Source organism: Cyanistes caeruleus, unplaced genomic scaffold, assembly GCF_971803275.1.
Source record: "Cyanistes caeruleus unplaced genomic scaffold, bCyaCae1.hap1.1 HAP1_SUPER_30, whole genome shotgun sequence".
Lineage (NCBI taxonomy): Eukaryota > Metazoa > Chordata > Aves > Passeriformes > Paridae > Cyanistes > Cyanistes caeruleus.
This window is the reverse complement of record NW_028256295.1, coordinates 894,976-1,176,514: the sequence shown is the minus strand read 5'-3', so window position 1 is coordinate 1,176,514 and position 281,539 is coordinate 894,976. Positions and strand designations below refer to the sequence as shown.

The window sequence follows — 281,539 nt, the reverse complement described above, 5'->3', positions numbered from 1 at the left end:
TGCAGGCAGAGTTTTGGCGCAGGGCCCGGGAGTTCAGCCCAGTTTGTCCCGGGGGTCCCGCAGTGCGTGGCCGAGGAGGGTCCCGGGGGATCCCGGGAGGGGATCCAGGGGAATTCCCTGGAATTGCCCCGTCCCCTCCCCCCGCGCTCCCTCGGGCACTTTCGCTTCCGCCTTGGCCGCCCTGCGCCGCCGGGATCTGCCCGGCGACCGGTGACGTCACTGCAGCCTCGGGCTGCCACTGGCGGGCAGCAAAGAGCGGCGCCAATGGCAGAGCCCGAGGCGGCTCTGGGGGCGGGGCCGGGGCTGTGGGTGGGGCCGCAGCGGAGCAGCGCGATGGCTCCAGCGCTGGGGCCGGGGGCGCTCCCGGGGGGCGGCAAGAGGTGAGGGGGACCCCGGCACCGGGACTCTTTGATCGCCCATTCCGGAGCGCCGAGGGGCCCCTAAACCCCCATTCCTGGCCGCCGCCATCCCACCGAACCCCCATTCCCGGCCGTGGGTCCCACCCTGCACCCCCTTATCCGGCACCAGGAACGCCTGCACCCCTTTCCCGGCCATCCCGCCTCCCGCAGCCCCCAGAGCCCCCTTCTCCTTGACCCATTTACCCCCCGGACCCCTATTCCTGCTTCTCCCAGCAGCCAGCCCCTCCTTTCCTCAGCACTCGGGACACCCGGGACCCCTATTCCCAGCCATCCCGGCTTTCCCTGCCCTGTCCTGGCAATGGGGACAGCGGGGACCCTTGGAGCTCCCTTTCCTGGGTACAGGAACGCCCTGAACTCCAGCCATGCCACATCTAGCCAGCCCTAGCCTCCCCTCTGGTCACTCCTGGCATCCCCAAATGCCCTTCCCGGCTCTCCCCGTTCCCCCTTTCCTTCAGCCGTGACCCCCCCGATCCCAAATCTCCAAATGTCCCCCCAGTTCTCCTCTCCCTGCGTTCCCTGCACGCGGCGCTGTCGGAGCCCGGCCCGGGCTTCCTGCAGTCCATGTCCATGGGGTCCCTGGCTGGGATCCCCTTCCAGCGCCACCGCAGCGAGCGGGGCCGGGCGGAGCCGAGCCGGGATCTTGGGATAGCCAGGGCTGGGATCTTGGGATAGCCAGGGCTGGGATCTTGGGATAGCCAGAGCTGGGATCTTGGGATAGCCAGGGCTGGGATATTGGGATAGCCCGGTCTGGGATATTGGGATAGCCAGGGCTGGGATATTGGGATAGCCAGAGCTGGGATATTGGGATAGCCAGGGCCGGGATATTGGGATAGCCAGGGCTGAGATATTGGGATAGCCAGGGCTGGGATATTGGGATAGCCAGAGCCGGGATCTTGGGATAGCCAGGGCTGGGATATTGGGATAGCCAGGGCTGGGATATTGGGATAGCCAGAGCCGGGATATTGGGATAGCCAGAGCTGGGATATTGGGATAGCCAGGGCCGGGATATTGGCATAGCCAGGGCCGGCACAAGGAGCGGCACCGGCACGGGGCCAGCGGGGAGCTGCAGATGCTGCAGCAGCGGCACAGCCAGAGCGGGGCTGAGCGGGGGGAGCCGGGGCTGGGGGATCTGTGGGGCTGCGATGGCAACTGTGGCACCGCCATGGGGATCCCTGAGATCCAGGCTGAGGGATTAACAAATTCCCTGGCTCACAGCTGCAGGGAATGTCTCCGGAAATATGTCAGATATGGGCGGGAGGTGCTGGAGTGTAAAGGTGGGGAGGGCAGAATTCCCATGGGAATATGGGAATGGGAATGTGGAATTTGGGAGGGCAAAATTTGTGAACCTGGGAATTCGCATGGAAATTCCATGGATGGATCTCAGACATCGCATTCCCATGGGAGCTCTGTAGATGGATCTCACTGCCATGCCATTCCCATGGAATTCCATGGGCAGATCTCCCCATCCCACTGCCATGGGAGCTCCAATCCGGTTCTGACCCAACCCCATCCTGGGGATCGCCCTGTTCCTTGCCACCCCCACCCCCTACAAGACTCCTGGGGGTCCCCCCATGACCCACCCAGCGCCCCCAAACTCTTCCTGGGTTCCCCCTCATCCCCCTGTGACAGGAATTCCTGGAAGTCCCCCTGTGTCCCCTCCCCCAGGACTTTGGGGGTCCCACCCAACCTGTCCGTGCACCCCCAGATTTCTTCCACAGCCCCCCTGTGATGGTGGAGGGTGGGGGCCGAGTGCTGGTGCCCCCCTGCCTGCAGCAGATCCAGCGGTGAGGGCAGTTCGGGGGGTCCTCAGCATTTGGGGTCCCTGGGATTTGGGGTGACCCCCCGGGCCCCCCAGGATCTCCCTGAACACGCTGACGCTGCCCGTGGGCAGTGAGAAAATTCAAACCCAGCACGGGGTCCCCAGCACTGCCACCCGCATTGCCCAGGTACCCCCAAACCTGCCGAGAACCCCCAAAGCCCCCAGGACACCCCAACCTCCCCGGGATCCCAAAACCAGTCCTTGATGCTCCAAAAACTCCCCAAAACCACAAAACCCCATACAGCCATTGAGAAGGTTCATACCTGGCATGGGGTCCCCATCTCCATCACCAGCAGGTTCCCCAAAACAGCCTTGAGATCCCCAATTCCACCCCTGGGATCGCCCAAATTCCCCCATCAGGACCCCTGTAAACCCCCTTGAGAACTCCCAAGAAACAACCGTGGCCCCGAAAACACCCAGAAATTCTGAAAATCCCCAGGAACCCCTCACCAAGGTTTATACCCAGCATGGAAATCCTCATGTTCTTTGATCTCACATTATGTCATTGCCATGAGCAGGAAAAGGTACAGGTGTCTTCCCAGCATGGATCCCAGGGAACATGGATCACCAGGTCTCTTCCCAACATGGATCCTCCAATGTGGGATGAAGCTGGAGCAGTGCACAAAGCTCTTCCTGCACTTGGGGCACTGGCAGGGCTTCCCTTACTGGTGCCTCCGTTGGTGTCTGGTCAAGTGAGAGCTCCGGGTGAAGCTCTTCCCACACTGGGGACACTCGTAGGGCCTCTCCCCAGTGTGGATGCGTTGGTGCCTGATGAGGGTGGAGTTGTACTTGAAGCCCTCCCCACAGTCGGGGCAGCGGAAGGGCCTCTCATCCGTGTGAATCCGCTGGTGCCGGAGGAGATTGGAGCTCCTCTGAAACCTCTTCCCACACTCAGGACACTCGTAGGGCCTCTCCCCAGTGCGGATGCGCTGGTGGATGATGAGTTGGGAGCTCCAGCTGAAGCCCTTCCCACATTCCCCACACTCGTAGGCCCATTCCCCAGTGTGGATCATCTGGTGGCGGATCAGGCTGTTGCTCTGGCTGAAGCTCTTCCCACACTCCAAGCACTTGTAGCGCTTCTCCCCATCCTGAAGCTGCTCATGGACCACCAGCTCAGAGCCCTGGCTGGATCTCCGGCCGCCTTCCCGGCACAGGGTGGGTCTTTCCTCCTCGGAGCACCCTGGGATGGGTTTGGAGCCCCTCCTCCTGTGGGATTTCTGGGGATTTTCGTCCATGCTTGACTCCTGCGCTCTGGAGCCGTGCAAAACAGCCTTGTCCATGAGGTTCTGCCGTGGGGATTTGTACTCCCTGGTCTCCATCCTCAGCTCCTTGTCTGGAGGAGGAAGGACAAGGAGAGGATGGGATTTGCCTCCGTGCCAGAGGGAAGGGGAAGGAGATCCCCCCAGTGCGTCCCCGGCAGGACGGCGTCGGCAGCGGGGTTGTCCTGCAGCCGGGAGCCAGGCTGGGCTGGGAGATGGAGCAGGAGAGAGGGGGAAAGGGGCACTGACTTCCTCCTCACCTGCCTGGGTGTCCTGGAGCATCTTCCTCTTCCTCACAGCCTGCTTCTCCATCCAGCCAAGGTTTGGGATTGGAAAATCCTGGTTTAGGAGAAAACAAGGAATGAGCACATGGACTCTGATGGTACTTCTTACCAAGTCCATATTTAGAAATCATCAGGGCATCTGCGGTGCCTTGGTTTGAAAGGAAAGGTGTTTGCTAAGGAAAGCAGAAACCTCCATTTAAATTGATAAAAATGTAAACATCCCATCCCCTCCGAATTATTATAATCTTGAAATCAAAGTGCTCTCAGGTAATGATCTGGGAACAGGAATAATAGTTCTTTACTAAAGAAAGGAAAATGAAAATGCAGCAGTACAAAAAAAAATCCCAACAAATAAACAACCCACCAACAGAGTCAGAATACAACCTGACACCCTGTTGGTCAGAGTGCTGGTAGCAGTCTGATTAAATGGTGGCTGCAGTCCTCCTGGAGTGACTGATGTGGTTCTGTTGAAGCAATGATCCCATAGAAGATTGTAGCTTACCTCTGAAGTTCTGGTGCTGTAGATGGGTCTGGTCTCTCCTCTGGGAATCCAGTGGAGAAAGACTGCCTGTGGTGTTCTGATTCCCAGATTATATCCATGCAGGAATGCTTGGCTCCTCCCCCTGGGTGGAGCATCTCACAATGGGATGATGTCATTTTATCAGTTCTGCAGTGAGACTCAATGGCCCATTAACAGAAGATATCCCCCTGGAGGAAGGATGGGTGGTGGAAGAGATAAAGAACACTGCCCCACCTGGTTTTAACAGCTGGCCCATTAACAGAAGATATTCCCCAGTTATGAGGGATGGGTCATGGAGGAGATAATGAAAACTTCTGTACCAGGTTTTAACAGATGTTGATAGAATACATACTTTTGGTTGAATCTTGAATTGCAACCCAAGACATGGGGTCCATAAAAACCTCCCAAACACCAAGATTCAGCCCTGAAAATGCCTCCCAGGATTTCCCCATGTCTGGTCTCCCTCCTTTGGTGCTCAGGGGTTCTTCCCTGTCCCAGCTGCTGGGGGTCACGCTTGTACTGGGGGTCCCCTGTCTACTCAGTCCCTGACCTCTTCAGGCTGCTGGGAGTGCCAGGAATATGAAAAGTTCCCCCTGGTTCCATCTCCTCACGTAGGGATGCTGAGACACCCCAGTATCCCCCCAAGGGGCATTTTCCATTCAGCTTTGAAGTTCTTCATTCTCCAAACATCCCCCCCCAAAAAGCAGAACCCAAGAAGGACCCCCCACGATATCTGGGCCACATTCCCCCTCCCCGGTCACCTGTGGGATGGGGGGTGATGATCCCACAGGTGGGGGCCTGTGAATTCAGGGAGTGCTTGACCTCGTGGTTCCTTCTCCTTTCCCTGATCCTCCTTTGTCCCTCCTTCAACTGATGAAGCTGCTCAAGGCGTCAGAAGCAAAACTCCAAGTTCCTTGGAGCATCAATCAGCCCCACTGAGGGCAGGGACTGCCAAAGGCTCCCCAGGGACTGGTGAGAACAGATCCTGGAGGCCAGGATTGCCGGGAGCCAAAGGCTCTGAGCAGGGAACTGCAATGCTGAGCCAGCCCTGGCTGGGTTGGAGGAAGCAGAAAGGCCAAGCCCTGAGCCCAGGCCTGGCCCAGCAGGGCCTGTCCCTCACGGGTGGCTCGGGGCTCTTTGTGGGGCAGTGGGATGTGAGGGGCAGCAAGGACAAATGCCATAAACCTGTGTGACACTCCAGATCCTTATGGAACCAAGGGGCCAGTGTGACACCATGGGAAGTTGTGGAACCAAGGGCATCATTGTGGCACTCTTGGGCCCATGGAACCAAGGGACCAGTGGGACAGTCTGAAGCCTTATGGAAACAAGAGGCCACTGTGAGCCTGCAGGGCTGTAACACCCCAGAACACTTCAATGCTGGTGGTAACCAAAGGTTCCTGTGCTTGAATTTGGCGCACAGGAGAAACAACAACCAGACCTTCTCAGCATGGACAGATGCAAAGAATATTCTTGGTAGGAAGGGACCCACAAGGACCATCAAGTCCAGCTCTTAAGATAATGGCCCCACAAAGATCGAACCCACAACCTCGGTGATGCTGGCACCATGCTCTGACCAACTGAGCTAAGAGGTCAAAATGACACAAAATTCTACTGACGAAATACAGACAATCAAGGAACTATGGCAAAGGGTTTAATACAACATCCAACTGCACAAAGAACTCTTACCATAGCCTTAACTTTGCAAACTTAGCTCATTTAACCTAAAAAGTGTTAACCCTTAAGATGTTATCTATCCAAAAATGTTCCAGATACATAGGATTAGAAGGAGAAGAAATAGAAAACAGAAGGACAGAAGATCTAGAGAAAAACACTTCCAGGATGATCCCAGTCACTCCCACTACAATCTCAGTCACCCCCAGTATGAGCTGTTGCACCCAGCCACCCCCAGTATGGTTCCAGTCACACCCAGGCCCTCCCAGTATGATTCCAGTCATGGCCAGAGTGACTCCCTGTCACTCCCAGGATGGGCCCAGTTGCTCCCAGTCACCTCCAGTATGGTTCCAGTCCCAGCCAGCACCTTTGCAGTCACTCCCAGTATGATCCCAGCTAGTTCCAGTAGGATCCCAGTATGGCCCAGCATGGGCACAGCTGCTCCCAGGATTATCCAGTGTGGTTCCAGTTGCTCCCATTTACCTGCACTGTGGTTTCAGTCTCTCCCAGTCTATCCCAGTTGCTCCTAGTCACTCCTCAGGTGTTTCCAGCCTGATCCCAGTTGCTCCCAGCCACTCCCAGTCACCCTGAGTGCAGTCCCAGTTGCTGCCAGTATGGTCCCAGTCTTGCCCAGCATGGCCCAAATGCTCCCACTCTGATCCCAGTAGGATGCCAGTTACCCTCAGGATGGTTCCAGTTGCTCCCTGTTCCTCCCAGTGTGATTCCAGTTGCACCCAGTTGGCCCCAGTATAGTTCCAGTTGCTCCCCAGATGATCCCAGCTGCTCCCGGCATGGTCTCAGTCATGCCCAGCTGGAGTTGCCCCCAGTGCAGACCCAGTCACTCCCAGTTGCTCCCAGTTGTCCCCAGCATGGTTCCCATTGTTCCCAGTGTGTTCCCAGTCATCCCCAGTATGGTCACAGACACGCCCAGTATATCCCAGCTGCCCTCAGCATGTCCATAGACATTCCCAGACACTCCTAGTAATCCCAGTTAGGTGCTTGTTATCCCAGTATGATCTCAGGCCCAGTATATCCCAGTCGAACTGGGATTCACTCCCTGAATTCACAGCTCCCCCATCCGTGGGATCAACACCCCTCTATCCCACAGGTGACCAGGGAGGGGGAGCTCGGCCCAGGTATCCTGGGTGGTTCCTGGGTTCGGTTTTTTGGGGGTGATTATTGGAGAATGAAGAATTCCAAAGCTGAGAAAAAAATGCCCTTTGGGGGGACATTTAGGGTTCCCAGTGGCAGCTGCTGGCAGCGGCAGCCTGGAGGAGCAGAGCCCTGTGTCCCCGAGGACCCCAAAGTGGGGATCCCAGAGAGGGGGAGCGCCATGATTTGTGGGACCCTCAATTGCATAGAGAGGGGCAGGGGGGTTTCCTTGGACCCCATGCATCCCCAAGCAGGAAATAAGGGGAGCAGGGACCATGGGACCCAAAAAACCCCAAGCATCCGTAAGTGGGGAGATGGAAATGGGGGGAACTTTTCAAATTCCTGGCACTCACAGCAGCCTGAAGAGGTCAGGGACTGAGTTGATGGGGGATCGCCTGTACAAGCATGACCCCCAGAAGCTGGGACAGGGGTGAAAGCCTGAACACCAAAAGGGAGAGAACAGAAATGGGGAACTTCTGGAAAGCATTTTCAGGGCCAAATTTTAGTGGTGTACAATTTTTATGGACCCCATGTCCTGGGTTGCAATGCAAGATTCAACCAAAAGTATGTATTCTATCACCATCTGTTAAAAACTAGTGGAGCAGTTTTCATTATCTCCTCCATGACCCATCCCTCATAACTGGGGGGATGTCTTCTGTTAATGGGCCAGCTGTTAAAACCAGGTGGGGCAGTGTTCTTTATCTCTTCCACCATCCATCCTTCCTCCAGGGAGATATCTTCTGTTAATGGGCCATTGAGTCTCAGTGCAGGACTGATAAAATGACATCATCCCATTGTGAGATGCTCCACCCAGGAGGAGGAGCCAAGCATTCCTGCATGGATATAATCTGGGAATCAGAACACCACAGGCAGTCTTTGTCCACTGGATTCCCAGAGGAGAGACCAGACCCACCTATAGCACGGGAACTTCAGAGGTAATGTACACAATTCTATGGGATTATTGCTTCATTGCTTATCTGAGATCATTTTGATATCAAGATTATAGTATTTTGGAGAGGGCTGTTGCTTACATTTTTATCAATTTCAATGGGGGTTTCTGCTTTCCTTAGCAAACACCTTTCCTTTCAAACCAAGACCCCCCAGATGCCCTGGTGACTTCTAGAGAGGGACTTGGACAGAGGGACCTTCAAACTCAGGATGCTCATTCCTTGTTCTCTCCCGAACCAGGATTTCCCCATCCCAAACCTTGGCTGGATGGATGAGAAGGCTGCAAGGAAGAGGAAGATGCCCCAGGAATCCCAGGCAGGTGAGGAGGAAGTCACTGCCCCTTTCCCCCTCTCTCCTGCGTCTGCTGGGGACGCATTGGAGGGAACTCCTTCCCCTTTCCTCTGGCACGGAGGCAAATCCCATCCTCTCCTTGTCCTTCCTCCCCCAGACAAGGAGCTGAGGATGGAGACCAGGGAGGACAAATCCCCACAGCAGAACCTCGTGGAAGAGGCCGTTTTGAGCAGCTCCACAGCACAGGAATCCAATGGGGAGGAAAATCCCCAGAGATCCCACAGGAGGAGGGGCTCCAAACCCATCCCAGGGTGCTCTGAGGAGGAAAGACCCACCCTGTGCCGGGAAGGCGGCCGGAGATCCAGCCGGGGCTCTGAGCTGGTGGTCCATGAGCAGCTTCAGGACGGGGAGAAGCGCTACAAGTGCTTGGAGTGTGGGAAGAGCTTCAGCCAGAGCAACAGCCTGATCCGCCACCAGATGATCCACACTGGGGAATGGGCCTACGAGTGTGGGCAATGTGGGAAGGGCTTCAGCTGCAGCTCCCACCTCATCATCCACCAGTGCATCCACACTGGGGACAGGCCCTATGAGTGTTCAGAGTGTGGGAAGAGGTTTCAGAGCAGCTCCACTCTCCTCAGGCACCAGCGGATTCACACGGATGAGAGGCCCTTCCGCTGCCCTGACTGCGGGGAGGGGTTCAAGCGAAACTCCACCCTCATCAGGCACCAACGCATCCACACTGGGGAGAGACCCTATGAGTGTGGGGAATGTGGGAAGAGCTTCAGAAACAGGTCCGACCTCAATACACACAAACGTATCCACACTGGGGAGAGACCCTACGAGTGTCCCCTGTGTGGGAAGAGCTTCACCCAGAGCTCTCACTTGACCAGACACCAACGGAGGCACCAGTAAGGGAAGCCCTGCCAGTGCCCCAAGTGCAGGAAGAGCTTTCTCCACAGCTCCAGCTTTATCCCCCCTTGGAGAATCCACATTGGGAATAGACCTGGTGATCCGTGTTCCCTGGGATCCATGCTGGGAACACACCTGTCCCTCTTCCTGCCCATGGTAATGACATGATGAGAGATCAAAGAACATGAGAGTCTGGCCATGGCCCTGTCATTATATTCAATCCCATCTCAGGTCATTGCCAGGGGCAGGAAAAGGACTCCCTCTCCCTCACCAGAGGAGAAGAGTGTCCTTTCTTGGCAGGAGGAAATATGTGGCCAGGAAGAGCCAGTCAGTCACATTTTAGTTTTCCCTATGAATAGTTTGTCTTATCCCTTCTGTTATCCACATTGTTTCTGTTCCCGTTTGTTCCTTATCCCGTTGCTGTTCCAAATAAATTGTTCTTATCCCAGCCTGGGATCTTTGCCTTTTGTGCTTTCCATGGGAGGTGGGAGGGAAGCGAGCGGCAGCACGGTTTCAGCAGGAGCAGGAAATTGGGGAATGCCATTCCTGAAGCCCAGCCCGTGGAAACCGAGCATCCCAGCTGGTGCCAGGCCTGGTTGCCATGGCAGCAGCCTTGGGAGCGGGTCCCTGGCTGAGGGCTGCGGGAACCTCTTCCCTCTGGTGCCCAGGGACAGGAGTGGAGGGAGCGGCTGGAGCTGAGGCGGGCAGGTTTAGGCTGGATGTGAGGAAAAGGTTTTTCCCCGAGGCTGCTGGGGCACTGAACAGGCTCCCCAGGGAAGGCTCCCAGCTCCAGGGCTGGCTGAGCTCCAGCAGCGTTTGGCCAGCGCTGCCAGGCCCAGGCTGGGATTGTTGGGGTGTCCTGTGCAGGGCCAGCAGTTGGACTGGAGGATCCCCATGGCTCCCTCCCAACTCAGCCAATTCTGTGGCTCTGGGATCCCATGAGCCTGGGGATGGGACTGCAAATGGTTGCCATGGCAACGGACTCTGGCTCCAGGCCTGAGCTGGTGTCCATGGCAACCACCCCTGGCATGGGGTCTCCATGGAGCTGCCAAGGGACTGACCATAGCAACAGGGGCTGTGATGGTTGCCATGGAATCAGAACATAACAACAAGGGGCTGGTGATGGTTGCCTACCAAGGATCACATTTGTTACAGGCCCTCAGAGGAGCTCCATGGGGACATTCCAAGAGTCTCCAGGCTGTTCAGGAGCTGGAATATCACAGCCAGAGACAGGGGCTCCACAGATACCTCCCAGGGGTTTCTGGGGATGCTGAAGAGCCGTGTGGTCAGACGCAGTCACAGCAATTCCATGCTGACATTCCAGGGCACCTTGGGCTGCAAAGGCACCGCTCTGTCACAGGCATTCCCAGGGGCTCCACGGTGACATCCCAGGAGTCCCCAGGCTGCCAAAGTGCTGGGATGTCACAGACACTCCCAGGGCTTCCTGTCATGGGCAGAGTGGGAGCTTCAGGCAAAAGCTTTATTTCTTTATTGGAGAAACTCCTGCTGGGTCATGAGGTGGAGAAATGACACCCAACAGCCACCAGGGATCCTCAAAACCCTCCAGGATGCCTCAACTTTGAAATTCAAAGAGAGGAGACTGTGAGTGGCTGGATCCAATCCTGGCCCCAGACTATGTTAAAGGTTTATGTCAGAATATTAGACAGGTGGAAGTGAAACATAATGCAATTTGTCCCACACGATTAACAATGGTATACCAGAGATATTGATATAAATACATCTGCAATTGATTGTGATCATGATTAGAGAGAAGGATTTATTTCGATCACAGAGTAAATAAATGGACACCTGAGCTGGTGACCATGGCAACCACCCATGGCATGGGGTCTCCATGGAGCTGCCAAGGGACTGACCATAGCAACAGGGACTGTGATGGTTGCCTACTACATTTCAGATTTGTTGCAGCCCTCAGATGGGCTCCATGGCAACATTCCAAGTGTCTCCAGGCTATTCAGGAGCCAGAATGTCACAGGCACTCCCAGGGGCTACACAGAGACCTACCAGGAGTCCCCAGGCTGCCAAAGAGCCGGGATGTCACAGACACTCCCAGGGCTTCCTGTCATGGGCAGAGTGGGAGCTTCAGGCAAAAGCTTTATTTCTTTATTGGAGAAACTCCTGCTGGGTCATGAGGTGGAGTAATGACACCCAACAGCCATCAAGGATCCTCAAACCCCTCCAGGACGCCTCGGCTTTTAAATTACTTCTAAGAGAGGAGACTGGGAGCAGCTGGATCCAATCCCAGCCCCAGACTTTGTCAAAGGTTTATGTGTAAAAGGTTAGACTGGTGGAACTGAATTGTAATGCAGTTTGTCCCACAGGATTAACAAGTAGGGCCTCATCCCTACTTGATTTTCCTATTCCAGTTGGTTTTGGGGACTCCAGCGAACCCGCTCCTTTAATTTCCTCCTCGGTTGCCCGGGTGTCAGGGGACCCTGAAGCTTTAAGGATTGTTGCGGCCACTGTCAGCACGACTGCAAGGGCCGCAGTGCAGCGGGGCCCGGCCCGACCGGCAGCCGGGTACCTCATCAAAGGTGGAAGCAAGAGAGAGATTTCCCTGGCTTGCCTGTCTGCAAAATGTCAATCTCACCGAGGTGGATCCAGCTTTTTAAATGCTTTAATAGGTAGTCAGTTCCCACAGCTAGCCAGCTCTTGGATTTTGCTTGGCACAGGGGCAGCTCTCGCTTAGCAGCTCCTCTCAGGAAAATCATTTCCATGGGGGGCTTCTTCCCTGCTCACCAAATAGCAATTCATGCAAAAGCAGCACAAACTGTTCTTCCTGTCCTCCTATCTTTGCCAGAGAGTGCCTTTCAAAGGGATAATAATTGGGAGGGAGGGGGTTTACATTTTCCATTGCAAAGGAGCCTCCTGCCTCCCTTAGCAGGCCCCTGTCTTTCAAACGAAGACACACACGGTCTCCTTTTGCACCTTCACTTGGCCCCAGCCACTCCTGATCATTTGAAGGAGCGGCTCAGAAGAAGGGGCTGCAATCCCCCAAGGCCTGGGCTGCTCCAGGCCACTCCTGGTGCCTTGGGCTGTTGAAGGGGTGCCGGGGTGGCCTTTGTGACACAGGCACGGGGTGCTGGGGTGGCCTTTGTGACACAGGCACAGGGTGCCGGGGTGGCCTTTGTGACACAGGCACGGGGTGCCGGGGTGGCCTTTGTGACACAGGCACGGGGTGCTGGGGTGGCCTTTGTGACACAGGCACAGGGTGCCGGGGTGGCCTTTGTGACACAGGCACGGGGTGCCGGGGTGGCCTTTGTGACACAGGCATGGGGCGTCAGGGGCCGTGGTGACGCGGGACCTTGCGGTGCCCAAAGTCCATTGTGACATGGCAGAGCCCCGCCCCGGCTGGGGGGTATATAAAGGGCTTGTGGGGCCTGGGTCAGTCCCAGGACAGTGGCTGTGTCCAGGTACCTGTGTGCGCCAGAGGACTGCAGGCACGGAGGAGGAGAAGGCGAAGCCCAAGTCCCAGCCCCCCAGGCCCTGGCCCGGCTCACAGAGAGCCCAGGCCTTGAGGGAGCAGCAGGAGGAGGCTGAGAGGGCAAGCAGAGGGAGGAGAGGAGCCATGGAGTCCTGCGCTGACGAAGAGCCAGAGCTCTGCCGAGGAGAAATGAACAAGTTCCAGCAAGGGACTCCAGGGGAAGCCTGCACTGAGCCACAGCTGTCCCCAGGAGAAGCCCAGAGCTGCCAGGAGCTCTCTGAGTGGGATGAAGGCCTTGAGCAAGAGCTGGTCCAAGTATGGGGGAGCTACTGGCATTTCTGGGACTGGGATGAGGGTAGGGAGCAAGAGCCCTCCCCAGCTGTCTCCGAGTGGGGCGAGTGCAGGGAGCAGGAGCCGTGGCAGGCGGACAGCGATCACTGTCAGGAATTCTCAGATTGGGAAGAATCTCCTGAGCAGCGGCTGTCCCCAGGAGAAGGCACGAGCCGCCGGGCACTCTTGGGCTGGGAAGCTTGCCGCAAGCAAGAGCTGTCCCAGGATGGCCAGGAGGTGACTGGAGGCAAAGCAAAGAGAAAATCCTCCAGGTCCAGCTGGGATGATGACAGTGATGGAGAGCTGGCTCAGGACAGCAGGGAATACTGCGACATCCTGTGCAGCCAGCTCAAGGCCTGGCAGCGGGAGGACGATGACTGGGATGAGGTGAGCGTCCTGGAGCTGCACGAGGAAGGAGAAGAGGCCAAGCAGCAGAGACTGGCAGATTTAGCCCAAGAGGGAATCCTGCTGCCTGTCCCTCGAGAAGCTTGGGTGGAGTGCCAGGAGCCCGAGCTGTGCCCGCAAGAGCAACTCTGTGCTGGGCCTGGCCCTCTGGCAGCCCAAGCCACAGTGGAAGATGTCTCTTCTCCTGGGCAGCCGCTTCCCCACAGGAAAGGCCGCTCGCTCTTGAGGCGGGTGCTGCGGGCTCTGTAGGGGCTGCAGGGGCTGTTCCGCTGGCCCTGCCTGGTGGCACAGCCACAGGATCAGCGCCCGCTGCCAGCAGCGCCGGGCTGCAGATGGCGGCTGCCCCGCGGCCTGCCCGGTGCCCCGAGCGAGCCGCACGGGCTGCCCCGGCCTGCGCTGGCCCTGCGGGCCGAGTCGGCCCCGGCCGCTCTGCGGCACCCCCGGGGCGGCTCCCCGAGGGCACACGGCAGCCCAAAGTGGCACCCAAAGGGGGACCCTCGCTGCCGGGGCTCAGCGCCGCATCCCGGCCCATCGTCCGGCCGGGAAGGCACCTGGAAAGTCATCGGCTCCCAGCGGCAGCCTGGCACCGCCAGCGGCACCCCTGCACCGGGTCCCCGAGGGCCACAGCCACACGGCTCTTGGCCCTTTGCAGGGACACTGGCTCCAGCTCCTCCCTGCTGGACTCCAAGGCCATTTCCTCTCCTCCGGAAAGGACTCCATGCTGATCCTGGGGCACTTTGGCCATGAGGAATGGACACAGACAGGAGGTGCTGCTCCCAGGACACTACGGCGGCCTGCTGGACTGCAACACACACAATTCTAACAAAAGAAAAGAAAGTTGTGTTTAGGAAGTAGTAGTAGGAAAGAAAAAAACCCAACACCCCCCCCCCCCCCCCACTAAAACCTGCATAGGACCCTCCAGAAACCAAAAAATGATAAAGAATAAGAATAGGAATATTAGGTAGAAGAGGTAGAAGCTGAAGTAGATGAAGACGTAGTAGTACTTAAAACATGGAAAATTAAGAATAAGAATAAAATGTTGGAGTCTGGAATACAGAGTGTGTGCCCTTGTTTCTGATACTTAGTTATAAGATCCAGGTATAAGTTCCCCCAGGCAGGGCAGGTCTCTGGGTGTTGCCCCTGGCCCAGATAGTTTTCAAATGGGAAAAACTATCAGAAGTAAGGTTTTAGAAGACAAAATGACTTCCCTGCTGACAGCACCGTAAGGAATAGCTGCAGGGCAGAGTTTTAAAAGCAGAGGTTGTCTTGACCTCTCTACAGCCTTGCATGGTGCTCAGCATGATAGATCAGGGGAAAAAATATTATAGTGGTGTGGTAGCAGCCTCAGGGAGACAAAGAGTTAACATTGTCCCACCCCAAACCCCTTGTGAAGGGCGGCCCAGGTGTTCTGATTGGGTTTGAGTCCCTGAGGGGTTCTCCCTTGGTGTGCTTCTACTGCTCCCTGACCCTGAACTCCACCCTCAAAGGTGGAAACCCTCGGGGGTTCTGTCCCTCAAAAACCCCTGCTGTGCCTCTGTTCGGGGCTCTCTGTTCTGGACCTGACTTTGTTCCCATGCTGAATAAATGGTTACATGAACTGGGAGCCCGTCTTGGTTGGTGTTTGATGCTGGTCCCCAGAATCCTGCTGCTTCCCTGGACGAGATCCTGGAGCTGCGGACTGCAACAGCAGGGTATTGGATGAAATACACAAATTGACACATTGGGGGACGCAGGGTCTATGTGACCACTCCTTGAGGGAGAACATCTGCATAGGGGTTTATGATATAGCAAAGGCCATCACTCAGGGCTGTGTAATGTGTCAAAGGGTAAACCAACGAGTGATGACGAAACCCGTACCAGGGGGGAGGGAACTAGCGGAGAGACCCTTCCAAAATGTGTAAATTGATTTCACAGAAATGCCTCTAGGACAGGGATACAAACACCTGCTAGTGATCGTAGATCACCTGAACCATTGGCCAGAGGCTTTTCCCACTTGGAATGAAAGAGCGAGAGTAGTAGTCAAAATACTTTTGGAACATATTGTCCCCAGGTATGGGTTAATCAATAACATAGACTCGGACCAAGGCCCCCATTTCACTGCCTGTGTCCTCCAGGAAACCACTGAAGCCCTGGGGATAAAGTGGAGGTTACACACCCCATGGCATCCCCAGAGCTCCGGTCAGGTAGAACGGATGAATAAGACCATAAAAACGACCTTAACCAAACTGACTCTGGAGACTAAATTAGATTGGATAAAATGTTTCCCTTTGGCTTTATTACAGATAAGAACCCGACCTTGAGCAGATTTAGGGGTATCCCCCTATGAAATGTTATTTGGACTCCCCTTCCTAATTACTCCTTACAGCACTGCCCAGTATACGGAAGGGGAAGAAACCTCAAGGAGGTATTTGGAAACTGTTTGTTAAAACTTTAGAAAACCTCAGGAAAAAAGGGTATCTCCCTCAAACTCCTCCCTTTGAGGTAGACACATACCATATCAACCCTGGGGATTGGGTATTGGTAAAATCTTGGGCTAACTCTCACTCCAAAGTTTGAAGGACCCTACCAAGTTCAACTCACCACACAGACGGCTGTGAGAACCCAGGAAAAAGGGTGGACACACGTGACTCGAGTTAAAGGACCAGTGGCACCTCCAGATGGGGAAGTAAACTCCGAAAAAGATCCCTCTAACTGGACTGTTGTCCCCAACACCAAGGACTTGAAAATAACCTAAAGAAGGAAACCCAGAGACTAAAGTCCCCAACCAGGAACTGGAATTACAACAGTTGTTGTTAAGTGTTCTCTTGGCTGCAACATTTGTGGTTAAGTGTTTCTTTAAAGTCTGTGAACTAATGTTAAGGTGTTTTCCAGTTGTGGTTAACTTGTAACTATTATTATTATTATTAGTTGAAAAAGTAAAAGAACCCCTCCCCCCCCGAATAAGGCTCCAATTTCCTAGCCAAGACTATATTCCTCCCTGGGCAGCTTTTCCCAAGACCAAAACCGACAACAGTAAAAAGGAGAAGGACAAAAAAAATAATAAAGCTGTAAGCCTTGGACCCAGACCCCCAAAAAAGTGTAAGGAAAACCCAAGAGGCAAGACCAGGGGAGATCAAACATGGTTCCTGCTGGACTCTTGGGAGTCACGGACTGCAGGGAGCCTAAAAGGATCATCACAAGGCTCATGGTAGGTCTGGTGATAGCAATGCACCTCACCAATGCCATGTGGACAGACTCTTGCATGAAATGTTATTATCCCTTGTATGATGGGGAAAATCTAGGGTCCCTGGTATGGGTCCACACAAATTTGAGTCCTTCTTGTTATAACAAATCACAATTAGAAGAATGCCAAGAAAACAGAAAAACATATTGGATTACCAGAAATACGGCCACTTTTAGAGAACGTCTTTTGGGAGACTGTCCCATGAGGGATACTTGGCTGTGCTTTGAAAAGAACGAACCAGTAAAAGGTGAACCTGATGTGGTAAAGGAGAAAAGAGTGGACATGAGCATGGGAAATGAAGAATGGGAAAATTTGAGTGGGAAGAACTTGTTCATTGATTCAGTTGAAAAGATCAGCAAGGAATTAAATATAACTGATTGTTGGGTATGTGGGAGTACTAAAATGTCTGATATTTGGCCCTGGAAGGGAATTAGCTTGAAACCTTGAGAAATTCTAAGCATAAAATGAACTGGGGAAGGCCAAAGCACACCAGGGTATAGGAGAAGAGAAAAATGGGAGTTAAAGGCTAAGGTAATTGGGGAAGACTGTGTTCTACAAACTGGAAAAAGATATAGAACCCTGGTGGGGCGGATGGCATGCAAAAGATATAACGAAGAATCTAGGAACTAAATGGGTTCCCCCAGGAGCCCAACCTAAGATATTGATCCTTAGAGAAGAGGGAAAAAAGGTGCATTCATCACAAAGGATATAACCTTTAGGAATGTGCAGAAAAAGGGATCAATCCCTTCTGGGGAATTAGAAGCCTATCAAAGCATTGGGAGTACCCCTATGAAGACAGGGAGGGTTTTTGGGAAGCCCCAGATGATTTCTTTTGGATCTGCAGGGATGCAGCTTATACACATCTACCAGGAGACTGGTCAGGTAGCTGCACGATTGGGGTGATAAAGCCAGCTTTCTTCCTGCTCCCAAAAGAGGCTGGCTCAGAGCTTGGAGTACCACTATATGACAACCTAAAGAGGCCGCTAAAAAGGAAGAAGAGGAGTGTAATAAGCACAGGAGGGACCCAGAATTGGAAAGGAACAGTCTGGACCCTGGAGGAAATAATAAGAACTTATGGGCCAGCGACCTGGGCCCAGGATGGGTCCTGGGGATATAGGACCCCAATATACATGTTAAATAGAATAATCAGGCTCCAAGCTGTAATTGAAATAACATCAAACAAAACAGCCCTGGCTCTTGATCATATAAGTGACCACCTCTCCCAGACCTGATGTACCTGGTGTACCAACTCCGACTGGCAGTAGATTACCTTCTCGCTGATGAGGGGGAAATCTGTGGGAAGTTCAACACCTCTGAATGCTGCCTAGAAATAGACGATAAAAGTGAAGTAATCTGGAACATTTCTAAAGAGATCAGAAAATTCTCCTACTTGGGGAACCAAGAATGGATGCCGATCCTGAATACTGATTGGTGGGATAGTTTCTGGTCCTTTAAGGGCTGGTGGAAAAAGGTGGCATTCATTGGTATAGCGGGACTAGCAGGACTGTTATTTCTTCCCTGCGTCATCCCATCTATGATCAGAACAATTACCTCAGTAATTCAGTCTAGCAGCACGATCTACAACTCGTTAGAAATAACCCAAGAGAAGGGAAAAACTGAGATCCTAATGTTAGAAAGTTCAGAGCGGAAAGCAGCAAAAAGGGTATATGACCAATACCAAAGAATAAAGAAGTTTCACTACCAGGAGCCTGAAACAACAAATTGACACAGGCTGATGCCTGGTCAAATTAAAAGAGGGGAGATATTGTTATAAATAAAAATCCCAATGTTCAAATTATATGTTCATGTTTCAATCCCAGTTTGGGTCCCTGGATAAGGGGTTTTGGTGTTGTAAGTCCCAAAAAGGTTCACTGTTAAGGAGTTCGTATTTGTTTTATTTCTTCTTGGTGTTGCAAGCCCTAAAAGGGCCCACTGTCAAGAAGTTTGTACTTGTTTTATCCTTGCATTTGTATCCCCATCCCTTATTCTCTTCCAACCCGTCAGGCAATTTAGCCGCTGCTACCCAGGATGAACTTCCCCATTTCCCATAAAGACTTGCACATGGGTGCATATTAAAATCATATTACCACCTGGGAGCAAAGACAGCCCTGGACAATGAGCCACGCTCAGGGAACATCTGGAGGACCCCACTGTGGAGGCAGCGGGGACCTGGGGAGACTGGGTGTGCCAATCCCAGTCTGGCAAGCTGGTTGCCATGACCTGGGCAGGACTTGAGAGGGAAGACAACCCTAGACCTTTGAGCCTAAGACAGAGTCTCTGGGTGATCCTGGCCAGGATAGAGGCTCCGGTCCTGCTGACAGTGGATGACGACAGGCCTGCGTGATCCTCCTCCTCCACATCGACCACAGGGAGCAGCGGCGGCGTGCATGCCGAGCCCCCACCTCTAGGCCCAGTTCTCTCTAATAAAGGCTTGTTAATGGGAGCAGAAGGTCTCCTGGCCCTTTAATTCACCGCACCTGCACTGCCGGGGTAGGAGGCACAGCTGGGAGGAGGGAGTGGTGGGGGGAAGCTGGTTTTAGGGGTATTAATTTACTTCTCATGATCCTTCTCTGAGTTTTCTGCCAGAAATCTCTCTCCTCCCCCACTCATCCACAGGTATTTGGGGCAGTTTTCCCTTTTTGGGAGAAATCCGAGCGATGCACTGAGGCACCTAATTAGAGGTGGGAGAAGTGAGGCTCCAGGGCTTCCCGCTGAGCCGGAGCCACCGAACACCCAGGGCAGGGAAAAGCGGGCTGGGAGCTGCGGACAACTTTGTTTGTGTTGGGAGCTCAATGGCGGCTCGGGCCGGGCCCGTTCCAAGCCTGTTCCTCATCTCCGCCCTTCCCCTCACACAGCCCGGGGGGCCCTGAGAGCGCGGGGCGGGGCTGTGCCGTGTGCAGAGCCCGCCGCTGGCTGCGATTGGCTGCTGCTGCTGTCACTCGTGATTCTGGCGCGTGCTGATTGGGCAGAGCGGGGACAAGCCCGGCCCCGCTGGCGCCCCCAAGGGCGGCCGTGGGGCAGGAGAGCCGCCATTGCCGGAGCGTCTGTGCGGGCCCGGCAGCGGCGGCAGCGGCCGGAGCCCGGTGAGGCGGCGGCGGAGCTCGGAGGCGGCCCCAGCCATCGCAGGTGGGAGCCGCGCTCGGTTCTGCGGGGGCTCGGGGCTCGCTGCGGGCCCGGGAGGGGGCGGCAGGGGGCAGTGGCGGGTGACTTGTGCCGTGGCCGGCCCGTGTTGGCCCTGGCGTGAGGGCGCTGCGGGAGCGGCTGCCCGCGGTCTCCTTCCCGCTGGGGCCTCGGCAGGAGCCGGTGCCGGAGCAGCGCTGGCTCGTCCCGGTTCGTGTCGGTAGCCCGGAGGTGGCTGCGCTGTGCCCGGGGCTGGGCGGGAGAATTCCCGGCGCCAGAGGTTTGTGTGGCCAAAGGAGCCCGAGGAGCGGTGTGAGAGTGACTTTATTGCTGCCCAAAGGGAGAGGCCATGGGGCATTTGCCGTGCGCTCTCTCCAGCTGCTGGAGGACGCGGCCTCGTTTTTGTCCTGATTTTCCCGGCCGCGTGTCCCTGTCCCTTTCCCCACTGGCGGAGGTGCTTGGAAGGTTCAGACTTCCCCATCTGCCTCCTGCATGTCCCGGTTAATATGTACCCACCACTTTTGTATAACATCCGATATTGATGGCTCTGTTAAGTCTTTGTTCTTCTGGAAGTTCAGGAATTTAGCGGGACTTTGTCAGAGCAGCGGTCCTTGCCAATTGGTAACATTTTCTGAAACTGAGGCTTTTTCCCATTGCTTCCTTATGTGCAAGTCCGTGGCCCTATCTGCAAGCAGATTCACTCATTGACTCTGTTTTTTCTTCCTGGTTGTTCTTTGATTTTGGGATTGCTCTCGGTGCCCTCATTCTCTGTCCTTTTGTAGCCGTTTGTGGCTCAGGAGGCCTGGCTGCCCCCTGCATCCCCTTGCTCAGCTGCTGAATGAGCTGCACTCAGCAAGGTGCCGTGCATGGTGAAAAGATGAGAGTTGCTGTAGAACATAAGAGGAGAAACTGCATTTGTTTAACCCATGGTCTGCCAGGGAACCACAAAAAAGTTGCCCGTTCCCATCCTTTCCACATTTGGACCGGTACATTACATTTTTCTTATACCCTTTGTTATCTGTTTCTCCACTTTTCCTCTGTGATCTATTTGCCAACAGCAGTTTGAGTCATTTAACTTTCCACAAACTCTGTCTCCTTTTCCTGCTAAAGGATAATCTGACTCCATCCCATGGTGATATGTGTTCCTCATCTGAGTGGATTGGTTGGGAAGAAAGTCAGAAGCTTGAGCTGTCTGGTTGGGTATTATTTTGAAGACATCCTGTAATGTAATTATGCCATGGAAATGATAAATGGTTTCTGTGGCTCCTGATATGAATTTGTTAGGGTTCCCAGGGCCTGGTCCATGGTGTTGCAGGATTTGTTCTGGTGGCCGTTCATTTTTTCCCCATTTTTGGGTGCTCCCTCCAGCCAGGGCTGCATCAATTTTTGGCTTTTCTCTAATTAAATCAGCACATACTTGGATTCCAAACTGGTTTCCCTGAACTTGTGGTAGCAAAAAAACCCCAGTGCTCTAATTCACCCTGGATAACATAGAAAGTGAGAGCACAAGTTGAGGTGGGGAGTGGGATGATTCTCCCCCATTTTTTATAGTGAAGTTTTCACAACAATCTCCATTTGCCATTTTCCTTTTCAACTTAACCAATTTCTGCTGCAGAGTCAGATATCCTCACTATGGGCTCTGCCTTTAGCTGTGCAAATTCCATCTGTGCCCCCAGGCAGAGCTTGGGGTGAGGGGCAGAGGAATTCAGCCCAATTCCTCCCCCAGGCAGGAACACCCTGGTACATTGTCCAGCCTTTGCCCCAGGGGTGTTAATTTGCATTTCTAAAGCTCCTCTCCTGGCAGCCTGGAATGAAGCTTCTCTTCCAGGGCAGCCACAATCTGGTTTTTTGGGGTTTTTTTAACAATTTTCTATTAACTGTTTACCTTTTAAAGGGCCTCTTTTCAAACTCTTCTACTTTTCAAAATGCAGCTTAAATGTGAACATGGAAAAACCCATACCATAATTTTGTCATCACTAAGAGCCATGCACAAACATAAAAACAAAAATTAGAAAGCAATCAAGTGTTTTCTAATACTTCCTCTCTGTCTAAAACTGATTCTCACACCCCTGGCCCGAACAGAACTGCGAACAGAAAAGTAGAATTATTATGAAAAATTCTTCTAATGGTGTAATCCTTTCACTGAAACTGTGAAAAGCAAAAACTCTCCAACAATGTTATTAGAGAAATAAAGCATGACTTGATTCTGAACAGAATCATTTCAACCACACATAGTCTGCATGTGCAGAAAAAATCATTCCATGACATGTGAGTTTTACTAGATATTTCCTGAACTTTATTCAGTCTGAACCCATAGAAATCCATTGGTTTAGTGTTCATTGTTTCCAAGTTGTGGAGTCCTTAGTGTTTGGTTTCCTGTTGCACCCGGATTTCTGTGTCTCTGATGTGAATTTGGTCTGCACTCCTGGATTTCCTGCTCAGCCTTTTCCAGACCAGGTGTCTCCAGCTGTGCCAGGGCAGTGTCTGGGGTAGTGTCAGGTGCAACTTGTTGGTTGATGTTTGCTGCTGGGTATTGATGTTTTGTTGATTGTCGTTGTCTTTGTGGGAATCTTTTGGGCTATTCCCAGTCTATTGAAATGTTAAGCTCATCTCTGCTGAGTGGTGGAACATCCCGTAAAAAAAACCTTTAAAATTCCTTTCCCCAAGGCAAATGCAAACCAAGCCTGACTGGAGAAATCAAATAAAAAATAATTTTACACTTGGTCTATTTTCCAATACTCTAATCCCAGCCAGCCCAGAGTGTGAGTGTAATTGAGAGCCAGAGTGGAATTCTCCCGGTGCCTTCCCCAGCAGCTGTGGCCAGGGCAGGCACAGAAAGCCCTGAAGCTCCAGCAGTGCCAGCCAGGATTGTCCCGCAGGGGCTGGAGATGCCAAAGGAGGGTGCCCAGGCCGAGGATTTCAGCAGAGGATCTGTGGGCAGGCCCAGGGGCTTCCCCCGCTGGGGAGCCCTGGCTGCTGCTGCCTTGCCTTCAGTGCAGGCTCAGGGGCGGCTCCCATCCTCCTGCTGCAGCCGGGAAATCCAAATCTGCGGGGCTGCAGAGCCCTTGAGCCGAGGCTGAGGGGTCCCCCCGTGTTCAGCTGTGCTGGGGCTGTTTCTGTGCTCAGGGACACTTGGAATGGGCCGTGCCACTTGGCCACCAGAGCTGCTTCTTTCCACTGCTTCGGCAGGACCCGATGTCCTGCTTGGGTGTGTCGTAGTAGAGATGGACAATGACACCTGTTTCTTCTTCCATCACAGCCAAAGCTTTATTGCACACAGCTTATATTTACATGGTTATCAGAAGGCACCGTGCTTAATTCCAGTTGGTTGGGAACTCAGTTCACTGGTTGGTAATGGTGAGTGTACACGTCAATCCAAACTTTTCTCTCTATAACAATGTTTTCATACTTTTTCTACTGATTCCCATGGGACAGATCCCTTGTTACTACAGGTGCACTTGTTTTTCTGCCCAAGAATAGTTTGTTATGTTAACAAACTTTTCATTCTCAAGATGTTTTTGCATGAGAACTTATCAGGCCAGCTGCTAGCTACACTAAGCCCACGTAACAAGTCCTAAACCATGATTTTCCAAGTTCTTTCTTTTGTAAGGTTTTACCTTTATGTGACAGGGTGTTGTGGACAGCAAAGTCCAAAGGTGGGTGTGTCTCAAATCTCTCCCAGCCCGGGTCTGGATCTCTCTCAATTCAATGCAGGCATGGGTTTCTCCCCAGCCCCCTCTCCAGGCTGTTCAAACAGGAGGCTGGGTTAAACCCTTCCCCTGTCCTCAATTCTAAATCCTCCTGTGCCACTGAACAAGTTTCATACTGCAGTCACTGAGCTCTGCTCATCCATTTAGAGGCTCTGTTGGGCTGCGTGGGAGAAGGTGAGGAGGGGTCCCCGGGGGTCGTGTCCCCCCCCCGGGAGTGCCTGTGACTCCCCCATGTCCCCCCCCATGCCGGGCTCACCCCCTTTTGTCTCTGCCAGAGCTCCTGACCCAGCTCCTGCTGTGCCCTGGGAGGGGCTTTGGGGAGCCCCCCTGGGACCCCCTTGGATCCCCATTCCTGGGCCCTGGGAGCCCCCCACATCTCCTTCCCCAGCTCCGGGACCCCCTGCACCCCCTTCTCCTGCACCAACAGCGCCCTGCACCCCCTCTCCCGGGGATCCTCCCCTGCTCCACCGGGGCTGGGGAGCCGCAGCCGCAGGAAAAATAGGATCCGCGGATGCCGGGGCTTCCCCCGCTTTGGGCCGAAGCTTGCGGGTTCCAGGCAGAGTTTGAGCGCAGGGCCCGGGAGTTCAGCCCAGTTTGTCCCGGGGGTCCCGCAGTGCGCGGCCGAGGAGGGTCCCGGGGGATCCCGGGAGGGGATCCAGGGGAATTCCCTGGAATTGCCCCGTCCCCTCCCCCCGCGCTCCCTCGGGCACTTTCGCTTCCGCCTTGGCCGCCCTGCGCCGCCGGGATCTGCCCGGAGACCGGTGACGTCACTGCAGGCTCGGGCTGCCACTGGCGGGCAGCAAAGAGCGGCGCCAATGGCGGGGCCGGAGGCGGCTCTGGGGGCGGGGCCAGGGCTGTGGGCGGGGCCGCAGCGGAGCAGCGCGATGGCTCCAGCGCTGGGGCCGGGGCCGCTCCCGGGGGGCGGCGAGAGGTGAGGAGGACCCCGGCACCGGGACTCTTTGATCGCCCATTCCGGAGCGCCGAGGGGCCCCTAAACCCCCATTCCTGGCCGCCGCCATCCCACCGAACCCCCATTCCCGGCCGTGGGTCCCACCCTGCACCCCCTTATCCGGCACCAGGAACGCCTGCACCCCTTTCCCGGCCATCCCGCCTCTCGCAGCCCCCAGAGCCCCCTTCTCCTTCACCCATTTACCCCCCGGACCCCTATTCCTGCCTCTCCCAGCAGCCAGCCCCTCCTTTCCTCAGCGCTCATGACACCCGGGACCCCTATTCCCAGCCATCCCAGCTTTCCCTGCCCTGTCCTGGCAATGGGGACAGCGGGGACCCTTGGAGCTCCCTTTCCTGGGTACAGGAATGCCCTGAACTCCAGCCATGCCACATCTAGCCAGCCCTAGCCTCCCCTCTTGTCACTCCTGGCATCCCCAAATGCCCTTCCCGGCTCTCCCCGTTCCCCCTTTCCTTCAGCTGTGACCCCCCCGATCCCAAATCTCCAAATGTCCCCCCAGTTCTCCTCTCCCTGCGTTCCCTGCACGCGGCGCTGTCGGAGCCCGGCCCGGGCTTCCCGCAGTCCATGTCCATGGGGTCCCTGGCTGGGATCCCCTTCCAGCGCCGCCGCAGCGAGCGGGGCCGGGCGGAGCCGAGCCGGGATCTTGGGATAGCCAGGGCTGGGATATTGGGATAGCCAGAGCTGGGATATTGGGATAGCCAGGGCTGGGATATTGGGATAGCCAGGGCTGGGATATTGGGATAGCCAGGGCTGGGATATTGGGATAGCCAGAGCTGGGATATTGGGATAGCCAGGGCTGGGATATTGGGATAGCCAGGGCTGGGATATTGGGATAGCCAGGGCTGGGATATTGGGATAGCCAGGGCTGGGATATTGGGATAGCCAGGGCTGGGATATTGGGATAGCCAGGGCTGGGATATTGGGATAGCCAGGGCTGGGATATTGGGATAGCCAGGGCCGGGATATTGGGATAGCCAGGGCCGGGATATTGGGATAGCCAGGGCCGGGATATTGGGATAGCCAGGGCCGAGATATTGGGATAGCCAGGGCCGAGATATTGGGATAGCCAGGGCTGGGATATTGGGATAGTCAGGGCTGGGATATTGGGATAGCCAGGGCTGGGATATTGGGATAGCCAGGGCTGGGATATTGGGATAGCCAGGGCTGGGATATTGGGATAGCCAGGGCTGGGATATTGGGATAGCCAGGGCTGGGATCTTGGGATATTCAGGGCCGGGATATTGGGATAGCCAGAGCCAGGATATTGGGATAGCCAGAGCCGGGATATTGGGATAGCCAGGGCTGGGATATTGGGATAGCTAGGGCTGAGATATTGGGATAGCCAGGGCTGGGATCTTGGGATAGCCAGGGCTGGGATCTTGGGATATTCAGGGCCGGGATATTGGGATAGCCAGAGCCGGGATATTGGGATAGCCAGGGCTGGGATATTGGGATAGCTAGGGCTGAGATATTGGGATAGCCAGGGCTGGGATCTTGGGATAGCCAGGGCTGGGATATTGGGATAGCCAGGGCTGGGATATTGGGATAGCCAGAGCCGGGATATTGGGATAGCCAGAGCTGGGATATTGGGATAGCCAGAGCTGGGATATTGGGATAGCCAGAGCCGGCACAAGGAGCGGCACCGGCACGGGGCCAGCGCGGAGCTGCAGATGCTGCAGCAGCGGCACAGCCAGAGCGGGGCTGAGCGGGGGGAGCCGGGGCTGGGGGATCTGTGGGGCTGCGATGGCAACTGTGGCACCGCCATGGGGATCCCTGAGATCCAGGCTGAGGGATTAACAAATTCCCTGGCTCACAGCTGCAGGGAATGTCTCCGGAAATATGTCAGATATGGGCGGGAGGCGCTGGAGTGTAAAGGTGGGGAGGGCAGAATTCCCATGGGAATATGGGAATGGGAATGTGGGATTTGGGAGGGCAAAATTTGTGACCGTGGGAATTCCCATGGAAATTCCATGGATGGAACTCAGACATCCCATTCCCATGAGACCTCCACGGATGGATCCTGCTGCTGTCCCATTCCCGTGGGAATTCTGTAGATGGATCTCACTGCCATGTCATTCACATGGAATTCCATGGGCAGATCTTCCCATTTCACTGCCATGAGAGCCCCAATCCAGTTCCCCCCCAAACCCATCCTGAGGGTCGCCCTGTTCTCTGCCCTCCCCAGCCCCCCAAAACTCATCCTGGGTCCCCCCTCATCCTCTCACACCTGGAATTCCTGGGAGTCCCCCCGTGTCCCCTCCCCCAGGACTTTGGGGGTCCCACCCGACCTGTCCGTGCACCCCCAGATTTCTTCCACAGCCCCCCTGTGATGGTGGAGGGTGGGGGCCGAGTGCTGGTGCCCCCCTGCCTGCAGCAGATCCAGCGGTGAGGGCAGTTCGGGGGGTCCCTCAGCATTTGGGGTCCCTAGGATTTGGGGTGACCCCCCAGGCCCCCCAGGATCTCCCTGAACACGCTGACGCTGCCCGTGCGCTGTGAGAAGGTTCAAACCCGGCACGGGGTCCCCAGCACTGCCACCCGCATTGCCCAGGTACCCCCAAACCTGGGGGACAAAGCCCCCGGGACACCCCAACCTCCCCGGGATCCCAAACACATCCCTGGATGCTCCAAAATCTCCCAAAAAACCGCAAAACCCCATAGAGACATTGAGAAGGTTCATACCTGGCATGGGGTCCCCATGTCCATTACCAGCAGGTTCCCCAAAACAGCCTTGAGATCCCCAATTTCATCGCTGGGATCGCCCAAATTCTCCCATCAGGACCCCTGTAAACCCTCTTGAGAACTCCCAAAAAACCACCGTGGCCCCAAAAACACCCAGAACTTCTGAAAACCCCCAGGAACCCCTCATGAAGGTTTATACCGAGCACGGGATCCCCATGGACACCATCAGCATCACCCAGGTACCCCAAACCCCTCCCGGGACCCCCAACCCCTCCCGGGCTCCACTGCCGGAACCAACGGGAGCGGTGTTGCCCTTTTAAGAGGAGTTACAGTGGGACCCGACAACACCGGGGGCCCTTAAAGCGGCCATGGCAGAGAGAACCCCCAAAATCCACCCTGGGGGACAAAACATCCCCTACAGGGGCTTGGGGTGGGGACACCCCTAAAAATGTCACTTAAAGTCGTCATGATCCCCCCTCAAAAGGGGCTTGTGGGGCTGCGGCCGCACAAACACCCTAAAATGGGGAGGAAATAACACCCCTGTAGTGGTGGGATCCCCCCCAAAAAACCTGAAAAAGAGAAAAACTCCTCTTGAGAGGGGCCTGAAGACCCTGGAAGGCCCTGGAAGAGGGACAAGATCCCCTCCTGTGCTGGGGCCTCCCCGAGCCGGGAACTCTCCCGTTCCTGCACTCGGGGGAGCCCCGAACGACGGCGGCTCCTGGGCTGAGCCCCCCTCAGCCGGGGCTGCGGGGGGAACTGGGGGGGCTGGGACGGGGCCTGGGGCTCCTGGGGTGAACTGGGGGACCCTCAGTGCTCCCACCTCCCCCTGTTCCCCTGTCCCGCCCCGTTCCCATTGTTCCCCCAAAGCTCCGCTGCCCCCAGCTCGGTTTGGGGGGGACCCAGCCCTTTCCCATCGTGTCCCGGCCCGGCCCCGCTCACCCGAGGGCTCCGAACCACGCCCAGGGACAGAGGAGGGACAGAGGAGGAGGAAGAGGAGGGACAGAGCAGGAGGAAGAGGAGGAGCAGGAGGAGGAAGAGCTGGAGCAGGCAGAGGAGGCTCCACCTGCGCTCCCCGCTCTCTGCATCTGCAGCTCCTTCGGGACCATCGCCCCCCATCCCGCAGGTGCCCGGGGAGGGGGAGCTCGCCCCAAATACCCCGGGGCTCCCTGGCTTTGGGGTTTTTGGGGGGGATGTTTGGGCTTCCCGGGCCGGGCCCCCCAAGCTCTGCCGGTGCCAGGTGGGGACCGGGCGGGGGCGGGGGGACCCCGGTTTTGGGGAGCCCCGGGAGAGCCGCGGCTTCCCTGAGCGGGACCTCAGAGAGAGGAGAGCCCCAGAGCCGCTAAGTGGGGACACCGAGATGGGGGGGGGACCCCTAAGATTGCCGGGACCCCGGCGGGGGGTGCTGGGGCTGGAGGGGCGGCATGGCCGGGAAAGGGGTTCGGGGCTCCCGGTGCCGGCAGTGGCTGCTCCCAGCATGAGCGCAGTTGCTCCCCCCGTGTGGCTCCAGTTTCCTTGGCACCAGGATGAGCCAAATCACTCCCAGTCATTCTCTATTAAAGTACAATATTATCTCAATTTTCTCCCCCATTTTTGCTCCATTTTCCAGCAATTTTATCCAATTTTCCCACATTTTTATCCATTTTATCCTAAATTTTCCTTATTTTTATCCCAATTTTTCCCCATTTTCCCCATTTTTTCTAATTTTTTCCTGCATTTTCCCCTTATTTTATCTTATTTTTCCTCAAATTTTTCCCAATTTTTTCACATTTTTTCTAATTTTTCCTCCATTTTTACTCAAAATTTCCCGTCATGTTTTCCTATTTTTTCCAAATTTTTCCCATTTTTAATCTGTATTTATCCATTTCCCCATTTTACCCTGTTTTTGCTCCATTTTACATTTTTTCCCCCATGTTATCTCCTATTATCCCCATTTTCTTCCATTTTTCTCCCATTTTTGCTTTATTTTTACCATTTTTATTCCCCATTTCCTCCATTTTTCTCCTAGTTTCCCACATTTTTTCTCTGTTTTTATCCCAGTTTTATCTCATTTTTCCACAATTTTATCCTTATTTTCGTGTATTTTTTCTCCCATTTTTCCCATTTTTTTCCCCATTTCCATCCCATTTTACCCTATTTTTATCCCATTTTTCCTCAATTTTTTTTTTGCCATTTTTCACTTTGTTTTCCTCCATATTTTCCCAATTTTTCCTCCCATTTTTCTCTCTTTTCCCTCATTTTTTTCCAGTTTCCCCAACTTTTTGCCATTTTTCCTTCATTTCCATCCTATTTTTCCCTATTTCCCCTTAATCTTCCCCATTTAATTATCCCAAAAATTAATATTTTGGTGGGGGGAAAAAATAGAAATTTTGGCAGGAAAAAAAGGTGCTTTGGGGGCAAATGAATTTGAATCACAGCTTTCCCGTGAGTTTTCCATGATTTTTTCCATGATTTTTCCATGATTTCCAGCTGGGAGGAGTGGGATTCATCCGAACATTCTGGAAGCTGGAATAGGACCAGGCCATCAATCTTCCCAAAAATCTGGACCAGCTCATCCGCAATTCCACCTTTCCCTAGACCATGGATTCCCAGGTATGGAAATTCTTCTACAACCTCCCACATAGGCAATTCCCAAAATTCCATGGAAAAATGGGATAGGGGGATTTAATTCTGGTTTTTTTCCTGATTTTCCCCAATTTTTTTCTCTCTTTTTTTTTTTTTTCTTATTTTTTCCTAATTTTTCTAATTTTTCCCTGAATTTTCCCAGTTTTTTCCACATTTTTTTCCTGATTTTTCTGTTTTTCCTGATTTTTTCCTCTTCTTTTCCCAAAATTTTCTGTCTTTTTCCCAACTTTTTCTCCAATTTTTACATAATTTTTTGGTTTTTTCCCATTTTTTCCCCGATTTTTTCCCCTGTTTTACGCATTTTCTTTTCCTGATTTTCCCACTTTTTTTTTTCATTTTTTTTTCTGATTTTTTTCCTCTGATTTGTCCCAATATTTCTCCTTTTTTTTCCTAATTTTTCCTGATTTTTTCCTGTTTGTTTTCTTGATATTTCATGTTTTTTTCCCAATTTTTTCCCCATTTTTCCAAAGTTTTATTTCTCATTTTCTTTTCCTCATTTTTTCCTTGATTTTTTTCCTTGATTTTTCCCAGTTTTTTCCCAGTCTTCTTCCTCTTTCTTTTTCTAATTTTTCCCTGTTTTTTCCCAATTTTTCCTAATTTTTTTTCTTGATTTTCTCTCATTTTTTCCTAACTTTTCCCTCTTCTTTTTGCAATTTATTCCTGGTTGTTCCCCATTTTTTTTCACAATTTGTCCCTGATTTTTCCCTGTATTTCCTAATTCTTTTACTGATTTTTCCTGATTTTTTCCAGGTTTCTTCCCTCTTTTTTCTTGATTTTACCCAATTTTTTCAATATTTTTCCTGATTTTCCCCTTTTTTTCCTGATTTTTTTTTATAATATTTTCATAATTTTTTTATTTTCCTGGGTTTTTTTTCTGATTTTTTCCCATTTTTTTTCTCAAACTTTTCCTTCATTTTTGTGTTTTTTCCTTTTTTTCCCATTTTTTTCCAGATTTTTCCCTTCCTTTCCCTGATTTTTCAGGTTTTCCTCAATTCTTTCCTGATTTTTTTTCATTTTTTTTTTCTGAATTTTCTAGATCTTTTTATCCTTTTCTGGTTCATTTCCCTGATTTTCCTGTGATTTTCCTTTTTTTCCACATTTTTTTCTCTGATTTTTTCCCAATTATTTTCCAGATTTTTTGCAAGTTTTTTTCTCAAATATTTTTGGTTTTTCCTTCATTTTTCCAATATTTTTCCTAATTTTTTGTGATTTTTCCTGATTTTTCCCAGGGTCTTTTTGGCCTTCTTTTCCTGATATTTTCCCTGATTTCTCACAATTTTTCACAATTTTTTTCATGTATTTCCCATTTTTCCTGATTCTTCTCTTTTCCTTTCCCAATTTGTTTCTAGCTTTTTCCCAATTTCTTCTCAAATTTTCCTAGTTTTTACCTGATTTTTCCTGAGATTTTTCCTATTTCTTTCCAGATTTTATTCCTCTTTCTTTTATGGATTTTCCCCAATTTTTCCAAGTTCTTTCCCAGTTTTTTTTTCTGATTTCCCCAATATTCTTTGGAAATTTCCCTGGTTTTCATGATTTTTCCTTCTTTTCCTATTTTTTCCTGATTTTTCCCATTTTTTCTGATTTTTCCTGATTTTTTTCCACTTTCTTTTCCTGACTTTTTTCCCTAATTTTTTCCCATTTTTTCCTTGAGTGTTCTCTTTTTTCCCCCAAATTTTTCCTGGTTTTCCCCAAATTTTTTCAAATTTTCCCATTTTTCCCAAATTTTTCCCAATTTTTTCCTGATTTTTCCCTGATTTTTTTGGATTTCACCCTGATATTTTTCTGTTTTTTTCCCTGAATTTTCCCTTCCATTTTCATTGAATTTATCCTTGGTTTTTTCCCATTTTTCCCCAATTTTCCAGCTTCTTGCACACTCCCAGCATGATCGCAGTAACTCCCAGTCTGGTCCCAGTCACTGCCAGTCTAATCCCAGTCACTCCCAGGATGAGGCCAGTGGCCCCCAGTTGCTCCCTGGCAGTGCCAGTGTGACCCCAGTAGTCTCCAGTGTGATCCCTGGGACTCCCTGTCTCTCCCAGTATATCCCAGTCAGCCCCAGCACGCTCCCAGTCATTCCCAGCTCCTCCCAGTTGCTCTCAGCATGATTCCAGTTGTTCCCAGCCACTCCCAGTCAATCCCAGTATGATTCCAGTCACCCTCAGTGGGATCCCAGTCTCAGCCAGCAGAGACCCAGCTGTTTCCACTGTGATCCCAGTATGATCCCAGTTGAGTATGATCCCAGAATAGTTGCAATTGTTCCCAGTTCCTCCTGGTATGATCCCAGTTGTCCCTGGAATAGTCCCAGTCCATCTCAGCATGGTCCCACTCACTCCCAGTTTCTCCCAGTGTGGTTCCAGCTGTTCCCAGTATGGTCACAGACACGCCCAGTATATCCCAGCTGCCCTCAGCATGCTTCTGCTCATTCCCAGTCATTCCCAGTTACCCCAGCATGGTTCCAGTTACCCCAGTCCAAACCAGTCCCTGCCAGTGCTGCCACTCCTGGGATCCCCCAGCCCTCTCTGTGTTCCCCCCGGTCCCACATCTCCCCAGAGGAGCCCCAAGGGCTGGCAGTCCCCAGCCAGGGTCCCCAGCCAGCCCCAGGTTGGATCTGCAGCCCCCAATTTTCCCAGTTTCCCTCTCCTTTTCCCCGGGCCGGGTTCCCCCCGTCCCCAGCGGGTGGGAGCAGCGGAGAGCCCCGCGCTGCCCATCCCGACCTGTCCCGGCTCCATCCCCGCTCCTGCCGTGGGCTGTGAGGGGTTTGGGAACGGGGCACCGAGGGTGTCACTGCTCCTGGGGGAGGAGGAGGAGGGATGGAAGAGGAGGGATGGAAGATGAGGGATGAAGAAGGAGAGTGAGAAGGGATGGAAGTAGGAGCAGGAGGTGGCATTAGGGAGGAGAAGGAGGAGGGATGGAAGGGGACGAGAGGAAGGAAGATGTTGTAAATACTCCACAAACCCCTTCATTCTTTTCCCCCATGGGGATGTGTCCGCCCTTCACAGAACACGGGCGGGAAGGGGTCTCAAAATATATCCAACATGGACCTAAGGTATTTTAGACAAAGAAGGGTCAGACTTACGAGACGTGGTCCTGGGTTCATTGTATGTGGATCGCCCGGGGCAAGAGAGAGGCTGAGATTCCTCGGGTGCTGTCTCTTAAACTTGGGGGAGGGGGTGGCCAGGGGATACAGGGGGGTTACAGCCAGTGGGATAGGGAAAAGAAAAGGGAGGGTAGGTAGGGACTGATCTTATAAAAAACCAAGGGTGAGTTCTTCCCCTGGGACAGACCATAATTGTTGAAATGAACTTCAACAGGAAGAGGAGGGACAAAGAAGGATCAGGGAAAGGAGAAGGAACCAAGAGCTCAAGAACTCCCTGAATTTACAGTCCCCCAGCTGTGGGATCATCACCCCCCATGCCACAGGTGCCCTGAGAGGGGGAGCTCAGCCCAGATATCCTGGGGGGTCCCTGGGTTAGGTTTTTTGGGAGGGGATATTTGCGACTTAAGGACTGCAAAGCTGAGTGGAAAATGCCCCTTGTGGAGACACTGGGGGGTACCAGCATCCCTAAGTGGGGAGATGGAAGTGGGGGAACTTTTCAGATTCCTGGCACTCCCAGCAGCCTGAGTAGGGCAGGGACTGAGCAGACAGGGGACCCCCAATACAAGCGTGACCCCCAGCAGCTGGGACAGGGAGGAACCCCTGAACACCACAGGGGAGAGACCAGAGATGGGGAACTCCTGGGAGGCATTTTCTGGGTTGAATCTTGATGTTTTGGAGGTTTTTATGGATAGCTTGGGATTTCTAAAGATGGACTTGGGCAGGAGGAGCCCCCTAATCCAATGTGCTCATGAATTGTATTTTTCCCCAAACCAGGATTTCCTATTCCCAAACTTTGGCTGGATGGAGAAGGAGGCTGCTGTGAGGAAGAGGAAGATACTCCAGGACACCCAGGCAGGTGAGGAGGAAGTCAGTACCCCTTTCCCCCTCTCTCCTGCTCCATCTCCCAGCCCAGCATGGCCCCCGGCTGCAGGGCAACCCCGCTGCCGACGCCGTCCTGCCGGGGACGCACTGGGGGGATCTCCTTCCCCTTCCCTCTGGCACGGAGGCAAATCCCATCCTCTCCTTGTCCTTCCTCCCCCAGACAAGGAGCTGAGGATGGAGACCAGGGAGGACAAATCCCTGCGGCACAACCTCGTGGACAAGGTCGTTCTGAGCAGCTCCACGGTGCAGGAATCCAACAGGGAGGAAAATCCCCAGAGATCCCACAGGAGGAGGGGCTCCAAACCCAGCCCAGGGTGCTCTGAGGAGGAAAGACCCACCCTGTGCCGGGAAGGCGGCCGGAGATCCAGCCAGGGCTCTGAGCTGGTGGTCCATGAGCAGCTTCAGGATGGGGAGAAGCCCTACAAGTGCTTGGAGTGTGGGAAGAGCTTCAGGTCGAGCACCAAACTGATCTGCCACCAGATGATCCACACAGGGGAATGGCCCTATCAGTGTGGGGAATGTGGGAAGGGCTTCAGCTTCAGCTCCCACCTCATCATCCACCAGCGCATCCACACTGGGGAGAGGCCCTATGAGTGTCCCGAGTGTGGGAAGAGGTTTCGGATCAGCTCCAGTCTCCTCCTGCACCAGCGGATTCACACGGATGAGAGGCCCTTCCGCTGCCCTGACTGTGGGGAGGGCTTCAAGCAAAACTTCACCCTCATCACCCACCGGCGCATCCACACTGGGGAGAGGCCCTACGAGTGTGGGGAATGTGGGAAGAGCTTCAGCTTCAGCTCCAGCCTGATCTGCCACCAGAGGATCCACACTGGGGAACGGCCCTATGAGTGTGGGGAGTGTGGGATGACCTTCAGCCAGAGGTCCCAGCTGACCATCCACCAGATGATCCACACTGGGGAGAGGCCCTATGAGTGTGGGGAGTGTGGGAAGAGGTTTCAGACCAGCTCCAGTCTCCTCCTGCACCAGCGGATTCACACGGATGAGAGGCCCTTCCGCTGCCCCGACTGCAGGAAGGGCTTCAATCAAAAGTCCAACCTCATCAGGCACCGGCGCATCCACACTGGGGAGAGGCCCTACGAGTGTCCCCAGTGTGGGAAGAGCTTCTCCAGGAGATCTCACTTGACCCGACACCAACAGAGGCACCGGTAAGGGAAGCCATGTGAGTGCCCCAAGTGCAGGAAGAGCTTCGTGCGCTTCCCTGGCTCCATCCCCCACCAGAGGACCCACGTTGGGCAGAGCCCTGATGACCCACGTTCCCAGTGATCTGTTTTGGCAACACACTGGGCTGGTGGTCATTCTGGTTTGGTTCTATCTTTTGATTCATCTTCATCTCTTTAAAACAGACAAAATTGGAATAAATGTCTACAAATTCATCAAAGGCATCTAAAACCTCACATTTATTAATGCTTCAAGGGAATCTGGGAGATACTTTGGAGTATTCAGGGGTTGTGGGGTTATTTGGTGGAGTTGTCTCCATTTCTTGGCACTCAAGGAGACGAGAGGGTTCGATCTGTCACCTCAAAACCGCTCAGTGCCACTGAAATCTACTCAATCCCACCCAAAATGACTGGATTCCGCAGCCCCTCAGGGTGCGTTGCCTTAAATTTTAGCTTTCATATCTTTCATGTCATATCACTGCCTAGCTTTGTAGTTTTGAACTTCACATTAGGTGTCACTGAGCTCTCTTCACAGAGTAGGTAGTGTAGGTTTTCCAAGCAAGGCAAACACCCCAATTCAGGAGCCAGCACCGTGGCCTCCCCCCATGGCCACCCCGGCCAATCTACCCACAAGACATGTGATGGATGGCGAAGCAATGGCGTTTATTGCAGGAGAATTTGACCTTTTATAACCTAGGGTCATTGTGTTACTCCCATCTGCTTACGTTACACTTGAGTGCTATTTGCTAATTACAGAAGGTTTTACTATCCTAACAGAGAGGGGTTTTTGCTAACTTTCCGTTACATCCCGAAATCTTCAGATCGCCAGGCCTTAAACTACAACAGGTAGACAAAACAATTCCTTTTCTAGCTTGATACCAAGGACAGTCGTTACAAGTTCCAAGCCCAAAAGCATAAACAAGGGTGGACTGAAGAGAGAAAACAAGAAGGATGGGACTTCATCATCTGAAGCTGTAATAGGACAATGAACCCAAATATGCAGATGGACCTAAACTTCTAAAAATGTGAGACTTTGTGATCAGTTGTTCATTTTTGTGACCATTTTTGGTCCATCCTGGGTGTAGCCCTGGCTACAAGTACAGGTTCTTGTACTGCCCAAGGTGTATCCTTTAAGGCCTTTTAATAAACTTTATTCTTAACTCTGTGCAGCCTCTGTTCTAGGTCAGCCTTCTGAAGGCATCAGGTGGAATGGGGTTGGAAGTGGATTGGGTGAAGTGGGATGCAGATCAGGAGGGGTGAGATGGGCATTGGGTGGGGCAGGATGGGTGGGATGGAGTTTGGGAGATGTGAAATGGGGGGGAATCAGGCTTGGGAAGGCATTCTGAAGTCCAGCAGGAGTGGGATGGATTAGCCTTGGGATTGGGGAGGTGGGGTGGGGTCTGCAATGAGACAGCCAAAGTTTGGGGATGATGAATGGAGGGGAAACCCGTTAGTGAGTTTTGGATATTTGGGTGTTCCCAAAGAGATTTTAAGGTATCTCACATTTCTCGGGAGGTTTTGGGGCACTCCCCAACTCTTTCGGGGTTCCTGAGAGCAGCTCCATGGAGCCCCATTGCCAGGGCTGGTTGCCATGGGCACAAGCTCAGAGCTGTAGCCAGAGTGCGTTGCCTCAGCGCTGGAGAGCAGAGAAATGATGAATGGCCCCAGACATCTCCAGGGTGTGTTTGGGGGCAGAGCAAGTTCTGCCTGTGTGGGGCGGTCACTGCCCCAGCCCAGCCACTGCAGCCTCTGCTCCAGCCCCAAAGTGGCTGCCAAGCCCCTGGCACCCCAAAAAACCCCAGCTGGGAGAGGGAGCAGAGCAGGTGAGGCTGTGACATGGTTGTGACACTGACATGTGCCACGGCCCTGGAGCTCACAGCAGCTGCGATGGCACTGGATCCAAGGCTGATTGTGGATCTTTGTCCCTCTCTTTTCTCCTGACTTTCAGTTTTCAAAATCTGGATAGCTTGAAGTTGGATGGGTTGGACGAGTTGGCTCAGTCAGTGCTTGTTGCAGTGTGTTTATTTTGTTCTGATTATTAAGTGAATGGTTTGTTCCTGTTGTTATCCCCCTATGATTGTGTAATGGTTTTGCCCTCCTGTCAGTTTTTGTAAACCCCTCCCCTTTTTCCTGAACCTTCCTTGTCCATAACCTTTAGCCTGCCCCTGGTCCCTGTCATTCAATGTAAACCCAACCCTTTGTTCCAGCAGGTTCCCTGCCTTTCATCCCCTACTCGAAGCCCCATTGGCTTTGCGACTGCCGCCCCTCCCAAATGTTACCCCTATTGGCTCCTAGTATTGTGAACCCTCCTCCCGACTCCTCCCATACTGTATTCCCATTGGTCCTTGGTTTGTACCCTCCCCTCTTTAAATTGGAGAGCACAGGAGTGCTCAGGGCTCAGAGTCCTTGGGTCCCTTTGTGTCTTTCCAGCCCTTGTCCTGTCACGGCTCCTTTCCCTCAGTAAATCCTGTTCCTGGAAAGCTGCTTGGACTCTGGGTCTCCTCCATCTCCTCACTGAAGCCCACGACGCTAAGATCCGCAGAGCCTTGAGTGGCGGAGAGGCTCTGAAGGCTCGGTCTGGGGAAAACAGCTCCCAGACCATTCCCCACTCCTGGCGCCGCCAGCGGTCAGTGAGCAGAGCTAGCCCAGGTGTGAAGGGCCGCGGCGGGCAGTGTCAGGCCATGGCCGAGGGGGCCTGGACCCACCTGGAGCTCCTCCCGGAGCCCAGCGGACTCCAGCTCAGCGGGGGCCGGCAGCGGGGCACGGCTCAGGCTCGGCAAGGTGTGAGCAGCCGTGGTCCGGCCCATCCTCAGCTGGGGTCCCGCAGCCTCCCGTCCCCACCCGGTCACTGCTGGGGCCAGCCCGGCCCCGCCAGGCTGAGCCTGTGCGATTCAGCCCTTCTGGGACACAGGGCCAGAAAGACTTCAGCCCTGAAGCAGCAGGCTTTGAGTTCAAGCCTTGGGAAGCACTTGCCAAAGGCTTGATGGCAATTCATACGTTCATCAAGTCACCCCACTCAAAGTTATGTTTCTAGAATCTTCCTGTATCTCTCCCCGTATTGGTTGCAATTCGCCGCAGTATTTTGCATCTTTCTAACCCCAGTCTGTGTCTGGACCCATGCCCTCAGACTGTGCCCTCACACCTCCCCTAGATATTGTTGTGTCTGTCTCTAGGCCTGGTCTTTGCACTTTGCTCCTGTGCTGCGCAGGCTTTATGGGCCTCATCCCTACTTGATTTTCCTATTCCAGTTGGTTTTGGGGACTCCAGCGAACCCGCTCCTTTAATTTCCTCCTCGGTTGCCCGGGTGTCAGGGGACCCTGAAGCTTTAAGGATTGTTGCGGCCACTGTCAGCACGACTGCAAGGGCCGCAGTGCAGCGGGGCCCGGCCCGACCGGCAGCCGGGTACCTCCTCAAAGGTGGAAGCAAGAGAGAGATTTCCCGGGCTTGCCTGTCTGCAAAATGTCAATCTCACCAAGGTGGATGCAGCTTTTTAAATGCTTTAATAGGTAGTCAGTTCCCACAGCTAGCCAGCTCTTGGATTTTGCTTGGCACAGAGGCAGCTCTCGCTTAGCAGCTCCTCTCAGTAAAATCATTTCCATGGGGGGCTTCTTCCCTGCTCACCAAATAGCAATTCATGCAAAAGCAGCACAAACTGTTCTTCCTGTCCTCCTATCTTTGCCAGAGAATGCCTTTCAAAGGGATAATAATTGGGAGGGAGGGGGTTTACATTTTCCATTACAAAGGAGCCTCCTGCCTCCCTTAGCAGGCCCCTGTCTTTCAAACGAAGACACACACGGTCTCCTTTTGCACCTTCACTTGGCCCCAGCCACTCCTGATCATTTGAAGGAGCGGCTCAGAAGAAGGGGCTGCAATCCCCCAAGGCCTGGGCCGCTCCAGGCCGCTCCTGGTGCCTTGGGCTGTTGAAGGGGTGCCGGGGTGGCCTTTGTGACACAGGCACGGGGTGCCGGGGTGCCCTTTGTGACACAGGCACGGGGTGCCGGGGTGGCCTTTGTGACACAGGCACAGGGTGCCGGGGTGGCCTTTGTGACACAGGCACGGGGTGCCAAGGTGCCCTTTGTGACACAGGCACGGGGTGACAGGGTGGCCTTTGTGACACAGGCACGGGGTGCCGGGGTGGCCTTTGTGACACAGGCACAGGGTGCCGGGGTGGCCTTTGTGACACAGGCACGGCGCGTCACGGGCCATGGTGACGCAGGGCCTTGCGGTGCCCAAAGTCCATTGTGACATGGCAGAGCCCCGCCCCGGCTGGGGGGTATATAAAGGGCTTGTGGGGCCTGGGTCAGTCCCAGGACAGTGGCTGTGTCCAGGTACCTGTGTGCACCAGAGGACTGCAGGCACGGAGGAGGAGAAGGCGAAGCCCAAGTCCCAGCCCCCCAGGCCCTGGCCCGGCTCACAGAGAGCCCAGGCCTTGAGGGAGCAGCAGGAGGAGGCTGAGAGGGCAAGCAGAGGGAGGAGAGGAGCCGTGGAGTCCTGCGCTGAGGAAGAGCCAGAGCTCTGCTAAGGAGAAATGAACAAGTTCCAGCAAGGGACTCCAGGGGAAGCCTGCACTGAGCCACAGCTGTCCCCAGGAGAAGCCCAGAGCTGCCAGGAGCTCTCTGAGTGGGATGAAGGCCTTGAGCAAGAGCTGGTCCAAGTATGGGGGAGCTACTGGCATTTCTGGGAATGGGATAAGGGCAGGGAGCAAGAGCCCTCCCCAGCTGTCTCCGAGTGGGGCGAGTGCAGGGAGCAGGAGCCGTGGCAGGCGGACAGCGATCACTGTCAGGAATTCTCAGATTGGGAAGAATCTCTTGAGCAGCGGCTGTCCCCAGGAGAAGGCACGAGCCGCCGGGCACTCTTGGACTGGGAAGCTTGCCGCAAGCAAGAGCTGTGCCAGGATGGCCAGGAGGTGACTGGAGGCAAAGCAAAGAGAAAATCCTCCAGGTCCAGCTGGGATGATGACAGTGATGGAGAGCTGGCTCAGGACAGCAGGGAATACTGCGACATCCTGTGCAGCCAGCTCAAGGCCTGGCAGCGGGAGGGCGATGACTGGGATGAAGTGAGCGTCCTGGAGCTGCACGAGGAAGGAGAAGAGGCCAGGCAGCAGAGACTGGCAGATTTAGCCCGAGAGGGAATCCTGCTGCCTGTCCCTCGAGAAGCTTGGGTGGAGTGCCAGGAGCCCGAGCTGTGCCCGCAAGAGCAACTCTGTGTCGGGCCTGGCCCTCTGGCAGCCCAAGCCATGGTGGAAGATGTCTCTTCTCCTGGGCAGCCGCTTCCCCACAGGAAAGGCCGCTCGCTCTTGATGTGGGTGCTGCGGGTGCTGCAGGGGCTGTGGGGGCTGCGGGGGCTGTTCCGCTGCCCCTGCCTGGCGGCACAGCCACAGGATCAGCGCCCGCTGCCAGCAGCGCCCGCCTGCAGATGGCGGCTGCCCCGCGGCCTGCCCGGCGCCCCGAGGGAGCCGCACGGGCTGCCCCGGCCTGTGCTGGCCCTGCGGGCCGAGTCAGCCCCGGCCGCTCTGCAGCACCCCCAGGGCGGCTCCCCGAGGGCACACGGCAGCCCAAAGCGGCACCCGAAGGGGGACCCTCACTGCCGGGGCTCAGCGCCGCATCCCGGCCCATCGTCCGGCCGGGAAGGCACCTGGAAAGTCATCGGCTCCCAGCGGCAGCCTGGCACCGCCAGCGGCACCCCTGCACCGGGTCCCCGAGGGCCACAGCCACACGGCTCTTGGCCCTTTGCAGGGACACTGGCTCCAGCTCCTCCCTGCTGGACTCCAAGGCCATTTCCTCTCCTCCGGAAAGGACTCCATGCTGATCCTGGGGCACTTTGGCCATGAGGAATGGACACAGACAGGAGGTGTTGCTCCTAGGACATGACGGCGGCCTGCTGGACTGCAACACACACAATTCTAACAAAAGAAAAGAAAGTTGTGTTTAGGAAGTAGTAGTAGAAAAGAAAAAAACCCCAACCCCCCCCCCCCACTGAAACCTGCATAAGACCCTCCAGAAACCAAAAAATGATAAAGAATAAGAATAGGAATATTAGGAAGAAGAGGTAGAAGCTGAAGTAGATGAAGACGTAGTAGTACTTAAAACATGGAAAATTAAGAATAAGAATAAAATGTTGGAGTCTGGAATACAGAATGTGTGCCCTTGTTTCTGATACTCAGTTATAAGATCCCGGTATAGGTTCCCCCAGGCAGGGCAGTTCCCTGGGTGCTGCCCCTGGCCCAGATAGTTTTCAGATGGGAAAAACTATCAGAAGTAAGGTTTTAGAAGACAAAATGTCTTCCCTGCTGACAGCACCGTAAGGAATAGCTGCAGGGCAGAGTTTTAAAAACAGGGGTTTCTTGACCTCTCTACAGCCTTGCATGGTGCTCAGCATGATAGATCAGGGGAAAAAAATATTATTGTGGTGTGGTAGCAGCCTCAGGGAGACAAAGAGTTACATTGTCCTACCCCAAACCCCTTGTGAAGGGCAGCCCAGGAGTTCTGATTGGGTTTGAGTCCCTGAGGGGTTCTCCCTTGCTGTGCTTCTACTGGTCCCTGACCCTGAACTCCACCCTCAAAGGTGGAAACCCTCGGGGGTTCTGTCCCTCAAAAACCCCTGCCGTGCCTCTGTTCAGGGCTCTCTGTTCTGGACCTGACTTTGTTCCCATGCTGAATAAATGGTTTCGTGAACCGGGAGCCCGTCTCGGTTGGTGTTTGATGCTGGTCCCCAGAATCCTGCTGCTTCCCTGGACGAGATCCTGAGGTTGCTGACTGCAACATATGGTGAGAGATTGTGTGGCATCCAGCGAAGCAAGAGAACAGCAGGACCCGGCTCCATGGACACCTCGTAAGTCACTGGCTGATGGCTTGAGAGCCGGCGAGACCCCCGCCTAAGAAATGAGGACTCGAGAGTACCTGGCAGGAAGGCTGGGTTGGGAGTGCCTCGGGCATGGGGAAGAAAAGGGCTTACGGAGGTGTGGGAGCCGAGACCAGACGCTGGGACACCTTACATCACCCAACGAGACGTATTATGGACGATTATATTAACATTATGGACGATTATGGATGGTATGGCTCTCACGGTGGACTGTTTTTGTCTTCTGTGAAGTTCCTTTTTTTTTTTTTTTTTTGGTGTATACCTCCCTGTACCTTCCCCTTTCCCCTGTTCCTAAGGGAAGGACAAAGGGTGAAAAAAGCCAAGATGGCTCGGGGCTGCTGCCAACTCCCCATCACCCCGGTGTCTTTCTGCCATCCCATCCCCTGTTTTCCTGAAGGCAGGCAAGGGACGGAGAACATCCAGAGTGATGCAGGTCTGCTGCCGTCTGCCCGCCGTTCCGTGTCCTCCTTCACCCCCTGTCTTTCCATATTCCCCGTTCCCGGTCCAGGAAAGTCCATCCCGGCCTCCCCCCCATCCCAAGATGGCTCTGGCCACGCGGTCTGGGATCCCTTGTTTCCCGCCTTGCTCCTTCTTTTCCAGCCCCGAACCTTCCCTTCCCCCAGTAACTCCTGCTTCGCTCCCACCCCTTTGTTCGGTGCTCCACCCCTGGGGGCTCTGCCTTTTCCATCGTGGGCAACACCTCCTCCGGGGAGATCGAAACTGGAACTGAGCTCCCAGAGCCAGTGTTTCACCGAGATCATCTAAAGCAGCGATGCCCACATGGGAACCAGAGCCAAAACTGGAGATGGAAGAACTCTGCCCCTCGTGAGAGGAGATCTAAGAGCTGCACCCTTCCTCAAAGAGAATCCTAAACTGGAAGAGACTGAACTAAAAAACCATTATGTTTGCATTAAGTACCATCACCGTTTCATTTGCCCGGCGTGGTCTGAGATTTAAGTGTTTGTTTTCAATTTTGTTTTTTCTGTTTGCTTAATGTGTTTTGTTATTGAGTTTTTGTTGTCCCACAAAGCAAAATGGGTGCTCTGTGGAGGAGGTGAAATTTTAAGGTGTATGTTTGGAAACATTTTAAGCTCATAATTAAAATTAAAATTAAAAAAAGAAAAATAAAATAAAAAAAAAGGAGCAGATGTGGCAGCGGTCTCAGGGAGACAAAGAGTTACATTGTCCCACCCCAAACCCCTTGAGAAGGGCAGCCCAGGTGTTCTGATTGGGTTTGAGTCCCTGGGGGGTTCTGCCTTGCTGTGCTTCTACTGGTCCCTGACCCTGAACTCCACCCTCAAGGGTGGAAACCCTCGGGGGTTCTGTCCCTCAAAAACCCCTGCTGTGCCTCTGTTCGGGGCTCTCTGTTCTGGACCTGACTTTGTTCCCATGCTGAATAAATGGTTTCATGAACGGGAGCCCGTCTCGGTTGGTGTTTGATGCTGGTCCCCAGAATCCTGCTGCTTCTCTGGACCAGATCCTGGAGTTGCGGACTGCAACAGCAGGGTATTGGATGAAATACACAAATTGACACATTGGGGGACGCAGGGTCTATGTGACCACTCCTTGAGGGAGAACATCTGCATAGGGGTTTATGATATAGCAAAGGCCATCACTCAGGGCTGTGTAATGTGTCAAAGGGTAAACCAACGAGTGATGACGAAACCCGTACCAGGGGGGAGGGAACTAGCGGAGAGACCCTTCTAAAATGTGTAAATTGATTTCACAGAAATGCCTCTAGGACAGGGATACAAACACCTGCTAGTGATCGTAGATAACCTGACCCATTGGCTAGAGGCTTTTCCCACTCGGAATGAAAGAGCGAGAGTAGTAGTCAAAATACTTTTGGAACATATTGTCCCCAGGTATGGGTTAATCAATAACATAGACTCGGACCAAGGCCCTGTACTAGTTTGAAATCAAACCAGTGAGAGATCGCAAGTCAGAATTATAATTTAATAGGAAAATGATAAAAAGAATAAATGCAATAATATCAAAAACACTGACAGAGTCAGAATACAGCCTGGAACCCTGTTAGGGTGATGGTAGTCGTCCAGATGAGGTGGTCTTGTTGAAGCGTGATCCTCTGGAAGAAAGGGGGTCTGGTCTTCAGCTGAAAGTCCAGCAGTAGCTCCTGTCCTCTGGAAGTCCCGTAGGTAAGGGCTGCTGTGGTGTTCGAATTCTCAGCTTATATCCAGTATGGAATGCTTGGCTCCTCCCTCGGGGAGGAGCATCTCACAATGGGATGGTGAGTCATGAGATAAGGCCTTGATGAGCCATTAACAGAAAACAGTCCAGGAGGAAGTTATCTCTGAGTCATGCAGCAAGGCAGTGGTGGGCCCATTAACAGGGGACAATACAGAGGGAAGTTATCTATGAGTCATGGGGCAGGGCATTGATGGGCCCATTAACAGAAGGTAGCCCGGGGAGGGGGGGGAGGCAGGGAGCACTGCCTCACCTGGTTTCAACAGTACATGAGGATGGTGATAGAATATACTGCAACCCAGGACATAATCCACCCCTTATTCTATTACCATCTACATAATTCCAAATCAGTACCTTCCTTAAACTCCACACACACACACACACATATATATATATATATACAATGGAACCTTACACACAGTTCTCACTTAAAATGAGGTCTCCTTGTGGCACACATCGGGTTTCCCCATCTTTCCGCATTACCCACCAAGTGCAACCAGGTCCTTGAGCGAAGAGAATCCCACGGATAGGTTTGCTCTTGCCTGAGGTGGGATTAATCCAAACAGTCTTTCCTAACATACCTCTCATGTGTACCACAGGGACTTTATCTCCATCCACCGTGTGCAAGGGTTCAGACTGGGCAGGACCAGCTCGATTGATGGATCCTCTGGTGTTAACCATCCAGGTGGCCTTTGCTAAGTTCACTTCCCAATTTTTGAAGGTTCCTCCACCAAGTGCTTTTAGGGTAGTCTTGAGTAGTCCATTGCACCGTTCAACTTTCCCAGCAGCTGGTGCATGATAAGGGATATGATAGATCCATTCAATTCCATGTTCTCTGGCCCAAGTACTTACGAGGCTGTTCTTGAAATGCGTCCCGTTGTCTGACTCGATTCTCTCAGGGGTGCCATGTCTCCAAAGGACTTGCTTTTCCAGGCCCAAGATGGTGTTCCGGGCAGTAGCATGAGGCACAGGGTATGTCTCCAGCCATCCAGTGGTTGCTTCCACCATGGTCAACACGTAGCGCTTGCCTTGGCGGGTTTGGGGAAGGGTGATGTAGTCAATTTGCCAGGCTTCCCCATACCTGTACTTGGATCATCTTCCACCGTACCACAGAGGCTTCACCCGCTTGGCCTGTTTGATTGCAGCGCAGGTCTCGCAGTTGTGGATAACCTGTGAGATGCTGTCCATAGTAAGGTCCACCCCTCGCTCATGAGCCCATCGGTACGTTGCATCTCGTCCCTGATGACCAGAGGCATCATGGGCCCAACGAGCTAAAAATAATTCTCCCTTGTGCTGCCAGTCCAGATCCACCTGTGATATTTTCACCTTGGCAGCTCGATCCACCTGCTCATTGTTACGGTGCTCTTCATTAGCCCGACTTTTGGGTACATGAGCATCCACGTGTCGAACCTTCACGATCAGCTTCTCCACCCGAGCGGCGATGTCCTGCCAAATCTCAGCGGCCCAGATGGGTTTCCCTCTGCGCTGCCAGTTGGCTTTTCTCCAGCGATCCAGCCATCCCCACAGAGCATTAGCTACCATCCAGGAGTCAGTGTAGAGATAGAGCCTCGGCCACTTCTCTCTTTCAGCAATATCTAAAGCCAGCTGGACAGCTTTAAGTTCTGCGACCTGACTCGATCCACCCTCTCCCTCGGTAGCTTGTGCAACTCGTCGTGTGGGGCTCCATACAGCAGCTTTCCATTTCCGGTTAGTGCTTACAATTCGGCAGGAACCATCGGTGAAGAGGGCATATCGTCTTTCACTCTCCGGTAGCTCATTATATGGTGGGGCTTCCTCAGCACGTGTCACTTGCTCCTCTTCTTCAGAAGATAATCCAAAAGTCTCACCTTCAGGCCAGTTTGTTATAATTTCCAGAATCCCAGGGCGGTTCAGGTTTCCAATACGGGCACGCTGTGTAATGAGGGCAATCCATTTGCTCCAAGTAGCATCGGTGGCATGATGCGTGGAAGGAATCTTTCCCTTGAACATCCACCCCAGCACCGGCAGTCGGGGTGCCAGAAGCAGCTGCGCTTCAGTACCAATGACCTCTGAGGCAGCTTGGACTCCTTCATAGGTGGCCAAAATTTCCTTCTCTGTTGGGGTGTAGTTGGCCTCGGATCCTCTGTAGCTTCGGCTCCAGAATCCCAGTGGTCGACCCCGAGTCTCACCAGGCACCTTCTGCCAAAGGCTCCAGGACAGACCATTGTTCCCGGCTGCAGAGTAGAGCACGTTTTTCACTTCTGGCCCCGTTCTGACTGGACCAAGGGCTACCGCATGAGCGATTTCCTGCTTGATCTGGGCGAAAGCTTGTTGCTGTTCAGGGCCCCAATGGAAATTGTTCTTCTTGCGGGTAACCAGGTAGAGAGGGCTCACAATCTGGCTATATTCAGGAATGTGCATTCTCCAAAAGCCTATGGCACCTAGGAAAGCTTGTGTTTCCTTCTTGTTGGTCGGTGGAGACATCGCAGTGATCTTATTGATGACTTCAGTGGGAATCTGACGCCGTCCATCTTGCCACTTTACCCCCAGGAACTGGATCTCCCGGGCAGGTCCCTTGACTTTGCTCCTCTTGATGGCAAAACCAGCCTTCAGGAGAATCTGGATGATCTTCTGTCCCTTCTCAAATACTTCTGCTGCCGTGTTCCCCCACACAATGATGTCATCAATGTACTGCAGGTGTTCTGGAGCCTCACCCTTTTCTAGCACAGTCTGGATCAGTCCATGGCAGATAGTAGGACTGTGCTTCCACCCCTGGGGCAATCGGTTCCAGGTATACTGCACACCCCTCCAGGTGAAGGCAAACTGAGGCCTGCACTCTGCTGCCAGAGGAATGGAGAAAAACGCATTTGCAATATCAATGGTCGCGTACCACTTTGCTGCCTTGGATTCCAGCTCATACTGAAGCTCCAGCATGTCTGGTACGGCTGCACTCAGTGGTGGCGTGACTTCATTCAGTCCACGGTAATCCACCGTCAGTCTCCATTCTCCACTGGACTTACGCACTGGCCATATGGGGCTGTTAAAGGGTGAACGAGCCTTGCTGACCACCCCTTGGCTCTCCAGCTCACGAATCATCGTATGGATGGGGACCACAGAGTCTCTGTCGGTGCGGTATTGCCGACGGTGCACTGTTGCTCTGGCAATTGGTACCTGTTGTTCTTCAACTCTCAGTAGTCCCACAGCAGAAGGGTTGTCTGAGAGACCAGGCAAGGTACTCAGTTGTCTGATGCCTTCTGTCTCTAGAGCAGCTATCCCAAAAGCCCAGCGATAACCTTTTGGGTCTTTGAAGTACCCGTTCCTGAGGTAATCTATGCCGAGGATGCATGGGGCCTCTGGACCAGTCACGATGGGGTGTTTCTGCCACTCATTCCCAGTTAAACTCACTTCAGCTTCCAGTACCGTGAGCTCCTGGGATCCCCCTGTCACCCCAGAAATAGAAATGGGTTCCGCTCCCACATACCTTGATGGCATTAGAGTGCATTGAGCGCCGGTATCAACCAAAGCCGTATATCTTTGTGGGTCAGATGTGCCAGGCCATCGGATCCACACTGTCCAATAGATCCGGTTGTCCCTCTCCTCTACCTGGCTAGAGGCAGGGACCCTCTAATCCTGGTCATGGTGCACGTTGCTCTCCTCCGGTGAATATGCTCTTGATGTCCCTTCAAGAGGATCACTCATATCATCATTTCTATACCTTCTGATGTTCTGGCCACGAGAGACCGGAGCGGCGCTGGCTCTAGATGAGCTCCTTGTGGTAGTTGTCCCTCTTTTTAGTTCACGTACCCGGGCTGCTAAGGAGGAGGTGGGTTTTCCATCCCACTTCCTCATGTCTTCTCCATGCTCCTGGAGAAAAAACCAGAGGTTACCTCGTGGAGTGTATCCTTTCTCCCTGGCTGGGGAATGCCTACTCCTAATAGCAGAGACTCTTGTTGGTTCTGGGGAGACGTGGTAAATTTCTTCCTTAAGTTCCTTTTTTAGTTTCTGATGGCCCTCTTCAATCAAGCTCCGGACTTGCTCAGCCAGCCTTGTTTCCACAGATGAGACATGGGTGCGAAACGGGGCAGTGACAGTGTCCTCGTAGATTCTTAGTTTATTGGCCAGGACACCCACCCTGTCCTCACCTTCCCTCCATTGCAGTGTTGCCAGGTAACGGGAGTACATCTCTGGTCCAAGCCGTGCAAATCTCAGCCACATCTGTGACGTGCACTGGACACCATCTGGGCTCTTAGGAAATCTCTCATCTTCTGCAAAAATGATCTCCAGCACAGCCAACTCCCTCAGGCATCGGATACCCTGTTCCATTGTGCTCCATTTTCCCTGGTGCACCTGGAGGTCTTCTTTGCAGAGGTATCTGTCCCTTACACTTGTCAGCAGTCGCCTCCAGAGGCTGAGAGTTTCTTGGGTTCTCCCAATCCCCTGGTCAATGACCACATCCCGGGACAGCGATCCCAGTTGCCTGGCCTCACTTCCATCCAGGATGGTGTCGTTTGCTGCAGCGTCCCAGATGCGGAGCAGCCAGGTTAGGATGGACTCGTTCGTCTGGCGGGTGAATTCCCTCCGCAGGTCACGCAGCTCACCTAGGGATAGAGAGCGAGTGATAATCTCTGGTTCTGTCTCCTCCGCTGCGTGTGAAGGTCCTGCCTCACCCTCATCAGTCACTATGCGGACTGATTTGCTTTTTGATTTCTTTTTCTGAATGGGGGCAACTTCTACCGGTTTAGGCTGCTCTGGTTCGGTGACTGTTTGTGTGGAGGTGCTCATGGCCCTTTTGGTTCCTTTCTCCTCTGTGGTAGTCTGCGTAGACATGGACGCTGTTGTTTTGCTCTTGGTTCCTTTCTCCTCTGTGGCAGTCTGAGTGGACACGGATGCTGTTGCTTTGCTCTTGGTTTCTTTCTCCTCTGTGGCAGTCTGCGTAGACACGGACGCTGTGGCTTTGCTCTTGGTTCCTTTCTCCTCTGTGGCAGTCTGTGTGGTCATGGATGCTGTTGCTCTGCTCTTGGTTCTTTTCTCTTCCTCCTCAAGAAGACGCTGTACCACACCAAACAGTGCTTTGTTTCTAAGCATGGTGTACATGGTGCAGGCCATGCAGAGAAAACAAAACAGCAAGACTAGGCTGTCCTTGGCATCCAGAGAGAACTCAATATTTTTAAAAACTGCTGTGCCTGACCTGAAAGGCTGGAAGAAACCACTCTCCACTCTTCCCACCAAGGGCAGGGTGCGATTGTTGAGAAGGTCCCAGATGTAGCAGCCCAGACTAGGACAAGCAAACAAAATTGAGTATATATTCCGAATGGTATTCATTGCCTCACAGGTTATCATGCCATAAGCATAATAAACCAATAAAGCAATTCTCATACCATTCCCTGGTCTCAACAGGAGCAATACAACAGGCAAGTAGTTCCCCATGTGAGGGAAAATATAGAGAGCAAGATACAGTACCCATATAGACAAGCCAACCACCATGGTGGATAGGTTTCTGTTAATATGAAATTGCAATTCTGACTTTCTCTCAGGTTAAGGCCCCACGTTGGGCGCCAAAATATGTACTAGTTTGAAATCAAACCAGTGAGAGATCGCAAGTCAGAATTATAATTTAATAGGAAAATGATAAAAAGAATAAATGCAATAATATCAAAAACACTGACAGAGTCAGAATACAGCCTGGAACCCTGTTAGGGTGATGGTAGTCGTCCAGATGAGGTGGTCTTGTTGAAGCGTGATCCTCTGGAAGAAAGGGGGTCTGGTCTTCAGCTGAAAGTCCAGCAGTAGCTCCTGTCCTCTGGAAGTCCCGTAGGTAAGGGCTGCCGTGGTGTTCGAATTCTCAGCTTATATCCAGTATGGAATGCTTGGCTCCTCCCTCGGGGAGGAGCATCTCACAATGAGATGGTGAGTCATGAGATAAGGCCTTGATGAGCCATTAACAGAAAACAGTCCAGGAGGAAGTTATCTCTGAGTCATGCAGCAAGGCAGTGGTGGGCCCATTAACAGGGGACAATACAGAGGGAAGTTATCTATGAGTCATGGGGCAGGGCATTGATGGGCCCATTAACAGAAGGTAGCCCGGGGGGGGGGGGGGAGGCAGGGAGCACTGCCTCACCTGGTTTCAACAGTACATGAGGATGGTGATAGAATATACTGCAACCCAGGACACATGGCAACCACCCCTGGCATGGGGTCTCCATGGAGCTGCCAAGGGACTGACCATAGCAGCAGGGGCTGTGATGGTTGTCATGGAACCAGACCATAACAATGGGTCAGATGTTGCCATGGGAACAGACCACAACAGGGAGACAGCTCTGGCCAGGAGCAGCTCCTGAGCACAGCCCAGCAGGGCTGGGGCCCTGCCAGGGCAGCTCAGGGACACAGAGAGCAGGCCCAGACAGAGCTGCCAGGGGCTCAGCACTGGCAGGGGCGGTGGGATGTGCCAGAGGGGGCTGTGTCACAGCAGCACCTCTGTGGCTGTGTCCTGGAGCCCCAGAGCAGCTGTGATGTCAGAAAGGGGCTGTGTGACAGCTCCGAGTGGGCTGTGTGAGGTCACAGATGGGGCTGTGACATCCCAGAGTTTGTTGTGTGAGGTCACTGAGCAGCTGCAGCATCACAGAGGGGATCCTGTGACATCACAGAGCAAGCTGTGACTTCAGAGTGTGGCTGTCTGACATCACAGTGTGGGCTGGGTGATATCACTTAGTAAGTTGTGATGTGAGAGAGGACTGTGACACTAGAGGTTAGATGTACAACATCACAGAGAGGGTTGTGACATCACTGAGCAGACTGTGACACCACATGGTTGTGATATGAAATTCTAGAGTGGGCAGTGACATCATAGAAGAGCCATGTGACATATCAGGACAGGTTGTATGACATCACAGTGCTGACTGTGACATCACAGAGTGAGCTATGACATCAAATGTGGCTGTGTGATATCACAGGAGGCTGTGTGACATCACAAGGTGTTTTTGTGGCATATGGGAAGAGATGTGACATCACAGAATGGTGGTGTGACATCCCAGGGCAGGTTGTGTGACACCACTGAGTGGGCTGTGACATCCCTGGTGGCTGTGTGACATCTCGAGGTCACTGGGGAGGTCACTCTGCCCCAACTTCCCTCACAGTTCCCCCCAGAGAAGTCCAACCCTGCCCTTGCAGCAGCCTGTCTGCACAGAAACACTTCCAGGGCTCTCTGCATTTCCCTTCCCTCACTCTTGCCTCACTCACACACCTCCCAACAACCCACTTGGTGCTTTCAGCTGCAAGGAGTTCAAAGCTTGTCTGTCCTTCAGCAGCTGCTCTAATTCTGCCTTCAGACAACTCTGGGGTTGTGTTTATTGTAGAACTCCCTGTGTGTCTGAAACATTCCTTGTGTGGCTCTGCCTTGGGGAAGGGGAACCTCCTTGGTGGCACCTTGGGCTTGGCACACACTTGAGGAGGGTGTCTGTTTTCCATGGGGAAACTCAGCAGTTTTAGATTGCTAAAATCAAAGAAGCAAAACCCCTCTTTGCCTGAGTGCAGCCAGTTCTGTGAGCAAAGCAGGTCCCAGGAGAGTGAGGAGAGACAGGATGGGGCTGGGGAATGTGGAGCAAGGTTGTCCCCACTGGGTCAGACCTCAAGGCACAGCTTCTCTGACCTGGCCAGACCTCCTTAGGAGAGACCCTGGATCAATATCCACCACTGAATGCTGCAATCACCTCTGCTCTAAAGAGAACAGTAAAAAAAAAAGACACCTCTTAAAATAGGAACAGATATTTCTTAGAAGCTCTTTGAACTATTTCTTCATAAGTATTGTAGGAAACTTTCCTAGAAAATGCACCAGACCAGAGGGAAATCAAGGCACAGCCATGGTTTGTTAGGATTTGCTTGATCCTAATGAGCCCCGTGGTGCATTTGGAGCTGAGCCCTTGAACCTCAGGGCCTGAGAGGAGATTGCACAAACCTTTCCAGGAGCCCAAGTCAGAGGAAAAACCCAAAGTGTCTCCAAATGTTAATGGGTACCACTGAGGTCCATCCCCAGCACAGGCTCCTCATGGACTCCTTGGAGGAGAGAACTGGAGGCCAGGATTGCACAAAAACCTCCCAGAGACTCAGTGTGGGAAGGAAAATCCAAAGTAGCTGAAAAAGCCCTGAGTATCTCAAAGTATTGATGAGCCCCACTGAGTGTCAATGCAAAGCTCCCAAGGGACTCGTTAAAGCAGATAATTGGGGCCATGATTGCACAAACTTCTCAGAGACTCAGTGTGGGAAGGAAAAAGGAAAGTGCCTTAAGAACCTGAAGTACCTTGAAGCATTAATGAGCCCCACTGAGTGTTGTTACTGACAAAGGCTCTCAAGGGACTAATTACAGCAGATAATTGGAGGCCAGGATTGCACAAAGCTCTCAGAGACTCCAAGGCAAAAGCCGAAATCCTTTGAAAAAGCTGCAGTCCCTGGAGCATGAAGGAGCCCCCAGGGCCATTCCTGAGCAAGGCTCCCCAGGGACTCCTTCCAGCAGATCCCTGAGGCCACTGGCATGTGGGCTAGGGGGGATGCTGAGGGCAGGCCAAGGGGGTGACAGTGGCCAGCCTTGCTGGGGCTGTGCCAGGAGGCCCCAGGGCCTCAGGACAAGGTGTCTCCTCACAGCCCTTGCTGGCACAGCTTTGGCTGCTGTGGCCCAGGGCACCAAGCCTTGGCTTCTCTTTGTCCCCAGCTGTCATCAGTGCCTCCAGTTCTCTGCTCTGCCTGGGGCCTGGGGACACTTTCTCAGTCACATCCCTCAGTGGGACCCATTAAAAGTGAAAGAAACTTTGGAGTTGGATTCTGACTTGGAGCTCTTGAGAGCTTTCTTCCCCTCCCTCTCAGGGACTGATGTTCAGGGCCCCAGCACAAAGCCCCAAGAGGCTCATTAAAGTCCTGCTGCTGTGTCTGTGCTGCTGAGCTGGGCCGGGCTCCTGGCACAGAGGCAGCTGCTGGAAACCAAGAAGAGCTTCAAAAGCACATTTCTCTTGCTGAGCAGCTCTTCTGCCAGCCCAGCAGGGCTGGGGCACTGCCTGCAGCCACCCTGGGCACAGCCCAGAGGCACAGAGAGCTTCAATCAGTCAGGGCTGGGAAGGTGCTGAGAAGTGCCTGGGGCAGAATCCCTGCCAGCCCTTGACACAGGAAGCCTCTGGCTGCAGGACAATGCAGCTGCAGCTCCTGGAGGCATCTCCTCAAGCTGGAACATGCCAGTGCCTACAGACTCTGTGAGTGCATTCTCTGCCTGTCCCTTGTGCAGAGCAGCCAGGGGTGCCCAGGGCTGTCCTGCAGAGCAGGGTCCTGCAGCCCAGGGCGCTGTGCTGGGGCAGGGACTCTGCTGCCTGCCAGGGACAGCTCTCAGCCGGCCCGGGGAGCTGCTCCCAGCGCTGGGGAGAAGCTGTGGGGGGAAGGAGCCACCCTGAGCAGGGCAGGGGCTGCTGCTGAGAGGGGCTGGGTGGGGCAGGGCTGCTCCCAGCTCCAGACCTGCCTGGGCACAGCTCCAGAGGACACTTCCCAAAAGAAGGTGAGCCTGGGATTGCTGTAAAGATCAGGAGCTTTCCTGAGACTATTTTCAATTTCTTTCTTCAAGCAGGGTGGAAAAGTTGAGATGATGACAAAAAGATTTTTGCTTTTTATATATGTTTAATAAATTTTTAAATCTGTAAACTATTATTATATAGTTATAAAATTATAATCCTTAATTAACTCTATTAAACTAGTATTATATACTTATATAACTATTATCCTTAATTAACTCTAGTATGTTTCCTAACCTTTCTCTTAGAGTTTAGAACAATAAACTGCCCTTCTAAATACATTTCTGAAATATCATATTGTCTTATCATCAGAAAGAGGAGCTACAAGAAGAGCATTTTGTTTTGTAACCAGAATGTGAGCAGTCATAACAAAAAGTGGGGCAAAGAAACCCTTGGACCTACTCTAATAGATTGTCTCAGGGGTGTGTAACTGGGGCAGCTGAATCTCCTATTGAATGTTTCCGTTAAATATCCTAATTAATCAATCTTAATAAATTGCTGAAATAAGGGGCTGGGTGTGCCTCATCCCTACTGGGACACCTGAAAGTTTCCAATAAAGCTGTTTTTTCTTTACTGTTCTGTTACTGTTTCTTTACTCTTGCAGAAGGTTATTTTTCTCTTTTGATTATAGGCAACATTCAGGGATCCCTCTGCTCTGGGCAGGGTCTGGTTTATGCCAGGGTGACACAGGAGTGTGATTGTGCTCTGATTCCAGCCAAAGGTGCAAACCCAGGGCAGTTGGGAACAAGCCCATCCAGCCCCTCACCTTCCCTAAGCCACAGGGAATCCTTTGCCTCTCACATCTCTCGGTGGGAAATTCTGAGTGCAGCCGAAATGCTGGGGATTTCTGACCTCAGAGAACCAGGAATGATTTGTGGGTAGGAAGACAATTCATAAAACCAACTCCTGCCACCTATTTCCTTTAGAAGTGTGTGTGCAGATGCTACCAAGCCCTTCTGCATTACGAGTGATGCCCTTGACAAATCCTGAATTTCCAGCCTTTTCCCTCTCCTGCATGGCCACAAACCCAGGGCGGCAGGTCAGGGATGGCTCCTGGAGAGCCCCAGGCACAGGCCTGGCTGCTCCTGGCACACTCAGACAGCACAGCTGGAGCTCAGTCAGGGACCTGGGTGAAGATTTTCCCAGAGCAGGAACAAGGGTGGGTGAGTCCCAGTCTCTCCTGATTTGTCACTGCTCTTTTTCTTCATGAACAGGTCCCCATGTGCAGCCACAGCAAATGTCCAACAGCAGCTCCATCAGCCACTTCCTCCTGCTGGCATTGGCAGACACGCGGCAGCTGCAGCTCCTGCACTTCTGCCTCTTCCTGGGCATCTCCCTGGCTGCCCTCCTGGGCAACGGCCTCATCATCAGCGCCGTAGCCTGCAGCCACCACCTGCACAGCCCCATGTTCTTCTTCCTGCTCAACCTGGCCCTCACTGACCTGGGCTGCATCTGCACCACTGTGCCCAAAGCCATGCACAATTCCCTCTGGGACACCAGACACATCTCCTACACAGGATGTGCTGCACAGCTCTTTTTTTTTGTGTTCTTCATCTCAGCAGAGTTTTCCCTGCTGACCATCATGTGCTACGACCGCTACGTGTCCATCTGCAAACCCCTGCACTACGGGACCCTCCTGGGCAGCAGAGCTTGTGCCCACATGGCAGCAGCTGCCTGGGCCAGTGCCTTTCTCTATTCACTGCTGCACACAGCCAATACATTTTCCCTGCCCCTGTGCCAGGGCAATGCCCTGGGCCAGTTCTTCTGTGAAATCCCACAGATCCTCAAGCTCTCCTGTTCACACGCAAACCTCAGGGAACTTGGGCTCATTGCAGTCAGTGCCTGTTTAGCACTTGGCTGTTTTGTGTTCATTGTTTTCTCCTATGTGCAGATCTTCAGGGCTGTGCTGAGGATCCCCTCTGAGCAGGGACGGCACAAAGCCTTTTCCACCTGCCTCCCTCACCTGGCTGTGGTCTCCCTGTTTATCAGCACTGCAGCATTTGCCCACCTGAAGCCCCCCTCCATCTCCTCCCCATCCCTGGATCTGGCAGTGTCAGTTCTGTACTCGGTGGTGCCTCCAGCCCTGAACCCCCTCATCTACAGCCTGAGGAACCAGGAGCTCAAGGCTGCAGTGTGGACACTGATGACTGGATGGTTTCAGAAACATTAAACTGCTGGCCAATTTCTGCAAATCACTTTTAACAAAAGCCACCTTTGATATTTCTTATTGGTTTAATTTTGGAGGATCTTTTCTGTTGTTTTACTTATCAATATAAGTAAATATATCCACAATAAAATGTCATTATTTGTGCCATTTCTCATTTTGTTTCTCCTTCCACCTTCCTTGTGGTCACACACTGTGCCAATTAGGGGCTGTGCTCTTGCTGGATTTAAAGGAACTAAAGGATGTCCCAGCAAAGTTTTCTCCAGAGATGCCCCTTTTGTTCCCTCCTCTGGAGCTGCAGCAGCAGTGTCTGTGTGCAGAGCTGGGGGCAGATCAGTGCTGGCACAGCAGCTGTGCCCAGGAGCAGCAGCACTTGGTGTTGCCAGTGCTGCTCCCGTGCCACTGCCCCGCTGCCCTCCTGGCCCTGGTGTTGCTGCAGGGCCTGAGTGCTCTCGGGGCCGGGCACAGCCCTGGGGGTGGCAGTGCCGGGGCTGCAGCAGGGACAGGCCATGGGCACTGCTGGGGCAGCGCTGACGCCTCAGGGCAGGGCCTGGCGGCTCCAGGCTCCTTGCCCAGGCTCTCTCAAGAACACGGCCAGGCCAAAGCTCAGCACAGAAAACCCCCGTGAGCAGCCCCAGGGTGGCCGTGGGCAGGCTGGGGGCAAACAGCATGGCTGGGGCTCTGCAAGGTCCCTGGGGGAGACGGGAAGGAGCAGCAGAGCAGGGGCTGATCCATCCCCACTGCGCTGGACACCCCAGGGCAGCGTCCCAGAGCGTCCTCATGGAGCTGCCCACAACATCCCCCCTGTGCAGCCCTGGCCTCTCCCCCAGCTCAGAGAGGTGCTGCATCCTTGTAGGCACATGTCATGAATAAAATCTCTCAAGAAATCCACCCAGGATAAAATACTGTGTTTAGTTATGTACAGTTAATGTTCTTATCCCATTTGTAAACCTTGTACCCCTTGTTTACTCTGATGGTTATTAGTAATTACTTATTAATTAAATAATTAATTAGTAATTAATTATTTACCAGTTTCTGAAGTGTTTTAAAGGTTCTTATGAGACATTCCTGTACCCTTTCCCCTTACTTCCCTGCTACCTTGTAACAGAGCTGCTCCCATGGGGGCTAAATCCAACTAACAAAAGCAACCCATTAGAAAGGTGTGCCACAGAACAAGGCAACTCCCATGGTCCCTGTGCCACACTAGAACAAAGAAACTCCCAGGAAGCTGTGTAACCGAGTAATATACAAACTAAGGCATGCAGGACACCAAAACAATGAGCTAACAGGAATAAAAGGACAAGGAAACATATTCGAGCAAGCTATGATGCAAGATCATCTCCCTGCATCACCTAAACCTGCTTAGAAACCATCTTCCTGCATCACCATGACCTAAGAGGTCTGGAAAGGACTGACAGCCCTAGAGAGCGAACCAGGACGACAGGTCCCTGGCTACTCTCATGAGGATGGAAGCCCCAGCTCTGCAGTGTGTGCTGCAAAGCTGAATTGTGTCTCCTCTTTGGAGCTGACAGTGTGGGAATGGCCGTGGTGCAAACAACCCCTTGGGCCCCTGCACCCCAAGAGCTGAATCCTAATAAAGGCATCAAACAGGAGTCTTGTCTCCTGGCCAATTTCTTTCAATTACCATGTGCTGCACAGGCCGTGGCCGAGGGGGCCTGGACCCACCCGGAGCTCCTCCCGGAGCCCAGCGGACTCCAGCTCAGCAGGGCCGGCAGCGGGGCACGGCTTAGGCTCGGCAAGGTGTGAGCAGCCGTGGTCCGGCCCAGCCTCAGCCGGGGTCCCGCAGCCTCCCGTCCCCACCCGGTCACTGCTGGGGCCAGCCCGGCCCCGCCAGGCCGAGCCTGTGCGATTCAGCCCTTCTGGGACACAGAGCCAGAAAGACTTCAGCCCTGAAGCAGCAGGCTTTGAGTTCAAGCCTTGGGAAGCACTTGCCAAAGGCTTGATGGCAATTCATACATTCATCAAGTCACCCCACTGAAAGTTATGTTTCTAGAATCTTCCCGTATCTCTCCCCCGATTGGTTGCAATTCATCACAGTATTTTGCATCTTTCTAACCCCAGTCTGTGTCTGGACCCATGCCCTCAGACTGCGCCCTCACACCTCCCCTAGATATTGTTGTGTCTGCCCCTAGGCCTGGTCTTTGCTCTTTGCTCCTGTGCTGCGCAGGCTTTATGGGCCTCATCCCTACTTGATTTTCCTATTCCAGTTGGTTTTGGGGACTCCAGTGAACCCGCTCCTTTAATTTCCTCCTCGGTTGCCCGGGTGTCAGGGGACCCTGAAGCTTTAAGGATTGTTGTGGCCACTGTCAGCACGACTGCAAGGGCCGCAGTGCAGCGGGGCCCGGCCCGACCGGCAGCCGGGTACCTCCTCAAAGGTGGAAGCAAGAGAGAGATTTCCCGGGCTTGCCTGTCTGCAAAATGTCAGTCTCACCGAGGTGGATCCAGCTTTTTAAATGCTTTAATAGGTAGTCAGTTCCCACAGCTAGCCAGCTCTTGGATTTTGCTTGGCACAGGGGCAGCTCTCGCTTAGCAGCTCCTCTCAGTAAAATCATTTCCATGGGGGGCTTCTTCCCTGCTCACCAAATAGCAATTCATGCAAAAGCAGCACAAACTGTTCTTCCTGTCCTCCTATCTTTGCCAGAGAGTGCCTTTCAAAGGGATAATAATTGGGAGCGAGGGGGTTTACATTTTCCATTGCAAAGGAGCCTCCTGCCTCCCTTAGCAGGCCCCTGTCTTTCAAACGAAGACACACACGGTCTCCTTTTGCACCTTCACTTGGCCCCAGCCACTCCTGATCATTTGAAGGAGCGGCTCAGAAGAAGGGGCTGCAATCCCCCAAGGCCTGGGCTGCTCCAGGCCGCTCCTGGTGCCTTGGGCTGTTGAAGGGGTGCCGGGGTGGCCTTTGTGACACAGGCACGGGGTGCCGGGGTGGCCTTTGTGACACAGGCATGGGGTGCCGGGGTGGCTTTTGTGACACAGGCACGGGGTGCTGGGGTGGCCTTTGTGACACAGGCACGGGGTGCCGAGGTGCCCTTTGTGACACAGGCACGGGGTGACAGGGTGGCCTTTGTGACACAGGCACGGTGCGTCAGGGCCCGTGGTGACGCGGGACCTTGCGGTGCCCAAAGTCCATTGTGACATGGCAGAGCCCTGCCCCGACTGGGGGGTATATAAAGGGCTTGTGGGGCCCGGGTCAGTCCCAGGACAGTGGCTGTGTCCAGGTACCTCTGTGCGTCAGAGGACTGCAGGCACGGAGGAGGAGAAGGCGAAGCCCAAGTCCCAGCCCCCCAGGCCCTGGCCCGGCTCACAGAGAGCCCAGGCCTTGAGGGAGCAGCAGGAGGAGGCTGAGAGGGCAAGCAGAGGGAGGAGAGGAGCCGTGGAGTCCTGCGCTGAGGAAGAGCCAGAGCTCTGCCCAGGAGAAATGAACAAGTTCCAGCAAGGGACTCCAGGGGAAGCCTGCACTGAGCCACAGCTGTCCCCAGGAGAAGCCCAGAGCTGCCAGGAGCTCTCTGAATGGGATGAAGGCCTTGAGCAAGAGCTGGTCCAAGTATGGGGGAGCTACTGGCATTTCCGGGACTGGGATGAGGGCAGGGAGCAAGAGCCCTCCCCAGCTGTCTCCGAGTGGGGCGAGTGCAGGGAGCAGGAGCCGTGGCAGGCGGACAGCGATCACTGTCAGGAATTCTCAGATTGGGAAGAATCTCCTGAACAGCGGCTGTCCCCAGGAGAAGGCACGAGCCGCCGGGCACTCTTGGGCTGGGAAGCTTGCCGCAAGCAAGAGCTGTGCCAGGATGGCCAGGAGGTGACTGGAGGCAAAGCAAAGAGAAAATCCTCCAGGTCCAGCTGGGATGATGACAGTGATGGAGAGCTGGCTCAGGACAGCAGGGAATACTGCGACATCCTGTGCAGCCAGCTCAAGGCCTGGCAGCGGGAGGACGATGACTGGGATGAGGTGAGCGTCCTGGAGCTGCACGAGGAAGGAGAAGAGGCCAGGCAGCAGAGACTGGCAGATTGAGCCCAAGAGGGAATCCTGCTGCCTGTCCCTCGAGAAGCTTGGGTGGAGTGCCAGGAGCCCGAGCTGTGCCCACAAGAGCAACTCTGTGCTGGGCCTGGCCCTCTGGCAGCCCAAGCCACAGTGGAAGATGTCTCTTCTCCTGGGCAGCTGCTTCCCCACAGGAAAGGCCGCTCACTCTTGAGGCGGGCGCTGCGGGCACTGCAGGCGCTGCGGGGGCTGCAGGGGCTGCAGGGGCTGTTCCGCTGCCCCTGCCTGGCGGCACAGCCACAGGATCAGCGCCCGCTGCCAGCAGCGCCAGGCTGCAGATGGCGGCTGCCCCGCGGCCTGCCCGGCGCCCCGAGGGAGCCGCACGGGCTGCCCCGGCCTGCGCTGGCCCTGCGGGCCGAGTTGGCCCCGGCCGCTCTGCGGCACCCCCGGGGCAGCTCCCCGAGGACACACGGCAGCCCAAAGTGGCACCCGAAGGGGGACCCTCGCTGCCGGGGCTCAGCGCCGCATCCCGGCCCATCGTCTGGACGGGAAGGCACCTGGAAAGTCATCGGCTCCCAGCGGCAGCCTGGCACCGCCAGCGGCACCCCTGCACCGGGTCCCCGAGGGCCACAGCCACACGGCTCTTGGCCCTTTGCAGGGACACTGGCTCCAGCTCCTCCCTGCTGGACTCCAAGGCCATTTCCTCTCCTCCGGAAAGGACTCCATGCTGATCCTGGGGCACTTTGGCCCTGAGGAATGGACACAGACAGGAGGTGTTGCTCCCAGGACACGACGGCGGCCTGCTGGACTGCAACACACGCAATTCTAACAAAGGAAAAGAAACTTTTAGGAAACTTTTAGGAAACGTTTCGGAAGTAATAGTAGGAAAGAAAAAAACCCCAACCCCCTCCCCCGCCCCCCAACCTGCATAAGACCCTCCAGAAACCAAAAAATGATAAAGAATAAGAACAGGAATATTAGGAAGAAGAGGTAGAAGCTGAAGTAGATGAAGACGTACTTAAAACATGGAAAACTAAGAATAAGAATAAAATGTTGGAGTCTGGAATACAGAGTGTGTGCCCTTGTTTCTGATACTTAGTTATAAGATCCAGTTATAAGTTCCCCCAGGCAGGGCAGGTCCCTGGGTGCTGCCCCTGGCCCAGATAGTTTTCAGATGGGAAAAACTATCAGAAGTAATGTTTTAGAAGACAAAATGTCTTCCCTGCTGACAGCACCGTAAGGAATAGCTGCAGGGCAGAGTTTTAAAAGCAGAGGTTGTCTTGACCTCTCTACAGCCTTGCATGGTGCTCAGCATGATAGATCAGGGGAAAAAATATTATTGTGGTGTGGTAGCAGCCTCAGGGAGACAAAGAGTTACATTGTCCTACCCCAAACCCCTTGTGAAGGGTGGCCCAGGAGTTCTGATTGGGTTTGAGTCCCTGAGGGGCTCTCCCTTGCTGTGCTTCTACTGGTCCCTGACCCTGAACTCCACCCTCAAAGGTGGAAACCCTCGGGGGTTCTGTCCCTCAAAAACCCCTGCTGTGCCTCTGTTTAGGGCTCTCTGTTCAGGACCTGACTTTGTTCCCATGCTGAATAAATGGTTTTGTGAACCGGGAGCCCGTCTCGGTTGGTGTTTGATGCTGGTCCCCAGAATCCTGCTGCTTCCCTGGATGAGATCCTGGAGTTGCTGACTGCAACATATGGTGAGAGAATGCGTGGCATCCAGTGAAGCAAGAGAACAGCAGGACCCGGCTCCATGGACACCTCGTAAGTCACCGGCTGATGGTCTGAGAGACGGCGAGACCCCTGCCTAAGAAATGAGGACTCGAGAGTACCTGGCAGGAAGGCTGGGTTGGGAGTGCCTCGGGCATGGGGAAGAAAAGGGCTTACGGAGGTGTGGGAGCCGGGACCAGACGCTGGGACACCTTACATCACCCAACGAGACATATTATGGACAATTATATTAACACTATGGACGATTACATTAACATTATGGACGATTATGGATGGTATGGCTCTCACGGTGGACTGTTTTTGTCTTCTGTGAAGTTCCTTTTTTTTTTTTTTTGGTGTATACCTCCCTGTTCCTTCCCCTTTCCTCTGTTCCTAAGGGCAGGACAAAGGGTGAAAAAAGCCAAGATGGCTCAGGGCTGCTGCCAGCTCCCCATCACCCCGGTGTCTTTCTGCCATCCCATCCCCTGTTTTCCTGAAGGCAGGCAAGGGACGGAGAACATCCAGAGTGATGCAGGTCTGCTGCCGTCTGCCCGCCGTTCCATGTCCTCCTTCACCCCCTGTCTTTCCATATTCCCCGTTCCCGGTCCAGGAAAGTCCATCCCGGCCTCCCCCCATCTCAAGATGGCTCTGGCCACGCGGTCTGGGATCCCTTGTTTCCCGCCTTACTCCTTCTTTTCCAGCCCCGAACCTTCCCTTCCCCCAGTAACTCCTGCTTCGCTCCCACCCCTTTGTTTGGTGCTCCACCCCTGGGGGCTCTGCCTTTTCCATCCTGGGCAACACCTCCTCCGGGGAGATCGAAACTGGAACTGAGCTCCCAGAGCCAGTGTTTCACCGAGATCATCTAAAGCAGCTACACCCATATGGGAACCAGAGCCGAAACTGGAGATTGAAGAACTCTGCCCATCGTGAGAGGAGATCTAAGAGCTGCACCCTTCCTAAAAGAGAATCCTAAACTGGAAGAGACTGAACTAAAAAACCATTATGTTTGCATTAAGTACCATCACCGTTTAATTTGCCCGGCGTGGTCCGAGATTTAAATGTTTGTTTTCAATTTTGTTTTTTCTGTTTGCTTAATGTGTTTTGTTATTGAGTTTTTGTTGTCCCACAAAGCAAAGCGGGTGCTCTGTGGAGGAGGTGAGATTTTAAGGTGTATGTTTGGAAACATTTTAAGCTCATAATTGAAATTAAAAAAATAAAAATAAAAAAAAAAAAAGGAGCAGATGTGGCAGCAGCCTCAGGGGAGACAAAGAGTTACATTGTCCCACCCCAAATCCCTTGAGAAGGGCAGCCCAGGAGTTCTGATTGGGTTTGAGTCCCTGAGAGGCTCTCCCTTGCTGTGCTTCTACTGGGCCCTGACCCTGAACTCCACCCTCAAAGGTGGAAACCCTCGGGGGTTCTGTCCCTCAAAAACCCCTGCTGTGCCTCTGTTCAGAGCTCTCTGTTCTGGACCTGACTTTGTTCCCATGCTGAATAAATGGTTTCATGAACGGGAGCCCGTCTCGGTTGGTGTTTGATGCTGGTCCCCAGAATCCTGCTGCTTCCCTGGACGAGATCCTGGAGTTGTGGACTGCAACAGCAGGGTATTGGATGAAATACACAAATTGACACATTGGGGGACGCAGGATCTATGTGACCACTCCTTGAGGGAGAACATCTGCATAGGGGTTTATGATATAGCAAAGGCCATCACTCAGGGCTGTGTAACATGTCAAAGGGTAAACCAACGAGTGATGACGAAACCCGTACCAGGGGGGAGGGAACTAGCGGAGAGACCCTTCCAAAATGTGCAAATTGATTTCACAGAAATGCCTCTAGCACAGGGATACAAACACCTGCTAGTGATCGTAGATAACCTGACCCATTGGCCAGAGGCTTTTCCCACTTGGAATGAAAGAGCGAGAGTAGTAGTCAAAATACTTTTGGAACATATTGTCCCCAGGTATGGGTTAATCACTAACATAGACTCGGACCAAGGCCCCCATTTCACTGCCCGTGTTCTCCAGGAAACCACTGAAGCCCTGGGGATAAAGTGGAGGTTACACACCCCATGGCATCCCCAGAGCTCCGGTCGGGTAGAATGGATGAATAAGACCATAAAAACGACCTTAACCAAGCTGACTCTGGAGACTAAATTAGATTGGATAAAATGTTTCCCTTTGGCTTTATTACAGATAAGAACCCGACCTCGAGCAGATTTAGGGGTATCCCCCTATGAAATGCTATTTGTACTCCCCTTCCTAATTACCCTTACAGCACTGCCCAGTATACTGAAGGGGAGGAAACCTCAAGGAGGTATTTGGAAACTGTTGTTAAAACTTTAGAAAACCTCAGGAAAAAAGGGTATCTCCCTCAAACTCCTCCCTTTGAGGTAGACACACACCATATCAACCCTGGGGATTGGGTATTGGTAAAATCTGGGGCTAACTCTCCTCTCACTCCAAAGTTTGAAGGATCCTACCAAGTTCAACTCACCACACATACGGCTGTGAGAACCTGGGAAAAAGGGTGGACACACGTGACTCGAGTTAAAGGACCAGTGGCACCACCAGATGGGGAAGTAAACTCCGAAAAAGATCCCTCTAACTGGACTGTTGTCCCCAACACCAAGGACTTGAAAATAACCTTAAGAAGGAAACCCAGAGACTAAAGTCCCCAACCAGGAACTGGAATTACAACAGTTGTTGTTAAGTGTTCTCTTGGCTGCTACATTTGTGGTTAAGTGTTTCTTTAAAGTCTGTGAACTAATGTTAAAGTGTTTTCCAGTTGTGGTTAACTTGTAACTATTATTATTATTATTATTATTATTATTATTATTATTTGAAAAAGTAAAAGAACCCCTCCCCCCCCGAATAAGGCTCCAATTTCCTAGCCAAGACTATATTCCTCCCTGGGCAGCTTTTCCCAAGACCAAAACCGACAACAGTAAAAAGGAGAAGGACAAAAAAAATAATAAATCTGTAAGCCTTGGACTCAGACCCCCAAAAAAGTGTGAGGAAAACCCCAAGAGGCAAGACCAGGGGAGATCAAACATGGTTCCTGCTGGACTCTTGGGAGTCACGGACTGCAGGGAGCCTAAAAGGATCATCACAAGGCTCATGGTAGGTCTGGTGATAGCAATGCACCTCACCAATGCCATGGGGACAGACTCTTGCATGAAATGTTATTATCCCTTGTATGATGGGGAAAATCTAGGGCCCCTGGTAAGGGTCCACACAAATTTGAGTCCTTCTTGTTATAACAAATCACAATTAGAAGAATGCCAAGAAAACAGAAAAACATATTGGATTACCAGAAATACGGCCACTTTTAGAGAACGTCTTTTGGGAGACTGTCCCATGAGGGATACTTGGCTGTGCTTTGAAAAGAACGAACCAGTAAAAGGTGAACCTGATGTGGTAAAGGAGAAAAGAGTGGACATGAGCGTGGGAAATGAAGAATGGGAAAATTTGAGTGGGAAGAACTTGTTCATTGATTTAGTTGAAAAGATCAGCAAGGAATTAAATATAACTGATTGTTGGGTATGTGGGAGTACTAAAATGTCTGATATTTGGCCCTGGGAGGGAATTAGCTTGAAACCTTGAGAAATTCTAAGCATAAAATGAACTGGGGAAGGCCAAAGCACACCAGGGTATAGGAGAAGAGAAAAATGGGAATTAAAGGCTAAGGTAATTGGGGAAGACTATTCTACAAACTGGAAAAAGATATAGAACCCTGGTGGGGCGGATGGCATGCAAAAGATATAACGAAGAATCTAGGAACTAAATGGGTTCCCCCAGGAGCCCAACCTAAGATATTGATCCTTAGAGAAGAGGGAAAAAGGGTGCATTTATCACAAAGGATATAACCTTTATGAATGTGCAGAAAAAGGGATCAATCCCTTCTGGGGAATTAGAAGCCTATCAAAGCATTGGGAGTACCCCTATGAAGACAGGGAGGGTTTTGGGGAAGCCCCAGATGATTTCTTTTGGATCTGCAGGGATGCAGCTTATACACATCTACCAGGAGACTGGTCAGGTAGCTGCACGATTGGGGTGATAAAGCCAGCTTTCTTCCTGCTCCCAAAAGAAGCTGGCTCAGAGCTTGGAGTACCACTATATGACAACCTAAAGAGGCCCCTAAAAAGGAAGAAGAGGAGTGTAACAAGCACAGGAGGGACCCAGAATTGGAAAGGAACAGTCTGGACCCTGGAGGAAATAATAAGAACTTATGGGCCAGCGACCTGGGCCCAGGATGGGTCCTGGGGATATAGGACCCCAATATACATGTTAAATAGAATAATCAGGCTCCAAGCTGTAATTGAAATAACATCAAACAAAACAGTCCTGGCTCTTGATCATATAAGTGACCACCTCTCCCAGACCTGATGTACCTGGTGTACCAACTCCGACTGGCAGTAGATTACCTTCTCGCTGATGAGGGGGGAATCTGTGGGAAGTTCAACACCTCTGAATGCTGCCTAGAAATAGATGATAAAAGTGAAGTAATCTGGAACATTTCTAAAGAGATCAGAAAAATCTCCTACGTAGAGAACCAAGAATGGACGCCGATCCTGAATACTGATTGGTGGGATAGTTTCTGGTCCTTTAAGGGCTGGTGGGAAAAGGTGGCATTCATTGGTATAGCGGGACTAGCAGGACTGTTATTTCTTCCCTGCGTCATCCTGTGTTTGATCAGAATAATTACCTCAGCAATACAGTCTAGCAGCACGATCTGCAACTCGTTAGAAATAACCCAAGAGAATGGAAAAACTAAGATCCTAATGTTAGAAAGTTCAGAGTGGAAAGCAGCAAAAAGGGTATATGACCAACACCAAAGACTAAAGAAGTTTCACTACCAGGAGCCTGAAACAACAAGTTGACGCAGGCTGATGCCTGGTCAAATTAAAAGAGGGGGGATATTGTTATAAATAAAAATCCCAATGTTCAAATTATATGTTCCTGTTTCAATCCCAGTTTGGGTCCCTGGATAAGGGGTTTTGGTGTTGTAAGTCCCAAAAGGGTTCACTGTTAAGAAGTTCATATTTGTTTTATTTCTTTTTGGTGTTGTAAGTCCCAAAAGGATTCACTGTTAAGAAATTTGTACTTGTTTTATCCTTGCATTTGTATCCCCATCCCTTACCCCCTCCCAACCCATCGGGTAATTTAGCTGCTGCTACCCAGGATGAACTTCCCCATTTCCCATAAAGACTTGCACACGGGTGCATATTAAAATCATATTACCACCTGGGAGCAAAGACAGCCCTGGACAACAAGCCACTCTCAGGGAACATCTGGAGGACCCCACTGTGGAGGCAGTGGGGACCTGGGGAGACTGGGTGCGCCAATCTCAGTCCAGCAAGCTGGTTGCCATGACCTGGGCAGGACTTGAGAGGGAAGACACCCCTGGACTTTCGAGCCTGAGACAGAGTCTCCGGGCAATTCTGGTGAGGATAGAGGCTCCAGTTCTGCTGACAGTGGATGACGACAGGCCTGTGTGATCCTCCTCCTCGATGTCAACCATGGGGAGCAGCGGTGGCAGCGCGCACCCCCGAGCCCCCACCTCTAGGCCCAGTTCTCTCTAATAAAGGCTTGTTAAAGGGAGCAGAAGGTCTCCTGGCCCTTTAATTCACCGCACCTGCAGTGCCGGGGTAGGAGGCACAGCTGGGAGGAGGGAGGGGTGGGGGGAAGCTGGTTTTAGGGCTATTAATTTACTTCTCACAATCCTTCTCTGAGCTTTCGGAGTTTTCTGCCAGAAATCTCTCTCCTCCCCCACTCATCCACAGGGATTTGGGGCAGTTTTCCCTTTTTGGGAGAAATCCGAGCGATGCACTGAGGCACCTAATTAGAGGTGGGAGAAGTGAGGCTCCAGGGCTTCCCGCTGAGCCGGAGCCACCGAACACCCAGGGCAGGGAAAAGCGGGCCGGGAGCTGCGGAGAACTTTGTTTGTGTTCGGAGCTCAATGGCGGCTCGGGCCGGGCCCGTTCCAGGCCTGTTCCTCATCTCCGCCCTTCCCCTCACACAGCCCGGGGCGGGCCCTGAGAGCGCGGGGCGGGGCTGTGCCGTGTGCAGAGCCCGCCGCTGGCTGCGATTGGCTGCTGCTGCCGTCACTCGTGGCTCTGGCGCGCGCTGATTGGGTAGAGCGGGGACAAGCCCGGCCCCGCTGGCGCCCCCAGGGCGGCCGTGGGGCAGGAGAGCCGCCATTGCCGGAGCGTCTGTGCGGGCCCGGCAGCGGCGGCAGCGGCCGGAGCCCGGTGAGGCGGCGGCGGAGCTCGGAGGCGGCCCCAGCCATCGCAGGTGGGAGCCGCGCTCGGTTCTGCGGGGGCTCGGGGCTCGCTGCGGGCCCGGGAGGGGGCGGCGGGGGGCTGTGGCGGGTGGCTTGTGCCGTGGCCGGCCCGTGTTGGCCGTGGCGTGAGGGCGCTGCGGGAGCGGCTGCCCGCGGTCTCCTTCCCGCTGGGGCCTCGGCAGGAGCCGGTGCCGGAGCAGCGCTGGCTCGTCCCGCTTCGTGTCGGTAGCCCGGAGGTGGCTGCGCTGTGCCCGGGGCTGGGCGGGAAAATTCCCGGCGCCAGAGGTTTGTGTGGCCAAAGGAGCCCGAGGAGCGGTGTGAGAGTGGCTTTATTGCTGCCCAAAGGGAGAGGCCGTGGGGCATTTGCCGTGCGCTCTCTCCAGCTGCTGGAGGACGCGGCCTCGTTTTTGTCCTGATTTTCCCGGCCGCGTGTCCCTGTCCCTTTCCCCACTGGCGGAGGTGCTTGGAAGGTTCAGACTTCCCCATCTGCCTCCTGCATGTCCCGGTTAATATGTACCCACCACTTTTGTATAACATCCGATATTGATAGCTCTGTTAAGTCTTTGTTCTTCTGGAAGTTCAGGAATTTAGCGGGACTTTGTCAGAGCAGCGGTCCTTGCCAATTGGTAACATTTTCTGAAACTGAGGCTTTTTCCCACTGCTTCCTTATGTGCAAGTCCCTGGCCCTATCTGCAAGCAGATTCACTCATTGGCTCTGTTTTTAATTCCTGGGTGTTCTTTGATTTTGGGATTGCTCTCGGTGCCCTCATTCGCTGTCCTTTTGTAGCCGTTTGTGGCTCAGGAGGCCTGGCTGCCCCCTGCATCCCCTTGCTCAGCTGCTGAATGAGCTGCACTCAGCAAGGTGCAGTGCATGGTGAAAAGATGAGAGTTGCTGTAGAACATAAGAGGAGAAACTGCATTAGTTTAACCCATGGTCTGCCAGGGAACCACAAAAATGTTGCCCGTTCCCATCCTTTCCACATTTGGACCGGTACATTACATTTTTCTTATATCCTTTGTTATGTGTTTCTCCACTTTTCCTCTGTGATCTATTTGCCAACAGCAGTTTGAGTCATTTAACTTTCCACAAACTCTGCCTCCTTTTCCTGCTAAAAGACATTCTGACCCCATCCCATGGTGAAATGTTGTGTTCCTCATCTGAGTGGATTGGTTGGGAAGAAAGTCAGGAACTGGAGCTGTCTGGTTGGGTATTATTTTGAGGACATCATGTAATCTAATTATGCCATGGAAATGATAAATTAGTTCTCTGGCTCCAGATATGAATTTGTTAGGGTTCCCCGGGGCTGGTCCATGGTGTTGCAGGATTTGTTCTGGTGGCTGTTTGTCTTTTCCCCATTTTTGGGTGCTCCCTCCAGCCAGGGCTGCATCAATTTTTGGCTTTTCTCTAATTAAATCAGCACATACTTGGATTCCCAACTGATTTTTCTGAACTTGTGGTAGCAAAAAAACCCCAGTGCTCTAATTCACCCTGGATAACATAGAAAGTGAGAGCACAAGCTGGGGTGGTGAGTGGGATGATTCTCCCCCATTTTTTATAGTGAAATTTTCACAACATTGTCCATTTGCAGTTTTCCTTTTTAGCTTAACCAATTTCTGCTGCAGTCAGATATCCTCACCATGGGATCTGCCTTTAGCTGTGCAAATTCCCCTTGTGCCCCCAGGCCGAGCTTGGGGTGAGGGGCAGAGGAATTCAGGCCAATTCCTCCCCCAGGCAGGAACACCCTGGTACATTGTCCAGGCTTTGCCCCTGGGGTGTTAATTTGCATTTCTAAAGCTCCTCTCCTGGCAGCCTGGAATGAAGCTTCTCTTCCAGGGCAGCCACAATGTGGTTTTTTGGGGTTTTTTTAACAATTTTCTATTAACTGTTTACCTTTTAAAGGGCCTCTTTTCAAACTCTTCTACTTTTCAAAATGCAGCTTGAAGGTGAACATGGAAAAACCCATACCATAATTTCGTCATCACTAAGAGCCATGCACAAACATAAAAACAAAAATTAGAAAGCAATCAAATGTTTTATTTTTCTTCTCCTCTGACTAAAAACTGATTCTCACACCCCTGGCCCAAACAGAACTGACACTATAAAATAATTATTACAAAAAATTCTTCCAATGGTGTAATCCATTCACTGAAACTGTGAAAAGCAAAAACTCTCCAAAACGTCTTTAGAAAAATAAGGCATGACTTGATTCTGAACAGAATCATTTCAGCCACACATAGTCTGCATGTGCAGAGAAAATCATTCCATGACATGTGAGTTTTACTAGATGTTTCCTGAACTTTAAGCAGTCTGAACCCATAGAAATCCATTGGTTTAGTGTTCATTGTTTCCAAGTTGTGGAGTCCTTAGTGTTTGGTTTCCTGTTGCACCCGGATTTCTGTGTCTCTGATGTGAATTAGGTCTGCACTCTTGGATTTCCTGCTCAGCCTTTTCCAGACCAGGTGTCTCCAGCTGTGCCAGGGCAGTGTCTGGGGTAGATGTTGGTTGATGTTTGCTGTGGGGCCTTGATGTTTTGTTGATGGTCGTTGTCTTTGTGGGAATCTTTTGGGCTCTTCCCAGTCTGTTGAGATGTTAAGGTCATCTCTGCTGAGTGGTGGAACATCCCTTAAAAAAACCCTTTAAAATTCCTTTCCCCAAGGCAAATGCAAACCAAGCCTGACTGGAGAATTCAAATAAAAAATAATTTTACACCTGGTATATTTTCCAATACTCTAATCCCAGCCAGCCCAGAGTGTGAGTGTAATTGAGAGCCAGAGTGGAATTCTCCCGGTGCCTTCCCCAGCAGCTGTGGCGAGGGCAGGCACAGAAAGCCCTGAAGCTCCAGCAGTGCCAGCCAGGATTGTCCCGCAGGGGCTGGAGATGCCAAAGGAGGGTGCCCAGGCCGAGGATTTCAGCACAGGATCTGTGGGCAGGCCCAGGGGCTTCCCCCGCTGGGGAGCCCTGGCTGCTGCTGCCTTGCCTTCAGTGCAGGCTCAGGGGCGGCTCCCATCCTCCTGCTGCAGCCGGGAAATCCAAATCTGCGGGGCTTCAGAGCCCTTGAGCCGAGGCTGAGGGGTCCCCCCGTGTTCAGCTGTGCTGGGGCTGTTTCTGTGCTCAGGGACACTTGGAATGGGCCGTGCCACTTGGCCACCAGAGCTGCTTCTTTCCTCTGCTTCGTCAGGACCCGATGTCCTGCTTGGGTGTGTCGCAGTAGAGATGGACAATGACACCTGTTTCTTCTTCCACCATAGCCAAAGCTTTATTGCACACAGCTTATATTTACATGGTTATCAGAAGGCACCGTGCTTAATTCCAGTTGGTTGGGAACTCAGTTCACTGGTTGGTAATGGTGAGTGTACACGTCAATCCAAACTTTTCTCTCTAACAATGTTTACATACTTTTTCTACTGATTCCCATGGGACAGATCCCTTGTTACTAGAGGTGCACTTGTTTTTCTCCCCAAGAATAGTTTGTTATGTTAACAAACTTTTCATTCTCAAGATGTTTTTGCCTGGGAACTTATCAGGCCAGCTGCTAGCTACACTAAGCCCACGTAACAAGTCCTAAACCACAATTTTACAAGTCCTTTCTTTTGTAAGGTTTTACCTTTATGTGACAGGGTGTTGTGGACAGCAAAGTCCAAAGGTGGGTGTGCCTCAAATCTCTCCCAGCCCGGGTCTGGATCTCTCTCAATTCAATGCAGGCATGGGTTTCTCCCCAGCCCCCTCTCCAGGCTGTTCAAACAGGAGGCTGGGTTAAACCCTTCCCCTGTCCTCAATTCTAAATGCTCCTGTGCTACTGAACAAGTTTCATACTGCAGTCACCAAGCTCTGCTCATCCATTTAGGGGCTCTGTTGGGGTACGTGGGAGAAGGTGAGGAGGGGTCCCCGGGGGTCGTGTCCCCCCCCAGGAGCGCCTGTGACTCCCCCATGTCCCCCCCATGCCGGGCTCACCCCCTTTGGTCTCTGCCAGAGCTCCTGACCCAGCTCCTGCTGTGCCCTGGGAGGGGCTTTGGGGAGCCCCCCTGGGACCCCCTTGGATCCCCATTCCTGGGCCCTGGGACCCCTCCGCATCTCCTTCCCCAGCTCCGGGACCCCCTGCACCCCCTTCTCCTGCACCAACAGCGCCCTGCACCCCCTTTCCCGGGGGTCCTCCCCTGCCAGCCCCTGGATCCCCCGGTTCCGTCAGCCCGGGGACCCCCGGAGCCCCATTCCCGGCCATCCCGGGGCACCGCACCCCCAGGCCTCCCTTTCCAGGGAAAGCCGAGCTGGGCACGGGGCTCTCCAGCCGCTCTGGCATTTCTGATCACCCAAAGGAGAGGGAGAGAGGAGCAGAGAGAGAAGGAGATTGGGAATCGGGGCTCGGGCTCCCAGCGCCCGCTCCTGCTCCGCCGGGGCTGGGGAGCCGCAGCCGCAGGAAAAATGGGATCCGCGGATCCCGGGGCTTCCCCCGCTTTGGGCCGAAGCCGGCGGGTTCCAGGCAGAGTTTGGGCGCAGGGCCCGGGAGTTCAGCCCAGTTTGTCCCGGGGGTCCCGCAGTGCGCGGCCGAGGAGGGTCCCGGGGGATCCCGGGAGGGGATCCAGGGGAATTCCCTGGAATTGCCCCGTCCCCTCCCCCCGCGCTCCCTCGGGCACTTTCGCTTCCGCCTTGGCCGCCCTGCGCCGCCGGGATCTGCCCGGCGACCGGTGACGTCACTGCAGCCTCGGGCTGTCACTGGCGGGCAGCAAAGAGCGGCGCCAATGGCAGAGCCGGAGGCGGATCTGGGGGCGGGGCCTGGGCTGTGGGCGGGGCCGCAGCGGAGCAGCGCGAAGGCTCCAGCGCTGGGGCCGGGGGCGCTCCCGGGGGGCGGCGAGAAGTGAGGGGGACCCCGGCACCGGGACTCTTTGATCGCCCATTCCGGAGCGCCGAGGGGCTCCTAAACCCCCATTCCTGGGCGCCGCCATCCCACCGAACCCCCATTCCCGGCCGTGGGTCCCACCCTGCACCCCCTTATCCGGCACCAGGAACGCCTGCACCCCTTTCCCGGCCATCCCGCCTCCCGCAACCCCCAGAGCCCCCTTCTCCTTGACCCATTTACCCCCCGGACCCCTATTCCTGCCTCTCCCAGCAGCCAGCCCCTCCTTTCCTCAGCACTCAGGACAGCCGGGACCCCTATTCACAGCCATCCCGGCTTTCCCTGCCCTGTCCTGGCAATGGGGACAGCGGGGACCCTTGGAGCTCCTTTTCCTGGGTACAGGAACGCCCTGAACTCCAGCCATGCCACATCTAGCCAGCCCTAGCCTCCCCTCTTGTCACTCCTGGCATCCCCCAATGCCCTTCCCGGCTCTCCCCGTTCCCCCTTTCCTTCAGCCGTGACCCCCCCGTTCCCAAATCTCCAAATGTCCCCCCAGTTCTCCTCTCCCTGCGTTCCCTGCACGCGGCGCTGTCGGAGCCCGGCCCGGGCTTCCCGCAGTCCATGTCCATGGGGTCCCTGGCTGGGATCCCCTTCCAGCGCCGCCGCAGCGAGTGGGGCCGGACGGAGCCGAGCCGGGATCTTGGGATAGCCAGGGCTGGGATATTGGGATAGCCAGGGCTGGGATCTTGGGATAGCCAGAGCTGGGATATTGGGATAGCCAGGGCTGGGATATTGGGATAGCCAGGGCTGGGATACTGGGATAGCCAGGGCTGGGATATTGGGATAGCCAGGGCTGGGATATTGGGATAGCCAGAGCTGGGATATTGGGATAGCCAGGGCTGGGATATTGGGATAGCCAGGGCCGGCACAAGGAGCGGCACCGGCACGGGGCCAGCGGGGAGCTGCAGATGCTGCAGCAGCGGCACAGCCAGAGCGGGGCTGAGCGGGGGGAGCCGGGGCTGGGGGATCTGTGGGGCTGCGATGGCAACTGTGGCACCGCCATGGGGATCCCTGAGATCCAGGCTGAGGGATTAACAAATTCCCTGGCTCACAGCTGCAGGGAATGTCTCCAGAAATATGTCAGATATGGGCGGGAGGCGCTGCAGTGTAAAGGTGGGGAGGGCAAAATTCCCATGGGAATATGGGAATGGGAATGTGGGATTTGGGAGGGCAAAATTTGGGAATGTGGGAATTCGCATGGAAATTGTATGGATGGATCCCACTGCTGTCCAATTCCCATGGGAATTCTGTAGACGGATCTCACTGCCATGCCATTGCCATGGAATTCCACGGGCAGATCTCCCCATCCCACTGCCATGGGAGCTCCAATCCGGTTCCCCCCCAAACCCATCCTGGGGGTCGCCCTATTCTCTGCCCTCCCCACCCCCCACAAGACTCCTGGGAGTCCCCCCATGACCCACCCAGCCCCCCCAAACTCTTCCTGGTCCCGCTTCTTTCCCCCATAATGGGAATTCCTGGAAGTCCCCCCGTGTCCCCTCCCCCAGGACTTTGGGGGTCCCACCCGACCTGTCCGTGCACCCCCAGATTTCTTCCACAGCCCCCCTGTGATGGTGGAGGGTGGGGGCCGAGTGCTGGTGCCCCCCTGCCTGCAGCAGATCCAGCGGTGAGGGCAGTTTGGGGGGTCCCTCAGCATTTGGGGTCCCTGGGATTTGGGGTGACCCCCCGGGCCCCCCAGGATCTCCCTGAACACGCTGACGCTGCCCGTGCGCAGTGAGAAGGTTCAAACCCGGCACGGGGTCCCCAGCACTGCCACCCGCATTGCCCAGGTACCCCCAAACCTGCCGAGAACCCCCAAAGCCCCCGGGACACCCCAACCTCCCCTGATCCCAAACACATCCCTGGATGCTCCAAAAACTCCCCAAAACCGCAAAACCCCATAGAGACATTGAGAAGGTTCATACCTGGCATGGGGTCCCCATCTCCATCACCAGCAGGTTCCTCAAAACAACCTTGAGATCCCAAATTCCACTCCCGGGATCGCCCAAATTCCCTCATCAGGACCCCTGTAAACCCCCTTGGGAACTTCCAAAAAACCACCATGGCCCCAAAAACACCCAGAACTTCCGAAAACCCCCCAGGAAACGCTCACAAAGGTTTATACCCAGCATGGGGACCCCATCGCCTTCATCGGCATCACCCAGATACCCCCAAACCCCTCCCGGGACCCCCAACCCCTCCCGGGCTCCACTGCCGGAACCAACGGGAGCGGTGTTGCCCTTTTAAGAGGAGTTACAGTGGGACCCGACAACACCGGGGGCCCTTAAAGCGGCCATGGTAGAGAGAACCCCCAAAATTCATCCTGGGGGACAAAACATCCCCTACAGGGGCTTGGGGTGGGGACACCCCTAAAAATGTCACTTAAAGCCGTCATGATCCCCCCTCAAAAGGGGCTTGTGGGGCTGCGGCCGCACAAACACCCTAAAATGGGGAGGAAAAAACACCCCTGTAGTGGTGGGATCCCTCAAAAAAAACCTGAAAAAGAGAAAAACTCCTCTTGAGAGGGGCCTGAAGACCCTGGAAGGCCCTGGAAGAGGGACAAGATCCCCTCCTGTGCTGGGGCCTCCCCGAGCCGGGAACTCTCCCGTTCCTGCACTCGGGGGAGCCCCGAACGACGGCGGCTCCTGGGCTGAGCCCCCCTCAGCCGGGGCTGCGGGGGGAACTGGGGGGCTGGGACGGGGCTTGGGGCTCCTGGGGTGAACTGGGGGACCCTCAGTGCTCCCACCTCCCCCTGTTCCCCTGTCCCGCCCCGTTCCCATTGTTCCCCCAAAGCTCCGCTGCCCCCAGCTCGGTTTGGGGGGGACCCAGCCCTTTCCCATCGTGTCCCGGCCCGGCCCCGCTCACCCGAGGGCTCCGAACCACGCCCAGGGACAGAGGAGGGACAGAGGAGGAGGAAGAGGAGGGACAGAGGAGGAGGAAGAGGAGGAGCAGGAGGAGGAAGAGCTGGAGCAGGCAGAGGAGGCTCCACCTGCGCTCCCCGCTCTCTGCATCTGCAGCTCCTTCGGGACCATCGCCCCCCATCCCGCAGGTGCCCGAGGAGGGGGAGCTCGCCCCAAATACCCCGGGGCTCCCTGGCTTTGGGGTTTTTGGGGGGGATGTTTGGGGATGGCAGGGCTCCAGAGCCGAGTCGGAGATGCCCCTCGGGGGCACCCCGGGGGTCCCCGGGAGGTGTTTTTGGGGGGTCCCGGTGGCGGTGGCGGCAAATCCCTGGCAAAGGGGCCGGGGGGATGCGGGTCCGGCATGGCCGGGAAAGGGGTTCGGGGCTCCCGGTGCCGGCAGTGGCTGCTCCCAGCATTGCCCAGTTGCTCTCCCCGTGTGGCTCCAGTTTCCTGTGCACCCCACGATAAGCCAAGTCACTCCCAGTCATTCCCTATTAGAGTAAAATTTGTCTCCATTTTATCCCATTTTTCCACATTTTTATCCAATTTTCCCCTTTTTTATCCCATTTTCCCCCATTTTTGCTCTATTTTCCTAATTTTTATCCTATTTTCATATAGTTTTCGTCATTTTTATCCGAATTTTTATTTTTCACCAACTTTTCCCTCATATTTTTTTTTTCCTCCATTTCTGCCTTTTTTATCTCATTTTTCCTCAGTTTTCTCCATTTTTTCCTGTTTTTTTTCCTATTTTTCCTCCGTTCTTATTCAATTTTTTCCCCATGTTTTCCTATTTTCCCCCAATTTTTTTCCATTTTTAATCTATTTTTTTCCCCATTTCCCCATTTTACGCTATTTTTGCTCCATTTTTCCCCAGTTTTTTCCCCATGTTCTCTCCTGTTTTCCCCATTTTCTTCCATTTTTCTCCCATTTTTGCCTCATTTTTACCATTTTTATTCCCATTTTTACCCCAGTTTTCCCCATTTTTTCCCCCATTTTTATCCTGGTTTTATCTCATTTTTCCACAATTTTATCCCTATTTTCTTCCATTTCTTTCTCCCATGTTTCCCAATTTTTCCTCCATTTCCATCCCATTTTTTCCCTATTTTTTTTTTCAGTTTTGGCTCCATTTTCCCCCATTTTTCCTCCCATCTTTCTCTTTCCCCCCTTTTTTTCTAGTTTTCTCCAACTTTTCCCCATTCTTCTTCAATTTCTATCTTATTTTTCCCCATTTCCCATTATCTTCGCCATTTAATTATCTCAAAAATTGAAATTTGGGGGGAAAAATATAAATTTTGGTGGGGAAAAAAGGGTGCTTTGGGGGCAAAACTCCATGAATTTGAATCACAGCTTTCCTGTGATTTTTCCATGATTTCCCCATGATTTCCAGCCAGAAAGAGGCGTGTGATTCATCTGAACATTCTGGAAGCTGGAAGAGGACCAGGCCATCAACCTTCCCAAAAATCTTGACCAGTTCATCCACAATTCCACCTTTCCCCACTCCCTGGATTCCCAGGTCCGGAAATTCTTCTACGACCTCCCAGGTAGGCAATTCCCAAAATTCCATGGAAAAATGGGATAGGGGGATTTCATCCAGGTTTTTTTCCTGATTTTCCCCATTATTTTCCCCAATTTTTTTCTCTCTTTTTTTTTCTTAATTTTCCTGATTTTTCCGTCATTTTTCCCTGGATTTTTCCCAGTTTTTTCCCCATTTTTTTCCTGACTTTTTTTCCCTGATTTTTCCCTATTCCCAAAACTTTTTCTTTTCCACAACTGTTTCTTAAATTTTTCTTAAATTTTTCTGGCTTTTCCCATTTTTTCCCGATTTTTTCCCCTGATTTTCCCATTTTTTTTCCTGATTTTCCCCCAATTTTTTTCATTGTTTTTTCTGATTCCTTTCCCTGATTTTTTCCAGGATTTATTCCCTTTTTCTTATTTTTTTCTCAGTTTTCACAATTTTTTTCACATATTTTTCAAACTATTTTTCCTGATTTTTCCCTCTGATTTGTCGAAATATTTCCCCTTTTTTTCCTAATTTTTCCTGAATTTTTCCTGTTTGTTTCCTTGATATTTCCTAGTTTTTTCCCCAATTTTTCCCCCATTTTTCCAGTTTTTTCCCCACTTTCTTGTCCTCAGTTTTTATTTATTTTTTTCCTTGATTTTTCACTTTTTTTTTCTCAGTCTTCTTCCTCTTTCTTTTCCTGATTTTTCGGTTTTTTCCCAAATTTTTTCCTAAATTTTTTTCTTGATTTTCCCCCTCTTTTTCCTGATTTTTCCCTCTTCTTTTTGCAGCATCTTGCTGGTTATTCCCCAATTTTTTTCATAATTTGTCCCTGATTTTTCTCTGTATTTCTTAATTGTTTTACTGGTTTTTCCTGATTTTTTCCAGGTTTCTTCCCTCTCTTTTCTCGATTTTACCCAATATTTGCTCAATATTTTTCTAGATTTTCCCCATTATTCCCTGATTTTTCCTGACTTTTTTCCTGATTTTTTTTAATGATTTCTTTTTCATGATTTTTTTATTTTTCTGATTTTTTTTTTCAATTTTTTCCCATTTTTTTTCTTTAGCTTTTCCTTGATTTTTGTGCTTTTTCCTGTTTTAATCCCATTTTTTTCCCCTGATTTTTCCCTTTTCCTTTCCCTAATCTTTCTGGTTTTCCCCAATTCTTTCCTGTTTTTTTGCATTATTTTTTTCTGATTTTTCCAGATTTTTTTATCCTTTTCCTGTTTGTTTCCCTGATTTTACACTGATTTTTTTTTTTCCCCACATTTTTTCTCTGATTTTTTCCCAATTATTTTCCTTATTTTTTTGCAATTTTTTCTCAAATATTTCTGGGTTTTCCTTCATTTTTCCAACATTTTTCCTAATTTTTTCCTGATTTTTCCTGATTTTTCCCAGGGTCTTTTCAGCTTTCTTTTCCTGATATTTTCCCTGATTTCTCACAATTTTTCACAATTTTTTTCATGTATTTCCCATTTTTTCCTGATTCTTCTCTCTTCCTTTCCCAAATAGTTTCTAGCTTTTTCCCAATTTCTTCTCAAATTTCCCTAGTTTTTACCTGATTATTCCTGGTTTTTTTCCTATTACTTTTCAGATTTTATTCCTCTTTCTTTTCTGGATTTTCCCCAATTTTTCCAAGTTCTTTCCCAGGTTTTTTCCTGATTTCCCAAATATTCTTTCCAATTTTCCCTGGTTTTTCATTAGTTTTCCTTCTTTTCCTATTTTTTCTGATTTTTTTCCCCATTTTTTCTGATTTTTCCTGATTTTTCACAGATTTTTTTCCACTGTCTTTTCCTGATTTTTCCCCAATTTTTTCACATTTTTTCCCTTGAGTTTTCTCTTTTTTTCCCCAAAATTTTTCCTGGTTTTCCCCAATTTTTTGTCAGATTTTCCCGTTTTTCCCAAATTTGTTCCTGATTTTTCCCTGATTTTTTTGGATTTTACCCTGATATTTTTGGTTTTTCCCCGAATTTTCTCTTCCATTTTCCTTGAATTTATCCTGGGCTTTTTTCCATTTTTTCCCCAATTTTCCAGTTTCTTTCACACTCCCAGTATCATCCCAGTAACTCCCAGTCTGATCCCAGTCACTCCCAGTCTAATCCCAGTCACTCCCAGGATGAGGCCAGTGGCCCCCAGTTGCTCCCTGGCAGTGCCAGTGTGACCCCAGTAGCCTCCAGTGTGATCCCTGGGACTCCCTGTCTCTCCCAGTATATCCCAGTCAGCCCCAGCACGCTCCCAGTCATTCCCAGCTCCTCCCAGTTGCTCTCAGCATGATCCCAGTTGTTCCCAGCCACTCCCAGTCAATCCCAGTATGATTCCAGTCACCCTCAGTGGGATCACAGTCCCCCCCAGCATGGGCCCAGCTGCTCCCACTGTGATCCCAGTATGATCCCAGTTGAGTGTGATCCCAGAATAGTTGTAATTGTTCCCAGTTCCTACCAGTATGATCCCAGTTGTCCCTGGAATAGTCCCAGTCCATCTCAGCACGGTCCCACTCACTCCCAGTTTCTCCCAGTGTGGTTCCAGCTGTTCCCAGTATGGTCACAGACACTCCCAGTATATCCCAGCTGCCCTCAGCATGCTTGTGCTCATTCCCAATCATTCCCAGTTATCCCAGTAAGGTTCCAGTTACCCCAGTCCAAACCAGTCCCTGCCAGTGCTGCCATTCCTGGGATCCCCCAGCGCTCTCTGTGTTCCCCCCTCCCACATCTCCCCAGAGGAGCCCCAAGGGCTGGCAGTCCCCAGCCAGGGTCCCCAGCCAGCCCCAGGTTGGATCTGCAGCCCCCAATTTTCCCAGTTTCCCTCTCCTTTTCCCCGGGCTGGGTTCCCCCCGTCCCCAGCGGGTGGGAGCAGCGGAGAGCCCCGCGCTGCCCATCCCGACCTGTCCCGGCTCCATCCCCGCTCCTGCCGTGGGCTGTGAGGGGTTTGGGAACGGGGCACCGAGGGTGTCGCTGCTCCTGGGAGAGGAGGGAGGAAGAAGGAGAGTGAGAAGGGATGGAAGTAGGAGAAGGAGGTGGGGTTAGGGAGGAAGAGGAGGAGGAAGGATGGAAGGGGAGGAGAGGGAGGAAGAGGAGGGACAAAGGAGGATCAGGGAAAGGAGAAGGAACCACAAGGTTGAGCACTCCTTGAATTCATAGCCCCCTCCTGTGGGATCATCACCCACCATCCCACAGGTGATGGGGGAGTGGGATCTTTGCCCGGATATCTGGGGGGTCCCTGGGTTGGGTTTGTTTTGTGGGGGGGGATGTTTGGAGAATGTGGAACTGCAAAGCTGAGTGGAAAATCCTACCTGGGGGGACATTGGGGGGGTCTCACCATCCCTAAGTGGGGAAATGGAAACAGGGGGAACTTTTCGGATTCCTGGCACTCCCAGCTGCCTGGGGATGGTAGGGACCGAGCAGACAGGTTGTCCCCAGTACAAGCTTGACTCCCAGCAGCTGGGACAGGCGGGAACCCTTGAACCCCAAACAGGAGAGACTAGAGTTGGGGAAATCCTGGGAGGCATTTTCAGGGCTGAATCTTGGTGTTTTTTGGAGGTTTTACGGACCCCAGATGTCCGGTGACTTCTAGAGACGAGCTTGGACAGAGGGACCTTCAAACTCAATGTCCTCATCCCTTGTATTTCCCCAAACCAGGATTTCCCATTCCCAAACCTTGGCCAGATGGAGAAGGAGGCTACGAGGAAGATGCACCAGGACACCGAGGCAGGTGAGGAGGAAGTCAGTGCCCCTTTCCCCCTCTCTCCTGCTCCATCTCCCAGCCCAGCCTGGCCCCCGGCTGCAGGACAACCCTGCTGCCGACGCCGTCCTGCCGGGGACGCACTGGGGGGATCTCCTTCCCCTTCCCTCTGGCACGGAGGCAAATCCCATCCTCTCCTTGTCCTTCCTCCCCCAGACAAGGAGCTGAGGATGGAGACCAGGGAGGACAAATCCCCACAGCAGAACCTCATGGAAGAAGCTGTTTTGAGTGGCTCCACAGCGCAGGAATTCAACAGGGAAGAAAAGCCATGGAGATCCCACAGGAGGAGGGGCTCCAAACCCATCCCAGGGTGCTCTGAGGAGGAAAGACCCACCCTGTGCCGGGAAGGCGGCCAGAGATCCAGCCGGGGCTCTGAGCTGGTGGTCCATGAGCAGCTTCAGGATGGGGAGAAGCGCTACAAGTGCTTGGAGTGTGGGAAGAGCTTCAGACAGAGCAACAGCCTGATCCGCCACCAGATGATCCACACTGGGGAATGGCCCTACGAGTGTGGAGAATGTGGGAATGGCTTCTACTGCCACTCCCACCTCATCATCCACCAGCGCATCCACACTGGGGAGAGGCCCTACGAGTGTCCTGAGTGTGGGAAGAGGTTTCAGACCAGTTCCAGTCTCCTCCAGCACCAGCGGATTCATACGGATGAGAGGCCCTTCTGCTGCCCTGACTGTGGGGAGGGCTTCAAGCAAAACTCCCACCTCATCACCCACCGGCGCATCCACACTGGGGAGAGGCCCTACGAGTGTGGGGAATGTGGGAAGAGCTTCAGACAGAGCTCCAGCCTGATCAGCCACCAGAGAACCCACACTGGGGAACGTCCCTATGAGTGTGGGGAATGTGGGATGACCTACAGCTGGAGGTCCCAACTGATCATCCACCAGATGATCCACACTGGGGAGAGGCCCTATGAGTGTCTCCAGTGTGGGAAGAGGTTTCAGACCAGCTCCCATCTCCTCCAGCACCAGCTGATTCACACGGATGAGAGGCCCTTCCACTGCCCTGACTGCAGGAAGGGCTTCAAGGACAACTCCAACCTCATCAGGCACCGGCGCATCCACACTGGGGAGAGGCCCTACGAGTGTCCCCAGTGTGGGAAGAGCTTCACCCAGAGCTCTAACTTGACTCAGCACCAACGGAGGCACTGGTAAGGGAAGCCCTGCGAGTGCCCCAAGTGCAGAAAGGTGTCCATGCGCTGCTCCAGCTCCATCCCCCATCAGAGGACCCACGTTGGGCAGAGCCCTGATGACCCACGTACCCAGTGATCTGTGTTGGGAAGACACTGGGCTGGTGGTCATTTTGATTTGGCCCTAATTTTCTTTTGATTCATCTTCATCCCTTTAAAACAGACAAAATTGGGGTAAAAGTCTTCAGATTCATCAAAGGCATCTAAAACATCTCTTTTACTAGTGCTTGAAGGGAATCTGGTATTCAGGGAGGTAATGGGGAGGGTTTTGGGGGTATTTGGTTTATTTGTCTCCATCTCTTGCCACTCAAGGAGATGAGCGAGTTCTATCTGTCACCTCAAAATCACTCAGTGCCATTGAAATCTACTCAATCCCACCCAAAATGACTGGATTCCACAGTCCCTCAGGGTGTGTTGCCTTAAGTTTTAGCTTTCATATTTTTCATATTCTGCACTGCCTAGGTTTGTAGTTTTGAACTTCCTATTAAGTGCTAGGGAGCTCTCTTCAGAGAGAAGGTAGACAAAACAATTCCTTTTCTAGCTTGATACCAAGGACAATTGTTACAAGTTCCAGGCCCAAAAGCATGAACAAGGGTGGACTGAAGAGAGAAAACAAGGATAGGACTTCCTCATCTGAAGCTGTAATTGGACAATGAATCCAAATATGCAGATGGACCTAAACTTCTGAAAATGTGAGACCTCATGATCACTTGTCCATTTTTGTGACCATTTCTGGTCCATCTTGGGTGTAGCCCTGTCCAGGTTCTTGCACTGCCCAAGGTGTATCCTCTAAGGCCTTTTAATAAACTTTATTCTTAACTCTGTCCAGCCCCTGTTCTAGGTCAGCCTTCTAAAGGCATCAGGTGGAATGGGGTTGGAAGGGGACGAGGTGAAGTGGGATGCAAATCAGGTGAGTTGAGAATGGCATTGGATGGGGCAGGATAGGTGGGATAGAGTTTGGGAGGTGTGAAATGAGGGAAATTGGTCTTGGGAAGGGGGTCTTGATGTCCAGCAGGGATGGGATGGGTTGGGGTTGGGACTGGGGATGTGGGGTGGGGTCTGCAATGAGACAGCCAAAGTTTGGGGATGATGAAGGGAGGGGGAGCCCATTATTGAATGAGGTTTTGGATATTCAACATTCCTGAAGAGACTTTGGGGCATCTCACATTTCTGAGGCGCTTTTGGGGCACTCCCCAGCTCTTGGGGTGTTCCTGAGAGCAGCTCCATGGAGCCCCATTGCCAGGGCTGCTTGCCATGGGCACGAGCTCAGAGCTGTAGCCAGAGTGCGTTGCCTCAGCGCTGGAGAGCAGAGAAATGATGAATGGCCCCAGACATCTCCAGGGTGTGTTTGGGGGCAGAGCAAGTTCTGCCTGTGTGGGGCAGTCACTGCCCCAGCCCAGCCACTGCAGCCTCTGCTCCAGTCCCAAAGTGGCTGCCAAGGCCCTGGCACCCCAAAAACCCCAGCTGGGAGAGGGAGCAGAGCAGGTGAGGTTGTGACATGGGTGTGACACTGGCATGTGCCACGGCCCTGGAGCTCACAGCAGCTGCGATGGCGCTGGATCCAAGGCTGATTGTGGATCTTTGTCCCTCTCTTTTCTCCTGACTTCCAGTATTCAAAATCTGGATAGCTTGAAGTTGGATGGGTTGGACGAGTTGGCTCAGTCAGTGCTTGTTGCAGTCTGTTTATTTTGTTCTGATTATTAAGTGAATGGTTTGTTCCTGTTGTTATCCCCCTATGATTGTGTAATGGTTTTGCCCTCCTGTCAGCTTTTGTAAACCCCTCCCCTTTTTCCTGAACCTTCCTTGTCCATAACCTTTAGCCTGCCCCTGGTCCCTGTCATTCAATGTAAACCCAACCCTTTGTTCCAGCAAGTTCCCTGCCTTTCATCCCCTACTCGAAGCCCCATTGGCTTTGCGACTGCTGCCCCTCCCAAATGTTACCCCTATTGGCTCCTAGTATTGTGAACCCTCCTCCCGACTCCTCCCATACTGTATTCCCATTGGTCCTTGGTTTGTACCCCCCCCTCTTTAAATTGGAGAGCACAGGAGTGCTCAGGGCTCAGAGTCCTTGGGTCCCTTTGTGTCTTTCCAGCCCTCGTCCTGTCACCGCTCCTTTCCCTCAGTAAATCCTGTTTCTGGAAAGCTGCTTGGACTCTGGGTCTCCTCCATCTCCTCACTGAAACCCACGACGCTAAGATCCGCAGAGCCTTGAGTGGCGGAGAGGCTCTGAAGGCTCGGTCTGGGGAAAACAGCTCCCAGACCGTTCCCCACTCCTGGCGCCGCCAGCGGCCAGTGAGCAGAGCTAGCCCAGGTGTGAAGGGCCGCGGCGGGCAGCGTCAGGCCATGGCCGAGGGGGCCTGGACCCACCTGGAGCTCCTCCCGGAGCCCAGCGGACTCCAGCTCAGCGGGGGCCGGCAGCGGGGCACGGCTTAGGCTCGGCAAGGTGTGAGCAGCCGTGGTCCGGCCCAGCCTCAGCCGGGGTCCCGCAGCCTCCCGTCCCCACCCGGTCACTGCTGGGGCCAGCCCGGCCCCGCCAGGCCGAGCCTGTGCGATTCAGCCCTTCTGGGACACAGGGCCAGAAAGACTTCAGCCCTGAAGCAGCAGGCTTTGAGTTCAAGCCTTGGGAAGCACTTGCCAAAGGCTTGATGGCAATTCATACAATCATCAAGTCACCCCACTAAAAGTTATGTTTCTAGAATCTTCCCATATCTCTCCCCCGATTGGTTGAAATTCGTCGCAGTATTTTGCATCTTTCTAACCCCAGTTTGTGTCTGGATCCATGCCCTCAGACTGCGCCCTCACACCTCCCCTAGATATTGTTGTGTCTGCCCCTAGGCCTGGTCTTTGCACTTTGCTCCTGTGCTGCGCAGGCTTTATGGGCCTCATCCCTACTTGATTTTCCTGTTCCAGTTGGTTCTGGGGACTCCAGCGAACCCGCTCCTTTAATTTCCTCCTCGGTTGCCCGGGTGTCAGGGGACCCTGAAGCTTTAAGGATTGTTGCGGCCACTGTCAGCACGACTGCAAGGGCCGCAGTGCAGCGGGGCCCGGCCCGACCGGCAGCCGGGTACCTCCTCAAAGGTGGAAGCAAGAGAGAGATTTCCCGGGCTTGCCTGTCTGCAAAATGTCAATCTCACCAAGGTGGATGCAGCTTTTTAAATGCTTTAATAGGTAGTCAGTTCCCACAGCTAGCCAGCTCTTGGATTTTGCTTGGCACAGAGGCAACTCTCGCTTAGCAGCTCCTCTCAGTAAAATCATTTCCATGGGGGGCTTCTTCCCTGCTCACCAAATAGCAATTCATGCAAAAGCAGCACAAACTGTTCTTCCTGTCCTCCTATCTTTGCCAGAGAGTGCCTTTCAAAGGGATAATAATTGGGAGCGAGGGGGTTTACATTTTCCATTGCAAAGGAGCCTCCTGCCTCCCTTAGCAGGCCCCTGTCTTTCAAACGAAGACACACACGGTCTCCTTTTGCACCTTCACTTGGCCCCAGCCACTCCTGATCATTTGAAGGAGCGGCTCAGAAGAAGGGGCTGCAATCCCCCAAGGCCTGGGCTGCTCCAGGCCGCTCCTGGTGCCTTGGGCTGTTGAAGGGGTGCCGGGGTGGCCTTTGTGACACAGGCACGGGGTGCCGGGGTGGCCTTTGTGACACAGGGACGGGGTGCTGGGGTGGCCTTTGTGACACAGGCACGGGGTGCCGGGGTGCCCTTTGTGACACAGGCACGGTGTGCCGGGGTGGCCTTTGTGACACAGGCATGGGGTGCCGGGGTGGCCTTTGTGACACAGGCACGGGGTGCCGGGGTGGCCTTTGTGACACAGGCACGGTGCGTCAGGGGCCGTGGTGACGCGGGACCTTGCGGTGCCCAAAGTCCATTGTGACATGGCAGAGCCCCGCCCCGGCTGGGGGGTATATAAAGGGCTTGTGGGGCCCGGGTCAGTCCCAGGACAGGGGCTGTGTCCAGGTACCTGTGTGCACCAGAGGACTGCAGGCACGGAGGAGGAGAAGGCGAAGCCCAAGTCCCAGCCCCCCAGGCCCTGGCCCGGCTCACAGAGAGCCCAGGCCTCGAGGGAGCAGCAGGAGGAGGCTGAGAGGGCGAGCAGAGGGAGGAGAGGAGCCGTGGAGTCCTGCGCTGAGGAAGAGACAGAGCTCTGCCGAGGAGAAATGAACAAGTTCCAGCAAGGGACTCCAGGGGAAGCCTGCACTGAGCCACAGCTGTCCCCAGGAGAAGCCCAGAGCTGCCAGGAGCTCTCTGAGTGGGATGAAGGCCTTGAGCAAGAGCTGGTCCAAGTATGGGGGAGCTACTGGCATTTGCGGGACTGGGATGAGGGCAGGGAGCAAGAGCCCTCCCCAGTTGTCTCCGAGTGGGGCGAGTGCAGGGAGCAGGAGCCGTGGCAGGTGGACAGCGATCACTGTCAGGAATTCTCAGATTGGGAAGAATCTCCTGAGCAGCGGCTGTCCCCAGGAGAAGGCACGAGCCGCCGGGCACTCTTGGGCTGGGAAGCTTGCCGCAAGCAAGAGCTGTGCCAGGATGGCCAGGAGGTGACTGGAGGCAAAGCAAAGAGAAAATCCTCCAGGTCCAGCTGGGATGATGACAGTGATGGAGAGCTGGCTCAGGACAGCAGGGAATACTGCGACATCCTGTGCAGCCAGCTCAAGGCCTGGCAGCGGGAGGACGATGACTGGGATGAGGTGAGCGTCCTGGAGCTGCACGAGGAAGGAGAAGAGGCCAGGCAGCAGAGACTGGCAGATTTAGCCCAAGAGGGAATCCTGCTGCCTGTCCCTCGAGAAGCTTGGGTGGAGTGCCAGGAGCCCGAGCTGTGCCCGCAAGAGCAACTCTCTGCCGGGCCTGGCCCTCTGACAGCCCAAGCCACGGTGGAAGATGTCTCTTCTCCTGGGCAGCCACTTCCCCACAGGAAAGGCTGCTCGCTCTTGAGGCGGGCACTGCGGGCACTGCGGGCACTGCGGGCACTGTGGGAGCTGCGGGGGCTGCAGGGGCTGTGGGGGCTGCGGGGGCTGCGGGGGCTGTTCCACTGCCCCTGCCTGGTGGCACAGCCACAGGATCAGCGCCTGCTGCCAGCAGCGCCAGGCTGCAGATGGCGGCTGCCCCGCGGCCTGCCCGGCGCCCCGAGGGAGCCGCACGGGCTGCCCCGGCCTGCGCTGGCCCTGCAGGCCGAGCCGGCCCCAGCCGCTCTGCGGCACCCCCGGGGCGGCTCCCCGAGGGCACACGGCAGCCCAAAGCGGCACCCAAAGGGGGACCCTCACTGCCGGGGCTCAGCGCCGCATCCCGGCCCATCGTCTGGACGGGAAGGCACCTGGAAAGTCATCGGCTCCCAGCGGCAGCCTGGCACCGCCAGTGGCACCCCTGCACCGGGTCCCCGAGGGCCACAGCCACACGGCTCTTGGCCCTTTGCAGGCTCCAGCTCCTCCCTGCTGGACTCCAAGGCCATTTCCTCTCCTCCGGAAAGGACTCCATGCTGATCCTGGGGCACTTTGGCCATGAGGAATGGACACAGACAGGAGGTGTTGCTCCCAGGACACGACAGCGGCCTGCTGGACTGCAACACACACAATTCTAACAAAAGACAAGAAAGTTGTTTTTAGGAAGTAATAGTAGGAAAGAAAAAAACCCCAAACCCACCTCCCCCCCAACGAAAACCTGCATAAGACCCTCCAGAAACCAAAAAATGATAAAGAATAAGAATAGGAATATTAGGAAGAAGAGGTAGAAGCTGAAGTAGATGAAGACGTACTTAAAACATGGAAAATTAAGAATAAGAATAAAATGTTGGAGTCTGGAATACAGAGTGTGTGCCCTTGTTTCTGATACTTAGTTATAAGATCCAGGTATAAGTTCCCCCAGGCAGGGCAGGTCCCTGGGTGCTGCTCCTGGCCCAGATAGTTTTCAGATGGGAAAAACTATCAGAGGTAAGCTTTTAGAAGACAAAATGTCTTCTCTGCTGAAGAGTGAAAGGCCATCTGTGATGCCTGCTGCTTTTGTGATACTTTCTTTCGGTTTCCCCCAGTAGTGCAGCTGCAGACTGGGCACGCTGTATCATCAATATCTGACACTCACACTCCCTTCACTCTTGACTACTTGCTTCAAGCTCCTCTCTTATTATGTGTGCTGGACCCCAGCCTCAGCCAGGGCAGTAAATGGCAGCAGTTTCACATCAGGATGTGGTGACAGCAGTGCCTGCAAACACTCTGCTGTAGCACTGGCAGCGTGGGCTCCCTCCTGAAGGACGAGATGGATCTTCCCCAGCCCCGACAGACAGAGTCCCCTCTTTGCTACCTGCCCCTGATCCTGAGCCCAGAGATGCTGTCTGCCAGCACGTGTGAGAGCTGGTTCTCTGAGGAGATCAGAGGATGTGAGAGCCTGGCAATTTCATCCCAGAGAAGTAAATCCTCGGTGAAAGAGGCTGGCTGCTGGCATTACAATATTCTCAATGCTAATTACCAGAAATCTAGTTTCCAAGTCTTTTCACTTTTAAGATACCACTGCAGCAATCAGGCTGAAGTGGGATAATTAAACGAAGCACTGTCTCCTCTCCCCTCCTCCCCCCATCACTCTGCAGCCCTGTCTGTCATTTCCCAGCACGGAATGGCTGAGATGTGGGAGGCTGATAGGAAAGCTCAGTATGTAAAATGCTGAGTGCATTTTACAGGAGGTGTGGCTTCAGCACAGCTTCCTCACTAGGAAAGAGCCACAAGGAGCCCTGGCTGCTCCTGTGGATGGTTTATCACTGAGCTGAGTCCAGTCAAAAGTCGGTGAAAAAGATGTAGGCAAAGAAAGAGAAGAAGGAATGAGAATATTTTCCCCTTTTCCCAAAGCCAGAACAGGCAAAATCTCGCTTTCCTTTTGAAACCCACAGGTTGTGAATCCAGTTTTGGCAGCTGTGATAAATGTGCTGAAGCATCCAAATACTTGGGGTATAAGGAAAGGATTACTGCTTGTCAGAAGTTGTCTATCTTTTGAATATTCTGCCCAAAGCAGCAAACAATTGAGTAACAACTTGGTACTGACAGCTCTTCCTTAAGATACAGCAACCTCAGCCATTGCCTTAGTCCACAGTCTTCTCTCTGTCTCCACGGCTTAATAAAACAACTTTAAATGTTGCAGTTTTGGTCTTAAACCAAGAAGAGGAATTGTTCTTTCACATTGTCGTGGTTTTAAAGCAGTAACTAAAAAATTACTAGAAAACTTACTTATTTCTTGCTGTGAGATACGGATTAGAGCAAGAGCAAAATAGGCTTAAAACTTAAAAGGAAATAAAGGAAGTTTATTAACAAAACTACAAGAATAAGAACACCAGAATAAACTTCCAGAAAACCCTTTTATCCCCCACTACCCACCATTCCCTTGTTCACATGACAACATAGAGACAAGAAAACTTGGAACTTTGGTGTTTAAAACAGTCCCAATTCCTGCTAGAGTCTTTTCATCAGTCTTCGTAGAGAAACAGAAGTCTTCTTCTGCTAATCTATGGAGTTTCTCACAAGAAAACTATTTCTGTTATAGCTTTCTATTTCTCTGATGTCAGCTGCCTGGAAATCTGTCATCAGTTCACTCCTCCCATTTCACATCACTCTGAGGTGTGTATGGGCCATGAGTCTAGGGATGTCATTTTTAAGGATGAGTTATTCAAAGGCAAAAGTTCTCTTCATGGGTTTTTGTGAGCCTCCCTGGAAACAGAAATTTTTCTCTTTGCCTCTCAAGGCCCCAAATCTTCAACTATTACTTCTCCCCTCTGTTCCAGCACTTCACTGTATCACAATTACTCCACCTTTTACTCAAAATCCACACTTTGAACCACTCTATTCCTTCCAATATACTCTGTCATGAATTAAACGAGTTTTTTCAGAACACTATTGTCCATCTCCATGGCTTTAACAGAAAAATATTTCAGCTTAATTAAAGCATCTCTTTAGTCTCTCTTCCTCATCTAAAACTTAACTCTTTTCTTCACTGTCTTTGACGGTTTTATGATGTCTTCTTCATGTTATCTCTCTCTTTCTCCTCCTTCTCTCTCTCTGGGAAAAAGGAGTAATCTGTAAGTTTCATCCAAGTAGTAAAAGAGTTAAAGTCTTGGAAAGCTGCAGATGTTCATGGTGTCAGGTTTCAGTTCAGCAGCAGAAACTGCAAACCAAGCCAGGCCGGCTCCGTTTCTCCCCCTCCCCACCCTCTGTGGCCTTGTCCAGCCTGGAGTGGGGTGGGGAAACCGAGACAGAGCCCTGTGACCTCGTCAGAAGCCAGAAACCAAAGAGAACAAAAGAACTCTGGCTTTACATCTTAAGGTGGTGTTCACAAGTTGATCTCACTTCTCAATGGTTAAAACCACCACCAATTCTCAGAAATGACCAATAATTGGTCAGAGGAAAAACTCTTATCAGCCTCTCCCAGCTTCAACTTCCTCCCAGCTCCCGAAGCTATCTTAAAGGTAAAATCACCCCAGGACAACTGTGCATCTCAATACCCAGTTCCTGTAACTCTCCCCCTCTCTCGGAACCTTCGTTAACAATCCAACAGAAAAATTCTCCGGACCGTGCATCTCAGTACTCAGCTCTCATAAAATCTACTCAGACTTTTCCTCCCTTCTCGGAAACTTAGTTAAAAAACCAACAGAAAATATGAATATGCAACAAACTTCAGAAGAAATTAAAAACTGAGACTGCACAGCCTCAAGCTGTAAAAACTGTATCAAAACTCATCTCTCCAAAAGACAGGCGGTGAACTTGGGGGAATCAGTGTGACAGAGGCTGGTTCAGAGTTCACCCAGCGCCGATCCTGAGCTCAAAGCTGACCGTGATTGTAGCTGTTTTCATAATTTGATTTTGCAAATTTTTCAATAAAATTGTTATTGATAAATTTGGCTGAATTTCATTTATTACAGTGTACATGCACCTCAGCAGGGCTACTGATTTCACCCCTACCTCAGGCTCACCACCCTTGGGCCTGCTTCCAGACAGCCCAGCTGCATCCCCTTCCCCCTTCAAACCTAGTTTAAGCCCTCTCAGTGAGTTCTGCCACTTCATAAGATAAAATTCTTCTACCCTTAAGAGAGATGCAGCCCATCCAGTTCCAGCAGGCCGGGTGCCAGAAAAGTTGCCCCAAGATCAGAGAACCCAGAATTCTGCCAATGACACCAACCCTTGAGCCACTTGTTGATAATGTGGGCTCCCCTATTCCTTTCACTTCTTTTCTGCCACCAAAGGGACTGAGGAAAAGTCTACCTGTGCTCCTGCCCTATCAAGCACTCAGCCAGTGCCCTGAAGTCCCTTTGAATTGCCCTGGCACTCCTCTTTTCAATCTCATCTCTGCCAGCCTGGAGTAACAGCAGTGGATAATAACCAGAGGGCTGGATCAGCCCAGGAAGTCTCTCAGTGATGCCTCGTAGCCGAGTCCCAGGGAGGCAGCAGACCTCCCTGTGGGATGGCTCCAGTCAGCATGAGGGGCCCTCTGTTCCCCTCAGAAGGGAGTCACCCACTGCAACCACCTTTTTTTTCTTTTTAATAAGCTTTGTAACAAAAAGCCAGGCACTGGTAGATGGTAAAATTCTGATTTATAAATATTTTTTCCCATTTTTTATTGTTTTTTCCCCTCTTCACTCCAATAGCATCACAAGTATTGAGAATGAAAAAAGGCCACAGTCCATCATCATTTTCACCGTTTTATAGACATTTCTAAGAATATTCAGGAATGAGGATGGGCAAAAACAGCACTGCAGGAGCAGGAGTTGACTTCCAGTCCCATCAGAAAGGAAAAGGGGATCTTCCTGGAAAAAAATCCAATATTTTTAAAAAGCCCTAAAAAATTCCCAAATAAAATAAAAAATTTGGGCCCTCCCAGGCCCTGGTAGCCTGCTGGGCTGGAATTTCTCCTATTCCACCTCCAAATTATTCTTTACCAGTGGATTTGTCTGGAATTATGTCCTTTCTTTTCCCTATTTTTCCTTCTTAAAAATCCTTTTTCCCCCAGTTCCTTTCTTCTTGTTTCCACTATGTTTTCCTCATTTCCAGTGCTGTATGGGATTTTTTCGGATCTGGATTGTGTCCTGCCTCTCTCCCCACCTTCCATACCCCTAAATCCCAAAAAAGAATAACCCAAAAAACCTCAGAAGACTGAATCAGTACACGTGGCATTGTACTGTCATTGGAGTGTTCCTAGAAAAACGGGCAGAAATTTGGGATGAACATTCCCTCTCCAGTAGATCCATCAATACCTGCAATGCAGAAGTGGAAAAAGCTGCTAAAATTGGGATTTTGCCTTTCCAGGAGGGTTTTTGAACCTGCCTTTATTCATTAACCTTTCAACATGCACAACAGAGGACGGAACACGGCAGGGCCTTAGACACAACTTTGGTCCCTGACACACACAGGCTCCTTGTCCCACTACTGGCCTTCAGTAACACCTTGAACTCCACAATGCTGTGGAGCCGGGCCTTCAGCACAGGGACCTTTCCAGCCTGATCTGCGCTCCTTCCTCTGCGTCTCTGCACAAAACACGGCGCAGGAGAGAACGGCAGGAGGGGCCTGTGTGTCACAGCGCTCTGGATTTGTGACCCTTCAGCTCCACACAGATGCAGGTCAAGTGAAAAAGGAAAACTGTTTATTGATGAAATGCGAAGCAAAGGGATGAGCAGAGGGGCAAAAAAGGGGATGGGGAGTGTCTGAGGGCTGGAAGGAGGGAGCTACCAAAAGGGAGGGAGAGTGGAGGGAAAAAGAAGGGATGGGCAGTGTCTGAGGGCTGGAAGGAGGGAACTGTCAAAAGGGATGGAGAGTGGAGGGAAAAAGAAGGGATGGGCAGTGTCTGAGGGCTGGAAGGAGGGAGCTATCAAAAGGGAGGGAGAGTGGAGGGAAAAAGAAGGGACGGGCAGTGTCTGAGGGCTGCAGGGACAGAGCTATCTACAGGCAGGGGGAGAGGGCTGAAGCCATGTGAGCTTCCCACAGGCTCTGCTGTGCAAGTCATCAGCTGTGCCTGGAGCTCCAGCTGGTCTCTTCTGGTCTCAGCGTAGTCTCATCTTCCACAGCATCTTAAATGAAGACTGGTTCTCCTAAGCCAGCAGACAAGCGTAGCTCTGCAGCTCTTTTAGAGAATATCTCTTGAAGATCTGTGTTTGACTGAGAAGGGTTGTCATCTCTCCTCAGGGCTTGAAGTGCTGGAAGAGAGGGGTACAGAGCTACAATCAGAGCCCGGATCTGTGGGAATCCTAGGAGAAAGTCCTGCCAGGGCCATCCCAGCCTGCTCTTACTGTGGCTACAGGAGTTAAGGGGCCAACAGGACCACCTGCAAGGTATTGGATACGAATCTCTCCCAACTACATCCCCACCCAAATCTCTCGCCCTGCATCCCTGAAATCTGTCTGTGATATTCCCACACCACCAAGGTGTCCACACAGAGAGAGAAGCCCTCTGAAGCCATGGCACAGATTACAGCTCCCTGCACGGGCATTTCAGATCCCCCAGTGCCAGCCCCTCACTGCCCACTGCCCTCACTCACCCTCGATGAGGGCCTGCAGCTCTTTCTTCTGCCCCCTCAGGTGCTGCCCGGCCATCCCTGGGAACACAGAGCCTGTCAGGGCCCCAGCGGCACAGCTCCCTGCCAGCGGCGCTGCCAGCCCTGTGGCCACACGGCCTCCCGCCCCGGCAGGGCTCAGCCCGGGCCCTTGCCGCATCCTGACTCAGCCCAAGGGCACGGCTGCCAGAGGCCGGCAGCAGCAGCCCCGAGGGCAGCCGGGGCTCCAGGGCGCCGGGCCCGGGTGCCGCTGCCGGGGCAGCAGCCGGGGCCGGGGCCGAGCTGCGGCGGGGCGGGGAGGGAGCCCGGGCTCGTGGCTCACCGATGAACCTGATGGCCGCCTCTTGCAAGGGCTCCGGTGGGCTCTGCAGGTACGGCAGGGCCCGGCGCAGCTGCTCGGCCGCTCGGTTCCTGTCCTGTGCCAGCTGCAGAGAGCGGCAGGAGGGAAGGGTTGGCGCGGGCTCTGCCCCTCGGCCGGGCACTGCCTGCGGCCAGCCCCGGCCTCCCGTGCCCGCCCAGCCCTGAGGCCCGGCCAGCAGCCGCTGGCGCCGGGCTCTGGAGCGGGCAGAGGGCCGGCTGCTGCCCGGGGAGCCGCGGTGCCGCCCCTGCCCGCAGCCCCAGTGTGGGGCTCCATTGGCACCCGGCTCGGGGCCACAGGAGCCTGGAGAAGAAGCCGTGTGGCCCAGGGAAGGGAGTAGCGTGTGGGGCACAGGCTGGTGCCCCTGGGTGCAGCACCGGGCAGGGGCCACAGCTGCCAGCCCCACACACTGAGCACCGGGACCAGGGGGCTTCTCAAAGTTGAGCTAATCCAGGCTGCCCTTACCAGACACTCAGCAAACTTTGATAGCTGCTCCTTCCTAATCAGCTGCTTCAGATTCCTCCTCTTGAGGAACTCGGCCACACGAAGCAGCGTTTCCTGAGAGGCCTGGAGAGCAGCAGAGATGCAGAGATGGCACTGCAGCCCAGGGCACAGGACTCTTGTCTGGGTGACAGGGCCCCGAGGAAGCCGCAGCCTGGAAGGTTCCAGGACAGGTGGAAGCCAATGCCCTTCCCAGGGATGCACCAACATCACACAAAACCTGACCTTCGCCACATGCTGGTTCTCATCATGGCAGTGGATGAAGAGTGGAAGCAGGCTCTGGTTCAAAATCTTCTCCAGGGGCTTCTTTCCCTCATCCACTACCAAGTCCATTGCCTTGAAGAAGAGATCAAGGGAGAGCAACTGCACATGGCTGTGGTCCTGGAGGAAAACAAGAGAAAAATACCTTAATACCAATTCCCCCAGGCTTACCTGGGCAAAGGCCCAGAAATCTGTAAGACACAAAGTTTCTGGGCAGCAGCCAATGCCCGTGTCTGGGGGCACAGAGCCTTACATGGTCAAAGAGCAGCAGGAGTGCCTGAGCCAGCTTTGGGGCAGTGGTGCTGCATATCATGATGTCTTTATTCTTGAGAATACTGATGAACACACGGAGGGCCATGCCAACTACATCTCCATCTGCATCACCCAGCAGCTCCTGAAGGCTTCGAGACAGGCTGCACATTCTTATGGCCTGTGTGGAACACAAGGCTGAGCTGGGAAGCCCTGAACGGCTGCAGTGCCAAGACCGCCCTGGCACTGCAACCCCACCCTGCTGCTGCCGGGCCCAGAGGCCAAAGGGCTGTCCCAAAGCACTCAGGCAGGTGAGGCAGGAGAGCTGGGAGCAGCTGCCTCAGCTCCTGAAGCCCAGCCAGCCCAAGGAGCTGCTTTCCCCAGCACAGCTTCAGCCGCTGCCCTGTCCTCACCATCAAGGGTTCCCTGCTGAGCACCACGAGGCCTCTGAGCGCCAGGCGACGCCTCTGTCTGCACTCACTCTGCAGGTGCCTTGATGTGATCTCAAGGACACTGTCACCGTGTTTAGTCAAGTCCAAGCACTCGAGGACCTGAAAGGCACAGGGCAGTGACAGGGGAGCCGGCTGGCAGGAGCCTGGAACTGGGCAGGGCTGGGCCCAGGCAGCAGCACAGGGCGCGGGCACCGTCCCAGGCAGCTGTGGCTATGCAAGGGGACAGGGCTGGCAGGCAGCTCAGTGAGGTAGTGCTGGCCATCGGGCTCACCTCCACAAGGAATGCCAGGAAGGACAGATCACAGCATGGCTCCTCCCTTCTGAGTGACTTGAGCAGGTCGAGTGCAATATGGGAACAGAAGGGGATCAAGCCACGGAGCATCTCCCTGTCAGGGGAAAACAGCACCAAGACCCTGATGGTGGGGGGGCGGGGGGACAAACCTCTCCCAGGAAAGAATCACAGAGATCTGGCCTTTCCCCAGAATCCCTGGAGGGACCATGGGTACTTTGGGAAGTGGCTCCTTTTGGGCACCCTCCTCTCAGCCTTTTCCAGTCTGCTTAGCCATCCCTCAGTGACGAGGCCCTCTGGCCAGGACCACAGGGACTGTGTGACACACCCCAGGCACAGGGCACAGATTTCAGAGGCAGTTGGGAGAAGTGAGGCTCACCTGGCCAGCAGACCCACGGCATAGTGCTGGGTGTCAGCACAGAGCAGCGTGTCCCAGCCACGCTTGCGTCCCATTTCCATGACCACGTTGTCACACCGCAGTCGGCAGAGCAGAGATTTCATGGCCTGCACTGCAAACCTGTGTGCAGAGCAAAGCCAAGGTCACACTGAGTGCACTGGTGTCAGCCACAAGGGCATGGGAAGGACAGGAGGACTGGCACCTGTTGGGGTTGCTGGGAAGGCGGTGTTGCTCCCGGCATGCTTTCCAGAAGCTGTCAGCTTCCACTGGTGGCATCTGCTGGGTGGTGATGACAACATGGAACAGCAGAGCCACAAACAGACGGGCGGAATAAAGCATCATCGCCTCGCAGCACTGTGGCATCTGGACAATCACCCAGAGCACCAGAGTTGCCTGCAAAAGAAGCACACCAAGGCAGTGCTCAGTGCCGAGGTGTCCATGGGGCAGGGCCTGAGGGGAGACACAGGGGGAGCAGCAGGCCTGGTGCCCCCTGAGCCTGCCCCTAGCCCAGGTTTCAGCCCAGCACCTTAGGCAGGGAGAAGACAGAGAGCTCCTGGGGAAGCAAGCTCCAGGTGATCAAAGGCCATGTCCATAAACTCACACTCAAGGGAAAAACGTCCTTGTTGTCTCCATCAGAGGTGCAGGTGCTGCAAAGGGGCCAGTTCTCCATCACACAGAGCAGTGTTGGCAGCACTTTCTCTACTGTTGGTCCCGACGAGCCTATGGTTTGCCACATCATGGCAGCAGCTCTGTGGGATCAGAGCTCTGTGTCAGGGGTGTCTCAGTCACAGAGCCATGCCCTGTGTAGCTGTGGGGACCCAGGTGACAGAGCCCCAGTGCCCTGAGGGGCAGGGAGGGAGCATTGGCAGCAGCCTCAGGACACAGAGGGGCCCGAGGCTCCTGGACCTCTCTGCCTGTTGGGCAGAGCCCATTGGACAGGCTGTGCAGGGCCATGGGCCCTAAAGGCTGGTGAGCCCTGAGCTCTCAAGGCACGTGGGCCCCATACCTGTCACACGATGGGGCACAGTGCAGGAGGGCCAGCACCACATCAGCAGGGTGTTCTTCAGCCAGCCTTATAATGTCAATTTGCTGCCTGACATCCACAGTGACACGGGACACCAGACTCTGGTGAATGTTCCTCACAGTAGCTGGCACCTGGAGGAGGCATGGGGAAGACATGGAGTGCTGTCCAAGGCAGCAACTTCCCCAGCTTCCCCCAAGAAGTGCTTCCCTTCCTGTCATGCTCTGCTGGCCTCAAAGGCTGAGGGGGCCCTGTGGATGTGGCATGAGGGGGAACAGGATCATGGGAGACCTCCAGTTCCAGTACCTGACTGGGTACCTGCTGGTCAGAAGAAGCAGCTCTCTTCTCAACAACGTCAGAAGAAACACAAGGGTCCTTGAAATAATCCCATATGAGCTCTTGGCTTATAGTGGGAGTGGGTGTCCTGTTGGCCTTTGCGATGCCCTCAGTCTCTCCGGTGTCATCATTTTGAATGCCCTCAGTCCCTGCCATGTCAGCCTTTGCCCTGTCAAACTCCACTGCAGCGTCAGACTCTTGTGAGTGCTCAGCTGAATCCGGGCTGACATCAGGCTCTGCCTGGAGCTCAGTCAGCCTGCAGTCAGGCTCAGCTGCACCCTCAGTTGCTGCTGTGGTGTTCCTTCTGTGCCGAATGCGCAGGAATTTGCGGAACCTCTGTGCAAGGAGAACAAAGGACTGGGAAGAGAGGCATGTTCCATGGAGTGCTCCAAGCTCCACTGCTGGGCTGAGCAGTGCCAGCAGGCCCAGCCCAGGTGGGGATGGCTGCAGGTACCTGCGCTGCTCTGTGGAAGCGGCCACGGGCAGGCTCCTGCTCTTGTGTCTGGTCCATGGCTGCATCTGGCAAAGAGCAGCCAAGGCTGAGGGGCTGCAGGAGAGGCCGGAGAACACAGCGCAGCCCTGCACTCTCCAGGCAGGGACAGCCCTGGGATGGCTCAGGGTATGGAGCACAGCCACTGCCAGGGGTCAGCCCCAATCCCTCTTGCGTCCTGTCCTTGGGCACGTTCACAGCGGATGGGATGGGATGGGATGGGATGGGATGGGATGGGATGGGATGGGATGGGATGGGATGGGATGGGATGGGATGGGATGGGATGGGATGGGATGGGGCCTAGCTGGCTGCAGCCATCAGTCCTGTGGCCCAGTTCTGCCACTCACCATCCTGCAGTGGCTGGAACTGCTCCTGCTCTTCAGGAGGTTGTGCAGCTCCAGGGTCTGTGTTTCTGTTCCCCCTGAACACATTGAACAGCCTGAGGAATCTGCCTGCCATGACACAATCTGGCCTTGAGGGCACCTTCTAGAGAGATGCCTTGGGAAATCTCTGAGTCACCAAGTTGTGCTGTTGTGCCTGGAAGGCACCTGCGACAGAGAAGGCTCAGAAAGGCTACAGGACAGCAAGTCCTGCAGTCTGGTCTCAAGGGCTCCTGCCACAATGACTGGAGACTCCTCTTAAATGATACAGATGACCAAATACCACAAACTGGCCTGGATGGCACAGGCCACAGGGGTAGGAGATGCCTTGGGAAAACCACGGGTCAACAAGTCCCGCAGTCTTGCCCCGCAGGCACCTGCAAAAGAAAAGCCTCGGGAAAGCCACGGGCCACCAAGGCCCGCAGTCTTGCCACGAGGTCACCTGTACAAGTAAAGACTTGGAAAAGCTCCGGGTCCGACACAAACGAGTGCGCTGTGCGGGGGCTCCTCACAGCACCGCTCTGCCGCGTCCTGTCCCGTCGCGTGCACTGGGCACTGTGGCATGGCCCTGTCACCGCCAGCTCCTATGTCACCACATGTCACAAAGGACCCTCTGACACCCTGTCCATTTCCATCCCATGGTGACCATATGTCACAAAGGGTCTTTGCACACACTGCCACCTGCCCTTGGGCTGCCCCCATCCCCCCCAAAGTGGCCCAGGTTGGAAGGAATCCCTTGCTCAAAGTGTCTTAGACAGCCCAACAGGATCTTTAGGAACACCTCAAACCATCAGCAAACGCTGCCCTGCTCTGCAGGCTCAGGGCAGCAGAAGGAGCCCCCAGGGCTGCCGACACAGCCGCAGCAGGAAGGGCACGGGGCCTTGCACAGAATCTGCACAGGGGCCTGGCAGCACTAAAATCTGCAGGTGTGGCAGAGTCCCCACCAAGGCAGACCTGCCACCCCAGCCGAGCCCTGGCAGTGCTGGTGCCCTTCTCCTGCCCCAGAGACCTGTGCCCCTGGGGGGTTTCTGTGCCTGAGGGCAGCCAAAGCCCACGTGCATTGGGAGCTGGGCTCCTTCCTGCAGGGGCTGTTGGCAGGAGCTCCTGGAGCTACTGCTGGCAATGCTTAGTCTTGGTCAGATTAATTACATGTGGGAATAATTTTCCCATTGATGTCATTTCCTGCAGCTATAAAACATCTTTGTGGGGAAGGCAGAGAAGGATCTGGCATTTAAGAATCCTCAATTCATGAGAGCTTCCCCATTGCTCAATTCAAGAATTTCCTACAAGTTGCAGACTTCAATTAATTGGAATGGCCGGAGAATGTGAAAGAGTTGCAAGTTTGCTTCCCATCTCAAAGCAGCAAGTCCTTTGCCTTAACATCATCCATTGAGAGTCACTTTACAAAATATAACACTACATAGAGGCTAAAAAAAAGGCCATTCTTTTGTTTGCAAACCTTTGCTTTTCTGTGGAGGGATGATAATATCCTAATTCTCTGAAAAATTAAAGCTCTCAAGGAATGAAAGTCCACTCAGTATTTCAAAATAGTCCAAACGATTGAGTAGATTGCAAAAAGGCTAATCCTCCCCCTGGTACAGATATCTAGGTGGCCAGTAAATTACAGCTCTCCCCTCTTCTTTTTTTGCATGAGAACCAGGACCACTAACAGGAAAATTCACAGATATTCCTTATGTCCTCCATAACCAAAGCTCAGCCAAACCATGGATGCTCCCGTCAAACTGACTCAAATTCCAGCCTAGACCTCTCACTTCCAGACAACTTCTTCCCCAACACCAATGCTCCCAAAACACGCTCACAGAACTCCTCAACACCCCACAGGACCCTCAACTGTTCCCATCCCACCGCAGAGCTTTCCCACCCTCCAGCAGACCCCCTGGTTCCTTGCACATGCCATGGGATGGCACTCAGCAGGATCTGCCCCAAGGCCTTCCACAGTAGCAAGCTCGGGCTGCCAGGCCACTGGTTCCTGGATCATCCTTCCCACTGACCCTTCCTGTGCACAGCTGTTACATTTACACATTTGAGCCAGCTTGGACTTCTCCCCTTAACCAGGATTGCTGGGAAAGGATGGAGAGCAGCCTGGCAAGCTCTTTCTCCAGCTCCCTCTTTACTCTTGGGACAGCTAGAACATTCCACAGGAAAGCAACTGGTGCCACAAGGAGTGGGCGACCTCAGGGGAGATCACTCAGGACTGCTAAATCCTGAGGGAACACCGCTGGGTTTGACCTTTGGGTATCTGCGCAAACTTCAAGTCAGCCGCCTTAGTTTCCAGGACAGCTCTGTGTTGGCCAGCATCCTGATGTGGATGCAGGACTGCTGCGAGGCACTGCTGGGACCCAGCAGGACAGGACTGGCTGTCTTGTTTACATGTTGAAAATGAGTTACATCATATTTAGCTAGAAATTTAGTGATCCCTGAATTTGATAAGGAGCTGGGCCATTACAAGCTAAGAAATTTCTTTGGATTCTGTATTTTAGCCATTTTTTAGCATTTAATTTTATCTCAATACAGCAAAGTAGAGGCGCTTCTTTTGCTTTGGATTCTTTAGGGAATTGTTTCCCATCTGAAAGGAAGACTCTGTGAAGGGAGTGGTTGTCCAGGGGCAAAATACAGGTCATGAAGAAACAAGACGTGGCTGAGACCTCTTACATCCCACACTAAGGAGTCAGCCAAGGGAAAGGAGCATTTGGGAGTCATGCCTGGGGGAGGAGGGACAGGTGGTGGGGTTGTGGCTGTCTCTTAGCTGGGGGACACGGCTCAAAGGGCAAATGGTTGAGGTTTTGGTGTTGGACTGCTGCTGCCCCGAGGAACCACTGCTATTGCGCAACTTTTCCATCACTGTGTCTGTTTACTGTGGGTGAGCCTCTGCTCACAAGTGTAGCCATGTAACTGGGTCCTTTCAATACCCGATCACTCTGGGAGGGATCCTCACCATCTGCTTGGGTGCCTCAGGGGAAAACCAGGACCCCAACCACCTTTGAAAGGGAGCATCTCATGGCTGCTTGTGGGAGCCCAGCAGCTGCTGCTGTTGCCAGGGCATTACACAGGTGACAGCCAGGGGACACCCAAAACAATCCCCCCCTCCACCTTCTTTCTCCTTCCAGGCCTGCCCAGCCCCTGCTGTTTCTGCTGCTGATCCGGATTTTTATTCCACTTTTAGCTCCACATCTCTGGGTCTGCCCAGCCCCATGCTGCTCCTGCCGCAGCTTTGGGCTCATTGCTAAACTCTTTGCCACCCCAGGCCTGCACTCCTCTGCTGTTCCAGCCCGGCCCCTCGAGGCTCCTGCTATCGTCCATTTCACCAACTTTATATCGCCACACATTCAGGTGCCAAAATGAGTGTAGTGGGTCGACCCTGGCTGGGTGCCAGGTGCCCACTCTGTCGCTCTGTCACTCTCTTTCCCACTGGGACAGGGAAGAGGATAGGACGGAGAACGGCCAGCGGGGTGAGATAAAGCACTTTTATTACAGTAAAATAAAGAAATAAGCAGAGATCTGTGTCTGCGTGGGCTGAAGAGTTCCCGCCCCGTGGCTGAGGGGACCGGCGGGGCGGGGCCGCCCGCGCCTGGGCGGGAAACGCCCCCTGCGGCCGGGAGCGGCGGCGGCGGCGGCGGCTGCGCAGTGGGGACGCGCCCGCCCCTCCCGGGTCCCTCAGGGAGCGCCCACGTCCCCTCAGCGGCCCTCGGGTACCTTCAGGGACCGGCGTGTCTGCTCAGCCACACGCGGCATGCCCGTGTCCCCCTCAGGTGATGCCCACGTTCCCTCAGTGACTCCGACGTACCCTGAGAGACTCGACAGACACCCACCTCTGCACAGTGACCCCATGTCACCTCAGTGCAATCCTGAGCACCTGCCACCCTCGGTGACCCTCATGGCCCCAGAGTGGCATGCAGGGCACCTTCATGCCTTTCAGAGACCTTCATGACACCTCAGCAACACACGGGGCATCCGCCTTCCCTCAGTGATGCATGAGGCACTTATGTCAGGAAAATTAACCCACAAACACCAGAGGTTTATATCCAAAAAGAAGACACAGGAGTCTCGTTACTTTATTTGAATAAAGGGAAAGGCCATGGGGCATTCCCCTGGGGTCTCTCAAATTTTTAGTGGACGCAGACTCCTTTCTTTCCTAATTTCCTGGCCGCATTTCCCACTCTCTTTACCCATTGGTGGAGGTATTTGAGAGGTACAGGCTTCCCAAATCACCTAATACAGACCCCCTTCTAATGCATACCCCCCATTTTTCTTATCCTATGGATATGATGGTTCCACGCATTGCTTCTTCCATCTCTCAGTTCCTAGCTTTACCCACAGTTTGTTTGTAAAGAGAAATCTCTCCCATATCTTTCAATCTCTTCTGAGAACCTAGTATCAGCTCAGTGACTCACATGTCCCCTCAGCATCACTTGCAGCACCCACCTTTCCCTCAGTAACCCACACATCCCACCAGCAAATCCAGGGGCACCAGCCATCCCCTCAGTAACTCACTCACCCTGAGTACAGCCCCAGGGGCCAGCAGCAGGCAGAAAGCCGCAGGGGCAGGGGAAAAAGCTCTGCCCTGCTTACAGTGTGGGCTGAGGGCCAGGAGAGCTGCATGAGGGCCAGGAGAGCTGCATTTCCACCCTGAGGTTTAGGAGACAGGAGCTTTCACCCTCCTTATAGGGCTGCCCCTCTCTCCAGACAGCCAAAGGAGCACAATGGCAAAAGGCCAGCAACAGCAAAGCAGAGACCCAGCCCTGCACACAGGGAGGTCGCCCAGCACAAACCAGCCGTGGCACCCTGAAGTTGCCCACCGCACTCTCGTGTATCCCTGCCCTGGGAATGCCAGGAATATGCTTTGCCCAGAGGGCCTTACTGTGGCTCCTCTTGGGCTCGAAGTTTCTGTTCTTCTTACTCACTCGTGCCTAAAGCCACAGAGCTTGGTGTCCCCCACTGCAAGAGGAACAAGACTCAACACCCAGGCAGTTGAGCTCACGGCCTAGGGCTAATGGGCTCCAATCCCGAGGACAGGGAGGGCACACGCCCAGCCCCACAGCTCTCTAATGCCAGGGCCAGGGTTACACACCTGATTACAGGGGGCCTCCTTCTAACCATCTGCTGAGGGAAATTCCTGGAAAGCACCAGAGAAGATGAGTTTCAGGAACAAGGCGGGTGCCTGGGGGCAGCTTATGGCCTCTGACATCCAACTCCTCAGGGCTTCCCACAACCCCGGCCCCTTAGGATCTGCCCCAGCAACCCAGGCAGCAACACACGGGCAGGAGGACACAGATGGTGCTTCCTGGATGGGACAGGGCTTGTGGCTTCAGCACAACCACCAAAGGCCAAGGGGCTTCTGGCCATCCTCCCCACACCACTGCATGCCTGGGAAGCTTGCTGAGCATGACCACCCTTTTCCCTCTCTTCCCCTATGCCCTGTGCACCATGGGCAGCAAAAGAAAGCTCCTGGGAGTCTGTCCATTGTAACATATCCTATATTTACATACTAAAGAAAATAAAAAAGAAGAAAATAACAATCTTTAATGTAGTAAATTAAAGGGCCAGGAGACCTTCTGCTCCCATTAACAAACTTTTATTAGATAGAACTGGGCCTAGAGGTGGGGGCTTGGGGTGTGCACCGCCACCGCTGCTCCCCGTGGTCGACGTCGAGGAGGAAGATCACACAGGCCTGTCGTCATCCACTGTCAGGAGGACTGGAGCCTCTATGCTTGCCGGGATCACCCAGAGACTCTGTCGCAGGCTCGAAAATCCAGGGGTGTCTTCCCTCTCAAGTCCTGCCCAGGTCATGGCAACCAGCTTGATGGACTGAGATTGGCGCACCCAGTCTCCCCAGGTCCCCGATGCCGCCACAGTGGGGTCCTCCAGATGTTCCCTGAGTGTGGCTCATTGTCCAGGGCTCTTTGCTCCCAGGTGGTAATATGATTTTAATATGCACCCGTGTGCAAGTCTTTATGGGAAATGGGGAAGTTCATCCTGGGCAGCAGCTAAATTACCCGATGGGTTGGGAGGGGGTAAGGGATGGGGATACAAATGCAAGGATAAAACAAGTACAAACTTCTTGACAGTGGGCCCTTTTAGGGCTTGCAACACCAAAAAGAAATAAAACAAATACGAACTTCTTAACAGTGAACCTTTTTGGGACTTACAACACCAAAACCCCTTATCCAGGGACCTAAACTGGGATTGAAGCACGAACATATAATTTGAACATTGGGATTTTTATTTGTAACAATATCCCCCCTCTTTTAATTTGACCAGGCATCAGCCTGTGTCAATTTGTTATTTCAGGCTCCTGGTAGTGAAATTTCTTTAGTCTTTGGTGTTGGTCATATACCCTTTTTGCTGCTTTCAGCTCTGAACTTTCTAACATTAGGATCTTAGTTTTTCCCTTCTCTTGGGTTATTTCTAAGGAGTTGTAGATCGTGCTGCTAGACTCTATTACTGAGGTAATCATTCTGATCAAACACGGGATGACACAGGGAAGAAATAACAGTCCTGCTAGTCCCGCTATACCAATGAATGCCACCTTTTCCCACCAGCCCTTAAAGGACCAGAAACTATCTCACCAATCAGTATTCAGGATCAGCATCCATTCTTGGTTCCCTACTTGGAGATTTTTCTGATCTCTTTAGAAATGTTCCAGATTACTTCACTTTTATCATCTACTTCTAGGCAGCATTCAGAGGTGTTGAACTTCCCACAGATTCCCCCCTCATCAGCGAGAAGGTAATCTACTGCCAGTCAGAGTTGGTACACCAGGTACATCAGGTCTGGGAGAGGTGGTCACTTATATGATCAAGGCTGGGGCTGTTTTGTTTGATGTTATTTCAATTACAGCTTGGAGCCTGATTATTCTGTTTAACATGTATATTGGGGTCCTATATCCCCAGGACCCATCCTGGGCCCAGGTCGCTGGCCCATAAGTTCTTATTATTTCCTCCAGGGTCCAGACTGTTCCTTTCTAATTCTGGGTCCCTCCTGTGCTTATTACACTCCTTCCTTTTTAGGGGCCTCTTTAGGTTGTCATATAGTGGTACTCCAAGCTCTGAGCCAGCTTGTTTTGGGAGCAGGAAGAAAGCTGGCTTTATCACCCCAATCGTGCAGCTACCTGACCAGTCTCCTGGTAGATGTGTATAAGCTGCATCCCTGCAGATCCAAAAGAAATCATCTGGGGCTTCCCAAAAACCCTCCCTGTCTTCATAGGGGTACTCCCAATGCTTTGATAGGCTTCTAATTCCCCAGAAGGGATTGATCCCTTTTTCTGCACATTCATAAAGGTTATATCCTTTGTGATGAATGCACCCTTTTTCCCTCTTCTCTAAGGATCAATATCTTAGGTTGGGCTCCTGGGGGAACCCATTTAGTTCCTAGATTCTTCGTTATATCTTTTGCATGCCATCCGCCCCACCAGGGTTCTATATCTTTTTCCAGTTTGTAGAATACAGTCTTCCCCAATTACCTTAGCCTTTAATTCCCATTTTTCTCTTCTCCTATACCCTGGTGTGCTTTGGCCTTCCCCAGTTCATTTTATGCTTAGAATTTCTCAAGGTTTCAAGCTAATTCCCTCCCAGGGCCAAATATCAGACATTTTAGTACTCCCACATACCCAACAATCAGTTATATTTAATTCCTTGCTGATGTTTTCAACTAAATCAATGAACAAGTTCTTCCCACTCAAATTTTCCTATTCTTCATTTCCCACGCTCATGTCCACTCTTTTCTCCTTTACCACATCAGATTCACCTTTTACTGGTTCGTTCTTTTCAAAGCACAGCCAAGTATCCCTCATGGGACAGTCTCCCAAAAGACGTTCTCTAAAAGTGGCCGTATTTCTGGTAATCCTATATGTTTTTCCGTTTTCTTGGCATTCTTCTAATTGTGATTTGTTGTAGCAAGAAGGACTCAAATTTGTGTGGACCCTTACCAGGGACCCTAGATTTTCCCCATCATACAAGGGATAATAACATTTCATGCAAGAGTCTGTCCCCATGGCATTGGTGAGGTGCATTGCTATCACCAGACCTACCATGAGCCTTGTGATGATCCTTTTAGGCTCCCTGCAGTCCGTGACTCCCAAGAGTCCAGCAGGAACCATGTTTGATCTCCCCTGGTCTTGCCTCTTGGGGTTTTCCTTACGCTCTTTTAGGGGGTGGTCTGGGTCCAAGGCTTACGGCTTTATTATTTCTCTTTTGTCCTTCTCCTTTTTACTGTTGTCGTTTTTGGTCTTGGGAAAGCTGCCCTGTGAGGGATATAGTCTTGGCTAGGGATTCGAGCCCTATTTGGGGTTCTTCCACCTTTTCAAGCAATAATAACAATAGTTACAAGTTAATGACAACTGGAAAACACTTTAGCATTATTTCACAAACTTTAAAGAAACACTTAACCACAAATGTTGCAGCCAAGAGAACACTTAACAACAACTGTTGTAATTCCAGTTCCTGATTGGGGACTTTAGTCTCTGGGTTTCCTTCTTAAGGTTATTTTCAAGTCCTTGGTGTTGGGGACAACAGTCCAGTTAGAGAGATCTTTTTCGGAGTTTACTTCCCCATCTGGTGGTGCCACTGGTCCTTTAACTCGAGTCACGTGTGTCCACCCTTTTTCCCGGGTTCTCACAGCCGTATGTGTGGTGAGTTGGACTTGGTAGGGTCCTTCAAACTTTGGAGTGAGAGGAGAGTTAGCCCAAGATTTTACCAATACCCAATCCCCAGGGTTAATATGGTGTGTGTCTACCTCAAAGGGAGGAGTTTGAGGGAGATACCCTTTTTTCCTGAGGTTTTCTGAAGTTTTAACAACAGTTTCCAAATACCTCCTTGAGGTTTCTTCCCCTTCAGTATACTGGGCAGTGCTGTAAGGAGTAATTAGGAAGGGGAGTCCAAATAACATTTCATAGGGGGATACCCCTAAATCTGCTCAAGGTCGGGTTCTTATCTGTAATAAAGCCAAAGGGAAACATTTTATCCAATCTAATTTAGTCTCCAGAGTCAGCTTGGTTAAGGTCGTTTTTATGGTCTTATTCATCCATTCTACCCGACCGGAGCTCTGGGGATGCCATGGGGTGTGTAACCTCCACTTTATCCCCAGGGCTTCAGTGGTTTCCTGGAGGACACGGGCAGTGAAATGGGGGCCTTGGTCCGAGTCTATGTTATTGATTAACCCATACCTGGGGACAATATGTTCCAAAAGTATTTTGACTACTACTCTCGCTGTTTCATTCCAAGTGGGAAAAGCCTCTGGCCAATGGGTCAGGTTATCTACGATCACTAGCAGGTGTTTGTATCCCTGTGCTAGAGGCATTTCTGTGAAATCAATTTACACATTTTGGAAGGGTCTCTCCGCTAGTTCCCTCCCCCCTGGTATGGGTTTCGTCATCACTCGTTGGTTTACCCTTTGACACATTACACAGCCCTGAGTGATGGCCTTTGCTATATCATAAACCCCTATGCAGATGTTCTCCCTCAAGGAGTGGTCACATAGACCCTGCGTCCCCCAATGTGTCAATTTGTGTATTTCATCCAATACCCTGCTGTTGCAGTCCGCAACTCCAGGATCTCATCCAGGGAAGCAGCAGGATTCTGGGGACCAGCATCAAACACCAACCGAGACGGGCTCCCGTTCATGAAACCATTTATTCAGCATGGGAACAAACCCAGGTCCAGAACAGAGAGCCCTGAACAGAGGCACAGCAGGGGTTTTTGAGGGACAGAACTCTCAAGGGTTTCCACCTTTGAGGATGGAGTTCAGGGTCAGGGACCAGTAGAAGCACAGCAAGGGAGAACCCTGCAGGGACTCAAACCCAATCAGAACTCCTGGGCTGCCCTTCTCAAGGGATTTGGGGTGGAACAGTGTAACTCTTTGTCTCCCCTGAGGCCGCTTCCACATCTCCTCCTTTTTTATTTTTTTTTAATTTTTTTTTTTTATTTTAATTAGGAGCTTAAAATGTTTCCAAACATATACCTTAAAATCTCACCTCCTCCACAGAGCACCCGCTTTGCTTTGTGGGACACCAAAAACTCAATAACAAAACACATTAAGCAAACAGAAAAAACAATATTGAAAACAAACACTTAAATCTCGGACCACGCTGGGCAAATTAAACAGTGATGGTACTTAATGCAAACATAATGGTTTTTTAGTTCAGTCTCTTGCAGTTTAGGATTCTCTTTGAGGAAGGGTGCAGCTCTTAGATCTCCTCTCACGAGGGGCAGAGTTCTTCCATCTCCAGTTTCGGCTCTGGTTCCCATGTGGGCATCGCTGCTTTAGATGATCTCGGTGAAACACTGGCTCTGGGAGCTCAGTTCCAGTTTCGATCTCCCCGGAGGAGGTGTTGCCCAGGATGGAAAAGGCAGAGCCCCCAGGGGTGGAGCACCGAACAAAGGGGTGGGAGCGAAGCAGGAGTTACTGGGGGAAGGGAAGGTTCGGGGCTGGAAAAGAAGGAGCAAGGCGGGAAACAAGGGATCCCAGACCGCGTGGCCAGAGCCATCTTGAGATGGGTGGAGAGGCCGGGATTGACTTTCCCGGCCAGGGAACGGGGAATATGGAAAGACAGGGGGTGAAGGAGGACACGGAACAGCGGGCAGACGGCAGCACACCCGCATCACTCTGGATGTTCTCCGTCCCTTGCCTGCCTTCAGGAAAACAGGGGATGGGATGGCAGAAAGACACCGGGGTGATGGGGAGTTGGCAGCAGCCCCGAGACATCTTGGCTTTTTTCACCCTTTGTCCTGCCCTTAGGAACAGTGGAAAGGGGAAGGTACAGGGAGGTATACACCAAAAAAAAAAAAAGGAACTTCACAGAAGACAAAAACAGTCCACCAGAAGAGCCATACCGTCCATAATCGTCCATAATGTTAATATAATCGTCCATAATGTTAATATCGTCCATGATACGTCTCGTTGGGTGGTGTAAGGTGTCCCAGTGTCTGGTCTCGGCTCCCACACCTCCGTAAGCCCTTTTCGTCCCCATGCCCGAGACACTCCCAACCCAGCCTTCCTGCCAGGTACTCTCGAGTCCTCATTTCTTAGGCGGGGGTCTTGCTGGCTCTCAAGCCATCAGCCGGTGACTTACGAGGTGTCCATGGAGCCAGATCCTGCTGTTCTCTTGCTTTGCTGGATGCCACGCAATCTCTCACCATATGTTGCAGTCAGCAACCTCAGGATCTCGTCCAGGGAAGCAGCAGGATTCTGGGGACCAGCATCAAACACCAACCGAGACGGGCTCCCGGTTCATGAAACCATTTATTCAGCATGGGAACAAAGTCAGGTCCAGAACAGAGAGCCCCGAACAGAGGCACAGCAGGGGTTTTTGAGGGACAGAACCCCCGAGGGTTTCCACCTTTGAGGGTGGAGTTCAGGGTCAGGGACCAGTAGAAGCACAGCAAGGGAGAACCCTGCAGGGACTCAAACCCAATCAGAACACCTGGGCCGCCCTTCTCAAGGGGTTTGGGGTGGGACAATGTAACTCTTTGTCTCCCTGAGGCTGCTACCACACCACTATAACATTTTTTCCCGTGATCTATCATACTAAGCACCATGCAAGGCTGTAGAGAGGTCAAGAGAGGTCAAGACAACCTCTGTTTTTAAAACTCTGCCCTGCAGCTATTCCTTACGGTGCTGTCAGCAGGGAAAACATTTTGTCTTCTAAAACCTTACTTCTGATAGTTTTTCCCATCTGAAAACTATCTGGGCCAGGGGCAGCACCCAGGGACCTGCCCTGCCTGGGGGAACTTATAACTGGATCTTATAACTAAGTATCAGAAACAAGGGCACACACTCTGTACTCCAGACTCCAACATTTTACTCTTATTCTTAATTTTCCATGTTTTAAGTAGTACTACGTCTTCATCTACTTCAGCTTCTACCTCTTCTTCCTAATATTCCTATTCTTATTCTTTATCATTTTTTGGTTTCTGGAGGGTCTTATGCAGGTTTTAAGGGGGGGGAGGGGAGGGCAGGGTTTGGGGTTTTTTTCTTTTCTACTATTACTTCCTAAACACAACTTTCTTTTCTTTTGTTAGAATTGTGTGTGTTGCAGTCCAGCAGGCCGCCGTCGTGTCCTGGGAGCAACACCTCCTGTCTGTGTCCATTCCTCATGGCCAAAGTGCCCCAGGATCAGCATGGAGTCCTTTCCGGAGGAGAGGAAATGGCCTTGGAGTCCAGCAGGGAGGAGCTGGAGCCAGTGTCCCTGCAGAGGGCCAAGAGCCGTGTGGCTGTGGCCCTCGGGGACCCGGTGCAGGGGTGCCGCTGGCGGTGCCAGGCTGCCGCTGGGAGCCGATGACTTTCCAGGTGCCTTCCCGGCCGGACGATGGGCCGGGATGCGGCGCTGAGCCCCAGCAGTGAGGGTCCCCCTTTGGGTGCCACTTTGGGCTGCTGTGTGCCCTCGGGGAGCCACCCCAGGGGTACCGCAGAGCGGCCGGGGCCGGCTCGGCCTGCAGGGCCAGCGCAGGCCGGGGCAGCCCGTGCGGCTCCCTCGGGGCGCCGGGCAGGCCGCGGGGCAGCTGCCATCTGCAGCCTGGCGCTGCTGGCAGCGGGCGCTGATCCTGTGGCTGTGCCGCCAGGCAGGGGCAGCGGAACAGCCCCCGCAGCTCCTGCAGCGCCCGCCTCAAGAGCGAGCGGCCTTTTCTGTGGGGAAGCGGCTGCCCAGGAGAAGAGACATCTTCCGCCGTGGCTTGGGCTGCCAGAGGGCCAGGCCCGGCACAGAGTTGCTCTTGCGGGCACAGCTGGGGCTCCTGGCACTCCACCCAAGCTTCTCGAGGGACGGGCAGCAGGATTCCCTCTTGGGCTAAATCTGCCAGTCTCTGCTGCCTGGCCTCTTCTCCTTCCTCGTGCAGCTCCAGGACGCTCACCTCATCCCAGTCATCGTCCTCCCGCTGCCAGGCCTTGAGCTGGCTGCACAGGATGTCGCAGTATTCCCTGCTGTCCTGAGCCAGCTCTCCATCACTGTCATCATCCCAGCTGGACCTGGAGGATTTTCTCTTTGCTTTGCCTCCAGTCACCTCCTGGCCATCCTGGCACAGCTCTTGCTTGCGGCAAGCTTCCCAATCCAAGAGTGCCCGGCGGCTCGTGCCTTCTCCTGGGGACAGCCGCTGCTCAGGAGATTCTTCCCAATCTGAGAATTCCTGACAGTGATCGCTGTCCGCCTGCCACGGCTCCTGCTCCCTGCACTCGCCCCACTCGGAGACAGCTGGGGAGGGCTCTTGCTCCCTGCCCTCATCCCAGTCCCAGAAATGCCAGTAGCTCCCCCATACTTGGACCAGCTCTTGCTCAAGGCCTTCATCCCACTCAGAGAGCTCCTGGCAGCTCTGGGCTTCTCCTGGGGACAGCTGTGGCTCAGTGCAGGCTTCCCCTGGAGTCCCTTGCTGGAACTTGTTCATTTCTCCTCGGCAGAGCTCTGGCTCTTCCTCAGCGCAGGACTCCACGGCTCCTCTCCTCCCTCTGCTCGCCCTCTCAGCCTCCTCCTGCTGCTCCCTCAAGGCCTGGGATCTCTGTGAGCCGGGCCAGGGCCTGGGCGGGGCTGGGACTTGGGCTTCGCCTTCTCCTCCTCCGTGCCTGCAGTCCTCTGGCACACACAGGTACCTGGACACAGCCACTGTCCTGGGACTGACCCAGGCCCCACAAGCCCTTTATATACCCCCCAGCCGGGGCGGGGCTCTGCCATGTCACAATGGACTTTGGGCACCGCAAGGTCCCGCGTCACCACGGCCCCTGACACACCGTGCCTGTGTCACAAAGGCCACTCTGGCACCCCGTGCCTGTGTCACAAAGGCCACCCCAGCACCCCGTGCCTGTGTCACAAAGGTCACCCCGGCACCCCGTGCCTGTGTCACAAAGGCCACCCCGGCACCCTGTGCCTGTGTCACAAAGGCCACCCTGGCACCCCGTGCCTGTGTCACAAAGGCCACCCCGGCACCCTGTGCCTGTGTCACAAAGGCCACTCTGGCACCCCGTGCCTGTGTCACAAAGGCCACCCCGGCACCCTGTGCCTGTGTCACAAAGGCCACTCTGGCACCCCGTGCCTGTGTCACAAAGGCCACCCCAGCACCCCGTGCCTGTGTCACAAAGGCCACCCCGGCACCCCGTGCCTGTGTCACAAAGGCCACCCCGGCACCCCTTCAACAGCCCAAGGCACCAGGAGCGGCCTGGAGCAGCCCAGGCCTTGGGGGATTGCAGCCCCTTCTTCTGAGCCGCTCCTTCAAATGATCAGGAGTGGCTGGGGCCAAGTGAAGGTGCAAAAGGAGACCGTGTGTGTCTTCCTTTGAAAGACAGGGGCCTGCTAAGGGAGGCAGGAGGCTCCTTTGCAATGGAAAATGTAAACCCCCTCCCTCCCAATTATTATCCCTTTGAAAGGCACTCTCTGGCAAAGATAGGAGGACAGGAAGAACAGTTTGTGCTGCTTTTGCATGAATTGCTATTTGGTGAGCAGGGAAGAAGCCCCCCATGGAAATGATTTTACTGAGAGGAGCTGCTAAGCGAGAGCTGCCTCTGTGCCAAGCAAAATCCAAGAGCTGGCTAGCTGTGGGAACTGACTACCTATTAAAGCATTTAAAAAGCTGGATCCACCTCGGTGAGACTGACATTTTGCAGACAGGCAAGCCCGGGAAATCTCTCTCTTGCTTCCACCTTTGAGGAGGTACCCGGCTGCCGGTCGGGCCAGGCCCCGCTGCACTGCGGCCCTTGCAGTCATGCTGACAGTGGCCACAACAATCCTTAAAGCTTCAGGGTCCCCTGACACCCGGGCAACCGAGGAGGAAATTAAAGGAGCGGGTTCGCTGGAGTCCCCAAAACCAACTGGAATAGGAAAATCAAGTAGGGATGAGGCCCTACTTGTTAATCCTGTGGGACAAATTGCATTACAGTTCAGTTCCACCAGTCTAACCTTTTACACATAAACCTTTGACAAAGTCTGGGGCTGGGATTGGATCCAGCTGCTCCCAGTCTCCTCTCTTAGAAGGAATTTAAAAGCCGAGGCGTCCTGGAGGGGTTTGAGGATCCTTGATGGCTGTTGGGTGTCATTTCTCCACCTCATGACTCAGCAGGAGTTTCTCCAATAAAGGAATAAAGCTTTTGCCTGAAGCTCCCACTCTGCCCATGGCAGGAAGCCCTGGGAGTGCGTGTCACATTCCGGCTCCTGAATAGCCGGAGACACTTGGAATGTTGCCATGGAGCCCATCTGAGGGCCTGCAACAAATCTGAAATGTAGTAGGCAACCATCACAGGACCTGTTGCTATGGTGAGTCCCTCGGCAGCTCCATGGAGACCCCATGCCAGGGGTGGTTGCCATGGACACCAGCTCAGACCTGGAGCCAGAGCCCGTTGCCATGGCAACCATTTGCAGTCCCATCCCCAGGCTCATGGGATCCCAGAGCCACAGAATTGGCTGAGTTGGGAGGGAGCCATGGGGATCCTCCAGTCCAACTGCTGGCCCTGCACAGGACACCCCAACAATCCCAGCCTGGGCCTGGCAGCGCTGGCCAAACGCTGCTGGAGCTCAGCCAGCCCTGGAGCTGGGAGCCTTCCCTGGGGAGCCTGTTCAGTGCCCCAGCAGCCTCGCGGGAAAAACCTTTTCCTCACATCCAGCCTAAACCTGCCCGCCTCAGCTCCAGCCGCTCCCTCCACTCCTGTCCCTGGGCACCAGAGGGAAGAGGTTCCCGCAGCCCCCAGCCAGGGACCCGCTCCCAAGGCTGCTGCCATGGCAACCAGGCCTGGTACCACCTGGGATGCTCGGTTTCCATGGGCTGGGCTTCAGGAATGGCATTCCCCAATTTCCTGCTCCTGCTGAAACTGCGCTGCTGCTCTCTTCCCTCCCACCTCCCATGGAAAGCACAAAAGGCAAAGATCCCAGGCTGGGATAAGAACAGTTTATTGAGGACAGCAACGAGATAAGGCAAAAACAGGAACAGAAAAAATTTTGGTAACAAAAAGGATAAGACAAACCATTCACAGGGAAAACTAAAACACCACCGACTGACTCTTCCTGGACATGCATTTCCTCCTGCCAGGAAAGGACACCCTTCTACTCTGGTGAGAGAGAGGGAGTCCTCTTCCTGCCCCTGGCAATGACCTGAGATGGGATTGAATATAACAAAAGGGCCATGGCCAGACCCTCACGTTCTTTAATCCCACATCATGACATTGCCATGGGCAGAAAAAGGTACAGGTGTCTTCCCAGCATGGATAGCAGGTAACATGGATCACCAGGTCTCTTCCCAATGGGGATCCTTCAATGGGGGATGAAGCTGGGGCAGTGCACAAAGCTCTTCCTGCACTTGGGGCATTTGCAGGGCTTCCCTTAGTGGTGTCTCCGTTGGTGTTGGGTCAAGTTAGAGCTCTGGGTGAAGCTCTTCCCACACTGGGGACACTTGTAGGTCCTCTCCCCAGTGTGGATGCGCCGGTGGGTGATGAGGTCGCAGTTTCGCTTGAAGCCCTCCCCACAGTCAAGGCAGCGGAAGGGCCTCTCATCCGTGTGAATCCGCTGGTGCACGAGGAGATTGGAGCTGGTCTGAAATCTCTTCCCAAACTCAGGACACTCGTAGGGCCTCTCCCCAGTGTGGATGCGTTGGTGAATGATGAGGTGGGACCTCCAGCTGAAGCCCTTCCCACATTGCCCACACTCATAGGGCCATTCCCCAGTGTGCATCATCCTGTGGCGGATCAGGCTGTTGCTCTGTCTGAAGCTCTTCCCACACTCCAAGCACTTGTAGCGCTTCTCCCCATCCTGAAGCTGCTCATGGACCACCAGCTCAGAGCCCTGGCTGGATCTCCGGCCGCCTTCCTGGCACAGGGTGGGTCTTTCCTCCTCAGAGCACCCTGGGATGGGTTTGGAGCCCCTCCTCCTGTGGGATCTCTGGGGATTTTCCTCCCCGTTGGATTCCTGCACTGTGGAGCTGCTCACAATGGCCTCTTCCACCAGGTTCTGCTGTGAGGATTTGTCCTCCCTGGTCTCCATCCTCAGCTCCTTGTCTGGGGGAGGAAGGACAAGGAGAGGATGGGATTTGCCTCCATGCCAGAGGGAAGGGGAAGGAGATCCCCCCAGTGCGTCCCCGGCAGGACGGCGTCGGCAGCGGGGTTGTCCTGCAGCCGGGGGCCAGGCTGGGCTGGGAGATGGAGCAGGAGAGAGGGGGAAAGGGGCACTGACTTCCTCCTCACCTGCCTGGGTGTCCCATGGCATCTTCCTCTTCCTCATAGCCTCCTTCTCCATCCAGCCAAAGTTTGGGATTGGAAACTCCTGGTTTGAGAGAAAACAAGGAATGAGCACATTGAGTTTGATGGTCCCTCTTACCAAGCCCATCTCTAGAAGTCACCTGGGCCTCTGACGTGACTTAGTTTGAAAGGAGTTTGCTAAGGAAGGCAGAAATCACCACTGAAATTGATAAAAAATATAAGTATCCCATCCCCTCCGAATTATTATAATCTTGAAACCAAAGTGCTCTCAGGCAACAATATGGGAAAAGGAATATAAGTTCTTTACTAAAGAAAGGAAAATGAAAATGCAGCAGTAGAAAAAAACCCCAACAAAACGAACAGAAAGCAACGCACCAACAGAGCCAGGACCTTACACCCCGTTGGTCAGGGTGCTGGTAGCAGTCTGATTAAATGGTGGCTGCAGTCCTCCTGGAGAAACAGATGTGGTTCTGTTGAAGCAATGATCCCATAGAAGATTGTAGCTTACCTCTGAAGTTCTGGTGCTGTAGATGGGTCTGGTCTCTCCTCTGGGAAACCAGTGGACAAAGACTGCCTGTGGTCTTCTGATTCCCAGATTATATCCATGCAGGAATGCTTGGCTCCTCCCCCTGGGTGCAGCATCTCACAATGGGATGATGTCATTTTATCATTCCTGCAGTGAGACTCAATGGCCCATTACCAGAAGATATCCCCCTGGAGGAAGGATGGGTGGTGGAAGAGATAAAGAACACTGCCCCACCTGGTTTTAACAGCTGGCTCATTAACAGAAGATATCCCCCAGTTATGAGGGAATGGGTGATGAAAGAGATAAAGAAAACTGCTCTACCAGGTTTTAACAGATGGTGAGAGAATACATACTTTTGGTTACATCTTGCATTGCAACCCAAGACATGGGGTCCATATAAACCTCCCAAACACCAGGACTTAGCCCTGAAAATCCCTCCCAGGTGTTCCCCATCTCTGGTCTCCCTCCTTTGGTGTTCAGGGGTTCCTCCCTGTCCCAGCTGCTGGGGTTCATGCCTGTACTGTGGATCCCCTGTCTACTCGGTCCCTGACCTCTTCAGGCTCCTGGGAGTGCCAGGAATCCAAAAAGTTCCCCCATTTCCACTCAGCTTTGGAGTTCTTCATTCTTCAAACATCCCCCCAAAAAAACCCAATCCAGGGACACCCCAGAATATCTGGGCTGAGCTCCCCCTCCCCGGGCACTTCTTGGATGGGGGGGTGATGATCCCATAGGTGGGGGCCTGTGAATTCAGGGAGTGCTTGACCTCGTGGTTCCTACTCCTTTTCCCTGATCCTCCTTTGTCCCTCCTTCAGGCTGAAGAAGCTGCTCAAGGAGTCAGAAGCAAAACTCCAAGTCCCTTGGAGCTTCAATCAGCCCCACTGAGGGCAGGGACTGCCAAAGGCTCCCCAGGGACTGGTGAGAGCAGATCCTGGAGGCCAGGATTGCCTTTGCCGGGAGCCAAAGGCTCTGAGCAGGGAACTGCAATGCTGAGCAAGCCCTGGCTGGGTTGGAGGAAGCAGAAAGGCCAAGCCCTGAGCCCAGGCCTGGCCCAGCAGGGCCTGTCCCTCACGGGTGGCTCAAGGCTCTTTGTGGGGCAGTGGGATGTGAGGGGCAGCAAGGACAAATGCCATAAACCTGTGTGACACTCCAGATCCTTATGGAAACATTGGTCAGTGTGACACCATGGGAAGTTGTGGAACCAAGGGGATCATTGTGGCACTCTTGGGCCCATGGAACCAAGGGACCAGTGGGACAGTCTGAAGCCTTATGGAAACAAGAGGCCACTGTGAGCCTGCAGGGCTGTAACACCCAAGAACACTTCAATGCTGGTGGTAACCAAAGGTTCCTGTGCTTGAATTTGGTGCACAGGAGAAACAACAACCAGATCTTCTCAGCATGGACAAATGCAAAGAATATTCTTGGTAGGAAGGGACCCACAAGGACCATCAAGTCCAGCTCTTAAGATAATGGCCCCACAAGGATCGAACCCACAACCTCGGTGATACTGGCACCATGCTCTGACCAACTGAGCTAAGAGGTCAAAATGACACAAAATTTAACTGACGAAATTCAGACAATCAAGGAACTATGGCAAAGGGTTTAATACAACATCCAACTGCACAAAGAACTCTTACCATAGCCTTAACTTTGCAAACTTAGCTCATTTAACCTAAAAAGTGTTAACCCTTAAGATGTTATCTATCCAAAAATGTTCCAGATACATAGGATTAGAAGGAGAAGAAATAGAAAACAGAAGGACAGAAGATCTACAGAAAAACACTTCCAGAATGATCCCAGTCACTCCCACTACAATCTCAGTCACTCCCAGTATGAGCTGTTGCACCCAGCCACCCCTAGTATGGTTCCAGTCACACCCAGGCCCTCCCAGTATGATTCCAGTCATGGCCAGAGTGACTCCCTGTCACTCCCAGGGTGGGCCCAGTTGCTCCCAGTCACCTCCAGCATGGTTCCAGTCCCAGCCAGCCCCTTTGCACTCACTCCCAGTATGATCCCAGCTAGTTCCAGTAGGATCCCAGTATGACCCCAGCATGGGCACAGCTGCTCCCAGGATTATCCAGTGTGGTTCCAGTTCCTCCCATTTACCTGCACTGTGGTTTCAGTCTATCCCAGTCTATCCCAGTTGCTCCTAGTCACTCCTCAGGTGCTTCCAGCCTGATCCCAGTTGCTCCCAGCCACTCCCAGTCACGCTGAGTGCAGTCCCAGTTGCTGCCAGTATGGTCCCAGTCTTGCCCAGTATGGCCCAACTGCTCCCACTGTGATCCCAGTAGGATGCCAGTTACCCTCAGGTTGGTTCCAGTCACTCCCTGTTCCTCCCAGCGTGATTCCAGTTGCACCCAGTTGGCCCCAGTACAGTCCCAGTTGCTCCCCAGATGATCCCAGCTGCTCCCTGCATGGTCTCAGTCATGCCCAGCTGGAGTTGCCCCCAGTGTAGACCCTGTCACTCCCAGTTGTTCCCAGTTGTCCCCAGCATGGTTCCCATTGTTCCCATTGTGTTCCCAGTCATCCCCAGTATGGTCACAGACACCCCCAGTATATCCCAGCTGCCCTCAGCATGTCCATAGCCATTCCCAGACACTCCTAGTAATCCCAGTTAGGTGCTTGTTATCCCAGTATGATCTCAGGTCCAGCATATCCCAGTCAAGCTGGGATTCACTCCCTGAATTTACAGCCCCTCCATCCATGGGATCAACACCCCTCTATCCCACAGGTGACCAGGGAGGGGGAGCTCGGCCCAGGTATCCTGGGTGGTTCCTGGGTTGGGTTTTTTGGGGCGATTATTGGAGAATGAAGAATTCCAAAGCTGAGAAAAAAATGCCCTTTGGGGGGACATTTGGGGTTCCCAGTGGCAGCTGGTGGCAGAGGCAGCCTGGAGGAGCAGAGCCCTGTGTCCCCGAGGACCCCAAAGTGGGGAGCCCAGAGAGGGGGAGTGCCATGATTTGCGGGACCCTCAATTAAATAGAGAGGGGCAGGGGGGTCTCCTTGGACCCCATGCATCCCCAAGCAGGAAATAAGGGGAGCAGGGACCATGGGACCCAAAAAACTTCCTGCATCCCTAAGTGGGGAGATGGAAATGGGGGGAACTTTTCAAATTCCTGGCACTCACAGCAGCAAGAAGAGGTCAGGGACTGAGTAGATGGGGGACCGCCAGTACAAGCGTGACCCCCAGAAGCTGGGACAGGGGTGAAAGCCTGAACACCAAAAGGGAGAGAACAGAAATGGGGAACTTCTGGAAAGCATTTTCAGGGCCAAATTTTAGTGGTGTACAATTTTTATGTACCCCATGTCCTGGGTTGCAATGCAAGATGTAACCAAAAGTATGTATTCTATCACCATCTGTTAAAAACTAGTGGAGCAGTTTTCATTATCTCCTACATGACCCATCCCTCATAACTGGGGGATGTCTTCTGTTAATGGGCCAGCTGTTAAAACCAGGTGGGGCAGTGTTCTTTATCACTTCCACCACCCATCCTTCCTCCAGGTGGATATCTTCTGTTAATGGGCCATTGAGTCTCAGTGCAGGACTGATAAAATGTCATCATCCCATTGTGAGATGCTCCACCCAGGAGGAGGAGCCAAGCATTCCTGCATGGATATAATCTGGGAATCAGAAGACCACAGGCAGTCTTTCTCCACTGGATTCCCAGAGGAGAGACCAGACCCATCTACAGCACGGGAACTTCAGAGGTAATGTACACAATTCTATGGGATCATTGCTTCATTGCTTATCTGAGACCATTTTGATATCAAGATTATAATAATTTGGAGAGGGCTGTTGCTTACATTTTTATCAATTTCAATGGGGGTTTCTGCTTTCCTTAGCAAACACCTTTCCTTTCAAACCAAGACCCCCCAGATGCCCTGGTGACTTCTAGAGAGGGACTTGGACAGAGGGACCTTCAAACTCAGCATGCTCATTCCTTGTTCTCTCCCGAACCAGGATTTCCCCATCCCAAACTTTGGCTGGATGGATGAGAAGGCTGCAAGGAAGAGGAAGATGCCCCAGGAATCCCAGGCAGGTGAGGAGGAAGTCACTGCCCCTTTCCCCCTCTCTCCTGCGTCTGCTGGGGACGCATTGGAGGGAACTCCTTCCCCTTCCCTCTGGCATGGAGGCAAATCCCATCCTCTCCTTGTCCTTCCTCCCCCAGACAAGAAGCTAAGAATGGAGACCAGTGAGGAGAAATACCCACGGCAGAACCTCATGGAAGAGGCCATTTTGAGCAGCTCCACAGTGCAGGAATCCAACAGGGAGGAAAATCCCCAGAGATCCCGCAGGAGAAGGGGCTCCAAACCCATCCCAGGGTGCTCTGAGGAGGAAAGACCCACCCTGTGCCGGGAAGGCGGCCGGAGATCCAGCCGGGGCTCTGAGCTGGTGGTCCATGAGCAGCTTCAGGATGGGGAGAAGCCCTACAAGTGCTTGGAGTGTGGGAAGAGCTTCAGCCAGAGCAACAAACTGATCCGCCACCAGATGATCCACACTGGGGAATGGGCCTACGAGTGTGGGGAATGTGGGAAGGGCTTCAGCTGCAGCTCCCAACTCATCATCCACCAGCGCATCCACACGGGGGAGAGGCCCTATGAGTGTCCCGAGTGTGGGAAGAGGTTTCACAGCAGCTCCACTCTCCTCAGGCACCAGCGGATTCACACGGATGAGAGGCCCTTCCGCTGCCCTGACTGCGGGGAGGGGTTCAATCGAAACTCCACCCTCATCAGGCACCGGAGCATCCACACTGGGGAGAGGCCCTATGAGTGTGGGGAATGTGGGAAGAGCTTCAGAACCAGGTCCGACCTCAATACACACAAACGTATCCACACTGGGGAGAGACCCTACGGGTGTCCCCAGTGTGGGAAGAGCTTCAGCCAGAGCTCTCACTTGACCAGACACCAACGGAGGCACCAGTAAGGGAAGCCCTGCCAGTGCCCCAAGTGCAGGAAGAGCTTTCTCCACAGCTCCAGCTTCATCCCCCCTTGGAGAATCCACATTGGGAAGAGACCTGGTGATCCATGTTCCCTGGGATCCATGCTGGGAAGACACCTGTCCCTCTTCCTGCCCATGGCAATGACATGATGAGAGATCAAAGAACATGAGAGTCTGGCCATGGCCCTGTCATTATATTCAATCCCATCTCAGGTCATTGCCAGGGGCGGGAAAAGGACTCCCTCTCCCTCACCAGAGGAGAAGAGTGTCCTTTCTTGGCAGGAGGAAATATGTGGCCAGGAAGAGCCAGTCAGTCGCATTTTAGTTTTCCCTATGAATAGTTTGTCTTATCCCTTCTGTTATCCACATTGTTTCTGTTCCCGTTTGTTCCTTATCTTGTTGCTGTTCCAAATAAATTGTTCTTATTCCAGCCCGGGATCTTTGTCTTTTGTGCTTTCCATGGGAGGTGGGAGGGAAGCGAGCGGCAGCACAATTTTAGCTGAAGCAGGAAATTGGGGAATGCCATCCCTGAAGCCCAGCCCATGGAAACCGAGCATCCCAGCTGGTGCCAGGCCTGGTTGCCATGGCAGCAGCCTTGGGAGCGGGTCCCTGGCTGGGGGCTGCGGGAACCTCTTCCCTCTGGTGCCCAGGGACAGGAGTGGAGGGAGCGGCTGGAGCTGAGGCGGGCAGGTTAAGGCTGGATGTGAGGAAAAGGTTTTTCCCGCGAGGCTGCTGGGGCACTGAACAGGCTCCCCAGGGAAGGCTCCCAGCTCCAGGGCTGGCTGAGCTCCAGCAGCGTTTGGCCAGCGCTGCCAGGCCCAGGCTGGGATTGTTGGGGTGTCCTGTGCAGGGCCAGCAGTTGGACTGGAGGATCCCCATGGCTCCCTCCCAACTCAGCCAATTCTGTGGCTCTGGGATCCCATGAGCCTGGGGATGGGACTGCAAATGGTTGCCATGGCAATGGGCTCTGGCTCCAGGCCTGAGCTGGTGTCCATGGCAACCACCCCTGGCATGGGGTCTCCATGGAGCTGCCAAGGGACTGACCATAGCAACAGGGGCTGTGATGGTTGTCATGTAAATAGCATAGCAACAGGGGACTGGTTATGGTTACCATGGAAACAGACCATAACAATGGGGCAGATGTTGCCATGGGAACAGACCACAGCAGGGAGACAGCTCTGGCCAGGAGCAGCTCCTGAGCACAGCCCAGCAGAGCTGGGGCCCTGCCAGGGCAGCTCAGGGACACAGAGAGCAGGCCCAGACAGAGCTGCCAGGGGCTCAGCACTGGCAGGGGCTGTGGGATGTGCCAGAGGTGGCTGTGTCCCAGCATCACCTCTGTGGCTGTGTCCTGGAGCCCCAGAGCAGCTGTGATGTCAGAAAGGGGCTGTGTGACAGCTCCGAGTGGGTTGTGTGTGGTCACAGATGGGGCTGTGACATCACAGAGTTTGTTGTGTGAGGTCACTGAGCAGCTATGGCATCATAGAGGGGACTGTGTGACATCACATAGATGGCTGTGCCATCATGACATGGCTTTATGACATCATAGACCTGGTTGTGAGGTCAAAGTATGTGCTGTGACATTACAGGGTATCTGTATGACGTCACAGAGATGGTTGTGTGACATCACCGATGGGGTTATGACATCACAGAGCTGACTGTGACATCATAAAGGATGGTGTGAGGCCATTGAGCAGAGACTGCCATCATAGAGGGTAGCTCTGTGACATCACAGACCAGGATGTGACATCACAGAAAAGACTGTGACATCACAGGTTGAATTTTTGACATCACAGTCTTCTGTGACATCACAGTACAGTTGTGTGACAACACATGATAACATCCCAGAGTTGGCTCACTTAACAGAGCTCAAACCTAACAGGACTTCAGTTATACCTTAACCTTAAATGAAACCTCAAATGTCACAATTTAGCAAAACATTTTGCTAATTAAAATACAGCATTTACTGTGTTTAACCTAACTCACAACCTATGACTTATCAAATTAGCAGAGGAATAATACTAAACAGTATTTAAATTAGCTCATAATTTATATTAATCCTAACAATGGAGCAAAAGAAGAACACTAGGCAGCATTTAACTTAGCTTATACCTCGTGACTTACCCTCACTCACAGGCCTGACTGACTCAGATCTCCAAGGCACTCCAGCCCCTCCCAGAGCAGCATTTCTGCCACATTTGCCAGGGCACAGCACTGGTGTGTGCACACAGACACAAAGAGGCAGTGCAAGGCAGCTGTGAGAAATTCCCCTGCAGGGCAGGGAAATGCTCCCTGCGGATGCTTTGGCATCTCCCCAGCGGGCCAAGGGCTGAGCCTGGAGGAGTGGGGGGATCGGCCCAGGCTCTGTCCTTGTTCGGGGGTGCCCCGAGTGCAGCAAACGGGAGAGTTCCCGGCTCACAGAGGCCCCACTCCGAGGGAGGTGGCTGGCCCAGGAGAGCTGCAAGGGGCTCCTTTTGGAGCGCTGTTTGTAGGGCCCCAAGAGAGGGGCTTCAGGCACAGCAATGTTTCATCCTGGCCGCACTTGGCATCAACAGCTTTCTTTGGAAGGCTGAGAACAGGGATGTTGTGCCACGCAGGGAACAGGAACAGTTCCCAGGGCTGCTCCTGAAGCAAGCAGGAGCTGCTTGGGCAGCAGCAGTGCCTGGGAGCAGACAGTGTTTCTGATGAGCTGCAGAGGAGCTGAGCCCAGGGGCTGTTGGCCAAGGCCCAGGCCCAAGGAGCATTTCTCAGCTGGCAGGGCGGCCTGAGAAGGGGAGGGGGGAATGCACCAGCACAGGGCCCCATGGAACCAAGGGATATTTGTGACACTGTGGGGCACCATGAAATAAACAAAGCATTGTGACTCTGTGAGGCCTCATGGAACCAGTGAGACCATTGTGGTCCCCACAGAACCAAGAGGACCATTGGGATCCTGTGGGGCCTCATGAAACCAAGAGGCCTTTGTGACACTGCAGGGCCTGATGGATCCTGAGGCCATTGTGACAACTCCATGGAATCAAGAGTCCACTGTGACACTGCAGGTCTTCTTATAATCAGTGCTCCACTATGACACTGCTGGAGCCCATGGAATCACAGCACCATTGTGACACTGAAGGGCCCCATGGAAGTAAGGGTCCATTGTGACTCTATGGGGCTTCATAAAATCAAGGGAACACAGAACAGGTCTGGCTGGTTTGGCCTCCCAGGGGCACCTGACTGGTCCAACTGACCTTGACATGTTGAGGGTCTCTTCTCATCTGCTACTGAAACACTGGGGAAGGCACTGTGAGTTCCTCCCTATGGGAAAGAGCTGTCCTGCTTCTCCAGGCATCCATGGCCAAAATTTGGATTCCACCTCCAACATTCCCTACATCCAAAGCCTGCTCCCAGATAAAATCTGCCATTACTGGCAAGTTGGGCTGGCTTTGGCCTCCTGATGTCCAGCTCTCACCTGCCTTCCAAACCCTGGGGCTCTGTGCTTTCCTTCCTATAGAAAAGAATTGTCCTTCTCAGCCAGGTGCCCATGACCAAAATTGGAATTCCACCTCCAGCTTTGCCTGTTGTGAGAGACTGGAGGAGATTGTTGGCTGGAAACATTTTGTGTTTCAAAGGGGAGGAAGGGGCAGGTCCAGCCTTGTCCTGCCCTGTAACCCCAGCACTGCACTGCCCTGGAACCCCAATCCCCCCAGAGCCTCTATCCCAGCCCTGCAGTGTCTGCCAGTCCCTGGCACACCAAAGGCAATGCTCCACACCCACCTCTGGAGCCCCCAGCCCAGCTCCTGAGTGACCAAATGATCAGAAATCTCACCTGGGGAATGGGCCCAGGAAGACCAAGGGGTATTTAAGGCTGAGCACAAGGCAAGCACACATCTTGACCCTGCCTCCTCTTGGGATTTCTATCTGAACATTGCTGGAATCCAGGAGTTGTGTTGGGGGTTAGGTGTCCTTTTTTTTTCTGGCTTGCCGGTGGAATTTTTACCCATTAGCTGTGGGGACAACCTAACTGTGGGTACTTGGTGGGTGCTCGACAAAGGACAAAGAGTGGCCGGGCTTGGGGGGGAAGGGGGCAGAAAAGGAGGGTGGGGACAGTTTTTAGCTGGCTTTCTTCGGCTTTGGGGAAAGACAATTTTTTTCCTGGGTCACGGAGCTGCTGCAGTAGAGAGAAGGGAATTTCACCATCACCCAGATGGAGCTGCTGCTGCTTCTCCTCCTCCCCTCTTTGTTGGTGGCCTCGCACCCCCTGTCCTGCCGGGACGTGTGGCTGTGGCAGTGCCAGGCACCGCCGCGGAGCTGCTGATCCACCTCAGCCACCGGCCCAGGATCTCAGCTCATCCCTGCTGTTCCAGCTGAGTGTTCCTCAGAGTCCTGCAGGAGCACCGGGACTGCCCGCCCGAGGGGGTTTGTGAAACAAAGCCTCTCCTCCATCCCGTCTCAGCCGAGAAAGCTGTCATGGGCCCCCTGGTTCTGTTTTCTTGTCAATGCTGAAGTTATTGTTTGTTTGTGTGCCTGGTTATACTAGTAAAGAACTGTTATTCCTATCCTCAGATCTCTGCCTAAAGGCACCTTGATTTAAAAACTATATTAATTTGGAGGGAGGGGGTCTACATTCTTTCATTCCAAGGGAGGCTCCGGCTCTCCCTAGCAGACACCTGTCATCTAGAACCGAGACAAAATCTCATCAATATCCTACAAATTTAAAAAAAATCCCACATAATTGCAGAAAAATCACACACAATTCCCTAAATCTTCTCAAAACCCTATCAAACTGCAGAAAAATCCCACCAATCTCCACAAATTTCCACAAAATCGAAGAAAAATCCCTCAAAATTCTTAAATTCTCAAAATACCAGAAAATAACGGAAAAATGACAAAAAATTATATCAACTTTTGCAAAATCCCATAAAAATAAAAAAAACCCCTGAATCTTCCCAAAACCCTACCAAATTCCACAAATATCTCACAAAATCTCCTGAATATCCCACAAAATTCAAGAAAAATCCCACAAAATTGCAGAAAGCTTCTCAAAATCCCAACTAATTGCAGAAACATCCCACAAAACCCTCACAAATTTCCACAAAACCTAAGAAAATACCTCAAAATCCTTCATGTCTCCTCCAAATCCCTCAAAATTCTAAAAAACTCCCACAAAATCTCCTCAATATCCTACCAAATTCAAGAAAAATCCCACCAAATTCAGAAAAATCCCATACAATTCCCTAAAGGTTCTCAAAACCCCACCCAATTCCAGTAATATCCCACAAAATCCCCACTAATTTCCACAAAATCAACAAAAATACCTCAAAATCCTTCAAGTCTCCACAAAATCCCGCAAAATTTGAGACAAAACTCACACAATTCATTAAATGTTCGAAAAACCCCAGAAAATTCCAGAAACATCTCACCAAATCTCCACAAAATACCACAAAATCCAAGAAAAATCACACAAAATTGTAGAAAAATCCCACACAAATCATTAATTGTTCTCAAAACCCCACCAAATTCCAGAAACATCCTACAAAATCCCCACTAATTTCCACAAAATCTAAGAAAATACCTCAAAATCCTTCATGTCTCCTCAAAATCCCTCAAAATTCTACAAAAATCCCTCCAAATCTCCCCAATATCCAGCCACATGCAAGAAAAATCCCACCAAATTCCAGAAAAATCCCACACAAATCATTAAATGTTCTCAAAACCCCAGCAAATTCCAGAAACATCCCACCAAATCTCCACAAAATACCAAAAAATTCCACAACAGTACAAAAAAATCCCACAAAATACCAGAAACATCCTACCAAATCTAAACGAATTTCCACAAAATCTAAGAAATATTTCTCACAATTCTTCACGTCTCCTCAAAATCCCAAAAAATTCCCAAAAAAATACCACAAAATTGCAGAAATCCTCTCAAAACCCTATCAAATTCCAAAAACATCCCACCAAAATCCCCAAAAATTTCAACAAAATCTAAGAAAATACCTCAAAACTCTTTATGTCTCCTCAAAATTCCTCAAAATCCCACAAAACTCCCACAAAATCTCCTGAATATCCCACAAAATTCAAGAAAAATCCCACAAAATTCCAGAACAATCCCACAAAATTGCAGAAATCTTCTCAAAATCCCACCAAATTCCGGAAACATCCCACCAAATCGCCACAAAGTTCCACAAAATCTAAGAAACATCCCTCAAAATTCTTCATGTACCCAGAAAATCCCACAAAATTCCAGAACAATCCCACAAAACTGCAGAAAGCTTCTCAAAACCACACCAGATTCCAGTAACATCCCACAAACCCCCCACAAATTTCCACAAAATCTAAGAAAATACCTCAAAATCCTTCATGTCTCCTCAAAATCCCTCAAAATCCCACAAAACTTCCACAAAATCTCTTCAATATTCAACAAAATTCAAGAAAAATCCCTCCAAATTCCAGAAAAATCCCACACAAATCATTAAATGTTCTCAAAACACCAGCAAATTCCAGAAACATCCCACCAAATCTAAACAAATTCCCACAAAATCTAAGAAAAATCCCACACAATTCTTCATGTCTCCTCAATATCCCACCAAATTACAGAAAAATCCCACAAAATTGCAGAAAGCTTCTCAAAAGCCCAACTAATTGCAGAAACATCCCACAAGACCCTCACAAATTTCCACAAAACCTAAGAAAATACCTCAAAATCCTTCATGTCTCCTCCAAATCCCTCAAAATTCTAAAAAACTCCCACAAAATCTCCTCAATATCATACAAAATTCAAGAAAAATCCCAACAAATTCAGAAAAATCCCATACAATTCCCTAAAGGTTCTCAAAACCCCACCCAATTCCAGTAATATCCCACAAAATCCCCACTAATTTCCACAAAATCAACAAAATTACCTCAAAATTCTTCATGTCTCCTCCAAATCCCACAAAATTCAAGAAAAATCCCACAAAAAACTTCGAATTTTCTCAAAATTTGAGAAAATTCCAGCGAAATCACACAAAACCTTCACAGAATTCCACAAAATCTATGAAAAATCTCACACTAAATTCTTCTTGTCTTCTCAAAACCCTTCAAAATTCTAGAAACATTTCACAAAATCTCCTCAATATCCCACAAAAATCAAGAAAGATCCCATAAAGTTCCAGAAAAATTTCCCAAAATTGCCTAAATCTTCTCAAAACCTTAACTAATTCCAGAAACATATCACAAAATTTCCACAAATTTCCACAAAATCTAAGAAAAATCACAGAAAATCTAAGAAAAATCCCGCAAAATTGCAGAAATCTTCTCAAAACCCCACCAAATTCTAGAAACACCCCACAAAATCTCTTCAAATATCCACTAAAATCCACAAGAAATTCCATAAAATTCAAGAAAAATACCACAATAATCCAGAAAAATCCCACAAAAGTGCAGAAAAGTCCCACAAAATTAAGTAATTTACATCTGTCATGGCAGTTGTAGATCCCGGCTGCTCTTGCCCCTCTTCTGCTTGCCACTTGAATTTTAGCAGTACAGCTGCAATTGCCTCTTTCAATCAGTGCTACCCACTGTGCTTTTGTCACGGGGAACTCAGGATTTTTGTTTCAGGCATCATGATCAGTAGAGATCAAAATGCTCCCAAGTCCCTGAGCACTAAGTCGAGGGGAATTAAAGCCACACAGGTCACATTTGCAGTGCTCAAACACAGCCCTGTTGCTGCTGCTGCTGCTGCTGAAATAGAATCAACTGACAGAGGCCATCACAGAAATTGCCTCTGCAGTGGCAAATAAAATGAAAAAATCCACCAGGAGAAAGAAAAACCAGAACTTCCCAACTCGCTTCATTGTTTCTTCTGAGCAGCAGAAGAAAAAGGAACAGGGCACCTTTCAGGCAGCTCCACAAGCTCAGGGTTCTCATTTCCTGGGGAATCTGAGATGCAATTGGCCTTGTTAAAAGGATAAAAGCAAGGGGAATGAATTGGGAATTATTAGGAAAAAATGACCCTTCTTGCACAGAAAGTTCACCAAGTCATTCCCTGCATTTCTCCTTTTCACATTCTTTCTCTCATCCACTGAGAGCTCCAGCTTATCATGTTCTGCTGCTTATCATCAACTGATTGTGCTCTTGATTTCTCCCACTGCAAGAGATGTAGAATCATCTCAACTGAACACAGAAACAAACTCCCTCTGTCAGCCCATCTTCATGTTCCAGATCACTTTCCAGATGTCCATGGGGCTGTTGGAACGATGAGCTCTCCACTGCTGGCTGCAGGCTCTGGAGATTCCTTCTCCACATTCAGCCAGGCTTGTATTCCCCAACAATTCCTGGTAGCCCATCATGTTTTCTTTGGGTAGAAGAGCAACAATGAAAACCTCACCAATGGCACAACTCCCCTGTGCACAAGGAAAAGAAAGAACAAGTTGTCAAGTTCTTCAAACATTTGTCCTGCTTTGCTGCAAGAGTTGTGCTGCACTCACAGTGTGGGAAGCCAAGAGAAGCTGCAGCTGGGGGCACATCTTGTGACAGGAGCTGCGCCTTGTTCTCCAGGACAGGTTTTTGGAAAGAACAGACGGGACTGGGGAGAAGATTCTGGGAAAATGGAAACAGCTTATTTAAAAAATGAAAATAAAATCCAAAGAAACAACCAATATGTTTTTTTCTATTTTTCTCTATTTATTTTTATGTTCCCCTTTTCCATCTTGCACTGTTTCTCCATCCCATTCATTCCAAATGGCTCTCACCTCTAAGATCTGAGACTTGGCAAGTTTTAGACACTGTAAAATACCCTGAGCTATAGCCAGTTTGCCTTGCCCTGTTTTCCTTGGAAAGCAATGCTGGAGACACAAGTGCAGTGCTTGGCTCAGGTACAAATTCTGCATTCAGGGAATGTGCTCAGACGGTGTCTGAGCCTCAGCAGGGACAAGGCACAGCAGCAGCCAAGGGCATTGCTGTGCCCCTGTGCAGGAGTCCAGACTCTGGCTCTTGGCTCAGCAGGGCAAAGTTGCCGTGTTTGGCCAGGCTCAGGGGCTGCCCGGGGAGCGCGGGGCTCGGGGCGGGGCCGAGCGGGCAACGGACAAACGGACACGGGGACAAACGGCCCCGGTGCTTCAGTTGCAGCGGCAGCGGCGGCAGCGGCGGCAGCAGCAGCGACAGCAGCGAAAGAAGCGATTTTATCAATTTTCTGTGTCTCCTCTCCCTCTCCCACTGTCCCTCATCTTCTCCCGGTCTCCCTTTTCCTGCGTCCCCTCCTCTTCCAGGTTCCCTCTCCCCGTGCCCACCCGGGCCATGCCCCCAGCCCGCCCCCGGCCCCGGCTCCGTCCCCGTCTCCGCCCATCCCGCCGAGGTCTCCTCTTCGCCTGGCTCTGGCTGTGCTGGGCGGGCATCAGTGGCCGGGGTTGGGGCGGCATTGCCGCCCTTTGGCTCCGCCTGGCCCGACCCCGGCCCCGGCCCCGGCCCCGGCCCCGGCCCCGGCTCCTCCCGGGGCCCGCGGAGGACACAGGCGGTGCGGCCGCTGCCGCCGCCTCCGCTGCGGCTTCCCCGGCCCGAGCTCCGCCGCTGTCGCGTTCCAATGAGGGAACGCCTGCGGGTGCCCGGCCCGGGGAGCTCGGGGAGCGCTCGGGGGCCGCTCCTGGCCCCGGGCCGAGCACTGACGGCCGCGTCTCTTCCCCAGGGAAGGCGCAGCAGGCCCTGCAGCAGCGCTACCGAGTGGGGTCACTGCTGGGGCGCGGCGGCTTTGGCAGAGTTTTTGCGGCCACTCGGCTCTCGGACGGACTCCCGGTGAGCAGAGGGGCCGGCGGCGGGCGGAGGAGGAGGAGGGGGCGGAGGAGGAGGATGGGGCTGGACACGGTGGGCGGTGAGCTGAATCCGCTGTTCCCTTTGGCTTGCAGGTGGCCATCAAAAAGGTGCCACGGAACCGCGTCCGGCACTGGGGCGAGCTGGTGAGTGAGCGGGGCCAGCGGCAGAAGCCGGGCCGTGCCGGGCGGGGATGAGCCGGGGCCCGGCAGGGTGGGAGCCGCCAGGACACCTGGAGGGAGAGCGGGCGTGGGGCCAGCGGAGGGCACAGAGCATCCCGGGCTGGCTGAGGGCTTCCCGAGCCCTGGCACGGCCTCAGCCCCACTGACGGCACCGTGCTCATCCCGCAGCCCGACGGCACCAGCGCACCCCTGGAGATAGTGCTGCTGGACAAGGTGTCCACAGGCTTCCCCGGTGTGGTGCAGCTGCTGGAATGGCTTGAGCTCCCCAACACCATCGTGATGGTGCTGGAGCGCCCGGAGCGGTGTCAGGACCTGCGGCGTTTCATTCGGGCACGGAGGTTCCTGTCCGAGGAAGAGGCGCGGGAGCTGTTCCAGCAGGTGCTGGCGGCCGTGCGGCACTGCACCAGCTGCGGGGTCCTGCACCGAGATATCAAACCTGAGAACGTCTTGGTAGACCTGGACACCGGCGAGGCAAAACTGATTGACTTCGGCTGTGGCACCTACCTGCAGGACACAGCCTACACTCAATTTGCAGGTGAGCCCACACAGGGGTGGTGATCCTGGTCCTGGCATCTCCTGGCCCAACCTGGGTGTGGCAGGAGGGATTCTCCCTTTTGCTGCCAGTCACAGCATTGAGTCTTCAGCCAAGTTGCTTTTCAGCAGAGTTGGGTGAGAACCCATGTTCCAGGCCTGCTGGCAGCCTTTGCCTGCCACTCTGCCCAGGACTGGGGCTGGGGCTGGGGCAGCCAGCCTGACAAAACCCCCATGGGTGGGGGTAGCAGAGATGGGGTGGCAGGACCTGTGCACCAGCTGGTTTGGTGTGCAGGTGAGAATGGGCTTGGACTGCTCTGCTCACCTGGTTTGCCTTGGTTCAAGATGTTTTTTGGGCAATGCCAGCAGGGAGGATATGGGTGTGGTTTTTCCCCAGCACTGAGTGGTTATTTCCCTTTGTGTGTCATGGTCGGGCCTTGCCAGGGTTTCTGCTGCCCTCTTCCAACACCAGTGGCTTCTTTTCCAACCCCAGGTTTGTACCCAAGTCCCAGGTGCAGGTGAGAGGGCAGCAGGTCACCCCGTGTGCCACTGGGGCAGCCCCCACATGCCCAGGGATGCTGGGGCCAGGCTCTGGGAGCAGCAGCATCCCCCTGATGAGCTCCATCCATATTCCATAGGAACACCGTCATACAGCCCCCCGGAATGGAACGACTTCGGCTGGTACCATGGCGAGGCAGCGACTGTCTGGTCCCTGGGCATCCTGCTGCACGAGATGGTCTGCGGGGAGCACCCTTTCAGGAGGGGCAGGAACATCAGATGGGGCCAGCTCCCGCTGCCACAACGGCTCTCCCAAGGTGGATCCTCATCTCTGGGCACGGGGGGAACACCAGTGTTGGGAGACAGCAGCGGGCTCGTGAGCATCCCGCTCTGGCAGCTGCTGAGGAGGTGGCACATGTCCTGCTCTCCTGCTCTCCTCCAAAACAAAGAATTGATGGGAAAGTTTAGGCCCAGCTCTGAGCACATCCAGCGTGGCCTGGGCATGGGAATAGTGGGGCAAAGCAGGCAGGAGCCTTCTCCAACTGACCAGTGGTTTGTGGTTTCTCTCCCCAGACTGCCAGATTCTGATCAGGTGGTGTTTATCCCTGAACTCCTTGGACAGGCCCTCATTAGAAGACCTGTCCTGTGATCCCTGGATGCAGGATATTCATCAGCCCTAGAAGAAGGGAGAGAGCCACAGGCACAGTGATGCAGGGACCTGGTAAGTTACAGCTCCACACATGCCCTGGCAATCAGCAGCAAAGAAACCCAGACTTTTTTGTCCTGCCTGTGTCACTGCACTGGGGTCATGGAATGGGAACACACAGCCCTTGTGCTGGAGCTGAGCTGCTCTGCCCAGCACTGGTGGGCACCATCTGAGCTGGTTTTGCTTGTCCTGCTTCACTGACAGCCGGGCCCTGGGCAGAACCCTGACAGCCTGGTGTCACCCCAGGGAAGAAGGAGCCCCTGGAGAAGCTGTACCAGGTGGGGCTGCTGCTGCTGCTCCTGGAGACATGGAGGACAGCAGCAAGGATGACAACCTCTTCCTCCACCTGGCCAGTGGGAGCTGGCGATGATGGACTTTGATTCTGGCACCTTCTTCAAAGCCAGGCTCCACAGGGAATTTTCAGGTAAGTCCAGACCCAGGGGGATGCTCCCAGATTTGTGCATTGGCTGGGAACCAAAGGTTTCCCCTTTGCTGGGGCAGATGCAACTGATTCCTCAGTGGCTGCCCAGCTGGTTTTTGGCAGGGCTGGGGACGTGGGCTGGGGTGGTTACGAAATGGGAGTGGGATCCTGGCCCTGCCAACAGCCCCCAGCACCCACCGTGCCCCGGGCTGGGGCTGGGGCAGCCAGCCCGACACAAACAAACCCCCATGGCAGGAGCACAGGTGGGACTCCAGAACCTGAGCACGGCTGCTTTGCTGTGCAGGCAAGGAAGGGCTTGGGCTGCTCCACTCCCCTGCTTTGCTTTGGGATCACCGTGATTTTGGGGGACAGTGCAGGGGGAAAGGGAGAAAGCATGGGCTTCCCTCACCCATGGGTGGGTTTTTCCCTAGAATGTAGGGGTTGGGCCTTCCTCAAGCTCCTGACAGACAAAAGATTTTTTACCATTTTTCTTGTTTCCCCCTTTTTGTCTGTAACCTATTTTCATTAATTTGTTGTTTGTTTTTCTAAAGGAAGCGTTCTAGGTGGGGTCCAGTCTGGATCGGGAAGTGCTTGGGACCAGCTGTGGCGTGGATGGGCCGTGCCCTTGGAGAAGACTGAGGACATCGTTTGGGACCAGCTTTTCTTGTGGCAGCGGATGGTGTGAGGTGGGTCCTCATCTCCTTGGCATGGCTGGGACAAGAGCTTTTGGGAGATGGCAGCGGGCACAGGAGCATCCCGCTCTGGGCAGCTGCTGAGGGGCTGGATCTGCCGTGGCTGGCTGCAGGCTGGGCACATGTCCTGCCCTCCTGCTCTGCTCCCCAAGGCAGCAGTGATGGGCAGCTTTGGGCCCAGCTCTGAGCACGGCCAGCATGGCCTGGGCACCGCGGCTGGCTGGGACAAGGGGACAGGAGCCTTCAGCTGACGGGCGGTTTCTGCTTTCTCTCCTTGCAGCCGGGCTCTGCGGATGCTGAGGCTGCTCTGGGCTCTGCCAGGGCTCTGCTGGGCTCAGCACCGGTCCGGGATCAGCCAAAGAAGAAACGCTGTGACCTGCAGCAGAGACTTGAGCATTTTGGCAATGCAGCTCAAGTCTGCAGAGTGTCCACCTCCAAGGGAAAACATGACACCCCCCAAAAATTAAACTTGTTCCATAACTTCTGAAATGGAATCAATCTGGGATGACCCCAAATGACATTTTTCAGCTTGCTCAAGCTGTAGCTCAGCCCTTCTCTGAACAGTTCTCTCCCCCACCTGCCTTTTACTTCACAACTGCTCCCTCCTTTCCCCCAGTGAGTTCCCAGCCCATCACAGTCTCCATCACACTGCAGCCTTCCTTGATGCCCCTCACCACGAGGAAGGCCAAGCCCCAGTGTCAGGGACTCATCCTGTCAGTGGCTGAAGAGCAGCAATGTCTGTGCCAGGGGTTCTTGGATGTCTCTGTATCCATGAACAGAAGGGTCTGTCTGTGCCAGGGGCTCTTGGATGTCTCTGTATCCATGGACAGAAGGGTCTGTCTGTGCCAGGGGCTCTTGGATGTCTCTGTATCCATGGACAGAAGGGTCTGTCTGTGCCAGGGGCTCTTGGATGTCTCTGTATCCATGGACAGAAGGTCTGTCCTTGCAAAGGTTTCCATAATATCTTTCTACCCATGAGTATGGAATGAACACAGAGAGTGAAAGTGTCAGTCACGTTGTTTGCACACTCCTTCCTTTCCATCCAAGACACATCCATGCACACCCCCACGTACAGATACATTAAAAGGATAGGGATGGATAGAGATTTCTCACAGAACTCTAACTTTGGCAGAACTCACCTTGCAAGCCATGGCCAGGGCATTTTTTTCCCAGCTCTGTGTCAGTAGGTGTCCAAGAGCTGAAGGGAACAGCATTTAGAAGCAGTTTCAGGATTTCTAGGCAGGAAAGGGAGCTGACAGCCATCCACATAACTCACCATATTCATCGGGATGGGCTGCTGGTTCTTTAGGAATATGGCACAATGGAGACACGAGACTTGGGATAATCCCAGCTCTCTGTGGATCTGTGCAAAGGTGGAGCAGCAGAAACACCTTGTGTCTTCTTTGGGGACACAAGGTCCAAGGAGCTGGGGTGGCAGAGCGTGACCTGGGCTGGTGGCAGGTGAAGTCCCATTTCATGACATCCCAGAGTGGCACAGGACAAAGCTCCAAGCAGCCAGAGCCCCACTGAGGAAGTCCTTGGAGTGCTGCACATCCCATAGGAAAAGCTGCATTCCCTCAGTCCATTGGCATTTATCACTTCCATTTGCAACACTTGAGGTCCAAGTTTCAAACTGCAAAATATTTACACTCAAGACACAGTCATGAAGAACATGTATTTCAATTTCCTATTCCTTTAACTGCAGTGTAAAATATCTTAATATTGGAAAACATCCATAAAATCTCTAAAGGAAGGCAGCTAATGCATCCTTTCCACGTGTACAAACTAAGTAACTAAAATCAAACCTGAGCTCTCTTTTTCAAAAGATCAGTTACCTCTTTCTTACTCTAGTGTTATAGAAGATTTGTCAGTACACATTTGGGGGTAATTTTTATCTTTCATTTCTTTTTTATGTTTCCTTTTTTGTTTGTTTGGGTTTTTTTTTGTTTTGTTTATTTGGGTTGTTTGTTTTTTTTTACAGAAAGCATGTCCTAGAAAAGGCATGTCCTTTGCTCCTGGTTCCCGTGTGGAGCAGCTCCCTTCCCGCTGGCTGAGCTGCTCAGGCAGAGCCCGGCAGCTCCTGGCCCTGCAGGGCTGAGGCTTTTCCCCGTTGCTGGGCACAGACTGATGGAGCAGCACTGCTGAACACGGGCACACGCAGAGGGAGCAGAGCAGCTGCCTTTGCCCACCTGAAGCTCCAAGGCCAAACTCTGAGCAGGCACGGCTGCAAGAGACTCACAGGCTCCCTGTTGGCTCTGCTGCCCCACTTGTGCCCGGCCCAGCTCTGCGGGAGGCAGAGGGAGAACAAGGGGCAGCTCCCTCCCAGCCCCAGCCCAGGGACCCCTCCAGCCCCGGGCCTTGGGCCACTGTCAGCACCCGCTGCTCCAGCCACCGCTTCTGCTGGCACTGACAGCAACAACCAAACTGGGGCTGGTCCCCAGGGAGCAGCAGCAGTGCCTGGATCTGATCCCTCAGCCTGGGGCAGCCCCCTGGGGGAACAGAGGGCACAGCAAGAGGGACAAAACCAGGCAGGGGCAGAGACTGGGAAGAGCCAGAGCTGGGAGCAGCAACAGCTGCTTCATTGCACTCCTGGAGAAAGCTCTTGGCTGGCTCAAAGCACTGAAAGGTGTGAAAGGCTGAGAGGAGGCCACACCAAACAATGCTCCTGTTTTCACACCCTCGTGTAATAAATGGAAATGATTTGTGCTAACTAAATTGTAACTATTTGGAAAGTTATTATTAGAAGCAATCAAGGGAATTGGTGTTACAAGGCAGATGTACCCCTCTACAGATGTTACATGTTAAGCTAGAGGATGTAGTTTTGAAGTAAGAAATACCCGAAGTTAGAATCAACCTTGAGATGGATAAAGTTGCAACAACTTTAGGCATAGGGCCTGAAAATTATAAAATATAAGACTAATTAGTGGAGCACAATGCTTATTTACATAACACAACCCTTAGGACGCATGCACAGCCCGTAAGGTCATCCAGAGGACAACGAGGATGAGTGTAAGCCTTCATCCAAAGACCACCAAAAGAAGACTGAAGACCCCGTAGCAACAAGTGAGGCATGCACCATGAAGAATAGTGATGTAAAATTAAATAATCAGAAATAAGATGAGGCTTACTGGAAACATGAATGAATATGTATAAGTATACAGTATATAAGTTTAGTTTGAATTGATTTTTTTCATAAGTAAGGGGGTTGAGAAGCGCTCTCCATACCCCGGTCAGTTTTGCTTATGCTTTAATCATATTTACTGGCAAGCTATATTCATATATTTATTCATACATATATATACATATGTATATATATATATATATATATATATGAATATATTTACTAAATTGTACTCTTTTACTAAATTGTATTCCTTCTATATCAAATTGCTATTTAATCCACTAAATTGTACTCTTTTATTAAATTGGATTCTTGTATTCAATTCACTAAATTGTATCATTTTTTTCTTGTTATTAAACTGCTGTTAACCCAATAGCCCTAGCTGTCCAAATTTCAATTTGATTTACGACACTGCCCTTGGGTGAGTTACAGCCACAGCGAGAGGGAGGAGGAGATGATCCCACCCATGGCTGCTGCTGGCTCCAGACATTTGCTGAGATAAAGCTGAGCCAGAGCTTCAGCATCTCCCCCAAAATCACAGAATCACAGAATGCCTTGGCTTGGAAGAGACCTTAAAGTTCATCTCATTCCATCCCCTGCCATGGCAGGGACACCTTCCACTATCCCAGGCTGCTCCAAGCCCCATCCAACCTGGCCTTGGACACTTCCAGGGATCCAGGGGCAGCCACAGCTTCTGTGGGCAAGCTCTGATCTCTGCCCAGGTGAGCAGGGACAGGAGCCGAGGGAACGGCTGGAGCTGGGCCAGGGCAGGGCTGGGCTGGAGATGAGCAAAAGCTTCTTCCCCCGCAGGGGGCTGGGGCAGTGCCCAGGCTCCCCAGGGAATGGGCACGGCCCCGAGGCTGCCGCAGCTCCAGGAGCCTTTGGCCAGCGCTGCCAGGGATGCACAGGCTGCGATTGTTGGGGTGTCTGTGCAGGGCCGGGGGCTGCACTCCATGATCCCAATGGGTCCCAGATGCCAGCTCAGCCCCTTGTGCAACTCTCAGCCTTTGGCTCAGCCTTTGTGTCCCCTGGAGGCGCTGGCAGAGCTGATGGGGTGGGGCAGGAGCGGGGCAGCCCCAGCGTTCCCCTGGCAGTGACAGCACAGCCGGGCCAGCAGCCCCAGCGTTCCCCTGGCAGTGACAGCACAGCCGGGCCAGCAGCCCCAGCGTTCCCCTGGCAGTGACAGCACAGCCGGGCCAGCAGCCCCAGCGTTCCCCTGGCAGTGACAGCACAGCCGGGCCAGCAGCCCCAGCGTTCCCCTGGCAGTGACAGCACAGCCGGGCCAGCAGCCCCAGCGTTCCCCTGGCAGTGACAGCACAGCCGGGCCAGCAGCCCCAGCGTTCCCTCCCTGGAGACGCTCCAAGGGAAGCGGCCAGAGCCGCGTCCAGTCAGCGGAACTGAGCGGCCACTGAGCACCCCCGGCCTGGGCTGCTGTGGATTCCTCTGCACACAGCTCGGGGAAGGTGCCCTTGGCCACCCCCACAGTGCCACAGACAAGTGTCACACACAGTTACACAGCTCTGCACACAGCTCACTGGGGCAGTTAATTTTAAAAAAACCCAAAAAATCACCACGAAAAAGAGATCCTACAAAAGAGAGCCCAGCAGAGGTGTTCCACCTTTCAGTTGAGACACCTGCATGCACACAAGACCTGGGGCTGTAAAAAATGAGGCTTCATAGGCACATTTGCAGAAAAATCAGGTTTAGGACAGGCTATCAGCAGAACTGTTCTCAGCTGGGTGAAAAAGGCCCCTTTGGCAGCTGCAGGGCCATTGAAAATGCAGATCCTCAGCCCATGGGGGAGAAAAGGGCTCTGAATTCCCCTCCCCTGACACACAAACCCTGCTCCCAGGCTGCTCCCCACACAGGATTCTACTGGAGGACTGTGGAAGGCTGAGAGTTGGCTCTGGCTTCTCCACGTTCCGTGTCCTAAAGCTGCCTGGGAGAAGAAATTTAGGGTCAACTCCACTGGCACAATCCCTCCTGGCCCAGGGCACAGCCCCAGGAAGGTCTTTGCTCCTCCCTCGGCCCTCCCTGAGGAGGCTGGCAGGGCTCGCAGGTTTATGGCATTTGTCCCTGCTGCCCCTCACATCCCACTGCCCCACAAAGAGCCCCGAGCCACCCGTGAGGGACAGGCCCTGCTGGGCCAGGCCTGGGCTCAGGGCTTGGCCTTTCTGCTTCCTCCAACCCAGCCAGGGCTGGCTCAGCATTGCAGTTCCTGTGCTGTGCCCCAAGCTCGCTCGGGCCCTGCTGGAAAGGGACCTGAGGTACCTCCATCCCCTCGGGCAGTGCATGGGAGAAAACAACAAACTTCTCAGGAGGATGGGAAAGAAACTTTCAGCTGCAAACTTTAGAGAATTAGGTACTTGGGAAATCATAAATCTGCATGCAGTTAGAGGAAATCACTTCACTAAGCACAGACTGAGCCAACTCGTCCAACCCATCCAACTTCAAGCTATCCAGATTTTGAAAACTGGAAGTCAGGAGAAAAGAGAGGGACAGAGATCCACAGTCAGCCTTGGATCCAGCGCCATCTCAGCTGCTGAGAGCTCCAGGGCCGTGGCACATGTCAGTGTCACACCCGTGTCACAGCCTCACCTGCTCTGCTCCCTCTCCCAGCTGGGGTTTTTGGGGTGCCAGGGGCTTGGCAGCCACTTTGGGGCTGGAGCAGAGGCTGCAGTGGCTGGGCTGGGGCAGTGACCGCCCCACACAGGCAGAACTTGCTCTGCCCCCAAACACACCCTGGAGATGTCTGGGGCCATTCATCATTTCTCTGCTCTCCAGCGCTGAGGCAACGCACTCTGGCTACAGCTCTGAGCTTGAGCCCATGGCAACCATCCCTGGCAATGGGGCTCCATGGAGCTGCTCTCAGGAAAACCCCGAGAGCTGGGGAGTGCCCCAAAACCTCCTTAGAAATGTGAGATACCTTAAAATCTCGTTGGGAACATCCAAATATCCAAAACTCACTAACGGGTTTCCCCTCCATTCATCATCCCCAAACTTTGGCTGTCTCATTGCAGACCCCACCCCACCTCCCCAATCCCAACCGCAATCCATCCCATCCGTGCTGGACATCAAGATCCCCTTCCCAAGTCCTATTTCCCCCATTTCACACCTCCCAAACTCCATCCCACCCATCCTGCCCCACCCAATGCCCATCTCACCCCTCCTGATTTGCATCCCACTTCACCCAATCCCCTTCCAACCCCATTCCACCTGATGCCTTCAGAAGGCTGACCTAGAACAGAGGCTGGACAGAGTTAAGAATGAAGTTTATTAAAAGAATTTAAATACACCTTGGGCAGTACAAGAGCCAGGCCTACACCCAAGATGGACCAAAAATGGTCAGAAAAATGGACAAGTCTCACATTTTTAGAAGTTTAGGTCCATCTGGATATTGCAATCTGTTCACTGTCCAATGACAGCTTCAGATGATGAAGTCCCATCCTTCTTGTTTTCTCTCTTCAGTCCACCCTTGTTCATGCTTCTGGGCCTGAAACTTCTAACAACTGTCCTTGGTATGAAGCTAGAAAAGGAATTGTTTTGTCTACCTACTCTGTGAAGAGAGCTCACTAACACTTAATAGGAAGTTCCAAACTGTAAACCCAGGCAGTGCAGAATATGAAAGATGAAAGCTAAAACTTAAGGCAACACATCCTGAGGGGCTGTAGAATCCAGGAATTCTGGGTGGGAATGAGTAGAATTCAGTGGCATTGAGTGGTTTTGAGGTGACAGATTGAACCCTCTCATCTCTTTGAGTGACAAGAAATGAAGAAACTACAACAGATAGCACCACAATCCCCAAGTCCTCCCAAGTATCTCTTTTAATCCCAGATTCCCTTAAAGCACTAGTAGAAAGTGAGGCTTTAGATGCCTTTGATGAATCTGCAGACTTTTACCCCAGTTTTGTCTGTTTTAAAGGGATGAAAATGAATCAAAAGATAGAACCAAAATAAAATGACCACCAGCCCAGTGTGTTCCCAACACAGATCACTGGGAATGTGGGTCATCAGGGCTCTGCCCAACGTGGGTCCTCTGGTGGGGGATGGAGCCAGGGAAGCGCACGAAGCTCTTCCTGCACTTGGGGCACTCACAGGGCTTCCCTTACCGGTGCCTCTGTTGGTGTTGGGTCAAGGCAGAGCTCCTGGAGAAGCTCTTCCCACACTGGGGACACTCGTAGGGCCTCTCCCCAGTGTGGATGCGCCGGTGGGTGATGAGGTTGGAGTTGTGCTTGAAGCCCTCCCCACAGTCAGGGCAGCGGAAGGGCCTCTCATCCGTGTGAATCCACTGGTGCTTGAGGAGATGGGAGCTGGTCTGAAACCTCTTCCCACACTCGGAGCACTCGTAGGGCCTCTCCCCAGTGTGGATCATCTGGTGGAGGGTCAGTTGGTACCTCCATCTGAAGGTCATCTCACATTCCCCACACTCATAGGGACGTTCCCCTGTGTGGATCCTCTGGTGGAGGATCAGGCTGTTGCTGTGGCTGAAGCTCTTCCCACACTCGGGACACTCATAGGGCCTCTCCCCAGTGTGGATGCGCTGGTGGGTGATGAGGTTGGAGTTGTGCTTGAAGCCCTCCCCACAGTCGGGGCAGCGGAAGGGCCTCTCATCCGTGTGAATCCGCTGGTGCCTGAGGAGAGTGGAGCTCCTCTGAAACCTCTTCCCACACTCAGGACACTCGTAGGGCCTCTCCCCAGTGTGGATGTGCTGGTGATGGATGAGTTGGGAATTGCAGCTGAAGCCCTTCCCACATTGCCCACACTCGTAGGGCCATTCCCCAGTGTGGATCATCTGGTGGCGGATCAGGGTTTTCCTCTGGCTGAAGCTCTTCCCACACTCCAAGCACTTGTAGGGCTTCTCCCCATCCTGAAGCTGCTCATGGACCACCAGCTCAGAGCCCCGGCTGGATCTCCGGCTGCCTTCCCGGCACAGGGTGGGTCTTTCCTCCTCAGAGCACCCTGGGATGGGTTTGGATCCCCTTCTCCTGTGGGATCTCTGGGGATTTTCCTCCCCATTGGATTCCTGCACCGTGGAGCTGCTCACAGTGGCCTCTTCCATGAGGTTCTGCTGTGGGGATTTGTCCTCCCTGCTCTCCATCCTCAGCTCCTTGTCTGGGGGAGGAAGGACAAGGAGAGGATGGGATTTGCCTCCGTGCCAGAGGGAAGGGGAAGGAGATCCCCCCAGTGCGTCCCCGGCAGGACGGCGTCGGCAGCGGGGTTGTCCTGCAGCCGGGGGCCAGGCTGGGCTGGGAGATGGAGCAGGAGAGAGGGGGAAAGGGGCACTGACTTCCTCCTCACCTGCCTGGGTGTCCTGGGACATCTTCCTCGCAGCCTCCTTCTCCATCCAGCCAAGGTTTGGGAATGGGAAATCCTGGTTTGGGGAAAAATACAGTTCATGGGCACATTGGGTTAGGGGGCTCCCCCTGTGCAAGTTCATCTCTAGAAGTCACCAAGCCTCTGGAGTCTATAAAAACCTCCCAAACACCAAGATTCAGCCCTGAAAATGTTTCCCAGGAGTTCTTCATCTCTGGTCTCTCCCCTTTGCTGTTCAGAGTTTCCCCCCTGTCCCAGCTGCCGGGGGTCACGCTTGTACTGGGGGTTCCCCTGTCTGCTCAGTCCCTGCCCTCCCCAGGCTGCTGGGAGTGCCAGGAATCTGAAAAGTTCCTCCTGTTCCCATCTCTTCACTTCCTGATGCTGGGACCCCCTGAGGTCCCCCCCCCAGGGGCATTTTCCATTCAGCTTTGGAGTTCTTCTTTCTCCAATCATCCCCCCCAAAAAACCCAACCCAGGGATCCCCCAGGATATCTGGGCTGAGCTCCCCCTTCCTCGGTCACCTGTGGAATATGGGGGTGGATGATCCCACAGGCGAGGGGCTGTGAATTCAGGGAGTGCTCGACCTTGAGGTTCCTTCTTCTTTCCATGATATTCCTTTGTCCCTTTTCTTCCTCCTGCTCCTCCTCTTCCATCCTTCCTCCTGCTTCTCCTCCATAACCCCACCTCCTTCACCTACTTCCATCCCTTCTCACTCTCCTTCTTCATCCCTCCTCTTCCATCCCTCCTCCTCCTCCCCCAGGAGCAGTGACACCCTCGGTGCCCCGTTCCCAAACCCCTCACAGCCCACGGCAGGAGCGGGGATGGAGCCGGGACAGGTCGGGATGGGCAGCGCGGGGCTCTCCGCTGCTCCCACCCGCTGGGGACGGGGGGAACCCGGCCCGGGGAAAAGGAGAGGGAAACTGGGAAAATTGGGGGCTGCAGATCCAACCTGGGGCTGGCTGGGGACCCTGGCTGGGGACTGCCAGCCCTTGGGGCTCCTCTGGGGAGATGTGGGAGGGGGGAACACAGAGAGGGCTGGGGGATCCCAGGAGTGGCAGCACTGGCAGGGACTGGTTTGGACTGGGATCATCCTGGCAGTGGCTGAGATTGCACTGGCTGTGTACTGACATCATACTGGGATCATACTGGGATCATACTGGGATCATACTGGCAGTGAGTAGGAGCCTCCAGGGGGCAACTGAGACCAGGTTGTGAGGAACTGGGAATATGCCCTGCACTCCCCAGAACCCCGGGATCGCCCCCCATATGTCCCATGTGTCCCCCAGACCCTTCAGGATCCCCGAGTGCCCCCTCAGCGCCCGTTCGAAGCCCCCCAAAGCGTCCCTGGATCCCTGAATGCTCCCGACCCCACAGATTCCCCTTCCAGCCACTCCTGGGAATTCATCTCCCATCATCCCACAACACAGTTCCGCGCCCAAACCTCCTGCCGTGCCCCGCGCCCTAAAGAGCCCGGTCACAGCTCCCCAGGTTCCCCCCAAGTGCTCCCGAGCCGTGTACATTCGCCCCCAGGACCTGCAGCTCGGACGCTTCCCCACACCGCCGAACGCGCCTTCCGAGCCACTTCCGGGACTACAGCTCCCATCATGCTCCGTGGCGCCCATAGAGCGCTATTCCAGCCGGGACTTCATCTCCCGTCATGCCCCGCGACTCACCGGAACTCATTGGAGATGCGCCTCCAACTCCCATGATGCTCCGCGGCGCCATTAAGCCTCATTATACCGGCGCCTACAACTCCCATCATCCCCCGCGGCCCAGAGATTCCCTGTTACAGCCCCCCAAGTGCCCTCCTGAACCCCCAGGTGTTCCCCCTGACCCCGAATTGTCCCACAGAATCCCCAAGTCCCCATCCAAGTGCCCACCCGGCTCTCCCAAGCGCCCTCCAGACCCCCAAGTTCTCTCTAAATTCCTTCCCCAGACCCAAAACTGCCCCAAATGTTTCTCAGAAAAGTCTCCATGGACCCCAAACTTGCTCCTTTTACCCTGTCTGAGGAGATTTTAATAATGATAATCTAAGGATTACAAATAGGTGTAATTAGCATAAAGAGGGAGAAATAGTGGTTAATTAATTTATGAAAGGAATTTTGGTATTTAGAAACAAAGACCAATAATGTTTTTAGTTGCTAAAAATGTATAAATTCTTTCATATAAATATAAAAATTAGGTTAGAAAAATACAGAATTATTATAAAAAAGTAAAATTTTATTTTTATTAATGAATCAGATTTTAATGATAAAGAAAAGTTGATAAATGTTCTCAATGCTTTGGGATGTCAGTCCCAGGTGGGCGATGTCAGACATGCTGAGGCTCGGGGTGAGGAGCAGGTTGTCCAAACAGGGGCAGCCCACAAGGGGCTCATTCTTCTCTGTGACCAGACCTCCTCAGGAGACATTCAGCATCAGGATCACTTGGGGAATGCTTCTGTCACCTCTTCTCTCAACTAGAAAATAAAAAAATACACCCTTGATTTAAAAAAAAAAAAAAAAAAAAAAAAAAGGTGGATTTTCAAATCTTCCTCCTCAACAGAACTCCAAACTGACTCCAAGCAGCTGCACAAGCCTTGGACTTGAAGACAGTGGAAGGAAGAGAAAGAGCCCCTGAGGCTTTCTGTATTTTAATGAACCCCAGGGTGCATTTGGGGCTGAGTCCAGCACCCTCAGGCACTGAGAGAAGGTTGAAGGTGCTGCTCAAGGAGTCAGAAGCAAAACTCCAAGTCCCTTGGAGCATCCCTGGGCCCCACTGACTGCCGGCTCCTGGCACACTCAGCCATGGCATGGTCCAGTCTCACGCTGGGACACCTCCTGCACCAAAATTCTACCCTGGCAGAGACTTTTCTTTCTCCTCCCCACCAGGCTGAACCTGCCAAGCTGCACTTTGGGGAGGTTTCCTTCTCTTCCCACTGCCAAGGAAAGCTGTGTCTCCTGCTGTTCACAGATAGAGAAGGGCTGCTGGGGGATGTGGTGGTTGGAGGCTGCCTGGGGTACAGTGGCCATGAAATCATTGAGTTTTGAAATATTCTGTGAAAGAAGGAGGGGCATCAACAAAACTCCTACACTGGACTTAGGAAGAAGAGACTTCAGCCGATTAAGGATGCAGATTTGGGGAGTACTAAATCAGCTACTGAGTTTTTCTAAGGGAAAGAGCCTTTTAAAACAAAGGATTCCAGGAAGGATGGACACACTTCAAGAAAAAAGTCTTGAAGGAGCAGGAACAGCCTGTCCCTCTGTGACAAAAAAAGAGCCAGTAAGGAAAATGACTGGCCTGGGTGGACAGGGAGCTTTTGGAGGAACTCAGGGAAAAGATGAGAGTGCATCACCTTTGGACAGAGAGGCAGGCAACTCAGGAAATGTTTAAGGATGTCATTAGGTCATGCAGAAAGAAAAGCAGAGAGGTGAAAGTTCAATTAGAGCTTAACCTGGCTGCTTCTGTGAAGGATAATAAATATGTGTTTATAAATACATTCATGGCAAGAGGAAGGCCATGGACAACCTCCATTCCTTATTGGGGGGGATATGGTTACCAAAGATGAGGAAAAGGCTGAGGTACTTAACCCCTTCTTTGCCTCACTTTTCAACATCAAGACAGGATTTCCTCAGGACAAGTGTTCTCCTGAGCTTGTAGATGGGGACAGGGAGCAGAGCAGCCCCCTGTAATCCAGGAGGAAGCAGTCAGAGACCTGCTGAGCCACTCAGATGCTCACAGGTGGATGGGATGGGATGGGATCCATGCTAGGGGGATGAGGGAGCTGGTGGATGAGCTCCCCAAGCTGCTCTCCATCATTTCTCCTCATCAGTCCTGGCTCACTGGGGAGGTCCCAGAGGACTGGAGGTGCCAGTGTGAGCCCATCCCCAAGAAGGGCTGGCAGGAGGCTCTGGGGAACTGCAGGCCTGTCAGCCTGAGCTCGGTGCCTGGTGAGGTTTTGGAACAGATCCCCTTGAGTGCCATCACACGGCACCTCCAGGATGGCCCAGGGCTCAGACCCAGCCAGCGTGGCTTTAGGAGGGGCAGGTCCTGCCTGACCAACCTGATCTCCTTTTATAACCAGCTGACCCACCTGGTGGGTGCGGGAAAGGCTCTGGATGTGTCGAGCTGGACTTGAGCAAGGCCTTGGACACGGAGAGCCGCAGCATTCCCTGGAAAAGCTGCAGCCCACGGCTTGGACAGGAGCACTCTTTGCTGGCTGCAGAACTGGCTGGAGGCCGGGCCCAGAGAGTGGTGGGGATGGTGCTGCATCCAGCTGGTGTCCAGTCCCTGGTGGTGTCCCCAGGGATCTGTGCTGGGCCCAGGCCTGGTTAATATCTTCACTGAGGGTCTGGCTGAGGGGGTCGAGTCCAGCACTCACAAATTGCAGATGACACCAAGCTGGCTGCGAGTGGGGATCTGCTGGAGGGCAGGACAAGGAGACACAGCCTTGAGCTGCACCAGGGCAGGTTTAGGCTGGACAATAGGAAGGAGTTCTTCCCAGAAAGGCTGATTGGGAATTGGAATGGGCTGGCCAGGGGGAGGTGACAGGGTCACTGTCCCTCTCCAGTGGTCTGGGGGAGTGACATCAATCTCTGTTTAATAACTGCTTTTGCTTTAAAACAATTGCTTCAAAATTGCTTCCTATTACACCCTGAGTGTCTGTGCTGGTTTTGTATTAGTTGATACTTGGTGAGGAGGGAAGAAGTCACCCACAGAAATTATTTTTCTAGGAAGGGGCTTCTAAGATCTTCCTCAGTGCTTAGCAAAACCAATAGCTGGCTGGCTCTGAGAAACTGACAACCTACTAAACCATTTAAAAGCTGTATCCTCCTGTGTGAAATCCACATTTTAAAGACAGGCAAGCCCAGGAAAGCTCTCTGTTGTTTCCAGCTGTGAAGAGTTAACTGGGTGCTGGTCAGGCCGGCCCTGCTCCAGCCTGGCCTGCACCGAGCCGGGCTCCGCCAGGCCCCGGGAGCGGCTCTGGGCTGGGCCAGGCCCCTTCACCACGGCCCGCGCGGCCCCAGCGGCTGCCGGGCACAGGGAGGGGAAGCCATCGGCCCGCAGCTGGGATTGAAGGGAGCAGGGGCCTGGGACCAGCCATGTGGGCAGAACAGCCACGACTGCTCTGGCCGGGCCCCCTGAGATCTTGGCACAGCCCCAGCGCTGCCTGAAATCCATCACCGTGACTGCTTTGGCCACTGCCCGGCAGAAACCATCATGAGCATCTGCAGGTCTGGGTGAGATATTAACTCTTTCTGTGCACAGATGAGACCTGCAGACCTCCATCCTCCCCTTGGGTGAGAGGAAAGGACAGAGTGAGAGACTAATGCCACAAGTATGGTAGGCTACACCTGTCTTCAAATGTCATTGAATTAGAGAAAAACTTTCTCCAGGGCAAATTATGCAACACTTTGCCTCACAATCCATCAGTCTTAATTACAATGAGAGGTAGATCCTAATTACAATCTGATTAGAGCAAATCAACATTGTGTGAATGGCAAGAAGAATTTGCTTGTCAACAGATGAATATGTCCCACTCAAGAATGAACAAAATCTGCCTTTGCTTGGAAGAAAGGAGACATGGAGCAATGCAGTATTTGGGTTTTATCCAGTGATAAATGGGGCAAGAAGCTGTATCAGCTCACCTGTTTTACAGAACACAAGTACTGATACAGCCAATGGTGCACCCACATTAAAGGGATCTTCAGGACATTCCTTTATTTCTTAACAAGGAATGGGCAGCAAAATGCTGGCATTTATCTGAACTGGAAGCCATGTTCCTCTCCTGTTTCTCCTTGAGCACACTATTCTCTGCAGACTTCACTGTGCAGCCCATCAATCCTCTTCTGGCCAACAACTACCAAAACACAGGTGCCAGCATCATCACCCCAGCATTATTCCAGCACTGCTTTGCTGGTGCACAGGTGCACAGAATGGCTTGGCTTGGAAGGGACATTTAAAGGCCATCTAGTCCAGTGCCCTGCAGTGAGCAGGGACACCTTTAGATCAGGTTGCTCAGAGCATGAGCTTGAATGTCAGCAGGGATGGATGCCCACCTCTCTGAGCAACCCGTGCCAGGGTTTCAAAACCCACAGTGTAAAAAAGTCTTTCTTATGTCTAGTCCAAATCTACCATCTTTTAGATTGAGAACATTCCCCCTCAGTCTTGTCACAATGGGCCCTACTAAAAATTCTGTCCTGTCTATTTTACAAGCCCCCTAAAATTACTGAAAGGGAGCAATCAGGTCTCCGTAGAGCCTTCTCTCTTCCAGGCTGAACACCCCCAGCTATCCCAGCCTGTCTCCAAAGCAGAGGGGCTCCAGCCCTCAGAGCATTTTGTCCCTCCTCTGGACCAGCTCCAACAGGACCATGTCCTTCCTGTGCTGGGCACCCAGAGGTGGATGCAGTACTCCAGGTGGGCTCGCACCAGAGCAGAGGAGTGGTGGAATCACCTCCTTCAAGCTGCTGGGCACCCTCATTTGGAGGCACATGGCTGGCTCATGTCCAGCCACTCACCTTGCAGCAGCCACAAGTCCTTCTCAGCAGGGCTGTTCTCCATCCCTTCATCCCCCAGCCTGAGATCAGCTGGGATGGGACCCTGTCATAGCCCTTGGACAGAGCTGCTGGGCAGGATGAGCTCCCTAGTGAAGGAGGCAGATCCCACTCCCCACACAATCCCACCCTGGCCATGAGGTCACAGAAGGCTCTGGGGTGACAGCAGGCTGAGGTGACAGCAGGCTCTGAGGTCACAGAGGTCCCAGAGCCCCGTGGTTGCCCAGCACCACAAGGACCGAGCAGTCAGTCCTTGACCACGACTGTTGTGGCAGCAGCGGCGGCGGCAGCAGCGGTGCTGACATTGGGACAGCGGTGTCAGGACAGTGGTGGCAGCAAGAGCGGCAGGACTGGCAGTGGGCAAGGCACCATGGCCTTTGCTCTGCGCCTCCTCCTCCTGCTCCTCCTGGCAGTGGCCCTGCCTGACAGGGCTGCCCAGGCTGCTCCGTGGCGAGCAGGGCGAGCAGGTGAGCCTGCAGCCTGGCTTCCCTTTCCTGGGACAGTGCTCCCTTCTCCCTGGGAAGTGTTGGGGATGGTTTTCCCCAGGGCTTTAGGGAGGGTTTCCTCTGTGGGAGGGAGAGAGGCCTCAGGAGCCCTGGGCTGGCCCTGCCGCCCATCCAGAGATGTTGCACAGGGCCTGCAAAGAGGGTGGAGAGTGCCCAGAGCCAGCCCAGAGCTCCCCAGGCCCCTCTGCAGCTTTGGCCATGTCCATTGACATCTGGCTCCCACAGCCTTACCCATTCACCTTGCAGTGCCCAGTTCCCTAAAACAGAATGGGATTCCAGCACACCATGGAATGGTTCTGATCTGTGCTCCCTTCTAGATTGGGATCGTGACATGGAGTACCTGAAAGCCCTGGCACATAATGGTTTTAGATCCATGGAGAATGTTGGAGGCAAGTTTTCAATGTCCCTTTCTGCACAGAACAATCAGTGTCAAGGTGGCAAGAGCTCACTCACGTGCCATTTCCCTTGAGAGTCTGAAGGTTGATGGATTCTGGAAACCTTGCCCTGCTCCCTTCTGGAGCCCTGAGTGATCCCACAGCATTGCTGTCAGTGGGAGGAAGAAGCATTTAGCTGTCAATCCTCTTCCCATGTGCAATGCCAATGTCTCCTTCCGTGTGCTCTGTGCAGCCACGGAGAAGAGCAGAGAGGAAGGGGCCAGGCCCAAGGCTGTGCCCCAGGGCTGTGACTTGTGTATCTCCTTTGCTAGCCCCCAGGAGCCTGAGCTGTTCTGGCTGCCACTGCCAAGCCCTGGCCCTGCCTAGGGCTCAGTTCAGAGCTGCTGGCAGCTCCAGGGAGTCCTTTCTCTCCTGATTGCCATGCAAGGGGATCCTTCCATCCCAGTGTGAGGCCACTGCAGGCACGTGGTCCCCCTGCTCCTGCTCCTGAGTGGAAGGTGGAGAGGAGGGAGTGCCTTGGAGGGCAGCAGTCACCCAGGTGCACTCACTGCCACTCTGGCCTGAAGGAGAAATGGAACTGCTTTCCATTAAGGTCCTCCTAGATGGAAGAACCAAGACACAGAAGACAAGAAATCCCTGGAGGCATCCCAACTTTTGGACAAGATGCTGAGTGATCTGGAGAGACGCCATGGTGGGTCCATGTCCCTCAGCCTTCTCCTGACACTCAGCAGCCGGGGGCTTTCTCTGCACATCTGGACACGCTGTGCCCGGCACAGCAGGAAGGGATCCATGGCAGCCTCGCTGCCCCTCTGCTGCTTTCATGGCCTGCAGGGCTGTATCCCAGCCTGGCCTGGCTGCAGCTTCTCCCCAGCCTCTGCAGGAAGGCATTTGGCATCAGCTGACAGGGAGCCCAAAGTGCAGCAAGGGTCATAAACAACCTGAGATCCCCTGCAATTTCCCGGTCTTGGGCTAGATCAGGTGTAGGGACTGTTTGGAGGAGGGAGGGCCCTGGCCCAGCCTCAGTAACCTGGGTGTTTTCCCTGTCCTTATCCATGATTTGACAAGTATTGCCTCCTGAAGATACCACCTCACCTAATGGCGAACAGTTCTGTCTTATCCAGCTGTCCCTTTTCCTTTCTCAAGTGCTGGAGGAAATGTCTGTGCAGACAATGACATATGCTAGAGGAAGCAATGTCTCTGTGCCAGCTGCTGATGCAGGAAAGGAGGAGATGCCAGGCCCAGGCACAGGAGGTAATTGCTGTGCTGGGCTCTCCCTCGGCCGGGCTGTGTGCCAGCAACTCTTCCCCCATGGCTGGCCCTTGCACGGCTGAGCAGCAGCCAAAGCTGGAGGTGCCTCAGCTTCCAGGCCTCTGGAGCTCATTCCCAGCCCCTGGGAATCAGGATTCCTGCACCAATGTCCCTCCCACAGCAGCTGCTCCTGGAGCTGGCCCTAAGCATCCAGAGGCCCAAGGCACAGGAGCAGCCCTGAGCAGGAGCCCTGCTGTGAGCCCAGGGCCACAGCCAGCCCTGGCTCCCAACTGGGCAGGGGCTGCACTGGCCCCTGACAGGGCCTGGCTCTGTCCCCTTGGGCTGGGGGAGCTGTCACGGAGCAGGGAGGGTCAGGGGTGGCAGTGGCTGCTCAGGGATGGGTTTGGCCCGTGTCCCTGGAAGGAGCCACTGCCCAAGCAGCTGCGCTGTCCCCGGGCTCTGCTCTCGGCCTTCTGGGCTTTGGTGGGTGTCACAGCCTGTGCCAAGGGGTGCCAAGGTACCTGCAGGCCCCAGCTCTGGGGGCAACAGAGAATATCCTGGCCGTATCCAGTGTGCTGCCAGCTCAGCCGTGGAGCACAGCACAGGCTCACGCTGCCCATTGCTCCCACAGAAGCGCTTGGCAAGTCCAATATAAATGCTGAGAATGCACCGAGCACCCCAAGAGTGTTCTGCCCGCAGGATGTGCGCAAGTCCTGCATGATAGGCACTGTAGTGACACTGTTCACAGTGCCCCTTTCCATGGTCCTCTGCTATGTTGGATTCCGGTGGTGGAAGGACAAGAAACGGTAAGTTGTTGTTCATCCCCACCCTCCAGCTTCTTGAAAGGCTGCTCATAGCCAGGAGACATTCCCAATGAGGCTGCTGTGGACTTGTGGCTAGTCCTTGGTTGTCCAAAACACTCTGCTGAGAGTTCTGCTGCTGCCCAGACCTTTCATTGGCCTCTTAATTGCTGGGCCTTGTCCTGGGGAGCCCGCTGGGGCTGCAGCCAGTGCTGGCTGCCACTGAGGCTGCCTGGCCAAGAGCAGCCCCAGGAGCAGAGGGCAGAGGCAAAGCAAGGTGGGCAGGAGAAAGAGCGGGGACGAGACTGTCCTTGAAAGGCAGAGGTGCTCTGGGGCCTGCTCCTGGCCAGGGACCCTGCCCAGAGCCATCCCCTGCTCGCCAGGGCCTTGAGGGGCAGCTGTCCAGCTGGGCCAAGCTGTGCCAGCAGCTCCAGCCGTGCTGGGGAGCCTTGGCAGCTCTGGGCCCTGCTGTGCAGGAGGGTCCCTGTGTGCCAGCGGCAGCTGGGGGCCTCAGCCACCTCTTCTCTCCACAGTCGCCCTGCTGCAGCTTCAGCTTCCCGGCCAAGAAGGCGCGACTCTCCCTCGCCCCCAGGGAGCCCAAAGACTGTCCGGGTTGACAGCTCTCAGACGTGGCCTCAGAAGGAGGAATGGTTCCAGAAAGCAGAACACCAGCACTCCGTGCCTCCTCCACGGCCCCCCAGCCCGGCTGTGAAGCAGAAGCCCCCTGAGATCCCCCCACCTCCTCCCCTCCCGAGCCGGCCACCCTGGTCCAGCTAGGACTGAAAGTGGGCCAGCCACGGCAGGGCTTGGGCCACCAACAGCTTGGGCCATCTGCTCTTGGCTACAGATAACACGTTACCTGTGGGTAACAGCCAGAGGCAGTTTTCCTACTGTTTTACTTTCAGCAGGGAAGGGCTGAAGATTCTTCCCATGCCCTGTCTCATCCTTCACTCTTTTGATTTTCATATAGCTAGGTGCTTGCTGAATCTTTTCAAAGAACTTTATTAACACTTCATGTTTTATCCCACCTACCAAGGGAAAAAAGAAAAATTAAAAAAAATCTTCAGTTTAGACTTCATTTTTACTGTGCTTGGGCCTCTCAGATTTTGAGCAATTGATTTTCCATGGTACTTCTTCCCTTTTCCTTCCTATCTACCAAAAGTTCGTCTGGACAGGAAAATCAACAGAATTACTGAGATTCACCTCAAAACCCAGAGGAGAATCTGTCACAAAATATTCTCTCTGTGTACTGCACAACAAGAAATATTCAGAGGAAAATACTGTGGGAGCTGAGGCTCGTGGAACTCCCAGAATCCTGAGCCTGCAGAGGAGGCAAACAGCCCTGGCAGTGGCTGAGGGGAATTCTCCTCAGACTCCTCAGAAAGTGTGTCACTTCAGGAGGGGAAAGCTTTTAAACTTTGCCTTACCTTCCTCCTGTGCTAAAATGTAAGGCTCCTCCTGAGAAAATACTGAGCTACAAACAATTCTCTGTTCCTCAACAAAGCTACTCAGGTGCTCGACTTAAAGAGTAAAACTAAATGCGGTCAGAAATTTCCCATCAAAGCCCATTTGCAGAGAAACCTCACCATATGTGAGCAAATATTTATTAGCACCGGTTCACTCTAAAGATTGCTCCTTTTTCATCCCAGAGAGAATATTAGAACCATTTGCTCTTGACAGGACTCCTTGGATGGCCCCCAGACCTGGCTCCTCACCACGCCTTGCCTGGGCTGCTCATGCAGCCGGGTAGCACCACCTGACTTTGCCACCCTGTTCAGACCTTGGGCATGGCTGGTGCCACCGTCCCCTCTGGTGCCACAGTTCCCTCTGGTGCCACGGTCCCCTCTGGTGCCACGGTCCCCTCTGGTGCCACCGTCCCCTCTGGTGTCACGGTCCTCTCCTGGCTCGTGGCGTGTCCCTGCTGCTGGAGGAGCCCTGCTCGTGCTGCTGCCGGCGTTCAACAAGGCCAGTGCTGCTCCCCAGCCAAAGAGGGACTAAAGTCACTGCTTTTGGCAGCTCATTGGAACGAGTTCAACACATCCTCATCTCTATCACAGATAAAAACCCACATACTCCTAAAACCCACGTACCAGCAGTATAAAGTCACCTCATCTACAGAGGTGAGGAGGCCTGGGCAAACAGAAGGTCGGCTTTCAAGCACATTGCGTTTTTAATTTAGTGGAAGCACTCAGTTGTTCACAAGCCTTATTTGTCAAATTGGACTGTGCGATGCTATTCTCTTGTTTGTGTTAAAGAGGAGCCAGGGAGAAATTAGCTAAGAAACCAGAAACATTTGAGGCTCAGGCCTGGTGCACAAATGGAGCAGGGTGGCACCTGCCCGCTTTTCCCGCATCCCTTTTCCTGCCGGACAAAGGCGGACGTGGCTCCACTGGAGGCACCATGGAAAGGGTTCTGATCTGTGCTCCCGTCTAGATTGAGATCAGAACATGGATTATCTGGAAGCCCTGGCACATGGCAGATTGAGATCCATGGAGAATGCTGGAGGCAAGTTCTCAGTGTCCCTTTCTACACAGAACAATCAGTGTCAATGTGGCAAGGGCTCACTCACATCCATTGCCTCCTGAAGATGCCACCTCCTGTAATGGTTAACAGTTCTTATTGTTGTGGTGTGTTTTGTTTGAGTGGTTTCTCCCATTATTCCCCTAAGTCATTGGTTTGTTCCTAGTTTGTATCCTCCTACTGACCTATCAAATCCTGCCTCAAGCCCACCCCTTGTTTTCTCATGTTCCCCATCTGTCATTACACCCATTTGTCAGTCTTCCCTTAGGCCAGCCTCCTACCTGAGCCACCCCTCTGGAAATCCCCTGATCTCCAATGCCCCATTGGCCCATGTGACCCACTCTGCTCCCCTTGTTTCCCCTATTGTATTGTTGAATGGAACTTTCACTCCTCCCACAGCTTCTTCCTATTGGTTAAAATTTTGTACCCTCCCTCTGGCCTCCCCCATATAAAAACCCCCACACAGTTGTGTTCTCAGTCTTCAGTCCCTGGACCCTGCAGTGGAGTAAAAGCCTTTGGAACCCATACTGGAGGTCTCCTCCTCATCCTTGTCTCCACCATGTGCCTACCAATATCCTTGTGCCGTGGAGCATTTGCTCTAAGCCGCACCTTGGGTCACCCCGCTGCCGAGTGTCACGATCCCCTAACACAAGTGGGAGTCGTGAGAGGTTCGTTTGAGCTCAGAGTGCAAAAAGGACCCCAGGGGATTTCAGTTTAAATCACAACAGCAATAATGCATCTTTATTTTAGTGCCAGCAACAAGGATTATGTGATAGATGAGAGGGGGAGAGAAGGAGAGAGAGAGAGGGGTAAAGAGCCAACGTAAAGAGAGAAAAGAGGTGGTTATAGTTACCAACAGACGAGACAGGGTCACTGGTGTCTTCTTCCATGGGGACATCTCTCTCGAAGAAAGTAACTTGGAAAAGTCATTTTTACAGTCTGTTTCAAAGCAAGGGGCAGCTGGCCAAGAGGTGGGGAAATTCCCAGGCTATTGTGATGAGACCCCTTGCTCTGGGAAGCAGGTGTAAGGTACAGAACAGGCCGCTCCTTACAAGTCCCTGCTCAGCAGCAGGAATGAAGGCAGTGTACCTTGACAGCACAACAAGCACACCTGCAAACCATCACCTGGCAAGCTTCCACCTCAACCAGGCCAGAACCCCTGCACAAAGTCCCTTGGGGTCTTCAGGGTCTTGGTCTCTGTTCTTGCAATGGTTGTGAGGCAGATGAGGGAAACTTCAGACTGTCTCTTACACCCTAGTAACCCCAAATGACACCAATGAACCCAAATCACCACAAATAACCCCAAATTACTCTAAAGGACTCCTCTGACCCCACACCTGACCCCAAATGACACTTCTGGCCCCACACCTGACCCCACAGGACACAGACATTTACCCCCTGCTGAGCTCGGTCCTATACAACCCCAAATCCTTCAAAAATCCTCAAAATTTGACCCTGGGAACATCCTGGATGAGCAGGGTCAGTTCCAGTGCAATGAGGCCTTTGTGCCCTTCTCGGCCAGTGGGCACCCCAAAAATCCCATAAATCCTTGGGGTGAAGTCCTAAATCCTTCTGGAATCCCAAAAATCCCCAAATTCCTTTGGGGTGTGGCCCTACATTCTTTTGGAATCCCAAAATTCCTCGGGGTGGGTACTCCTGACCCATTTGGGACCCCCACCCCTGAAACACCCAGACCATTTTTGGACCCCAATCCCAAAGCTCCCAGACCCATTAGGGACCCCCCAGACCCTTTTTGGGGTAGCCCAGACCCTCCTGGAACCCCAGACCCTTTTGGGATCCCATAGCCCCCAAAGTCCCCAGACCCTTTGGAATCCCCTAGGCCCTTTTGGGATCCCCAACCCCTGAAACCCCCAGCTCCTTTTGGGACCCCCTGACCCTTTTGGGATCACAGACCCTTTTGGGACCCCCAACCCTTTGTGGTGGGGCGGTGCTGACGCCCCCTCCCCACAGGGCAGCGGCTGTGCCTGGGGGAGGCGCTGGTGCGGGCAGAGCTGTTCCTGTTCCTGACCTCGCTGCTGCAGCGCCTGCGGCCGCGACCCCCGGCACCCCCCGAGGAGCTGCCCACAGCCCCCCTGGAGAGCGGCTGTGCCAACATTGTGGCCCGCTTCCATCCCCTCCTGCTGCCCCAATGAGACCCCTCCCAAATTCCAGACTGCTCCCCAAATTCAGGAACTGCCCCGGGACCGGGACCCTTCCTCATGGCTGGAAAATCTCCCCCCAGATCCTCCCCAGATTCCACTCCCAACATCCCCCTCGCTTCCAGCTCAGGATGGTGCCCTGATGAGACCTCTCCTCAAATCGCACTCCTGAGATGCCTCCCCATCGCTGGAAAATCTCCCCAAATCCAACCCAAACCCTGCCCCAAAATCGGGAATCCCACTTGAGACCCCTCCCCAAATTCAGGCCTCCCCAAAGTGCCCCTCCTCAATGAGATCAGGACCCCTCCCCATCAATGGAAATTCCCCCAAACCAAAAAAATTCTCCCCAAATCCCCCTTACCAAAATCAGAACTTCTCCCAGGACCCCTGAATTTCCCCCTAAAACCACCAAATTCCTCCCCCAAAATCCCAAAATTCCTCACAAATCCCCCCCAAAACCGAAAACCCCCCATACACCCTCAAAAGTCCCAGATCCTCCCAAGACTAAAAAATTTCCCACAAAACTCCAAATTTTCCCAAAAATCCCAAATTTTCCCCCCAAAATTCTCCCCACCCCCTAAATTTTTCCCCAAAACCCCCAAATTTCCCCCCCAAAACCCCAAATCCTCCCCCTAAAAAACCAGAAGTTCTCCCCAAAACACCAAATTTCCCCCCCAAACCCCCAAATTCCCCCCAGTTTCCCAAATTCCACCCCAAAACTCAGGAGATCCCCTGCAAAAAACCAGTGACCAAGAAGCCCCCCAAAATTGCAACTCCCTTCCTCAAAAATCACCAAAAAGCTGAGAACATAAATTTTTTATTTCACATTTTTCGCACTTTGGGTAGGGGGGGAAACCCCAGATTTCCTGGGATTTTTCCCGTTTTTTTGGGGATGGGAGTGCCCCCAACTTTTCCAGCACCCTTGGCGACACCTCTCCAAAATTCCTGCCCCAGTCCCCCCAAATTAAATGCACATAAATAAAAAGAGGGGAAAAAAAGGGAAAAAAGGTAAAAATAAAAAAAAAAAAAAGAAAAAAAAGACCACCCCCACCCCATTTTGGGGAAAGGGGGACAGAGGAAAAATTGAGGGAGGGGGTGATTCCCCCCAAAGAAATTGAGGGACCCCTCAAAAAAATTGTGGGAACCCTCTCCAAAAAAAAGCCCACTTTGAAGAATGCCAAAGCCACCAAAAAATAGAAAAAAAAACCCAACAAAAAACCAAAAAACAAAAAAGGATAAAATTTGGGGGAGAACCCCCAAAAAATGTGACAAAAATGGGGGAACCCCTCCTTGAATCCAAATAATTTTTTAATTTTTTTTTTTTCCCAAAAGCAGCAGGTTCTTGGGAGTGGCAGGGGAGGAGAGACCCCCTCCAAATTCCTGGGGCTGTCCCTGAGATCCAGCCGAGGCACCTGGTCCTGGAGCGGGACAAAAAGGGCATTTTAAGGAAATTAAAGGAATTTTGGGGGACTTGGGTGAATTTTAGGGAATTTTGGGGGGCTCTGGGGGCAGGTCTCAATTTTGTGGGGTCTTGCATTCCGGGGCCGCAACATCATGTCCACGGAGGCCACATTTACCAGGAACCAGTCGGGGACACCAACGAGATGGGATTCTGCTCAGGAAACCATTTATTCAGCTCAGGAACAAACTCAGATCCAGAGACAGCCCCAAACAGAGGCAGGGAGATGGGGTTTGAGAACCAGGGTGGAGTTCAAGGTCAGGGACCACTGGGAACACAGCAAGGGAAAAACCCCAGGGGCCCAAACCCAATCAGAAATCCCTGGGCTGTCACCTCACGAGGGGTCCAGGGTGGAGTTTCTTCCTGGGCTCGCAGGGCCCAAGCTTCGAGGCAGAGGCTTCCCTTACCAGTGCCTCTGTTGCTGTTGGGTCAAGTTAGAGATCTGGGTGAAGCTCTTCCCACACTGGGGACACTTGTAGGGCCATCTCCAGCGTGGATACGCCGGTGCCTGACAAGGGTGGAGTTGTACTTGAACCCCTTCCTGCAGTCAGGGCAGCGGAAGGGCCTCTCATCCGTGTGAATCCACTGGTGCTGGAGGAGATGGGAGCTGCTCTGAAACCTCTTCCTGCATTCAGGACACTCGTAGGGCCTCTCCCCAGTGTGGATCATCTGGTGGATGGTCAGTTGGGACCTCTGGCTGAAACCTTTCCCACATTCCCCACACTCATAGGGCCGTTCCCCAGTGTGGGTCCTCTGGTGGATGGTCAGGTAGGAGCTGTGGCTGAAGCTCTTCCCACATTCCCCACACTCATAGGGCCTCTCCCCAGTGTGGATGCGCCGGTGCCCGATGAGGTGGGAGTTTCGCTTGAAGCCCTCCCCACAGTCAGGGCAGCGGAAGGGCCTCTCATCAGTGTGAATCTGCTGGTGCCTGAGGAGATCAGAGCTGCTCTGAAACCTCTTCCCACACTCGGGACACTCGTAGGGCCTCTCCCCAGTGTGGATGCGCTGGTGGATGATGAGTTCGGAGTTGCAGCTGAAGCCCTTCCCACATTCCCCACACTCGTAGGCCCATTCCCCAGTGTGGATCATCTGGTGGCGGATCAGGCTGTTGCTGTGGCTGAAGCTCTTCCCACACTCCAAGCACTTGTACGGCTTCTCCCCATCCTGAGGCTGCTCATGGACCACCAGCTCAGAGCCCTGGCTGGATCTCTGGCCGCCTTCCCGGCACAGGGTGGGTCTTTCCTCCTCAGAGCACCCTGGGATGGGTTTGGAGCCCCTCCTCCTGCGGGACCTCTGGGGATTTTCCTCCCTGTTGGAGTCCTGCACCGTGGAGCCACTCAAAACGTCCTCTTCCACGAGGTTCTGCCGTGGGGATTTGTCCTCCCTGGTCTCCATCCTCAGCTCCTTGTCTGGGGGAGGAAGGACAAGGAGAGGATGGGATTTGCCTCCGTGCCAGAGGGAAGGGGAAGGAGATCCCCCCAGTGCGTCCCCGGCAGGACGGCGTCGGCAGCGGGGTTGTCCTGCAGCCGGGGGCCAGGCTGGGCTGGGAGATGGAGCAGGAGAGAGGGGGAAAGGGGCACTGACTTCCTCCTCACCTGCCCGGGTGTCCTGGGGCATCTTCCTCTTCCTCACAGCAGCCTCCTTCTCCATCTGGCCAAGGTTTGGGAATGGGAAATCCTGGTTTGGGGAAGAATACAATGCACAAGAACGTTGGGTTAGATTCCTTCTGCCCAAGTCCATCTCTAGAAGTCACCGGACATCTGGAGTCCATAAAAAACCTCCCAGTCAGCCCTGAAAATGCCTCCAAGGAGTTCCCCATCTCTGGTCTTTCCTCTTTGGTGTTCAGGGGTTCCCCCCTGTCCCACCTGCTGGGCTTCACTCTTGTACTTGGGGTCCGCCATCCACTCGGTCCCTGCCCTCCTCGGGCTGCTGGGTTTCCCAGGGATCCGAAAATTTTCCCCATATTCACCTCAACACTAAGAGATGGGGAGGGGGGGGTTGGGGTTCCAGTGTCGCTTCTCCTTTTATTCTCTGCTTCAGGGTGCAGGGGGTCAAAGGACTCCCCTCTGCTGCTCTCCAGGCTGTTGAGGGTTCCATGAATCGTGGTGATCCCCCTCTCTGGGATCCCCACTTTGGGGTCCTGTGGGTCACAGAGCTCTGCTCCTCCAGGCTGCCTCTGCCAGCAGCTGCCACTGGGAACCCCCAATGTTGCCCCAATGGGCATTTTCCGCTCAGCTTTGGAACTATTAATTCTCCAAACATCCCCCCAAAAAAACTCAACCCAGGGTCCTCCCTAGATATCTGGGCCAAGCTCCCCCTCCCCAGTCACCTCTAGGATGGGGGTGTGAATTCAGGGAGTGCTCAACCTCATGGTTCCTTCTCCTTTCCCTGATTCTCCTTTGTCCCTCCTCTTCCTCTTACTCCTCTTCCATCCCTCCTCCTCCTCCTCCGTAACACCAGCTCCATCTGCTACTTCCATCCCTTCTCACTCTCCTTCATCCCTCCTCTTCCATCCCTCCTCCTCCTCCCCCAGGAGCAGTGACACCCTCAGTGCCCCGTTCCCAAACCCCTCACAGCCCACGGCAGGAGCGGGGATGGAGCCGGGACAGGTCGGGATGGGCAGCGCGGGGCTCTCCGCTGCTCCCACCCGCTGGGGACGGGGGGAACCCGGCCCGGGGAAAAGGAGAGGGAAACTGGGAAAATTGGGGGCTGCAGATCCAACCTGGGGCTGGCTGGGGACCCTGGCTGGGGACTGCCAGCCCTTGGGGCTCCTCTGGGGAGATGTGGGAGGGGGGAACACAGAGAGCGCTAGGGGATCCCAGGAGTGGCAGCACTGGCAGGGACTGGTTTGGACTGGGATCATCCTGGCAGTGGCTGAGATTGCACTGGCTGTGTACTGACATCATACTGGGATCATACTGGGATCATACTGGCAGTGAGTAGGAGTCTCCAGGGGGCAACTGAGACCAGGTTGTGAGGAACTGGGAATATGCCCTGCACTCCCCAGAACCCCGGGATCGCCCCCCATATGTCCCATGTGTCCCCCAGACCCTTCAGGATCCCCGAGTGCCCCCTCAGCGCCCGTTCGAGGCCCCCCAAAGCGTTCCTGGATCCCTGAATGCTCCCGACCCCACAGATGCCCCTTCCAGCCACTGCTGGGAATTCATCTCCCATCATCCCACAACACAGTTCCGCGCCCAAACCTCCTGCCGTGCCCCGAGACCTAAAGAGCCCGGTCACAGCTCCGCAGGTTCCCCCCAAGTGCTCCCGAGCCGTGTACATTCGCCCCGAGGACCTGCAGCTCGGACGCAAAAATATTCTCCAAGTGCTTCCCCACACCGCCGAACGCGCCTTCCGAGCCACTTCCGGGACTACAGCTCCCATCATGCTCCGCGGCGCCCATAGAGCGCTATTACAGCCGGGACTTCATCTCCCGTCATGCCCCGCGCCTTACCGGAACCTATTGGAGCTGCGCCTATAACTCCCGTGATGCTCCGCGGCCTTTTTAAGCCTCATTATACCGGCGCCTACAACTCCCATCATCCCCCGCGGCCCAGAGATTCCCTGTTACAGCCCCCCAAGTGCCCGCCCGGACCCCGAAGGGCCCCCAGATTCCCCTCCCTGACCTCCAAGTGCCCCCCTGGACCTCCAAGTGCTCCCCCGAACCCCGAATTGTCTCACAGAATCCCTAAATGCCGCTCCAAGTGCCCTCCCGGCTCCCCATGTGTCCTCCAGACCCCCAAGTTCTCTCTAAGTTCCGTCCCCCGACCCAAAACTGCCCCAAATGTTCCTCAGAAAAGTCCCCATGGACCCCAAAGTGGCCCCTTTTACCCTGTCTGAGAAAATGATAAAAATGATGATCAAAGGACTAAAAATATGTGTAATTAGCATAAAGAGGGAGAAATAGTGACCAATTAATTAATGAAGGGAATTGTGGTACTTGGAACCAAGGACCGATAATGTTTTTAGTTGCGCAAAATGTATCAATTCTTTTATATAAGTATAAAAATTAGGGTATAAAAATTCAGAATAATAGTATTATAAACTTAAAATTTTATTTTTATTAATTAATTAGATTTTAATTATAAAGAAAAATTATAAAGAGAAATGTTTTCGATGCTTTGGGATGTCAGTCCCAGGTGGGCGATGTCAGACATGCTGAGGCTCGGGGTGAGGAGCAGGTTGTCCAAACAGGGGCAGCTCACAAGGGGCTCATTCTTCTCTGTGACCAGACCTCCTCAGGAGACATTCAGCATCAGGATTGTAAAGAGAAAATCGTGACCTCCTGATCAGTACACAAAGATGTTTTACAGTTTGAGCAGTAGAATGTTGTCACCGTAAGGGGCCTTCTTTGTTAATATAGCTCATGTTGTGTCATGTTTTGTAAATACCAATGTTGTTGTAACAGCCTTCTTTGTTAAAATATTGTTATAAATTAAATTAGAATTTTGACAACTAGGTCCCTTGGGTTAATGGCAGTTTAATTAAAAATGAATACAATTTACTAAATTGAATAGTAATGTGGTATAAAAGAATACAGTTCAGTAAAATACTACAGTCTAATAAAAATTAAAATTTATATAAATAATCTGCTAGTAATTAAGTATGATTAAAGCATAAGCAAAACTGACCAGAGTACAGAGGCTTCCCACCCTGCCTCAAGTTCAAAACAAAGCACTTCAAGCTAAACTTATATACTGTATCCTTATACATATTCCTTAATGTTTCCTCTAAGTTCCCTCCTATTTCAAGTTTTTCTGACTTTACTTCACTTTTCTTCACGGAACATGCCTCAGTTGTTGTTAGGGGGTCTTCAGTCTTCTTTTGGTGGTCTTTTGGTGAAGGCTTCTCTTCTTCCTTGTTGTCCTTTGGATAACCTTACAGGTTTGTGCATACATACTGAGCATTGTGTTATGTAAGTCTATTAATTAGCCTTATGTTTACTAATCTTTAGGCCCAATGCCTAAATTTGTTCTAATTTTGGTCCATCTCAAGGCAATTTTGGTCTTGAGACACCATTTATCTTCTAAACTACATCCTGTACCTTAATTTTGACATGTAACATCTGCAAAGGGGTACATCTGCTTTGTAACACTGATTCTTGATTGTTTCTAGTAAGAACTTTAATAACAGTTACAATTTAGTTAGCACGAACCAATTCCATTTATTACAACTGCAAATACCCCTTATATCCCTTTTTATTGGTTTCCATGCTAACGGCCTTGCTTTCCTCCTTGCTATGGATAAACTTGTATTTTCTCAATTTCTTCTTTTGCTACCTCAATTGTTTGGCCTGCAGATCAGCTGCTAAGCCCATCCACATTCAGCTCTTAGTCTTCAGAGGGAAACTTTGAGCACAGTGAGAATCTCCCAGTGTGCAGGAGGGTCCCTGTGTGCCAGCTGCAGCTGGGGCCTCAGCCATCTCCTCTCTCAACAGGTTCCCCTCTGCAGCTTCACAGGAAAGGCCAACACCTCCCTCAGGGACACCTGCACCACACATTTCACATCTCCATGCCCATACGTGATGTCCCTGTCACAGCTGCATTACCAGCTTGCTGCTGTGCAGATGCTGCCACCACCCAAAGCAAGGCCCTGTGTCCCTGAAGGGACCCGCCCTGCTCTGTGGCCTGGACTGAAGGTGGGTCCCTCCTGCCAGGGCAGGGCCCAGCACAGCTCTTCTGTTCCAATAAAGAGATGGAGCTCTCACCCCAGTGTCTGGCTGGTACCACCAGCAAAGCCCACACAGCACCAGCCCTGGCTGAGCTCCATGTCCAAGAGCAGGCAGGGCTGACCACGGTGTGGGCAGGCAGGAGCCAGGCAGGGGCTGCTGTGACCAGAGGCAGGGTCCCAAGGGGCTGGGGGAGTCTGTGTTGAGCATCCCTGGGCTGAGGGCGCATTTCCTTCAGTGGCATCACCTGGGCCTGGACCTCCTCCAGTGCCATGCCCAGGAAAAGAGGCAACCATCAAGAGCATCTCCTGGGACAGCGCCTGACCAGCAATGTCAGCAGGCAAAACCAAGGTTTTGTTTAGCAATGACCCTTTGATGAAGTCAAAGATTTACATTAAGGCCAGACCAGTAGGACAGATGGGAGTACTTCCCTCTGGGACGGGGCTCCTGTCACTTCACAGTCTCCATCCCCTGCCAGGAACCACAGAACTCAGGCCAGCCCCGCTCCCCCCGCGGCCTTGTCCTGTTTGTGGGGGAAGAGGATGAACCAGAGCCCTGTTACCTCTTCAAAAGCCAGAAACCAAAGAGAAAGATAAATTCCCAGGCTTAAGATTTAAAGGGTGATGTTCACAGGTTGATGTCACATTTCAATGGTCAAAACTACTGTCAGTTCTTGGAAATGACCAGTTATAGGCCAGGAGAATAAACTCCCATCACCCTCCAGCAACCTTAACATCCTTAGCTGTTCGTCTTTTTTTCTTAAATGTCAATCTATCACACACCACAGCAGTGACAGCCCCAGTGTTCCCCTGTCTGTGACACCACAGCAGTGAAACCCTTGTTACTCTGGGGTTAAATGTTTCTGAAAATGTTTCTTAAAACCATGTAGAAGTAGGCCACAAGAATGTCTGGTATTGGGGATGGTCTAGCAAGCTGAAATGTTTACAGTAACGGGAACTGGTACTTGGGGATTCCAAGATACCCACCCAGAGATAAGATCCGTACATGTTCATACAAGGACGAGCTAACTCTCATGAAGCAATATTGATAAAGCTAATCAAGCAATATTAATGAGGCAATATTGATAAGGTTGTTACAGTGATTACTGCTACAGCTGAAATTGTATAAGTATGTGCACTTTGGACAAAGATGATGGAGCTAGATTTGGGTTGCTGATACCTCGAGTTCCCGTGTGCTTCAATAAAGCACCTGCATATAATCAATCTGTGATTATGTGTGTTCCTGAACGCTGACATCAGCGTCTCCCTGCACCCAGGGCAGCTCCCACCAGAGACCCTGCCCTGATTTAATTCCCAATCCAGGAGCTACAACAAGCATGGGTGAAGTTCTGGGGGCTGGCAGGGAAATGTCACTGTAAGATCTTGCTGCACTTGGCTCTCGGCCCCTTCTCAAGAGCTTTGCCTTCAAGGGCAGGAACATCTTTTCCTTGCTGGCAACTGGAATTCCAGACTCTTGGAGTGTGTGCCATGCAGGACCACACAGACTGGGATCCATGGGCTGGGATTGCCCAGACTGGGATTGCACAGACTGGGACCGTATGGATCAGCACCAGAGATTGGGATCAAATGGACCGGGACCACATGGACCGGGATGGCTGCACCAGAATGATGCGAACCGAGGCGGTCCCGCCTTGCCCAGGACTCCCTCCCAGTTCCCTCCCAGTTCTCTTCCAATCTCTCCCAGCCCTCCCCAGTCTCGCCTGGGGGCACGGCCAAAACTGCCCGGAGTGAACGCGGTGGTCCCAGAGCCATCCCAGAGCTGATTCTGGTCCCGGTGTCGATCTCTGTCCCGGAGCTGTGGTGGTCCCAGTGTCGGTCCCAGAGCGCTCCCAGTCCCAGTCTTTGTCTCCATCTCACTCTCAGTCCCGGTCTCGGTCCCGGAGCGGTGCCGGTCTCAGTGCTGGTGCCAGTGCTGGTTTCAGTCCTGGTCTCAGTCTGGGCCTCGGAGCAGTTCCTGTCCCAGTGTCAGTGCTGCTCCAGGAGTGATCCCGGTGCTGATCCCAGTGCTGGTCCTGGAGTGATCCCAGTGCTGATCCCGGTGCTGGTCCTGGAGCGATCCCAGTGCTGATCCCAGTGCTGCTCCAGGAGTGATCCCAGTGCTGATCCCAGTGCTGTTTCAGGAGTGATCCTGGTGCTGATCCCAGTGCTGGTCCTGGAGTGATCCCGGTGCTGATCCCAGTGCTGGTCCTGGAGTGATCCCGATGCTGATCCCAGTGCTGGTCCTGGAGTGATCCCGGTGCTGATCCCAGTGCTGGTCCTGGAGTGATCCCAGCGCTGATCCCAGTGCTGCTCCAGGAGTGATCCCGGTGCTGATCCCAGTGCTGCTCCAGGAGTGATCCCGGTGCTGATCCCAGTGCTGGTCCTGGAGTGATCCCGGTGCTGATCACAGTGCTGTTCCAGGAGTGATCCCGGAGCTGATCCCGGTTCTGGTCTCAGTCTCGGTCTCGGATCACTCCTGGTGTTGATCCCAGTCCCTGTGCTGGCCTCGGTCTCAGTCTCGGAGCAGTCCCGGGGCACTCCCGGAGCCGATTCCGGTCCCGGTGTCGATCTCAATCCCAGAGCGGTGCCGGTCCCGGTCTCAGTCCCGGTCCCGGAGCAGTGCCGCTCTCGGTGCCGGTGCTGGATTCAGTCCCAGTCTCAGGCCCGCTCTAGGTCTCAGTCTCGGTCTCAGTCTCGATCTCGGTCTCGCTCCCAGTCCCGGTGCCGCTCGAACCGAGCCCTTTTTGGGTGATTTCAGGTCCCTTTTGGGCGTTTCAGGCCAGGCTGGGGGATGCTGGGGCCCTCTGGGTGATTTGAGGCAAAACCAGCGACTTTCAGGGTGGATCTTGCACCCATTTGGGAGATCCAAGGGTGATTTTAGGCCATTTGGAGTAGGTTTTATACCAGTTTGGGCATTTTTATGCCCTTTTGGTTGCACTTTGGACGCCTTCGGATGACTTTAACCCCATTTGGCTGATGTTTGGCCAAACCATGCGCATTTAGCGCGGAATTCAGGTCCCTTTGGATGGTTTTGCTTTTCACATTTGTTTACCGCAATTTCAGCAGTTTCACCCTTTTTTTTTCCTATTTGATTCATCAAAATCTTCATAAAAATTGCCCCAAATGTTCTCAAAATCTTACAAAATTCCAGAAAAAATCCACAATATTCAAAAAAATCTCAAAGAATTCCCTAAATCTTCGCAAAACCCTATCAAATTCCAGAAACATCCCACAAAATACCCACAAATTTCAACAAAATCTAAGAAAAACCCCACAAAATCCTTCAAGTCTTCACAAAACCCCACAAAATTCAAGAAAAATTCCAGAAAATTCCAAAGCAATCCCATAAATTCAAGAAAAAACCCAGAAAATTATTTAAATTTTCTCAAAATCCCATAAAATTCTAGAAAAATCCCCACAAAATTGTAGAAAAATCCAAAAAAATTCCCTAAATCTTCTCAAAACTTTACCAAATTCCAGAAACATCCCACAAAATCCCCACTAATTTCCACAAAATTTCAGAAAAATCCCACAAAATTTTTCAAGTCTCCTCAAAATCCCTCAAGATTCCAGAAAAAAATCTCACAAAATTCCCTAAATCTTCCCAAAACCCTACCAAATTCCAGAAACATCCCACCAAATCTCCACAAAATTCCAAAGAAGCTAAGAAAAATCCCTCATAATTCTTCAAGTCTCCACAAAATGCCACCAAATTCAAAAAAAATTCCACAAAATTGCAGAAATCTTCCCAAAAGACCACCAAATTCCAGAAACATCCCACAAAATCTAAACAAATTTCCACAAAATCTAAGAAAATACCTCAAACTCCTTCATGTCCCCTCAAAATCCCACAAAATTCCACAAAAATCTCCCACAAAATCTCCTCAATAGCCTGCAAAATTCAAGAAAAATCCGACAAAATTGCAGAAAAATCCCACAGAACTCTTTCAATTTTCTCAAAATTCCAGAAAATTCCAAGGGAAATCGTACAAAATCTCCAAAGAATTCCACAAATTCTAAGAAAAATCCCTCACCAAATTCTTCTAGTCTCATCAAAATCCCTCAAAATTCCAGAAACATTTTAGAAATCTTCTCAATATCCCACAAAAACCAAGAAAGATCCCACAAAATTCCAGAAAAATTTCCCAAAATTGCCTAAATCTTCTAAAAACCCAAACTAATTCCAGAAACGTCACTTAAAATCTCCATAAATTCCCACAAAATCTAAGAAAAATCTCAGAAAATCTAAGAAAAATCCCACAAAATACCCGAAATCTTCACAAAACCCCACTAAATTCTAGAAACATCCCACCAAATCTCCTCAGATTTGCACTAAATTCCACAAAAATTGGATACAATTAAAGAAAATACCACCAAAGTCCAAAAAAATCTTACAAAGTTATTGAAATTTTCAAAAAATCCCACAAAATTCCAGCAACATCCCACAAAATTGCAGAAATGTTCTCAAAACCCTGCCAAATTCCACTCCCATCTCACCAAATCGCCATAAATTTCCACAACATCTAAGAAAAATCCCACAAAATTCTACAAGTCTCCTCAAAATACCACAAAATTCCACAACATTCAGGAAAAATACCACAAAATTCCTGAAAAATACCACAAAATTATTTAAATTTTCAGAAAATACCACAAAATTGCAGAAAAAACACACACAATTCCCTAAATGTTCCGAAATCACTACCAAATTTCAGAAACATCCCACAAAATCGTCACAAATTTCCACAAAATCTAAGAAAAATCCCACAAAATTCTTCAAGTCTCCACAAAACACTACAAAATACCAAAACATTGGGAAAAAATCACACAAAATTGCAGAAACAACCCACCAAATCGCCACACATTTCCACAAAATCTAAGAAAAATCCCACCATATTCTTCAAGTCTCCTCAAAATCCCAAAATATTCCAGAAAAAAATACCACAACATTGCAGAAATCTTCTCAAAACCCTACCACATTCCTGAAACTTCTCAAAAAATCACCTGAATATCCCAAAAAAATCAAAGAAAAATCCCACACAATTCCACAAAATGCCACAAAATTGCAAAAATCTTCTCAAAACCCCAACAAATTGCAGTCACATCCCACCAAATCACCACAAATTCCAGAAAATCTAAGAAAATACCACAAAATTCTTCAAGTCTCTTAAAAATGCCTCTAAATCCCACAAAACTACCAAAAAATCTTTTCAATATCCTGCAAAATTCAGGAAAAAACCCACCAAACTCCAGAAATTTCCCAAATTTCCTCAAAACTTCACCAAATTCCAGAAACATCCCACCAAATCCCCACAAATTTCCACCAACTAAAAAAAAATCCCACCAAATTCTTCAAGTCTCCACAAAATCCCACAAAATACCACAACATTGCAAAAAAATCCCACAAAATTGCAGAAAAACCCCACCAAATCACCACAAACTTCCACAAAGTCTCCTCAAAATCCCACAAAATTCTTCAAGTCTCCTCAAAATCCCAGAACATTCCAGAAAAAAGTACCACACAATTACCTAAATTTTCTCAAAACCCTGCCAAATTCCAGAAACATCTCAAAAAATCCCCGAAATATCCCACAAAATCTAAGAAAAATTCCACAAAATTCTTCATATCGCCTTAAAATCCCACAACAATCCAGAAAAAAATACCACAATATTGCAGAAATCTTCTCAAAAACCCTACCAAATTCCAGAAACTTCTCAAAAAATCCCCTGAATATCCCACAATAATCTAAGAAAAATCCCAACAAATTCCACAAAATTGCAGAAATCTTCTCAAAACCCCACCAAATTCCAGTCACATCCCACCAAATACCCACACATTTCCACAAAATCGAAGAAAATACCTCAAAATTCTTCATGTCTCTTCAAAATCCCTCAAAATACTACAAAACTCCCACAAAATCTTTTCAATATCCTAAGAAATTCAAGAAAAAACCCACTAAACTGCAGAAATTTCCTAAATTTCCTCGAAACTCCACCAAATCCCAGAAACATCCCACCAAATCACCACAAATTTCCACAAAATCTAAGAAAAATCCCACAAATTCTTCCAGTCTCCTCAAAAGCCCACAAAATACCAGAACACTGAAAAAATATCCCACAAAGTTCCTGTCACATTCCACCAAATCGCCACAAATTTCCACAACATGTATGAAAAATCCCACAATATTCTTCAAGTCTCCTCAAAATCCCACAAAATTCCAGAACACTGAAAAAATATCCCACAAAGTTCCTGTCACATTCCACCAAATCGCCACAAATTTCCACAACATCTATGAAAAATCCCACAAAATTCTTCAAGTCCCCACAAAATCCCACAAAATTGCAGAATTCTTCTCAAAACCCCAACAAATTCCAGAAACATCCCACCAAATCCCCATGCATTTCCACAAAATCTGAGAAAATACCTCAAAATTCTTCAAGTCTCCTCAAAATCCAACAACATTCCAGAAAAAAATACCACACAATTACATAAATTCTCTGAAAACCCCGCCAAATTCCAGAATCATCTCAAAAAATCCCTTGAATATCCCACAATAATCTAAGAAAAATCCCACACCATTCCACAAAATCACACAAAATTGCAAAAATCTTCTCAAAACCCCAACAAATTCCAATCAAATCCCTACACATTTCCGCAAAATCTAAGAAAATACCTCAAAATTCTTCATGTCGCCTAAAAATCCCTCAAAATTCTACAAAACTCCTACCAAAATCTTCTCAATATCCTATGAAATTCAAGAAAAACCCCACCAAACGGCAGACAAATCCCACATAATTTCCTAAATTTCCTCAAAACCACACCAAATTCCAGAAACATCCCACCAAATCCCCACACATTTCCACAAAATCTATGAAAAATCCCACAGAATTCTTCAAGACTCCACAATATCCCACAACATTCCAGAAAAAAGTACCACACAATTACCTAAATTTTCTCAAAACCCTGCCAAATTCCAGAAACATCTCAAAAAATCCCCAAAATATCCCACAAAATCTAAGAAAAATTCCACAAAATTCTTCAAGTCTCCTCAAAATCCCACAACATTCCAGAAAAAAATCCCACAATATTGCAGAAATCTTCTCAAAACCCTACCAAATTCCAGAAACTTCTCAAAAAATCCCCTGAATATCCCACAATAATCTAAGAAAAATCCCAACAAATTCCACAAAATTGCAGAAATCTTCTCAAAACCCCACCAAATTCCAGTCACATCCCACCAAATACCCACACATATCCACAAAATCTAAGAAAATAACTCAAAATTTTTCATGTCTCCTCAAAATCCCAAAAAAATTCCACAAAACTCCCACAAAATCTTTTCAATATCCTATGAAATTCAAGAAAAATCCCACCAAACTGCAGACAAATCCCACACAATTTCATAAATTTCCTCAAAACCCCACCAAATTCCAGAAACATCCCAACAAATCGCCACAAATTTCCACAAAATCTAAGAAAATCCAACCAAATTCTTCAAGTCTCCTCAAACTCCCACAACATTCCAGAAAATAATACCACAACATTGCAGAAATCTTCTCAAAACACTACCAAATTCCAGATACTCAAAAAATCCAATGAATATCCCACAATAATCTAAGAAAAATCCCACAACATTCCACAAAATTGCAGAAATCTTCTCAAAACCCCACCCAATTCCCGTCACATCCCACCAAATCCCCACACATTTCTGCAAAATCGAAGAAAATACCTCAAAATTCTTCATGTCTCCTCAAAATCCCTCAAAATTCCACAAAACTCCCAGAAAATCTTCTCAATATCCTATGAAATTCCGGAAAAATCCCAACAAATTGCAGAAAAATCCCACACAAATCTGAAATATTCCCAAAACCCCACCAAATTCCAGAAACATCCCACCAAATCGCCACAAATTTCCACATCATCTAAGAAATATCCCACCAAATCCTTCAAGACTCCCCAAAATCCCACAAAATACCACAACATTGCAAAAAAATCCCACAAAATTCAAGAAACATCACACCAAATCACCACAAATTTCCACAACATCTAGAGAAAAATCCCACCAAATCCTTCAAGTCTCCTCAAAATCCTTCAAAATTCTACAAAACTCCCAGAAAATCTTTTCAATATCCTACCAAATTCAGGAAAAATCCCACCAAATTGCAGAAAAATCCCACACAATTTCATAAATTTCCTCAAAACCACACCAAATTCCAGAAACATCCCACCTAATCGACAGAAATTTCCACAAAATCTAAGAAAAATCCCACAAATTCTTCAAGTCTCCTCAAAATCCCACAAAATACCAGAACATAGAAAAAATATCCCACAAAGTTCCTGTCACATCCCACCAAATCCCCACAAATTTCCACCAACTAAAAAAAAATCCCACCAAATTCTTCAAGTCTCCACAAAATCCCACAAAATACCACAACATTGCAAAAAAATCCCACAAAATTGCAGTAAAACCCCACCAAATCACCACAAACTTCCACAAAGTCTCCTCAAAATCCCACAAAATTCTTCAAGTCTCCTCAAAATCCCACAACATTCCAGAAAAAAATACCAGCAAATTGCCGAAATCTTCTCAAAATCCTATCAAATTCCAGTCACATTCCTCCAAATCACCACACATTTCCACAAAATCTAAGAAAATTCCACAAAATACTTCAAGTCTCCTCAAAATCCCACAACATTCCAGAAAAAAATCCCACACAATTACATAAATTTCCTGAAAACCCTGCCAAATTCCAGAAACATCTCAAAAACTCCCCTGAATATCCCACAAAATCTAAGAAAAATCCCACACAATTGCACAAAATGCCACAAAATTGCAGAAATTCTTCCCAAAACCCCAACAAATTCCAGTCACATCTCACCAAATCCCTACACATTTCCACAAAATCTAAGAAAATAACTCAAAATTCTTCATGTCTCCTCAAAATCCCTCAAAATACTACAAAACTCCCACAAAATCTTTTCAATATCCTAAGAAATTCAAGAAAAAACCCACTAAACTGCAGAAATTTCCTAAATTTCCTCGAAACTCCACCAAATCCCAGAAACATCCCACCAAATCACCACAAATTTCCACAAAATCTAAGAAAAATCCCACAAATTCTTCAAGTCTCCTCAAAATCCCACAAAATTCCAGAACATTGAAAAAATATCCCACAAAATTCTTCAAGTCTCCTCAAAATCCCACAACATCCCAGAAAAAATCCCACAAAATTGCAAAAAACTCTTCTCAAAACCCCAACAAATTCCAGAAACATCCCACTAAATCACCACAAATTTCCACAACATTTAAGAAAAATCCCACAAAATTCTTCAAGTCTCCTCAAAATCCCACAACATCCCAGAAAAAATCCCACAAAATTGCAAAAAACTCTTCTCAAAACCCCAACAAATTCCAGAAACATCCCACCAAACTGCCACAAATTTCCACAACATCTAAGAAAAATCCCACCAAATTCTTCAGGTTTCCTCAAAATACTACAAAATACCACAACATTGGGAAAAAATCACACAAAATTCCAGAAACATCCCACCAAATCTCCACAAAATACCACAAAATCTAAGAAAAATCCCACAATTTGGAGCACAGGGACTCTAGAACCTGAGCACGGCTGCTTTGCTGTGCAGGCAAGGAAGGGCTTGGGCTGCTCCACTCCCCTGCTTTGCTTTGGGATCATCGTGATTTTGGGGGACAGTGCAGGGGGAAAGGGAGAAAGCATGGGCTTCCCTCACCCATGGGTGGGTTTTTCCCTAGAATGTAGGGGTTGGGCCTTCCTCAAGCTCCTGACAGAGATAAGATTTTTTACCATTTTTCTTGTTTCCCCTTTTTGTCTGTAACCTATTTTCATTAATTTGTTGTTTGTTTTTCTAAAGGAAGCGTTCCAGGTGGGGTCCAGTCTGGATCAGGAAGTGCTTGGGACCAGCTGTGGCGTGGATGGGCCGTGCCCTTGGAGAAGACTGAGGACATCGTTTGGGACCAGCTTTTCTTGTGGCAGCGGATGGTGTGAGGTGGGTCCTCATCTCCTTGGCATGGGTGGGACAAGAGCTTTTGGGAGATGGCAGCGGGCACAGGAGCATCCCGCTCTGGGCAGCTGCTGAGGGGCTGGATCTGCCGTGGCTGGCTGCAGGCTGGGCACATGTCCTGCCCTCCTGCTCTGCTCCCCAAGGCAGCAGTGATGGGCAGCTTTGGGCCCAGCTCTGAGCACGGCCAGCATGGCCTGGGCACCGCGGCTGGCTGGGACAAGGGGACAGGAGCCTTCAGCTGACGGGCGGTTTCTGCTTTCTCTCCTTGCAGCCGGGCTCTGCGGATGCTGAGGCTGCTCTGGGCTCTGCCAGGGCTCTGCTGGGCTCAGCACCGGGCCGGGATCAGCCAAAGAAGAAACGCTGTGACCTGCAGCAGAGACTTGAGCATTTTGGCAATGCAGCTCAAGTCTGCAGAGTGTCCACCTCCAAGGGAAAACATGACACCCCCCAAAAATTAAACTTGTTCCATAACTTCTGAAATGAAATCCATCTGGGATGACCCCAAATGACATTTTTCATCTTGCTCAAGCTGTAGCTCAGCCCTTCTCTGAACAGTTCTCTCCCCCACCTGCCTTTTCCTTCACAACTGCTCCCTCCTTTCCCCCAGTGAGTTCCCAGCCCATCACAGTCTCCATCACACTGCAGCCTTCCTTGATGCCCCTCACCACGAGGAAGGCCAAGCCCCAGTCTCAGGGACTCATCCTGTCAGTGGCTGAAGAGCAGCAATGTCTGTCTGTGCCAGGGGCTCTTGGATGTCTCTGTATCCATGGACAGAAGGGTCTGTCTGTGCCAGGGGCTCTTGGATGTCTCTGTATCCATGGACAGAAGGGTCTGTCTGTGCCAGGGGCTCTTGGATGTCTCTGTATCCATGGACAGAAGCTCTGTCCTTGCAAAGGTTTCCATAATATCTTGGTACCCATGAGTATGGAATGAACACAGAGAGTGAAAGTGTCAGTCACGTTGTTTGCACACTCCCTCCTTTCCATACAAGACACATCCATGCACACCCCCACATACAGATATATTAAAAGGAGAGGGATGGATAGAGATTTCCCACAGAGCTCTAACTTTGGCAGAACTCACCTTGTAAGCCATGGCCAGGGCATTTTTTTCCCAGCTCTGTGTCAGTAGGTGTCCAAGAGCTGAAGGGAACAGCATTTAGAAGCAGTTTCAGGATTTCTAGGCAGGAAAGGGAGCTGACAACCATTCACATAACTCACCATATTCGTCGGGATGGGCTGCTGGTTCTTTAGGAATATGGCACAATGGAGACACGAGACTTGGGATAATCCCAGCTCTCTGTGGATCTGCGCAAAGGTGGAGCAGCAGAAACACCTTGTGTCTTCTTTGGGGACACAAGGTCCAAGGAGCTGGGGTGGCAGAGCGTGACCTGGGCTGGTGGCAGGTGAAGTCCCATTTCATGACATCCCAGAGTGGCACAGAACAAAGCTCCAAGCAGCCACAGCCCCACTGAGGAAGTCCTTGGAGTGCTGCACATCCCATAGGAAAAGCTGCATTCCCTCAGTCCATTGGGATTTATCACTTTCATTTGCAACACTTTAGGTCCAAGTTTCAAACTGCAAAATTTTGACACTCAAGACACAGTCATGAAGAACATGTATTTCAATTTCCTATTCCTTTAACTGCAGTGTAAAATATCTTGATATTGGAAATCATCCATCAAATCTGTAAAGGAAGGCAGCTAATGCATCCTTTCCACTAGCATGTGTACAAACTAAGGAACTAAAAGCTGAGTTCTCTTTTTCAAAAGATCAGTTACCTCTTTCTGACTCTGGAGTTATAGAAGATTTTTCACTACACATTTGGGGGCAATTTTTATCTTTTTTTTTTTTGGTGTTTTTTTTTGTTTTGTTTTTGGGTTTTTTGTTTTGTTTTTTGTTTCTTGTTATTATGTTTTGGTTTTTTTTTACAGAAAGCATGTCCTAGAAAAGGCATGTCCTTTGCTCCTGGTTCCCGTGTGGAGCAGCTCCCTTCCCGCTGGCTGAGCTGCTCAGGCAGAGCCCGGCAGCTCCTGGCCCTGCAGGGCTGAGGCTTTTCCCCGTTGCTGGGCACAGACTGATGGAGCAGCACTGCTGAACACGGGCACACGCAGAGGGAGCAGAGCAGCTGCCTTTGCCCACCTGAAGCTCCAAGGCCAAACTCTGAGCAGGCACGGCTGCAAGAGACTCGCAGGCTCCCTGTTGGCTCTGCTGCCCCACTTGTGCCCGGCCCAGCTCTGCGGGAGGCAGAGGGAGAACAAGGGGCAGCTCCCTCCCAGCCCCAGCCCAGGGACCCCTCCAGCCCCGGGCCTTGGGCCACTGTCAGCACCTGCTGCTCCAGCCACGGCTTCTGCTGGCACTGACAGCAACAACCAAACTGGGGCTGGTCCCCAGGGAGCAGCAGCAGTGCCTGGATCTGATCCCTCAGCCTGGGGCAGCCCCCTGGGGGAACAGAGGGCACAGCAAGAGGGACAAAACCAGGCAGGGGCAGAGACTGGGAAGAGCCAGAGCTGGGAGCAGCAACAGCTGCTTCATTGCACTCCTGGAGAAAGCTCTTGGCTGGCTCAAAGCACTGAAAGGTGTGAAAGGCAGAGAGGAGGCCACACCAAACAATGCTCCTGTTTTCACACCCTCCTGTAGTAAATGGAAATGATTTGTGCTAACTAAATTATAACTATTTGGAAAGTTATTATTAGGAGCAATCAAGGGAATTGGTGTTACAAGGCAGATGTACCCCTCTACAGATGTTACATGTTAAAATTAAGATACAGGATGTAGTTTTGAGATAAGAAATGTCCTAAGACAAAATCAACCTTGAGATGGATAAAGTTGAGATGACTTTAGGCACTGGGCCTGAAAATTATAAAATATAAGACTAATTAGTGGAGCACAATGCTCACTTACATAACACAACACTTGGTACACACACACAGCCTGTGAGGTTATCCAGAGGACAATGAGGATGAGTGTAAGCCTTCATCCAAAAGACCACCAAAAGAAGACTGAAGACCCCCTAGCAACAAGTGAAGCATGCACCATGAAGAATAGTGATGTAAAATTTAAAAATTGGAAGTAGGGGGAAATTTATGGGAAACATGAATGAATATGTATAAGCATACAGTATATAAGTTTAGTTTGAATTGCTTTGTTTTGTACGTGAGGTGGGGTGAGAAGCCCTCTCTGTACTCCAGTCAGCTTTGCTTATGCTTTAATCATAATTACTGGCAAGCTATATTCATATATATATTCATACAAATATATACATATGTGTATATATATATATATATGAATATATTCACTAAATTGTACTCTTTTACTAAATTGTATTCCTTCTATATCAAATTGCTATTTAATCCACTAAATTATATTCTTTTATTAAATTGGATTCTTGTATTCAATTCACTAAATGGTATCAATTTTTTCTTGTTATTAAACTGCTGTTAACCCAATAGCCCTAGCTGTCCAAATTTCAATTTCATTTATGACACTGCCCTTGGGTGAGTTACAGCCACAGTGAGAGGGAGGAGGAGATGATCCCACCCATGGCTGCTGCTGGCTCCAGACATTTGCTGAGATAAAGCTGAGCCAGAGCTTCAGCATCTCTCCCAAAATCACAGAATCACAGAATGCCTTGGCCTGGAAGAGACCTTAAAGTTCATCTCCTTCCATCCCCTGCCATGGGCAGGGACACCTTCCACTATCCCAGGCTGCTCCAAGCCCCGTCCAGCCTGGCCTTGGACACTTCCAGGGATCCAGGGGCAGCCACAGCTTCTGTGGGCAAGCTCTGATCTCTGCCCAGGTGAGCAGGGACAGGAGCCGAGGGAACGGCTGGAGCTGGGCCAGGGCAGGGCTGGGCTGGAGATGAGCAAAAGCTTCTTTCCCCCCAGGGGGCTGGGGCAGTGCCCAGGCTCCCCAGGGAATGGGCACGGCCCCGAGGCTGCCGCAGCTCCAGGAGCCTTTGGCCAGCGCTGCCAGGGATGCACAGGCTGCGATTGTTGGGGTGTCTGTGCAGGGCCGGGGGCTGCACTCCATGATCCCAATGGGTCCCAGATCCCAGCTCAGCCCCTTGTGCAACTCTCACCCTTGGGCTCAGCCTTTGTGTCCCCTGGAGGCGCTGGCAGAGCTGATGGGGTGGGGCAGGAGCGGGGCAGCCCCAGCGTTCCCCTGGCAGTGACAGCACAGCCGGGCCAGCAGCCCCAGCGTTCCCCTGGCAGTGACAGCACAGCCGGGCCAGCAGCCCCAGCGTTCCCCTGGCAGTGACAGCACAGCCGGGCCAGCAGCCCCAGCGTTCCCTCCCTGGAGACGCTCCAAGGGAAGCGGCCAGAGCCGCGTCCAGTCAGCGGAACTGAGCGGCCACTGAGCACCCCCGGCCTGGGCTGCTGTGGATTCCTCTGCACACAGCTCGGGGAAGGTGCCCTTGGCCACCCCCACAGTGCCACAGACAAGTGTCACACACAGTTACAGAGCACTGCCCGCAGCTGCCAGCAGGATTCAATTAAAAAAATATAAAATTAAAACCACCAAAGAAACAAGATAAAGGGGACTCCTCCCAGCAGATCCTTTCCACCCTTCAGTTGAGACACCTTCATGCACACAAGACCTGGGGCTGTAAAAAACGAGGCTTCATAGGCACACTTGCAGGAAAAACGGGTTTAGGACAGACTATCAGCAGAACTGTTCTCAGCTGGGTAAAAAAGGCCCCTTTGGCAGCTGCAGGGCCATTGAAAATGCAGACCCTCAGCCCATGGGGGAGAAAAGGGCTCTGAATTCCCCTCCCCTGACACACAAACCCTGCTCCCAGGCTGCTCCCCACACAGGATTCTACTGGAGGACTGTGGAAAGCTGAGAGTTGCCTCTGGCTTCTTCATGTTCCATGTCCTAAAGCTGCCTGAGAGAAGAAATTTAGGGTCAGCTCCACTGGCACAATCCCTCCTGGCCCAGGGCACAGCCCCAGGAAGGTCTTTGCTCCTCCCTCGGCCCTCCCTGAGGAGGCTGGCAGGGCTCGCAGGTTTATGGCATTTGTCCCTGCTGCCCCTCACATCCCACTGCCCCACAAAGAGCCCCGAGCCACCCGTGAGGGACAGGCCCTGCTGGGCCAGGCCTGGGCTCAGGGCTTGGCCTTTCTGCTTCCTCCAACCCAGCCAGGCCTGGCTCAGCATTGCAGTTCCTGTGCTGTGCCCCAAGCTCGCTCGGGCCCTGCTGGAAAGGGACCTGAGGTACCTCCATCCCCTCGGGCAGTGCATGGGAGAAAACAACAAACTTCTCAGGAGGATGGGAACAAACTTTCAGCTGCAAACTTTAGAGAATGAGGTACTTGGGAAATCATAAAGCTGCATGCAATTAGAGGAAATCACTTCACTAAGCACAGACTGAGCCAACTCGTCCAACCCATCCAACTTCAAGCTATCCAGATTTTGAAAACTGGAAGTCAGGAGAAAAGAGAGGGACAGAGATCCACAGTCAGCCTTGGATCCAGCGCCATCTCAGCTGCTGTGAGCTCCAGGGCCGTGGCACATGTCAGTGTCACACCCGTGTCACAGCCTCACCTGCTCTGCTCCCTCTCCCAGCTGGGGTTTTTGGGGTGCCAGGGCCTTGGCAGCCACTTTGGGGCTGGAGCACAGGCTGCAGTGGCTGGGCTGGGGCAGTGACCGCCCCACACAGGCAGAACTTGCTCTGCCCCCAAACACACCCTGGAGATGTCTGGGGCCATTCATCATTTCTCTGCTCTCCAGCGCTGAGGCAACGCACTCTGGCTACAGCTCTGAGCTCGTGCCCATGGCAACCAGCCCTGGCAATGGGGCTCCATGGAGCTGCTCTCAGGAGCCCCCAAAGAGCTGGGGAGTGCCCCAAAACCAACTCAGACACACGAGATACACCGAAATTTCTTCAGGTATGTGGAATATCCAAAACTCACTCAGTAATGGACACGCCCTCCATTCATCATCCCCAAACTTTGGCTTTCTCATTGCAGACCCCACCCCACCTCCCCAATCCCAACCCCAACATATCCGATCCCTGCTGGACATCAAGACCCCATTCCCAAGCCAAATTTCCCTCATTTCACACCTCCCAAACTCCATCCCACCCATCCTGCCCCACCCAATGCCCATCTCACCCCTCCTGATCTGCATCCCACTTCACCCAATCCACTTCCAACCCCATTCCACCTGATGCCTTCAGAAGGCTGGCCTAGAACAGAGGCTGCACAGAGTTAAGAATAAAGTTTATTAAAAGGCCTTAAAGGACAGACCTTGGGCAGTACAAGAGCCTGGACAGGGCTACACCCAAGATAGACCCAAAAATGGTCAAAAAAAACCCCCAAACCAACTCATCACGCGGTCTCACAGTTTTAGAAGTTCAGGTCCATCTGCATATTTGGGTTCATTGTCCAATTACAGCTTCAGATGAGGAAGTCCCATCCTTCTTTTCTCTCTTCAGTCCACCCTTGTTCATGCTTTTGGGCATGGAACTTGTAATGACTGTCCTTGGTATCAAGCTAGAAAAGGAATTGTTTTGTCTACCTGTTGTAGTTTAAGGCCTGGCGATCTGAAGATTTCGGGATGTAATGGAAAGTTAGCAAAACCCCCTCTCTGTTAGGATAGTAAAACCTTCTGTAATTAGCAAATAGCACTCAAGTGTAACGTAAGCAGATGGGAGTAACACAATGACCCTAGGTTATAAAAGGTCAAATTCTCCTGCAATAAACGCCATTGCTTTGCCATCCATCACATTGATGTCTTGTGGGTAGATTGGCCAGGGTGGCCAGGGGGGGAGGCCACGGTGCTGGCTCCTGAATTGGGGTGTTTGCCTTGCTTGGAAAACCTACACTACCTACTCTGTGAAGAGAGCTCAGTGACACCTAATGTGAAGTTCAAAACTACAAACCTAGGCAGTGATATGACATGAAAGATATGAAAGCTAAAATTTAAGGCAACACACCCTGAGGGGCTGCGGAATCCAGTCATTTTGGGTGGGATTGAGTAGATTTCAGTGGCACTGAGCGGTTTTGAGGTGACAGATCGAACCCTCTCGTCTCCTTGAGTGCCAAGAAATGGAGACAACTCCACCAAATAACCCCACAACCCCTGAATATTCCCAAGTATCTCCCAGATTCCCTTGAAGCACCAGTAAATGTGAGGTTTTAGATGCCTTTGATGAATTTGTAGACATTTATTCCAATTTTGTCTGTTTTAAAGAGATGAAGATGAATCAAAAGATAGAACCAAACCAGAATGACCACCAGCCCAGTGTGTTCCCAACACAGATCACTGGGAACGTGGGTCATCAGGGCTCTGCCCAACGTGGGTCCTCTGGTGGGGGATGGAGACAGGGAAGCGCACGAAGCTCTTCCTGCACTTGGGGCACTCACAGGGCTTCCCTTACCGGTGCCTCTGTTGGTGTCGGGTCAAGTGAGATCACCTGGAGAAGCTCTTCCCACACTGGGGACACTCGTAGGGCCTCTCCCCAGTGTGGATGCGCCGGTGCCTGATGAGGTTGGACTTTTGATTGAAGCCCTTCCTGCAGTCGGGGCAACGGAAGGGCCTCTCATCCGTGTGAATCCGCTGGTGCAGGAGGAGAGTGGAGCTGGTCTGAAACCTCTTCCCACACTCAGGACACTCATAGGGCCTCTCCCCAGTGTGGATCATCTGGTGGATGGTCAGCTGGGACCTCTGGCTGAAGGTCATCCCACACTCCCCACACTCATAGGGCCGTTCCCCAGTGTGGATCCTCTGGTGGCAGATCAGGCTGGAGCTGTGGCTGAAGCTCTTCCCACATTCCCCACACTCGTAGGGCCTCTCCCCAGTGTGGATGCGCCGGTGGGTGATGAGGGTGAAGTTTTGCTTGAAGCCCTCCCCACAGTCAGGGCAGTGGAAGGGCCTCTCATCCGTGTGAATCCGCTGGTGCAGGAGGAGACTGGAGCTGATCCGAAACCTCTTCCCACACTCGGGACACTCATAGGGCCTCTCCCCAGTGTGGATGCGCTGGTGGATGATGAGGTGGGAGCTGAAGCTGAAGCCCTTCCCACATTCCCCACACTCATAGGGCCATTCCCCAGTGTGGATCATCTGGTGGCAGATCAGTTTGGTGCTCGACCTGAAGCTCTTCCCACACTCCAAGCACTTGTAGGGCTTCTCTCCATCCTGAAGCTGCTCATGGACCACCAGCTCAGAGCCCTGGCTGGATCTCCGGCCGCCTTCCCGGCACAGGGTGGGTCTTTCCTCCTCAGAGCACCCTGGGATGGGTTTGGAGCCCCTCCTCCTGTGGGATCTCTGGGGATTTTCCTCCCTGTTGGATTCCTCCACTGTGGAGCTGCTCAGAACGGCCTTGTCCACGAGGTTGTGCCGCAGGGATTTGTCCTCCCTGGTCTCCATCCTCAGCTCCTGGTCTGGGGGAGGAAGGACAAGGAGAGGATGGGATTTGCCTCCGTGCCAGAGGGAAGGGGAAGGAGATCCCCCCAGTGCGTCCCCGGCAGGACGGCGTCGGCAGCGGGGTTGTCCTGCAGCCGGGGACCAGGCTGGGCTGGGATATGGAGCAGGAGAGAGGGGAAAAGGGGCACTGACTTCCTCCTCACCTGCCTGGGTGTCCTGGAGCATCTTCCTCTTCCTCACAGCAGCCTCCTTCTCCATCTGGCCAAGATTTGGGAATGGGAAATCCTGGTTTGGGGAAAAATACAATTCATGAGCACATTGGATTAGGGGGCTCCTCCTGCCCAAGTCCATCTTTAGAAATCCCAAGCTATCCATAAAAACCTCCAAAACATCAAGATTCAACCCAGAAAATGCCTCCCAGGAGTTCCCCATCTCTGGTCTCTCCCCTGTGGTGTTCAGGGGTTCCTCCCTGTCCCAGCTGCTGGGGGTCACGCTTGTATTGGGGGTCCCCTGTCTGCTCAGTCCCTGCCCTACTCAGGCTGCTGGGAGTGCCAGGAATCTGAAAAGTTCCCCCACTTCCATCTCCCCACTTAGGGATGTTGGGACCCCCCAGTGTCTCCACAGGGGGCATTTTCCACTCAGCTTTGCAGTCCTTAAGTCGCAAATATCCCCTCCCAAAAAACCTAACCCAGGGACCCCCCAGGATATCTGGGCTGAGCTCCCCCTCTCGGGGCACCTGTGGGATGGGGGGCAATGATCCCACAGGTGGGGGACTGTAAATTCAGGGAGTTCTTACCTCTTGGTTCCTTCTCCTTTCCCTGATCCTCCTTTGTCCCTCCTCTTCCTGTTGAAGTTCATTTAAACAATTATGGTCTGTCCCAGGGGAAGAACTCACCCTTGGTTTTTTATAAGATCAGTCCCTACCTACCCTCCCTTTTCTTTTCCCTATCCCATTGGCTGTAACCCCCCTGTATCCCCTGGCCACCCCCTCCCCCAAGTTTAAGAGACAGCACCCAAGGAATCTCAGCCTCTCTCTTGCCCCGGGCGATCCACATACAATGAACCCAGGACCACGTCTCGTAAGTCTGACCCTTCTTTGTCTAAAATACCTTAGGTCCATGTTGGATATATTTTGAGACCCCTTCCCGCCCGTGTTCTGTGAAGGGCAGACACATCCCCATGGGGGAAAAGAATGAAGGGGTTTGTGGAGTATTTACAACATCTTCCTTCCTCTCGTCCCCTTCCATCCCTCCTCCTTCTCCTCCCTAATGCCACCTCCTGCTCCTACTTCCATCCCTTCTCACTCTCCTTCTTCATCCCTCATCTTCCATCCCTCCTCTTCCATCCCTCCTCCTCCTCCCCCAGGAGCAGCGACAGCCTCGGTGCCCCGTTCCCAAACCCCTCACAGCCCACGGCAGGAGCGGGGATGGAGCCGGGACAGGTCGGGATGGGCAGCGCAGGGCTCTCCGCTGCTCCCACCCGCTGGGGACGGGGGGAACCCGGCCCGGGGAAAAGGAGAGGGAAACTGGGAAAATTGGGGGCTGCAGATCCAACCTGGGGCTGGCTGGGGACCCTGGCTGGGGACTGCCAGCCCTTGGGGCTCCTCTGGGGAGATGTGGGAGGGGGGAACACAGAGAGGGCTGGGGGATCCCAGGAGTGGCAGCACTGGCAGGGACTGGTTTGGACTGGGATCATCCTGGCAGTGGCTGAGATTGCACTGGCTGTGTACTGACATCATACTGGGATCATACTGGGATCAGACTGGCAGTCAGTAGGAGCCTCCAGGGGGCAATTGAGACCAGGCTGTGAGGAACTGGGAATATGCCCTGCGCTCCCCAGAACCCCGGGATCGCCCCCCATATGTCCCATGTGTCCCCCAGACCCTTCAGGATCCCCGAGTGCCCCCTCAGCGCCCGTTCGAGGCCCCCCAAAGCGTTCCTGGATCCCTGAATGCTCCCGACCCCACAGATTCCCCTTCCAGCCACTCCTGGGAATTCATCTCTCATCATCCCACAACACAGTTCCGCGCCCAAACCTACTGCCGTGCCCCGCGCCCTAAAGAGCCCGGTTAGAGCTCCCCAGGTTCCCCCAAAGTGCTCCCGAGCCGTGTACATTCGCCCCCAGGACCTGCAGCCACGACTCGGACGCAAAAATATTCTCCAAGCGCTTCCCCACACCGCCGAACGCGCCTTCCGAGGCACTTCCGGGACTACAGCTCCCATCATGCTCCGCGGCGCCCATAGAGCGCTATTCCGGGCGGGACTTCATCTCCCGTCATGCCACGCGCCTCACCGGAACTCATTGGAGATGCGCCTCCAACTCCCATGATGCTCCGCGGCACCATTAAGCCTCATTATACTGGCACCTACAACTCCCATCATCCCCCGCGGCCCAGAGATTCCCTGTTACAGCCCCCCAAGTGCCCGCCCGGACCCCGAAGGGCCCCCAGATTCCCCTCCCTGACCTCCAAGTGCCCCCCTGGACCTCCAAGTGCTCCCCCGAACGCCGAATTGTCTCACAGAATCCCTAAATGCCGCTCCAAATGCCCTCCCGGCTCCCCATGTGTCCTCCAGACCCCCAAGTTCTCTCTAAGTTCCGTCCCCCGACCCAAAACTGCCCCAAATGTTCCCCAGAAAAGTCCCCATGGACCCCAAAGTGGTCCCTTTTACCCTGTCTGAGAAAATGATAAAAATGATGATCAAAGGACTAAAAATATGTGTAATTAGCATAAAGAGGGAGAAATAGTGACCAATTAATTAATGAAGGGAAATGTGGTACTTGGAACCAAGGACTGATAATGTTTTTAGTTGCGCAAAATGTATCAATTCTTTTATATAAATATAAAAATTAGGTTATAAAAATTCAGAATAATAGTATTATAAACTTAAAAATTTATTTTTATAAATTAATTAGATTTTAATTATAAAGAAAAATTATAAAGATAAATGTTCTCAATGTTTTGGGATGTCAGTCCCAGGTGGGCGATGTCAGACATGCTGAGGCTCGGGGTGAGGAGCAGGTTGTCCAAACAGGGGCAGCCCACAAGGGGCTCGTTCTTCTCCCTGACCAGATCTCCTCAGGAGACATTCAGCATCAGGATTGTAAAGAGTAAATCGTTACCGCCTGATCAGTACACAAAGATGTTTTACAGTTTGAGCAGTAGAATGTTGTCACCGTAAGGGGCCTTCTTTGTTAATATAGCTCATGTTGTGTCATGTTTGGTAAATACCAATGTTGTTGTAACAGCCTTCTTTGTTAAAATATTGTTATAAATGAAATTAGAATTTTGACAACTAGGTCCCTTGGGTTAATGGCAGTTTAATTAAAAATGAATACAATTTACTAAATTGAATAGTAATGTGGTATAAAAGAATACAGTTTAGTAAAATACCACAGTTTAATAAAAATTAAAATTTATATAAATAATCTGCTAGTAATTAAGTATGATTAAAGCATAAGCAAAACCGGACAGGGTACAGAGGCTTCCCACCCTGCCTCACGTTCAAAACAAAGCACTTCAAGCTAAACTTATATACTGTATGCTTATACATATTCCTTAATGTTTCCTCTAAGTTCCCTCCTATCTCAAGTTTTTCTGACTTTACATCACTTTTCTTCACGGCACATGCCTCACTTGTTGTTAGGGGGTCTTCAGTCTTCTTTTGGTGGTCTTTTGGCGAAGGCTTCTCTTCTTCCTCATTGTCCTTTGGATAACCTTACAGGTTTGTGCATACATACTGAGCATTGTGTTATGTAAGTCTATTAATTAGCCTTATGTTTACTAATCTTTAGGCCCAATGCCTAAATTTGTTCTAATTTTGGTCCATCTCAAGGCAGTTTTGGTCTTGAGACACCATTTATCTTCTAAACTACATCCTGTACCTTAATTTTGACATGTAACATCTGTAAAGGGGTACATCTGCTTTGTAACACTGATTCTTGATTGTTTCTAATAAGAACTTTAATAACAGTTACAATTTAGTTAGCACGAACCAATTCCATTTATTACAACTGCAAATACCCCTTATGTCCCTTTTTATTGGTTTCCATGCTAACGGCCTTGCTTTCCTCCTTGCTATGGATAAACTTGTATTTTCTCAATTTCTCCTTTTGCTACCTCAATTGTTTGGCCTGCAGATCAGCTGCTAAGCCCATCCACATTCAGCTCTTAGTCTTCAGAGGGAAACTTTGAGCACAGTGAGAATCTCGCAGTGTGCAGGAGGGTCCCTGTGTGCCAGCTGCAGCTGGGGCCTCAGCCATCTCCTCTCTCAACAGGTTCCCCTCTGCAGCTTCACAGGAAAGGCCAAACACCTCCCTCAGGGACACCTGCACCACACATTTCACATCTCCATGCCCATACGTGATGTCCCTGTCACAGCTGCATTACCAGCTTGCTGCTGTGCAGATGCTGCCACCACCCAAAGCAAGGCCCTGTGTCCCTGAAGGGACCCGCCCTGCTCTGTGGCCTGGACTGAAGGTGGGTCCCTCCTGCCAGGGCAGGGCCCAGCACACCTCTTCTGTTCCAATAAAGAGATGGAGCTCTCACCCCAGTGTCTGGCTGGTACCACCAGCAAAGCCCACACAGCACCAGCCCTGGCTGAGCTCCATGTCCAGGAGCAGGCAGGGCTGACCACGGTGTGGGCAGGCAGGAGCCAGGCAGGGGCTGCTGTGACCAGAGGCAGGGTCCCAAGGGGCTGGGGGAGTCCGTGTTGAGCATCCCTGGGATGAGGGCACATTTTCTTCAGTGGCATCACCTGGGCCTGGACCTCCTCCAATGCCATGCCCAGGAAAAGAGGCAACCATCAAGAGCATCTCCTGGGACACTGCCTGTCCAGCAATGTCAGCAGGCAAAACCAAGGTTTTGTTTAGCAATAACCCTTTGATGAAGTCAAAGATTCACAGTCAGAGCAGTCCTCTAGTACAGATGGGAGTACACTTGGGGCGGACACTTAAGGCCATGAGGTCACAGAAGGCTCTGGGGTGACAGCAGGCTGAGGTGACAGCAGGCTCTGAGGTCACAGAGGTCCCAGAGCCCCGTGGTTGCCCAGCACCACAAGGACCGAGCAGTCAGTCCTTGACCACGACTGTTGTGGCAGCAGCGGCGGCGGCAGCAGCGGTGCTGACATTGGGACAGCGGTGTCAGGACAGTGGTGGCAGCAAGAGCTGCAGGACTGGCAGTGGGCAAGGCACCATGGCCTTTGCTCTGCGCCTCCTCCTCCTGCTCCTCCTGGCAGTGGCCCTGCCTGACAGGGCTGCCCAGGCTGCTCCGTGGCGAGCAGGGCGAGCAGGTGAGCCGGCGGCCTGGCTTCCCTTTCCCGGGACAGTGCTCCCTTCTCCCTGGGAAGTGTTGGGGATGGTTTTCCCCAGGGCTTTAGGGAGGGTTTTCTCTGTGGGAGGGAGAGAGGCCTCAGGGGCCCTGGGCTGGTCCCACTGCCCTTCCAGGGATGTTGCACAGGGCCTGCAAAGAGGGTGGAGAGTGACCAGAGCCAGCCCAGAGCTCCCCAGGCCCCTCTGCACCTTTGGCCATGTCCATTGACATCTGACACCCACAGCCTTACCTGACCCCCTTGCAGTGCCCAGTTCCCTAAGGCAGAAGGGGGTCCCAGCACACCATGGAATGGTTCTGATCTGTGCTTCCTTCCAGATGAGGGTGGTAGGAAGGCTTCTCCAGCAGCTTGGCTTCATGAAGATTTTCTGCCTCTGGAGCCCCATGCAGGTATGTTCTCACTGTCCCAACAAGGAATAAACACTGACACCCTGGCAGGAAGCAGGTGACAGAAGCTGCTGTGGCTGTTGAGTTACAGGTGTGTCTGCAGTGAGGATGTTTCAAGCTCCTTTTCTGGTTGCTGCACGCAAGCCCAGCTCCCATCACAGGGGTGAGTGGTGTGTCCCTGCTGATCCCACAGGCTGAGCCCTGGTTCTGTGGGATCCATTCATCTGAAATGGAAATGCTTTCTGTTAAGATCCTCCAAGAGGGAGGAACAAACCTACAGGACACAAGATGTTGAGTGATCTGGAGAGACGCCGTGGTGGGTCCATGTCCCTCAGCCTTCTCCTGACACTCAGCAGCCGGGGGCTTTCTCTGCACATCTGGACACGCCATGCCCGGCACAGCAGGAAGGGATCCATGTCAGCCTTGCTGCCCCTCTGCTGCTTTCACAGCCTGCAGGGCTGTTTCCCAGCCTGGCCTGGATGCAGCTTCTCCCCAGCCTCTGCAGGAAGGCATTTGGCATCAGCTGTCAGGGTGTCCAAACTGCAGCACGGGCCATGCACACCCTGAAATCCCCTGCAATTTCCCAGTCTTGTGGTAGATGTGGCTGGCCTGGCTCCAAAGTTTGGATGCCTTCCTGAAACTTATCCATATCTTTGACAACTATTGCCTCCTGAAGATGCCACCTTCATGTTGGGGAACAAACAGCCCCACCTGATGCATGTATCCCTCTTCCTTTCTCCAGAGATGAACCCAAAGGCTGTGCTGAAGGCAGCGTTTCCCAGAGGAAGCAGTGGCCCATGGGCAGCCTCTGCTGCAGGAAGGGAGGCCATGCCAGGCACAGTCCCAGGAGGTGATTGCTGTGCCTCTGGGCCTGAGCCCTGCTGAGGCTTGAGCTGCCATCTCTGCTGCTGGGCAGTGCAGACACAGCCCGGACAAGACCGGCACAGCCCAGTGGAATTATCCCCAGCAGGCTCAGGGCACTTGGCTACTGAGCAGTCCTGCTGGGGTCCCTCCATGGGAGACAGGTCCCAAAACCTGGCAGCAGCTGCAAAGGGGTGCCCATGGTGGGGAATAGACAGAGGGGGAGGGCAAGGCTCCACTGTATCCTGAAAGAACCTGGCTCTATCCCTATGGGATGGGAGAGCTGTCCCAGCAGAACGTGGGCAGGAGGGAGGGAGGGCCTGAGGGACAGTTGTGGCACTGCCTGCTGTAGTTCTTCCCCATTGCTTTTACAATTCTTTCAGCTGTGGCAGAGAGAGGGCCCCAGTGGGGCCTGGGCTGCTCCAGCCACCTCTCCCAGGGATGCTGCACAGGGCCTGCAAAGAGGGTGGAGAGTGACCAGGAGCCAGCCCAGAGCCCCCAGGCCCCTCTGCAGCTGTGGCCATGTCCACTGACATCTGGCACCCACAGCCTTAGTGCGACTCCCTTGCACTGCCCCGTTCCCTAAGGTAGAAGGGGATCTCAGCACACCATGGAAACAGTTCTGATCTGTGCTCCCTTCTAGATTTGGAATACAACCTCAATTATTTGGAAGTGCTACTGAATGATACTTTGAATATCTTGGAGAATGCTGGAGGCAAGTTCTTCTATTCCCTTTACTGACAGAACAAGCAATGACAAGGTGGCAAGAGCTCACTCATGTGCCATATCTCTTAACATAATCTCAGGCCTGAGGGATCCCACAGGTCACTGTCAGTGTGAGGAAGGTGAATTTAGGCATCAGTCTTCTTCCCATGTGCAATGCCAGTGTCTCCTTCCCTGTGTGCTGTGCAGCCACAGAGAAGATCAGAGAGGGAAGGGGCCAGGCCCAGGGCTGTGTCCCGGGGCTGTGCCTTGCATGGCTCCTTTGCCAGCCCCAGGGAGCCTGAGGGTCTCCTACAGAGCCACGAGAGCTGTTCTGTCCTACCTCTTTTTTCAGCCAAGCCTCTTGCTGGCCTTTACTGGCCCCAGAGAGCCTGAGGATCCTCCTACAGTGCCATGGGAGCTGATATGTCCTGCCTTTCTTTGCAGCCAAGCCTCTTGGTGCAGGTGATGCAGCTTCTCAACCCACACCCAGGACTGAGGCTCTGGAAGATGGTGAGGGTAGGTGAAGGCCTTTCCCCCTGGGAGAGCTGCCAGCTCAGAGCCCAAGGCTTGGCCAGGAGAGCATCGCTGCAGGTGCCAGGACAGAGCCATGCACGTGTGTGCCCTCGCCCTGCGTGATCCTCTCACTGCTCCTGTGGCTCAGTGCTGCCTGTTCAGATCAGAAGAGATGACAGAAGCTTCTGTGGCTGTTGAGTTACAGGTGTGTCTGTAGGGAGGACTCTCCCAGCTCCTGGGTTGGTTGCTGCACACAAGCCTGGCTCCCATCACAGGGGTGAGTGGTGTGTCCCTCCTGACCCCACAGGCTGAGCATTGGCATTCTGGGATCCATTCCTGGGAAATGGAATTATTTTCCTCTAAGGTCCTTCAAGAGGAAATACCAAAGCTACAGGAGTTATGAAACCCCATGAGCCATCCAAACCCATGAGGCAAATGCTGAAGAAAATTCTGCAGGAAGGACAAGGTGGGTCCATGTCCCTCAGCCTTCTCCTGAGACTCAGCAGCCAGGGGCTTTCTCTGCACATCTGGACATGCAGTGCTCAACACAGCAGGAAGGGATCCATGTCAGCCTCGCTGCCCTGCTGCTGCTTTCATGCCCTGCAGGGCTGTTTCCCAGCCTGGCCTGGCTGCAGCTTCTCCCCAGCCTCTGCAGGAAGGCATTTGGTATCAGCTGACAGGGAGCCCAAACTGCAGCACAGGCCATGCCCACCCTGAGGTCTTGTAGGATTCCCTGGTCTCTGGGTAGATCAGAAATGGCAGCTGTTTGGAGAAAGGAGGGCCCTGGCCAATCCCAAAAGTTGATATGATATCCTGGTCCTTAACCAAGTCTTTGAGAAGCATTGCCTCCTGAAGATGCCACCTCCCCCAGTGGGGAATGCTGCCATCTGATCCAGCTGTCCCTTTCTGCAGAAGTGGATGGAGAGGCTGTGCTGAAGGCAGCGTTTCCCAGAGGAAGCAGTGGCTCCTGGGCAGCCTCTGCTGCAGGAAGGGAGGCCATGCCAGGCACAGTCCCAGGATGTAATTGCTGTGCCTCTGGGCCTGAGCCCTGCTGAGGCTTGAGCTGCCATCTCTGCTGCTGGGGAGTGCCCACCCTTGAGGGATGTTGCACAGGGCATGGGAAGAGTGTTGAGAGTGACCAGGAGCCAGCCCAGAGCATTTCAGGCCCCTCTACAGCTTTCTCCATGTCCACTGACATCTGGCTCCCATGGTCTTACCCAACCCCCTGGCAGTGCCCAGTTCCCTAAGGCAGAAGGGGGATCCCAGCACACCATGGAATGGTTCTGATCTGTGCTCCCTTCCAGATGAGGTTCCCAGGAAGGATTCTCCATTAGAATGGCTGGATAAAGTTTTGAAGCCCTTGGAGCCTCCTGCAGGTATGTTCTCAGTGTCCCATCGAGGAATAATCATTGACAACCTGGTAGGAACCAGGTGACAGAAGCTTCTGTGGCTGTTGAGTTACAGGTGTGTCTGCAGGGAGGACTTTCCCAGCTCCTTTGCTGATCACTGCCCGCAAGCCCGGCTCCCATCGCAGGAGTGAGTGGTGTGTCCCTGCCGTACCCACAGGCTGAGCATTGCTTTTCTGGGATCCATTCCTGGGAAATGGAACTATTTTTTGTTAAGGTCCTCCGAGAGGGAAGAACAGAGCCACAGGACAGAAAGAACCGCTTGAGTCACACCATATCCTGAAAGAAATAGAGAAGGAACTGCTCAAAGGGCGTGGTGGGTACATTTCCCTCAGCCTTTCCTGAGACTCAGCAGTCAGGGTTTTTTGCTGGACATGCCATGCCCTGCACCATGGGAAGGGATCCATGGCAGCCTCGCTGCCCTGCTGCTGCTTTCAAGCCCTGCAGGGCTGTTTCCCAGCCTGGCCTGGCTGCAGTTTCTCCCCAGCCTCTGCAGGAAGGCATTTGGCATCAGCAGGCAGGCTGCCCAAACTGCACCATGGGCCATGCACACCTTGAGATCCTCTGCAACTTCCTGATCTCTGAGCAGATCAGGAGAGGTGGTTTGGACAAGAGGGAGCCTGGGCCTTTTCCTGATCCTCTTCCATGTCTTTGACAAGCACTGCCTCCTGAAGAGGCCGCTTCCCTGCTATGTGATGGTTCCATCTGATCCAGCTGTGCCTCTTCCTTTCTCAAGGGATGGACAGAGAGGCTCTATGGAAGGCGGCATTTCCTGAAGGAAGGGAGGCAATTGCAGGCACGGGCCCAGGCACAGGAGGTAATTGCTGTGCTGGGCTCAGCCCTTGGTGGGGCTGTGTGCCAGCAGCTCTTCCCACAGGGCCTCTCCTTGCATGGCTGAGCAGCAGCCAGAGCTGGAGGCACCTCGGCTTCCAGGCCTCTGGAGCTCATTCCCAGCCCCTGGGAATCGGGATTCCTGCACCAATGTCCATCCCACTGCAGCTGCTCCTGGAGCTGGCCCTAAGCATCCTGAGGCCCAAGGCACAGGAGCAGCCCTGAGCAGGAGCCCTGCTGCGATCCCAGGGCCACAGCCAGCCCTGGCTCCCAACTGGGCAGGGGCTGCACTGGCCCCTGACAGGGCCTGGCTCTGTCCCCTTGGGCTGGGGGAGCTGTCACAGAGCAGGGAGGGTCAGGGGTGGCAGTGGCTGCTCAGGGATGGGTTTGGCCCATGTCCCTGGAAGGAGCCACTGCCCAAGCAGCTGCGCTGTCCCCGGGCTCTGCTCCTGGCCTTCTGGGCTTTGTTGGGTGGCACAGCCTGTGCCAAGGGACAGCAAGGTGCCTGCAGGCCTCAGCTTTGGGGGAACAGAACATCCTGGACATACCCACCATGCTGCCAGCTCAGCAGTGGATCACAGCACAGGCCTCACGCTGCCCATTGCTCCCACAGATGCAGCCAGCACAACACGTGTTCCCAATTCCCAGAAGGGCATCAGAAGAGGTTTCTGTCAGGGAACACGCTGTTGGCTAGAATTAATGGCAGGCCTGCTTTGTTTGGTGCTTGTCTTCATTTTATGCTGTGTTGGAATCTGGTATGTCTGGAAGACAAAACGGTGAGTGTTTCGTTCATTTTTCCCTCAAACAGCTTCTTTTGAAAGTCTGTTGTAGAAAAGAAACATTCCCAGTGAAGCTGCTGTGGACTTGTGGATAGTCCTTGGTTGCCCAAAACACTCTGCTGAGAGTTCTGCTGCTGCCCAGGCCTTTCATTGGCCTCTTAATTGCTGGGCCTTGTCCTGGGGAGCCCGCTGGGGCTGCAGCCAGTGCTGGCTGCCACTGAGGCTGCCTGGCCAAGAGCAGCCCCAGGAGCAGCGGGCAGAGGCAAAGCAAGGTGGGCAGGAGAAAGAGGGGGGACGAGATTGCCCTTGAAAGGCAGAGGTGCTCTGGGGCCTGCTCCTGGCCAGGGACCCTGCCCAGAGCCATCCCCTGCTCTCCAGGGCCTTGAGGGGCAGCTGTCCAGCTGGGCCAAGCTGTGCCAGCAGCTCCAGCCGTGCTGGGGAGCCTTGGCAGCTCTGGGCCCTGCTGTGCAGGAGGGTCCCTGTGTGCCAGCGGCAGCTGGGAGCCTCAGCCACTTTCTTTCTCTACAGGAGCACCTCTGCAGCTTCAGATGTCCGGCCAAACAGCTCAGTGTTGTGAAAAATGAGGTTCACATATTTTTCTTATAGAATTTCAAGGTTTAATGAAAAGATAATTCGGATCTAAAAATAAAGTAAAGTACAGAGATACGGCCAGGTGTCTCTGCATTCAGCCAAGAGAGCACACCTTACTGACAAAAGATTGTCCCTTAAAAACAGAATCCTACTACATATCCATAAATTCTCATGCATATTCATACATTCTTCTTAGGATCTTTGGTGTTCTTCTGTTTAGTTTTCTCTTGCCCCCTTCCCAATAGATCAATCTTCTTGGCGCCAATGAGATTTACATTTCCTGATAACAGAAATGCAATAAATTCCTCCCCCAGAGTTCTGGTCACTGCTGTCTTCATCTGGATAAGATAGTTTCTGAATGTAGGGGGCATCTCCAGCTATCTTTTGCAGTCTTTGGGTTATACAAACTAAAGTAGTTTTTGTTTTAGTACTATGCCAAAGCTTAACATATATGTATTATACCACTATTTCAAAGTTTCATCAATAACAGAAATAAAGGAAACCATATTAATACAAAAAAATTTTCTAATCTTATACATATAAGATTCCTTTTAATATTTGAGAAAAGCCAATAATATGATATGCATTTATAACAGTGTGAATGTTAATCACTACATTCAGTCAGGGAGAACTGCACCTCTCTTCCTGAGTCTCCAAGCCAGTGTCTGTTTTCCTTGCCAAAGCTGCGTTATCAGCTTATTGCTGTGCGGCCACCACCCAGAACAGGACCCTCTGTCCCTGAAAGTGCTGGCCCTGGTGTCTGGACAGGACTGAAGGCAGGACCCTCCTGCCAAGGCAGAGCTTGAGCAACACCTTTGGGCTTCTGCTCTGGGCTCTGGCTGGTACCACCAGCACTGGCACAGCTGCTTGGCTGGCCACAGCCTTGGCTGGGCAGGCAGCAGCCGGGCTTGGGGAACCCACCTTGTTATCTTTGTTTTTATTTTTAAAAATTAGAATTTTTTTGAAATATTTAGAATTATTTTTAGTAGGAAGTAATCCCCAAATATTTCTTCCTTTTTCTATATTAATAACATATTTTTCAAAGTAGTTTTAGAATTCTGGAACATTTTTTCCACTTCTGCAATTAAACATGAAGTTGCATTTAATTGGTAATGTTTACTCTAAGAGGGATTAAGACACCCTGTTGAGGGTTAGGTGTCCCTTTTCTTTTTAGTTCTGGATTGCCTGTGGAATTTTTACCCATTAGTTGGGGAGACAACCTACCTGTGGGTACTTGGTGGGTGCTTGACAAAAGACAAAGAGTTTGGCTGGGCCCAGGGGGGGAAGGGGGCAGGAAAAGAGGAGAGCGGGGACAGTTTGGGGGGCTTTCTTCAGCTTCAGAGGACACTGGGCGCAGAGCTGTTACGGTGGGGAGAAGGGAATTTCGCCATCACCCAGACGGAGCTGCTGCTGCTTCTCCTTCTCCCCTCTTTGTTGGTGGCCTCGCACCCCCTGTCCTGCCGGGACGTGTGGCAGTGCCAGGCACCGCCGCGGAGCTGCTGATCCACCTCAGCCACCGTCCCAGGATCTCAGCTCATCCCTGCTGTTCCAGCTGAGTGTTCCTCAGAGCCCTGCAGGAGCACCGGGACTGCCCGCCCGAGGGGGTTTGTGAAACAAAGCCTCTCCTCCATCCCGTCTCAGCCGAGAAAGCTGTCACAGGGCCCCTGGTTCTGTTTTCTTGTTAATGCTGAAGTTATTGTTGTTTGTTTGCCTGGTTATAAATACTAATAAAGAACTGTTATTCCTATCCTCAGATCTCTGCCTGAAAGCCCCTTGATTTCAGAATTATAATAATTCAGAGGGAGGGGGTCTACATTTTCATTCCAAGGGAGGCCCCTGCCCTTTCTAGCTGACACCTGTCTTCCAAAACAAAGACAGATGGGGAGTTTCTCCATCCTCCTTACCCTTGTGGGGCCGGCAGTGCTCTTGGTTCCTCATGCTCTTTTTGTGGGGCCTTTTGTGTCTGTGCCCCTCCAACTTAGGGGGACAGGGGATATTTGCTGCCCCCTTTCTGCTTCTGGGAAGCCTGTGCGGGCTCTTTGTCCCTCTCTGATTTGGGGGGTGCCAGTGTTGTCACCATCCTGGCATCCCCCGGCCGCTCTTTGCCCTCTGCCAGGCCAGGGGTGTTCTCTGTCCCCTTGCAATTTGTGGGGCTGGCACAGGCACAATTCCCCTCCTCTTTGGGGAGGCTGGCAGTCTCCTCTTCCCCCTGTGACTTGGGGGATGCTCTGGGCTCCATCCATCTCTTATTTTGTGTTGCCAGGTATTTATCTCTGTAATAAAGGATTGGGTAAATAAAAATTCGGAATAAGAAGTTTAAATAAAGTATGTATAATTATAACTAAATGAAAGTATGGAATAAGGAATTCTCCTCCCGGTCGAAGTAGAATTCCTTTTCCAAAAATCACAAATGGCAAAAGAACCCCCCCAGATAACAGGCTTCAGCAGACTCATCAACTCGGAGGAAAGGACAGGACACAGGCCATCATAGAAACAAAAGAACCAGCCTAAAAGTCTACCTCCAGAGAAAGGCAACGCCCGGCCGATTTCGGCCGGAGACCATCAAGCAAGACAAAAGGGACAAGCCCCAGGAAGATGGTCGTTGCCAGAATCGAACACCACACCCGCCAAACCCATACTACAGAAACTCAATCAAGAAAGACAAAGAAGAGACTACTCCTCCGAGATATCCATCGGGCGCTAGCCCGGATCTCTCGATTCTGCTGTGATGAAATATGTTAAAATACATACAGACTCACTTTGCATTTGAGGAGACTCTGCCCGGATACTTACTGACTCAATGTTCTAGGCCAGGAAATCCATTCACCAGACAATCAGGGACATTTGGTGAATGGAAACTGGTTGGAATTCTAGCCTGGGGACATAAAATCCCTATAAAAACCCAGGCCAGAGAACCCTCAGACGTGGATTTGGGAACACCTATACCTTGCGTATAGACCCTGTCCACCCAGCGCTGCGCTGTCCATTTATTGTGGTTTTTTTCCTCGCTGTTTGTTGCTTTATTAATTTATAATAAATTAATCTTTGTTAATCTTTAATCTGCCGTTGCATTTATAACACTCTGTATTCCAGACTCCAACATTTTATTCTTATTCTTAATTTTCCATGTTTTAAGTACTACTACGTCTTCATCTACTTCAGCTTCTACCTCTTCTTCCTAATATTCCTATTCTTATTCTTTATCATTTTTTGGTTTCTGGAGGGTCTTATGCAGGTTTCAGTGGGGGGGGGGGGGGTTGGGGTTTTTTTCTTTCCTACTACTACTTCCTAAACACAACTTTCTTTTCTTTTGTTAGAATTGTGTGTGTTGCAGTCCAGCAGGCCGCCGTCGTGTCCTGGGAGCAACACCTCCTGTCTGTGTCCATTCCTCATGGCCAAAGTGCCCCAGGATCAGCATGGAGTCCTTTCCGGAGGAGAGGAAATGGCCTTGGAGTCCAGCAGGGAGGAGCTGGAGCCAGTGTCCCTGCAAAGGGCCAAGAGCCGTGTGGCTGTGGCCCTCGGGGACCCGGTGCAGGGGTGCCGCTGGCGGTGCCAGGCTGCCGCTGGGAGCCGATGACTTTCCAGGTGCCTTCCTGGCCGGACGATGGGCCGGGATGCGGCGCTGAGCCCCGGCAGCGAGGGTCCCCCTTCGGGTGCCGCTTTGGGCTGCCGTGTGCCCTCGGGGAGCCGCCCCGGGGGTGCCGCAGAGCGGCCGGGGCCGACTCGGCCCACAGGGCCAGCGCAGGCCGGGGCAGCCCGTGCGGCTCCCTCGGGGCGCCGGGCAGGCCGCGGGGCAGCCGCCATCTGCAGCCTGGTGCTGCTGGCAGCGGGCGCTGATCCTGTGGCTGTGCCGCCAGGCAGGGGCAGCGGAACAGCCCCCGCAGCCCCTGCAGCCCCCGCAGCCCCCGCAGCACCCACAGCCCCCGCAGCCCCCACAGCCCCCGCAGCGCCCACCTCAAGAGTGAGCGGCATTTCCTGTGGGGAAGCGGCTGCCCAGGAGAAGAGACATCTTCCACCGTGGCTTGGGCTGCCAGAGGGCCAGGCCCGGCACAGAGTTGCTCTTGTGGGCACAGCTCGGGCTCCTGGCACTCCACCCAAGCTTCTCGAGGGACAGGCAGCAGGATTCCCCCTTGGGCTAAATCTGCCAGTCTCTGCTGCCTGGCCTCTTCTCCTTCCTCGTGCAGCTCCAGGACGCTCACCTCATCCCAGTCATCGTCCTCCTGCTGCCAGGCCTTGAGCTGGCTGCACAGGATGTCGCAGTATTCCCTGCTGTCCTGAGCCAGCTCTCCATCACTGTCATCATCCCAGCTGGACCTGGAGGATTTTCTCTTTGCTTTGCCTCCAGTCACCTCCTGGCCATCCTGGCACAGCTCTTGCTTGCAGCAAGCTTCCCAGTCCAAGAGTGCCCGGCGGCTCGTGCCTTCTCCTGGGGACAGCCGCTGCTCAGGAGATTCTTCCCAATCTGGGAATTCCTGACAGTGATCGCTGTCCGCCTGCCACGGCTCCTGCTCCCTGCACTCGCCCCACTCGGAGACAGCTGGGGAGGGCTCTTGCTCCCTGCCCTCATCCCAGTCCCGGAAATGCCAGTAGCTCCCCCATACTTGGACCAGCTCTTGCTCAAGGCCTTCATCCCACTCAGAGAGCTCCTGGCAGCTCTGGGCTTCTCCTGGGGACAGCTGTGGCTCAGTGCAGGCTTCCCCTGGAGTCCCTTGCTGGAACTTGTTCATTTCTCCTCAGCAGAGCTCTGGCTCTTCCTCAGCGCAGGACTCCACGGCTCCTCTCCTCCCTCTGCTTGCCCTCTCAGCCTCCTCCTGCTGCTCCCTCAAGGCCTGGGCTCTCTGTGAGCCGGGCCAGGGCCTGGGGGGCTGGGACTTGGGCTTCGCCTTCTCCTCCTCCGTGCCTGCAGTCCTCTGGCGCACACAGGTACCTGGACACAGCCACTGTCCTGGGACTGACCCAGGCCCCACAAGCCCTTTATATACCCCCCAGCCGGCGCGGGGCTCTGCCATGTCACAATGGACTTTGGGCACCGCAAGGTCCCGCGTCACCACGCGCCCTGATGCACCGTGCCTGTGTCACAAAGGGCACCCCGGCACCCCGTGCCTGTGTCACAAAGGCCACCCCGGCACCCCGTGCCTGTGTCACAAAGGCCACCCGGCACCCCGTGCCTGTGTCACAAAGGGCACCCCGGCACCCCTTCAACAGCCCAAGGCACCAGGAGCGGCCTGGAGCAGCCCAGGCCTTGGGGGATTGCAGCCCCTTCTTCTGAGCCGCTCCTTCAAATGATCAGGAGTGGCTGGGGCCAAGTGAAGGTGCAAAAGGAGACCGTGTGTGTCTTCCTTTGAAAGACAGGGGCCTGCTAAGGGAGGCAGGAGGCTCCTTTGCAATGGAAAATGTAAACCCCCTCACTCCCAATTATTATCCCTTTGAAAGGCACTCTCTGGCAAAGATAGGAGGACAGGAAGAACAGTTTGTGCTGCTTTTGCATGAATTGCTATTTGGTGAGCAGGGAAGAAGCCCCCCATGGAAATGATTTTACTGAGAGGAGCTGCTAAGCGAGAGCTGCCCCTGTGCCAAGCAAAATCCAAGAGCTGGCTAGCTGTGGGAACTGACTACCTATTAAAGCACTTAAAAAGCTGGATCCACCTCGGTGAGATTGACATTTTGCAGACAGGCAAGCCCGGGAAATCTCTCTCTTGCTTCCACCTTTGAGGAGGTACCCGGCTGCCGGTCGGGCCGGGCCCCGCTGCACTGCGGCCCTTGCAGTCGTGCTGACAGTGGCCACAACAATCCTTAAAGCTTCAGGGTCCCCTGACACCCGGGCAACCGAGGAGGAAATTAAAGGAGCGGGTTCGCTGGAGTCCCCAAAACCTACTGGAATAGGAAAATCAAGTAGGGATGAGGCCCATAAAGCCTGCACAGCACAGGAGCAAAGTGCAAAGACCAGGCCTAGGGGCAGACACAACAATATCTAGGGGAGGTGTGAGGGCGCAGTCTGAGGGCATGGGTCCAGACACAGACTGGGGTTAGAAAGATGCAAAATACTGCGACGAATTACAACCAACTGGGGGAGAGATAAGGGAAGATTCTAGAAACATAACTTTCAGTGGGGTGACTTGATGAACGTATGAATTGCCATCAAGCCTTTGGCAAGTGCTTCCCAAGGCTTGAACTCAAAGCCTGCTGCTTCAGGGCTGAAGTCTTTCTGGCCCTGTGTCCCAGAAGGGCTGAATCGCACAGGCTCGGCCTGGCGGGGCCGGGCTGGCCCCAGCAGTGACCGGGTGGGGACGGGAGGCTGCGGGACCCCGGCTGAGGCTGGGCCGAACCACGGCTGCTCACACCTTGCCGAGCCTAAGCCGTGCCCCGCTGCCTGCCCCCGCTGAGCTGGAGTCCGCTGGGCTCCGGGAGGAGCTCCGGGTGGCTCCAGGCCCCCTCGGCCACGGCCCGTGCAGCACACGGTAATTGAAAGAAATTGGCCAGGAGACAAGACTCCTGTTTGATGCCTTTATTAGGATTCAGCTCTTGGGGTGGCGGGGGCCCAAGGGGTTGTTTGCATCACGGCCATTCCCACACTGTCAGCTCCAAACAGGAGACACAATTCAGCTTTGCAGCACACACTGCAGAGCTGGGGCTTCCATCCTCATGAGAGTAGTCAGGGACCTGTCGTCCTGGTTTGCTGTCTAGGGCTGTCAGTCCTTTCCTGTCCTCTTAGGTCATGGTGATGCAGGAAGATGGTTTCTAAGCAGGCTTAGGTGATGCAGGGAGATGATCTTGCATCATAGCTTGCTCGAATATGTTTCCTTGTCCTTTTATTCCTCTGTTAGCTCATTGTTTTGGTGTCCTGCATGCCTTAGTCTGCATTTTACTCGGTTACACAGCTTCCTGGGAGTTTCCTTGTTCTAGTGTGGCAGTGACCATGGGAGTTGCCTCGTTCTGTGGCATACCTTTCTAATGGGTTGCTTTTGTTAGTTGGATTTAGCCCCCATGGGAGCAGCTCTGTTACAAGGCAGCAGGGAAGTAAGGGAAAGGGTACAGGAATGTCTCATAAGAACCTTTAAAACACTTCAGAAACTGGTAATTAATTAACATTACTAATAACCATCGGAGTAAACAAGGGGTACAAGGTTTACAAATGGGATAAGAATATTAACTGTACCTAACTAAACACAGTATTTTATCCGGGGTGGATTTCTTGAGAGATTTTATTCATGACATGTGCCTGCAAGGATGCGGCACCTCTCTGAGCTGGGGGAGAGGCCAGGGCTGCACAGGGGGATGTTGTTGGCAGCTCCATGAGGACGCTCTGGGATGCTGCCCTGGGGTGTCCAGCGCAGTGGGGATGGATCAGTCCCTGCTCTGCTGCTCCTTCCCGTCTCCCCCAGGGACCTTGCAGAGCCCCAGCCATGCTGTTTGCCCCCAGCCTGCCCACGGCCAGCCTGGGGCTGCTCACGGGGGTTTTCTGTGCTGAGCTTTGGCCTGGCCGTGTTCTTGAGAGAGCCTGGGCAAGGAGCCTGGAGCCCCCAGGCCCTGCCCTGAGGCGTCAGCGCTGCCCCAGCAGTGCCCATGGCCTGTCCCTGCTGCAGCCCCGGCACTGCCACCCCCAGGGCTGTGCCCGGCCCCGAGAGCACTCAGGCCCTGCAGCAACACCAGGCCAGGAGGGCAGCGGGGCAGTGGCACGGGAGCAGCACTGGCAACACCAAGTGCTGCTGCTCCTGGGCACAGCTGCTGTGCCAGCACTGATCTGCCCCCAGCTCTGCACACAGACACTGCTGCTGCAGCTCCAGAGAAGGGAACAAAAGGGGCATCTCTGGAGAAAACTTTGCTGTGAGATCCTTTCGTTCATTGAAAGCCACCAAGAGCACAGCCCCTCATGGACATAGTCTGTGGCCACAGGGAAGGTGAAAAGAGAAATAAAATGAGAAATGGCACAAATAATAACATTTTATTGTACACAATATTAGAAAGTAAAATGAAGAAAAAGAACCTCCAAAATTAAAACAAGAAGTATCAAAGTTGACTTTTATTACAAGTTATTTACAGGAATTGGCCAGCAGTTTAATGTTTCTGAAACCATCCAGTCATCATTCTCCACACTGCAGCCTTGAGCTCCTGGTTCCTCAGGCTGTAGATGAGGGGGTTCAGGGCTGGAGGCACCACTGAGTACAGAACTGACAGTGCCAGATCCAGGGATGGGGAGGAGATCGAGGGGGGCTTCAGATGAGCAAATATGGCAGTGCTGATGAACAGAGAGACCACAGCCAGGTGAGGGAGGCAGGTGGAAAAGGCTTTGTGCCGTCCCTGCTCAGAGGGGATCCTCAGCACAGCCCTGAAGATCTGCACATAGGAGAAAACAATGAACACAAAACAGCCAAGTACCAAACAGGCACTAACAGCAATGAGCCCAAGTTCCCTGAGATAGGATTTGGAGCAGGAGAGCTTGAGGATCTGAGGGATTTCACAGAAGAACTGGCCCAGGACATTGCCATGGCACAGGGGCAGGGAAAATGTATTGGCTGTTTGCATGAGAGCATTGAGAAAGCCACTGGCCCAGGCAGCTGCTGCCATGTGGGCACAAGCTCTGCTGCCCAGGAGGGTCCCGTAGTGCAGGGGTTTGCAGATGGACACGTAGCGGTCGTAGCACATGATGGTCAGGAGGGAAAACTCTGCTGAGATGAAAAAGAGAAAGAAAAAGAGCTGTGCAGCACATCCTGTGTAGGAGATGTGTCTGGTGTCCCAGAGGGAATTGTGCATGGCTTTGGGCACAGTGGTGCAGATGCAGCCCAGGTCAGTGAGGGCCAGGTTGAGCAGGAAGAAGAACATGGGGCTGTGCAGGTGGTGGCTGCAGGCTACGGCGCTGATGATGAGGCCGTTGCCCAGGAGGGCAGCCAGGGAGATGCCCAGGAAGAGGCAGAAGTGCAGGAGCTGCAGCTGCCGCGTGTCTGCCAATGCCAGCAGGAGGAAGTGGCTGATGGAGCTGCTGTTGGACATTTGCTGTGGCTGCACATGGGGACCTGTTCATGAAGAAAAAGAGCAGTGACAAATCAGGAGAGGCTGGGATTCACCCACCCTTGTTCCTGCTCTGGGAAAACTTCACCCAGGTCCCTGACTGAGCTCCAGCGGTGCTGTCTGAGTGTGCCAGGAGCAGCCAGGCCTGTGCCTGGGGACTCTCCAGGAGCCATCCCTGCCCTGCTGCCCTGGGTTTGTGGCCATGCAGGAGAGGGAAAAAGCTGGAAATTCAGGATTTGTCTGAGGAATCACTCCTAATGCAGGAAGGTTTGTTGCCATCTGCACACACACTTGTAAAATATGGCAGGAGTTGGTTTTACAAATTGTTTTCCTACCCACAAATCATTCCTGGTTCTCTGAGGTCAGAAATCCCCAGCATTTCAGCTGCACTCAGAATTTCCCACTGAGAGATGTGAGAGGCAAAGGATTCCCTGTGGCTTAGGGAAGGTGAGGGGCTGGATGGGCTTGTTCCCAACTGCCCTGGGTTTGCACCTTTGGCTGGAATCAGAGCACAATCACACTCCTGTGTCACCCTGGCATAAACCAGACCCTGCCCAGAGCAGAGGGATCCCTGAATGTCTCACCCTCTCTAAAGGTCTCTGGGCAAGGGCTCAGCACCCCCCTCTGCCAAGGACACTCACGGCTCCCTTGGCAGAGCCAACAGCATTTCCTCAGCTGTGGCATCTCTGCCCTTCCCCGTGGGACATTCAGGGAACTCTGAGAGGCTCTGGCACAGATTTGCAGCCAGGAGGGCAGCTCAGAGCTTGGAAGGACACAGCAAGGAGATCCCCAGGTGTGCCCATGATGGGATCTCAGGGAGGGGGCTCAGCTCATTCCCCTTTCCCATGGACTGCTTTGCCCACAGCCCCACAGGTCACAGGGAAGCTGGGACACCCCATTCCCATGGACACACCTGCCTGGCAGCAATCCCAAGGGCAGGGCCTGACTCAGCTGCTGCAGATGCCAGAGCCTCCCTGAGAGCCCCAGGTACCAATGACAATATCAGAGCAGTGCATTTAGGCTGTTTAGGAGCCTCCCAGCAGAGAGACTGAGCACCCAAACTTATAATTCTGGCATCTCTGTAAATGTTCCAACATTACTTTGCTGTTCCTGGTGTGTCCCTCTCAACTCAGAATGTTCTGTGATTCTGGGATTACAATTCCTCTTCTGCTTCTCTCATCCCCCTGTTGTCAATAATCAAAAGAGAAAAATAACCTTCTGCAAGAGTGTTAGAACAGTAAAGAAAAAACAGCTTTATTGGAAACTTCCAGGTGTCCCAGTAGGGATGAGGCACACCCAGCCCCTTATTTCAGCAATTTATTAAGATTAATTAATTAGGATATTTAACAGAAACATTCAATAGGAGATTCAGCTGCCCCAGTTACACACCCCAGGGTCAACCCACTGGAGTAGGTCCAAGGGTTACTTTACCCCACTTTTTGTTATGACTGCTCACATTCTGGTTACAAAACCAAATGCTCTTCTTGTAGCTCCTCTTTCTGATGATAAGGCCATTTAGTATTTTAGAAATAAATTTAGAAAATCATATTATTGTTCTAAAATCTAAGAGAAAGGTTAAGAAACATACTAGAGTTAATTAAGGATAATAGTTATATAAGTATATAATAGAAGTTTAACAGCGTTAATTAAGGATTATAATTTTACAACTATATAATAATAGTTTACAGATCTAAAAATACATTAAACATATATAAAAAGCAAAAATCTTTTTGTCATCATCACAACTTTCCCCGCCCTGCTTAAAGAAAGAAATTGAACACAGTCTCAGGAAAGCTCCTGATCTTTACATCAATCCCAGGCTCACCTTCTTTTGGGAAGTGTCCTCTGGAGCTGTGCCCAGGCAGGTCTGGAGCTGGGAGCAGCCCTGCCCCACACAGCCCCTCTCAGCAGCAGCCCCTGCCCTGCTCAGGGTGGCTCCTTCCCCCCACAGCTTCTCCCCAGCGCTGGGAGCAGCTCCCCGGGCCGGCTGAGAGCTGTCCCTGGCAGGCAGCAGAGTCCCTGCCCCAGCACAGCGCCCTGGGCTGCAGGACCCTGCTCTGCAGGACAGCCCTGGGCACCCCTGGCTGCTCTGCACAAGGGACAGGCAGAGAATGTACTCACAGGGTCTGTAGGCACTGGCATGTTCCAGCTTGAGGAGATGCCTCCAGGAGCTGCAGCTGCATTGTCCTGCAGCCAGAGGCTTCCTGTGCCAAGGGCTGGCAGGGATTCTGCCCCAGGCACTTCTCAGCACCTTCCCAGCCCTGATTGATTGAAGCTCTCTGTGCCTCTGGGCTGTGCCCAGGGTGGCTGCAGGCAGTGCCCCAGCCCTGCTGGGCTGGCAGAAGAGCTGCTCAGCAAGAGAAATGTGCTTTTGAAGCTCTTCTTGGTTTCCAGGAGCTGCCTCTGTGCCAGGAGCCTGGCCCAGCTCAGCAGCACAGACACAGCAGCAGGACTTTAATGAGCCTCTTGGGGCTTTGTGCTGAGGCCCTGAACATCAGTCCCTGACAGGGAGGGGAAGAAAGCTCTCAAGAACTCCAAGTCAGAATCCAACTCCAAAGTTTCTTTCACTTTTAATGGGTCCCACTGAGGGACGTGACTGAGAAAGTGTCCCCAGGCCCCAGGCAGAGCAGAGAACTGGAGGCACTGATGACAGCTGGGGACAAAGAGAAGCCAGGGCTTGGTGCCCTGGGCCACAGCAGCCAATGCTGTGCCAGCAAGGGCTGTGAGGAGACACCTTGTCCTGAGGCCCTGGGGCCTCCTGGCACAGCCCCAGCAAGGCTGGCCACTGTCACCCCCTTGGCCTGCCCTCAGCATCCCCCCTAGCCCACATGCCAGTGGCCTCAGGGATCTGCTGGAAGGAGTCCCTGGGGAGCCTTGCTCAGGAATGGCCCTGGGGGGCTCCTTCATGTTCCCAGGGACTGCAGCTTTTCCAAAGGACTTTGGCTTTTGCCTTGGAGTCTCTGAGAGCTTTGTGCAATCCTGGCCTCCAATTATCTGCTGTAATTAGTCCCTTGAGAGCCTTTGTCAGTAACAACATTCAGTGGGGCTCATTAATGCTTCAAGGTACTTCAGGTTCTTAAGGCACTTTCCTTTTTCCTTCCCACCCTGAGTCTCTGAGAAGTTTGTGCAATCCTGGCCCCAATTATCTGCTTTAACGAGTCCCTTGGGAGCTTTGCATTGACACTCAGTGGGGCTCATCAATACTTTGAGATACTCAGGGCTTTTTCAGCTACTTTGGATTTTCCTTCCCACACTGAGTCTCTGGGAGGTTTTTGTGCAATCCTGGCCTCCAGTTCTCTCCTCCAAGGAGTCCATGAGGAGCCTGTGCTGGGGATGGACCTCAGTGGCACCCATTAATGCTTCGAGACACTTTGGGTTTTTCCTCTGACTTGGGCTCCTGGAAAGGTTTGTGCAATCTCCTCTCAGGCCCTGAGGTTCAAGGGCTCAGCTCCAAATGCACCACGGGGCTCATTAGGATCAAGCAAATCCTAACAAACCATGGCCATGCCTTGATTTCCCTATGGTCTGGTGCAGTTCTTAGGAAAGTTTCCTACAACAGTTACGGAGAAATAGTTCAAAGAGCTTCTAGGAAATATGTATTCCTATTTTAAAGGGTGTCTTTTATTCCTGTTCTCTTTAGAGCAGAGGTGATTGCAGCACTCAGTGATGGATATTGATCCAGGGTCTCTCCTAAGGAGGTCTGGCCAGGTCAGAGAAGCTGTGCCTTGAGGTCTGACCCAGTGGGGACAGCCTTGCTCCACATTCCCCAGCCCCATCCTGTCTCTCCTCACTCTCCTGGGATCTGCTTTGCTCACAGAACTGGCTGCACTCAGGCAAAGAGGGGTTTTCCTTCTTTGATTTTAGCAATCTAAAACTGCTGAGTTTCCCCATGGAAAACAGACACCCTCCTCAAGTGTGTGCCAAGCCCAAGGTGCCACCAAGGAGGTTCCCCTTCCCCAAGGCAGAACCACACAAGGAATGTTTCAGACACACAGGGAGTTCTACAATAAACACAACCCCAGAGTTGTCTGAAGGCAGAATTAGAGCAGCTGCTGAAGGACAGACAAGCTTTGAACTCCTTGCAGCTGAAAGCACCAAGTGGGTTGTTGGGAGGTGTGTGAGTGAGGCAAGAGTGAGGGAAGGGAAATGCAGAGAGCCCTGGAAGTGTTTCTGTGCAGACAGGCTGCTCCAAGGGCAGCATTGGCCTTCTCTGGGGGAAACTGTGAGGGGTATTCGGTGCGGAGAGACCTCCCCAGTGACCTCACAGTACACCCTGTGATGTCACACAGCCACCTGTGATGTCACATCCCACTCGCTGATGGCACACAACCTGCTCTGGGATGTCAAACCACCATTCTGTGATGTCACAGCCCCCCTCAGATGACAGAAAACCACCTTGTGATGTTACATTTTCTCCAGTGATGTCACACAGCAACATATGATGTCATAGTTCACTCTATGATGTCACAGTTGGCATTGTGATGTCTTACAACCTGTCCTGAAATGTCACATGCTCTTCTATGATGTCACTGCCCAGTCTAGGATTTCATATCACCACCATGTCGTGTCACAGTCTGCTCAGTGATGTCACAACCCTCTCTGTGATATTCTCTATCTAACCTCTGGTGTCACAGTCCTCTCTGTGATGTCACAGCCCACTAAGTGATATCAGCCAGCCCACACTGTGATGTCATGCAGCCACACTGCGGTGTCACACCCTGCTTTCTCATGTCACACAGTCCCCACTATGATGCCATAGCTGCTCAGTGACCTCACACAACAAACTCTGGGATGTCACAGCCCCATCTGTGACCTCACACAACCCACTCAGAGCTGTCACACAGCCCCTTTCTGACATCACAGCTGCTCTGGGGCTCCAGGACACAGCCAGAGAGGTGCTGCTGGGACACAGCCCCCTCTGGCACATCCCACAGCCCCTGCCAGTGCTGAGCCCCTGGCAGCTCTGTCTGGGCCTGCTCTCTGTGTCCCTGAGCTGCCCTGGCAGGGCCCCAGCCCTGCTGGGCTGTGCTCAGGAGCTGCTCCTGGCCAGAGCTGTCTCTCTGCAGCGCTGCCCTTGCCAGGAGCTGCCTCTGGGCCAGGAGCCCGGCCCAGCTCAGCAGCACAGACACAGCACCAGCACTTTCATCACCCTCTCGGGCCTTTGGGGCTCTTGGCATCACACTCAGTCCCTCAGAGTGTGCTTCAGAAACTCCTCAAGAGCTCCAAGTCAGATGGAAACACTGAAGTTTCTTGTAGTTGAAATGAGAGACACGAGTGAGAAAGCGTCCCCAGGTTCCAGGCAGAGCAGAAGACTGGAGGCCCTGATGGCAGCTGGGGACAAGCAAGGGAAAGGTGTCTGTGGTGCTGAGCAAAGCTGGATGTGTTTCAGGAATGGCAAGGGCCAAGGGCTGAGCCCCAGCCCCTGGCAAGGCAGATGCTGTCCCTCCCTCATTGCTCAGGGCTCTTCCCGGGCCACTGGCATGTGGGGATGTGCAATGCCAAGGGCAGCACCATGGGGCGGCCCCTGCCAGGCTGCTGAGCAGGGACAAGGAGGCAATGAGGCCCCAGGGCTGCCAGGGTCACTTGTCCCCTGCTGGCCTCAGGCCCAGGGCCAGCAGCCATGGCCAAAGGGCTGCACAAGTTGCCTCTGGCAGGGCCTTGCAGCTGCACAGCCCAGGGCCCTCAGCCTCTATCTGCTGCTTATGTGATGAGGCCTCCAAACCCCATCCTGGGAGATTTTTGGGTCCTCTCCATGGTCTGTAAAAATGGAAACACTGGTGAAAGTTATTTTCTACCAAATCTTCCAGTGACAGAAAAAGGATCAATATGTTTAAAGTGACTAAAAGTGGATTTGGATTTGTTAGAAGGAGGAAATATTTTACAATGAGAGTGGCACAAAACTGCAGCTGCTTTTCTAGAGAAATGGATGCCCCATCCCAGGAATGCTCCCAGAGCAGGAGCTCTGTGCAACCTGACACAGTGAAAGCCCCTCCCAAGGATGGAATTGCTGTTGTGTGGGTTCTCTGATGTGCTGGGTGCCCTCACAACCCTCCTGGCCAGAATGTCTGCTGAGGGCCAGCCAGGCTGCTGCAGTGGCACTGACCTCACAGCCATCACCATTGCAGCCATGTCCCCTGGGCCTGGCTCTCCCCTTTCCTCTGCCCCTGCCTTGTCTCTGCTGCCATGAAGAGTTGTTTCATTATTATCTTGTCCCCAAGGTTCTGGGGCCAATTGCTTCCCAGTCAGGCTCCTGGAGCAGCAGTGGCTTTTCAGAGCCCAGCCAGAAACGAGCCCTGAAGCAGCAGCTCTGCAGTGCTGGCCACCAGGCCGGGGTGCCAAGGGAGCCTTCTGGCCATGGCCTGGAAGCAGCTGCTGCTGCCAAGGTGCCTTTGGTGCCTCAGGCTGTCCCTGGCACAGCTCCCAGCACGGCACTCTGCACTTGTGCCCGAGCCCTTCCCTGGCTTGGGGCTGGCCTGGGGCTTTTCCTGCAGCGGGATCTGCCCTGGGCATGGCACAGGAAAGGCAGTTCCTGCTGGAGCAGGAGGCTGTGCCTGGAATGGGCTCAAACAACTCCAGCAAGGCCCTGTTTACTTCAAAATTGCTTCCTAGGGCACTAAATTCTAATAATTGTTATAGCTCCTCTACTGTGGAGTAAATAACTCTTTTTCTTTATTTACTCTGTGGTGTAAATAAATCTGTCTAATCATATTCAGAATCAGTCACTGTTGTATTTGTATAAATATATCCGATATTCCATTGTTAATCATGTGGGACAAATTGCATTATGGTTCAGTTCCACCTGTCCAATATTTACACATAAACCTTTGACAAACTCAGGCTGGGATTGAATCCAGCTGCTCCCAGTCTCCTCTCTTAGAAAGAATTAAAAAGTCTAGGTGACCTGGAGGGGTTTGAGGATCCCTGGTGGCTGTTGGGTGTCATTTCTCCACCTCATGACCCAGCAGGTGTTTCTCCAATAAAGAAATAAAGCTTTTGCCTGAAGCTCCCACTCTGCCCATGACAGGAAGCCCTGGGAGTGTCTGTGACATCCCGGCTCTTTGGCAGCCTGGGGACTCCTGGGATGTCACCGTGGAGCCCCCGGGAGTGCCTGTGACAGAGCGGTGCCTTTGCAGCCCAGGGTGCCCTGGGATGTCACCATGGAATTGCTGGGACTGCATCTGAGCACACAGCTCTTCAGCATCCCCAGAAACCCCTGGGAGGTCTCAGTGGAGCCCCTGTCTCTGCCTGTGACATTCCAGCTCTTGAACAGCCTGGAGACTCTTGGAATGTCCCCATGGAGCCCTTCTGAGGGCCTGTAACAAATGTGATCCTTGGTAGGCAACCATCACCAGCCCCAAGTAGCGATGGTCTGATTCCATGGCAACTATCACCAGGACCTGTTGCCATTGTCTGTTTCCATGGCAACCATCACAGCCCCTGTTGCTATGGTCAGTCCCTTGGCAGCTCCATGGAGACCCCATGCCAGGGATGGTTGCCATGGACACCAGCTCAGAACTGGAGCCAGAGTCTGTTGCCATGGCAACCATTTGCAGTCCCATCCCCAGGCTCATGGGATCCCAGAGCCACAGAATTGGCTGAGTTGGGAGGGAGCCATGGGGATCCTCCAGTGCAACTGCTGGCCCTGCACAGGACACCCCAAGAATCCCAGCCTGGGCCTGGCAGCGCTGGCCAAACGCTGCTGGAGCTCAGCCAGCCCTGGAGCTGGGAGCCTTCCCTGGGGAGCCTGTTCAGTGCCCCAGCAGCCTCGCGGGAAAAACCTTTTCCTCACATCCAGCCTAAACCTGCCCGCCTCAGCTCCAGCCGCTCCCTCCACTCCTGGCCCTGGGCACCAGAGGGAAGAGGTTCCCGCAGCCCCCAGCCAGGGACCCGCTCCCAAGGCTGCTGCCATGGCAACCAGGCCTGGCACCAGCTGGGATGCTCGGTTTCCACGGGCTGGGCTTCAGGAATGGCATTCCCCAATTTCCTGCTCCTGCTGAAACCGCGCTGCTGCTCGCTTCCCTCCCACCTCCCATGGAAAGCACAAAAGGCAAATATCCCAGGCTGGGATAAGAACAATTTATTGAGAACAGCAACAGGATAAGGAACAAACAGACACAGAAACAATTTTGGTAACAGAAAGGATAAGACAAACCGTTCACAGGGAAAACTAAAATACCACCAACTGACTCTTCCTGGACACGTATTTCCTCCTGCCAAGAAAGGACACCCTTCTCTGGTGAGAGAGAGGGAGTCCTTTTCCTGCCCCTGGCAATGACCTGAGATGGGATTGAATATAATGGACCATGATCACAGTCTCACATTCTTTGATCCCACATCATGACATTGCCATGGGCAGGAAAAGGTACAGGTGTCTTCCCAGCATGGATCCCAGGGAACATGGATCACCAGGTCTCTTTCCAACGTGGATCCTCCATGGGCGGATGAAGCTGGAGCAGTGCACAAAGCTCTTCCTGTATTTTGAGGCACTTGCAGGGCTTCCCTTACCGGTGCCTCCGTTGGTGTCTGCCAAAGTTAGACCTGTCTGAGAAGCTCTTCCCACACTGGGTACACTTGTAAGGCCTCTCCCCAGTGTGGATGTGTTTGTGGGTACTGAGGTTGGATCTGTGGCTGAAGCTCTTCCCACATTCCCCACACTCGTAGGGCCTCTCCCCAGTGTGGATGCGCCGGTGTCTGATGAGGTGGGAGTTTCGCTTGAAGCCCTCCCCACAGTCAGGGCAGCGGAAGGGCCTCTCATCCGTGTGAATCCGCTGGTGCAGGACAAGACTGGAGCTGCTGTGAAACCTCTTCCCACACTCGGGACACTCATAGGGCCTCTCCCCAGTGTGGATGCGCTGGTGGATGATGAGGTGGGAGTTGAAACTGAAGCCCTTCCCACACTCCCCACACTGATAGGGCCATTCCCCAGTGTGGATCATCTGGTGGCTGATCAGGCTGTTGCTCTGGCTGAAGCTCTTCCCACACTCCAAGCACTTGTAGGGCTTCTCCCCATCCTGAAGCTGCTCATGGACCACCAGCTCAGAGCCCTGGCTGGATCTCCGGCCGCCTTCCCAGCACAGGGTGGGTCTTTCCTCTTCAGAGCACCCTGGGATGGGTTTGGAGCCCCTCCTCCTGTGAGATCTCTGGGGATTTTCCTCCCTGTTGGATTCCTGCATTGTGGAGCTGCTCAAAATTGCCTCTTCCACGAGGTTCTCCGGCAGACTTTTGTCCTCCCTGCTCTCCATCCTCAGCTCCTGGTCTGGGGGAGGAAGGACAAGGAGAGGATGGGATTTGCCTCCGTGCCAGAGGGAAGGGGAAGGAGATCCCCCCAGTGCGTCCCCGGCAGGACGGCGTTGGCAGCGGGGTTGTCCTGCAGCCGGGGGCCAGGCTGGGCTGGGAGATGGAGCAGGAGAGAGGGGGAAAGGGGCACTGACTTCCTCCTCACCTGCCTGGGTGTCCTGGAGCATCTTCCTCTTCCTCACAGCCTCCTTCTCCATCCAGCCAAAGTTTAGGAATCAGAAATCCTGGTTTCAGAAAATGCAATGGATGAGCACTTTGGGTTAGGGGTTTCCTACTCTCCAAGTCCATCCCTAGAAGTCACCGGGCACCTGGTGCCCATATAAACCACCAAAACACTAATATTCAGTCCCCTAAAATACACAAATGGTCAAGATTCACCAAAAACACCCATCCATGCGTTTACCCTCTCTGGTCCCTCCACTGTGGGTTCCTGGAAGCCCCCCCTGTCTGGATTGCTGTGGGTCAAGTTCGTATTGCTGTTCCCCGTCTCTGTCTGCTGGGGCTCCTGGCAAGCCAGGAGGTTCCCCTTCTCTGGCCTCACCACTTTGGCATCCCAGGAGTCCTGCGTGGTCAGCACTGTTTGGGCTCCCTGGTTCAGGCTCCTGGGGTATCCCTGGGCCCCCTTGTCCATGCTCCCAACATCTGCAGGCTTCGGGAGCACCCCCAGCTCTGGCACTGCCCGTTTCTGCTGCCCCCATTGCCGCTTTCCCTGCCAGCCCCGCTGATCCGGGCGATCCCCACGCGGCTCTGGGCTGACAATGCAGCCCCTGAGGCGGGCAGAGCAAGCCCCAGCACGGGGGGAGCCTGCATGCTCCGCTCCCTCGGCAGCCGCGCCCAGCCCCGGGCACAGAGCTCCGGCAGCCCCCATTGCCGCCCCCTCCCCAGAGACCCCCGGGGACCCCCGCAGCCGGAGCTGCCTCTGAGCCAGGCGGCCCCCGAGCCCGGCTGCGTGGCCAGGGGGGCACGGCGAGCCCGGGGCCTCTGTGCCAGCGCTTGTCCCGCTCTCCCTCAGCCTCTGCCCGGCCCGGCCCGGCCCCCCGAGCCCCGCCAGGCCCCGCACGGCCACGGCCGGCCCAGGCCGCTCCCCTCGGAGCCCGCTGCGGACACGGCGCCGGCCCGGCCACACGGACCCGCCTGTGCCGGGGGCCCACGGGCCGCCCAGCGCTGCCCGGGCCTCGGCCCCGAGCACAGAGCTCTGCCCGGGGGGCTCCCGGCCCGAGGCGGCGGCTCCGGGCCCGCCCGGCCGCTCCCGGCTCCCACAGCCCGCCCGGGGCCGCCCCGCCCGGGCCGGGCCTGCGCCAGCGCTCCCCGCACCCGCGGGGCTGCAAACCGCTGGGCACAGCTCACAAAAAAACATTCCCCCAGCCCCGCAAAACACCAAAATCACAACCGGCCATCACCCCCCCACAAAAACAATCCAAACCCCAAACCCACAAACCGACGGCTTCCAGCCTCTCCTGCGCCTTCCCAGGGATCCCAAGGCCGCGGGAATGCCCCCGGAGCGGGACAGAAAGCTGCTCCAGCCCAGGCACTTTGGACACCCTGGGCTCTCCTCTGGGGGCCCTGCAACACCCGCCAGTGGAACCTCGCCCTGCAAAGGAACCATTTTGGTGCTCCCTGCGGAGGCCAGAACTGAAACTTTGTTCCTTTGGCCTCGGGCCGGAGACCCCCGGGCTGTTTTCTGCACACACTTCCAGCCCCCAGCGCTTGCTGCAGCCGCTCCCTGCAAATGTCCCACTGCCAGGGCCCTGGCCTTGCTGTCACCCGCTGGGGCTGGCCATGAACAGAGCTCCTGCACTTGCATTTCCAGCTGCTGTGCAACCAGAGCTGAGGGATCTGCAGCTGCCTGAATGCAAAACCTGGCAGAGGAGCCTCTCTCCAGGGGGAAATCTCCCCTTCCTGAGCCAGCCCGTGGCAATGCTGCCATTCTCTGCTGCTGCTGCTGCTGCTGCTGGGGCACTCGGGGCTCTGGCCGAGCAGGAAAGGTGACCCTGAGCCAGGAGCTTTCCTTGGCTGCAGCAAAGCCTCGGTGCACAAAGACCTTCCCGGTGCTGTGCTTGTTTGTTTTTTTAAATTAACTGCCCCTGTGAGCTGTGGGCAGAGCTGTGTAACTGTGTGTGACACTTGTCTGTGGCACTGTGGGGGTGGCCAAGGGCACCTTCCCCGAGCTGTGTGCAGAGGAATCCACAGCAGCCCAGGCCGGGGGTGCTCAGTGGCCGCTCAGTTCCGCTGACTGGACGCGGCTCTGGCCGCTTCCCTTGGAGCGTCTCCAGGGAGGGAACGCTGGGGCTGCTGGCCCGGCTGTGCTGTCACTGCCAGGGGAACGCTGGGGCTGCTGGCCCGGCTGTGCTGTCACTGCCAGGGGAACGCTGGGGCTGCTGGCCCGGCTGTGCTGGCACTGCCAGGGGAACGCTGGGGCTGCTGGCCCGGCTGTGCTGTCACTGCCAGGGGAACGCTGGGGCTGCTGGCCCGGCTGTGCTGGCACTGCCAGGGGAACGCTGGGGCTGCTGGCCCGGCTGTGCTGTCACTGCCAGGGGAACGCTGGGGCTGCTGGCCCGGCTGTGCTGGCACTGCCAGGGGAACGCTGGGGCTGCTGGCCCGGCTGTGCTGTCACTGCCAGGGGAACGCTGGGGCTGCCCCGCTCCTGCCCCACCCCACCAGCTCTGCCAGCGCCTCCAGGGGACACAAAGGCTGAGCCAAAGGCTGAGAGTTGCACAAGGGGCTGAGCTGGCATCTGGGACCCATTGGGATCATGGAGTGCAGCCCCCGGCCCTGCACAGACACCCCAACAATCGCAGCCTGTGCATCCCTGGCAGCGCTGGCCAAAGGCTCCTGGAGCTGCGGCAGCCTCGGGGCCGTGCCCATTCCCTGGGGAGCCTGGGCACTGCCCCAGCCCCCTGGGGGGGAAGAAGCTTTTGCTCATCTCCAGCCCAGCCCTGCCCTGGCCCAGCTCCAGCCGTTCCCTCGGCTCCTGTCCCTGCTCACCTGGGCAGAGATCAGAGCTTGCCCACAGAAGCTGTGGCTGCCCCTGGATCCCTGGAAGTGTCCAAGGCCAGGATGGATGGGGCTTGGAGCAGCCTGGGATAGTGGAAGGTGTCCCTGCCATGGCAGGGGGTGGAATGAAATGAACTTTAAGGTCTCTTCCAAGCCAAGGCATTCTGTGATTCTGTGATTTTGGGAGAGATGCTGAAGCTCTGGCTCAGCTTTATCTCAGCAAATGTCTGGAGCCAGCAGCAGCCATGGGTGGGATCATCTCCTCCTCCCTCTTGCTGTGGCTGTAACTCACCCAAGGGCAGTGTCATAAATGAAATTGAAATTTGGACAGCTAGGGTTATTGGGTTAACAGCAGTTTAATAACAAGAAAAAAGATGATACAATTTAGTGAATTGAATGCAAGAATACAATTTAGTGGATTGAAGAGCAATTTGATATAGAAGGAATACAATTTAGTAAAAGAGTACCATTTAGTGAATATATTCATATTCACTAAATTCACTATTCAATATTCATATGTATGAATATATATGAATATAGCTTGCCAATATATATGATTAAAGCATGAGCAAAACTGACAGAGGTACGGAGAGGGCTTCTCACCTCACCTTCTATACAAAAGAAAGCAATTCAAACTAAACTTATATACTCTATGCTCATATATATTCATTCATGTTACTCCTGAGTCTCCTCCAATTTCTGATTCTATAATTTTACATCACTGTTCTTCATGGTGCATGCTTCACTTGTTGCTAGGTGTTCTTATGTCTTCTTTCGTTGGTATTTTGGACAAAGGCTTACACTCATCCTTGTTGTCCTCTGGATAACCTTACAGGCTGTGTGTGCATACTAAGTGTTGTGTTATGTAAGTAAGCATTGTGCTCCACTAATTAGCCTTATATTTTATAATTTTCAGGCCCTCTACCTAAAATCATTCCAACTTTATCCATGTCCTGGGGTGACTTTATGATACTGGTATCCCCAATCGTCTGGTTTATGTTATATATTAAGTCCTGCACCTTTAAGACTGTCTTTGAAAGCAAGAGAGGGGAAAGAAGAAGCGCGCAGTGTGTTAAGGAAAACATCACTCCCACACACCCCGCTCCTGGACTGTGGTGTCTGCAGCACGGACAGACAGCGGGACAGAGCTTCTCTCTGACTTTTAGTTAGTTTTAGCTAGCTGAGGCAGAGGAGTTCCCTGGACCCTTGTTTTTTTCAATTTTCTTGGATCTGTGCAAGCCTGCTCTGGACTGAACACCCAGCCAAACCCCGGGAGCTCACGCCTGTGGCCCACCGGGGCCTGGGCCTCGGCACTTTTCCAGCGCCAGAGGGACTGATAAGAACCTGAGCGAGCCGAGCTGCACCACATGAAAAAAGACCTTTCTTCCTAGACTTACCATCCCATCGAACAGCAAGAGGTTTTATTATTTAATAATTTTATTATTTAATATTACTCAATTTTCTGTTAAATAAACAGCTTTTTCCACTTCTCTCCACGGAATTTTTTTTTTTTTTTCTTTTCCCTTTTCCCGGACCCGTTGGTGGGGAGGGGCATTTCCCTGTGGAGATCCCCATTTGGAGTTTTCCTTCCTGATTTGCCCTAAACTAGGACAAATACAGTTTTTGGCGCCCGAACGTGGGGCAAGAGAAAGTGGAAAAACCTGTACTGATTGTTGGTTGTATTTATTCTGTATTGGGATAAAGCAGTCTGTAGTCATGTTGTTTGGATACATAATGTCTCTTGGGGTGGAGGCCTTCATGTGGACCTGGTCCCTAAAAGTTTTTGAGGTTTTAATACCTGTCTTTGCCCTCTTTCACAGTAGAGGGGAACGAATTAGAATGGTTATTGTGCTGGGCTCGGTGATACTGATTTATAGTAAGTTTATAGAACTACTGAAGTTTCTGTCAGGTATGTTTGGCTCATGGTTTCTTCGCCCGACCCTGCCTCCCAGTCCTAGTGGCACATTTTGGGAGTTTATTGGTAATTGCACCCAGTTTGTTAGAGGAAGACCAGGGGATGAGGCGTTTCAGCCTTTTCTTTCCTTCTTCTCCTTTGAATCTGTTATGTCCCTCTTTGAGAATACCCAGTTTCCCCTGAGTGTTAAGGATACCACTTTCCTGGTAGTACAGCTGGCTCAGCTGTTAAGCTTCCTCTATATAGTCTGCGGCTTCTATAGGATGAGGGCTGAGATATCCAGAAGAGCCAATGAGACCCCTGCCCCAGAAGTAGACTCAGGTGTGGGAAATCCTGAGTGGTGTAGAGAGTGGGAGAGAATTGGCCGAACTCTGAAGGAATTTTCTGATCCCCCAGCCTGGGAATTTTCACGTGAACAAATTCAGAACCCAGATGAAGTAGGGAAATATCTGGAAGAGAATTGCTGTGATGATTCTAAAAAGAAAAATATCATTGCAATAAGCTGGGCCCTAGCGTATGCTTATCGCACGGTGCTAGATACTGTAGGGCAGGCAGATAAATCAGCAGCTACCCCAGTGACTCAGGCTAAACCAGACAGTGAGCCTAAGCCAGCAGCCAAACCAGACAGTGAGCCTAAGCCAGCAGCCAAACCAGACAGTGAGCCTAAGCCAGTGTCTGTTGCTCCTGCCACGAGAGGCATGAAATTCAAAACCAAAACCGATCGGCCAGTAGATGATGATAATGGTGATGCGGGGGAAGGACCCTCAAGACCAGCAACTGACACAAAATCAGAAGGCACTGGTGAACCTTTCTCCCTGAAGGACCTTCGTGGCCTGAGAAAAGATTACACTCGACGACCTGATGAATCTATAATTAGTTGGTTAGTCCGTCTGTGGGATGCTGCAGGAGAGGCTACAGTTCTGGATGGCACTGAAGCGAGGCATCTGGGATCCCTGTCACACGATCCGGTTATTGACCAGGAGATGATGAGGGGGGCTGACCCTTATAGTCTCTGGAACGGGTCCTGAGAAGTGTGGCACAATGATATCTGTGTGCAGACGATCTCTATATACAGCAAACTCGTTGGAAAACCATAGAACAAGGGATTCAGCGCTTGAGAGAAATGGCAATAGTAGAGATTGTCTTTGTGAGTGACTTAGGTACTAGAAATCCAGACTTGGTGCCATGCACATCTGTGATGTGGCGAAAACTTGTTCGACTTGGGCCACAAGAATACGCTTCTGCTTTAGCAACAATGAAGCGGGATGACCGAGAAGAGACTGTGCTGGATATGGCGAAGAAGCTTCGAGCATATGCAGATACCGTGCATGGCCCCATGCAGGCAACAATTGCAGCTATAGAAACACGTATGCAAAACTTCCACGACAAAATAGAGGAGACTCTCAAGAAACTCAGGGAAGACCTTCTTCCAGTCTCAGCAGTACAGACCAGGAGCCCTGGTACTCAACGCAGAAATTCCCCAGATAGAGAGAAAAAGCTACGAGCTGAGCTGTGGTTTTTCCTACGTGACTGTGGAGAAAACATGAAAAGATGGGATGGTAAATCTACTGCTGCTCTGGCAAAACGGATGCTTGAACTGAAAGACAGCAAGACTCAGGGGGAATACTCCACCAAAAAGAAAGCCGCTCCAGTAGCCTGTAGTCAAACTGACAAGTATGATGATAACCAAGTTTAGAGGGGCCCTGCCTCTAGCCAGGTAGAGGCTAGGGAAAACCGTGTCTTTTGGACTGTGTGGATTCGTTGGCCTGGCACATCAGAACCACGAAAATATGAGGCCTTGGTTGACACTGGTGCACAGTGTACCCTAATCCCATCAAGATATGTAGGGGCAGAATCTGTTTCTATTGCTGGTGTGACAGGGGGATCACAGGACTTTACTTTAGTGGAAGCTGATGTGAGCCTGACTGGAAATGAGTGGAAGAAGCACCCCATTGTGACTGGCCCAGAGGCCCCCTGCATTTTAGGCATAGACTACCTCCGAAGCGGGTATTTTAAGGACCCAAAGGGGCTTAGGTGGGCATTTGGGATAGCAGCTATAGAGACAGAGAGCATCAAGCAATTGAACACTTTGCTTGGACTGTCAGAGAACCCATCTGTAGTAGGACTCCTGAAGGTGGAAGAACAGCGAGTACCAATTGCCACCTCGACGGTGCACCGCCGGCAGTATAGGACAAATCGAGATGCTGTGATCCCCATCCACAAGATGATCCGAGAACTGGAGAGCCAAGGGGTGGTCAGCAAAACCCACTCACCCTTCAACAGCCCCATCTGGCCTGTGCGTAAATCTGCAGGAGAATGGAGATTGACTGTGGACTATCGTGCATTGAATGAAGTGACTCCACCTCTGAGCGCTGCTGTGCCGGATATGTTGGAGCTCCAGTACGAGCTGGAGTCCAAGGCAGCGAAGTGGTACGCCACTATTGACATTGCCAATGCATTTTTCTCCATTCCCCTGGCAGCAGAATGCAGGCCTCAGTTTGCCTTCACGTGGAGGGGAGTGCAGTACACCTGGAACCGACTGCCCCAGGGGTGGAAGCACAGCCCCACCATTTGCCATGGACTGATCCAGGCTGCCCTGGAAAAGGGTGAGGCTCCAGAACATCTGCAGTACATTGATGACATCATTGTTTGGGGAAAAACAGCTGAAGAGGTCTTTGAGAAAGGAGAGAAAATCATCCAGGTTCTCCTGAAAGCCGGTTTTGCCATCAAGAAGAGCAAAGTTAAGGGACCAGCTCGTGAGATTCAGTTCCTGGGGGTAAAGTGGCAAGATGGACGGCGTCAGATTCCCACTGAGGTCGTCAATAAGATCACAGCAATGTCTCCACCCACTAGCAAGAAGGAAACGCAGGCTTTCCTAGGTGCAATAGGTTTTTGGAGGATGCACATTCCTGAGTACAGCCAGATTGTGAGCCCTCTTTACCTGGTCACCCGCAAAAAGAACACTTTCCAGTGGGGCCCTGAACAACAACAAGCCTTTACTCAGATCAAACAGGAGATCGCTCATGCAGTAGCCCTTGGCCCAGTCAGAACAGAACCAGATGTGAAGAACGTGCTCTACTCTGCAGCCGGGAGCCACGGTCTGTCCTGGAGCCTTTGGCAGAAAGTGCCTGGGGAGACTCGAGGCCGACCACTGGGATTCTGGAGCCGAAGTTACAGAGGGTCTGAAGCCAACTACACTCCCACAGAGAAGGAAATTTTAGCAGCCTATGAAGGAGTTCAAGCCGCCTCAGAAGTGATTGGCACAGAAGCACAACTCCTCCTGGCACCCCGACTACCAGTGCTGGGGTGGATGTTTAAAGGAAAGGTTCCTGCTACCCACCACGCCACTGACGCTACATGGAGCAAGTGGATCGCCCTCATCACGCAGCGCGCCCGTATTGGAAACCCAAATCGCCCTGGGATTTTGGAGCTAATTACAAACTGGCCAGAAGGCGAAAACTTTGGTCTCACTGATGAAGAGGAGCAGGAACAAGTGACACGGGCTGAAGAAGCTCCACCGTACAACCAACTGCCAGCAGAAGAAACACGCTACGCTCTGTTTACTGATGGTTCCTGTCGGGTCGTAGGGATGAACCGGAAGTGGAAAGCAGCCGTATGGAGCCCCACACGACAGGTCGCAGAGGCCACTGAAGGAGAAGGTGGATCAAGCCAACTTGCTGAACTCAAAGCTGTTCAACTGGCCCTGGACATTGCTGAAAGAGAGAAGTGGCCAAAGCTCTACCTCTACACGGATTCATGGATGGTAGCCAATGCTCTGTGGGGATGGCTGGAAAGGTGGAAAAGGGCCAACTGGCAACGCAGAGGAAAACCAATCTGGGCTGCTGATGAATGGAAAGACATCGCCACCAGGGTAGAGAAACTGTCTGTGAGGGTCCGTCATGTAGATGCCCATGTCCCCAAGAGCAGGGCTAATGAAGAGCACCTAAACAATGAGCAGGTGGATCAGGCTGCAAAGATAGAGGTGTCAAAGATAGACTTAGATTGGCAACACAAGGGAGAGTTGTTCCTAGCTCGATGGGCCCATGACGCCTCAGGCCATCAGGGTAGAGATGCCACCTATAAGTGGGCACGAGACCGAGGGGTGGATCTAACCATGGACAGTATTTCTCAGGTTATCCATGACTGTGAGACGTATGCCACAATCAAACAGGCCAAGCGGTTGAAGCCGCTATGGTACGGTGGGCGTTGGTCCAAATATAGATATGGGGAAGCCTGGCAGATTGACTACATCACACTGCCCCAAACCCGCCAAGGCAAGCGCTACGTGCTCACAATGGTAGAAGCCACCACTGGATGGTTGGAAACCTACCCTGTGCCTCATGCTACAGCACGTAACACCATCCTGGGACTTGAAAAGCAGGTCCTTTGGAGGCATGGTACCCCTGAGAGGATTGAGTCAGACAATGGGACTCATTTCAAGAACAGCCTTATAAACAGCTGGGCTAGGGAACATGGCATTGAGTGGGTGTACCATATCCCTTACCATGCACCTGCTGCAGGAAAAGTGGAGAGGTACAATGGACTGTTAAAGACTACCTTGAAAGCGTTGGGTGGGGGATCTTTCAAAAATTGGGAGCAGCATCTAGCAAAGGCCACCTGGATAGTTAACACCCGAGGTTCCACCAATCGAGCAGGCTCAGCCCAATCCGAGCCCCTGCATAAAGTAGATGGAGACAAGGTCCCAGCAGTACATCTCAGAGGTTTGTTAGGAAAGACAGTTTGGATCAATTCTACTTCGAGTACAGACAAACCCATTCGTGGAGTTGTTTTTGCTCAAGGACCGGGTTGCACATGGTGGATAATGAGGAAAGATGGAACAACACAATGTGTACCTCAGGGAGATCTGATGGTTGGGTGAAGATTATGAATAAATGCCCTTGTCTGTATATAATGTATGTGTTGTAGGGTTAAAATATATATATATATATATATTGATTTTGATAATAAGTTGACGATATGGGGATAAGGGGTGGAATGTCCTGGGGTGACTTTATGATACTGGTATCCCCAATCGTCTGGTTTATGTTATATATTAAGTCCTGCACCTTTAAGACTGTCTTTGAAAGCAAGAGAGGGGAAAGAAGAAGCGCGCAGTGTGTTAAGGAAAACATCACTCCCACACACCCCGCTCCTGGACTGTGGTGTCTGCAGCACGGACAGACAGCGGGACAGAGCTTCTCTCTGGCTTTTAGTTAGTTTTAGCTAGCTGAGGCAGAGGAGTTCCCTGGACCCTTGTTTTTTTCAATTTTCTTGGATCTGTGCAAGCCTGCTCTGGACTGAACACCCAGCCAAACCCCGGGAGCTCACGCCTGTGGCCCACCGGGGCCTGGGCCTCGGCACTTTTCCAGCGCCAGAGGGACTGATAAGAACCTGAGCGAGCCGAGCTGCACCACATGAAAAAAGACCTTTCTTCCTAGACTTACCATCCCATCGAACAGCAAGAGGTTTTATTATTTAATAATTTTATTATTTAATATTACTCAATTTTCTGTTAAATAAACAGCTTTTTCCACTTCTCTCCACGGAATTTTTTTTTTTTTTTCTTTTCCCTTTTCCCGGACCCGTTGGTGGGGAGGGGCATTTCCCTGTGGAGATCCCCATTTGGAGTTTTCCTTCCTGATTTGCCCTAAACTAGGACAATCCATCACAAGGTTGATTTTGTCTTAGGGCATTCCTTATCTCAAAACTATATCCTGTATCTTAATTTTAACATGTAACATCTGTAGAGGGGGTTCATCTGCCTTGTAACACCAATTCCCTTGATTGCTTCTAATAAAAACTTTCCAAATAGTTACAATTTAGTTAGCACAAATCATTTCCATTTATTACAGGAGGGTGTGGAAACAGGAGCATTGTTTGGTGTGGCCTCCTCTCTGCCTTTCACACCTTTCAGTGCTTTGAGCCAGCCAAGAGCTTTCTCCAGGAGTGCAATGAAGCAGCTGTTGCTGCTCCCAGCTCTGGCTCTTCCCAGTCTCTGCCCCTGCCTGGTTTTGTCCCTCTTGCTGTGCCCTCTGTTCCCCCAGGGGGCTGCCCCAGGCTGAGGGATCAGATGCAGGCACTGCTGCTGCTCCCTGGGGACCAGCCCCAGTTTGGTTGTTGCTGTCAGTGCCAGCAGAAGCCGTGGCTGGAGCAGCGGGTGCTGACAGTGGCCCAAGGCCCGGGGCTGGAGGGGTCCCTGGGCTGGGGCTGGGAGGGAGCTGCCCCTTGTTCTCCCTCTGCCTCCCGCAGAGCTGGGCCGGGCACAAGTGGGGCAGCAGAGCCAACAGGGAGCCTGCGAGTCTCTTGCAGCCGTGCCTGCTCAGAGTTTGGCCTTGGAGCTCCAGGTGGGCAAAGGCAGCTGCTCTGCTCCCTCTGCGTGTGCCCGTGTTCAGCACTGCTGCTCCATCAGTCTGTGCCCAGCAACGGGGAAAAGCCTCAGCCCTGCAGGGCCAGGAGCTGCCGGGCTCTGCCTGAGCAGCTCAGCCAGCGGGAAGGGAGCTGCTCCACACGGGAACCAGGAGCAAAGGACGTGCCTTTTCTAGGACTTGTTTTATGTATAAAAAAACCCAAAACATAATAACAAGAAACAAAAAACAAAACAAAACAAAAAAAAACACCAGAAAAAAAAGTAAGATAAAAATTGCCCCAAATGTGTAGTGAAAAATGTTCTATAACTCTGGAGTAAGAAAGAGGTAACTGATCTTTTGAAAAAGAGAACTCAGCTTTGATTTTAGTTCCTTAGTTTGTACACGTGCTAGTGGAAAGGATCCATTAGCTGCCTTCCTTGACAGATTTGATGGATGTTTTCCAATATCAAGATATTTTACACTGCAGTTAAAGGAATAGGAAATTGAAATACATGTTCTTCATGACTGTGTCTTGAGTGTCAAAATTTTGCAGTTTGAAACTTGGACCTAAAGTGTTGCAAATGGAAGTGATAAATCCCAATGGACTGAGGGAATGCAGCTTTTCCTATGGGATGTGCAGCACTCCAAGGACTTCCTCAGTGGGGCTGTGGGTGCTTGGAGCTTTGTCCTGTGCCACTCCGGGATGTCATGAAATGGGACTTCACCTGCCACCAGCCCAGGTCACGCTCTGCCACCCCAGCTCCTTGGACCTTGTGTGCCCAAAGAAGACACAAGGTGTTTCTGCTGCTCCCCCTTTGCACAGATCCACAGAGAGCTGGGATTATCCCAAGTCTCGTGTCTCCACTGTGCCATATTCCTAAAGAACCAGCAGCCCATCCTGACGAATATGGTGAGTTCGGTGGATGGTTGTCAGCTCCCTTTCCTGCCTAGAAATCCTGAAACTGCTTCTAAATGCTGTTCCCTTCAGCTCTTGGACACCTACTGACACAGAGCTGGGAAAAAAATGCCCTGGCCATGGCTTACAAGGTGAGTTCTGCCAAAGTTAGAGCTCTGTGGGAAATCTCTATCCATCCCTCTCCTTTTAATGTATCTGTACGTGGGGGTGTGCATGGATGTGTCTTGGATGGAAAGGAAGGAGTGTGCAAACAACGTGACTGACACTTTCACTCTCTGTGTTCATTCCATACTCATGGGTACCAAGATATTATGGAAATCTTTGCAAGGACAGACCCTTCTGTCCATGGATACAGAGACATCCAAGAGCCCCTGGCACAGACAGACCCTTCTGTCCATGGATACAGAGACATCCAAGAGCCCCTGGCACAGACAGACCCTTCTGTCCATGGATACAGAGACATCCAACAGCCCCTGGCACAGACATTGCTGCTCTTCAGCCAGTGACAGGATGAGTCCCTGAGACTGGGGCTTGGCCTTCCTCGTGGTGAGGGGCATCAAGGAAGGCTGCAGTGTGATGGAGACTGTGATGGGCTGGGAACTCACTGGGGGAAAGGAGGGAGCAGTTGTGAAGTAAAAGGCAGGTGGGGGAGAGAACTGTTCAGAGAAGGGCTGAGCTACAGCTTGAGCAAGCTGAAAAATGTCATTTGGGGTCATCCCAGATTGATTCCATTTCAGAAGTTATGGAACAAGTTTAATTTTTGGGGGGTGTCATGTTTTCCCTTGGAGGTGGACACTCTGCAGACTTGAGCTGCATTGCCAAAATGCTCAAGTCTCTGCTGCAGGTCACAGCGTTTCTTCTTTGGCTGATCCCGGCCCGGTGCTGAGCCCAGCAGAGCCCTGGCAGAGCCCAGAGCAGCCTCAGCATCCGCAGAGCCCGGCTGCGAGGAGAGAAAGCAGAAACCGCCCGTCAGCTGAAGGCTCCTGTCCCCTTGTCCCAGCCAGCCGCGGTGCCCAGGCCATGCTGGCCGTGCTCAGAGCTGGGCCCAAAGCTGCCCATCACTGCTGCCTTGGGGAGCAGAGCAGGAGGGCAGGACATGTGCCCAGCCTGCAGCCAGCCACGGCAGATCCAGCCCCTCAGCAGCTGCCCAGAGCGGGATGCTCCTGTGCCCGCTGCCATCTCCCAAAAGCTCTTGTCCCACCCATGCCAAGGAGATGAGGACCCACCTCACACCATCCGCTGCCACAAGAAAAGCTGGTCCCAAACGATGTCCTCAGTCTTCTCCAAGGGCACGGCCCATCCACGCCACAGCTGGTCCCAAGCACTTCCTGATCCAGACTGGACCCCACCTAGAACGCTTCCTTTAGAAAAACAAACAACAAATTAATGAAAATAGGTTACAGACAAAAAGGGGGAAACAAGAAAAATGGTAAAAAATCTTTTGTCTGTCAGGAGCTTGAGGAAGGCCCAACCCCTACATTCTAGGGAAAAACCCACCCATGGGTGAGGGAAGCCCATGCTTTCTCCCTTTCCCCCTGCACTGTCCCCCAAAATCACGGTGATCCCAAAGCAAAGCAGGGGAGTGGAGCAGCCCAAGCCCTTCCTTGGCTGCACAGCAAAGCAGCCGTGCTCAGGTTCTGGAGTCCCACCTGTGCTCCTGCCATGGGGGTTTGTTTGTGTCGGGCTGGCTGCCCCAGCCCCAGCCCGGGGCACGGTGGGTGCTGGGGGCTGTTGGCAGGGCCAGGATCCCACTCCCATTTCGTATCCACCCCAGCCCACGTCCCCAGCCCTGCCAAAAACCAGCTGGGCAGCCACTGAGGAATCAGTTGCATCTGCCCCAGCAAAGGGGATACCTTTGGTTCCCAGCCAATGCACAAATCTGGGAGCATCCCCCTGGGTCTGGACTTACCTGAAAATTCCCTGTGGAGCCTGGCTTTGAAGAAGGTGCCAGAATCAAAGTCCATCATCGCCAGCTCCCGCTGGCCAGGTGGAGGAAGAGGTTGTCATCCTTGCTGCTGTCCTCCATGTCTCCAGGAGCAGCAGCAGCAGCCCCACCTGGTACAGCTTCTCCAGGGGCTCCTTCTTCCCTGGGATGACACCAGGCTGTCAGGGTTCTGCCCAGGGCCCGGCTGTCAGTGAAGCAGGACAAGCAAAACCAGCTCAGATGGTGCCCACCAGTGCTGGGCAGAGCAGCTCAGCTCCAGCACAAGGGCTGTGTGTTCCCATTCCATGACCCCAGTGCAGTGACACAGGCAGGACAAAAAAGTCTGGGTTTCTTTGCTGCTGATTGCCAGGGCATGTGTGGAGCTGTAACTTACCAGGTCCCTGCATCACTGTGCCTGTGGCTCTCTCCCTTCTTCTAGGGCTGATGAATATCCTGCATCCAGGGATCACAGGACAGGTCTTCTAATGAGGGCCTGTCCAAGGAGTTCAGGGATAAACACCACCTGATCAGAATCTGGCAGTCTGGGGAGAGAAACCACAAACCACTGGTCAGCTGGAGAAGGCTCCTGCCTGCTTTGCCCCACTATTCCCATGCCCAGGCCACGCTGGATGTGCTCAGAGCTGGGCCTAAACTTTCCCATCAATTCTTTGTTTTGGAGGAGAGCAGGAGAGCAGGACATGTGCCACCTCCTCAGCAGCTGCCAGAGCGGGATGCTCACGAGCCCGCTGCTGTCTCCCAACACTGGTGTTCCCCCCGTGCCCAGAGATGAGGATCCACCTTGGGAGAGCCGTTGTGGCAGCGGGAGCTGGCCCCATCTGATGTTCCTGCCCCTCCTGAAAGGGTGCTCCCCGCAGACCATCTCGTGCAGCAGGATGCCCAGGGACCAGACGGTCGCTGCCTCGCCATGGTACCAGCCGAAGTCGTTCCATTCCGGGGGGCTGTATGACGGTGTTCCTATGGAATATGGATGGAGCTCATCAGGGGGATGCTGCTGCTCCCAGAGCCCGGCCCCAGCATCCCTGGGCATGTGGGGGCTGCCCCAGTGGCACACGGGGTGACCTGCTGCCCTCTCACCAGCACCTGGGACTTGGGTACAAACCTGGGGTTGGAAAAGAAGCCACTGGTGTTGGAAGAGGGCAGCAGAAACCCTGGCAAGGCCCGACCATGACACACAAAGGGAAATAACCACTCAGTGCTGGGGAAAAACCACACCCATATCCTCCCTGCTGGCATTGCCCAAAAAACATCTTGAACCAAGGCAAACCAGGTGAGCAGAGCAGTCCAAGCCCATTCTCACCTGCACACCAAACCAGCTGGTGCACAGGTCCTGCCACCCCATCTCTGCTACCCCCACCCATGGGGGTTTTGTCAGGCTGGCTGCCCCAGCCCCAGCCCCAGTCCTGGGCAGAGTGGCAGGCAAAGGCTGCCAGCAGGCCTGGAACATGGGTTCTCACCCAACTCTGCTGAAAAGCAACTTGGCTGAAGACTCAATGCTGTGACTGGCAGCAAAAGGGAGAATCCCTCCTGCCACACCCAGGTTGGGCCAGGAGATGCCAGGACCAGGATCACCACCCCTGTGTGGGCTCACCTGCAAACTGAGTGTAGGCTGTGTCCTGCAGGTAGGTGCCACAGCCGAAGTCAATCAGTTTTGCCTCGCCGGTGTCCAGGTCTACCAAGACGTTCTCAGGTTTGATATCTCGGTGCAGGACCCCGCAGCTGGTGCAGTGCCGCACGGCCGCCAGCACCTGCTGGAACAGCTCCCGCGCCTCTTCCTCGGACAGGAACCTCCGTGCCCGAATGAAACGTCGCAGGTCCTGACACCGCTCCGGGCGCTCCAGCACCATCACGATGGTGTTGGGGAGCTCAAACCATTCCAGCAGCTGCACCACACCGGGGAAGCCTGTGGACACCTTGTCCAGCAGCACTATCTCCAGGGGTGCGCTGGTGCCGTCGGGCTGCGGGAGGAGCACGGTGCCGTCAGTGGGGCTGAGGCCGTGCCAGGGCTCGGGAAGCCCTCAGCCAGCCCGGGATGCTCTGTGCCCTCCGCTGGCCCCACGCCCGCTCTCCCTGCAGGTGTCCTGGCGGCTCCCACCCTGCCGGGCCCCGGCTCATCCCCGCCCGGCACGGCCCGGCTTCTGCCGCTGGCCCCGCTCACTCACCAGCTCGCCCCAGTGCCGGACGCGGTTCCGTGGCACCTTTTTGATGGCCACCTGCAAGCCAAAGGGAACAGCGGATTCAGCTCACCGCCCACCGTGTCCAGCCCCATCCTCCTCCTCCGCCCCCTCCTCCTCCTCCGCCCGCCGCCGGCCCCTCTGCTCACCGGGAGTCCGTCCGAGAGCCGAGTGGCCGCAAAAACTCTGCCAAAGCCGCCGCGCCCCAGCAGTGACCCCACTCGGTAGCGCTGCTGCAGGGCCTGCTGCGCCTTCCCTGGGGAAGAGACGCGGCCGTCAGTGCTCGGCCCGGGGCCAGGAACGGCCCCCGAGCGCTCCCCGAGCTCCCCGGGCCGGGCACCCGCAGGCGTTCCCTCATTGGAACGCGACAGCGGCGGAGCTCGGGCCGGGGAAGCCGCAGCGGAGGCGGCGGCAGCGGCCGCACCGCCTGTGTCCTCCGCGGGCCCCGGGAGGAGCCGGGGCCGGGGCCGGGGCCGGGGCCGGGGCCGGGGCCGGGGCCGGGGTCGGGGCCGGGGCCGGGGACGGGGACGGGGACGGGGCCGGGGTCGGGGTCGGGCCAGGCGGAGCCAGAGGGCGGCAATGCCGCCCCTGCCCCAGGCACTGATGCCCGCCCAGCACAGCCAGAGCCAGGCGAAGAGGAGACCTCGGCGGGATGGGCGGAGACGGGAACGGGGACGGGGCCGGGGCAGCCCCACCCGGGGCCGGGGGCGGGCTGGGGGCATGGCCCGGGTGGGCACGGGGAGAGGGAAACTGGACGAAAAGGGGACACAGGAAAAGGGAGTCGGGGAGAAGATGCGGGACAGTGGGAGAGGGAGACGAGAGAGAGAGAATTGATAAATTTTCTGCTGTCGCTTCTTTCGCTGCTGCCGCCGCTGCTGCCGCTGCCGCCGCTGCCGCTGCAACTGAAGCCCCGGGGCCGTTTGTCCGTTGCCCGCTCGGCCCCGCCCCGAGCCCCGCGCTCCCCGGGCAGCCCCTGAGCCTGGCCAAACACGGCAACTTTGCCCTGCTGAGCCAAGAGCCAGAGTCTGGACTCCTGCACAGGGGCACAGCAATGCCCTTGGCTGCTGCTGTGCCTTGTCCCTGCTGAGGCTCAGACACCGTCTGAGCACATTCCCTGAATGCAGAATTTGTACCTGAGCCAAGCACTGCACTTGTGTCTCCAGCATTGCTTTCCAAGGAAAACAGGGCAAGGCAAACTGGGTATAGCTCAGGGTATTTTACAGTGTCTAAAACTTGCCAAGTCTCAGATCTTAGAGGTGAGAGCCATTTGGAATGAATGGGATGGAGAAACAGCGCAAGATGGAAAAGGGAAACATAAAAATAAATAGAGAAAAATAGAAAATAACATATTGTTCATTTCTTTGGATTTTATTTTCATTTCTTAAAAAAGCTGTTTCAATTTTCCCAGAATCTTCTCCCCAGTCCCATCTGTTCTTTCCAAAAACCTGTCCTGGAGAACAAGGTGCAGCTCCTGTCACAAGATGTGCCCCCAGCTGCAGCTTCTCTTGGCTTCCCACACTGTGAGTGCAGCACAACTCTTGCAGCAAAGCAGGACAAATGTTTGAAGAACTTGACAACTTGTTCTTTCTTTTCCTTGTGGACAGGGGAGTTGTGCCATTGGTGAGGTTTTCATTGTTCCTCTTCTACCCAAAGAAAACATGATGGGCTACCAGGAATTGTTGGGGAATACAAGCCTGGCTGAATGTGGAGAAGGAATCTCCAGAGCCTGCAGCCAGCAGTGGAGAGCTCATCATTCCAACAGCCCCATGGACATCTGGAAAGTGATCTGGAACATGAAGATGGGCTGACAGAGGGAGTTTGTTTCTGTGTTCAGTTGAGATGATTCTACATCTCTTGCACTGGGAGAAATCAAGAGCACAATCAGGTGATGATAAGCAGCAGAACATGATAAGCTGGACCTCTCAGTGGATGAGAGAAAGAATGTGAAAAGGAGAAATGCAGGGACTGACTTGGTGAACTTTGTGTGTAAGAAGGGTCATTTTTTCCTAATAATTCCCAATTCATTCCCTTTGCTTTTATCCTTTTAACAAGGCCAATTGCATCTCAGATTCCCAATGAAATGAGAACCCTGAGCTTGTGGAGCTGCCTGAAAGGTGCCCTGTTCCTTTTTCTTCTGCTGCTCAGAAGAAACAATGAAGCGAGTTGGGAAGTTCTGGTTTTTCTTTCTCCTGGTGGATTTTTTCATTTTATTTGCCACTGCAGAGGCAATTTCTGTGATGGCCTCTGTCAGTTGATTCTATTTCAGCAGCAGCAGCAGCAGCAACAGGGCTGTGTTTGAGCACTGCAAATGTGACCTGTGTGGCTTTAATTCCCCTCGACTTAGTGCTCAGGGACTTGGGAGCATTTTGATCTCTAGTGATCATGATGCCTGAAACAAAAATCCTGAGTTCCCTGTGACAAAAGCACAGTGGGTAGCACTGATTGAAAGAGGCAATTGCAGCTGTACTGCTAAAATTCAAGTGGCAAGCAGAAGAGGGGCAAGAGCAGCTGGGATCTACAACTGCCAAGACAAATGTAGATTAAATAATTTTGTGGGACTTTTCTGGAATTTGGTGGGATGTTTCAGGAATTTTGTGGGATTTTTGTGGAATTTAGTGGAAATTTGAGGATATTTTGTGGGATGTTTCTGGAATTTTTTGGGGGTTTAAGAAGATTGAGGGATTTTTAAAAAATTTTTTGCAAATTCATGGGATTTTTTTTGAGTTTTATGGGATTTTGCAAAAGTTTAAATAATTTTGTGGGATAATTCTGGAATCTTGAGGGATTTTGAGGAGACTTGAAGAATTTTGAGGTATTTTATTGGATTTTGTGGTAATTTGTTTAGATTTTGTGGGATATTTCTGGAATTTGGTGGGTTTTTGAGAACATTTAGAGAATTGTGTGGGATTTTTCAGCAATTTGGTGGGATTTTCCTTGAATTTTGTAGGTTATTGATGAGATTTTCTGGGAGATTTGTGGAATTTTGTGGGCTTTTGCAGAGTCATGAAGAATTTTGAGGTATTTTCTAAGATTTTGTGGAAATTTGTTTAGATATTGTGGGATGTTGCAGGAATTTGTTGGGCTTTTGAGTAGATTGCTGCAATTTTGTGGGATTTTCCTTGAATTCTGAGGGTTTTTGTGGAGACTTGAAGAATTTTGAGGGAGTTTTCCTAGCTGCTTTGGAATTTTGTGGAGATTTGGTGGGATGTTTCTGGAATTTGGCATGGTTTTGGAAAGATTCAGGGAATTTTGTGAGATTTTTTTCTGGAATCTTGAGGGATTTTGAGGAGACTTGAAGAGTTTTGTGGGATTTTTCTGAAATTTTGTGGAAATTTGTGGCAATTTGGCGGGCTCTTTCTGGAATTTGGTGGGATTTTTTTGTACTGTTGTGGAATTTTCTATTATTTTGTGGGATTTTGAGGAGACATGAAGGAGGTGTTTTCTTAGATTGTGTGGAAATTTGTAGGGGTTTTGTGGGTTGTTTCTGGAATTTCGTGGGGTTTTGAAAACATTTAATGAATTTTGTGGGATTTTTCTGAAATTTTGTCATATTTCTCTTGAATTTTGTATGATATTAGGGAGATTTTGTGGGAGTTTTTTGGAATTTTGAGGGATTTTGAGGAGACATGAAGTATTTTGAGGTATTTTTTTAGATTTTGTGGAAATGTGTGGGGATATTGTGGGATGTTACTGGAATTAGGTGGGGGTTTGAGAACATTTAGGGAATTGTATGGGATATTTCTGCAATTCCTTGGGATTCTTCTTGAATTTTGTAGGATATTGGGGTGATTTGTGGGATTTTTGTAGAATCTTGTGGGATTTTGTAGCGACTTGAAGAATTGTGAGGGATTTTTCTGAAATTTTGTGGAAATTTGTGGGTATTTGGTGGGATATTTTGGGAGTTTTCTGGGATTTTTTTCCACTGTTGTGGAATTTTCTGGTATTTTGTGGGATTTTAGCATTGAAAAATTGTGAGAGATTTTTCTTAGATTTTGTGGAAATTTGTGGGGATTTTGTGCGATGTTTCTGGAGATTTGGTGAGGTTTTGAGAACATTTAGGGAATTGTGTGGGATTTTTCTGCAATTTTGTGGGATTTTTCTTGAATTTTGTAGGATATTGAGGAGATTTTGTGGCAGTTCTGTGGAATCTTGAAAGATTTTGAGGTGACATGAAGAATTGTGAGGGATTTTTCTGAAATTTTGTGGAAATTTGTGGGATTTTGTGGGATATTTCTGGAATTTGGTAAGGTTTTGGGAAGATGTAGGGATTTTTTTTAGATTTTTTTCTGGAATTCGGTGTGATTTTGAGGGGACTTGAAGAATTGTGGGGGATTTTTCTTAGGTTTAGTGGGATATTGTGGAGATTTGTTAGGATGTTTCTGGAATTTTCTGGGATTTTTTTGTACTGTTGTGGAATTTTCTGGTATTTTGTGGGATTTTAGCATTGAATAATTGTGAGGGATTTTTCTTAGATTTTGTGGAGATTTGGTAGGATGTTGCTGGAATTTTGTGAGATTTTTTTGTACTGTTGCGGAATTTTCTGGTATTTTGTGGGGTTTTGAGGAGACATGAAGAATTTTGAAGTATTTTTTTCTATTTTGTGGAAATGTGTGGGGATATTGTAGGATGTTTCTGCAATTTGGTGGGATTTTTCTTGAATTTTGTAGGATATTGAGGAGATTTTGTGGGAGTTTTGTGGAATCTTGAAAGATTTTGAGATGACATGAAGGCTTTTGAGGTATTTTCTTAGATTTGGTGGAAATTTGTGGGGGTTTGTGGGATGTTTCTGGAATTTGGTAGGTTTTTAAGAAGCGTTCTGCAATTCTGTTGGGAGTTTTTTCTGGAAACTTGGTGTGATTTTGAGGAGACGTGAAGAATGGTTAGGGATTTTCTCAGATTTTGTGGAATTTTGTGGAGATTTGGTAGGATGTTTCTGGAATTTTGTGGAATTTTTTTGTACTGTTGTGGAATTTTCTGGTATTTTGTGGGATTTTGAGGTGACATGAAGTATTTTGAGGTATTTTTTTGATTTTGTGGAAATTTGTGGGGATATTGTGGGATGTTTCTGGAATTTGGTGGGGTTTTGACAACCATTAATGAATTTTGTGGGATTTTTCTTGAATTTTGCAGGATATTGTGGAGATTTTGTACGAGTTTTGTGGAAATTTAAGGGATTTTCAGGAGACATGAAGGGTTTTGAGGTGTCTTCTTAAATTTTGTGGAAATGTTTGGGGATTTTGTGGGACGTTACTGGAATTTGGTAGGGTTTTGAGACTCTTTCTGCAATTGTGTTGGAGTTTTCTCTGGAATTTGGTTGGATTTTGTGGAGACTTGAAGAATTGTGGAAGATTTTTCTTAGATTTTGTGGAATTTTGTGGAGATTTGGTGGGATGTTTCTGGAATTTTGTGGGATTTTTTTGTACTGTTGTGGAATTTTCTGTTATTTTGTGGGATTTTGAGGAGACATGAAGAATTTTGAGGGATTTTTTTAGATTTTGTGGAAATTTGGTGGGGATATTGTGGGATGTTTCTGGAGATTTGGTGGGGGTTTGAGAACATTTAGGGAATTATGTGGGATTTTTCTGCGATTTTGTGGTATTTTTCTTGAATTTTGTATTGAGGAGATTGGTGGGAATTTTGTGGAATCTTGAGAGATTGTGAGGAGACATGAAGGATTTTGAGGTATTTTCTTAGATTTTGTGGAAATTTGTGGGATTTTGTGGGATATTTCTGGAATTTGGTAGGGTTTTGGAAAGATGTAGGGAATTTTTTTAGATTTTTTTCTGGAATTTGGTGTGATTTTGAGGAGACTTGAAGAATTGTGGGGGATTTTTCTTAGGTTTAGTGGGATATTGTGGAGATTTGTTAGGATGTTTCTGGAATTTTCTGGGATTTTTTTGTACTGTTGTGGAATTTTCTGGTATTTTGTGGGATTTTGAGGAGACATGAAGAATTTTGAGGTATTTTTTTAGATTTTGTGGCAATTTGTGTGGATATTGTGGGATGTTTCTGGAATTTGGTGGGGTTTTGAGAACATTTAATGAATTGTATGGGATATTTCTGCAATTTTGTCAGATTTTTCTTGAATTTTGTAGGATATTGGGGTGATTTTGTGGGAGTTTTGTGGAATTTTGATGGATTTTGAGGAGACATGATTGATTTTGAGGTATTTTCTTAGATTTTTCTGGAAATTAGTGGGGATATTGTGGGATGTTTCTGGAATTTGGTGGGGTTTTGAGAACATTTAGGGAATTGTATGGGATATTTCTGCAATTTTGTCAGATTTTTCTTGAATTTCGTAGGATATTGAGGTGATTTTGTGGGATTTTTGTAGAATCTTGAGGGATTTTGAAGAGACTTGAAGAATTGTGAGGGATTTTTCTTAGATTTTGTGGTAATTTGTGGAGATTTAGTAGGATGTTTCTGTAATTTTGTGAAATTTTTTTGTACTGTTGTGGAATTTTCTGGTATTTTGAGGAGACATGAAGAATTTTGAGGGATTTTTTTAGATTTTGTGGAAATTTGTGGGGATTTTGTGCGATATTTCTGGAGATTTGCTGAGGTTTTGAGAACATTTAGGGAATTGTGTGGGATATTTCTGCGATTTTGTGGGATTTTTCTTGAATTTTGTAGGATATTGAGGAGATTTTGTGGCAGTTCTGTGGAATCTTGAAAGATTTTGAGGAGAAATGAAGGGTTTTGAGGTATTTTCTTAGATTTTGTGGAAATTTGTGGGATTTTGTGGGATATTTCTGGAATTTGGTAGGGTTTTGGGAAGATGTAGGGATTTTTTTTAGATTTTTTTCTGGAATTCGGTGTGATTTTGAGGGGACTTGAAGAATTGTGGGGGATTTTTCTTAGATTTTGTGGAGATTTGGTAGGATGTTTCTGGAATTTTGTGGGGTTTTGAGGAGACATGAAGAATTTTGAGGTATTTTTTAGATTTTGTGGAAATGTGTGGGGATATTGTGGAATGTTTCTGGAATTTGGTGGGGTTTTGAGAACATTTAATGATTTGTGTGGGATTTTTCTGCAATTTAGTGGGATTTTTCTTGAATTTTGTAGTATATTGAGGAGATTTTGTGGGAGTTTTGTGGAATCTTGAAAGATTTTGAGATGACATGAAGGCTTTTGAGGTATTTTCTTAAATTTTGTGGAAATGTGTGGGGATTTTGTGGGATATTTCTGGAATTTGATGGGGTTTTGAGCAATTTAATGATTTTTGTGGGATTTTTCTTCAATTTTTGGGATTTTTCTTAGATTTTATAGGATATTGGGGTGATTTTGTGGGAGTTTTGTGGAATTTTGAGGGTTTTTGAGGAGTCATGAAGGGTTTTGAGGTATTTTCTTAGATTTTGTGGAAATTTGTGGGGGTTTTGTGGGATGTTTCTGGAATTTGGTAGGTTTTTAAGAAGCGTTCTGCAATTCTGTTGGAGTTTTTTCTGGAAACTTGGTGTGATTTTGAGGAGACTTGAAGAATGGTTAGGGATTTTCTTAGATTTTGTGGAATTTTGTGGAGATTTGGTAGGATGTTTCTGGAATTTTGTGGGATTGCTTTGTACTGTTGTGGAATTTTCTGGTATTTTGTGGGATTTTGAGGAGACATGAAGGATTTTGAGGTATTTTTTTTGGTTTTGTGGAAATTTGTGGGGATATTGTGGGATGTTTCTGGAATTTGGTGGGGTTTTGAGAACATTTAATGAATTTTGTGGGATTTTTCTGCAATTTTGTGGGATTCTTCTTGAATTTTGTAGGATATTGGGGTGATTTGTGGGATTTTTGTAGAATCTTGGGGTATTTTGTAGCGACTTGAAGAATTTTGAGGGATTTTTCTGAAATTTTGTGGAAATTTGTGGGGATTTGGTGGGATATTTTGGGAGTTTTCTGGGATTTTTTTGCACTGTTGTGGAATTTTCTGGTATTTTGTGGGATTTTTAGACTTGAAGAATTGTGAGAGATTTTTCTTAGATTTTGTGGAGATTTGGTAGGATGTTTCTGGAATTTTGTGGGATATTTTTGTACTGTTGCGGAATTTTCTGGTATTTTGTGGGGTTTTGAGGAGACATGAAGAATTTTGAGGTATTTTTTAGATTTTGTGGAAATGTGTGGGGATATTGTAGGATGTTTCTGGAATTTGGTGGGGTTTTGAGAACGTTTAATGAATTTTGTGGGATGTTTTTGAATTTTGCAGGATATTGTGGAGATTTTGTAGGAGTTTTGTGGAAATTTAAGGGATTTTCTGGAGACATAAAGTATTTTGAGGTGTTTTCTTAGATTTTGTGGAAATGTGTGGGGATATTGTGGGATATTTCTGGAATTTGGTGGGGTTTTGAGCAATTTAATGATTTTTTGTGGGATTTTTCTTCAATTTTTGGGATTTTTCTTGAATTTTATAGGATATTGGGGTGATTTTGTGGGAGTTTTGTGGAATTTTGAGGGATTTTGAGGAGTCATGAAGGGTTTTGAGGTATTTTCTTAGATTTTGTGGAAATTTGTGGGGGTTTTGTGGGATGTTACTGGAATTTGGTAGGGTTTTGAGAATCTTTCTGCAATTGTGTTGGAGTTTTTTCTGGAATTTGGTGGGATTTTGAAGAGACTTGAAAAATTGTGAGGGATTTTTCTTAGATTTTTGTGGAATTTTGTGGAGATTTGGTAGGATGTTTCTGGAATTTTGTGGGATTTTTTTGTACTCTTGTGGAATTTTCTGTTATTTTGTGGGATTTTGAGGAGACATGAAGAATTTTGAGGGATTTTTTTAGATTTTGTGGAAATTTGGTGGGGATATTGTGGGATGTTTCTGGAATTTGGTGGGGTTTTGAGAACATTTAGGGAATTGTGTGGGATTTTTCTGCGATTTTGTGGTATTTTTCTTGAAGTTTGTATTGAGGAGATTGGTGGGAATTTTGTGGAATCTTGAGGGATTGTGAGGAGACATGAAGGATTTTGAGGTATTTTCTTAGATTTTGTGGAAATTTGTGGGATTTTGTGGGATATTTCTGGAATTTGGTAGGGTTTTGGAAAGATGTAGGGAATTTTTTTAGATTTTTTTCTGGAATTTGGTGTGATTTTGAGGAGACTTGAAGAATTGTGGGGGATTTTTCTTAGATTTAGTGGGATATTGTGGAGATTTGGCAGGATGTTTCTGGAATTTTGTGGGATTTTTTTGTACTGTTGTGGAATTTTCTGGTATTTTGTGGGATTTTGAGGAGACATGAAGAATTTTGAGGTATTTTTTTAGATTTTGTGGCAATTTGTGTGGATATTGTGGGATGTTTCTGGAATTTGGTAGGGTTTTGAGAACATTTAATGAATTGTATGGGATATTTCTGCAATTTTGTCAGATTTTTCTTGAATTTCGTAGGATATTGAGGTGATTTTGTGGGATTTTTGTAGAATCTTGAGGGATTTTGAAGAGACTTGAAGAATTGTGAGGTATTTTCTTAGATTTTGCGGAAATGTGTGGGGATTTGGTAGGATATTTCTGGAATTTTCTGGGATTTCTTTGTACTGTTGTGGAATTTTCTGGTATTTTGTGGGATTTTGAGGAGACTTGAAGAATTGTGAGAGTTTTTTCTTAGATTTTGTGGATATTTGTGGGGATATTGTATGATGTTTCTGGAGATTTGGTGGGGTTTTGAAGAGACATGAAGAATTTTGAGGTATTTTTTAGATTTTGTGGAAATGTGTGGGGATATTGTGGGATGTTTCTGGAATTTGGGGTTTTGAGAACATTTAATGATTTGTGTGGGATTTTTCTGCAATTTCTTGGGTTTTTTCTTGAATTTTGTAGGATATTGGGGTGATTTTGTGGGATGTTTTTAGAATCTTGAGGGATTTTGAAGAGACTTGAAGAATTGTGAGGGATTTTTCTTAGATTTTTGTGGAATTTTATGGAGATTTGTTAGGATGTTTCTGGAATTTTCTGGGATTTTTTTGTACTGTTGTGGAATTTTCTGGTATTTTGTGGGATTTTGAGGAGACATGAAGAATTTTGAGGTATTTTTTTAGATTTTGTGGCAATTTGTGTGGATATTGTGGGATGTTTCTGGAATTTGGTAGGGTTTTGAGAACATTTAATGAATTGTATGGGATATTTCTGCAATTTTGTCAGATTTTTCTTGAATTTTGTAGGATATTGGGGTGATTTTGTGGGAGTTTTGTGGAATTTTGATGGATTTTGAGGAGACATGATTGATTTTGAGGTATTTTCTTAGATTTTTCTGGAAATTAGTGGGGATATTGTGGGATGTTTCTGGAATTTGGTGGGGTTTTGAGAACATTTAGGGAATTGTATGGGATTTTTCTGCAATTTGGTCAGATTTTTCTTAGAATTTGTAGGATATTGGACTGCTTTTGTGGAATTTGTGGAATTTTGTGCAATTTTGATGAATTTTGAGGAGACATGATGGATTTTGAGGTATTTTCTTAGATTTTGCGTAAATTAGTGGGGATATTGTGGGATGTTTTAGGAATTTGCTGGGGTTTTCAGAACATTTAGGGAATTGTATGGGATTTTTCTTCAATTTTGTCAGATTTTTCTTGAATTTTTAGGATATTGAGGTGGTTTTGTGGGAGTTTTGTGCAATCTTGAAAGATTTTGAGGAGACATGAAGGATTTTGATGTGTTTTCTTAGATTTTGTGGAAATGTGTGGGGATTTTGTGGGATGTTACTGGAATTTGGTAGGGTTTTGAGAATCTTTCTGCAATTTTGTTGGAGTTGTTTCTGGAATTTGGTGGGATTTTGAGGAAACTTGAAAAATTGTGAGGGATTTTTCTTAGATTTTGTGGAATTTTGTGGAGATTTGGTAGGATGTTTCTGGAATTTTGTGGGATTTTTTGGTACTGTGGAATTTTCTGGTAATTTGTTGGATTTTGAGGAGACGTGAAGGATTTACAGGTATTTTTTTATATTTTGTGGATATTTGTGGGGATATTGTGGAATGTTTCTGGAATTTGATGGTTGTTGAGAACATTTAGGGAATTGTGTGGGATTTTTCTGTGATTTTGTGGGATTTTTCTTGAATTTTGTAGTGTATTGAGGAGATTTTGTGGGAGTTTTGTGGAATCTTGAAAGATTTTGAGGAGACATGAATAATTTTGAGGTATTATTTTAGATTTTTTGGATATTTGTGGGGATTTTGTGGGATTTTTCTTAGATTTTGTAGGATATTGAGGTGATTTTGTGGGATTTTTGTAGAATCTTGAGGGATTTTGAAGAGACTTGAAGAATTGTGAGGGATTTTTCTTAGATTTTGTGGAATTTTGATGATATGGCGGGATGTTTCTGGAATTTGCTGGGGTTTTGAGAACATTTAATGAATTTTGTGGGATTTTTCTTGAATTTTGCAGGATACTGGGGAGATTTTGTAGGAGTTTTGTGGAAATTTAAGGGATTTTCAGGAGACATGAAGAATTTTGAGGTATTTTTTTCGATTTTGTGGAAATGTGTGGGGATATTGTGGTATGTTACTGGAATTTGGTCGGGTTTTGGGAAGATTTAGTGAATTTTGTGAGATTTTTTTCTGGAATCTTGAGGGATTTTGAGGAGACTTGAAGAATTTTGTGGGAGTTTTCTTAGATTTTTTGGAATTTTGTGGTGATTTAGTGGGATGTTTCTAGAATTTGGTGGGGTTTTCAGAACATTTAGGGAATTGCATGGGATTTTTCTGATATTTTGTGGGATTTTTCTTGAATTCTGTAAAATATTGAGGAGATTTGGTGGTAATTTTGTGGAATTTTTAGGAATTTTGAGGAGATATGCGGAATTTTGTTGTATTTTTCTAGATTTTGTGGAAGTTTGTGAAAATTTGGTAGGATGTTAGTGTAATGTGAGGTTTTGAGAATATTTCTGCAATTGTATTGGAGTTTTTTTCTGGAATTTTTTTGGATTTTTTTGATTATTTGGAGATTGGAGATTTTGTGGGATGTGTCTGGAATTTGGAAGGGTTTTCACAAGATTTCTGCAATTTTGTGAGATTTTTCTGCAATTTTGTGGGATTTTTAGGAGACTTGAAGGATTTTGAAGTATTTTCTTAGATTTTGTGGAAATGTGTGGGGATTTTGTGGGATGTTATTGGAATTTGGTAGGGCTGTGGAAGATTAAGGGAATTTTGTGAGATTTTTTTCTGGAATCTTTAGGGATTTCGTGGAGACTTGACAAATATTGTGGGATTATTCTTAGATTTTGTGGAAATTTGTGGAGATTTTGTGGGATTTTTCTGGAATTTGGTAGGGTTTTGAGAATATTTCTGTAATTTGGTGGGATTATTTTCCAGAATTTTATGGGATTTTGTGGAGACTTGAAAAATTTTGACAGATTTTTCTTGATTTTGTGGAATTTTAGAGATCTGGTGGGATGTTTCTGGAATATGGTAGGGTTTTGAGAAGATTTAGGGAATTTTGTGGGATGTTTATGGAATTTTGTGGGATTTTTGTGGAATTTTGTGGGATTTTGAGGAAACCTGTAGGTGTCTAGAAATGCAGGGACATTTCTCTGTCTATTCAATTATTTAAAGAATATATGAATCATATATAATATTGACAGAAAGGCTTCCAAATATCTCTGAGCAAGCCAGAGTTTGTTAGAAATATGATAGAAAGTAGAAAAATGTTTCTTTTAACACTGAGGTGAAAATATAGATTTTTAGAGGGTTTCATATGTGGAGTAAAGATGAAAGAAAAAAGGTGTAGTTTTTAATCCTTCTTCTTCCTTCTTCTCCATGCTTCTGCAGTTTTTAGAAGCACAAAGAATGATCGGTTTAGAGTTAGTCGCACTTTTAATTACGTGAGTAGATCTAGAAAACCTATTTGTTGAGATATAATAACAATACACGTGTCTGTAGTTAATAGGGTAAAAATTGGTATAAAGGTGAAAAGACCGCGTGGTTCGGGGCCATTTTGTATCATTAGAACGAGATGAGCCAGGCTGTGGTGATTTAAGCTTGTGCAGCTCGTCTGGATAGACCTGCCAGGTTTTTGTAAGGATCCTTCAATAAACACCAGAAACCAGAATCTAATGAGCCCGGGAGTTTTCTTCGAATGTTAAGGACTGAGATAAGTGGGACTCCCCATGAGGGAGGATCCCAGAGGAATTCAGCCCAAAGGAGGCTGAGAGACTAGAGAAAAGTTATATCCACAGGGAATTCAGCCCAAAGGAAGCTGAGAGACTAGAGAAAAGTTATATCCACAGGGAATTCAGCCCAAAGGAGGCTGAGAGACTAGAGAAAAGTTATATCCACAGGGAATTCAGCACAAAGGAAGCTGAGAGACTAGAGAAAAGTTATATCCACAAAAAATTCAGCCCAAAAGAAGCAAAAAGAGAAAAGTTACACCAATCCCCATCCCACCCATCCTGCCCCACCCAATGCCCATCTCACCCCTCCTGATTTCCTTCCCACTTCACCAAATCCACTTCCAACCCCTTTCCACCTGATGCCTTCAGAAGGCTGACCTAGAACAGAGGCTGGATAGAGTTAAGAATAAAGTTTATTAAAAGGCCTTAAAGGATACACCTTGGGCAGTACAAGAGCCTGGCCAGAGCTACATCCAAGATGGACCAAAAATGGTCACAAAAATGGACAACTCATCACAAGGTCTCACATTTTTAGAAGTTTAGGTCCATCTGGATATTGGGGCTCATTGTGCAGTTACAGCTTCAGATGATGAAGTCCCATCCTTCTTGTTTTCTCTCTTCAGTCCACCCTTCTTCATGCTTTTGGGCCTGGAACTTGTAACAATTGTCCTTGGTATCAAGCTAGAAAAGGAATTGTTTTGTCTACCTACTCTGTGAAGAGAGCTCACTAACACTTAATAGGAAGTTCAAAACTACAAACCTAGGCAGTGCAGAATATGAAAAATAGGAAAGCTAAAACTTAAGGCATCACATGCTGAGGGGCTGTGGAATGCAGTAATTTTGGTGTGGGATTGAGTAGATTTCAATGGCACTGAGTGGTTTCAAGGTGATAGATCGAACTCTCTCATCTCCTTGAGTGCCAAGAAATGGAGACAACTACACCAAATGCCTCCAAAACCCTCCCATGTACATCCCTTGTCGCCCTGAAAACTCAGCTTCAGAGCTTGTTGACATAGTTTCTAAAGAATTTTCCCAGGATAGAAACTATAAACATAGATACTTGTGCATTCCTTCTGTTAGATGTCTCTTGATGGACATGTCTTACGGCCAGTGTGGTTAGAAAGGGGCTATCCTGACTATCCAATCCCTGGCCATGGTCAGAAAGCTATAAATTGTGAGAAGAAATAAAGTTCACTTCTTCTTCATCATCTCTTGAGCTGTGTCCGTGTGACTTATTTCGTGTCCGACAGCGACGCTCCCTGAATCCCAGATTCCCCTGAAGCACCGGTAAATGTGAGGTTTTAGATGCCTTTGATGAATTTGTAGACTTTTATTCCAAATTTATCTGTTTTAAAGGGATGAAGATGAATCAAAAGATAGAACCAAAATAAAATGACCACCAGCCCAGTGTCTTCCCAACACAGATCACTGGGAACGTGGGTCATCAGGGCTCTGCCCAACGTGGGTCCTCTGGTGGGGGATGGAGCCAGGGAAGCGCACGAAGCTCTTCTTGCACTTGGGGCACTCACAGGGCTTCCCTTACCGGTGCCTCTGCTGGTGTCTGGTCAAGGTAGAGCTCCTGGAGAAGCTCTTCCCACACTGGGGACACTCATAGGGCCTCTCCCCAGTGTGGATGCGCTGGTGCCTGATGAGGGTGCAGCTGTGCTTGAAGCCCTTCCCACAGTCAGGGCAGCGGAAGGGCCTCTCATCCGTGTGAATCCGCTGGTGCACGAGGAGAGTGGAGCTGGTCTGAAACCTCTTCCTGCATTCAGGACACTCGTAGAGCCTCTCCCCAGTGTGGATCATCTGATGGATGATCAGCTGGGACCTCCGGCTGAAGGTCATCCCACATTCCCCACACTCATAGGGACGTTCCCTAGTGTGGATCCTCTGGTGGATGGTCAGGCTGGAGCTGTTTCTGAAGCTCTTACCACATTCCCCACACTCATAGGGCCTCTCCCCAGTGTGAATGCGCTGGTGCCTGATGAGGGTGCAGTTGTGCTTGAAGCCCTCCCCACAGTCAGGGCAGCAGAAGGGCCTCTCATCCGTGTGAATCCGCTGGTGCCTGAGGAGATGGGAGCTGATCCGAAACCTCTTCCCACACTGGGGACACTCATAGGGCCTCTCCCCAGTGTGGATGCGCTGGTGGATGATGAGTTGGGAGCTCCAGCTGAAGCCCTTCCCACATTCCCCACACTCATAGGCCCATTCCCCAGTGTGGATCATCTGGTGGCGGATCAGGGTTTTCCTCTGGCTGAAGCTCTTCCCACACTCCAAGCACTTGTAGGGCTTCTCCCCATCCTGAGGCTGCTCATGGACCACCAGCTCAGAGCCCTGGCTGGATCTCTGGCCGCCTTCCCGGCACAGGGTGGGTCTTTCCTCCTCAGAGCACCCTGGGATGGGTTTGGAGCCCCTCCTCCTGAGGGATCTCCATGGCTTTTCCTCCCCATTGGATTCCTGTGCTGTGGAGCTGCTCAAATCAGCCTCTTCCATGAGGTTCTGCTGTGGGGATTTTTCCTCCCTGGTCTCCATCCTCAGCTCCTGGTCTGGGGGAGGAAGGACAAGGAGAGGATGGGATTTGCCTCCGTGCCAGAGGGAAGGGGAAGGAGATCCCCCCAGTGCGTCCCCGGCAGGACGGCGTCGGCAGCGGGGTTGTCCTGCAGCCGGGGGCCAGGCTGGGCTGGGAGATGGAGCAGGAGAGAGGGGGAAAGGGGCACTGACTTCCTCCTCACCTGCCTGGGTGTCCTGGGGCATCTTCCTCTTCCTCACAGCCTCCTCCTCCATCTGGACAAGGTTTGGGAATGGAAAATCCTGGTTTGAGGAAAAATACAGTTCATGAGAACACTGGAATAGGGGGTTCCTCCTGCCCAAGTCCATCTCTAGAAATCACAAGCTACCCATAAAAACCTCCAAAACATCAAGATTCAGCCCTGAAAATGTCTCCCAGGAGTTCCCCATCTCTGGTCTTTCCCCTTGGTGTTCAGAGGTTCCCCCCATCCCAGCTGCTGGGGGTCACACTTGTATTGGGGGTCCCCTGTCTACTCGGTCCCTGCCCTCCCCAGGCTGCTGGAAGTGCCAGGAATCTGAAAAGTTCCTCCTGTTCCCATCTCTTCACTTAGTGATGCTGGGACCCCCTGAGGTCCCCCCAAGGGGCATTTTCCACTCAGCTTTGGAGTTCTTCTTTCTCCAATCATCCCCCCCAAAAAACCCAACCCAGGGATCCCCCAGGATATCTGGGCTGAGCTCCCCCTTCCTTGGTCACCTGTGGAATATGGGGGTGGATGATCCCACAGGCGAGGGGCTGTGAATTCAGGGAGTGCTCGACCTTGAGATTCCTTCTTCTTTCCATGATATTCCTTTGTCCCTTTTCTTCCTCCCGCTCCTCCTCTTCCATCCTTCCTCCTGCTCCTCCTCCATAACCCCACCTCCTTCACCTACTTCCATCCCTTCTCACTCTCCTTCTTCCTCCCTCCTCTTCCATCCCTCCTCCTCCTCCCCCAGGAGCAGTGACACCCTCGGTGCCCCGTTCCCAAACCCCTCACAGCCCACGGCAGGAGCGGGGATGGAGCCGGGACAGGTCGGGATGGCAGCGCGGGGCTCTCCGCTGCTCCCACCCGCTGGGGACGGGGGGAACCCGGCCCGGGGAAAAGGAGAGGGAAACTGGGAAAACTGGGGGCTGCAGATCCAACCTGGGGCTGGCTGGGGACCCTGGCTGGGGACTGCCAGCCCTTGGGGCTCCTCTGGGGAGATGTGGGAGGGGGGAACACAGAGAGGGCTGGGGGATCCCAGGAGTGGCAGCACTGGCAGGGACTGGTTTGTACTGGGATCAGACTGGCAGTCAGTAGGAGCCTGCAGGGGGCAATTGAGACCAGGTTGTCAGGAACTGGGAATATGCCCTGCGCTCCCCAGAACCCCAGGATCGCCCCTCATATGTCCCATGTGTCCCCCAGACCCTTCAGGATCCCCGAGTGCCCCCTCAGCGCCCGTTCGAGGCCCCCCAAAGTGTCCCTGGATCCCTGAATGCTCCCGACCCCACAGATTCCCCTTCCAGCCACTCCTGGGAATTCATCTCCCATCATCCCACAACACAGTTCCGCGCCCAAACCTCCTGCCGTGCCCCGCGCCCTAAAGAGCCCGGTTACAGCTCCCCAGGTTCCCCCCAAGTGCTCCCGAGCCGTGTACATTCGCCCCAAGCACCTGCACCCACGACTCGGACGCAGAAGTCTTCTCCAAGGGCTTCCCCACACCGCCGAACGCGCCTTCGGAGCCACTTCCGGGACTACAGCTCCCATCATGCTCCGTGGCGCCCATAGAGCGCTATTCCAGCCGGGACTTCATCTCCCGTCATGCCCCGCGCCTCACCGGAACCCATTGGAGCTGTGCCTTCAACTCCCGTGATGCTCCGCGGCCCCATTAAACCGTATTATACTGGCGCCTACAATCCCCATCATCCCCCGCGATTTAGAGATTCCCTGTTACAGCCCCCCAAGTGCCCGCCGGGACCCCGAAGGGCCCCCAGATTCCCCTCCCTGACCTCCAAGTGCCCCCCTGGACCCCCAAGTGCTCCCCCTGACCCCGAACTGTCCCACAGAATCCCCAAGTGCCCCTCCAAGTGCCCACCCGGCTCTCCCAGGTGCCCTCCAGACCCCCAGGTTGTCTCTAAATTCCCTCCCCAGACCCAAAACTGCCCCAAATGTTCCTCAGAAAAGTCTCCATGGACCCCAAACTTGCTCCTTTTACCCTGTCTGAGAATAATTTAAAATTTATGACCAAAGGACTAAAAATAGGTGTAATTAGCATAAAGAGGGAGAAATAGTGGTCAATTAATTAAAGAAGGGGATTGTGGTACTTAGTACCAAAGACCAATAATGTTTTTATTTGCTAAAAATGTATAAATTCTTTCATATAAATATAAAAATTAGGTTATAAAAATACAGAATAATATTATAATAAAAAATATAATTTTTTTTATAAATTAATTAGATTTTAATGATAAAGAAAAGTTGATAAATGTTTTCAATGTTTTGGAATGTCAGTCCCAGGTGGGCGATGTCAGACATGCTGAGGCTCGGGGTGAGGAGCAGGTTGTCCAAACAGGGGCAGCCCACAAGGGGCTCATTCTTCTCTGTGACCAGACCTCCTAAGGAGACATTCAGCATCAAGATCACTTGGGGAATGCTTCTGTCACCTCTTCTCTCAACTAGAAAAGAAAAAAATACACCCTTGATTTAAAAAAAAAAAAAAATGTGGTGGATTTTCAAATCTTCCTCCTCAACAGAACTCCAAACTGACTCCAAGCAGATGCACAAGCCTTGGACTTGAAGACAATGGAAGGAAGAGAAAGAGCCCCAAGGCTTTCTGTATTTTAATGAGCCCCAGGGTGCATTTGGGGCTGAGTCCAGGACCCTCAGGCACTGAGAGAAGGTTGAAGGTGCTGCTCAAGGAGTCAGAAGCAAAACTCCAAGTCCCTTGGAGCATCCCTGGGCCCCACTGACTGCCGGCTCCTGGCACACTCAGCCATGGCATGGTCCGGTCTCACGCTGGGACACCTCCTGCACCAAAATTCTACCCTGGCAGGGACTTTTCTTTCTCCTCCCCTCCAGGCTGAACCTGCCAAGCTGCACTTTGGGGAGGTTTCCTTCTCTTGCCACTGCCAAGGAAAGCTGTGTCTCCTGCTGTTCACAGACAGAGAAGAGCTGCTGGGGGATGTGGAGGTTGGAGGCTGCCTGGGGTACAGTGGCCATGAAATCATCGAGTTTTGAAATATTCTGTGAAAGAAGGAGGGGCATCAACAAAACTCCTACACTGGACTTAGGAAGAGCAGACTTCAGCCGATTAAGGATGCAGATTTGGGGAGTACTAAATCAGCTACTGAGTTTTTCTAAGGGAAAGAGCCTTTTAAAACAAAGGATTCCAGGAAGGATGGACACACTTCAAGAAAAAAGTCTTGAAGGAGCAGGAACAGCCTGTCCCTCCGTGACAAAAAATGAGCTGGTGAGGAAAATGATCAACCTGGGTGTGCGGGGAGCTTTTGGAGGAACTCAGGGAAAAGATGAGAGTGCATCACCTTTGCACAGAGGGGCAGGCAACTCAGGAAATGTTTACGGATGTCATTAGGTCATGCAGAAAGAAAAGCAGAGAGGTGAAAGCTCAATTAGAGCTTAACATGGCTGCTTCTGTGAAGGATAATAAATATGTTTTTATAAATACATTAATGGCAAAAGGAAGGCTATGGACAACATCCATTCCTTATTGGGGGGGATATGGTTACCAAAGATGAGGAAAAGGCTGAGGTACTTAACTCCTTCTTTGCCTCAATTTTCAACATTAGGACAGGATTTCCTCAGGACAAGTGTTCTCCTGAGCTGGTAGATGGGGACAGGGAGCAGAACAGCCCCCTGTAATCCAGGAGGAAGCAGTCAGAGACCTGCTGAGCCACTCAGATGCTCACAGGTGGATGGGATGGGACGGGATCCATGCTAGGGGGATGAGGGAGCTGGTGGATGAGCTCCCCAAGCTGCTCTCCATCATTTCTCCTCATCAGTCCTGGCTCACTGGGGAGGTCCCAGAGGACTGGAGGTGCCAGTGTGAGCCCATCCCCAAGAAGGGCTGGCAGGAGGCGCTGGGGAACTGCAGGCCTGACAGCCTGAGCTCGGTGCCTGGTGAGGTTTTGGAACAGATCCCCTTGAGTGCCATCACACGGCACCTCCAGGATGGCCCAGGGCTCAGACCCAGCCAGCGTGGCTTTAGGAGGGGCAGGTCCTGCCTGACCAACCTGATCTCCTTTTATAACCAGCTGACCCGCCTGGTGGGTGCGGGAAAGGCTCTGGATGTGTCGAGCTGGACTTGAGCAAGGCCTTGGACACGGAGAGGCGCAGCATTCCCTGGAAAAGCTGCAGCCCACGGCTTGGACAGGAGCACTCTTTGCTGGCTGCAGAACTGGCTGGAGGCCAGGCCCAGAGAGTGGTGGGGATGGTGCTGCATCCAGCTGGTGTCCAGTCCCTGGTGGTGTCCCCAGGGATCTGTGCTGGGCCCAGGCCTGGTTAATATCTTCACTGAGGGTCTGGCTGAGGGGGTTGAGTCCAGCGCTCACAAATTGCAGATGACACCAAGCTGGCTGCGAGTGGGGATCTGCTGGAGGGCAGGACAAGGAGACACAGCCTTGAGCTGCACCAGGGCAGGTTTAGGCTGGACAATAGGAAGGAGTTCTTCCCAGAAAGGCTGATTGGGAATTGGAATGGGCTGGCCAGGGGGAGGTGACAGGGTCACTGTCCCTCTCCAGTGGTCTGGGGGAGTGACATCAATCTCTGTGCAATAACTGCTTTTGCTTTAAAACAATTGCTTCAAAATTGCTTCCTATTACACCCTGAGTGTCTGTGCTGGTTTTGTATTAGTTGATACTTGGTGAGGAGGGAAGAAGCCACGCATGCAAATGATTTTTCTAGGAAGGGGCTTCTAAGATCTTCCTCAGTGCTTAGCAAAACCAATAGCTGGCTGGCTCTGAGAAACTGACAACCTACTAAACCATTTAAAAGCTGTATCCTCCTGTGTGAAATCCACATTTTAAAGACAGGCAACCCCAGGAAAGCTCTCTGTTGTTTCCAGCAGTGAAGAGTTAACTGGGTGCTGGTCAGGCCGGCCCTGCTCCAGCCTGGCCTGCACCGAGCCGGGCTCCGCCAGGCCCCGGGAGCGGCTCTGGGCTGGGCCAGGCCCCTTCACCACGGCCCGCACGGCCCCAGCGGCTGCCGGGCACAGGGAGGGGAAGCCATCGGCCCGCAGCTGGGATTGAAGGGAGCGGGGGCCTGGGACCAGCCATGTGGGCAGAACAGCCACCACTGTTCTGGCTGGGCCCCCTGAGATCTTGGCACAGCCCCAGCGCTGCCTGAAATCCATCACCGTGACTGCTTCGGCCACTGCCCGGCAGAAACCATCATGACCATCTGCAGGTCTGGGTGAGATATGAACTCTTTCTGTGCACAGATGAGACCTGCAGACCTCGATCCTCCCCTTGGGTGAGAGGAAAGGACAGAGTGAGAGACTAATGCCACAAGTATGGTAGGCTACACCTGTCTTCATGTATCATTGAATTAGAGAAAAACTCTCTCGAGGGCAAATTATGCAACACTTCACCTCACAATCCATCAGTCTTAATTACAATGAGAGGTAGATCCTAATTACAATCAGATTAGAGCAAATCAACATGGTGTGAATGGCAAGAAGAATTTGCTTGTCAACAGATGTATATGTCCCACTCAAGAATGAACAAAATCTGCCTTTACTTGGAAGAAAGTAAACATGGAGCAATGCAGTATTTGGATTTTATCCAGTGATAAATGGGGCAAGAAGTTGTAACACCTCACCTGTTTTACAGAACGCAAGTACTGATACAGCCAATGGTGCAACCACATTGAAGGGATCTTCAGGACATCCCTTTATTTCTTAACAAGGAATGGGCAGCAAAATGCTGGCATTTATCTGAACTGGAAGCCATGTTCTTCTCCTGTTTCTCCTTGAGCACACTGTTCTCTGCAGACTTCACTGTGCAGCCCATCAATCCTCTTCTGGCCAACAGCTAAATGGCACAACTACCAAAACACAGGTGCCAGCATCATCACCCCAGCATTATTCCAGCACTGCTTTGCTGGTGCACAGGAACATAGAATGGCTTGGCTTGGAAGGGACATTTAAAGGCCATCTAGTCCAGTGCCCTGCAGAGAGCAGGGACACCTTTAGATCAGGTTGCTCAGAGCAGGAGCTTGAATGTCAGCAGGGATGGATGCCCACCTCTCTGGGCAATCCGTGCCAGGGTTTCAAAACCCAGAGTGTATAAAATGTCTTTCTTATGTCTAGTCTGAATCTACCATCTTATAGATTGAAAACATTCTCCCTCAGTCTTGTCACAATGGGCCCTACTAAAAATTCTGTCCTGTCTATTTTACAAGCCCCCTTAAAGTACTGAAAGGTAGCAATCAGGTTTCTGTGGAGACTTCTCCCTTCCAGGCTGAACACCCCCAGCTATCCCAGCCTGTCTCCAAAGCAGAGGGGCTCCAGCCCTCAGAGCATTTTGTCCCTCCTCTGGACCAGCTCCAACAGGACCATGTCCTTCCTGTGCTGGGCACCCAGAGGTGGATGCAGTACTCCAGGTGGGCTCGCACCAGAGCAGAGGGGTGGTGGAATCACCTCCTTCAATGCTGGGCACCCTCCTTTGGGGGCACATGGCTGGCTCATGTCCAGCCACTCACCTTGCAGCAGCCACAAGTCCTTCTCAGCAGGGCTGCTCTCCATCCCTTCATCCCCCAGCCTGAGATCAGCTGGGCTGGGACCCTGTCATAGCCCTTGGACAGAGCTGCTGGGCAGGATGAGGTCCCTGGTGAAGGAGGCAGATCCCACTCCCCACACAATTCCACCCTGGCCATGAGGTCACAGCAGCCTGTGGGGTGACAGCAGGCTGAGGTGACAGCAGGCTCTGAGGTCACAGAGGTCCCAGAGCCCCGTGGTTGCCCAGCACCACAAGGACCGAGCAGTCAGTCCTTGACCACGACTGTTGTGGCAGCAGCGGCGGCGGCAGCAGCGGTGCTGACATTGGGACAGCGGTGTCAGGACAGTGGTGGCAGCAAGAGCTGCAGGACTGGCAGAGGGCAAGGCACCATGGCCTTTGCTCTACGCCTCCTCCTCCTGCTCCTCCTGGCAGTGGCCCTGCCTGACAGGGCTGCCCAGGCTGCTCCGTGGCGAGCAGGGCGAGCAGGTGAGCCGGCAGCCTCAGTCCCCTTTCCTGGGACAGTGCTCCCTTCTCCCTGGGAAGTGTTGGGGATGGTTTTCCCCAGGGCTTTAGGGAGGGTTTCCTCTGTGGGAGGGACAGAGGCCTCAGGGGCCCTGGGCAGGTCCTGCCACCCATCCAGGGATGTTGCACAGGGCCTGCAAAGAGGGTGGAGAGTGACCAGAGCCAGCCCAGCGCTCCCCAGGCCCCTCTGCAGCTTTGGCCATGTCCACTGACATCTGGCTCCCACAGCCTTACCCATTCACCTTGCAGTGCCCAGTTCCCTAAAACAATATGGGATTCCAGCACACCATGGAATGGTTCTGATCTGTGCTCCCTTCTAGATTGGGATCGTGACATGGAGTACCTGAAAGCCCTGGCACATAATGGTTTGAGATCCATGGAGAATGTTGGAGGCAAGTTTTCAATGTCCCTTTCTGCACAGAACAATCAGTGTCAAGGTGGCAAGAACTCACTCACGTGCCATTTCCCTTGAGAGTCTGAAGGTTGATGGATTCTGGAAACCTCGCCCTGCTCCCTTCTGGAGCCCTGAGTGATCCCACAGCATTGCTGTCAGTGGGAGGAAGGAGCATTTAGCTGTCAATCCTCTTCCCATGTGCAATGCCAGTGTCACCTTCCGTGTGCTCTGTGCAGCCACAGAGAAGAGCAGAGAGGAAGGGGCCAGGCCCAGGGCTGTGCCCCAGGGCTGTGCCTTGTGTGGCTCCTTTCTGGCCCCAGGGAGCCTGAGCTGTTCTGGCTGCTGCTGCCAAGCCCTGGCCCTGCCTGGGGCTCAGTTCAGAGCTGCTGGCAGCTCCAGGGAGTCCTTTCTCCCCTGACTGCCATGCAAGGGACTCCTTCCATCCCAGTGTGAGGCCACTGCAGGCACGTGGTCCCCCTGCCCCTGCTCCTGAGTGGAAGGTGGAGAGGAGGGAGTGCCTTGGAGGGCAGCAGTCACCCAGGTGCACTCACTGCCACTCTGGCCTGAAGGAGAAATGGAACTACTTTCCATTAAGGTCCTCCTAGATGGAAGAACCAAGACACAGAAGACAAGAAATCCCTGGAGGCATCCCAACTTCTGGACAAGATGCTGAGTGATCTGGAGAGACGCCGTGGTGGGTCCATGTCCCTCAGCCTTCTCCTGAGACTCAGCAGCCGGGGGCTTTCTCTGCACATCTGGACACTGTGCGCAGCACAGCAGGAAGGGATCCATGTCAGCCTCACTGCCCCTCTGCTGTTTTCATGGCCTGCAGGGCTGTTTCCCAGCCTGGCCTGGCTGCAGCTTCTCCCCAGCCTCTGCAGGAAGGCATTTGGCATCAGCTGACACGGAGCCCAAAGTGCAGCAAGGGTCATAAACAACCTGAGATCCCCTGCAATTTCCCGGTCTTGGGCTAGATCAGGTGTAGGGACTGTTTGGAGGAGGGAGGGCCCTGGCCCAGCCTCAGTAACCTGGGTGTTTTCCCTGTCCTTATCCATGATTTGACAAGTATTGCCTCCTGAAGATACCACCTCACCTAATGGCAAACAGTTCTATCTCATCCAGCTGTCCCTTTTCCTTTCTCAAGTGCTGGAGGAAATGTCTGTGCAGACAATGACATATGCTAGAGGAAGCAATGTCTCTGTGCCAGCTGCTGATGCAGGAAAGGAGGAGATGCCAGGCCCAGGCACAGGAGGTAATTGCTGTGCTGGGCTCTCCCTCAGCCGGGCTGTGTGCCAGCAACTCTTCCCCCATGGCTGGCCCTTGCACGGGTGAGCAGCAGCCAAAGCTGGAGGTGCTGCAGCTTCCAGGCCTCTGGAGCTCATTCCCAGCCCCTAGGAAAAGGCACTCGTTCACCAACATCCATCCCACTGCAGCTGCTCCCAGAGCTGGCCCTAAGCATCCAGAGGCCCAAGGCACAGGAGCAGCCCTGAGCAGGAGCCCTGCTGTGAGCCCAGGGCCACAGCCAGCCCTGGCTCCCAACTGGGCAGGGGCTGCACTGGCCCCTGACAGGGCCTGGCTCTGTCCCCTTGGGCTGGGGGAGCTGTCACGGAGCAGGGAGGGTCAGGGGTGGCAGTGGCTGCTCAGGGATGGGTTTGGCCCGTGTCCCTGGAAGGAGCCACTGCCCAAGCAGCTGCACTGCCCCTGGGCTCTGCTCCCGGCCTTCTGGGTTTTGTTGGGTGTCACAGCCTGTGCCAAGGGGTGCCAAGGTACCTGCAGGCCCCAGCTCTGGAGGAAACAGAGAACGTCCTGGCCATATCCACCATGCTGCCAGCTCAGCCGTGGAGCACAGCACAGGCTCACGCTGCCCATTGCTCCCACAGAAGCGCTTGGCAAGTCAAATATAAATGCTGAGAATGCACCGAGCACCCCAAGAGTGTTCTGCCCGCAGGATGTGCGCAAGTCCTGCATGATAGGCACAGCAGTGACACTGTTCACAGTGCCCCTTTCCATGGTTCTCTGCTATGTTGGATTCCGGTGGTGGAAGGACAAGAAACGGTAAGTTGTTGTTCATCCCCACCCTCCAGCTTCTTGAAAGGCTGCTCATAGTCAGGAGACATTCCCAATGAGGCTGCTGTGGACTTGTGGCTAGTCCTTGGCTGCCCAAATAACTCTGCTGAGAGTTCTGCTGCTGCCCAGACCTTTCATTGGCCTCTTAATTGCTGGGCCTTGTCCTGGGGAGCCCGCTGGGGCTGCAGCCAGTGCTGGCTGCCACTGAGGCTGCCTGGCCAAGAGCAGCCCCAGGAGCAGCGGGCAGAGGCAAAGCAAGGTGGGCAGGAGAAAGAGCGGGGACGAGATTGCCCTTGAAAGGCAGAGGTGCTCTGGGGCCCGCTCCTGGCCAGGGACCCTGCCCAGAGCCATCCCCTGCTCTCCAGGGCCTTGAGGGGCAGCTGTCCAGCTGGGCCAAGCTGTGCCAGCAGCTCCAGCCGTGCTGGGGAGCCTTGGCAGCTCTGGGCCCTGCTGTGCAGGAGGGTCTCTGTGTGCCAGCAGCAGCTGGGGGCCTCAGCCACCTCTTCTCTCCACAGTCGTCCTGCTGCAGCTCCAGCTTCCCGGCCAAGAAGGCGCGACTCTCCCTCGCCCCCAGGGAGCCCAAAGACTGTCCGGTTTGACAGCTCTCAGACATGGGCTCAGAAGGAGGAATCGTTCCAGAAAGCAGAACACCAGCACTCCGTGCCTCCCCCACGGCCCCCCAGCCCAGCTGTGAAGCAGAAGCCCCCTGAGATCCCCCCACCTCCTCCCCTCCCGAGCCGGCCACCCTGGTCCAGCTAGGACTGAAAGTGGGCCAGCCACGGCAGGGCTTGGGCCACCAACAGCTTGGGCCATCTGCTCTTGGCTACAGATAACACGTTACCTGTGGGTAACAGCCAGAGGCAGTTTTCCTACTGTTTTACTTTCAACAGGGAAGGGCTGAAGATTCTTCCCATGCCTCGTCTCATCCTTCACTCTTTTGATTTTCATATAGCTAGGTGCTTGCTGAATCTTTTCAAAGAACTTTATTAACACTTCATGTTTTACCCCACCTAGCAAGGGAAAAAAAAAAAAAAAAATTCCTCAATTTAGACTTCATTTTTACTGTGGTTGAGCCTCTCAGATTTTGAGCAATTGATTTTCCATGGTACTTCTTCCCTTTTCCTTCCTATCTACCAAAAGTTCGTCTGGACAGGAAAATCAACAGAATTACTGAGATTCACCTCAAAACCCAGAGGAGAATCTAGCACAAAATATTCTCTCTGTGTACTGCGAAACAATAAATATTCAGAGGAAAATACTGTGGGAGCTGAGGCTCGTGGAACTCCCAGAATCCTGAGCCTGCAGAGGAGGCAAACAGCCCTGGCAGTGGCTGAGGGGAATTCTCCTCACAGACTCCTCAGAAAGTGTGTCACTTCAGGAGGGGAAAGCTTTTAAACTTTGCCTTACCTTTCTCCTGTGCTAAAATGTAAGGCTCCTCCTGAGAAAATACTGAGCTACAAACAATTCTCCATTCCTTAACAAAGCTACTCAGGTGCTCGACTTAAAGAGTGAAACTAAATGTGGTCAGAAATTTCCCATCAAAGCCCATTTGCAGAGAAACCCCACCATAGGTGAGCAAATATTTATTAGCACCAGTTCACCCTAAAGACTGCTCCTTTTTCATCCCAGAGAGAATATTAGAACCATTTGCTCTTGACAGGACTCCTTGGATGGCCCCCAGACCTGGCTCCTCACCACGCCTTGCCTGGGCTGCTCATGCAGCCGGGTAGCACCACCTGACTTTGCCACCCTGTTCAGACCTTGGGCATGGCTGGTGCCACGGTCCCCTCTGGTGCCACCGTCCTCTCTGGTGCTACAGTCCCCTCTGGTGTCATGGTCCTCTCCTGGCTCGTGGCATGTCCCTGCTGCTGGAGGAGTCCTGCTTGTGCTGCTGCCGGCGTTCAACAAGGCCGGTGCTGCTCCCCAGCCAAAGAGGGACTAAAGTCACTGCTTTTTGCAGCTCATTGGAACAAGTTCAACACTTCCTCATCTCTATCACAGATAAAAACCCACATACTCCTAAAACGCACATACCAGCATTATAAACTCACCTCATCTACAGAGGTGAGGAGGCCTGGGCAAACAGAAGGTCGGCTTTCAAGCACATTTTTAACTTAGTGGAAGCACTCAGCTGTTCACAAGCCTTATTTGCCAAACTGGACTGTGTGATGCTATTCTCTTGCTCGTGTTAAAGAGGAGCCAGGGAGAAATTAGCTAAGAAACCAGAAACATTTGAGGCTCAGGTCTGGCACACAAATAGAGCAGGGTGGCACCTGCCCGCTTTTCCCACATCCCTTTTCCTGACAGACAAAGGCGGACGCAGCTCTGCTGGGGGCACCATGGAAAGGGTTCTGATCTGTGCTCCCTTCTAGATTTAGATCAGAACATGGATTATCTGGAAGCCCTGGCACATGGCAGTTTGAGATCCATGGAGAATGCTGGAGGCAAGTTCTCAGTGTCCCTTTCCACACAGAACAATCAGTGTCAATGTGGCAAGGGCTCACGCACATCCATTGCCTCTTGAAGATGTCACCTCCTGTAATGGTTAACAGTTCTATTGTTGTGGTGTGTTTTGTTTGAATGGTTTCTCCCATTATTCCCCTAAGTCATTGGTTTGCTCCTAGTTTGTATCCTCCTACCCACCTATCAAATCCTGCCTCAAGCCCACCCCTTGTTTTCGAATGTTCCCCATCTGTCATTACACCCATTTGTCAGTCTTCCCTTAGGCCAGCCTCCTACCTGAGCCACCCCTCTGGAAATCCCCTGATCTCCAATGCCCCATTGGCCCATGTGACCCACTCTGCTCCCCTTGTTTCCCCTATTGTATTGTTGAATGGAACCTTCCACTCCTCCCACAGCTTCTTCCTATTGGTTAAAATTTTGTACCCTCCCTCTGGCCTCCCCCCTATAAAAACCCCCACAAAGTTGTGTTCTCAGTCTTCAGTCCCTGGGCCCTCCAGTGGAGTAAAAGCCTTTGGAACCCATACTGGAGGTCTCCTCCTCATCCTTGTCTCCACCATGCGCCTACCAATATCCTTGTGCCGTGGAGCATTTGCTCTAAGCCGCACCTTGGGTCACCCCGCTGCCGAGTGTCACGATCCCCTAACACAAGTGGGAGTCGTGAGAGGTTCGTTTGATCTCAGAGTGCAAAAAGGACACCAGGGGATTTCAGTTTAAATCACAACAGCAATAATGCACCTTTATTTTAGTGCCAGCAACATGGGTTGTGCGATAGATGAGAGGGGGAGGGAGAGAGAGAGAGAGAGAGAGAGAGAGAGAGAGAGAGAGAGAGAGAGAGGGGTAAAGAGCCAATGTAAAGAGAGAAAAGAGGTGGTTATAGTTACCAACAGTCGAGTCGGGGTCACCGCTGTCTTCTTCCATGGGGAGATCTCTCTCGAAGAAAGTAACTTGGAAAAGTCATTTTTACAGTCTGTTTCAAAGCGAGGGGCAGCTGGCCAAGAGGTGGGGAAATTCCCAGGCTATTGTGATGAGACCCCTTGCTCTGGGAAGCAGGTGTAAGGTACAGAACAGGCCGCTCCTTACAAGTCCCTGCTCAGCAGCAGGAATGAAGGCAGTGTACCCTGACAGCACAACAAGCACACCTGCAAACCATCACCTGGCAAGCTTCCACCTCAACCACGCCAGAACCCCTGCACAAATTCCCTTGGGGTCTTCAGGGTCTTGGTCTCTGTTCTTGTGATGGTTGTAAGGCAGATGAGGGAAACTTCAGACTGTCTCTTACACCCTAGTAACCCCAAATGACACCAATGAACCCAAATCACCACAAATAACCCCAAATTACTCTAAAGGACTCCTCTGACCCCACACCTGACCCCAAATGACACTTCTGGCCACACACCTGACCCCACAGGACACAGACATTTACCCCCTGCTGAGCTCAGTCCTATACAACCCTAAATCCTTCAAAAATCCTCAAAATTTGACCCTGGGAACATCCTAGATGAGCAGGGTCAGTTCCAGTGCAATGAGGCCTTTGTGCCCTTCTCGGCCAGTGGGCACCCCAAAAATCCCATAAATCCTTGGGGTGGGGCCCTAAATCCTTCTGGAATCCCAAAAATCCCCAAATTCCTTTGGGGTGTGGCCCTACATTCTTTTGGAATCCCAAAATTCCTCAGGGTGGGGACCCCAGACCCATTTGGGACCCCCACCCCTGAAACCCCCAGACCATTTTTGGACCCCAATCCCAAAGCTCCCAGACCCTTTAGGGACCCCCCAGACTCTTTTTGGGGTAGTCCAGACCCTCTTGGAACCCCAGACCCTTTTGGGATCCCGTAGCCCCCAAAGTCCCCAGACCCTTTGGAATCCCCTAGGCCCTTTTGGGATCCCCAACCCCTGAAACCCCCAGCTCCTTTTGGGACCCCCTGACCCTTTTGGGATCACAGACCCTTTTGGGACCCCCAACCCTTTGTGGTGGGGCGGTGCTGACGCCCCCTCCCCACAGGGCAGCGGCTGTGCCTGGGGGAGGCGCTGGTGCGGGCAGAGCTGTTCCTGTTCCTGACCTCGCTGCTGCAGCGCCTGCGGCCGCGACCCCCGGCACCCCCCGAGGAGCTGCCCACAGCCCCCCTGGAGAGCGGCTGTGCCAACATCCTGCCCCCCTTCCAGCCCCTCCTGCTGCCCCAATGAGACCCCTCCCAAATTCCAGACTGCTCCCCAAATTCAGGAACTGCCCCGGGACCGGGACCCTTCCTCATGGCTGGAAAATCTCCCCCCGGATCCTCCCCAGATTCCACTCCCAACATCCCCCTCGCTTCCAGCTCAGGATGGGGCTCTGATGAGACCTCTCCTCAAATCGCACTCCTGAGATGCCTCCCCATCGCTGGAAAATCTCCCCAAATCCAACCCAAACCCTGCCCCAAAATCGGGAATCCCACTTGAGACCCCTCCCCAAAGTGCCCCTCCTCAATGGGATCAGGACCCCTCCCCATCAATGGAAATTCCCCCAAACCAAAAAAATTCTCCCCAAATCCCCCTTACCAAAATCAGAACTTCTCCCAGGACCCCTGAATTTCCCCCTAAAACCACCAAATTCCTCCCCCAAAATCCCAAAATTCCTCACAAATCCCCCCCAAAACCGAAAACCCCCCATACACCCTCAAAAGTCCCAGATCCTCCCAAGACTAAAAAATTTCCCACAAAACTCCAAATTTTCCCAAAAATCCCAAATTTTCCCCCCAAAATTCTCCCCACCCCCTAAATTTTTCCCCAAAACCCCCAAATTTCCCCCCCAAAACCCCAAATCCTCCCCCTAAAAAAACAGAAGTTCTCCCCAAAACACCAAATTTCCCCCCCAAACCCCCAAATTCCCCCCAATTTCCCAAATTCCACCCCAAAACTCAGGAGATCCCCTGCAAAAAACCAGTGACCAAGAAGCCCCCCAAAATTGCAACTCCCTTCCTCAAAAATCACCAAAAAGCTGAGAACATAAATTTTTTATTTCACATTTTTCGCACTTTGGGTAGGGGGGGAAACCCCAGATTTCCTGGGATTTTTCCCGTTTTTTTGGGGATGGGAGTGCCCCCAACTTTTCCAGCACCCTTGGCGACACCTCTCCAAAATTCCTGCCCCAGTCCCCCCAAATTAAATGCACATAAATAAAAAGAGGGGAAAAAATAGGGAAAAAAGGTAAAAAGAAAAAAAAAAAAAGAAAAAAAAGACCACCCCCACCCCATTTTGGGGAAAGGGGGACAGAGGAAAAATTGAGGGAGGGGGTGATTCCCCCCAAAGAAATTGAGGGACCCCTCAAAAAAATTGTGGGAACCCTCTCCAAAAAAAACCCACTTTGAAGAATGCCAAAGTCACCAAAAAATAGAAAAAAAAACCCAACAAAAAACCAAAAAACAAAAAAGGATAAAATTTGGGGGAGAACCCCCGAAAAATGTGACAAAAATGGGGGAACCCCTCCTTGAATCCAAAGAATTTTTTAATTTTTTTTTTGTTCCCAAAAGCAGCAGGTTCTTGGGAGTGGCAGGGGAGGAGAGACCCCCTCCAAATTCCTGGGGCTGTCCCTGAGATCCAGCCGAGGCACCTGGTCCTGGAGGGGGACAAAAAGGGCATTTTAAGGAAATTAAAGGAATTTTGGGGGACTTGGGTGAATTTTAGGGAATTTTGGGGGGCTCTGGGGGCAGGTCTCAATTTTGTGGGGTCTTGCGTTCCGGGGCCGCAACATCATGTCCACGGAGGCCACATTTACCAGGAACCAGTCGGGGACACCAACGAGATGGGATTCTGCTCAGGAAACCATTTATTCAGCTCAGGAACAAACTCAGATCCAGAGACAGCCCCAAACAGAGGCAGGGAGATGGGGTTTGAGAACCAGGGTGGAGTTCAAGGTCAGGGACCACTGGGAACACAGCAAGGGAAAAACCCCAGGGGCCCAAACCCAATCAGAAATCCCTGGGCTGTCACCTCACGAGGGGCCCAGGGTGGAGTTTCTTCCTGGGCTCGCAGGGCCCAAGCTTCGAGGCAGAGGCTTCACTTACCAGTGCCTCTGTTGCTGTTGGGTCAAGTTAGAGATCTGGGTGAAGCTCTTCCCACACTGGGGACACTTGTAGGGCCATCTCCAGCGTGGATACGCCGGTGCCTGACAAGGGTGGAGTTGTACTTGAACCCCTTCCTGCAGTCAGGGCAGCGGAAGGGCCTCTCATCCGTGTGAATCCGCTGGTGCTGGAGGAGATGGGAGCTGCTCTGAAACCTCTTCCTGCATTCAGGACACTCATAGGGCCTCTCCCCAGTGTGGATCATCTGGTGGATGGTCAGTTGGGACCTCTGGCTGAAACCCTTCCCACATTCCCCACACTCATAGGGCCGTTCCCCAGTGTGGGTCCTCTGGTGGATGGTCAAGTTAGAGCTGTGGCTGAAGCTCTTCCCACATTCCCCACACTCATAGGGCCTCTCCCCAGTGTGGATGCGCTGGTGGGTGATGAGGGTGGAGTTGTGCTTGAAGCCCTCCCCGCAGTCAGGGCAGCGGAAGGGCCTCTCATCCGTGTGAATCCGCTGGTGCCTGAGGAGATGGGAGCTGCTCTGAAACCTCTTCCCACACTCAGGACACTCGTAGGGCCTCTCCCCAGTGTGGATGCGCTGGTGGATGATGAGTTGGGAGTTGCAGCTGAAGCCTTTCCCACATTCCCCACACTGATAGGGCCATTCCCCTGTGTGGATCATCTGGTGGCGGATCAGGAATGAGCTCTGGCCTAAGCTCTTCCCACACTCCAAGCACTTGTAGCGCTTCTCCCCATCCTGAAGCTGCTCATGGACCACCAGCTCAGAGCCCTGGCTGGATCTCCGGCCGCCTTCCCGGCACAGGGTGGGTCTTTCCTCCTCAGAGCACCCTGGGCTGAGTTTGGAGCCCCTCCTCCTGTGGGATCTCTGGGGATTTTCCTCCCTGTTGGATTCCTGTGCCGTGGAGCTGCTCAAAACGGCCTCTTCCACGAGGTTCTGCTGTGGGGATTTGTCCTCCCTGGTCTCCATCCTCAGCTCCTTGTCTGGGGGAGGAAGGACAAGGAGAGGATGGGATTTGCCTCCGTGCCAGAGGGAAGGGGAAGGAGATCCCCCCAGTGCGTCCCCGGCAGGACGGCGTCGGCAGCGGGGTTGTCCTGCAGCCGGGGGCCAGGCTGGGCTGGGAGATGGAGCAGGAGAGAGGGGGAAAGGGGCACTGACTTCCTCCTCACCTGCCTGGGTGTCCTGGGACGTCTTCCTCTTCCTCACAGCCTCCTCCTCCATCCAGCCAAGGTTTGGGAATGGGAAATCCTGGTTTGGGGAAAAATACAATTCATGAGCACATTGGAATAGGGGGTTCCTCCTGCCCAAGGCCCTCTCTAGAAGTCACAGGGCACCTTGTGCCCATATAAACCTCCTAAACACCAAGATTCAGTCCTGAAAACGCCTCCCAGGAGTTCCCCATCTCTGGTCTCTCCCCTTTGCTGTTCATGGGTTCCCCCCTGTTCCAACTGCTGGGGGTCACGCTTGTACTGTGGGTCCCCCATCTACTCGGTCCCTGCCCTCCCCTTGCTTCTGAGAGTGCCAGGAATCCAAAAAGTTCCTCTCATTTTTGTCTCAACATTTAGGGATGTTGGAGGTTTTTGGGGTCCCAGGGTCCCTTCTCCCCTTATTCTCTTCTTGGGGGTGCAGGTGGTCCATGGAGACCCCCCTGACCCCTCTCCAGGCTGTTGAGGGTCTTGTGAATTGTGGCGCTCCCCTTCTCTGGGTGTCCTGGGGGACACAGGGCTCTGCTCCTCCAGGCTGCCTCTGCCAGCAGCTGCCACCAGGACCCCCCAAGGGGCATTTTCTGCTCAGCTTTGGAGTTCTTCATTCGTTGAACATTCTCCCCAAAAACCCAACCCAGGGACCCCCCAGGATATCTGGGCCGAGCTCCCCCTCCCTGGTCATTGCTGGGATGGGGGGGGTGATGATCCCACGGGTGGGGGACTGTGAATTTGGGGAATGCTGGACTGGGATATACTGGGTGTGACTGAGATAATACTGGGATAACAAGCACCTGACTGGGGTTACTGGGAGTGTCTGGGAATGGCTATGGACATGCTGAGAACAACTGGGATATACTGGGAACACACTGGGAACAACGGGAACCATGCTGGGGACAACTGAAAGCAACTGGGCGTGACTGGGACCATGCTGGGAGGGGATGGGACTATACTTGGAGCTACTGGGTGCAACTGGGATCACACTGGGAGAAACAGGGAGCAACTGGAACCACGCTGAGGGCAACTGGGATCTAACTGGGATCACAGTGGAAGCAGCTGGGCCATGCTGGGCAAGACTGGGACCATACTGGCAGCAACTGGGACTGCACTCAAGGTGACTGGGAGTGGCTGGGAGCAACTGGGAACAGCTGGAACCACACTGGGGGCAACTGGGAGTAATTGGGACCCTGCTGAGATGGACTGGGACTATTCCAGGGACAACTGGGATCATACTGGTAGGAACTGGGAAGAATTGCAACTATTCTGGGATCACACTCAACTGGGATCATACTGGGATCACAGTGGGAGCAGCTGGGTCCCTGCTGGCTGAGACTGGGATCCCACTGAGGGTGACTGGAATCATACTGGGATTGACTGGGAGTGGCTGGGAACAACTGGGATCATGCTGAAAGCAACTGGGAGGAGCTGGGAATGACTGGGAGCGTGCTGGGGCTGACTGGGATATACTGGGAGAGACAGGGAGTCCCAGGGATCACACTGGAGGCTACTGGGGTCACACTGGCACTGCCAGGGAGCAACTGGGGGCCACTGGCCTCATCCTGGGAGTGACTGGGATTAGACTGGGAGTGACTGGGATCAGACTGGGAGTTACTGGGATGATACTGGGAGTGTGAAGGAAACTGGAAAATTGGGGAAAAAATGGGAAAAAAAGCAGGATAAATAAAAGGAAAATAGAAGGGAAAAATCAGGGGAAAAAAAGAGAAAAAACCAGGATGAAATAAAAAAAAAAAAAAGGGAAAATCAGGAAAAATTTGGGAAAAAAAGAGAAAAGTCAAGGAATAAATGGGAAAAATTGGGGAAAAAATCAGGAAAAGAAAGTGGAAAAAATCTTGAAAAAAATCAGGAAAAATGGGGAAAAAAATCAGGACAAAATAGGAAAAGAAGGAAAAATCAGGAAGAATTGGAAAAAAACTGAGAAAATCAGGAGAAAAACTGGGAAAGAACTTGGAAAAACCAGGAAAATAAAGAGGCATAAAATCTAAAAATAGTAGAAAAATAATGGGAAAAAAATTCGGAAAAAATCAGGGAAAACTCAGGGAAATTTGAGAAGAAATTGGGAAAAAGCTAGAAAAAAAATGGGAAAGGAAGATAGAAAAATCAGGAAAAAGTAGGAAAGGCATGGAAAAAAAAAAAAGTGAAAAAATGGGAAAAATCAGGGAAATATCAGGAAAAGAAAGCCAAAAAGACCCTGGGAAAAATCGGGCAAAATCAAGAAAAAATTCTGAAAAAAAAATTGAAAAATCAAGGAAAAAACAAAAATGTTTGAGAAAGCTTGCAAAAAAATCAGAAAAAAAAGTGAAAAATAGAAAGATCAGGGGAAAATCAGGGAAAAAAAACAGGAAAAGGATTAAAAAAACTGTAAAAAATCAGAAAAAAAAAATGAAAAATTTCAGGAAGAAAATGGGGAAAGCCAGAAAAAATTGGGAAAGGAAAAGGGATAAATCGGGAAAAAAATTGGAAAAGAATTGGGAAAAAATGGGTAAAATCAAGAAAAGAGAGAAAAAAGAAACCTGGGAAAAAAACAGGAAAAATCAGTAAAAAAATTAGGAAATACAGGGAAAAATCAGGGAAAAATGGGGGGAAATCAGGAAATGAAATGGTGGAAAAAATTGGGAAAAATCAGAGAAAAAAAAATCAAGGGAAAAATGAGGAAAAAAACCTGGGGGACAAAACCTGGGAAAATGTTAAAAAAATTGGGAAAAAGCCAGGAAATATTTAGGAAATAAACAAGCATAATTTAGGAAAAATTTGGAAAAAATGGGGAAATATTGGGACAGATCAGAGGGAAAAATCAGGAAAAAAAAATGTGAAAAATGAGAGAAAAATCAGGAAAAGAAAAAGGGAATAAAACCTGAAAAAAATCAGAAAAAAATTGAAAAAATTGGGGGAAAATCAGGGAAAAAATTGGGAAAAATCAGGGAAAAATTTGGGAAAAAACAGAAAAATCAGGGAAAAATTTGAGAAAAAGTTGGGGAAAAGACAAAAAAAATTTGGGAAAAGAAGAGAGAAAAATCAGGGGAAAATCAGGAAAATTTGATAAAAAACTGGAAAAAAATGGGAAAATTTGGGAGAAAAAGGAGGAAAAAAATCAGAAAAAAAGCAAGGGAAAATTAGGAAAAAACTAGGAAAAAACAGAAAAAAATGGGGGAAAAAAAGAGTGAAAAAATTGGAAAAAATATTGGGAAAAAAACTGGAAAAATCTGGGACAAAATATTGGAAAAGAAAGAGGAAAATAATCTGGAAGAATCAGGATAAAATGGGGATAAAAAATGGGAAAAAAATGGGAAAAATCAGGAAAAAACCAGGATTAAATCCCCCTATCCCATTTTTCCATGGAATTTTAGGAATTGCCTACCTGGGAGATCGTAGAAGAATTTCCAGACCTGAGAATCCAGGGACTGGGGAAAGGTGGAATTGCGGATGAGCTACTCCAGGTTTTTTGGGAGACTGATGGCTTGGTCCTCTTCCAGCTTCCAGAACATTGGGATGAATCCCACACCTCCTTCTGGCTGGAAATCATGGAAAAATCATGGGAAAGCTGTGATTTAAATTCATGAAATTTTGCCACCAAAGCACCCTTTTTTCCCCCCAAAACTTCTATTTTTTTTACCCCAAATTTCAATTTTTGGGATAATTAAATGGGGAAGATAGGGGGAAATGGGGAAAAATAGGATAAAAATGGAGGAAGAATGGGGAAAAGTTAGGGAAAACTACAAAAACATAGGGGAAAAGTGAGAAAAATGGGAGGAAAAATGGAGGAAAATGGGGAGAAATGGAGCCAAAATGGGGGGAAAAAATGGGAAAAAATTGGATAAAAATAGGGAAAATTTTGGGATAATTGGATGGAAATGGAGGAAAAATTGGGAAAAATGGGAGAAAGGAATGGAAGAAAATTGGGATAAAATTGTGGAAAAGTAAGATAAAACCAGGATAAAAATGGGAGAGGGGGGAAATGGGGAAAACTGGGACAAAAATAGGAAAAAAAAGGTAAAGATGAGGCAAAAATGGGGGAAAATTGGAAGAAATCGGGGAAAATAGGAGTAAAAATGGGGAAAAAACTGGGAGAAAATGGAGCAAAAATAGCATAAAATTAGGAAATAATAGATTAAAAATGGAAAAAATGGGAAAAATAGGAACACATGGGGGACGATTTGAGTAAAAGTGGAGGAAAAATAGGAAAAAAAACTGGGAAAAAATGAGGACAAATGAGATAAAAAAGGGGAAAATTGAGAGGAAAAGAAAAAAATGGGGAAAAAATTGGGGAAAAATAAGAAATAGGATTAAAATAGGGGAAAATTACATGAAAATGGGATAAAAATTAGAAAAAATAGAGCAAAAATGGGAAAGAAATGGGATAAAAATGGGGAAAAATTGGATAAAAATGTGGAAAAATGGGATAAAATGGAGACAAATTGTACTCTAATAGGGAATGACTGGGAGTGATTTGGCTTATCGTGGGGCTCACAGGAAACTGGAGCCACACGGGGTGAGCAACTGGGCAATGCTGGGAGCAGCCACTGCCGGCACCGGGAGCCCCGAACCCCTTTCCCGGCCATGCCGGACCCGCATCCCCCCGGCCCCTTTGCCGGGGCTCTGCCGCCACCGCCACCGGGACTCCCCAAAAACACCTCCCGGGGACCCCCGGGGTGCCCCCGAGGGGCATCTGCGGCTCGGCTCTGGAGCCCTGCCATCCCCAAACATCCCCCCCAAAAACCCCAAAGCCAGGGAGCCCCGGGGGATTTGGGGCGAGCTCCCCCTCCCCGGGCACCTGCGGGATGGGGGGCGATGGTCCCGAAGGAGCTGCAGATGCAGAGAGCGGGGAGCGCAGGTGGAGCCTCCTCTGCCTGCTCCAGCTCTTCCTCCTGCTCTGCCCCTCCTCTTCCTCCTCCTCTGTCCCTCCTCTGTCCCTGTGCGTGGTTCGGAGCCCTCGGGTGAGCGGGGCCGGGCCGGGACACGATGGGAAAGGGCTGGGTCCCCCCCAAACCGAGCTGGGGGCAGCGGAGCTTTGGGGGAACAATGGGAACGGGGCGGGACAGGGGAACAGGGGGAGGTGGGAGCACTGAGGGTCCCCCAGTTCACCCCAGGAGCCCCAAGCCCCGTCCCAGCCCCCCCAGTTCCCCCCGCAGCCCCGGCTGAGGGGGGCTCAGCCCAGGAGCCGCCGTCGTTCGGGGCTCCCCCGAGTGCAGGAACGGGAGAGTTCCCGGCTCGGGGAGGCCCCAGCACAGGAGGGGATCTTGTCCCTCTTCCAGGGCCCTTCAGGGTCTTCAGGTCCCTCTCAAGAGGAGTTTTTCTCTTTTTCAGGTTTTTTGGGGGGATCCCACCACTACAGGGGTGTTTTTTCCTCCCCATTTTAGGGTGTTTGTGCAGCCGCTGCCCCACAAGCCCCTTTTGAGGGGGGATCATGACGGCTTTAAGTGACATTTTTAGGGGTGTCCCCACCCCAAGCCCCTGTAGGGGATGTTTTGTCCCCCAGGGTGGATTTTGGGGGTTCTCTCTACCATGGCCGCTTTAAGGGTCCCCGGTGTTGTCGGGTCCCACTGTAACTCCTCTTAAAAGGGCAACACCGCTCCCGTTGGTTCCGGCAGTGGAGCCCGGGAGGGGTTGGGGGTCCCGGGAGGGGTTGGGGGTACCTGGGTGATGCTGATGGTGTCCATGGGGATCCCGTGCTCGGTATAAACCTTCATAAGGGGTTCCTGGGGTTTTTCAGAAGTTCTGGGTGTTTTTGGGGCCATGGTTGTTTTTTGGGAGTTCTCAAGGGGGTTTACAGGGGTCCTGATGGGGGAATTTGGGCGATCCCAGGGGTGGAATTGGGGGTCCCAAGGCTGTTTTGGGGAACCAGCTGGTGATGGACATGGGGACCCCATGCCAGGTATGAACCTTCTCAATGTCTCTATGGGGTTTTGCAGTTTTGGGGAGTTTTTGGAGCATCCAGGGCTGTGTTTGGGATCAGGGGAGGTTGGGGTGTCCCGGGGGCTTTGGGGGTTCTCGGCAGGTTTGGGGGTACCTGGGCAATGCGGGTGGCAGTGCTGGGGACCCCAAATGCTGGGTTTGAACCTTCTCACTGTGCACGGGCAGCGTCAGCGTGTTCAGGGAGATCCTGGGGGGCCCGGGGGGTCACCCCAAATCCCAGGGACCCCAAATGCTGAGGGACCCCCCAAACTGCCCTCACCGCTGGATCTGCTGCAGGCAGGGGGGCACCAGCACTCGGCCCCCACCCTCCACCATCACAGGGGGGCTGTGGAAGAAATCTGGGGGTGCACGGACAGGTCAGGTGGGACCCCCAAAGTCCTGGGGGAGGGGACACGGGGGGACTCCCAGGAATTCCCGGTGTGGGGGAAAGAAGAGGGACCAGGAAGAGTTTGGGGGTGGCTTGGTGGGTCATGGTGGGGACCCCCAAGAGTCTTGTGGGGGTGGGGATGGCAAGGAACAGGGTGATCCCAAGGATGGGGTTGGGGGGGAACCGGATTGGGGCTCTCATGGCAGTGGGATGGGAAGATCTGCCCAAAGAATTCCATGGGAATGGCATCGCAGTGAGATCCATCCACAGAATTCCCTTGGGAATGGGACAGCAGCGGGATCCATCCATGGAGACCTCACGGGAATGGGATGTCTGAAATCCATCCATGGAATTTGCATGAGAATTCCCACATTCCCAAATTTTGCCCTCCCAAATCCTGCATTCTCAATTCCCATATTCCCTGGGAATTCTGCCCTCCCCACCTTTACACTCCAGCGCCTCCCGCCCATATCTGACATATTTCCGGAGACATTCCCTGCAGCTGTGAGCCAGGGAATTTGTTAATCCCTCAGCCTGGATCTCAGGGATCCCCATGGCGGTGCCACAGTCGACATCGCAGCCCCACAGATCCCCCAGCCCCGGCTCCCCCCGCTCAGCCCCGCTCTGGCTGTGCCGCTGCTGCAGCATCTGCAGCTCCCCGCTGGCCCCGTGCCGGTGCCGCTCCTTGTGCCGGCCCTGGCTATCCCAAGATCCCAGCCCTGGCTATCCCAATATCCCAGCCCTGGCTATCCCAATATCCCAGCCCTGGCTATCCCAATATCCCAGCCCTGGCTATCCCAATATCCCAGCCCTGGCTATCCCAATATCCCAGCTCTGGCTATCCCAATATCCCAGCCCTGGCTATCCCAATATCCCAGCCCTGGCTATCCCAATATCCCAGCCCCGGCTATCCCAATATCCCAGCTCTGGCTATCCCAATATCCCAGCCCTGGCTATCCCAATATCCCAGCCCTGGCTATCCCAATATCCCAGCTCTGGCTATCCCAAGATCCCGGCTCTGGCTATCCCAATATCCCAGCCCTGGCTATCCCAATATCCCAGCCCTGGCTATCCCAATATCCCAGCCCTGGCTATCCCAATATCCCAGCTCTGGCTATCCCAATATCCCAGCCCTGGCTATCCCAATATCCCAGCTCTGGCTATCCCAATATCCCAGCCCTGGCTATCCCAATATCCCAGCTCTGGCTATCCCAAGATCCCAGCCCTGGCTATCCCAAGATCCCAGCTCTGGCTATCCCAAGATCCCAGCCCTGGCTATCCCAAGATCCCAGCCCTGGCTATCCCAATATCCCAGCCCTGGCTATCCCAAGATCCCAGCCCTGGCTATCCCAAGATCCCAGCCCTGGCTATCCCAAGATCCCGGCTCGGCTCCGCCCGGCCCCGCTCGCTGCGGCGGCGCTGGAAGGGGATCCCAGCCAGGGACCCCATGGACATGGACTGCGGGAAGCCCGGGCCGGGCTCCGACAGCGCCGCGTGCAGGGAACGCAGGGAGAGGAGAACTGGGGGGACATTTGGAGATTTGGGATCGGGGGGGTCACGGCTGAAGGAAAGGGGGAATGGGGAGAGCCGGGAAGGGCATTTGGGGATGCCAGGAGTGACAAGAGGGGAGGCTAGGGCTGGCTAGATGTGGCATGGCTGGAGTTCAGGGCGTTCCTGTACCCAGGAAAGGGAGCTCCAAGGGTCCCCGCTGTCCCCATTGCCAGGACAGGGCAGGGAAAGCCGGGATGGCTGGGAATAGGGGTCCCGGGTGTCCTGAGTGCTGAGGAAAGGAGGGGCTGGCTGCTGGGAGAGGCAGGAATAGGGGTCCGGGGGGTAAATGGGTGAAGGAGAAGGGGGCTCTGGGGGCTGCGGGAGGCGGGATGGCCGGGAAAGGGGTGCAGGCGTTCCTGGTGCCGGATAAGGGGGTGCAGGGTGGGACCCACGGCCGGGAATGGGGGTTCGGTGGGATGGCGGTGCCCAGGAGTGGGGGTTTAGGGGCCCCTCGGCGCTCCGGAATGGGCGATCAAAGAGTCCCGGTGCCGGGGGTCCCTCTCACCTCTCGCCGCCCACCGGGAGCGCCCCCGGCCCCAGCGCTGGAGCCATCGCGCTGCTCCGCTGCGGCCCCGCCCACAGCTCCGGCCCCGCCCTCAGAGCCGCCTCCGGCCCCGCCATTGGCGCCGCTCTTTGCTGCCCGCCAGTGGCAGCCCGAGGCTGCAGTGACGTCACCGGTCGCCGGGCAGAACCCGGCGGCGCAGGGCGGCCAAGGCGGAAGCGAAAGTGCCCGAGGGAGCGCGGGGGGAGGGGACGGGGCAATTCCAGGGAATTCCCCTGGATCCCCTCCCGGGATCCCCCGGGACCCTCCTCGGCCGCGCACTGCGGGACCCCCGGGACAAACTGGGCTGAACTCCCGGGCCCTGCGCTCAAACTCTGCCTGGAACCCGCCGGTTTCGGCCCAAAGCGGGGGAAGCCCCGGGATCCGCGGATCCCATTTTTCCTGCGGCTGCGGCTCCCCAGCCCCGGCGGAGCAGGAGCGGGCGCTGGGAGCCCGAGCCCCGATTCCCAATCTCCTTCTCTCTCTCTGCTGCTCTCTCCCTCTCCTTTGGGTGATCAGAAATGTCAGAGCGGCTGGAGAGCCCCGTGCCCAGCTCGGCTTTCCCTGGAAAGGGAGGCCTGGGGGTGCGGTGCCCCGGGATGGCCGGGAATGGGGCTCCGGGGGTCCCCGGGCTGACGGAACCGGGGGATCCAGGGGCTGCCAGGGGAGGATCCCCGGGAATGGGGGTGCAGGGCGCTGTTGGTGCAGGAGAAGGGGGTGCAGGGGGTCCCGGAGCTGGGGAAGGAGATGCGGGGGGGGTCCCAGGGCCCAGGAATGGGGATCCAAGGGGGTCTGGAAAAGGCTGAGCAGGAAATGCAGGAGTGCAGACCTAATTCACATCAGAGACACAGAAATCTGGATGCAACAGGAAACCAAACACTAAGGACTCCACACCGTGGAAACAATGAACACTAAACTAATGAATTTCTATGGGTTCAGACTGTATAAAGTTTAGGAAACATCTAGTAAAACTCACATGTCATGGAATGATTTTCTCTGCACATGCAGACTATGTGTGGTTGAAATGATTCTGTTCAGAATCAAGTCATGCCTTATTTCTCTGGAGACATTGTTGGAGAGTTTCTGCTTTTCACAGTTTCAGTGAATGGATTACACCATTAGAAGAATTTTTCGTAATAATTCTACTTTTCTGTTGTCAGTTCTGCTTGGGCCAGGGGTGTGAGAATCAGTTTTTAGTCAGAAGAGAAGAAAAAGAAAATACTTGATTTCTTTCTAATTTTTGTTTTTATATTTCTGCATGGCTCTTAGTGATGGCAACATTATGGTATGGGTTTTTCCATGTTCACCTTTAAGCTGCATTTTGAAAAGTAGAAGAGTTTGAAAAGAGGCCCTTTAAAAGCTAAACAGTTAATAGAAAATTGTATTAAAAAAAATAAATAAAAAAATTGTAAGGGGGGGGGGGGGTGTTCTCCATGTGAGTCATCCCATGGCTGCCCTGGAAGAGGAGAAGCTTCATTCCAGGCAGCCAGCAGAGGAGCTTTAGAAATGCAAATTAACACCCCTGGGGCAAAGCCTGGACAATGTACCAGGGTGTTCCTGCCTGGGGGAGGTATTGGCCTGAATTCCTCTGCCCCTCACCCCAAGCTCTGCCTGGGGGCACAGGCAGAATTTGCACAGCTAAAGGCAGAGCCCATGGTGAGGATATCTGACTCTGGCACAGAAATTGGTTAAGCTGAAAAGGAAAACTGCAAATGGAGATTGTTGTGAAAACTTCACTATAAAAAATGGGGGAGAATCATCCCACTCCCCACCCCAACTTGTGCTCTCACTTTCTATGTTATCCAGGGTGAATTAGAGCACTGGGGGTTTTTTTGCTACCCCAAGTTAAGGGAAATCAGTTGGGAATCCAAGTATGTGCTGATTTAATCAGAGAAAAGCCCAAAATTGATGCAACCCTGGCTGGAGGGAATACCCAAAAATGGGGAAAAGACAAACAGCCACCAGAACAAATCCTGCAACACCATGGGCCAGCCCCTGGGAACCCTAACAAATTCATATCTGGAGCCAGAGAACTAATTTATCATTTCCATGGTATAATTAGATTACATGATGTCCTCAAAATAATCCCCAACCAGACAGCTCCAGTTCCTGACTTTCTTCCCAACCAATCCACTCAGATGAGGAACACATTTCACCATGGGATGGAGTCAGATTATCTTTCAGCAGGAAAAGGAGGCAGAGTTTGTGCAAAGTTAAATGACTCAAACTGCTGTTGGCAAATAGATTACAAAGGTAAAGTGGAGAAACAGATAACAAAGGATAGAAGAAAAGAGCTCATGTACTGGTCCAAATGTGGAAAGGATGGGCATGGGCAACATTTCTGTGGTTCCCTGGCAGACCATGGGTTAAAGGAATGCAGTTTCTCCTCTTATGTTCTACAGCAACTCTCATCTTTTCACCATGCACACACCTTGCTGAGTGCAGCTCATTCAGCAGCTGAGCAAGGGGATGCAGGGGGCAGCCAGGCCACAAACGGCTACAAAAGGACAGAGAATGAGGGCACTGAGAGCAATCCCAAAATCAAAGAACACCCAGGAAGAAAAAACAGAGTCAATGAGTGAATCTGCTTGCAGATAGGGCCACGGACTTGCACATAAGGAAGCAATGGGAGAAAGCATCAGTTTCAGAAAATGTTACCAATTGACAAGGACTGACAAAGTCCCGCTAAATTCCTGAACTTCCAGAAGAACAAAGACTTAACAGAGCCATCAACATCGGATGTTCTACAAAAGTGGTGGGTACATATTAACCGGGACATGCAGGAGGCAGATGGGGAAGTCTGAACCTTCCAAGCACCTCCGCCAGTGGGGAAAGGGACAGGGACACGCGGCCGGGAAAATCAGGACAAAAACGAGGCCGCGTCCTCCAGCAGCTGGAGAGAGCGCACGGCAAATGCCCCACGGCCTCTCCCTTTGGGCAGCAATAAAGTCACTCTCACACCGCTCCTCTGCCTCCTTTGGCCACACAAACCTCTGGCGCCGGGAATTTTCCCGCCCAGCCCCGGGCACAGCGCAGCCACCTCCGGGCTACCGACACGAAGCGGGACGAGCCAGCGCTGCTCCGGCACCGGCTCCTGCCGAGGCCCCAGCGGGAAGGAGACCGCGGGCAGCCGCTCCCGCAGCGCCCTCACGCCAGGGCCAACACGGGCCGGCCACGGCACAAGCCACCCGCCACAGCCCCCTGCCGCCCCCTCCCGGGCCCGCAGCGAGCCCCGAGCCCCCGCAGAACCGAGCGCGGCTCCCACCTGCGATGGCTGGGGCCGCCTCCGAGCTCCGCCGCCGCCTCACCGGGCTCCGGCTGCTGCCGCCGCTGCCGGGCCCGCACAGACGCTCCGGCAATGGCGGCTCTCCTGCCCCACGGCCCCTCTGGGGGCGCCAGCGGGGCCGGGCTTGTCCCCGCTTTGCCCAATCAGCGATCGCCAGAGCCACGAGTGACGGCAGCAGCAGCCAATCGCAGCCAGCGGCGGGCTCTGCACACGGCACAGCCCCGCCCCGCGCTCTCAGGGCCCGCCCCGGGCTGTGTGAGGGAAGGGCGGAGATGAGGAACAGGCTTGGAACGGGCCCGGCCCGAGCCGCCATTGAGCTCCCAACACAAACAAAGTTCTCCGCAGCTCCCGGCTCGCCTTTCCCTGCCCTGGGTGTTCGGTGGCTCCGGCTCAGCGGGAAGCCCTGGAGCCTCACTTCTCTCACCTCTAATTAGGTGCCTCAGTGCATGGCTCGGATTTCCCCCCAAAAAAGGGAAAACTGCCCCAAATCCCTGTGGATGAGTGGGGGAGGAGAGAGATTTCTGGCTGAAAACTCCAAAAACTCCGAGCACGATCATGAGAAGTAAAGGAAGACCCTTAAAACCAGCTTCCCCCACCCCTCCCTCCTCCCAGCTGTGCCTCCTCCCCCGGCAGTGCAGGGACACAGGGAATGGGGCCATGGTCACTCCATCCCCCGGGGCTTTTCCCCCTGCTCAGGGACAGGAGTCGTTCCCCTGCTGCACCCTGGGCTCTCTCCCACCGGAGACTTCTCCAGGAACTTCTCCAAGCTGAGTCCATCCCATGGGGAACAGCCCCTCACAGTGCTGCAGCGTGGGTCACTCTGCCACGGGGTCAGTCCTTCTGAAAAGAGCAGGCAAGGAGAGCAGCTCCTTTTTAATGCCTTTATTGAGGGCAGCTTTGGGTGGGGGAGCTCGACCACTGCTGTTCCAAATGGATGACCCAGAGGAAAAAATGTTCAATATTGCCACAGGGCAGAGCTAGGGATTCTGCCTTCACGTGAGCCTCTAGAAGGACTCCGGTTTACTGTAAATCTTGGGTAGTCGTGGAGAGCAAATGTGGTTTAGTTATGGTGATAAAGTCTGGAACATCAGTCAATTGCTCAATGTTCTCCCTTGCTCCTTAGTGTAGGTTGGAGTCCAGTTTGTGCCCTGGCTCGCTGATTCTAGGGGTCTTTGGATGTTAATCCCACTTCCCCTGGGTGCTACCCCCATGGGAGTTGGGCTCATCTACACACTGGGTGCTGTCATCGGTGCCACTGGGGGTGCCGGGAGCAGCAGAGGCAATAGACAAGGCCAGGTGGCATTAACAAGGCTGGTACAACAACATTGGTATTTACCAAACATGACACAACATGAGCTATATTAACAAAGAAGGCCCCTTACGGTGACAACATTCTACTGTTCAAACTGTAAAACATCTTTGTGTACTGATCAGGAGGTCACGATTTACTCTTTACAATCCTGATGCTGAATGTCTCCTGAGGAGGTCTGGTCAGGGAGAAGAATGAGCCCCTTGTGGGCTGCCCCTGTTTGGACAACCTGCTCCTCACCCCGAGCCTCAGCATGTCTGACATCGCCCACCTGGGACTGACATCCCAAAACACTGAGAAACATTTATCAATTTTTGTTTATCATTAAAATCTAATTAATTTATAAAAATAAAATTTTACTTTTTATAATAATATTATTCTGTATTCTTATAACCTTGTTTTTGCATCTATATAAAAGAATTGATACCTTTTCAGGAACAAAAAACATTATTGTTCTCTGGCTCTAAGTACCACAATTCCCTTCATTAATTAACTGACCTCTATTTCTCCCTCTTTATGCTAATTACTCCTATTTTTAGCCCGTTAATCATAATTTTGAAATTATTCTCAGACAGGGTAAAAGGGGCCACTTTGGGGTCCATGGAGACTTCTGGGGAACATTTGGGGCAGCTTTGTGTCTGGGGAGGGAATTTAGAGAGAACTTGGGGGTCTGGAGGACACTTAGGGGAATCGAGTGCGCACTTGGAGGGGCATTTAGGGATTCTGTGGGACAATTCGGGGTCAGGGGGACACTTGGGGGTCAAGGGGGGGAAATCTGGGGACCCTTTGGGGTCCGAGCGGGCACTCGGGGGGCTGTAACAGGGAATCTCTGGGCCGCGGGGGATGATGGGAGCTGTAGGCGCCGGTATAATACGGTTTAAAGGTGCCGCGGAGCATCACGGGAGTTGTAGGCGCACCTCCAAAATCCCACAAAGTTGTTCATATGTCCTCAAAATCCCTCAAAATTAAAAAAAACCCACAGAATTTCTTGAAACTTCTCAAAACCCTACGAAATTCAGAAACATCCTACAAAATCTCCACAAATTTCTACAAAATCTGAGAAAAATCCCTCTAAATTCTTCAAGTCTTCTCAATATCCCACAAAATACCACAAAAATCACACAAAATTCCAGAAACATCCCAAAAAATTCCCTAAATCTTCTTAAAACCCTACCAAATTCCAGAAACGTCCCACAAAAACTCCACAAATTTCCACACAATCTAAGAAAAATCTTTCAAAATTCTTCAAGTCTTCTCAAAATCCCACAAAATTCCAGAAAATTCCACAACATTCCAAAAAATCCTACAAAATTCCAGAAAAATCCCACAAAATTATTTAAATTTTCTCAAAATGCCAAAAAATTCCAGAAAACGCACACATAATTCGGTAAATCATGTAGAAACCCTACCAAATTCCAAAAACATCCCACAAAATCTCCTCCAATTTCCACACAATCTAAGAAAAATCCCTCAAAATTCTTCAAGTCATCTCAAAATCCTACAAAATTCCACAAAATTCCTACAAAGTTCCACAAAAATTTGACAAAATTCCAGAAAAAAGCCCAAAAATTCCAGAAACATCCCACAAAATTCCAGAAAAACCCCACAAATTTCAGAAATATCCCACAAATTTCCCTTAATCTTCACAATATCCTACCAAATTCCAGAAACATCCCACAGAATATTTGCAAATTTCCACACAATCTAGGAAAAATCCCTCAAAATTCTTCAAGTCCTCTCAAAATCCCACAAAATTCCACAAAAATCCCACAAAATTCCAGAAAAATACCACAAAACACCACAATCATCCTAACAAACTCTAAATCTTCTCAAAACCCTACCAAATTCCACAAACAACCCACAAAATACCAGAAAAATCTTCTCAAAACCCTACCATATTCCAGAAACTTTACAAATTTAAACACAATCTAAGGAAATCTTTGGAAAATTCTTCAAGTATCCACAAAATCTCACCAAATTCCAGAATATTCCACAACCTTCCAAAAAAACCGCACAAAATTCCAGAAACGTCCCACAAAATTATTTACATTTCTCAAAATCCCACAAAATTCCAGAAAAGCATCACGAAATTGTGAAAAAACCCTCAAAATTCCCTAAACCTTCTCAAAACACTACCAAATTCCACAAACATCCCACAAAATCTTTACAAATTTCCACACAATCTACGAAAAATCCCCCAAAATTCTTCATGTCTCGTCAAAATCCTTCAAAATTCCACAAAAATCCCACAAAATTCCAGGAAAATCCCACAGAATTCCAGAAACATCCCACAAAATTCCCTAAATCTTCTCAAAACCCTACCAAATTCCAGGAAAATCCCACAAAATCATTACAAATTTCCACACAATCTCGGAAAAATCCCTCAAAATTCTTCAAGTCTCCCCAATGTCCCCAAAAAATCCTGAAACATCCCATAAAATTCTTTAAATTTTCTCAAAATCCCACAAAATTCTTGAAAAGCATTATGAAATAGTGAAAAAATCCCACAAAACGCCCTAAATCTTCTCAAAACCCTACCAAATTCCAGAAAAATCCCACAAAATCTCCTCAAGTTCCCCATATTTAAGAAAAATCCCTCAAAATTTTTCAAGTCTCCTCAATATTCCACAAATTTTCCAGGAAAAATCCATCAAAATTCCTGAAACATCCCACAAAATCTTCACAAATTTCCACACAGTCTCGAAAAATAACTCAAAATTCTTCATATCTCCTCAAAACCCCTCAAAAGTCCAGAGAATTCCACAACATTCCAAAAAAATCCCACAAAGTTTTAGAAAAATCTAACAATATTATTTAAATTTTCTCAAAATCCCACAAATTTTCATAAACATCCCACAAAATCTCAGTATCCCACAAAATTCCTGTAAAATCCCACAATATTCCAGAAACATCCCACAAAATCTCAACAAATTTCCACAAAATCCCAGAAAAATTCCTCAAAACTTTTCAAGTCTCTTCAAAATCCCACAAAAGTCCAGAGAATTCCACAACATTCCAAAAAAATCCCACAAAATTCCAGAAAAATCCCAGAAAAATATTTACATTTTCTCAACATCCCACAAAATTCAATAAAAATCCCTCAAATTTCAAGATAATCCCAGAAAATTCAAGAAAAATCCCTTAAAATTACTTAAATTTTCTCAAAATCCCATTAAATTTCAGCAAAATTTCACGAAATTGCTGAAAAATTAAAAAAAAACCCTAAATATTTTCAAAATCCTACCAAATTCCAGAAACATCTCACAAAATGCCCTCAATATCCTGCAAAATTCCACAAAAATTCCATAAAATTTTACAAATATCTCACAAAATTCCGGTAAAATCTGATGAAATGGTTAGCATTCAGGAACACACATAATCGCAAATGATCATATGCAGGTGCTTTATTAAGAGCTCTGGGTGTCAGGGGTACACATACCCAAATCTGACCCATCTTGGTTTTGGACTGAACATCTTTTATACTCTATCATTATATAACTCACATATTAATTATTAAACTTACATTGTTCTATTGTAAGCATTGTTTTTACCCAAGCATGGATTTCTCGTGATACCCCCCAGCCCCCTCACATTGTTCCTCATGTTCTTTAAACAATAATTATATCCAATCATATCTAACAATTGTATCATGATCATCTACTGATTACACAGGTGCAGTTTGACCTGATCTTTAGCAAGTACAAGGCCTAACATTTCCCAGGGCCTACTTTTCCAAGGCCTTTCCAAACCTAACTTCCTTTCTAAGTCCCCGAATTTTCTAACATTTTGAGACCTTTTACTATCACTTACAGGACTTGTGCTCCAGACCCCTCACCAGCCTTGTTGCCCTTCTCTGGACACGCTCCAGCCCCTCCATGGCCTTCCTAAATTGGGGGCCCAGAACTGGACACAGCACTCGAGGTGCTGCCCAACCAGTGCAGAGTAGAGGGGAGGAATCCCTGCCCTGCTCCTGCTGGCCACACTGTTCCTGATCCAGGCCAGGAGCCATTGGCCTCCTTGGCCACCTGGGCACACTGCTGGCTCATGCCCAGCCCGCTGTCCATCAGTGCCCCAGCTCCCTTTCTGCCTGGCTGCTGTCCAGCCACTCTGTCCCCAGCCTGGAGCACTGCAGGGGTTGTTGGGGCCAAAGTGCAGGACCCGGCACTTGGACTTGTTAAACCTCACCTTGTTGGGTTTGGGCCCTGGATCCAGCCTGTCCAGCTCCCTGTGCAGAGCCCTCCTACCCTGCAGCACATCAACACTCCCAGCCAACCTGGTGTCACCACAGTTCCATGGGGCCCTAGAGTGTCACAATGGTCTCCAGGATTCCATGAGGCCTCCCAGCAATCCAATTTTGGATCATACTGGGAGTGACTGGACTCATACTGGGAGTATCTGAGAATGACTGGGAACACACCATGCACATCATCCCCCATACTGGGGGTGACTGGGAGCAACTGGGAGCACGTTGGGAGCCAATGGCATCATACTGGGACTGACTGGGTTGATCTAGCCAGAGGCAACTGGGACCATCCTGGGAGTGCTGCCTTGTGACAAGGATCATACTGGAGCTTACTGGGCTCATGATGGTGTTGAAAGGGAACAACTGGGATCTCTGAACACCAAAGGTTCCTTTCCTGCTCACTGAAGAAGGAGCTGTGCAGTATCCATGTGTGAGGGGACCTTCACCTGAACCAGATGCTGTTAGGAGAAAAAGCTGCCTCTGCTGGAAAATCCCACACAACAAGTCAATGCCAAGAGAGCATTTTACTTTCACAATTCCCCTCCTGGAGCCACAGTCCTTTTGGATCACACAGCAAGCAAGAGAACAGCACAAAATACAAGGCTGTGTCCAGTTTTTGGCTGGATCAGCAAACAGAGGGAATGCCAGGGTTCACTGCCACAGACTCTCCTCTTGGGGAACAGAACCCCCCCAGGCTCCATTCCAAATGCTGTGCACAACCTGCTGGCTACAAACAACCCCTTTCTAAGAAGATGTTGGCAAGAGCTTTCCCAAATAAATGGCATCTTAATGGCAATTTTCTTTCAAAATCACCTCTGTTCCAAAGGAAGAATGGAAAGCCCACAGCAATCCCAAAGGCACATATGGTGCACCTGGGGAAATCCTCGACTTAGGGACCCAGTGGGTTAAAAAATACCCATCAGAAGCCCCAGAGTGCAGAGTGCAAACTGCAGCAACCACTTGCTGGATCATTTTGGCTGTGCTGCACACGTCTGCAGACTGTCTGTCCCCCTGCCAGGACAGAAGGACACCCGTCAGGGGCTGGGCTGGCTGCTGAGAATGCCTCGGGCAGGAGGATCCTCAGGCAATGAGCAGGTGCCCAGAGCCGCTCTGACACTGAGGCCTCTGTGCCCCACAGCAACGGGAACACCACAAGGACACGGCAACGTTCCTGTGACATCACAGCAGCAGCTCCCCCAAAAACCGCCTGGAAGGTTCTCCTGGGTCACCAAGGAGCACAAAGGATCCTCCAAGGGCACAACCTATTGCTCAAGGGATCCAAGAGGAACTCAGAAAATGCAGCAAATGAGGACACCCCACAGCCCAGCCTGAACACTGAGAAGGAACTTAGATGTGAGCAAACCAATGGAAACACAACTTTTGGTCACTGATGCTTCTGACTAAAACCAGCAAGGCTTGTTCCATCTTGGACCTTTATTCTAGTTGTAGAAACAAGCAAGGTTCTCTACTGTCAATGTACAGAAAGCAGGAACTTGGGGGAAAGAAGGCTGAGAGTGCCAAAGCCTTGTGTGACTCCTTGGACATCCTGTGGCTGAGGGTGTCCAAGGCAATGGACTCACAAGCAGGGTCCCTGCCCTCCCCACTGACAGCTGCCATCTCTCCTTCAGCCCCACACGTGTCTCCAACAACCTCCTGTCAAGGGCCTCCATCCACACATTCCATCACCAGCCACAGATCCTCATCCACGAGGTCACCCAGCATCCCTGAGGCCACAGCAGGGAGTGCTCCTGGCATCTGGTAGAGCACTGTGGCTTTCCTGGGATCCTTCTGGTGCCTGTGGCTGAGAGGAGTGGGGTGGATGGAACCAGGACGGGTCACAGATCAGCAGCCCCACTGCAAGCAGTGCTTTCTCCTGCTGTGTGGGGACCGTGGGGTGACTGATATTGGGACTGCTCTGGCTTTGGCTCCTGCAGAGCTCACAGTGGCTCAGACACTGGGCTGAGGGAAGGGGTGCCATGGAAACCCAGCACAGGCATTTCTCTTTGGAGAGGGGGTTCTGCAGGGAGACAGGAGAAGAAGAGACTTTCCTGTCTGCTGAGATTCCCCCTCCTCCTTCAGCAGCCATTCCACAGTCCATCAGTACCAGAGTTCATAGGATCACTTCCATGCCAGGGAGCACAAGGCACTCAAAACTGAACCCTGCCAGAGCCCAGCCCTGCCTGCCCATTTGGAGGGTGTGGGGGAATGGAATTTCAGCAGGAGTTGACCCACAATGATACTTTGCCACTTGTGGGTTTCTCACAGCCTTAGAAGGAGTTTGAGATCTCTGTCCCCAACACCTGCTCACCCTTCAAGTGCACACACGAGCCTGGGGGCAATTCAGGTTCCCTGGAGTGGTGGCTGCTTCCCTTGGAAACAGGAGCTGTTGTCTTTTCCAGTGTGCTTAACTCCCTTCTACCTATTAGAAAGTGGGTGAGTAAAGGAAATTACCCTGGAGGAAGGAGACCAAAAATGGGGAAAAGGATGAAACATGTCTGAATTACAAATGAAATCTATTTCAATTTATTTCTTTACTACTAATCTATTACAAACAAAAACATGTTTCTGAGCTGATTGTTGGGATTCAGAAGAATTATTATTCAAGAAATAAACTTGTTCTTGTTGTTATTATTATTTATTAGTATTACTTTTCACTGTCAAGACTTTTAAACCTTGGACATGAATAAAAATGGATGGATGTCTCTCACTGGGAAAATTCCCTTGCTTTTCCCACTGGGTTTAAACTGTACAGTCATTTCCAAGTTGCCAGTGGATTCTAAAGATGGAAAATCCTTTTAATGGTGGGTTTAGTGTGGTTTGGAGCTGGGGAAGGGTCTCATCCCTTCCCAGAGGTGCCCCAAGCCCACTCTGCTGCCACATCTGCACTCGCGGCCCCTCACGGCTGCCCTGCCCTGCCCTGGGGACATGGTGGGACCCCTCCTGCCAGGGCTGAGGCTCCTCATGGCCCTTCACAACCCCTCATGGCCATCATAGAACCTCTCATGGCCCCATAGAACCTCTCATGGCCCCATAGAACATATCTTGGCCCCTCACAGCTCCTCATGGCCCCTCACTACCCCTCATGGCCCCACAGAACCTCTCATGGCCTCATAGAACCTCTCACAGCCCCTCATGTCCCTTCATGGCCCCTCATTTCCCCTCACAGCCCCTCATGGCCCCATAGAACCTCTCATTTCCCCTCACAGCCCCTCACAGCCCCACAGAACCTCTCATGGCCCCATAGAACCTCTCATTTCCCCTCACGGCCCCTCACAGCCCCAGGGGCTCCTCCCAAAGGAGAAGGGGTCGGGCCCTGCTCACTCTCCTTTTATTTCGGTCCCTTCACAGCGCCGAGTAAAGAAAGGCTGAATGGAGCCTTTCCCCAGCGTTTCCCTCGGGGTTCATTGCGGGCTGAAGCTCTGTGCTGGCGCTGGCCCCAGCACCAACATCCCTGCAGCCCCCAAGGCCTTTGCTGTCCCCCCGTGTCCATTCCCTGTCCCCGAGTCCCGCCCGGCTCTGGCAGCAGCAGCAGCCGCAGCGCAGCGGGCGCAGGCCCGGCCCGGCCGGGGCTCCCGGCCACGAGCAGCAGCAGCG

General features: G+C 52.1%; 8 protein-coding genes and 2 long non-coding RNA genes across 14 annotated transcripts; 5 read left to right on the top strand and 5 right to left on the bottom strand.

Annotated features, from left to right (window-relative positions):
* Positions 1-2,900: 2,900 nt before the first annotated feature.
* Positions 2,901-3,809, bottom strand: LOC147645249 (uncharacterized). The gene is made up of 2 exons (XM_086874872.1): positions 3,758-3,809; positions 2,901-3,571 (listed from the first exon to the last, which is right to left on the bottom strand). The coding sequence occupies exons 1-2, from the start codon at positions 3,807-3,809 to the stop codon at positions 2,901-2,903; spliced, it is 723 nt and encodes a 240-aa protein (XP_086730998.1).
* Positions 3,810-43,724: 39,915 nt separating this feature from the next.
* Positions 43,725-277,987, bottom strand: LOC147645241 (uncharacterized). 5 transcript variants are annotated; one of them, XM_086874804.1, is made up of 4 exons: positions 277,888-277,987; positions 48,701-49,241; positions 48,109-48,564; positions 43,725-47,830 (listed from the first exon to the last, which is right to left on the bottom strand). In XM_086874804.1, exon 4 carries the CDS (start codon positions 47,456-47,458, stop codon positions 45,080-45,082), a length of 2,379 nt encoding a protein of 792 aa, XP_086730930.1. In that variant the 5' UTR covers positions 47,459-47,830; positions 48,109-48,564; positions 48,701-49,241; positions 277,888-277,987; the 3' UTR covers positions 43,725-45,079. The 5 variants fall into 5 exon arrangements, with proteins under 5 accessions (XP_086730930.1, XP_086730929.1, XP_086730932.1 ...); XM_086874805.1 differs by lacking the exon at positions 277,888-277,987 and adding an exon at positions 49,633-49,974 and having other exon boundaries at positions 44,987-47,830; XM_086874803.1 differs by lacking the exon at positions 277,888-277,987 and adding an exon at positions 49,633-49,974 and having other exon boundaries at positions 43,725-49,241.
* On the top strand, positions 73,818-82,712 carry LOC147645248 (uncharacterized). Its single transcript, XM_086874841.1, has 4 exons — positions 73,818-75,605; positions 76,844-76,997; positions 80,590-80,662; positions 80,849-82,712. Exons 3-4 carry the CDS (start codon positions 80,617-80,619, stop codon positions 81,853-81,855), a joined length of 1,053 nt encoding a protein of 350 aa, XP_086730967.1. The 5' UTR covers positions 73,818-75,605; positions 76,844-76,997; positions 80,590-80,616; the 3' UTR covers positions 81,856-82,712.
* LOC147645247 (maestro heat-like repeat-containing protein family member 7) lies at positions 93,376-98,675 on the bottom strand. The gene is made up of 14 exons (XM_086874760.1): positions 98,100-98,675; positions 97,717-97,781; positions 97,245-97,598; positions 96,912-97,060; positions 96,507-96,654; positions 96,108-96,298; positions 95,888-96,025; positions 95,491-95,605; positions 95,181-95,318; positions 94,772-94,948; positions 94,483-94,638; positions 94,222-94,323; positions 93,721-93,823; positions 93,376-93,440 (listed from the first exon to the last, which is right to left on the bottom strand). Exons 1-14 carry the CDS (start codon positions 98,209-98,211, stop codon positions 93,376-93,378), a joined length of 2,013 nt encoding a protein of 670 aa, XP_086730886.1. The 5' UTR covers positions 98,212-98,675.
* On the top strand, positions 109,115-132,125 carry LOC147645246 (serine/threonine-protein kinase pim-1-like). Its single transcript, XM_086874758.1, has 4 exons — positions 109,115-109,150; positions 130,885-131,251; positions 131,886-132,062; positions 132,112-132,125. Exons 1-4 carry the CDS (start codon positions 109,115-109,117, stop codon positions 132,123-132,125), a joined length of 594 nt encoding a protein of 197 aa, XP_086730884.1.
* On the bottom strand, positions 139,941-260,200 carry LOC147645242 (uncharacterized). The gene is given in 9 exon segments (XM_086874757.1): positions 139,941-141,569; positions 143,166-143,229; positions 158,025-158,100; positions 158,103-158,781; positions 180,624-181,500; positions 210,635-211,107; positions 242,216-243,055; positions 259,493-259,569; positions 259,572-260,200. Coding segments are annotated over 9 exon segments (4,473 nt in total). The 5' UTR covers positions 260,179-260,200; the 3' UTR covers positions 139,941-140,789.
* Positions 148,775-150,742, top strand: LOC147645245 (uncharacterized). Its single transcript, XR_015282425.1, has 3 exons — positions 148,775-148,997; positions 149,354-150,122; positions 150,575-150,742. It is a non-coding gene; the product is annotated as an uncharacterized LOC147645245 (long non-coding RNA).
* LOC111941942 (uncharacterized) lies at positions 186,753-193,405 on the top strand. The gene is made up of 14 exons (XM_086874870.1): positions 186,753-186,979; positions 187,336-187,407; positions 187,496-187,567; positions 187,655-188,980; positions 189,415-189,486; positions 189,689-189,760; positions 189,848-189,949; positions 190,396-190,503; positions 190,788-190,859; positions 190,948-191,019; positions 191,107-191,205; positions 191,626-191,706; positions 192,334-192,496; positions 193,028-193,405. Exons 7-14 carry the CDS (start codon positions 189,883-189,885, stop codon positions 193,074-193,076), a joined length of 711 nt encoding a protein of 236 aa, XP_086730996.1. The 5' UTR covers positions 186,753-186,979; positions 187,336-187,407; positions 187,496-187,567; positions 187,655-188,980; positions 189,415-189,486; positions 189,689-189,760; positions 189,848-189,882; the 3' UTR covers positions 193,077-193,405.
* Positions 201,014-203,280, bottom strand: LOC147645244 (olfactory receptor 14J1-like). Its single transcript, XM_086874862.1, has 2 exons — positions 203,197-203,280; positions 201,014-202,101 (listed from the first exon to the last, which is right to left on the bottom strand). Exon 2 carries the CDS (start codon positions 202,076-202,078, stop codon positions 201,146-201,148), a length of 933 nt encoding a protein of 310 aa, XP_086730988.1. The 5' UTR covers positions 202,079-202,101; positions 203,197-203,280; the 3' UTR covers positions 201,014-201,145.
* On the top strand, positions 251,966-254,052 carry LOC147645243 (uncharacterized). Its single transcript, XR_015282421.1, has 2 exons — positions 251,966-252,984; positions 253,512-254,052. It is a non-coding gene; the product is annotated as an uncharacterized LOC147645243 (long non-coding RNA).
* Positions 277,988-281,539: the final 3,552 nt, after the last annotated feature.

Coding starts and splice junctions, on each gene's coding strand:
- LOC147645244 (XM_086874862.1), bottom strand. CDS start 202,078: ATGTCCAACAGCAGCTCCATCAGCCACTTCCTCCTGCTGGCATTGGCA.
- LOC147645248 (XM_086874841.1), top strand. CDS start 80,617: ATGGAGAAGGAGGCTACGAGGAAGATGCACCAGGACACCGAGGCAG. Junction 80,663..80,848: donor GCACCAGGACACCGAGGCAG/GTGAGGAGGAAG, acceptor TTCCTCCCCCAG/ACAAGGAGCTGAGGATGGAG.
- LOC147645249 (XM_086874872.1), bottom strand. CDS start 3,809: ATGGAGAAGCAGGCTGTGAGGAAGAGGAAGATGCTCCAGGACACCCAG. Junction 3,572..3,757: donor GCTCCAGGACACCCAGGCAG/GTGAGGAGGAAG, acceptor TTCCTCCTCCAG/ACAAGGAGCTGAGGATGGAG.
- LOC147645241 (XM_086874804.1), bottom strand. CDS start 47,458: ATGCCATCAAGGTATGTGGGAGCGGAACCCATTTCTATTTCTGGGGTG.
- LOC111941942 (XM_086874870.1), top strand. CDS start 189,883: ATGAAACCCCATGAGCCATCCAAACCCATGAGGCAAATGCTGAAGAAA. Junction 190,504..190,787: donor GCCAGGCACAGTCCCAGGAT/GTAATTGCTGTG, acceptor GCTCCCTTCCAG/ATGAGGTTCCCAGGAAGGAT. Junction 190,860..190,947: donor GCCCTTGGAGCCTCCTGCAG/GTATGTTCTCAG, acceptor GTTGAGTTACAG/GTGTGTCTGCAGGGAGGACT.
- LOC147645246 (XM_086874758.1), top strand. CDS start 109,115: ATGCCCGAGACACTCCCAACCCAGCCTTCCTGCCAG. Junction 109,151..130,884: donor CAACCCAGCCTTCCTGCCAG/GTACTCTCGAGT, acceptor CTCATCCCGCAG/CCCGACGGCACCAGCGCACC. Junction 131,252..131,885: donor AGCCTACACTCAATTTGCAG/GTGAGCCCACAC, acceptor CATATTCCATAG/GAACACCGTCATACAGCCCC.
- LOC147645247 (XM_086874760.1), bottom strand. CDS start 98,211: ATGGCAGGCAGATTCCTCAGGCTGTTCAATGTGTTCAGGGGGAACAGA. Junction 95,606..95,887: donor GCCGTGGGTCTGCTGGCCAG/GTGAGCCTCACT, acceptor TTCCCCTGACAG/GGAGATGCTCCGTGGCTTGA. Junction 94,949..95,180: donor TCAGCAGGGAACCCTTGATG/GTGAGGACAGGG, acceptor TGTTCCACACAG/GCCATAAGAATGTGCAGCCT.